This window comes from Prinia subflava, chromosome 11, assembly GCF_021018805.1.
Source record: "Prinia subflava isolate CZ2003 ecotype Zambia chromosome 11, Cam_Psub_1.2, whole genome shotgun sequence".
NCBI lineage: Eukaryota > Metazoa > Chordata > Aves > Passeriformes > Cisticolidae > Prinia > Prinia subflava.
In genome coordinates, this window is record NC_086257.1 from 2,530,274 (window position 1) to 2,818,631 (window position 288,358).

General features: G+C 44.5%; 2 protein-coding genes across 6 annotated transcripts; one reads left to right on the forward strand and one right to left on the reverse strand.

The window, feature by feature from the left end:
• Positions 1–26,076: 26,076 nt before the first annotated feature.
• On the forward strand, positions 26,077–239,746 carry ARHGEF4 (Rho guanine nucleotide exchange factor 4). 4 transcript variants are annotated; one of them, XM_063407860.1, is made up of 15 exons: positions 26,077–26,219; positions 59,824–59,904; positions 121,628–126,166; positions 130,244–130,582; positions 135,810–135,939; positions 194,569–194,708; positions 226,593–226,772; positions 229,722–229,898; positions 230,892–231,071; positions 231,670–231,902; positions 233,728–233,857; positions 234,643–234,774; positions 236,014–236,257; positions 236,872–236,949; positions 238,175–239,746. In XM_063407860.1, exons 1-15 carry the CDS (start codon positions 26,127–26,129, stop codon positions 238,330–238,332), a joined length of 6,834 nt encoding a protein of 2,277 aa, XP_063263930.1. In that variant the 5' UTR covers positions 26,077–26,126; the 3' UTR covers positions 238,333–239,746. The 4 variants fall into 4 exon arrangements, with proteins under 4 accessions (XP_063263930.1, XP_063263931.1, XP_063263932.1 ...); XM_063407861.1 differs by lacking the exons at positions 26,077–26,219; positions 59,824–59,904; positions 121,628–126,166; positions 130,244–130,582; positions 135,810–135,939 and adding an exon at positions 143,271–143,603; XM_063407862.1 differs by lacking the exons at positions 26,077–26,219; positions 59,824–59,904; positions 121,628–126,166; ... (1 more) ...; positions 135,810–135,939; positions 194,569–194,708 and adding an exon at positions 209,797–211,376.
• A 6,710-nt stretch (positions 239,747–246,456) lies between these two features.
• On the reverse strand, positions 246,457–269,680 carry FAM168B (family with sequence similarity 168 member B). 2 transcript variants are annotated; one of them, XM_063407983.1, is made up of 7 exons: positions 269,506–269,680; positions 263,099–263,179; positions 259,072–259,155; positions 254,977–255,119; positions 253,879–254,056; positions 252,610–252,739; positions 246,457–251,317 (listed from the first exon to the last, which is right to left on the reverse strand). In XM_063407983.1, the coding sequence occupies exons 2-6, from the start codon at positions 263,166–263,168 to the stop codon at positions 252,627–252,629; spliced, it is 588 nt and encodes a 195-aa protein (XP_063264053.1). In that variant the 5' UTR covers positions 263,169–263,179; positions 269,506–269,680; the 3' UTR covers positions 246,457–251,317; positions 252,610–252,626. The 2 variants fall into 2 exon arrangements, with proteins under 2 accessions (XP_063264053.1, XP_063264054.1); XM_063407984.1 differs by lacking the exon at positions 269,506–269,680 and adding an exon at positions 269,368–269,396.
• Positions 269,681–288,358: the final 18,678 nt, after the last annotated feature.

Below are 288,358 nucleotides of genomic sequence, written 5' to 3' on the forward strand. Positions count from 1 at the left end.
CCAGCCCCTTCCCCTGCTCCATTCCCTTCTCTGGACTCACTCCAGCCCCTCAATGTATTTCTTGTCATGAAAGGTCCAAAACTGAACCCAGGACTGGAGGTGCCTTAGCAGTGCCCAGCACACAGGGACAATCCTGATGCCACACTATTTCTGACATATGAAAAAGGAATTGCAGTAAGCTACATACTGCTGGAACTGAGGTGTCATATGATATCACCTTCTTTCTTCTCCAAGTTTTTACTAGAAATTTTACCCATAAAATAACAAAAACCTAATCCTGCTTACTGTGTCCTTTTAACCTCTTAAGTGACTTTCTGAAGAGGATGCAAATGGGAACTTGAAATAAGACACATGACTCAGTTATGAAGTCTAAGTAGCCACTTTTCATCTTTTAAATAAAACAGGATGGTTGCATACTGCATAGATAGGTTTTTACGCTGTAGGGGCCTTTTAGCTGATTCATCTGCAGGAATACAAATGCTTACTAAACACAAATTATAACTGTGTAAGTACTCTGCTTTATCAGGTAGAGTTCCCATCCCCAGAGGGTCAGGAGCAAGAAGAATGCCATATTCAGCTGTGTTGCAACTGGGAACCCTTGGACTTAATTTCCCAGATACTGTAATCCAGTCTATATTCACACCATTTAATGGACATGCAAGTTTACAATACAATGTGTCCTAATTTTTGGACATGGGGGGAAGGGCTACAAAACAGCCTGTGCTGTGTTATGAGATGAAAACAGGTCAGTGATTCAATATTTTCTTACAAAGCACTGGGTGAGCAGCATTAACTGGCAGTAAAGGTGATAGTATGTGTTTGATTCTTAAGTTTGATTAAGGACCATAAATCCACTGGGTCCTCTCTTCAAAGGCTGCCATTATGGCAAGGGAATACTTGGGTGGCTAGGAAAAAGCATTCAACAGTATAATCAAAATCTGGCAACATCTCTGTGTCACACATTCATATTGGCCAATTTCCAGTTGGCAGAGCAATTCTATAGGGTCTGAAACAAGAGAGCACAGAGGAGCTCACACTGATGACTGAAAAAGAGGAATGCAAAGATGACACAGAAATACTGTCTTCTCCATTCAGTGCAGTGCTGGGCATAGTTTGAGTGCTACTGAAGAAAACTCAGCTGTGCTTGTGCTCCTATCTTTTGATTTCCCTCTGGGCTGAGACTGCTTTTAGAGCAGAACCAGTAGCCCCAGTAGTACCTTGCATGTTCTTCATTTTTATCCAAGCAGGTCTGTCTGGATCCAAGATCTGTTGCTACACCACCAGACTCCTGGTAATAACTGTTAACAAAAAGACCTGCCAGACTCCCAGAGAAATTGTTTTCAATGTTTAGCATTAGGATAAAGCTGATGGTGTCCCAAGAGAAGTATGTTAAGCCACAGAAGGTTTTGCAGAATAATTAACCTAAATTGAGGCTTTCACCTGGCAGAAAAGCCAAGGATGGTTTAAGTTCTGTGGCACTCAGGACTACCAGAGTCTGAAGGACGCACTCATTCCTCTTCAAGAGGAAGGGAAATGAGCTCGGCTCTCAGCAAAAAATCTGCCCCAATGTTCACAGCCCTTGTGATCTGCTGTACCCCATCACTGGCAATGCAAACAAATAAATCTGGCAGGAACCTAGAAGTTACAAAGCCCAAAGGAAGTAATTTGGGCATTTGCACTTTGCCTACCCTGAGGTATTTACCAAGGCACATCCTAGACTGACTCACTGTTCTTCCTTCCTTTCTTTTTTCTCTAGGAGACTGCTATTGCATAAAACCCACAAAGCCATACAGGCAGCTCTAAATAACAGCCTTGTAAACTTACAGAACTTACTACAGCCCAGGACAATTTCTGTATTTATGTCACGAACACTGCTAAACATAGCATGGGAAGACTTCCTTTTCCCTTCCTCCCCTCCCCACGCATCCCTGACAGCTACATTTGTCAGATTCACAGCCTCACAGTTAAAAAAAGAAGTTAACTTCCAAAATTAAAATCACCTCCTTCAGCAATGAGAGAAGAGTCACTCATACTAGTTGAGATGTAATTTATATTCATCTCTCTTGGCATGTATATGACACATACTGAACCTAAAAGCAAGTTTTGAAAATAGATCTTTTTAATATATAGCAAAAGTGAGAAATTCCTAGAATATTTACCTTTTTATCATGTCAGAGGCAACTGAATTTCTTTAACAATGAAAAACCTGATCTGTTGCGGGAGTTTGACTAACAATACAAAACCAAACCAAAGCAAAAAAGCAAAAATACAGTACCAATACTTCAGAATCCTGCAGAAATTGCCTTTTCAAAAGCACCCTAGCAAAATGGATCAGTTCTAAACTGCAAGTTGAAAGCACTCCAAGACTTCAGCATCCTTAGTGCTTTCTCTTATAGACCTTATCAGACCATGAGATGAAAATCTACAGTCTTGTGTGCCTAAATTTAGCTTTTAAAAGATCCAGAATGCTGACTCAGCCTATATATTTCAGATCTAGATATTCCATTGGGTCATACTATCAGGCTATAAACCAGGGAAATTCTAATTACATGAAAAAAAAGAAATGGAAGAATAGTCAAAATCATCCTGCTATTGAGCTAACTGCAGGCAACAAGGAAGGCATTAAGTAGATCAGCTCATCAATAATGGAATATGGAGACTTTGATCACTAAGTAGGTCAGTGGTACACATTTCTGTTTTACCCTTGGATAGTCACTCAGTAACCTACTCACAGTGAACTCCCACTGCCTTCCTTCTCTTCTTACCAGATAATCTTCAGAATCACAAAATTCTCCAAATCCTCCCATCCCTGTGGAGAACTCATGATCTGAAAATGTGTGGGGATTGGAGCTGGGTATGGAGGCTGTCATCCAGGGAAGTTGTGTTGAGAGGTGCACTTGAATTGTTTATTCTCTGTCAGCTAGGGGTTTGTAAGGAACCTGCCCTGTGTGGCTGCTAACAGGTACAATTCCACATAAATCAAATCTTCTGTATATAATGGAATGCCTCCCATCAACAGATGTTGCTGAGACTGTCACAAAACCATGGGATTTTTCCAGTGATTTGAGGGGCTTCTAAATCAGTGCCTAACACGACTAAACCATAACATTTAATGGTATTTATATGAAGCAATATTGATGGCTGTGTTACTTTTGGTTCTTTGGCTAAGAAAATACCAGCATAAGAATTGAAACACACTATTTTAGAAGTCCCACTTTTCCTTAGAGGCTGTAATAAATTATTTTTCATTATTTCAGTTACTGGAAATTTGCTCTTTCTTCCTATTTTTAAATTGTTGCCACAGGGATGTAAGTCGAAAACTGCCCAGCCAGCCTTACCAGATACTTGCTGAGTGTGTGGTGAAATTATTTCAAAGCTGATAGAAGAGGAGCTGTCCAGTTCAAAGCCAACAACATCCAGCCCTGCAGGAGGGTAGCACAAGCAGAAATGCTGAGGCAACTGTCTATTCCAAATTGGGCAACTATGACATCTGATAGCTCCTGTAAGAACTGACTGACTTACAGAAATCTGCAGCAGGACCCTTGCTGGCCACAGTAATAACCAGCCAGGGCCTTTGTAGAAAGCCAAATAGACTACTAATCCCTGAAAAGATTTAATGGGCAATATTTTTACTGTCACCAAATTAAATCGGAAGAACAAAACCAGAGGTATTGTTTCTCTAGGACTACATAGATGGTGACAGCTCAGTGTGGCATACCACATAAAAGAAAACTGAGGGATTCAGTAACATCATAATACTCAAGAGCAGGTTTTTGTCAGTCTGGTCATTTCAGCTGTTAAATAACACTTCTTATTTGGGTTAGCATGGGCACCAGCTAATACAGAACACATCAGTTGTTCTCTACTCATACGTTTCACCAAGGGTAAAATAAAAAAGTCGATTCCTATCTCCTAAAGACGAAAAAACTTTCCTTATTACTTTTGTTAAGTCAAAACATTTATTTGAAAATGCATCTAAAATTAATAAATACTCTAGAACATAAAATTTTTAAGTCTAATGTATTTGCCACCCCAGGGTACTTTTCATTTCATTTCATTTGTTCTCCTCACTCTTCTTAACTGAAAAAGTAATATACGTGAGTAATGAAAATAATCTTATTGTGCAGCTTTTAATCTATTATTCAATAGCTAAAAGGAAAGTAAAAGTGACCCTTACTATCAATAATTCAGCCTCGGTGCTAATGCAGCCATTCAGCTGCCCCCCTCACAAGGGCCTCATGCATTTTTAATGCATTGGCTCTTTGTTAGGAGGTCGAAGATGTGAACTGTGGTTAGAAACACAGTTACCAGGTGAGGGAAGGTCAACTGAAGAAAATATTCCTATTGCAAATGAAACAAATTAAACTGGCAGAAGCATAAAGGAAAACTGCACAGTAAGGTCCTCAGTGCCTGACTTTGCAGAAGACCAAAAAGTTAAAGCCCAGCTGCCAAGGCTGCCCTGGCTGGTAAAGAACCAGGAGCTCTCAGCAGTGCCAGTGAAGCTGAACAAACTTCAGCCAGGCTGGTCTGATGGGGTTGTACAGGATGTGCCCCAGTTCAGCCTCTCCTTCCATTCCAGTGGAGCTTAGCAAAAACTTATACAGACATATAAAATGGTTGTTTATTACCAAAACACACAATTAGCCTTATAAATACACTAAAGAGGTAAAAATGAGCAGTATTTTGTAAGCTCTAGCACCAAGTTCACCACAGAAAACCTTCATGGAAAAGTCAATAACAATTTCAGTTTTGCAGGAGCAACGAATAAAGATCCTGTAACCATTTCTGTTGCTGCCAGGAGCACATATTCCAGACCTGGATGTCTGATTTCCTACTCCTTTACCCTCCTCCTCACATGTTAAGTGCTGTATAAATCAGGATCAGGTTTTGGGATTGTACTCCAAAGGGCTGGAAATGATGTCTAGAAATGCAAAACAAACACCTACAAATCGATACAGACAGATGGAACAGTACAAGGAAAATGAGAGCACCCACTGGCCCTTCAGAAATGGAAGTGTCATCAAGGTTTTCATACTTTTAGGAAAGGACTTCCAAACACAAGAAGCCCCATGGAAAAAATCATTGCATTTCTTCATTGGAAGTGTAATAAGGAGACAGTGCAGACTCTAATTGTTGACTAATCATAAACAACAATAAGTATTTAAGTAGGCTAGGGTACAACTGACAGGCAGAGATTGGCCCTCAGAAGCCTTGGAAGGGGTGTCAACCACCAAATCATGGGTCTTACAAAGTAAGATAAATGAGGGAAAATACACAAAGCAATATGTATTTGGGTTTGCATAATCAGACAGAAAAATACTGATTTCAAATGACAGTATGCTGAGTAAATGTGAACAAGACTGTGCTTATCAAGGCCAGAGGAAAGGCAAATTTTGATACCTTAGATGTAATACAAACAGAACATGAGCTGCAGCCTTAGACATATGGATAGAAGGATTTTATGCACAGAATAAAACAGATGCAGACACAGCCTGGATATGAGAACAGACAGAGAATTTTGAGTCAAAGAGCAGTGCAGCGACTTGCAAGATATTGGGCTGTACCAGCAAAAGGAAGTGTTGGCTCAGGAAAATTAATTGCAAACATACTTAAAGCAGTTTGCTGCTTACTCTTGGTTGCTGGGAGCTTGTTTGCTGACCCTAACTTTGGCAAGTCAGCAAATATCTGATAGATGTGCATAGATGTGCAACACAAAGATGACATAGGGTTCATTGCAACCCAGACTGACTGTGCCCTGCAGACACAGCCAGCTTGTACTTGGCAATCAATGAGCCAGATGCAATTGGAACACTGCTAACTGCCTGTAAATGATGCATTTTTCAAAAAACTGAACCATTTGAGAGACTGTATTGCATTCATTACCATTTCAATCAACAGTAGCACAATGCAGCACTGACGAGATTTAAATGACTATCCAATATAAATAATCTGAAAGGCTCGCGATAGCTGGGGCAGAGATTATTTACAGATTATTTCATTATAGGCTTCCTATTTGGCTAAGATTTTGCACATGTGGACTTGTCCCATGTTTCAACCTTAGCTGTGTAGGCAGCTCTTTCAGTGAGAGAGATAAGAAAAGAAATAAGGTTGAGGAAGGCGCAATGGAGGCGTGGAAAATTGATTTTCAGACTGACTGTGACCTTGACTCAGAGGTTGAACACGAGCTGTGAAGCAGACAATGAGGACAGGAACAAGATGCAGACAGAAAACAGCAAACTTTGCTTGGAATTAGAGATTACAGACCAATTCTGACAGCGTGTCCCTGTCCCCATGATCAAGTGCAGTAAGCATGTGATGATATTTTAACTTGCAGGGATCACTGGGTATTTATGAAAGCACAACAGAGCTCACAAACTATTTCTCTCAGAGGCAGCATTTCAGAAGAATGTTATTCAAGCCATCTGTGATGAAGAAAAAAAATGAAGAGAAATTTCTATACAGTGCATCAGTTATTTTATCACATTCTGATAATTTCATTTGTTCACATGCTCATAAAATATTTAACTCATTTTCTGCTCTGAATTTTTTATGATGAATCTGAAGTAATGTGAAGTTTTACAGAAAGACTATAGTCATGAAGGAAGAGAAAAACACTGGTTTCTGATAAACCACATGTGATGTAGTTAAGAAAAGCAGGGAGGGGTGGCTAGAGTAGTTTAAATTTGCAGTTTGTCACTGAGTTATGGGGCCAGACACAAATTGTTCAGAACTAGATAACAACCACAGACCACACTACTATTACAGGACTGTTTCTCCAGCAAGAAGCAGCTAAAGAGGCTCTGTCTTTATTTTCTTTCTGTGCCTTTTCTGTTGTGTAGCTCAGGGAAAGAAGGATAAAGCAGGTGAGGCTAGGTCCACACTCAGAATGCTTTGTCAGCACAGGATCATGTATTATAATATTATACAGTGTATTATAATATTATACAGTGTATTATGCTGGCACAGCATTCCAAGGCAGATGTAGCTTATAACAGCAAGAAAAGGTTTTTACAATGTAACTTCTTGATTACCTGGGAGTGACAGGTTGGTTTTTATGCACAAGTGACTTCTGGCAACCTAACTATTTGTCAGGTCACACCCTGGGTGCTGATCTGTGCACTATTGTGCCATCACAAAATCTGTAGGACAGTCCTGGCCTTGGAGCCATGGGGGAACCTCTACTCTACCTAGAAAACGCTCCTTTGGTTCCTTAAGACCTCTGGAGTGGCATATGAAGGTTGGAAAAGGACAGGGAATATGAAGTCGATTTTTTCCCTGTCTAAAGCTCATTCTGATACAGACTGAGAATTTGAATTCCACAAGCACACAACACTGCACAGTGTTCAGAGATATAATATCACAGCAACCAAGTCCTCTGGCCCTTGCACAGAGACCCTCTGAGCTCACAGGGCACCAGTAGAGCTGCAGCATTTCTATGTGGGTGGTTAGTCTTCAGCAGGATTGAAATTCAACCCAGTAGTATTGGGAATTTCCTACAAAATGTGTTTTTTAATAGAAATCTCAGTACTTATTTTTGTTAGTGTGCAGTAGTGTGCTTAAGGTGCCATTCTGAAATGGTACATGCCCTGAAACTGAAGTGACTGGAAAATAATTTTTTTTAAAAAAATCAGGCCAATTCATGATTATAGTTTTTTTAAATAATACTTTTTTATGGACAGGGAGTTTTTGCACATCTTCATGGCAGACCTTTAAGACAGAATATATGCCTGTTCTGTGCATGCTGATTATGATCAATAATTCTGTTCTATTGTAAAATCTTCTGGGTAGTGAGACTTTTTTCCTAATTTCCTGGAAGCATTTTTTAATGTTTCAGTAAATCAGAGTTTTCACAAATAATATTTAAACTTTTGAAAGGCAGCATATTCCTCATCTGAAAATCATTCCATCATAAAATTCCAGCAAACTGTCAATCCAGCCAGAGCAATTAGCTCTGCATGATAGCAGAGCTATTAAATAACCTTGGCATCAAGGTTACAGCAGTTCAATGGCCGGGCTAGACAAAGAATGCTCCAGGGCATTCCCTTATGGAAGAAACAGCTCTTGCAAAGGGCCTGCCTCAATTTCCCATTCCCAGTGTCTACTTAAGTTAATCAGCTTTTTTGGGCGGTGGGAGCGTGGTGGCAGTGGGGCAGAGGTGGGGGCACTGACATCTCTATTCATCTATTATCTGATGTTGTTATTAAGCTTCCCTTTCAGACTTCTTGACTTAAAATCAGCTTCTCCTGTTCCTTTTCAGCTGTAATCAGCAGGCTTTTCTCCAGCTTGGAGAATCCATTAGTCCAATCTTCCATCAGATACATGTCCAACTTCACTCATCCAATCACTCTCAATTCTCAGGCTGACATAACAGGGATATCTTTGTCCCAGATGAGAGAAGGAGAAATCTTACAATACAAGATTCTGCATCCCAAGCCCTTAGGGGAACAGTGGCCCTACATTCTAACTTGCTCCTGACATTAATAACTCCCAAGATACTCTTCTCTCTAGCAAAGGCTACATCAAATATTTTTTTAACAGATTTCCTTAGGCTCTTGAGCAATTGATATTACAAAACATCGCTTCTGGCCTTAAAGGCCCAGTGTTCAAAGTATGTACAGTGAGGCTTATAAATTCAACTGATAAAAGTCACAGCAGACAAAAAAGAGAAAAAACATCAAATGTGATTGAAAGAGGAAAGAACTGAGAGTTGGAACATCACTGGACTATTACACAGTTTTAATTTGCAGGTAGAGTGGAGATGTTGGGAAAACTTAATCATAAAAGGGGCCCAGCTCAGGAACTGAGTCATTTGATAATGCTGGTAAGGACTGAGCTGATATTCACTCGTAAACTCTAGGGAATCTGCAAATGGAATAACTGTGCTGTGCCTAGGAAATACTAAAAAGTCAGGCTTTCTGTGAGAGAACGGGACTTAGTAGGGATGATGATATTGGAAGTTACAGGCTGTGTTTGCAGACACACAGTCAGGACCCGAAAATTCAGCTACCAGACCTACCCATGACCCTGCTGCAGCCCTCTCCTCTTCCCCCTACTGCTGTTCTCCTGTGCCACCTCGTGCTCGCCAGCTGACACTGCTGCGTGGAATGGGACCCCTGCACATCATTAAAGTCCTTCGTGTTGGACTTTCTGAGACCAGAACCAGTGACACAGCTGGAAACAGGACATGTGAACACGGGACGCTGCACTGCCAAAATCCTTTCAGTATTCTCGTGAATGCTGAGATGCTCACAGCTGTTTTCAGACTTTCAGTGACTACAGGCAGAGTTCTGAGTTCATTGCAATTCAGATTGTTAGGTAAGATCTGCGTGGTGGACATTTCCCACATCTGCTACCACAGACATTGCAGTGTCTGCTGTTCCTGTCCTTTACCAACTTTGATGCTGACGTGTAGTATTTTGAATAACTGTACGACCACCTCGTGTTTTTTACTTACCTCACTGTAAAATGGATGACATTTATTTCACCAGGGTGACAGAGCTTTGGCGTGATTTTTCACAGTAGATGGGTTTTAGAGATCTGCAAACAACATTGCTTTAACAAACTGGCAGAAACACCTTTCTGATGACAGGGCACACACTTGGAGTTTTGCAGATACATTCAACAGAAGGAAGCACGGCAATCCAAACTGCTGAAGAAGGCCTTTGCATTTAGCAGATTTCCATATCATTTGTCCAGACATATTCTAAAACTCTTTGATTTTTTCAGGATCTCCAACATTCAGGTTACATGGGGACTTTCAGGTGCCAAACCCCTCAATTTTGGCAGGCATCCTGAATGATTTGGGCATGGCGAAGAAACTCTTCCTCCAAGCAAAAAACTGTAGAAATTGTACAGCTTGGGAGTCAACCTAATAAACTCCTCACTGCGGTCGACGTGGCCTCATCAATCCTGTCAGGGAAAGCCCGATCACAAAACGCAGCTATTGTGTAAAAACGCTGCGGCTCGGACGCAGCAGCCTGAGGCTGCCCCAGCAGAGCCCCACAGAGCAGACGCTCCCAGGGCTGGAGCCGGAGCTCGCCGCGAGGGGTCAGCGCTCCACCAGCAGCGCTGCGCTCGGGCTCCGCAGGGAAAATCCCTCGGCGCTGGGAGCACACACGCTCCGCATGGTGCGAGAGAGGAAAACTGCTTCACCCGTGCCTGCTAACCCATGGAAAAACAGCCTCCAGATCAAGCAAAACAAACTGTAGCCAGCTTATGAATTTCACAAATTCCTGCGCTGGCCTGCCAAATACCGCTGCAGTATTTGTGTTTGGGATTCTCGAAGGATTAGGCCTCCTCCGTGCTGGGGAAGCGTACCTGGGTCGGCAGAGCAGGCAGGAATGCAGCTATTCCCAGCACTTGGAGCACGGGCACAAACGGGAGAGTCATTTCTGCTGCTGCTTAGGGACACTGACATGCTGATTGTGTACAGGAGACCCTAAGCATCAGTTTCTGAGTAAGAATAACCCCTTGAGCACTGAAGGAGTATAAAGATGTCTTAGATTTACATTTCCGGTTACATGAAATGTAAAGATATTAAGGGGTCAATAACTGGGTTTTTACTTAAGTAAGCCACCTCTAAGCACATTTAAATTTTTTCTGGTGTCTGTGGTGACTCTTATCAGTTGAATTTCTAAGCCCTATTTACATGCTTCAGAGCTTCCACAGAGAATTGAGTAAGAGCGAGCTCCCACTGACACAGAGATGGCTTTGGTGACCAATCCCCCCTGTACCTCAGGCAGGCTGCCCTCCACTGCCTGACCAGTCACAGTTCTGGTGCCTGTTCCTCACAATGGGCAGAGGCTGCAGCTGGCACAGGGGAATCGAGAGTGCAGCAAGACCCACACTCTGAATTGCATCCACAAGAGCCTGTTAGTCCCAATGCACCAGAGAGATCTGTCTCAGCTGATCTGATAATATTTTTTAGGAGTCCCTTAGGCAGGTGCTTAACAAGAACTACCCAGGGGACGAGTAGGCATATTCTTTCCTCTACTGCCTCATTCAGCCTGGACTTCTGTACATTAGTACCTTCCAACCCGTGAAGAGAGTCATTTAGATGAACTCAAGAAAAGGACTCTGCCAGCAAGAGGACACAAATAACACCAGAAACAGATTGATCTGTCCAAATGTATTGGCTCTGTTTTAGTGCCACTGCTGCCTGTGACAGCAGCAGAGACAGAGATGTCACAGATAAGAGGTCTGGGCTGGGTAGGAGGGGCACTGGGAAAGCTGCAGCTGGTAGGAGAATATTAAAGCAAAACAGAATTGATTGTAGCTTTCCACCTTTGGTTCTTTAAGTGGGGTTCCTCTGCAAAAACACTGGGAACCATTGCACTGCATCACTGGAAAGAATCACAAACAACTATAACCACATTTTTAGAAATAGTGAAGGCTTGGGGGATTGCTTTACTTATCTCATGAAAATTCACAAGCCTAATGACAAAATTCCTGCTAAAAACACTTGCAGGAAGATGCACATGCCATATGGTACACAGCTGACAAATTACTCTAGACTAGTTTGTCTAAACAACTGGAAATTCTTATGTCATAGCTAATCTGACCCTGGTTGCATTCTGGAGGTAGCTAATTTTTATTTCTGGTTTTAGTAATTTTCCTTCATTCACTCACCAATATATTTTAAATAAAATCCTGAAACAAATCTGTGAACATTTAAGATGTTTTTGCTTATTTTGCAGGTGCAACACTGAAGAATCTGTTTGTAGGTATGGAAGCACCCCCAACACAGCACAGCACGACAGTTCCGTGACATTATACCAAGACCAGAATCAACGAGGATTTCTCTCTGGAGATCTCACCAAAGTGTTGCAATAGAAAATCATGCCAGTCTGTTGGAATGCCAGGCATGGTTAGGAGTTGTGGACAACCACACACCCCTGAAATCATAGTTGCAGATGGCTGGTAACTAATACTCTTTTTTAAAAACAAAACCAAAGCCAAGTTCAGTAGGATTTTGAAAAAATTCATGCCATGATAAGGTTTAAGAAAAAAGTGATAGTGTATTTCTGTCATATCGTGCCACACAACAATTGAAAAGATCAGTATATTTTTAAAACACAGGTATGTGCAGAATAAGCTTTCATTTGGGAAGCTGTTATGAAAAGGTAAAATTGTTTTCTGTTGTACTAAATTTTCTTTAATTTTAGAGAAAAGCTTTATATATTTTATGGCAACCAAGCCACAAGGTTCTAGACTGCAGATTACACTGGTATGGCAGATTTACTGCCTAGGAAAAGGTATTTTTTTTAACAAACAAAAAAATCAGGAAGCAGAATACAGTACACTCTATATTGTCCAAAGACATGTGTTTATCATAGCAGAAATTGTGAATAGAAAATGAGTTATATGTGAAAATCACCATCAAAAAGATAAATTATTTGATTCCATTTTAAATGAGAGAAAACATGTTTCTAATATCCATGGTAACAGCTGCACTTAACCTTATACAAAGTCTTCCTTTTCTAATTGCAAAACTGTTCTCAAAGACTAGATAAGATACACTGTCAACTCAGTTTTTAATTTTTGTGGCATTCTTGGAGTTAGTTTAACAGAACAGTAATTTTCATACCTCAGTTTGAATCTGGTCTTGGCTCTAATATTTTGAGAATAAGTTGAAAAAAATCTGACTAAGCTTTGTAGATGAAACCTGATGATTAAATGGTCCCTTGTGGCCATGGTGTGTTTGCAGAGATCTTTACAACCCCCTCATTAGTATCCCGACTTGAACAGTATTTAGGGGCAGTATCTTTGCTCTGAGATTTGCTATCATGGGAAAAAGTGGAAGAAGGGGCATGAGGCTGGGAACTGCAGCAAGGGAAAAATATCTGCCTGAATTTTGATGTCAAAAGTTAATTTCTACCTTTAGATCATTAATAAGGTAAAGAATATATAACTACAGTATTTAAGAGATGTCTGCATTTTGCAGAATCTGGGTTTTAAAATGCATGATATAGCAGGACTATGAAGCTATGAAGTGAAATCACATCTCCTAGCTATGGAGCTTTCTCAGTGTTACTCGAGACTTACAAAGAGGAGAGCTTCTCTCTCCAACACCCCAAGACTGCCAGCACAAAACAACTTTGAGAATGTGGTCATTTTGCCACAAGTATCTCCTGAAAATATAGATTATAATGTCTAAGACCCTCTTTCATGGTACACAAGGTTATTTCTGAAGACTGCTTTGAAGTTGCCATTTAACCTACAAAAGCCTGAAACCCCAAGGAGTTTGTCATGCAGGCATTTTTCCCTAAAATACTAAGCGACACATTACAACTGAGCTAGCCAAATAATAATAAACATAGGGCTTAACATTAGGGCCAGCAACAGACAGTCTGTACAAGAATTGGTTGTTCCTCACACAAGTGATCCTTTCCTTTTGCAATTACCACAGTAGCTTCCTTCACCACCTTCAGCTCACCAACATCTCATGTAATGAAGAGCCGAGAACTCGAGGAAGCAGAGGCAGAATTTCTCATACTTGTAGCACAGGGCACATCTCTTCCCTGGATTTCAGGCTGAGTGACTGACTTCATGGAAGAAAACAAAGGCAACAGGAAGAAAAAAGGCATCTTGCTCTCTTATAGCAAAGAAGACAGTATGTCACAGGAGACTGTTATATCTCCCACCTTACAGGCACAGGGCAACAAATGATTTGTCTAACTTCATTTACCTCCCAAATGGGTGTCTTTCTCCTGCTGCTGCTGCAGCAGCAGACCAGTCCCTGCTGCTATCTGCAAACCAGAGGGAACAAATGCAGACAAGAAAGATGGGCTTTTGCTGCTCTTACATAGGCCCAGCACTGACATAAATGACCTGTCCAGGTCCCTCTGGATGGCATCCCTTCCCTCCAGCATGCTCAGTGCTCCACATATCTGGGTGTCACTGGCAAACCTGCTGAGGTGCACTTAGTCCCACTGTCCATGTAAACAGGGCCGGTCCCAAAGCCAGCCCTGGAGGAATGTCACTTGTCCCTCTCCAAACGTACATTGAGCTGTTCGCCAGAACACTGAGCGTGACCATCCAGCTACTTCCTTATCCCCTGAGTGGTCCTTCCACTATCCAGTGAAGAGCCAAGGATGTCATGTGGGGCAGTGTCAAATGCTTTGCACAGGTCTATGTAGATGGCAGTTCCCTCCCCTTGTCCACTAACGCTGTAACACCACCAAATTTGTCAGGCATGATTTGCCCTCAGTGAAGCCACGCTGGCTGTCCCAATCACTTCCAATGTTTTCCACATGCCTTAGCCAATTCCTCAGTGATCTGTGCCATGACCTTGCAGGGCACAGAGGTGAGACTGACTGGTCTGTAGCTCTCCAGGTCTTCCTTTTTTCCCTTTTTAAGGATGGGGGTCATGTTTCCCCTTTTACAGTCATTGGGAACTTCACTAGACAGCTGTGACTTCTCAGCCACTTTATCCACTACTTCCCTCGGGACCTGCAAATGAATCTCATCAGATTCCATGGACCTTTGCACCTCCAGGTTGCTTAGAGGTACTTGAACCTGATCTTCTCCTACAGTGCACAGCTCTTCATTTTCCCAGTCCCCGGCTTTGCCTTCTGTGACTCAGCCAGTGTGGCTGGAGCTCTTGTTGGTGAACACCAAATGAAAAAACTCTTTGAGTAACTCAGCCTTCTCTATCCTGAGTAACCAGGTCTAATGTTTCCTTCCAGATGGGGTTCATGATTTCTCTAATTTTTCTTTTATCACCACCATACCTATGGCAGCTATTCTTAGTGCCCTTGAAGTCCCTGACCAGATTTAATTCTATCAGGGCTTTAGCTTTCCTCACCTAATCCTTGTCTGCTTGGACAATGCTGGTGAGGACAATTTCTGTGTATTCCTACCAGACTACCTGTTCTTGCTTCCATCCTCACTGACCTATTTTTTTGTCTTTGTTCAGGAGCTTGTTCATCTGTGCAGGCTTCCTGGCTTTTTTACTTCATTTCCTCCTTTTTGGGATGCATTTCTCCTGAGCTTGGAGGAGATGATCCTTGAGTATCAACCAGCTTTCTTGGACCCCTCTTCCCCCCAGGGCTTTACCTCATGGTATTCTCATGAGGTCAGCAGATCCCTTAACTGGCCACAGTCTGGCCTCCTGAAGTCCAGGGTGGTGATCTTGCTGTGCAGCCTCCTCACACTGACACTCAAAGGTCCTGGGCTCAATCCATGCTGCCAAAAACCCAACTCTGGATCTGCATTACACACCATAGAAAAAATGCTTGTGGGTAGTCTGTTCTAGTTCTCCCTGTGGAGTTGCATGCCTGCTGATGCAATGTTGGGGAAAGCTCAAAAATCTTTGGGGCTTAATCAATCTCCATTTAAGAACCAACAGAAAATTTCCCTCCTCAAGATCATATTAAATAAGGTGTTTACTAAGATTGGCTGTACATGAGTTTAAAGGAGAATCTTTAAATTAAACTTGTTATATTACCCAGGCAACATCTCTTTAACAAATGAAGACATACTGGTGAAATTAATGTGAGTGTTCAATATTCACTGCATGTAAGTGTTCAATTTCTCATGCAGTATATAACTGTGAGAACAGCTTTCTTCAGCCTGCATTCAACCTAACAAACTGTCATTCCCCTCTGGTGTTAGATGGATTTTTTAAACTTTTCAATGGATGTAACAAAAAATTAAGATAAAATATGTAAACTTTTTCAGATTTTTGTGGGTACAAAAGTTTAGGGCAGCTTGTGTGAAACTGTTCACCTGCTTCCTGTCTTGTTTTGCAAGAATGGAAGCAGTGGCCAGTTGTGTCCAGACAAAGATCAGAACAATAATTAAAAGAACAATACTTTTGTGCTGAAGACAATGTCCAAAAAGGAAAAGAGAGTTTCCCCCTTCCCCTCATCTTATGGTTCATTAAAATGCAAAAAAATTGTTCTGGAAAAATTATTTTAAAAAACATATATTCTTCTCAACGCATCAGTTCTTGACAATCCTTCTTTTAATGCAGAGTTCAGTGGGATTTCAGAGGTATTTTTGGAACTCCCAACATAAAGACCAGGTACCTGACTACCCTTAATAAACCCACATTTACTGCTGTTACTGAAGAGAGCACTCACTCCTTTAAATACCACAGTGCAAATAATCTCATACTGGTACAAATGTCTGAAAAAAAATGTAGGCAGAAATACCAGGCCCACATGAATGTCAGGTAAGAGTTCCTTCCAAAGCAAAGTACTAAAATGGCAGTCAGGTATCCAGTCAGATGTGAGGGATGGGAACTTAGACACAAGTCCCAGAGCAACACTTGGCTTCACTCACAATTTTCCATTGTTCTAAGTAAGTTGGAGCATCTGGTGGCAGGATATTGGAAATGCTTACACTTTACCAAAAACCCACAGGATGCACAATAAAGTTGCAGGTGAAATGAGGGAATATTTAAGAGAGAACAATGTTACATATTCTGACTTCTGCTTAATGAAAAGAATAAAATTCCTGGATTGACAATGTATATGCATGGTACATATATACATATATATATATAAAATAATAAGTGTGTATACACACACTTAAAAAAAGGATTTGTGCAAACTTAAGTTCAAGAATAGGGATGAAATCTGAAGCAAGTACCTTGTAAAAATCTGAGTAGCAGATTAATAAAATTTCATTATAAACATGGTTTATTATATAACTAAAATACATGCATTTATATGCTGTTTAATGTATTTTGTTAACTATTTTTCATATATGTCATATCTAATGTACATATGCTTTATGTATTATATTTTAGTTACCATATTCTGCATTACATATTAAAATTACTTGGATTCAATATTGTTTGGTCTCTAGTCAATATCACACTATTCTTTTAAATGACAATATAAAACAATATTTATATTATTGAATTACTATTTTCCAGCTCTGCAAATTCTTTATTCAGAATAAAACCCCTCCTTCTGCTTATGAATAATTTATTTTCTTTAAATCCCCAACCTATATCAAAAGCTTATAGAGGCAAAATTCACTTCTTCTCTAATTCTTCCCCTCTGTGTAGGACAACCGCCTTATCAGTCAATCAGCACTGGGAGAATCGGAATATCAAAATCAAAATACTGTAATCTTATCCCTGACAGTTTTATATTGAATATTTAAATTGATTCAATCATAAGCATCTGTCACTCAATTACAAGGACTTTTAAAGTCCTTTTAAGAATTTGCTTAATGTTAGCATAATTGTAAACCTGCATTAATGCTCTTCAGTAGAAAATTGCAGAAAGGGAAGGAGGGAGCTCAGTTTTACCATGATAGAACAGCAATGTACTTAAAGCATGATGGAACACCAACGTACTGAAAGCTGGCACAATCTGAAATGCAACAATAATCATACAAATGCAAGAAAGTAGTAACACACATAATCCTGTTGAGAGTCCCTTAGAAGGTGCATCTTGAGCAATGAAGAAGGTAATGACAGACATGATAAAGAGAATGAAAAGAACACAACTCGGGTGATAATGTGTTAAGAATGAGCACCTTATTTAATACACATGGAACAAAGAAAGGTTGTTGTTGCCGTTATTACAGAAATTAGCAAAAACATAATGAAGCACACACGGGGCGGTGTGCTAGGGATGTGCCAGACATCGGTGCCCTCCGGTACCTTCTGGCTGAACAGCCCTTGGCACAGGCCGGCGGGCTGGGGCGCTCACCTGACCCGCTCTGCTCCCCGACATGCGAGACTGCCGCCCACGGAGCTCTAAGCCCATCCCACACCAACAGCTTCAGCCTCTGTCACACAGCTCCTGCAAACAAACAGCCCCAGATGTTTCCAGCTGAGCAGCTTGTGCCCCAGGTCCCAGCTTCTACCGTGTAAGCATGAAGTGCACCCCTGAACCTCTGCGGTTTGAACACAGAAACTCGAGAGGCCCTGCCAAGCTGTAGAGAGCAAGGCTCCCGCCTGACCGCTCCCCTCCCCGCGGGGATACTCCCCCAAGGCCGCCGCAGATGCTGGGGCTGCCAACACGTGCCTTGAACCAAAATACCCAGGTCTGTTCCACAATGGGCATTTACCCGCTCGGCACCTCGCTCCTCACAGTTCCTGTGCTCCCTGCCCCTAACCGCACCTGTGCCTGCCCGCTCCTCACGATACCTGTGCCCCCTGCCCCTCCCTCATAACACCTGTGCCCGCCCGTCCTTCACGGTTCCTGTGCCCCCTGCTCCTCCCTCATGGCGCCTGTGCCCGCCCGTCCCTCACAGGCAGCTGTGCTCTCCCACCCCTCATGGCACCTGTGCCCGCCCTCCCCTCACGGCACTCCCCGGTGGGACGCTGCTCACACCCGCCTCACCCCACGAAGCCCCCAGATCCCGAGACATGGGATGGGCTAAGCAGGAGGGATTGGTGCTCCTGGAGGATGGGGCTGGGAAGGAGTCTGAGGGTGCGACCTTCTGCTCCCTCGAGAGCGGCGGGGGTGGCAGCTGCAGCCGGGCAGGGCCCTCCCCCGCCTCCCTCAGGCCGTGGGGAGGCAGCTCCCTGCAGGATCGGGGGAGAGGACTCGGCTCTTCCACTGCTGGAGGACAGGAAGGCGCTGAAGAAGGATCTGGATGGGCTGGATCGATGGGTCAAAGTCAATAGCATCAGGTACTGGACGGCCAGGTGCCACACATTCCTAAAACAGCTCCCTGCAGCACTACGGGGTGGGGACAGAGTGGCTGCAAAGTGGCCCAGAGGAAACTGGGCACCCAGTGAGGCTGCTGGTCAATAGTGGCTGAACACGAGCCCAGGTGAGCCCAGGTGAGCCCAGGTCACCAAGAAGGCCAAAGGCCCCTGGCCTGTGTCAGCAATGGTGTGGCCAGCAGGACCAGGGCAGTGCTGAGGACACACCTCACGTGCTGCATCCCATTCTGGGCCCCTGAATTCAGGAAGGACACTGAGATGTTGGAGTGAGTCCAGAGAGGGGACTGGAGCTGGGGAAGGGGCTGAGCACAAGTCCTGTGAGGAGCAGCTGAGGGAGCTGGGGGTGTTTAGCCTGGAGAAAAGGAGGCTCAGGGGGTCCTTAGGGGTCTGCACGGTCCCTGACAGGAGGCTGTAGCCAGGTGGGGACTGGCCCTGCTCTCAGGGAACAAGGGGCAGGATGAGAGGGCATCACCTTAACCTGTGCTGGAGGTTCATGTTAAACATTAGGAAGACATTCTTCATGGAAAGGGTGATTAGACATTACAATGGACTTCCCAGAGAGATCGTGGAGTGACTGCTCCTGAGGGTGTTTAAGTAAAGAGTGTATATGGCACTAAGTGCCATGGTTGAGTTGACAAGGTAGTGTTAGGCCACAGGTTGGACTCAATGATCTCAGAGGTCTTTTCCAACCTAATTAATACCATGATACACAGGACATCATCGGGGAGTGAGTTCACCCCACAGCCCCTCTGGAGGCTGCACAGGAGGGTGGGGGGGATTGCTCTGGAATGCCCCACGAGAGCACAATGCTGGACTGGGGTAAGGCTCTCACGTGCCAGCAGCATCTGTGAGGGCGTGTGTTTTTTCGGAGGTCCTGGGGATCTGCCAGCAAACTCCAGGGCCCTGTTCTGGCTGGAGCACAAGGGCTGTGTGGGGTAGCTGGGGTGGGAGAGGCTGGGAGACCTGGGGTAAAAGGGCATGAGGCCCTTGGGCAGAGGCACAGCAGCGTGTGTGAAAATGTGTTCGCTTTCCCCCCTCTCTTCTGGCACATGTAGCAAAGATGTCAAAGCTATCTCAGACAGTGAAAAAAACATGTATTTACTGCCACTCCTCCACACCAAATCCCAGGGCACTTGTAATAAGTTTGGAGTAAGGATGAATGCTTGAGCAGGTGGCCAGAGATCTCCCAAAGAAGAGTAATGCTCACCCAGGGTGTTTACATCCTGCTGTGAGCTAGAATAGTCTCGTTCATGCCAAACCACAAGCTGCTGGTTGAAACCTGAGCTGAACTTCCTTGATAATCAGAAGAGCCTGGCTAACTTTCAGCACAGCCAGTTTTCATTTTCACACCTCTCCAAACTTGCTGGGACAAGAACCAAATGTGTAAGCACAGAGTGAACTCTTATTCCTGGGACATTGCTGACCCAATCTCAAGCAGCATGTGTCAGAATATGCTAAAAAAAGGTTGTTTTGCCTCAAAAGTTTTCCCAATTTGACTTTTTGAGGTTTATGTGGTTTCTGCTGTTCACATAAACTACAGACTTGGTCACCTGCCTTTATGTAAACCATGGTTTAAACTCATAGAGGCTTTCATCTGAGAAAGCCCCAAATCTTTCATAGCACCCAGTTTCTTCCCTTAATTGAAAGGCAAATGTTGCTTCAGTGCAACTAAGGCTGCACATTTCCCAGAACACTGTGTGGAGATGTGCTCGTCCTGGCTTTTCACCCACTGATATTGCTGATGTGTCTGCATGCATGCAGATTAATGCCAGTGGATTCTTTGAATTCTCAGTGGATTTTGCACAGCCTGAGCTAAGTCTGGAGCTTTACTGCTCTGGGCACACACACCAGTTAACCAGCATCATCTTGGGTTAACCAGCACCATCTCGGGTGCTTTTACACACCTTCAGTTCCATGCAGACAGATGTCTGCTCTTTATATCCCAGCGGAGGTTTTGTTGGATGGCCATCCAGCAATTACTAACTCATGCAAGAAATAGCCCTAAATACTCCTGTGCATTTGTGAATAAGTATAAAGTGCTACAAAGCTCAGAGTAGTGTGCTGGGAAATAGTCCAGCCAGATGGAAACAGTCCATCAAATACCACAAGGAGCCCAGTTACTTACAGTGCATCTCTTCCCTGTGCAGGTTAGGGAGGCTTTTCTGCCTTCTTAGATATCGAATAAATGTAAGACTACTGCAGAACTGCCAGCAGGCTCAGAATAATCACAAATATCATGTGTCCTCAGGTTTTTTGGTTTTTTTTTTTTGGGAGGGGCTATTTTTCAGACAGCTGAAGAATTCTACTTAGGGCTCCCCTGTAGCTCCTTTTAGGATTTCTGGTAGCCAAAATGCATTTTTTACTTGAAACTCTGGTGCCTTTAGCCCTACAAATAGCAACAAATCAAAATCTTTTAGCAAAAGGCAGTGAGAAAGGCAGGAAAGACAACAGCTTCCCAGTAGGTTAGCTGCACCCTTAAGACATGTAAAGCTTGGGTAATGAAAGGGGAGAGGGGATTCAGGCAAGACTGGAGGATGAGAGGTCCTGGAATTTCAAGAGAGCCATGAGGCAGCTGCAGAAATACTGGGAAAGTGCATGGAGGGCCAGTGCTGCTTGTGATAAAACTGGTGTCTCTAAACAAGAGAGATACTGTCTTAATGCTTCCCTCTGCATAATCAAACAACTTTTGAGGAGCCAGAGCTCTTGTTTTAAACAGACTTCTTAACAACCATTACAGTTGTGGTAGAAATATAGAATGTTCTGAAGTACAGATTCAATAAGCTCCTTTCTGGTGGTGGGAGAGGAACCATTACCCTCCCAGCTTGTGGTCACTGGGCACCTGAGGGTGGTCACTGAGCAGGAAAGGACAGTGCTCTGGCACTTTGTAAAGAAGTGAAATCCCTATCAGGAGCAGACAGAGTTACATTCTGTTTCATGTCCTAAGCTCTCTCCTCCTGGAAGGATTGATTTCAGTCTCCCCTGTATCTAAACCATAAGAATGAAAAAAAATTCCTCCAGTTAAAAAAAATGCAATCAAGTAGAAAAATCTCCATTGTGCTAATGATAGAATAACTTGCAGTGAGAGGTGGCAAGATTTAGTTATTTTTTGCAAATATTCTGGATACCATTTATATTAGTGCCAGCTTTAAAGCATCTGCTACTGTTGTTGCTAGAGCTAGGTCTGATAAAAGGAAAAATCAGTCATGATAGGGCTGAAATGGGATATACCCTGTCTGAAGGTTTTATTTATATAGATTCTGGTGAGTTTATAGGAGTTTAAAATGCTGTTTATTGCCATTTCAGTGGGCATTCAACTGAGCATTATACAGCCTGTGACCATCAATTACTCACCTAAAATCTGCTTATATCAGCTACATACCTATGGTAAGTAGTGTAAATATAGATAGATTATGTACATATAAACTCAAATGGTAATCTATATGCAATTTGATATTTACTGTAAATCATTCTGAACTGGAGCTTTACCATGATACACAAGCCTGAGGTATCTGTTTCAGCTATACAAACCTGCTGGGGGAACACCAGGGCTGAGAACTCAGCTGGATAAAGTTGAGGTTAACTGCATTCCCAGGGCTCTGAGATTTAATTAACTAAAATTGCTGGAGCTTGTGGAGGTGGAAGTGTAATGTCAGTGCTGTGTTCTCTTCCCCACTTCAAAAATATATCATTGTAGAATCTGGCAGGCAAAGCATAAAGTTTAAACAATTCACTCACTGCAGGATAACTGCTTAAGCTAGGTGATCGGGTACACTGACATCTCAGTACTGTCACCCATTTGTTCTTCACAACTGAAGCTTCTCAATTGCTTTATGTCATGTTCCCTTGTGTCTGAAAAATCTGTTACCTCACTTTTCAATTCACTAGCTTTTAGCAGCTTGCCCTTCAAAAATCCCATTCTTCTGAAATTTCTTGGCTTCCTCTCTACAGCCTCCAGTTATTAATACAGAATTGTGAGCATTTCAATGTCAAATATGTTTAATCTCTTAAATACCTCCGACTGTAGCTACTGAATACTACAGTAATACTGAAGGTTATTAACAGGCCAGGTCAGGATGGCTACAAAAACTCTGGCTTCAAGACTTTAAAAGTTACTTTCTGAGCTCCTTTTGCAGAAAGTCTTCTTACAATATGCTTAGAAACACATGGGACAATCAGGTAGAAGTGAGGATAATGGAAATAAAATCTGTGGGCTGCCTTGGGGTTTGTTAGGCTTTTTTGTTTGAGTGGTTGAGCGTTTTTGTTTTGGTTTGTTTGTTCAGGTTTTTGCTGTGGGCTTTTTTGGGTGGGGAGATTTGTTTGATTTTTTTTTGAGGGGGCAGAGTTGGCTCTTTTAAAATCTGAAGATGAGGAAGTATAGTCCTATCTAGAACTCTTGTGAGCAGCTGTTCTTCAGGCTGAGCAGAACTGAATAGGGAACTGGGTATTGGCTGCCAAGAGCTTACACTCCTCTGGAGTGTAATATGCTTCTGCTATGAATCTTTTTAAATTCAAAATAGCAAAACAAAAAAGCTGGGTTCATTCTTCTGTACTACAGTTTGTACTAACGAAGCTGGGAGAGCTGCTCAGTAATTGTATCTGGCAAGAAAAGCTATTTCCAAATGTGAATCAAGTCCAACAAAACAAAAATTTGACTTGTGACTACAGGCTGCGAAGGGAAAATTACTTATCCCAGCGTGGTGCTAAAATTAAGTCTTCATAATTGCGAAAATTTCTCATCAAGTTATAGCAAAAAGTTACTATTTGGACTATTTGTCTTATCTTAAGATTTTGAAGCCATTTGAGATACTGAACATTAAGAAAACAAGCAAACCCAGTATCTGGACACCGCATCCAGATTGCTTTTTAACTCTAAGCATTCCAGATCATGGACCCTTAAGCCTTGGTCCAGGTCTATGTGATTCATTTTCCTAAAATTGCTGAGATCCGCTGTCATGGCTTCTGCTTGAGATAGAAATGCTGGGAATGAAGGTGAATGCTGATTATCTGAAGGATGTAATAAGTGGTTCTTATTTTAACTGTCATTGCATTTGCATTCCCAGGTTTGAAAAATAACTTGGGCAGACTTGTCTCTGTTGGTTCATATCTCTATTCACATCATAAATGCCAAGGATTAGAGAAGAAATACTAGGGTTGAAAATATGTGATGCAGAAACTTCTTAGTGGTCAGAATCAAAGAATGGGGAGGCAACAGAAAGATGAAAATAATATGGCTGTGTCAGTGTGTGGCAATGTCGTGTCCTTCTGGGAACAGACTAAGAGGAAATACCTTACTAATATATGCAGTTTTCATCGGCCTCCACCCTTGTAATTTTCTCAGCTGACAGTGTTCTACAAGTTTATAAGATGCCTCAGTCATCTGCTTCTTGACATTTGGTGTGACTTCTCCTTTCCTATCATTTTCTATGTCAAGTGTTCCCTGACTGTGTTTAGAATTGGCGGCAGCAGCGAGCAGGCTTTTGGCATGGCCACAGCGCCTTCCAAAGTATGGCAGTGATCCTCTCACCCCTGGGGGCAGGAGAGCAGGCGAGAGCTGTGGAACCTTCCTGCCATGGGCTGCTCTGCTCTCGTGCTTAGGGGCGAGCAGTGCTGGCCTGTCCCTGTGGAGGGGAGGCTGCCACACCCTGCCCGCTGACACTGGGGTCCCTGAGGGGTACCCCAATCCCCTGCAGGTGGGAAAAATCCGCTGCTGAGGATTCCTCGGGAACTGTGTCAGCGTGAGCCCTGTGTGGGAATTGCAGGCTCACGCTGCTGACAGCAGAGGGCTGTGGCCAGGAGGAGTGAGCACTGGGATGCTGTCCAACTCCTCTGCAGTGGCTGGAGCCAGCTTGCCTTCAACACCTGTACTCAGGATTGCCTGCAGGAAGAGAAATGATGTTCCACCTTTATTCTAGCAAACTATCTCAGGAGGGTTTGCCTGTTCAATTCCTTGTATTTTCTCAAATGTGTGTGGACATGAGAAGAGAGGGAAATAGTGGCAGCTGTACCCATCAGATGAAGCAGGTGAGCTAGACCTGACTATTTCAGACAAAAGAAATGTGTGTGATTCCTCCATTTCATTTGCTGTTTCTTGTGGACAGGCTATATATGGGTGTGTAGCAATTTTGTTTTTACCTTTTGTTTTCTGAAACATCCATTCTAATAGTAAAATGTAGGACTCAGAAATCCCTGTTAAAGTCACTGAGATTAGGTCAAGATGATGTTTAATATGATTAAAGATTGTAAAATTGGACGGTAAGCATTTACTGAATAGCTGCCCTGAGCTGCTTGAAGGTGGTCCAAGATGATGGAATCTTTGGCTGTTAGATCCTCTATATGTTAAAAAGGGCAATGTTCCAAGATACTGGAACTCTTGATTAATTCTTCAGCAAACCACACTGATGTCTTCCTTTACTCTTCCCTGTGGTGGGGGAAATAATTTGTAGAAAGTGTAAGTTTCTGCATGAAGTTACCAGTCAAGTTAATCCTATTCATTAAAATAATGCCTTTTAGTTGTTGGCGCTGTTCAATTTTGATAATTTGAAACAATTAAACCTAAATATTTAGGTCTTTTCTGTCACTAGAGTAGCCTAAAGGTCTTTGAAATTTTTCTTAATGTACAAGTTTGAGCTGTTACAAGGAAGAGATGAGCTGCTTAATGTTTAACTAAAAATTACTTAGTTAATCTCTTGCATATTTCCTTCATGTTTTGGCCTATGGAAGGCCTGTTCATTATTTCAGAATGTCTTGGCTCCAGTCCATCTGCAAGACCTCATTTTTCTTTTGAAATTGGTAGTCTTCACAAGCTTGGCATCTGTGATATCACAAACAATGAATTATTGTGGCTGGAGTCTCTGGAATTAAAAACCCTCCTCCAGAAGAACATAATTTTTTTACAGAATTGGGATTTGTTCTGAGGAAACACAGTTGACAAAAAAATGTTTGCAAAGATAACAGATTCTTCATCTTTCTTCTTCCCCTGTCCGAAAGAACTGAAATCCTGATGCTGAGGACTTGCTCTTTAAATAAATGGGATCTTTCTCTCCTCTCTTGGCAACAGCAGGAGTATTCTTGTGCTGTATGACAAGGCTAGCTGGTGCTATATTTGTCTTGTAGCTGTACACACATTTGCAAGAGGTTGTTTAATAAGAGAAAGGCAAGAAGCCAATACAGTTTAAAGAAAGTTTATTCTACCACAGCCTGAACTTTCTGGGTTGGCTTCAAGACAAGGCTACATACTTGTGGAGGATCAGGGAATATCATTACTGATACGAAATTAAAACTTTCCTGAGTTGTCTCTGGAAAGATCAGGGCTTTGTGGAGAAGGAGGGGGGCCTGGGGGTGTGACACGACGGACGTTTTTAAAATGGAGTTCAATAGATGTTTGGGTGCAAAGAGGACAGAGGAGGAGAAAGGAACACAAGAGGCTGGGGAAGAAGATGTTAATAATGCTGGCAGTAGTGCTGTCCATGAAGAGCTGGATTTGGGACAAATGTACCTTACCTGTTTGCCTGAACACCGTGTGAAAGTGAAATTCACTCAGACAGCGTACCTGACATGCTGGCTGTTGTTGAAACTCTGCAAGGTAAGAAATTTTAGTACAACTCTGTGATATTTTTAGTTAAGTTCCTATGTGCTGAAAATACAGATTGATCAAAATCTCTGCTGAAGCATTTGAGAATTCATTACTATGTACCATGCAGTTGCCTTCATGGTTCATTAGTAGCAGGAGCTTTGTAAATGTTGACATTGTGCCCAGAAACAGGTGATCCAACAAGGGAAAATCTGTAGGGGCTACTCATGGAGTACTACACAAAGCAATGCATTAGTAATTGCAAGCCAGTTTATCTCTGTACACTCTTACATGATTGCAAGGGTTTCAAGGTGATTTTAGATTAATTTCTGGGTGCAATTTCTTGTCATGTTCTTTGCTGATTTACATTAATGTCTTGTGTTGGATGAGCATTGGAATGCATTTTAACTCTGAAAATGTGAACCTTATGAAAGTAAAGAACTGGGTGGGGATTTAGAACATTTCTGTCAAGTATAATGGAGTTTTTGAGGTTATGGTGGGACTTATTTTAAATTTCATCTGGCCACATCTAATAGAAATACTTTTGCCTAATGTATTACTGGATAGAGAAGCAAGAAGGCAATTAATGGACCAGGTATAAATGCTATAGTTAATTCCATTTCATTCCTTGCAGAAAGCTGTGTTCAGATCCAAGCAAAGAAACACTGAATTGTACAAAAGTGATATGATTTAAGGTTTTAGGTTTAATCAGAAAAGCACTGAGACATTTGAGCTTCAAATGCTGCTAGTTACAATGGTGTAACAAGGCTGTATCAGTAAATTTAGAATGTATAATAGGTCTTTGTTTCTCTGTTTCTGCATTCAAATCTAACTTGGTAGGCATTTAGTTAATGGGCAGATCACTGTACAGATCAAAACAAATGTCAAGGCAATATTTACTGGCTGTTTTTTTCTTCAGAAGTGTGTGACAGAGGAGATCCGTGATGATGATGATGATGGGGTGGAGACCACAGGAGTAGGACCAGCTGGTGCCTCGGCAGCAGCCTGCCCTCTCTTCTGTGTGTGTGGCAGCTTCGGGGCAGTAGCTGCATCATGTTTTTTGACAGCATAGCTATGCAAAAATATCAAAATGTAAACTGAACACTACTAACAGTGTTATGTGTTGGATTGCTAGAGAGCTTTGTTTCCAAACATGTTCCATATTTGTAGTGTCTTTGCTCTTGTCTGTATGCAGCATTTATCCTGTGGTGCCAATTGCTTGCATTAGGGGGCAGATAGAGACCCTTTCACAGGACTTTTTCTGGTATTTTTTCTGCAGGGATCTTTTTTGAGGCTGACTGAAAAGGGGTAGGAATCCACACAGGGTGGAGTAAAGGGCAGATGCCAGAGCCAAGCTGTGAGGCAGAGTCCTGGTCAGCACACACCTCCTGATGGTTTTGAGGAGTGCTGGTCCAGGGTGGGGAAGGTTGCACCTTGTCTGGTTGCTAATTGGTTTGATTGGTTCTCTTGTGGTTTGAACTATTTGCAACCATTGAGTTTGTAGGTTTTAAGAGGCATACTTGTATTACAGAAAGAGGCAGAACCTCATTTGTGGCTACAAATGTAGTAGTTGGTCTGGGTGTGTGCAAAATACTTCAGCCCCTGGGACTCACTGCCTGTGCATAGATTTTTTTTTTGTAGATTAATTGTGAAGTGTGCACAAAATGTTGAGTGGTCTGCATACAATGGTTTTGCACAATGTGCATGAGTTGTCCTGTAGCATAAATGTTTGTTCCATTTCTTTTGGATAGTTTCTTAGATTACAGGAAGAATTTTTAAAGCATATAAGCTAGAAGAGATGTTTCTGTCTGTGATTTTATGTGCCTGAATATGCCCGTATATTTGTGTAGTGCATTTAAGTTTTTTGAGTTGGGAAGGAACAATTCATACCACTATAAAGTGGAGTGAGGAGAGGTAATGTAGCTTGTTAAAATCACTAATTTCTTCAGAGAGCTTTCTGAGAACCTTACAATGCCCTGGGTAAGCCAAGAGGATAACTAAACCTCTAATTTATTAATGCTTCTTTCTTGCTGAGCTTTCTAAAAGACTGTTCAGATTTGAGACCTCACTTTCTTATTTCCTGACACTCTTCCATGACTTAAATCTCTTCCAAGTCCTAATCCATTCAAAAAGTGCTAATTTTTTGCTCCTTCCCCCTCACAAGAACAAAAGCAGCACAGTGTTGCTTTTTCTCAGGTTCTGCAGCTTGGCAGAACTCAGCAGTGCTGCTGTAGTGGGAGGGGAGGGAAGGCCAGCAGCACTGAAATGGTGCTGCTGTGCTAGAGGCACCTTTGTAACAGCTCCTGTACATCCCCTGCACATCCAAATGTTTGCAGTCCTTGGCTACAGATGGCCCCAGGTACTTGGAAAATATCAGTGACTCCCTGTAACTCCCTATCTGTGCTCCCCCAGAAAGACTTGTGTGTCCTTTGTGTCAGGGGAGCTCACCCTTCTGTAATTAACACGGACAGAATGAGGAGAGGCTGCGTTTAGCAGGTGAGAAACCAATCCGAGTGTGCACTCATGCAATTTGACATGAAGTTTAGTTACAGAATAATCAAATGCCACCAATGTGTCATGGGAACACAGGCAATAAGCCTGTCAGAGTTCAAGGAGCATCTTTGCAGACTGACACTTGGGAAATTCCCCACTCATGTTTCCCTGACAGAGCCTTCCATTTTCAGGGGTCACTATGACTTGTGTGGGGGAAGGAAGAGACTTCAAATCTCTCTTTAATTCAGATTTAACACAAATTTGGTTGAATTGATTCTCTGCTTCAATAGTTTACAGGACTTCAGTAATATTCTGTACCTCTGAATATCAAAACTAGTGGTGATTTCCCTGTTATTTCCTGTACCTCAAGTATTTTCTATCATCTCACCTGGTATTTTTTAACAGTCTAAATCTATACAAAAGGAAAAATAATGGTGAGACAGATCTGTAATTCAATTTCTTCTCTTATCTCTGTATTTTTCATTACTGGGTTCTACAAAGCTTCCAGCTGCTCTTGCTATGAACTTCTACATGCCATGTAAACCCATGAGGAGGGATCCCAAGTGAAAGATTAAACCACTGTCCTATGGTTTAGGATACAGGGACTTAATTCTTAGCTATTCAATAGATGTATCACTCTGAATTCATAGTCTTACTGTCCTTGGCTCAGCTCTTTGCACATAAAGGGGATAGGAAATTTGTTTGATTTTATTTCTTAATTTATTTTGATTTTTTTCTAGTGATTATAAACACTGTAGGGCTGGACTATCTTCCTGTAATTATGGGCAATGGTAAGGTCAGCCTGTGCAACAGTATGGGATGAATCCTTTCCAAGGGGAAAGAGGAGATCTGGTTTTCCTATAATATGAATAAATTTTCTAGCCATTAACCTGTAATCACAAGGAAGTATAGGGGCACTACCTGCCTTTTTTGTACCCCTTTGAGGAAAAAAGGGGTGCAGGGAGGCAATTTTTAGCTCTTTCTTAGGTGCTGACTTCTGAAAGATCTTCTGTGAAAGTGTGGCCACCTTTGGAGGTGACACTTGTGTTTACCACACCAACAGGGTGGAAGCTCCAAGACTTAGGTGGTTTCTTCAGGAGAGGGTTTTCTCTGGATTCTGAGGGACAGCCCCTAAGGAAATGGCTCTGTGAAGGGAGAGAAGGCTGTCAGACTTGTAACAATTTTATAGAGGTTAGATGCAATTGTTGCCTGACAAACACGATGCTGCTCTGGTTTTAACAATCCCCATGTACTCTGTGAGAACATGTAACTACTGTAAGCTTTAAGCATGAAAACATTGGGTCTGGAAAACCAAATTTGAGATTCCTATGTCTTTTTGAGTTCTTTTTCAACATGGCTTATTATGGTCACAGGAAGATTTTGACAGAGGAAGGAGCTGGACCTTGATACACAGAATGTGGGACATGGGTTTAGCCAGTGGACAGGTCACACTGTCCACACAGTGGACAGGACCAAAAATTCTGTGAGGAGACTTGGCTGACTCCCTTCACAGCTACCTTAAGAGTTTGTTGGAAATTCAAGAAGGGGTGGGTTTTTTTTGTTTTCTTGTGGTTGTTTGTTTGTTAGATTGTTTTGGTTTTTTTTTTTTTTGTTGTTGTTGTTGGTTTTGGCTTTTTTGTGGTTTTTTTATTGGTTTTGATGTTGTTGTTAGTTTTAGTTTTGTTTTGTTTATTTTTGTTATTTGATACACTTACATGGTCTTGCTGCATATCTAACTCCTTCCTAGTAACTTTTGAACATTCTGGCCCATCTCAACAATCTCAAAATTTGAATGAGGTAGAAGTTAACAGAGTTCACAAGCAGGTAGTCAGGGAGTGAAAATAGACTTAGGTAATGCTCCTCCTGAGGGAAAGGCTCCTTCATAAACTGTCCCTTATTAAACAGAAATTTTGTAAAATGATTCCATTTCCACTCTGGAGAACTGCAGAGCTGTAAGAAAGAGGACTCTGTTGGGTCAGCTGCTTGCAGAAATACATGTTTTCTCAGTAAAGTGGTTTTTGTTTGGCTATTAATGGAACACCACTGAAGCCTACTGTTTGTCTTCAGTCCTCAGAGTAAATGCCAAGAAGTGGCTTTAAGCAGTGCAACTTGAGACAACTAAAGAGGGATGTTTTGCAGAAAGCTTTAAACATTCCCTGCCCCCTCCCTTTGGAACACTGACTTTTTAAGCTTTCAGCCAGAAAAATCAACCTCCTTTCACTCATTTGGTCAAAACTTCCAATATTTTATTTAGGGTCAGGCTCTGAGGGCAAACAGTCTGATTAGATACACTTAACTCCTAAAACATCATAAGCTGTTCTATGGGGCTTGTTTTGTTTAGGGGTAATATTTCTGAATCTGTTTTCCTTTAATTTATGCTCCAATTTTCTGGATTCCTTTGGGCCAGAAATATTTAAACAGTCTGTTTTATATTGGAATAGTACTTGCAGTGCTGGGTAGAGCTGAGTGTTGTAGAGAGACAAAGCAATGAAAATAGAAAACATCAGAGGGGAAATTGGAATGCATTGAACCTGACAATGAGCTTGGTTCAGATTGGTTTCTCATTCTGGGCAGAGATTCAGTTCTTTATGGGCAGTGTAAACCATTCAGCATGTGCTGGGGGCTGTGACTTCTTCCTTTCTCCACTGCAAAACACCAGGAATTGAAAATTTTCCAGTATCTTTAGTATTCATCAAGCTGCCTCGTGGATCCAGCTCTGAGCTACCAGCAGTGTGTTCAGAGTGCAGGCTGTGAAAGACTGATGTGCAGAAAGGTTTCAAAACATTCTTTCTACACCTGGGGAATGATTGCTGGAAAAGCCAGCCACATTCCTTGTTAACAACCTCATTCTCTTAAAATTATCACACCTTCACTTACAGGGGAGAATGTGTTCAACAGCTGCTTTTCAGCAGAGCCGCCTTTCTCAGCTACCACAGTTGTCAAAAAACACCATCAATCAAAGCTGCATTATTTTCTTTATACTATTAATTGAAGCCCAGTTCCTGTAACAAACCTGCAGGCTCCTGCAGCACTGCTGCTCATGAATCAGGGCAGAGCTTTCTTGCTGAATTGTGACTTGATGATTAGCTTAAAAAAATTAACTGAAATCCTGCATGACTAACAGAGAACACAGGGCGGATTAAGAACCTGCAAGCAGATGACTGAGAACAAATCACTTCTTGTGTACTCTGGAATATTTGATGCTCTTCCTAGAAAGTGTCTCATTATTACAGAAATCTAAGAAGGTGCTGTATTTTTTTTCTCCTCTTGATGTTTTATGTTGGAAGAAAAGCAGAACTGGTATTGGAAAGAGATAAAACTTCTCACTTGATGCTTCAAGTGTGATGGCCCAAATGTGATTATTTACAAATCTAGATGGAAACTGGCAAATAAGGAAGAATTTGTGCTGTTAAAAGCCTTTAAAAAGGTGTTGCCAGATAGCAAAATGTATAATTACTCACAGGAGTACTTGGGCAGGGCAGTTTTAAAAGTTAGCTCTATCACTCTACCATTCAGGAGCAAGGAGTGAAATACAATTTCCATTTCCAAATAACAATAAAAGTATTCATTTTACACACTGGAGTTTGATTTTCTTTGGCAACTTGCATTTGCTCTGAGAAAGAGTGTATCTAAGTGCAAAAAAGCTATTCTTGGTAGAATCATCAACCTTCAATCATACTAACCCCAATTTCTATAAAAATGTTGTAGAATAATACAGATAATTGAAAACAAACAAACAAAAAGCAAGCAACTTTTATCCCTTTGCTTTGAATATTAATAGATATATTGCATTTTTCCCTTAATCAAAGGTAGGTTTTGTTCTATAGCTTTGTTTTTGGATGAAATCCATGAATTTATTTGTAGATTACAGAAAATAATATAATTTTGGTTACAGTCATTATAAGTCAACTGTCATTTAAATTCTACCATAAGAAGTCAGCACTGCCATTGTCTTTAGCCATTCCAGTTGACTCTCTGTGTTAATATAAGTGAGACCAACTAAGGCAGACAAGGTCAGTATAAAATGCACTTATATGGATGTTAGTGATGTGAATCTATCCCCTGGACAGCACCTGGAAAAGCTGGCTAGTAAGATGTGTTGCAGAGTTGTTTACTAAAACCTCATATACTGATTAACAACATATTCTGGTGGCATGTATGAGACAGGAAATTAACAGGATAAAAATACATCTTTTTATGGCTCCTTCTGTATTTTCTACCTTTTCCTGGTAATTATGTTTGATGTCATTCCCCAGAAAGCAGTATCAATGCCCTATAGTAAATTATATGGGAAAGAATGTCATAGTCTTTTTTTTATACTTTGTGTCCCTTCAGAGCTAAACTGCAAAGAATTGGGGGTGAGAAAACCCAGCATTTGGAAAACATTTTGTGAATGTTTCTGTGCTGCCAAAGCAGACAGATAGCTTTCATGCTCAGACACAAAGTTATGGGGTGGGGCAGGCAGAAGGGATTAATGCTGTTTCCATATGAATAAGTAGGGGCTTTTTTTGGTATTATTTGCTGTAATCCTATTAGCACAATGGACAAGCCTAGTACAGTTTGGTAGCCAGTCTCTCCCTGCTGGAAGAGGGACCAGGCCCTTAAGGTGTGGTGAGAAGTGCGTGGGTGATAAACTAGAATGTGCAAAAAATACTAATGTCAATGGTCAGGAGACAGTAACTCTCATAATGTTGCCAGTTCAAGTTTTCAAACTGGCATTTTTTCCCTTGAATTCCCAGCTCCTGGAGGTGTGTGCCTGCATGAGGGTCTGATTTTAAAAACCCTCAAATTTTCAGGAAAACTGAAATACCAATTTGCAATGGAAAGTTCTTAAACAATGAATCTTTCATCCTTGGACTTGTCAATCATCTTTCAAGTGTTTTAGGGCTTGGATCAGCTTGTAAAAGATGCTGATTATAATAGCTGCTGGATTGACTTTTTTCTTTGCTTAGCCCAAATAAAAATTCAAAATGCATGAGTATAGCAGTATTCATCAGAAAAGTGCAGGCTTTCATTTCACTTCCCACATAAATAGCTGGCCAAGATGCCCAGCAGAGAGAGAGAGCGAGGGGACTGACATCAGCAAAATGCAATGGAACCAGGAGAAAACCTCCTAAAAACCCCCTAAAAAAACAGAGTGAGAGAGACAGAAAGGGTAAAGAAAAAAAAAAGGAGGAAAAAATTTGCATTTCAGCTGCTAGCAGCAAAGGCTTCCAGAGCAAATCTGCACACAAGACATCCGGGGAACTGTAGTGGTCATAAATGGTGGAAGGTTTCCCATTGTCCATCAGACCAGTGTTTGCCCCTCTCCAAAGGCAACCACTGCCTGTTGGATTGTGAGGGTGACAACACAGGGTGGCACTAATTTTAAAGAGTGATCTCACTCTTTAAAATTAAGAGTGATCCTACAGAATGTCCAATCTTGCTGAAACCAGGGCCATGCATACATCTTTTTTTCCATGGATGTGTGCTCTTTTTATCCCTTTTGCTTCCAAGCACCTGTCAGTCCTGAGACAATGGAACCTTTGGCTCCACGCTCCTGTGTTCAGAGGTCCAGTGCAGAGAGATGTTTATTTTGTGTTGGGGACGACTAATATGGGTCCCCAGGGGAGCAGCAGCGTGGCTGGAGCCAGCGTTTATCCAAACCCTGATCTCTGGAAGCACAGACTGTGGATTGATGTCCATCCCACAGCACTACCTTCCCATGTGTGCTCAACCCAAATGTACATTTCCAGTTCAGTAGAGTTCATCCTTTCCAGACTGAGAAATGTGCACAATCCTGTGTGAGCACACCGAAGATTTCGGTTCACCCCTGTTCCTGCTTCAAGCTTCCAACAGGGCCTTGGATAAACTGCTTCATCTCTGCATCAGTTCTTCATCTTAAGGGAAAACTTGCTTATTCCCACCAGATGTACACAGCTCTTTGGGATAAAGGAGGTGCCTGTGTGCCTTGCACAGCAAGTCTCTGACAGGGGCAGCAGCCTGCAGCTGTCACTGCATTACAAAGAGCAGGTGAAATGGGAAATGACCTGCTCATTAGCATTAGAGAGGAAGTGAAATTTGAATGACACCTGCAATTTACAAGTTAAAAAACATCCAAAATTAATGGAACAGTTAAGTTTTCAGATTAGATTTATTTTAAAATTATGTAATAAAAAATGGTAGGATGTTGCTGGTTTTGGTTTTTTGGTTTTGTGTGCCTTTTTGGTGGTGTTCATGCCTTGAGCAGTTCCAACCTCTAATTACTTGTTTATTAGTCCGTTTCTTCCACCCACACACACACACAGTTGTAGCAACACAACTCTTAGCAAGTTGCACAAGTGGAAGAGTAGACATGTCTGGAAATCTAATTTCTGTCTCACTTGGCCCAGTAAATTTTCTCTTCTGTGGAAGTGCCATGTTTCAGAGCACAGTCCCACAAGCAGGGCAGAAACAAGTGGGAATATTTTTCAGCTGGAAGTTCCTTACACTGTCATTGCCCCAAGAGCATGAGGCTATACCACGCTCCCATTCGCTGTCAGAAAGTCTTTCCAAGAAAACCAAACCTACCGAGACAAGGTCAGGACCTGTGTTGTAAAATATACACCAACTGTGAAAAGATTCAGGTTCTATTCTGTTAAATTATCAGAGAGAAGTCATTTCAGTCAAAGGAGAAACCCCAGTGCCTCAGGGTTATTTACATGTTGTGTTTGATCCTGATATGGCTTTGCTCTTTCCCTGAACAGCACCAGGAGTGAATTATCATCACATGAAAAATACATCGTTAGAGGCAGGAACTATTTTTATTTGCAAGTTCTTCAGATTAAGTACAGAACTCATGTGACTGTGTAATGGCTTATAAAGTGTGCAGAATCAAAAACGTATTCTTCAGAAATCTTATAACTTCATTTGTCTTCAAATATGTGATCCTTGATGATGTGAAATGGTTTAGAAAACATTAGCAGTGGATTTTTCTTTGTTTGTTTTATTTTCAGAGTATCAGAGCGAGGCTTCTGAAGCTAGGTTTTCTTTTTAGTGGTTTACTACTGCCAATACAAAAACATTAATTCTTTATAAAAAAAGAAACAAGGTGAAAGAACACGCTAAAAATGAGCATGGAGAAAAGTGGATAGTGTTGACGGCTATTTTAGAATAAATTTCAGGAAACTTTGTTGTTCAGGGATAAACTAATTTTGCTTTAAATGAAAATCTATTTATTTGAACATGTATCCCTTCAAGAATTATCTTTGCAAATGGTTCACTCCCTTCTTCTCATTTTTATGAACCCCTTTGCAGTTTATCCTAAAGCTCCCCAGACCTGTTCTAAGAGAGAGGTTTTATGTGAGTGTTAAAAATGGAGGCTGAAACTGTGGGAAAGGACCTCCCTGAGAAGAACAGGCACTTCTCCAGAGAAACAGTGGGGCACTTGCTTCTAGGAGGATTCAGAGCTCCCGTAACCTTGGTGTACAGCAGGGTGCTGTAAGTCTACACCTACCTATATCTCAGCCCAATAAATAAAGGCACATAGTGGAATCTGTGACCCTACGGTTGGATTTACCACCACTCACAGGACCATGATCAATTTTCCAAGTTCTTCTATTATATTATTTTCTATCTTTCTTTAAAAATAGAAAACAACTTTTCTTTTGGCCTTGTAAAATCTTAAAGAATATTATCAAATTATCATTACTTAAGGGAGATTTTTGGGATGGAGGGGTTTTACTCCTATGAGTGAAAGATTATGCATAGACTACAGTGTTACTGTAGCTGAGGATCTTCATCCTCATCTTAAAGGTCACAGTTTCTGTGGAACCCATGAGGTGGGAAAGGTCCATATAGAAAAAGAAATCTGGGAAAATATGTCTAAGGAATGGAGTTTGGGATCACTGTTTAGAATAGATCATCAACTGTTTTTTTGTAAGGCATCAGTATTGGAGATGGGCAAAGTGACTTAAGGCAGAACCTTCAACTTGAAAGTTTTATTTTACTTTTTCCTTTCCAATGCAAAGTTCAAGCCAAGTTCACTAAAGTTTGTGAACCCTTCAGCAACACTTGGCTAAGTTGCAAGCCTGAAATTTTATGTGGTTTGGGTGCAAATCAGGATGGGTTTGACCCCAAGCCACTTGAAACAGAGCACTTCTGGCCACATGTAGCTCTGCATTTCAGCCTCCTTTGCAGCCCAGACCTAGACTTGCCCAGAGGGAAGCTGTGGCTGAAAGCCCTGTGGATGGTGCCCACTGCACTTCTCACTGGTTTTTCACAGAAATGGTGAGCACTGTGTGCTTGTCCTGGGTGGGCTCCAGTCCAGCCAGAGGGTCATCATAGACATCCCTATGCCTAAACTTCAGAGCAGAAGGGACAGCATGTGCATCTCACCCAGATTTCCACAGAGAATTTTCTTCAGAACAGGCTCCTTCTTGGTGAAAGCAAAAATAATCCCAAAGGGTGCCCATTGGCTCTCTTCCTAGGAATTACCAGGAATTTTTCAAAAATTAACCTGTAATGACTTTTTGACCTGGAGAAGTAGATTCCTTCAGATAAGTCTAAAAGTTTTTTCACTTCTATTCTGTGTAGTGCATGGTCTGGGGAAAATTTCTTGTAGAAGCCACAAGTTGGTTCCTGCAGGTCTCAGGGATTTCTTTGTGCACTAACCACAATCTGGATACCTGCCATGATGGTAGAGTCAAACCTTTGGTAACCCAGAATGAGCAAATGCTGGTCTTGTCTTGGTGCTAAAGACCTGAACATCTGTTAAATAGCTAGATAAGATGTTATTAGTAATTGTTAATACAGTAACTTATTGTTATAAATGCTGAGAGGACTTTTACAAAAGCTATTATGGAGTGACTTTATTTTGCTGCCAAGTAGTAGTGCATTATTTTGTGACATTGGATATCCTTTCTCCTTTCTTACATTGAGTTGAACAACCTTGAAACTCCAGCTAAACAAGTCTCCAAACTTTCTGAATTTGTATGGAATGACTAAGCTTTGGCTGAGGGTTTTCTGACATGGTAATGTCTGTTCATGTCTTTTCCTGGCTTCCTTTCTTCTCTGTGAAGGGCAAGCTCATGAATAAGATGACTGGGAAATAAATGCCAGCAACTTTAATGTAATGACATGAGGAGTAAGCAGCTCTCATGGCAGTGTTTTAAAGAGTTGTAATCACTCTTTTCAGAGCCTCCTCCTCATAGAGAATTCTTGGGACATGCTCTGTCTGTAAAATGCTAAACCCCAAGGGCCCAAGTGAGGCACAGGTTTTGGCTTTCCTAGTGAGAAATAGGTGGGTTACTTCCCCTGTCACCTGTATGCAGTTGTCACTTAAATATTGCATCCGTTGTCCCTTGAGCAGTGGCTGAGAAAACGTGGCTGTCCAGCCCTTGGTAGAGGCAGATGCTGCTGCTTAGCTGTAATTACTCATCTGTGACCACTTTTCAGGTGACACGAGCCCGATAGGTTTTAATCTTTATGCAGCAAGCATTCAGAAAAAGGCTGCCTGGATTTTTCCTTTTATGGTCTCTACCTCTACGATAACTGACAATCATAGAGGCAAACTTTGGATATGGAATAAATTTATAGAACTAGGATTGCACAGTTTTGAAATATTTCAGTTTGCTGCTAAACTGTCCAAATGTGGTTTTGATGTATGCACTTTGAAACTGTTTTGTTCCATAGCCCACAGTGAAATCTAGCATTCAAAGCAATTCGACATTGTGAAGTGCTATTTTTAGTATATTTTGATACAAATCAACTTCTATTATCTCTTTTCACTTCCAAAAAATACTTCTATTAAAACCCAAACAAACCTAAGACTGTGATTTTGCAGCAGTGACAGGTTATATGTGCATATAGGTAGTACAAGGTAGAATTTACTACAACACTGTCTCTCCACCAGCCTGTGTTCACCTTTGCTTGCTACCTCTGTCTGTGCTTTTCTTTCCAGACCAGTCTCAGCTTCCAGCCCTTGAATGCCTGCCTCCCCTGCCCACGTGGGTGTTGATTATCTTTAAGAATTTCCTTTTTCAAGTTCTTCTTTTCAGACACAAGTACTTCTAAACAGGGTGTGGCTTACACCTGTTCTGGTGGCAGATTTGGGACTTCTTAAAGCAAAGTTCTCATCAGAAATGTTACATTGTGCTGGACTTAATTACATCTAAGACAGTGTTAGTACATTTTCACAAGATAAACAGATTTCTTTTCTCAGAGAATGACTTGTACCAGGTACTGCCAAGCACTTCAAGCTGATCTGCTAAGCAATAAAGTGTTTGGGACTCGCTTATGATCTGACACTAGAGTTTTCTAATGCTCACAGTTTAGGGAGCTACACCTGACTTATATCACTGTGAAGTCAGAGCATGGTTAGCCATTTATATAAAGTTAGCCTCACAGAGCTTCCAAACTAAAATTTTTGTTTTAGAAGTTCTTCTGAATCCCAGTCCAGAGTGAGGTTTTCATGTGGGAGCGCCACATAACATAATTACTGTTTCAGAGGGTGTGTGATCTTAAAGAGAAATGGAGAGGGCATTAAAGCACACACACTAACTGGGGCTCTGGTGGGCAGGAATTCTGCTCCCATCTTTTTTTGCAGTGTGTATAGATAGTGCCCTCCTGTCTCTTTTATACTGAGCTTCTCTCTAAGTAACTACTTAAGTTAGGTTTTCCTTTCCTGTTTAACTGTTAGCTTTTCCCTCTCTTCATTTAACCCACCCTCTCAGAAAGAGTCCTGAATACATAAAAAGCTTTTGCAGTGTGCCCTGAAGCATGTCTGCTGATGAAGCACATACAATGTAATTATGGATAGCACGATGCAGCATCATGAAGTGCCTTTGTTTACAGCTTCTCCATCAGGAGAGTATAATGAACGGATTCACTGAGGAAATCCAAAAGCAGATGCCTTTGGCTGGCTCCTGTTGTTTTCTTTTTGGCAAAGACAGAGGGACGAATCTGCTTCTGGGACAACCCCACTGAAGTCAGATGAGTTACACCAGGCAGAAACTGGAACTTTTTTCTTTTCTTCTTCTTTTATTTTTTTTCATTTTATTTTGTAATTTTGTTTTGTTTTGTTTTAAGAACGCAGTTTCCAGGTCTCTTTTCCCTGATTGTCAGAATTTCTCTTTCCACAGAAAGCCTATGAGAAAAGACTGTCTGCTTCTAAAAAGGTAGGATATTCTCTTAGTCACTAATAGCTAATTTCCTCAGCTGTATAATATGTTCTGTATATATTGACCAATGGATGTAATAATAAAATTAATATCCAGCTATATTTATAAAATACTAAAAAGCTAAAATGTTTATTACTGAATGGGACAGTAAGAACAGATTGTGCTGTGAGAATGCAGTACTAACACACAGCTGTGTTGCTTCAAGGGCGTAAGGTGTGCTCAGAGCTGGCCTAGGCCAGCATATGGTATCACCTTGAAATGTGTACTCATACCTGGCATGTACTGAGGTGTAACACTGGGCAAAGCTTCTGAGGGCAGATGTCTGTGAAAGCAGCCCATTTCACATGTCTGTGAAATCTTTAGGGAAGAGAAACCTGTGGCAACTCATGGTATCATGCATATTTGCAAGTGATAATCTTTGAAACAAGTTTATTAGGTAAACCTGGAGTTGCACAGTGTAATAACAGAAGCTAGCAGGACTGCTGCTGCCTTCTGCTTGCTCGTGCAGGGACCATATTTCTGTTTTTTTTTCTTCTGGAGGCCTGAATGGTGCCTCTCACATAAAATCTGCCATTTACAATTTGCCTTTTGCAGAGGCTGCCTTTGTGCTCACACAAGGAGCTGGCAGGAGCGCTGACCTCCCCGGAGCAGAGCTTGCCAGCACTGGCTAATCAATATTCAGTGGAGCTGGCTGCTCATTGCCGAGCCATTGATTATCTCTGGGTCACTCCCCCTGGGTGTCACTTCCCAGTCTCTTGCCTGTACCTCCCCTCCACCCCCCGTTCCAGGCTCCCAAGAGGAAAGAGTGCTGGGATGGAAATGAGGTTCCATTCAGGATCTGAATAGTTTGTCATCAGATGTCAAAGCAGTCCTTCCAAAGAAGGTGATTGCCTCACTGCCAAATTTTTGTTTATACCAGTTTTGTATTTTTAATTTCTGGGATACTTTTAATGATTGCCAGCTGTAGCACTAGGAAGCTGAAACATTAGATGTATTTGACTCAGGCAGGTTGCACTAAGCCTTGGTTTCCTATGACCAAAGAAAAAACCCACAACTTTTGCACAGCTGTAGGTGACCTGTCTGACCCCTTGCATGGAAGGGGAGAGCCATGATTTCATATTCCATGCTATTCAAAAGTAAATGAACAGGGAGACTCATAGTAATGTAAAAACATGGCACAAACCCCTGTTTGCTGGTGTGCCCTGCTCAGAGCATACCCAATTACTCTCTAATACAGGAGAGGAGGCCAGTGTGATTTGTGTGGCACAATATCTGTCCATTACCCTAAAGTGAGTTTGGTAAAATATTATTACAAAGTCTCTCCTTTTAAATGTGAATTTTCCACTTAAGGCTGTATTCAGTCACTAATACAGCAGTAGAGAACTGTGAAATAAATATGCAAGTCTAAACACTTGAATTCATTAGGAGTAATAGAATCCAGGTATATAGACTGATACAAAAGAGTTACTGAAAGAATAGTTTGATTTGGTTACCTTGATTATTAATAAAACATTAACAATCACGGTGGAGATTACAGGGCAAAAAGGCAAGATCTCAAGGGAGGGGATTGGAAAAGTGGAGCTAGGAGGCAGAAGGATAATGGAAAGGCGCTTGGCACAAAAGAATTGTATTCCTATCTCCATGACACTGCTCAGTTCAAGTCAGTGCCCTTTCCAAAGAGCAGAAACTGCACTGTGTTATAAATTGTCTGTGTTTGCAGAATTGAGCTTGCAGTTGATGGGCGGTAATTCAGTGTCCAGCTTCCTGATTGTAATAAGGAGATTGAAAGTCAGTAGCTCTCAAGCTTTATCCTTCTTGTCTCTTCTTAGTTTGTATTTGAGACATCACTAAATCCAAGCCAGACACCTCTGTCTGAACAGGATTAGAGTCAGCAATGCAAGTCAAAGCACAGTGGAAGTTACTAAGCCTGTGAAGGTGAGCCTCTGTTCTTGTCCTGCCCTTACACTGAGGGAGGAGCTGTTTCTGCATGGGGAGCAGACCTGCTCTCTGCTTCTGGCTTTGTGCTGAGTGCTCCTGTAGTGGCTGGCAGTGCTCACTGGTGGTGGAACAACACCTCAGCCACTCCTGGTCAGTGCCTTGCACTGCTGTATGGTTCCTCTCACAGAGAGGGCTGGGGTTTGTCAGGTGCTGAGGCTTTAGCCCGTGTCTCCAAGGGCTTGTTCAGCAGCCAGCACTGTGACTGTTGCCAGTCCTGTCCGCTGATACAAACCAGAGAGATGATGACAGAGATGTGGAAAATGGCAAACTGGCATTAACTAGGGTTTGTTTAGCCAAGGGGGTTTCCTGTCAGCTCCCCATCTTCCTGAACAAGGCATGTGGCACAATGGACCCGTCTGACTGCCAGGGAAGGTTTGTTTAATCATAATTAAGAGGTTAAAGTGAAAGTGGACAAGGGAGAGATAGTTCCTCAGCTGACAGAGAGGGAGCTGTCCCTGGCACAGCATCCCGTGTCCCTGGCACCGCATGCCATCCTTTTTCTCAGGAAGTACTTTCTTTTTGGTATTAGTTGCCAGCCCTCTGGCATTGGTGTTTGGGCTGTTGTCTGTAAAAAGGCTCTGTTGCTACTAAAAGGAGAAGATCCCTGCGACATGGGTTTGTAATAAGTTTGGAACCAATGACATTTACATCCAGTTTGTCTTTCAGCTGTCTTTAACACACCTGAGACATACTTAAAGGATGAGGTGAAGGGCTAATATGTCATGATTAGAGAGTATTATCAGTGTATTACAAAGGAAATCTTAACAGAGAGCCTACAGTTCCTATTCCTCTGCTTGGCAGAACCTTCCTGTCCCATTTATATTTACATGACCCTGTAGCAATCACTGCACTGCTAGAGGCAAATACTGAGGGGAATGTGTTTCTAGCTATTGCTGTCGATGGAGCAAAGTAAGTCAGCATTTTGGCACCAAACTGTTCACACCAATCACCAGCAAATCTATCTGATGTAGCAGGAATATCTGTCCTGCATCTCCTTTCCATTTGTGCTGTAGGATGTCGTGAGTGTTTAGGGAACCAGAGTTCTCTTGGGGCTGCAGTGAGAGCCTGTGGGTTCAAGAGCAGTGACCTCTTTGTGAAACACTGTATGAAAATTCTCCAAAGATACATGAAATGCCCCTGAAGCCATCTTATGTGTTTGGCAAGTAAAATGTAATTGGAGTACAGTCACATTTTCCTTCTGGGTTCTTCATTATGCTGATTATGCCTACAAGCTGCACAGACATTCAAAGTGATAGAAAACAAAGATTTCATAATGATGACTGAGAATGTATTATGTTAAACATGAGAAACCTATATTTGTTTCAAGCATGTGGTTTTTTTAGTGGAGAAAAAGTGTGTGTTTCTGTCCTGGCAGCAAATGTGGAAGGAGAACACAGAGGTAAACTGTGTAAAGTCTTTTTGTCAAGTCACACATCAGTGTGGTCATGAAGACTAAATAACTGTAGGACAGAGGACAAGTTTGTGTACTCAGTGTAGCAATCATGAAACATCCTGTGGAATTCATGAGTGTCAAATAAAATTTTGAAAGATCAAGAAAACTTTAACACTGGCAACAGTGTTATATTTGCATTTTTTAAAATGCCTCTCTCAAATAGATGTGAAATAATGGCTGATATTTTGGGCTATGTGGATTTTCAGAGCAACTGTAGGTCAGTGTAGGTCGGTTCTCTGCATATTTCAGACTGTTGTGGTATAGGTTTGAACAAGTGATTCAGTTCATATTGGAGATAGCTGCAGCTCCTGAACACATTTGGACCTCATTTTATTACAGGACTCTATGGAAAGCCTTAAAAGGCACCATTCCTGCCTCTAAGTAATAAAACTCCAGCATCCAGAATTGTGTGTAGGGCCAGGCTTTGGTAGCAGGCTTGTTGTGTACATACTGTTACATGCCCTCACACTGTTCTGTACTCACCTTTAAAAGACTGGGCAGAAAGAATTTTCAGTAATCCTTGCCCCCAGGCAGTGGGCTGTGTCAACTGTCAGTGCTAAAGTCAACATTTCCCATTATAAATCAAATGTATTTCTAGTAGATAGAGATGAGCTGTTGTCCTGCATTACCACATACTGTCTTTGATTAAATACTAGTAAAAAGGCCCACTAAATAATCTACCTAGTGTGTTTGTAACCTCAATTATGAAAACAAAGATCTACATGATAACAATCGTATGATAACAAGGATCTGTGCTACAGATCTGTGTTGTCTTCCATTTTGAAGTTATGCCAAGCATTTTTTCCTGAGTTGATGAAGTGTAGTGTTGGTTATTCTCTGTTTGCTGTCAGTGCAAGCTCTGCAAACAAAGAGAGAGTCTGGATTCATTTGCCTGCAGTTAGAACTTGCTTTCATTCTGGTGCTTCAAAGGCTGTTGTAGAAGGAGTACAGTGGTGGTGTGTGCATCTCAGTTCACAGCAGGTGGAATTGCTGCATGCAAGGATTATGTTGCCATGAATTTTCCTGGTTTGCTGAGCGTTCATATTAAAGGAGAAACGTGCAGTTTCTCACGCTGGTGAATTGTAAACACAGGACCATGTTTTGTAAATATTGGCAATGTTATGAATACTTTCTCCAAGACAAGGGGAGGTTGAATGACAGCCTCCTGGACCAATGTGACAGGAGAGGTGGCGATACCCTTCTCCAATCCATGGTCACCTTGCCACAGATATATAATGGAAAAATAAACTAAGGGCGGGTCTTCTGCCCTGCTGCTGTTGTCGCACCCAGATCTGTGTCCCCAGTCTGTGTTCCTGGTTGGGCCTCCACGGTGATAACTGGCGCCCACGTGGTCAAGTTTCAAGCTAGTGAGGAAAGAAAAAAGAAGAAAGAAAAAAAAAAAATCTGCCTTCTACAGCTGCAAAAAGAAGAAACCCACGATGTTCTCAGAGGAACGATTGATGATGGAACTGCTCCACTCCTTTTTGTTGTCCTGTGACGCTGACTTGACCAGGAAACACGTGAGAGAACTATTTAGCTGGGGAAAGAAACTTGGAATTTTTTATAGTGCTGAAAAAGCACTCTCAATCGACCCATGGAAAACCCTGGGGGAAAAACTTTTTTTATCCGTTCTGAACGGAAATATGAGAGCTAGCGCTCTCCTAGGGATCTGGGGAACAGTCTTCCCACTTCTAAAAGAGGCTGGAGAGGACTTTGAAGTTGATTCTGGGCTTTCGACAGGAAGCAGCACTGGCTCCCCTGTGAGCTCCGTCGCTTCTGACGAGGATTGCTCTGATGCAGGGTTAGAGCCGATGCAGGAGACCCCCACCCCCATGTCGGGGGTTGGGCGCGCCCAGCGGGGTTTTTGGAAGGGCGGGGAAGCCTTTTTCGGTCCGCTCCCCGCGCGGTTTGCCGGGCGGGGAGCTGGGGTGCCGAGGGGGCGGAGCGCTCGGCCTCGGGTCCCACGCCGAGCGCGGGGGATCGCCCGCGCCGCCCCGGGCCGCCGTGCCGCGGCGACCCCCCCGCTGCCCGCCACCGCTGCGGGGTCCGCCCTGCAGCTGCCGCGCGGAGCCGCGCCGCCTCGGGCCCCCTGCGGGGAGCCGGGGGGGCCGCCGTGCGCCGCCTCCCCGGCCCGCCCCGCCCCGCCGCGACCTGCTCCGCGCAGGATTCGGCAGGCGAGCCCGGCGGGGACGGCCCCTCCCTGCCCCGTCCCGCCGCCGCGCCAAATGCTGTGCGCGGGGTCGCCGCCGCCGGCGGTCTGTGCGGTGCCCGCAGCGGAGCCGCCGCCGCCACCCACCGCGCCGCGCCCCGCCCCACGCGTTCGGTGCCGGTCCGGCGCCGCGGGGGGAGGGCTGGGCGCAACGCTGCCCGCTGCTGCGGGGCCCCTCGTGCCGTGCGACCCCCCCGCGCCGCCGCGCGGCACCGCCGCGCGTCCCCTCCCTGCCGCTCGGGGAATGTCCCCCCGCACCGAGCGGGAGGGGCTCTCGGCTGCCGCTGCTGCCGCCGACCTGGCCACCGACCCATCGGCTGGCCGGGCAGGAGCTGAAGGCTGTGGCCCGTCGGCCACGCCCCCCTGCCCAGCGCGACAATCGCCCCCCCGCTCAGAGAGGAGTCTGAGCGAGTCACTGTCCCCCGCCCACCCGCCCTACGGGGCCGGGTCGGCTGTGGGAGATGATAACGGGGCAAAAGCGTTGTCTGATGTGCACGCTTTCCCTGTCATGAAATCGGATGAGGCTTTTAGTCCGCAGGTGAACCAGGCTGCTGACCTAAGAGAGCTGCTGCCTGAAGATGCAGCTTTGCCCAAGCCAGTTCAGGGAGCTGTGGACGTGGGTCCACAGCATCATAGCCATGATGACCCATCATGGGCAGTCCCGTTTCCCTTATCAAGGGACGTGGCAGAAAATAATATAAGCTTCACTGAGGCAATTCAATGGATCAGTGCAGAATTTGAGAATCTGATCTTTCCTTATGTAATAAGAGGTCTTGCAACAATGATGCTTGAACCTCAACAGGTTTTTACCTTTGAAAGAAATTGGAAATTCCTAGCTGGACAAATGGCTGTCGAAAATAGCCACCTGCCTCGAGATGATCCCTTGTTTGGGGTCGGAGCTGACCTACTTATGGGGAGGAGTCAATATGCTTGCCCTGATGTGCAAGCTGGCCTTTCTTTCAGGGTTTTAGATTCGTGCAGATACATAGGGATATCTGCATTGATAAAAACCAAGTTATCCTTCTCCCCAAAGCAAGACTTCTCAGATATAGCACAGAAGCCAGGTGAACCTTTTCATCGACTTATAGTGCGTCTGATGAATTTTATAGAGACGAGAGTCGAGGATATAACTTTGACAATGATAATTTTGGAGCAATTAGCAAGAAGCCATGCTAATTCTGCTTGCCAGAGGCTCCTGGAAACCATTCCGGAGACTTCTAATGTCCTGGAGATGGTCCAGACCTGTGCAGTTCTAAACACCTGTGATTCTATGGTGATGACCCCAACGGCTGCTTCACAGCCGGCAGAACAGAGGCAGAATGATGGACATGAGACACAGGCAGATATTCAGCCTAGTGGAGAACAGGAAAAGGAGGCACAGAAAGTGACTCCCTTGTTTTTCTGCGCACAAGGTGTGGGTCCAGACCATACTGCAGAAACTTGCAAAGCAGTGGGTCATGATGAGCCCACGCCAAGCCCGAAAACTCGGAGGCGAAGAAAAAGACGAAGACGTCAGGGGGACGAAACAGTTTCCCAAGCTCTAGAACAAGAGCAAAATTCTCTGGCTGGTGTACAGCCATCATCTCAAGTGTAGGAAGTGTTGATGTTGCCACATAGCTATGGTCAGTTTTCCTTGGACCTTGCAGTGGGTTTCTACGTCCACATCCTATGTTGCATGCATTCTTTGAGAAAAAGTCAATTGCTCAATTTGTGTTTTCTAAGTTCTCTATCCTCAGGTTCTGCGATCCATGCTAAAACGGCGGCCGCTGAAAGTCTGCTGAGCTGCCTCAGGTGCATTGGACTGATCCTGTTTGATCCTGAAACTTTGTGCATCCTGTGCCACCCTAGTGCCACCCATCACAGAAGCCTCTTCGAGATCTGATTAACATGGACATGGACTGGCATCCTCTCTTTTCCTATATGGCCTCCATAGAGACTTTGGATCCTGTGGAGCTGCTGGACAAGGACTGACTGAAGCAGTGTGAGGCTGAGAGCCAGCGGACTGTTAATCATGGACTCAGAGGAATTGTTTGCTATGGCTCAGTTTTATGTATGGTAGCCATTGTGACATCTGTGGGGAAAGTGCATGTTGTTTGGGGGTTGTGGTTTTGGGACAGAACTTTTGGGGTTCAGAATTTTCAATTGAGTGGTTAAATTTTTCTTGGAATGCTCCTGCCTTTTGCACCGTATATTCCCTTGTATCTTATAAAAATTTAAAAATATGAGGGTGTTGGTTGAATTATGTTAGACTATGCTCGAGATATTTTGAGCAGATTATTGCAAGGGGTTCAGGGTGAAACCCTGGGTAGCAAAGGCAGAATCAGACCAACATGTAGCCCTCACACCGTCACCTAAATGAAGGTCGGTGAACTTTATACAGGTTTTTTTTTCTTTCTTTTTTCCTGTCATAGAATTGTTCATTTTTCTTTTTCTGTTTTCTTTTTAATATACTTAAAAGGGTGAGATGTTGCCATGAATTTTCCTGGTTTGCTGAGCGTTCATATTAAAGGAGAAACGTGCAGTTTCTCACGCTGGTGAATTGTAAACACAGGACCATGTTTTGTAAATATTGGCAATGTTATGAATACTTTCTCCAAGACAAGGGGAGGTTGAATGACAGCCTCCTGGACCAATGTGACAGGAGAGGTGGCGATACCCTTCTCCAATCCATGGTCACCTTGCCACAGATATATAATGGAAAAATAAACTAAGGGCGGGTCTTCTGCCCTGCTGCTGTTGTCGCACCCAGATCTGTGTCCCCAGTCTGTGTTCCTGGTTGGGCCTCCACGGTGATAGGATTACACTTCTCAGGCATTTGCTCTGCAGTCAAAAGAATGAGTTTGTTTCATTGGTCAAATTTAATTTTAACATGACATTGGTATGTAATAAATTCACCTTTAGCTTTCTGATAACTGGATTTAACTTTTAAGGTAAAGAAGCACTTAGAAGATGACCTACCCCATCCTCCGCAAAGAGGGAAAAGAGGTCGATAAAAAAGCATTTGTTGCTTTGCAATTTTTTATGATAAAGAACAAAACTGAAAAGATAATGTTATCCTGATTTCTGCTTGTCTCAAAGCTCAGGAGAGCACATATAGAGGATCTGGACAGCATTATCTTTCCCTTTAAACATGCCTGTACTTTTTTATAGAGTTGTGGGGTTTCTCTTGTGCAGAACTTATCACCATGGTGTTTGAGTGCCTTCTCAATGCATTCTGTTTTCCAGTATCTTTTTGTGAGGTAGCAAAAGGAGAGTGAGGGGTGAATACAGTGAATTATTTGCTCAAGGTCATTCAGCAAGTCTAAGGCAGGACAAGGAACTGAATGCAGATAGCCTAACACTCATATATTGTCTATCCTTTATTTTAGGAATGAATGGATCCCAAAGATTGAAAGAAAACCACAATATTATTTCCTATAGCTTTTCTCAGTCTAGATTGACTCAGACCCAGGCTTTCCCTTGGCATTCATTTGAAGCAGTAGATAAAAGGCAGATGTGTTCAACAGTGAGCCCCTGTTTAAAGCATGACATTTGAGTTTGCATCACTGTCGCCTCCTTTTTTGTTATAACTGTTCCTGTGCAGTGTCCTCAGAGCCTGCTTGGTGCAGAGAATCACTTTCTATAGAAACTGGCTTGTAAACTGCTGGGCTCATGGCCAGTGAGGACCAGGGGTTTGCCCGAGGGCAGCACGGAGCTGCTTCCTTCCCACGTTGCTGCTCTGGCTCCCTTCAGCCACTCGGGACCTGCTCCCCCTTGTTGCCGTGTATGCAAACACGAGTATGCAAACACACGGGAGCAAAGGAGCTCCTGTTCAGGGTGTTCCTCCTGGGACCCAGGAGCTCCTCCTGGTTCACAGTGGGAGCAAAATGCATTTCAGTATCCCCACTTCACATCAGTGTTGACATGTCTGCCTGTGCCTGTGCTAGGCACCATGTAAAGAGCCCTGGGATGCTTTGAAGGAGGATTTCTTCCTCAGACATGCCTGCTTATGGTTTGGTTTTCTCACTCTCTGGAGTTTGTAGCAAGAGTGTGAAGGGACAGCTTACTCATCTTTCCACTGCAGTGTCCCTCAGTGGGGGCAAAGTGCATGGCTTAAAGATCCCTCATCCCCTCGGTGCTGTGCTAGCCTGGGACACCTAAGTCATTTTTTTCTCACAGCTGGAACTCAGCTCCTGTCTTTCTTCAGGTGACAAAGTCAAAGATTCCTGGGGAAGCTGTGCTCCCATCAGGTATTTTACCTGATCCAGTATGATTTCAAACCAGAATTTGTCCACTGGATTTGAATTCAGGTGGCAAGTCAGAATGCTGAGCAGTGTGACTGCACTGTAGATGGATCCTACAATTTCTACCTATTGATCCAGTGACACAAGAATATCAGCTCCAGTTTCCCTCTAAAATAAAATTAGAAGTGGTCTATGGTTTGCATTCAGGGAAGAGGAATTGCATTCAGAACAGTGAGGAAACAAATACTAGAAATTTCTTGGTTAGGTGAAGTTGATGAATAATTTCATACCCACTCTTAGTTGCTGCTGGAGTGTCTCATGGCAAATTCAGGATCGTAATTAAGATGCATAATCTGCAGGATATATTGCTTTGAAAGTTACATATATGAAGCTATTAAACTACTATTTTCACCAGGTTTTCCTGGAGAAACATTTTCTGAGACTTTGTACTGTAGACAGCATGTAAAAACATATGAGGTACTTCTATAATAAGGAAGACCTGCGCTCAACCTTTGGAGGAAGAATTGCTAAAGCACACATTTTATATTATATTTGCTTGTTTTAGGAAGAATGTTGCAATTACCATCAATGCAACTGCTCACACTGTGTTGCAAAGAGAATGGGGAATCTGCTTTCCAAACATATTTACAGTCTGTTAAGACTTCTGGTTTAGTGTACAGCAGGAGATACATCAGGAAGCAAAGCTTAATCATCACCATCCTGATGAAAATATTTTGAAGGGTAGAAAGAAGAGCCTCAGATCAATTTCATTGTTGAGCCTTTGCAGTACCTTTGATGTCATCACTTTGCAGCACTGACCTGGCAGGTTCTGCTGCAACAAGCCTGTATCTGGTGAGCACACTCATACTTCTTACACCTTGTTGAGATTTCCTCATTACATGCTGATGTCTGCAGCAGATCTGTGTAAAAAATGAATTCAGAGTGAGGTTTTGCAGTAGGCACTGCACAAAATATATGAAGGTGTATAAAGTTAGCTCTGTCAACCATTTGACAAAGAGAATCCCTAAGAATCCAGTGTTCTCTCCCTCCAGCACCCAGATTAAAGTATTATTTATTGGAAATGGCCGCTGCCCAGCCTTTCTAATTCACATATTGAGCACAACACACACACTTTACAGATTGTTATACACCACTTTCTGCTCTGCCAAGCTTCCCAATCATTTGACACTTACTGAAAATGTTTGAGAGCTCAGAGTTTAGTAGGATTTTTAGTAGGATTTTCTTTTCGCATATGGGATTTGAATAGTTTTTATCAAAATCTGCATCCCAGGAGGGTATGGATATGTTTCTGTCTTTATGTGCATACCAATCTGTGTAAACTTAACCTCTGCTGCCATGCCATCTGTGAAAGGAAGGGGTTATTGGTGGTCCTGACGATCCCAAAATGGGCAGTGGGGGAAAGCAATTGTACACAGTACCAGAGTTTACACTCCAGCTCCTGAAATGGCAAAGGATCATCTTTTACAGTCCTGAAGAACCTGAAAAATCCCTTTTTAGAAAGTTTTTAGCTTAATTCCTAATGAAATGAGGCAGTTGAGAGGTCTATGTCTGTCTATCTCATTGCATGTACCATTTGAAATTATGGACAGTTCTTAACCACATTTAAAAAAGAGGTAGTAGAATATCAAAGCTTGCTGCAAGTTTTATAAACACTGGCAGTTAAGTAATCAAGGAATATTCAAATTAGGGCTCTTACCAAGGGATCTCTCCAAATGTGTGGTTTTATTGGCAAGCCTCAACTGGTCAGTCAGCATTTACGGGTGGGAACAGAGCTAATGTGGTGACAAAAGGTGTATTAGGGGGCAAAAATCTGTAGGAAACCAGGATTCATCAGTTCTGTCTCTTGGGGGACAAGCTATTGTATAGCAGAGCACAGAGATGCTGCATGGATGTGAGACCTCAGTTACAGTTTCGCCTTTGTCTTTTAGTAAAAGAGTGTAATGTGCAGAGACTCTTTCAACATTTGGACAGTGGAGCTGAACCAGAGACCATTATATGCAATATCTGTCAAGTCTTGTGAATGGTCTGTGTTAGCCTGCCAAATGCAAATGAGGATTATCCATTCATTTAGTCCAAGAGAGAAAATGATATAACTTCTTTGGTTCAATTACTTTACTGTAACAAATAAACAAGGAAAAGAGGACTCCAGTATGGCAAATGCTCAACTTCAGATAGCTGTGAGGGCTGTAGAAATCACACTGCTCTGATAGTAAGCCTTATTTTACATTCTTTGCTCAGACATACTCCCCACATCTTCAAAGTGATTTATATGCTCCCCCCACAAGTAGAAAATCTTGTAGAAGAATTGAAACCCAAGTCTCACTTATTTGCCTTGGCCTTTTAAGGCAAGGATATATTCTTCTTGGTTGGAATGTGGGATGTGCTCAAGCAGCCTGAGCTACCCTATTTTTTCTCTGCTGTATTTTCAGTCAATGCACTAATGCAATTTTGTGTATCTCTGTCATGAAGTAAAGACATTCCACTATTCCCAAGTGCTGGTCATGGGTGGGAGTGAAAGGGATGTAGAGCTGAAAAGCGCAGTTTGCAGAAGGAGGCCACAAGGAAAGGGTTCAGCAGCTCCTCTGCACCTCAGCTGAGTTTGTGAGACTCATGTGAGGAGTTGATAAGGCTCTGGGAAAAAGATGGATGGGCTGAGGGGAAGCAGACATGCATTTGTGCTTGCTGATAAGGTTGACCCTGTCAGGCATGGACACGGTACAGAGCAGCTGAGCACCCCCAAAGCAGCAGGTTGGATGCAGGGTGCACTCCCCAGTCCTGTGTCACTGTGGGGACTGAGCTGACAGACTCTGCATGAACACCTGCAGGCAGTGAGTCCAGTTCAGCCCAGAGATCAGCAGACTGCCACAAAACAGGCTCTCACCTGAGTGACCTGCCCCACAAGCTAGAGCTTTCTTGGCAAAATATCTGTGCTTCCTGGCAAAGCCTCACACCCTCACCAGCACCATGTAATGGCTGGACACCCAGCACAAAACCTCTCCTGTATCATACAGAGAGCACAGACCTCCAGTGCCTGTAGCTTCAAGCAGGATTCATCAGTACCCTTCCACTGCAAGATGTACCAACTTAATTTAGAAAATAAAAAAATGAGGTTTGTTACCTTTGTGTCACAAGAATGTTTATTTGAAAGATAGAGGACTATTTTGGTTGAAATAGTTATTCCAGAAGCCTGATTTGGAGAGACACTTGGTGTGTGGTTCATCTTTCTTTCCCAATGCTGGTGGGTTAGTGTCTTCTCCCAGTCCTAGTTCCAAAAATGCTCAGATATTTTTGAAGGAAATGAAGTGGGGGCAGCTTGCCCTCTGCTGGCTGCTGACACCCAGGCGTTAGAAAGAACTCCAAAGAGGGACCTTGAGAGCTCAACTCGTGATCTGCCTAATTCTGCTGGATTATAAACTGGTTAGACCCAGATGGGTGTCGACATAAAAGCCTCTTCTTCAAAGTTACTGCCATGGGAAGTGGAGCTGTCTGGCAGCAGCCAGCATGAGCAGTAGCGTAATCATCCTCTGACTTGAGTTTGAACCATCAGGTGTCAGCCTAGTACTGTCTCAAGGGTTTTCAGTGCTGAGTTACTCCAGGTATCTCCTTTCCAACAAGCTCCTTTCTCTGCCCCGCCATGCACACAAGAATGAGGGACAGATGCTCCCAGTGAAGTCAACAGCACCTTCATGTTCCCTTGGAGAGAAAAATATGAGGGGATAGAGGGTAAGTCAGGAATGGCCAGTGCTGCTTCCTGCGTGTGGCTGCATTTCACGAGGCAGTACAACACACACAAGCTGTGCTCTCTCCTCCTGCTCTCTTGACCAGCTGCAGGGAAGGTGACCAAGAGTGGCACAGTCCCTCCCAGGGCTCCACTGTGTACTCAGGGTTATACACAGCTTGTTCTTCCATACTCAAACTTGTCCACCCTACAGCTCCTCTGTCCTTGTGAACTGGTTCTTCAGCTGCCCCAAATTTGTTTTCTATGACCTTCTGTCAAAAAGAAAAGCTGTTTCCATAACCCTTATATTTAATGCTTTGATGTTAATCCTGACATTCTTTACCTAAATCCAAATATGCGTTGCTTTTACAATTTTAAAGGAATAATAGTTATCTTGGATCTTAAATGCCTAATGGCATCTGACTAAACAAGGCCGCCTTAAAATAGACCCCAGGAGGAAAAGATACAATTGTTGACTTGTTAAATACCAAATTAAAACAAAACCCTGAAGAAAAGAAGGGGTGGCAGTGAATGGTGTTACAGTTGCATAGGGACTGATGGTAAGAAAAGTGGCATAAATCCAGAAGAGGCCCACAGCAAAAAGAGGGAACCTGGCTCACATGGAGAGTGGGATAAGGTACTCCAGAAACTGATTTGTATTTGCAAATGAAATTTAAGAGACAAGTGTGTATATATTCTGTAGTTGGAAGACTATTCATTAAACAATATGAAAGAAAGTGTAGGAGAAGGTAATTATGATGACAAGAAAGAATGCAAAACACTACTGTAATTTTTCTTTAGCTCCCTGAAGACTGCAGGTCTTTGTGTTTCAATGCATGAGCTACTGTTTGGCATGTTTCCTGAACTACTTTGTCTATTCATTTCTTGCTAATGTGAAAGTGCCCAGACTCCCTGGAAAGGCAGCTTTGTTGGAAACCTTTCATTATCAAGGATTAGCTGTTTGGTAAACCTGTGTCCCCTTTAACAGTTTGACGGGAAGTGGCGACTAATGAAGGGCTCATTGTGGTGGTGCTGTGAGTGTGGGACTGGAGGCTGTTTTATTGCTCAACTTGCAAACCAGGGTCCTTTGTGCTCCCAAGGACTGAAGGGAAACTAAGTCATGCCCTTTGCTTCTGCTGAAAACATGTGGTGAAAAATATGCTTTCCTTTCTCGGTGCTCTTGCCTTGTTTGTGGTCTAAAGGCTTTATGCATCTGGGAATTTTGTTGGTATGTTACAGAATTGTGTGTGTAGATTTAAGAAGGCTTGTGGCAATACCTAGGTGCAGCTTACCTGAAACCTCTATATAACACCAATATGAAAAATGAAAATAATACTAACAACTAAGTGCCTTTATCACCTCATAGTGTAGTTGAAAAGCTTTTTAAAGAACCAAATCTGACATCCTCATCCCACCTCTAGTCAGGTGACAGGCATGGCAGACAAATAGGGGATTTACGTCTTCACTGATAAACTTCCTTATCTGCTTTATATGTCAAGAGAGATTTATTGAAATACTTTTATGAAAGTAATGGACTAGAAATCCGTCCTCTATGAAAAATGTCCAAGTACAAGTTAAATCATGAAGAAATACTACTGAAAATCATCATCAGAGTCTGATGTGTCAAACAGGATTCTTTTATCTCTTCAGTAAATCTTTCTCATTGAAACTCCCACACCACTCATAACCCCAAGGATGCCCAGTGCCTGCAAATGCAAAGGAGCAAAGAAAGGCAGCTCTGTAAACCACATGGGCAAGAAAACAGAGCCCTACCCACAGCCCCAGCCAGGCGCCTTGTGTTTGGGGAGGTGAGTGTGGAAGCACCCAGGGAACCTGTTAAAGGTCCAGAGACTGTTGAACATCAATGCTATTGGGTGGAGGAGCCAGGTCAGTGTGGAACTGCTCGTTTTCAGCTGAGAGAGGGCCCCAGGAATGTGGCTTGGAATTTGCTCTTCCCCTCTGTTAAAGCTAAGCAGGCCAAGTGCAGGGAGTGACCCTGCTGATCCTGAACATCGGTGACACGAGTGGTTCCTGCCAAGGGAAGAGGCTCTGGGTGAGTGTTATCAGCTCTGTCTGTGCAGGAAGGGCAGTCAGGTAACCCAGGCATGTGTGTGTGATTGGGGGAGTCATGGAGGAGATTGTGATCTAACGCAGAGGTTTGAACTCGTTATCTGTCCTGCATTCAAAGGCTGCAAGAACACCAATCATGCACATAAAGGTGTGTGGGAGCAGTGGCTGGAGAGTGGCCAACAATAGAGGGTGCTGCAGCCCACCTCTCACTGTCCCACTTCCCAAGCTGTGCCTGACCCTCAGCTCCACATGGCTCCACCCATCCGGTTGTACGGAACTGTTCGAACACAGTTACTCTGTTACTTTTTACTGGTGATCCTCAATTGTTTTTCACTAAGCATTTTTTGTCTTGATGCCAAAGTGGCTCCATACCATTCATAAAGAGAGATGTGGTGCTCCTTTAATACACTTTTGGTGTAGGTGTATAAGTGAACTTTAGGAGCCCAGTTCCCAGCACAGTTCAGGGCTTTGTGGTGGTGCAAGGGGACAGGACACAGGACAGGAGCTGTGGCGCTGCTGGTGGCTGATGACAGCAGTGCAAACCAGGCTCTCCATCTGCAAAACTAAACACTGACCTGCCTCTTTATTCTGGCAGTCTTTCTCTCCCTCGATCAACACATACAGCATAATGCCCCATTTCTAAGATGCACCAAAGACAAAAGACATACTAGAACCATCAAACAGCCTGTCCCTTGGCAAAGCAGGGGGAAAACCGGATGTGAGATAATTTTGACAGATGTGAATCCTTGGGTAAACTACTCATTCCTAGGGTAAAACTCTCGCCCAAGCCTCTACTTCTGCTGCTGCAAAGCCACAGGCACTGAAACCTGGTCCAGATCTTGGCCTCAGCAGTTTTTCCAGGACCACAGCACCTCTGGCAGCACCATGGTAGGACCCTAAAGTGACAGCTCTTCACTGAGCACCCCAAGACCATTCCCACACCCTTACCCCAGCTTACAATGCTCTCCCATCCTCAGCAGTTGACCAAGACTGCAGCCACATCTTAAGACAGGCCAACAGGGCCACATTTTTTTCCTTTTGCTTTGCACAGCAAAAACAAGGCATTTAGTTCCCACCAATCTCTTGGATGTTTCTCCAGGGAAGTAGAGGAGAAAGACAGACCCTACCAATGGGCTGCTGTGGCTGGGTCCACCCTAGGAGGGTGCAGCAGGAGTCATTCTGGTTCCAGCAGGATGTGATGGTGAGCAGGGGGATCCCACTGAAGGATCCCTTCTCTCAGTGAGTCTGTGATTCCTCCTGCCATGCTGAGTGCCATTTGAGCTGTCCCTTCCTCTGTCTTGCTTGGTCTTGGCTCTCTTGTTCTTTGGGAGTGGGAATGGGGGCAAGGAGGGACATGGAGGTGTCATTGGTGTTTTTCTTTCATGATGCAGTAGAGTGAAAGTGTAAAACTGTAAAATGAGGAGACGGAAAATTGCTTCCTGCCCCACACATCCCAGCCTCTGAAATGTTTGTGTGCCAAGTTTGAGCCTGTTGCTTACCTGTCCTTGCTGTCTTGAATGTTCATTCCTTCACCTTGCGTGGCCATGACTTTTGCCTGCAGACCTGGCGTGCCCCTGGTTTCTATCCTGGTTTTTGTCATTCGCTCTGTTGTGGGTTGAGCTTCTGTGGTCTTCCTGAGACGTGACCCCATAACCATCACCTGTGTGCAGAAGTTGGGGATGGGCTGGCAGCTGACTTAAGCATGGGGCACCAAGCATGGAGCTGCCCAATTAAAGAGCCCATGGGTCTCTCTGGAGATGAAATCGAACCAGCATGTAGCCAAACTCAGAGAGAAGGCAGTAAGAAAAAATATCTATTTAATTATTATAGTAATTGCAGCTAGAAAGCCCCTTTCTGATTAATGTGGAAACCTTAAATTAGGGTATTGCAAACATGATCCTGGTCAGTTTTAGAAGTACTAAACATAAATCCCGCAAGTGCTGAAACCCACTTGTCAGAAACCTGGTGACCACATAAAGAGAGCTGCTGTGCTAAAGGGGTGTCAAGCACTCGACCTCAGCCTTGAAAAGCTCTCCTGCCTCTGGGCAAGGGGCATCTGCTCAGGGTTTGTTGATCCTAATTTGATCGTTCCTGGCTGAAGTCACAAGTTAACCATAGACAACCAGCACCAAGAGATTCCTGCTCGGGGCTGTTCAGCAGAACCTTCCACCAGAGGGCAGCTGGGCAAAGGAATGTGATGGGTTTGCCTGGCTCAGGATGAGACAGCAGCTAATTCGATGCTAATTATTATGCTTGTAACTTCCTCCCTAACCAGATGCAATCCCCTTCAGCCATTTCCAGTGGCATTATGCTTAGGGAATGCTTCCCACAATAAAAGCAAAGGCAGTGTTCTTTCCCAGTTGCCCCAAGATCCATTCTCAGACGTAATCTGAGCTAGACAGAGTACAATTAGTTATTTGTGTTCCTGAATTAGCAAAAGACTAAGCCTTAAAAATCCAATAATGCTTCTGAATGATGTATTTGCAATCAGTTTATCCCTAAGTTCCATTAATTGCAGATCTGGTACACTTTGTGCAGTCTAAGGTGAGAAGAGCACAGGAGTCAGCAACTTTTTACTCAGCATGGCATCTCCTCTCTTTATGAATTATGTGGACCCACTCTGGAGCCACTTCTAGATATAAAAAGCCTATGGTGAAAAACTATTGTAGGGTCACAGCTAAAAATAAGTGACAGCTGTTTCCTGATGTAGTCATACATGAAGAATATAGGGAATGGAGCAAAACTACTTGTGCTAAGTACTTATTTTGCCTTTCCTTGTGATGAAAGAAGCTACTCAGCTACGAGACTCGGTATCCATCTGCACTACCATGTCCCACACTCCCTGTGGCCATGATGTGTGCTTTTGCTGTTACATGGTACAGATAATCACTGAAGACTGAAACAAAAGATTCAGTGTTTTTAAACAGAGACAAGTAGCAGCTCTGACCACCCCCTAATGACTAATCTCAGTCTAATTGTGTTTTTTTCTTTTCATACTTTCTCTTTTGCAGTTTCTGTCATTTAGTGTCCCTTTTATTTATACTGTTACTTTCTCTGGGGAGAGAGATTTGCGCCTCCATCTCATGTTGAGGCTGGATTCAGCTAAAGTCAATGAGATCTCTACTCCACTAATATCAATTCTTACTGTGGAAGGGAATTGGACTTCAGAGAAACTGGAGCTTGATGATGCTGGCAGTTGAAGTATTATTTCAATGTTTTCATGTCTCATGTTGTAAATGAGAAGCTACACCTCTGTATTCATCTGTCACAAAGGTAACAAAAACCTCTATGTTATGACAATTCCTCTCCCTCCAGAGATCCCACTCATGTTAAAACTGAATGTTTGTTATTTCCGAAGTTTTAATGAAGACCTTGCATTGAACTGAGAGGGGGCTATGTACTACCAGAGCTGAATACATTCTGCCACTTGTTGCCTTCTTTGTAGGTTTTGACTGGGAGCTTTACATTTACATATCCCTGATGCCTCTTAATTTGTGTGACCAGTGTCTGATGATCATGACAAACACAGGAAACAGTTGGCAGAACTTCATCTCCAGGTGAAAATAGGTTGGAGACAGATTTGGAAAGAGTAGGGGGATAGGAACCTAAAAGAAAGACCAGTTAACCTCAAATGCACACAGAAGAAGTGAGGAACTGAGTTCCTGCCAGTTTGCCAGACTGAGAAACAGCAGAATATTCTTTCCTTCTAGAAATCCATAGTGGTACCCAAACGGAGCCGTGGTTTCTGCAGTGTCTGGCTGCTGGCAGGGCAGCATGGGCTGTGCAGTTCCCCACCAGCCTCCCTCAGTTCTCCATGGACACAGGGCTCTTTTGGTGCCTGACACAGTTACTTGTTCCCTCTTCTTTGTAACCCAAACAAAGACAATAATAAACTCAAGCTTTAAGTGAGCTTTGTCTGTTCCTGTGTTGAGTGAAGCATGGGACTTGTGAAAACCCATTTATGTTATATAGTTAAAGACTACCCAAATACAGTGTCACACAAGTCACCTTCATTCTGGTGATTCTTAGTGTTTGAGAGCCTCATTTTGCAACGAGAGTGATCTTCCTTTACCCTATTTTCTATGAAGAGTTTTCAGTTAAACCAAGACAGCTTTTTTTTTTTTTTTTTTTTTTTTTTTTTTTTTTTTTGTTTGTTTGTTTTGTTTTGTTTTGTTTTGTTTTGTTTTGTTTTTTTCCCATGGGCAGGTGGACTGAAAGCAACTGTATGGATGACTCCTTGTTTTCTAAAGGTCAACTTGACTTTTAAAAATTTCTTCCTGTATATCTGCACAGGAGTGTCAAGGAATTGCTGTAAGAAGGACTGCTGGAGAAACAGAAGAGAGTGCTTCTGAGAAGATACAGTGCCACACTGAGGTGAGAGCCACTCCTGTTTGACTTGGGACTTCATGGTATATTTCATTTCATTCATAGTATATTCAGAAAAGCTCTTTGCAGGGACTGTAATCATTTGTGTTCTATCAGTTTAAAGCAAATTCTGGCTTCTTTATGTGGGGATATTTAAACATCACTAGAAATGTCTGGAAGAATCTATTTCAACGTGATCCATACTAGCCTTAAAAGCTGCCAGCTGTCTTTAAAGAAATTTTGGAACATCCTTAAGTGGAAAGCTAATTTTATAGCATAATTTTTCTATCGAGCTCTGACAATACCAAATACACAAATGTAAGTTCACTCACTCCTTGTACATATTATGATATTGAATTATGATTGGGTTTTAATTATATGACAGTACAATAAATTTTATGTACAGTGTAACAAAAGTTAATTTATTGATTCATCTGAAGACAATGCAACCTAAAGGTGTTCAGCCCTTCCTAGGATTGTCTCCCACATAGTACAAAAACTACAGCTCAAAAGCTCAAAGCAGCAGTGGATTTATTTTTTGCCCGTACATGAGCTATGGGGAATTAGCTGTTGTTTGCGTCTGTCAAACTATGAAATTCCAGAACTGACTCCTTTTTTTTTTTTTCATATTAAATTGACTTGGATATGTCAGTGTCTCAAACCCTGTACCTGGAGCCCTGTTTGATGCTAGTTTTACTAGTCCATGTAATTTTCGTGGCTTTATGTAGCCCTGTTTTATGAAGGTTCACAATGCTCCCAGAGCACTCACACCTTTCTGTGTGATTTGTGTGCCTCCACTGTCATAGGAGTAAGTGCCTTCCATTCTTTATGTTTGCTGTTCCATTATAGCAATTCAAGGAGGTACAATTATCCTTGGGGAAAAGTTAAGGGAGGTGCAACATCTGTGATACAGCTTGTCTCTGCTCTGCCTTTTCACATAATTGTTCTATTTAAAAACTTCGTCCCATTCTTCATTTTGCTTCTTCTCTGTTTCTTATTTACTACATCTCTGTTCTTCCCAAAGCTATAAAGTATCTCTGTTTCCATATGTGTATCTTCCCTGCTTTCTCTAATTTGGCTTTTGTCTCTGCTGCCAGAAGTGTGGCATATAAACTGGAACAAAGTTTCTGAGGTATAAAGAATACTTACAAGAACATCTTATGTATTGTTCTTCTAATTTGAAATAAATGAACTTTACAGCACACAAAATGAATGTGGTGATGCAAGTGGGATCAGAAAAGCATCTGGCCAGGGAAACTCCTTTCTGCCATGTTCCCTTCCTGCCCATGGAAGAATTCACACTCTGTAGCTAAAACTGACTCATCTTAAAAGGCAAATTCTCTGTCTGGGGAGGAGGAGATCAAAGGGCTCTACCTGCACTTGTGTGCAGTTCTCCTGGGGAGTCTGGGGGGGACACTTAAGTTGAGAAGTTCAATTTAGAACACAACTGAAAATGAAAAAAATAAGCCTATTCACTGAATTCTGGGTAAGATTAAGAGGAAAGCTTGACAGGCAGTGCTGCCAGTGGTCTCTTGGTCTGCTTGTGGCCTTTCCTAGCGAGCACCAATTCAAAGTTATTAATATGCAGCCTCTTCATTTGAATGAAATTTAAACAGCAATTTTCTCTGTCAGTTTAATACTGTTCTTTATTGTTTTTATTATTAGAACAGAATAAATACATGTTCTAATAAAAATTCTCCTAAACTCAGGAATTTTGTGGCACAGATGCATAAATGTACCCCCTTTTCCTGTGTTCTTCTCAGAAGAACCAGAACATCAGACAACACCCAGGACATACTTACCTGCCTTTGAAAAGGCAGAATGGTAAAACTGGTTTCCTATAGTTCCTGTCTGAGAGAATACCACTCTTCAAACATCCTGGATTTTGAAAGTTTCTACTGCTCCCTGGGAAAATTAGTAGTAAAACAAGCTAGTGTGGATATGAAACCTGTTACAGAAGTGAGCTGCCTACATATAAACTTTTTAAGTCTTCAGAGTGTGGTTTTTTTCACATAATGAAGTAATTTCTGTTTGCTTTTAACATGAGAGCTGATGATCCACTCCTGTTGGAAAGGTGTTGCAGGTGTTTGGGAAGGTGGGGGCTTCAGTGTTCCAGTAACTGAGGAGCTTCAGCTCTACCTGATCCAGAAGGATTTGGATTGATTTACAAGCAAGTTGAGACCTTGCAAACAGCATTGAGGATCCCTTGAGCTCTAAAGGAATATTCACATTTCTGACATGCCAAGAGTGGAGAAGAACACTATTTCTGGTGAAAGCTGCACATTGTATTTAAAACCTAAACATTTTATGAGTCCTGACCCCTCTTTGAAAGTAGGGGTTCTAAAAGAAAACTCTGAAATGACAGCTGAGATCACCAGCCTCTTCACAGAGATTTAAGAGCCTGCCTCTAGTGGTCCTGTTTCAAAATTTTGGATTACAGTCAAAATTAGGTTTACAGTCTCTACAGATCCTCTCTCCACAAAATGAAATTAGTCATTGATTTAAACCCACCATGGGCCTTTATGGTTTACCAAAGTTAGGACTTATTTGAAACATTGCTTTCATTTATATTTAGGGCTCCCTATGCAAGCAAGTTTTCCTGGAGTAATGCAGATTGTCAGTGGAATTTATAAGAAAATTCATGTCTCCTGAAATCATATCTCATATCCCTTTCATTGAAATGGAAGGAAAGGGATCAGCTATAACTGAGAGATGAGCCACATAGGCTTATGTGGTATAGAAAAACCATTTTCAGTTTTTTCAATCCTCCTTTCTCTAGCTGTTGTTCAAGTGGATGTTACCTACAAAACCTGGGATCCTTGGAAGCAGAAACACAAATGCTACTACTTAAAATAGGAATTGCATGGAGTTTAAATGGAACCAAACCTGTCTTGCGTGTGGTTTGAACTGCTGGTAGGAGAATAATAATCTTTATAAAGAGCTGTGCTGCAGCTGCTGACTTGAAAATGATCAGGGTATAAAAATGTGCGATACAGACCATATTAATGTTGTCTTGATTTGGAGTTACTTACTTGGAGAGAGCATGTAAGTGGGGATACAGTTTTGTGAAGATTTCAAAAAATAAGAGCAGATTTATGAAAGAGTTGTCCAAAGCTAAAATGATTTACCTGAGGAAGGGCTCCAGCATTATGTGATTGGAAGGTATTTAATTTAAAAGAACAGAAAACACAGATGTTTTTCTGTGTGGATGTAGGATTGTAGTCAATTAGAAAATCTAAAATTCATTTTCCTAGTTTGAACTGGAAGTATCTAGAATTCATTTAATCCTGAATGACTTAGATCAAATGCATGAAAGCCTTTATTTTCTAGTACACAGAGCTTCATCACAGTAGTCGAGAGAAGAGTATTAAGCATTATTATTTTAGTAGTGTTACAAAGACATGAAGCAACCTCCTACTTTCCTGGTCTGTCAACACTGTCCTAGGAAGTGTGAACTAAAGTGAACTTCTATTTGTAGGAAAGATTATTGGAGTGAGATTTTCCTAGAAACCAGCACATAGCTCAGATGAGAAAAAAATTAATAAAATATTGTTAACATCAATTTGCAGTGAAGGCAGGATGGCAGATGGAGAACACAGCAAAAAGGAAGTTGGCTGCTTTCCACCACGCTCTACAGCTTTCACTGTCCTGGGGCTGTGCAACTGGTTTTCTGTGCATGGAGCAGATGGGATACAACAGGCTTAGTCTTGTTTTTCTTGATGTTGTGACTCACTGGAGCTTTAGTGTGTGTGATTTGGAGATGGTTAAACAGCAAGCACTGAGAGGACAGAAGGAATGAGACTGTCTGTAAGTCAGTGGACAGTCCAGCGTGGTGTGGTCCATAGCTGAGAGTCCATAGCTGAGACAAAAACAGCTTTTCTAATTCCATATATTCCACAAGCCCACGGCTGTTTTCTTGGAACCCTTTTCAGTCTGTATCACACTTTGTAGGAAGGAACTGGTTTTGTGGTGAGCCAAAGGGAGCATCTGGCAGGCTATGAAACTGGTAGCTAACCCTTAATGACTCAGAAGAAAGCTTTGTGTACTGCCTTGACTTACAGCTAATCACAGACAACCAAGCTGCCTCTCAGTCCAATTACTAATGCCAGGCACACACAAACAGCGTAAAGCTCGGGATGCAGTGACACCTTCCCAGTTTGAAACATTTACATTTCTTGCCTGAACTGCACTTTTTGGGACAGAATTCTCCCTTAACCTGATCTGCCATGCTTTTACTGCTGGTTGGAAAGAGATTTTTGCAGGTTACTTCTGCAAGACAGAGCCAGTGCAGTGGACAGGAGAAGTGATGATCAAAGCGGGTTTGGTGCTGACAGATGAATGTGTACAAGCCTGAGCTTGCAAGTACTTAGAACTGCCTTGGTGTATTGCAAACCAAAATATTCTGATTGTCTGATATACACACTGGGAAAAATCTGGCCTATTATTGTAAAAATGTTTTAAACTATTCTTCATGGCTGATTTTTTTTTTTTTACTTATGCCTCGAACTCTCAAAGGGATCTAAAATATTCAATAGCAGTGTTTCCAAAGGTAAAATGTGATGAATCCTCTACATTTGGCTCATTTTAGAGCATACATTTTCCAGATGTTCAGCTTGTTTTCGTAAGAAAAAAAAGGGTCTAGCCAGAGAGCCTCATCCTTCATGTTTTTTACTGGCATTGGTGTCTGGGTTCTCTGGGCTGTGCAGACAAAATAGCCTGGCAAACGTGAGTTCATTCAAGTGTTTAATGCTCTGCATCTCTGACTTTCTCAGTTGCTGAGATCATCCAGATCCAGTTTTCCTCTCTGGAGATGTGGTAATTATTTTAGTTTTATCTCAGTGTCAGCTTCTCACAGATTTTCCATTCTTGTTATGGAAGGTTGCTATGAAAAGATGCAATTATTGTAGCTGCTTTGGGAAATCAAAACATGAAGGGTTTTGTAGGGTTAAAAATGAAATTAGTTTTTTCATTTTTAAGGTTTAAAACCTTTCCCTGGGTTACTCCTGAGCTCTTCAAGTGCAAAGACTCTGTTCCTGGAAAAGTTAAGACACCGTAAATGAAATTCTGTCATGCATGAGTCCCAATGAGAACAATTAGTTGGTAAACTTAGCAAATTACTGGGCTGTTTTTCTCCTCTGCTATGCTGAAATCTACCATTACTGTAGAACAGCTTATCTCAAAGAACAGCAATGGTTATGAAATCCCTTTTCAATTGTCCCTCACTGTTTGTTGGGACATCCTGCCATTTGGGCTCTTCTGGACAGGTTATTCATGGTGTTGAGAGCACAGCATAGCACTTTGCATAAATCTTACCCTGTCTTGTCACTGAAGAGTGAGCAAATAGTTGGAGTTTCACAGCACCCAGAAGAAAAAGAATGTTTCTGGCCCTCTGGGTGTAGTAATTGTTTCCAGTCAAGGTGGTGAGGAAAGCTTTAGAAGTTTTCAGGAGTTGGGGGAGAGGTTAAAATTTGAATAGCCAGGTTTGTGGCTGTATATATCCATTAGTGAACATGGATCCCTGGCAATTGCAGATGCCTTGGGCAAGATTTTCTCCTGCTCTTAAAGTCAGTGTGACAAGCCTGGGTATTTGGCCTCTTGGTATGTCACTTGACCCATGGCATATGTAAAAAATTACTGTCCAAAATACCTCAGATGCATGCGTCTGAAAAGATATTAGCATCAATTGGCATAGGCCATGAACTCTTATGATCACCCCAACTGTTTCTGTTCAACCAAGCTTGACAGTACTTTACCAAACTGAAAATAATAGAACTGTCCCAGAGAGGAAATGGAGGAAGAGTGAGATTCCTGGCGGGATTGAAGATTAGCAGCATTACATGGTTGTGATTAATCTCTTTCCATTCTGCACGTGTGAGGCTTGTTAACACTCTGAGTGCACACTGACCTTGGTAATCTCCAACCACATCACTCCAGTGGATGCACAAATGCTTTAGGGCACAGCAGGCAGAATATCAGCAGCAGAGATCCACCTCCAATAGCAGTTATTTTTCCCACTGAGAAATACATTGCAAGTGTGTGGTACTGCTCAGTGGCTAAGGGTGAATTCTTAGGTATTAATGTAATAGATATCAGCTGCAGCATCAATACCCACATGCTTAATCCTTGGAACACATCTTAAATATATGGTGGTGACTTGGAACTGCTCAAAAATAAGAAGCACAAGGTTTTGGAGCCTGAGCCAGAGATCCCAACACATGGTGTGGTGCAGTATCAGTTTTGCAGCTGTAACTGCAACTTTTCAGCATAATCCATTCACAGAGCTTTGTGTTACAAATTCATTAACTTGATCTTGAATGCAGAACTGAAGAACAGTTGGCTACAGGATCAAGTGAGGCTGGCAGTCTGTGAGCTGCCCCCTCCCTTCTTGCCACCCTGCAGATCCAGCCTGCAGCAGCCCCTGATGTTCCAGCAGTCACCTGCCTGCTGCCTCAGACATTTGCCCTGAACAAGGTGCATTGCTGTTCTGTGATGTGACCTAGTGAGGGTTGCCTGGGACTGTTCTGATGCCTGACCAGTTCAGAATTCTAAGATGCTCAAGTTAGTGTGGGTTTGGGAGCTTTTGACACCTGCCCATGGAGGCATTGCAATTTGCCATTTGCAGTATGGCTCCAATACCAGGTCTTGGCTTGCATAACAACTGGGAGCCAGTTGCTGGAAGGAATTAATACTAGAACTACTTGTCTTTAATTCTTACCAATTCCCATGCCATGCTAGTAAAGAGATGGATATTTCTTGTTTTAATCAGGCACTTTCTCACCTGTATCAGACTGTTTGTGTCTGGGGAATTTACAGGAAAAGATCTCTTGGTAGAGGCTGAGCAACACCCAGGTTTTCAGTGATGGGTAAGTGCCAATGCCAGCCAAGGAGTGTGCAGCCAAGAGCTGGGGTGTGCCCAGTTCTTAGACATCCAGCTTGTTCTGTGGAAGGGTGGAAACAAGTATTGCTTGGTTTCTCTGTCAATAGAACAAACTGCTGAGTTCTCTTTATAAAACTGTTTGCAAGGCAGAGTTTTAAAGATATTTGTGAAAAATCTACCCACTCAAAAGACCTAAATTTATCATGAAGGCGCAAAAATCAGAAAACCCAGGATATCATCTGGATGATATACTACCATTCTAGGAAGAATACATGCCAGAGGGCAGACACAGTGAATGAATATTGAAGTTGGTCTAGGAAACTTGTACTTGTGATTTCTTTGAAGATTGGTGCCATATCAACAAAGCAGGAATCAGGAAAGCAAGTTGGTAATCAATCTCTGTTAAAGGGATACAGAGCACTATTGTTTCTTATGCCTGTATTCACAAGACTGTGCTTAGAGGCTCAAAGCCTTGATGTGCATTTATATTTTCACTGTAAAGTGTGGCAGTAGATGACAATAATGTCATGTCTGACTATAGGATCTATTCTGTGTTGTGTAGCTGTTGTCTAGGTATACAAGATCTAATTACTTGTGCTAGAAGTGAAAGCATACTTATGGATGTAAGTGTTGACACCTTGGTTGAAAATATGCTGCGTAACAAGAACAGCATTTATATGTTCATCAAAGGAATAATTGTTTCAAAAGTACAAGTGCTTCAGTTTTTTTCTCAGTTTTGAAGTATTTCTTGACTGAAGAACTGACCCCATATTGAATAATTAACCTTGTGATGTCACCCACTCAGGAAGAAAGCTCTGGACTCCCTCACCCCTCTCTGATCAGCTGTGGGATCTCATCAGAGAGGCAGCAGTCTGTGGGAATTTCTCTGCTCTGTGTGCACTGTCTGTTCCTGGAATGGTTGCCAAAGTACTTTTCATAGAGACAAACCTCTCCATAAGCAGCCTCTGCCTCACTTACTAAACTTTCTGGATTAGAAATCTACATGTCATGAGCCTTTGAAATAATAATATTGTCCTAACCAGAGTATATCACCTAATAAAAAAATAATGTTTAATTCCCTGTCTTATTGGATCTCCTAAAGGCTTTCTTTGGTCAATTTTGGAACAGTCCAGCCCTCAAAACAGGACAAGGACTCTGATCTGAAAGCAATCTCCTAGCAGCCTTGATATTGGCTGTCTTGGTTTTCAGCCTCCATCAGACTGATCATACCTGCTGCTGGTTTATGTCTCTGTGTCCATGTACCCAATGCTTTGACACTGGACATTGCAGCATTACCACTTCTGCTGTGTGTTATCACTTCTGCCTCTCACCTTCCCAGGGTGCCAGCACTCCCTCTCTACCGGGGGGATGCAGAGACACAAAAATGGATCTTATTTCCAGTATAGGGTAGATTTGGGGTGATGGCTGGGATTCCCATTTGTATGACAGTAATACTTCCATCCAGGCAGAGAAGATTCTGATGGCGCACTTGGCTCTGATGTAAGAGTTATAATTCTGAGACAGTTGTCATGAGTTCCTGAATAACTCTGAGAATAATGAAATAATGAAACTCTGTTTCATTCTGCCCTGTCATTTTCATCATCTTCATGTGACAAACACCCCTCTGCCATTCACCTGGCTAGGAGATTCTGGAGAATAGTGGGCGGAGAAGACACTCAGGCTGCTTCTTACTAAATGACTACCAGCAGAACTTCTCTCCAGGCACAAGAAAAAATCACAGAAGTCTACTTCTATCCTGCTTTTAGCTCTCCATTTGTTTGACTTGCTCAGAGAATATTTAGGGCAAAATTATAGTTTTAGATCTCTGTGCTTCTACTATGGACTTCCTCTGAACTCAGTCAATTCTTCCAGAAAATCTGTTTGGAATTCATTTCACTCGCTTTATTAAGGTCAAAGGCAACTTTTGACCAGTGGCTCATTTTAGCTCTTTTATGCAAGGGATTTTTAAATGGACATGAATAATATATTTTTTAAACCCATAGTAAGAGCTCCCCATTGGACTAGACTAAGATGCATCTAACTCTGGGTTACCTACACCTCTAGTTTAGAAAAGAACTTCAGAGATCCAACCAGCTCTGAATTAACCTTGCAAGATTCATACCAAGGCTCCTGGGTCTCACAGCCTGTGCTCAGTCTTGAGTGGAAGTATCAAATTGAAGAAAAATATCTTCATCTGCCTGATGCCCCTGTGGGCGGGCCTGAGGAGGCAGAGACAGCAGTGAGAGTCCTCCTTGTGGCAGCACCAGCAGCTCCCCATACACTGACAGAACAAATCCCAATCAGGCTTTGATCCGTGACTTTTGCTGCTAAGTTTTCTTTTATTGTTTTTCTTCAGAAGCTTATAATTCAAAGCCACTCTGTCCTATCATATAGAAAACTGTCTGAGGAGTTCTAAGTTAGCAGCTGATGTTCATAAGAAATGGGATTTTGTTGGGCAATGGTGGCCAGTGTTGGTGTCCAGGGATTTCTGGTTTAGCAGCAGAAATGTTCCTCTAGCTGAGAGCTGAGGCTGTGGTAAAACACAGGAACAGCTGTCTCAGCTCCCAAAAACTCAGTGCCCCATTATAAGCCCAGAGTCTCTTACCTTCTGTGAAAACAGAAAACTTAAATGCTTTGATTACAGGAGGGAGATTCAGAAGGATTTGAAGAGTCCTTGAACCAACATGTTAGGCTGCATCAAGAGGTATATTTTTATGATAATGGGTAATCAAATGAACTGCCTGAGGGAAAATAAGCAATTACGGTGGAGATGAAAGTGTCTGCCATGATCCGTCAGAAATCAGAATACCTGTTTGGTCACTTGAATCATCATGTGAAGACGCTTAGTGATGGCTGCTTGCAGCAGTCCCTTCTGCCCAGTTCAGGGTGACAGCTTTAAAGTTTTCACTCTTGGAGCTTTTGATTTCAAATTGCAGCATTTCAAAACCTGGGAGTCTGTGGATATAAGTTAATGTTCCACTGATCCATTTTTAATGCCTTATTCAATAGAATATGGTTATGTCCTTACTGACATGAAAACAATGACATCTCTAGGCTTTATCTTCCAAGGGAAAGACAACACAGAGCAAAATTGTTATTCCTCGAAGGAATCTTACAAGGGATTAAGTGCTCTGAGAAGAGGCAAGAAGGCAGGCCCAGTCTCCATCCTCACTTTAAGCTCTGCACTATGCCCACAAGTCTTGTCACATTTGACCTTTGCAGGCATAAAACTGGAATGACTTAAACATATTTTCCAATATTTAATTGGTTTGGAAGCCAGCCTGACACAAGCTACATAATACCCAACTACGTCAGACTAAGTGAATGGTACATGAAGTAACCAAATAGTTAAAATGAGGGGAAGAAAAGCCTGCAGTAGTGGAGTTTCAGTGTCACTGGTCTGCCCTCAGAGAATCCTAGTCTCAGTGTTCTGCAAGGTTTAGACAGGTATTTTTGGTTCAGGCATTGCATGGTGCTGCTCTACTGAAGGCAGTGTCACTTTAAATAGTCACTTTTGGCTGTGGTGGCAAAAAGCAAAAAAAAAGATATTTTGTTCTGAGTCAAGTGATAGTTTTCAGCTGCTGTTCTTTATAAGGCAGAAAAGGCATGTGGATTTAGATAGTGTATCAGTAAGGAAAACGTCAACAATAGTTGGCCTTGGGCACTTGAGGATTAACAGCTCTGTGCCTGTTCCAAAGAGAATCAATCCTCACTGACCACATGAAACCTCCGAATCATACACTGAAAAAATGTTTTGCAAGTGAGGTTCATGGTGAGTGATAAACTCCTCACTCCGAAAATGGACTTGATAGTAGTGAGCTCCGGATTGTTTGCTTTTAATGGGAGGGGATAGAACTGTGAGAGGTTAGCTATGAAAAGCTATGAGATAGCCAGGCTATCAGCAGGAGGCATTTACATTCTGAAAAATGTAAAGTTCTTAACATTAGAAAGCTTTTTATAGATTTACAAACCAAAGTTACTATCAAAGACTTCATTAGATGTAGGACTAAGGTGGAAAGATCTTTTAGGTGTTTGCACATTTTGTAACCCAGATTAAATAAGGTTGCAGGTTCTCTCTCATGCTTTGAGGTTAGAGAGACGCACTACGTGTTACACTCTGTCTGTACTCATAGTGCATGGTGGGTTTGACATGGGCCAGCTGCCCACCCTGCCACCCTCTATCTCCCCCTCCTCAACAGGACAGGGCAGAGAACAAGATGGAAAAGCTCATGGGTTGAGATAAAGACACCCAACAATTACCATCATGGGCAAAACAGAGTCAGCTTTGGGGAAAATGGTGATATGGTGAGAAGCAAAGTGGAACCTCCTTCCCACACCTCTCCCTTGCTCCCCCAAGGCTGAGGTTCCCTCCCTCACTCCTGGCTTCTCCACCTCTCCCCTGCCTGGCCTAAGGGAGCTGGGCTGGGGTTTGTGTCCAGCACAGAGCAGCCCCTTCCCCTCTCCGAGACCCCACCACCACCAAGACCAGGGCACCTGCTCCAGCCAGTGCTTCTCAGGGCTCTGAAAGGACTCAGGGAGCTCCATAATGATCTGCTAAGATGCAGAATCACACAGGCCTGATCGTTTATTGCAGTCCTCCTGGAGTTTTGACCAGCAGAATTCCAACTGTCTTCAAGGAATTGCAGATTAAGGGAATACTGTATAATTCACATATCCTGTATGGTGAATTGAGTCAGCCCAAGAAATGTACCAGTCTGAGGGAATGGTCCCAGCTGATTTACAGAAGGAATACCCTTATTTCTAGCCCATGAACAAGTAAAGCATAGAAGAATAGAGTGAAGATGGGCAGTTGAACTTTAATTTCAGAAAAGATAACCAATGGAAAGGGGAGTCAAGTCCTTTGGGAAGTGGCCTGCTTTTGCATGTTGTTTGTAAGAGACATTTCTGTGTAAATTAGAAATACTTGTAGATAAAAATCAGGCAGCAAAACCCTGCCTTTCGACATACATAGATTCTTATTAAAAACCCCTAATTCAAATGTGAATAAAGCTTTATTTTCCTTTTCATTTGTGAAAAATAAATGCCAAGGCACCACAGAACTGGACTTTACTCAGTGGACATTTCCTTCTGCTCAGAGTCTGATGTCAAGGCTTGGGCAAAGAATATTTCACCTGAACCTTGTGAACACAACCTGTTGAGTCAATACCAGCAGAGGCATGCAGGAAATAGAAGTGTGCCTGCCACTTCTTGAATCAGCAGGTTTTAAAAGAGTGAGAGTAATTTTAGAATAAATCCTAAAAAGCAGTCTTTCAAAATTATTTAAACTTAAATATTAACAAATCAAAGCACTGAAAAATCATAAGCCAGGCCCATTTTCCTCCAAAGAAAGTTCTGAAAACTAACACTGGATTTTTAGTTGTTTTTAGACTTTTTAGAATTTTTATCTGGAGTTTTTGTTCCATAATTTGGGCCAAAATTAACTTTAAACGATTGCTGTGGGTCTATAATATTGATATAGGCTTATATTTTACAGCTAAGATGTAGGGTAAAATACTCCTTTTGTCCATGAAATCATAAGAGTTGACAGGATCAACCTTCACTGAAGCATCATTGTCATTTGGCAGATCAAACCACGGATTATACTGCATTTGTGCCTTGTGTTGCAATTTAGAAATTATTGCCCTGGTTTCTAACAAGTTAGGTGTGCTCTCCTGTGTGACTGCATATGCTTAACTCATGCAGTTCCCACAGTGGCAGAAAAATTGTGTACGTGGCTAATTATGGCTTCCTGCTGTAAAATATTTGATTTTTGCATGAAAAAGTCGGATTTCCGTGTACTACCCAAACATCAACATTCCTGTGTGCAGTGGACTAAGCAGAGGAGTGGCTGCTGGGGGTACAGGGGGGTTTGCAGCACAGCAAACCCAAAGCAAAACCTAAAGCAAACCCAAAGTGGGGCTGTGCTTAGGGGGTGATGGCCCAGAGATCCTGCATTGCACAGGGCAAACCAAAGAGCAAATTCAGCCTCAGAGCTGGTGTTAGCTGTGGATGGGAGCTGGGGCATCAGAGTCCCCCTCCCACCCTGCTGTGCTGGGGACACTGCACATTTCTCTGTGTCTCTTCCCTGTGCCTGCAGCGTGGAGCAGCAGCAGCGACTCTGGGACTACTCCTTAAAACCCCTCTTGCTGGTGGAAGGACTTTGGGAGTTCACATACAAGCCAGAGCTAGATTAAAAAGAAGTGAAAGCCTGCAGTGTCAGGTGGTGCCTGAGAGCTGCTGTGCTGCAGAATGATCCCCCTCTGAGAACTTGCTTGCACTCTGGAGTTGTCTTTAATTCCAAGTGCATTGTGTGAGGAGACTTTGCATGACTCTCAGTCCTGGCCACTAAGTGTTGATGGATTCTTTGCTACGTGACATAAGCTGCATCTCTGTGTTGCTGAATGTTACTGAAGCACAAGTAAATTTTAAGGGACTTTAATGTTAAGCAAGAAGAAAGATGAAAGAGAAATTGCATTTACTTTTCTGCACTTCAAAAGACTTGTTCTGCAATTTTTCCTTACCTTTAAAGATAGTGACTGGAAAGCTCCCAGTGTGGGAGCCTTTGCTTTTCAGCGCTGCAGCAAGGGTTATACTCACTGGGTGAACTTGGAGTTGGCAAAAGCAAGAGCTGGGGGGGATGTACGGGAACATGTGCTGTCCTTTGTAGTTGCAGTTCTTTTAGAAGCACTCACAAATAGCTTTAGTTTCTTTAGCAAATACAATGGCATCATTCTGGGCATGCCTAGTGCAAGTGTTCTGGGGCTAGTAAACTGTGAACAAACCTGTTTGCATTGCTGCGCTGCACAGCGCAGCACAGATAAGCCCTAATTGTTATGCAACTCCTTAGCATAAGCTCCTGGCATGGCTCATATGCTTCCCTTGTACTAAGACTGTCCAAAATAGCAACAAGAAAGCAAGTAACTAAAGACACAGCAGGAGTGTAGGAATTCGCCCAGGCCTTGGATGTTCTAAAGATTGAACAATTCTTCATTTCAAACCCTCCAAAATGCTAAGCATAATGTATTTTCTTCGGAGCTTCTTCAAGGTAAGTACTTTCAAACTTTTCCTGTTTGTTTGGCTTAGTTTTGTTTTGACAAGAGAGAAACTTGGATTTGAAGGCTTTGTGCAGGAGTGTAGAAAGTAGTTTTCTTGAGAACTGATGCCCAGTAAGCAAATGCACTCACCAGGCTTGCAATTTCCTTTGCTGTGTTAACGTCTGATTCGTAGACAGTGCTTGTTTGTAGCTAGCATAAAAAATAAATGCTTATTGTGGATTTGGGAGTTCCTTATATGATGGAAACCATGAAATTTATGGTGTAAGCTACATCCATCAACAGGGAGTTGTTAGCAGGGAAAGATGCATTGTATTAGACAACCCTAAATCTTCACTTCTGATTTTATTAAGATTTCCTGAAGAGTTTGTTGCATTTCAAATGTGCCAAATTGAGCAATTGAACACTAACATAATTAAAAATATTTTATATACAAAATACGTTATAAACTGTTGCCAGTAAGTGTAAGTCACCAGACCAAATATCTAATATTCAGTGGTGAGTGTGCAGCTCTCGGGACAGTTTCTTTTCTGTGAGCCTGTGTAAGCTGTGTGGCTGAGGCTGTGCTGCTGCCTGCTGTTGGGCTGTGATAGCTGTGTGAGATCCGAGTCCCAGCTGTGGCTGTCACCCCGCTCACTCACAGCGTGGGCTGCAGGTGTTGGCAGCAGCGTGCACTGGGAAATGCAGAGATGATTCGGAGAAGTGTGGGTCAAAGGAATGAAAGTTTAATCAGATTAGAGAATGCTGGATTATTCAGAGATCTAAAATGTTAGAATTTGAAGCTCAATAGAGAATTATGCTGACTTAGAAGTGAAATGCTTAAGGAATAGAATAACTGTAGTGAGATGAATTCCAGATTCTCATTATGTTGTCACTTGCACATTTGCATGCCAAACTGTTTCTTGATAAAAGCGTGCTGCAGGACTGCAGCTGCAGTGGGAAGCCAGCAGCAAATCTCAACACAGAGTTGCTCTGTGGAGAGCAACTGCTGTTTGAAATAAATATGAGGAAAAGCTTAATTTTGATCTTCAGATATATAGCTACAATTAGGACCTGCAGCCTCCTGATTGCTCACAGAAAACATGGAGCACTCCTAAGGAGGTGAACCCCATTTCCAGCAGCCTTCCTTGGGGGCATTGTATAGAACTGATCTTAAAAAATTGCTTACCTTTGGGTTGAAAATATCTACACAGTTTTTTCTGAATTATATTGTTACTCTAAACACTGCATTCTTTGAGAGGTAAAAGTGAGAGACAGGAAAAACACAACGGGAAGGTTCTTCTCTGTTCCTGGGATATGGCTGTTGACTCATCGTAGTTGCATACTTGCTGTTTTATCACATGACAAGCCTTGACTGTCAAATATTTTAGCATAAATCATGCTGTTAAAGTGTATGTAAATATTCCTCTTTAACGTGGGAGAGTATATACGTCTCAGCACTTAGAAGAGTATATTTTTCTATAAAGACCAGTCATCTACAGTCATCAGTTTGAGAAAAACAGTTTGAGTAAACTGTTAGCTGTCAACTGTGTTATGATGATTACTGGATCCATCCTGAATCATTTTAATGTAACAGTTTTGTGCCTTCTCTGTTGGTTTCAGTTTGAGAAAGGCCACTTCATGTCTGTGAATTTCATTCTGTGTTCATTGATTTAAATCTAACAGTCAGCTAGATCAGTCAAACTATGTCTGAAATGGAGGAAAAATCAACACCATTCTAATGCCAGTTTCTTCATTATTTTCTGTTAAGTTTTCTTGAAATAGAAAGCCCTTAGTTGAAAGCTGGTCAAAGTACAGTGTGTCTAGAGCTGTATTTTAGAGGTCCTGTGCACACCAAGCTGCACTCTGATGTTCTTGTGACATGTTAGAATGACCCAAATAGCTTGAAATGCAGTCTAAGGCCTCAGCCATGTTTCTCAATAGGATTTGAGCTACCAAAATCCCTGTGTCCGTGCCTGGGAACTTTAAAAGTATCACGCTCATCTGACTGAAAAAGAAAAAAGTAGGCTGGGCCAAATAGCAATAAATTTGCCCTTGGCTTTGAGAAAAGTGCTGCTATGGGACAATTTCTGTGGTGCCTCTTGTCTTCCTCTAGAAGTTGTATCAACATCTTTGCTGATGAGAGGAGCAAGAGGAAGTGGAAACAGCATAAACTTGTAAACCCTCCCCCCCAAAAACAATTTAAAAATAGCATAAACTCCCTAGAGCTGGGGGCAAGACTGTGGGGCAGAGTTGGTAGGAAGGAGCTCAGGACCCTCTGCCTGCCCCCGATGGGTCTGGTTCGAGGCTTTCCTAGCACAGGACTGAGTTTGCAGCACACAACTTCATCCTGGTGCCTTTCAGGCAGACACAAAATTGCATGCACATCTGGTCTTAGGATGCTGATTGTCACATCTTGGCCAATCAAGTTTTTTGTCTCCCATAATAATCAATTTAAAGGCCTAATGTTTTTATTCTTTGATTCTCCCAAGAGAAATGGAAACGTTGTTGTCAATGGGAGTTGTCAATGCATGACTGCATGGGTCTCAGCTGCTGGTTTTTCCCACTTATTTAAGTAACTCTCTATTTAAAATATTCCATGTGACTGTTCACTTGGTAGGAAAATATTTGGTTTTGACTGAAAACGTGCAGAAATCAAAGTGTAACTCCTTATTGAATGAAAAACCATATAAATGGCTCACATGAGCCATAATTATTGGGTTTTTTTGAGAAGTGTGACAACGAATTTTATGGAAGCATCTTCTTGCTTCCTTTAATTTTAAAACTAAAAGATGCTGATTAATACTGCTGGTTTTTATAATGATGGCCACAATAAGAATCATATTTTCATATAGCATGGAGCATTTCAAACCAGGCAGCCTGTTGCAGTCATTTTCAATTCCTCTCTAATGCCACTGGTACTGCAGTAAACAAGGCACGATGCAGATTTGCCACTAATACCTTTAATGCCTCTAAAATAGTACACCTATTGTTCTCTCTGAACCAAAGCTCCAGGCCACTAATACCAGCTAAACAGTTCCTGGCCACTTTAAAAGGCCAGTGTATGCCTGAGCAGGGATGGCTCTGTCACCAGTTGCACACAGAGATTTTGGGGGCCCTGCTGCTGCTGTCACAGGAAGCAGCATTGCACAGCTGTGGAACATCCTAAATTGTACCAGATTCTGCATCCAAAGTGTTGCATATTTCTCTCTCCTTGGCCGTAACTTTCATTTCATTCTGCTCAGAAATCTGTGTCATATCCCTCGTTAGATTTGCAGCCCATCCAGCTTTGACTTTGGGTCAGAACAAGCTTTGCTGGTTTTCTCTTTAAGCAACATGCCAAACTCACATTTACACAAACGGAACTGAAGAATTTGTTCACAATTTATGTGTTTCTGTGAAGGAACTTTTGTTCTGACTTATGAAATTAGGGACCACATTTGTACTAGTTTGAGGTCTTACATGCATTTCACTGGATATTCACCTAAGACTTTAGGTTCCCATCTAAACTTTGTTGTTTAGTTCCTTTTTTGTGACCATCAGTCTTTTTCCTGGGCTAATCTTTGTTAGTCTCAGCCTTGGCACCTCTGAGGTACCTGTGAAATGAGCAGTAAAATATTGTCTGGTTATTCTGCTCTGAGGGCCAGCTCCTTTTTCCCTTCAAGAGGGGAAGGGCATGAAAGAGCAGAGGTTTCTAAAGAAAAATGTTCATGAAAGAGCAGAGATTTCTAAGAAAAAGCCCTAATTTCAGTTGGACCTGTGCCAGACATTTAACAGAGGCAGGGACCCTGCTGATTGGACATGCCCTTGGAAAGTCAGAATGTTTCTCATTGCAAATGTACGTTGTTATCTGCAGAAGCTTTGGTTCTGTTGTGTGCAGTTGTAACATTGCTGCTGCGTGGGGCCATGTCTTGACTGTAACATATTTGGCTGAATAATAACTGTGGGTGTTTTTGGTTTTATGTGGATAATTCAGGTTTTTCCTAAAATTTAGGAATGACTGTGACATTGAGCTGTTCTAAATACATGTTTGTCAGTTGTTTGTCATCTAATCTGTCTGATGTGGGGTAGGAATGGGCTCTTCAAGTGTGCCCAGCTGTCAGGCAGGCAGAAGCCACACAGGTCTCTTAACCTGATCTTTGGCACCCTGTGAGGGTGTGGAGGTTCCAATCTCCTGGCCAGCGAGGCCACCCTGTACTCTGGGATTTCTGTGCACTGATGCTGCAGCTTTCTGAATAGCAACAAAAAGTATCAGGGACAAACAGAACATTTCAGCTGGCTGGGAACTGCTTTCTTGCAAAACTGGCTGAAGAAGACTGTCAGTGTTTAGTTAATGAACTTCTTGTAGCATAAATTAAATTAAGACAGCACTGAGCTGGAGCTAAAGTGACCATCCCAGAATGTCAGCTTAGATCTTACAGTAACTCATACTACCTGAGTAATAACTCTGCAAGTAATACCAGAATACACACCTCTTCATTGAAAACTTAAAGAGGGTTTAGTGCCTCATTTAATATGCAAAACAGCAAATTTGAATGATTGCAGATATGGTTGTAAGAACCTCAGGGTTGTATTGGCATGTGGAATGAGTATTGCAGCCAGTGGTGTGAGTATTTGTTCTTGCAAAAATACAGAATGAATTTTCCTGGAGTTTTTAAGTGCTTTTAAAAAGACAGCTGTTTTAGGAGCATAGATTCATGTGTAAAATGCTTCTATGAATGTCTTGCTTTCAGGGGGACTGAAGCAGCTGTAGACAAATATTTTTCAGCTGAAGTAACCACAAACTCTAAATTTTGTCCAAAAAAAGTAGCATGCCTTGACTGCAGTGCATTTTCTACTGAGACAAGCAATATGATGGCCAGAGTTAAATTTTCCATTGATACCTTTGATACAAGGAAGAATGGAAATTCACACGTTTTATCCTTGCAATGGCTTACCTCTAAAAAACATTGTGTCCCACTACTGAATTAAGATGCAGAATGTATGGCAAATCATCAGGACTGGGAATTCCTCATGCCAGACAATTACACTGTACTTTCTTAAACCAAGAATGCTGTGCAGTGCATGGCAATGGGCAGTTTTCTTGCAGAAAAAAATTGCTGTAATATGAGAAAGAATGTGACACCAGATGAGGGTACAGGAGATACCCACTTCTGCATCAAAAGCAAATAAACTGGTGAGGTTTACCTAAGAGTTCACATATCAAAAGAATAAAATTAGCCTGGAAAGACTATTGACTGGAAAAAGGAACGAGGTTTGGATCAATTGTAGTTATTGGGTCAGGAAACAAGAAGTCAGACAAGCTCTGACTGTTTTAAGGAAGGAATGCATTTTGCCTGGAAGAGGCTGAAGGACATATAAAAGGAAAGCTAGTATTGCTTTGTATGCAAACTGTCTGAATAATGAAAAGACAGAGTCTCTGAAGCACTAATGCATCTTTGAGAGTAATAGAAACCGGAATTTATGGCAGCCAGGTAATTCCTGATTAGCCTGCCTGCATGTATGTTCATTAAAAGGGGTGGTGCAAACACACTTTTCCTCATCTGAAGTACTGCTGCAGGAGCTGGGTTGTCTTCACCCTCCATACAAGAGTGCTATTATCAGTCTAGGAGAGTGGAAGCAAATCCTGTATCCAAATTATTAACATTTGCAATTACTACTTATTTCAGTATACATTAGTGACTGTCAATTTTAAGGCAGGACAGATCCATGACTGACATTGCTGAGAATAGCCACTAAAATATAACAATGGTTAAAAATGTTACAGTGGCAACAATTATAATGCATCCATTGACAGCAATTAACAAATATATCCATTTGCTCAGATGTTTAACTGAGAATCACTTTGACTTCTTGGCCATTAGGATCTGTTACATTTTGCACCTCTGTGTGTGACAACACACCTTGTTTGTAGTCTCCACAAGGATCATTGAGTCCAATTCAGAAAAATGCCCCAAACCCAAAAACCAACTAACCAACCAATAAACTTGGCCCATTAAGAAAGTACAGATGAAAAGTGATATCCAAGAATGGATAGAATGGGAAGAATGGTTTGAGTACAGGTAGAAGTGCAAGGAAAGTCCTGAAAGTCTTGGTCAGCTTTTGTGTAATCAAAGCTTGTGTAATGTTGAGATCAAGATTTCCTGTAAGGTGACCTTTGGTACATTTTGGCCATTGGTACAGTTTCCCAAATCACCAGATGATGACATTGTTGGCTGTGTTCCAAGGAATTCAGGCTGCTTGGGAGTGACAATTTTCTTTTGCCTTCAGAGATGGAATCCTGCACAGCTAGAATGGGTCTTGCTGCTGAGAAACTGCCAGCAACATTATTGGGTTCATACAGATGAGTGTGTAATTACTTAGATAAACAGAGTTTCAATTAACATGATTGCAATCTGGTAGCACTTAAATAGTGCTCCTTAAGAAAAGGATTTCACCCTGTACACAGCCTATACATGAAGAATGAAAATCTGTGTGATTAAACCACACCACAAAGTTAAACATTACCAGAACCTATACATAGCCTTAGGTTCAACTTTTGACCCCACAAGAGTTATTGCCTGAATGAAAATCCCAGGAGACGAGGCAGGAATTTGCATCAGATTAATTGTCAATGGCAATGTTTTTGTGGTTTTATGCAAAATGCAAGAAGATTAAAATAATGAACAGTGCCTTGCAACACGCAAGCACTCCTTGGCTAGGTCAGCCTTCTTCCTGGCAGCTCAGCCTGCTGGAGATGGAGCCTTTGGAGGTGTTCTAGATAATTGGCTGAGCTGCTTCACAGCTGAAGCATCTTTCAGCATCTTTCAGATTACACACACAAAAATAAGATGGAATACTGATTCTCTCTTCAGAGTCCTCTCTTGCCAAGTTTGAAGGTGGAAATTCAGGCAATGAATGACTCCTCTTCCTCCTCCTTCTTCTAACACTTCTCTGTGCCAAACCCCTCTGCTGAGCCAATTTTCTGCACTGATGCTGAATAGGTGGGGGCTAATGAGCAATTTGTTCCTCTTGGAAATCTCCCATGGTAGGTGTGCCACAGGTACACCTGGTGAGTTGAGGACAGTGTTGAACTCTGAGTGAAATGCTACTGCTCATATATGTGACCTTTCTGTAAAACAGAGCAAGTGCCCCTCCTCCTTGGTGCAGTCTCATAAGCATCTTTGCTTCCTGGTGCTAACAAATTCTCCTTTAAAAACAGTTCTGTGGTCATGGAGGGCCTCAGACAAGCCTTGCTTGCAGAGCATGGCTCTCTCTACTGCCTCAGATATAGCATTTTCAATAGACAACTTTCTGATCAAACTTGGGTTGTGGCCAGTTTCCAGTACAACTTCAACAAGTCTCTTTGTAGCAGGTGAGCATCAAGCCCTCTGTGTTCCCTGTGGCTTATTAAAGATGTCAAGTATAATAATTTAAGAAGCAAATAACCAACAGTATAAAGAAACCAAAGTTTTAAAAAGCATATTTTGAAAAGCAGCAACAAAAACAACAAAAAAGTGTTGATGTATTTTGAGATTAATATTCAGAAAGTAACAAATTAAGATTAGGTTAGAAATGGGTATTTCTACGGTTCTGAGAAAGGAAGAAAGTCACTTCACAGTGTGTCCTATAGTGAAGGTAAACTGCAGTATACAGGATTGAATTCTTGTCTGCCTCTGAAATTCTAGCTTATATATATTCCAGTTTTTACTTTGACATTTAAATGGCAAATATATGTCATTAAATGGTATTTGGGATATTCTTTATGTATTTTCATGAGAATTAAGTTCCATTAGTTGAAAGTCTTAGAGATCTCTATAGGAGGAATTGTATAAAATGACAGAAAGGCAATTGAGATAGTTTGAACCAAGTGTAAGAGTAATAATATCATTTCAAAGTCAATCTTTTGTGCTGTCTAATAAACAGGATCTCTCTGTTGTTTTCTTTATTCTAGATTTCAGTTAATCAAACGCCATAATGCCCTGGCAGTAGAATTTTAACAGACATCCCATGATAAAAAGAGTCATTCTAGCTTCAGGAGACCCTTTTGAGACAGGTGGCTTTACATATTTGTGTCCAGTTGCAATGCAGATAATTCTGTCTCCAGAGGCAGTGTCTGTTCAGGAGGTGCAGGCCCTGCAGTGTCACCCCAGCCACCTCTCCTGCCCCAGTGAGGGAGAGTGGGACAGCTCAGGGGCCGCTGGCCTGGCAAGAGCTGCTCCTGTGCCTGGGCAAACAGCAGAGCTGAGCCTGCACGGAGCCACTGCTGCCGTGCCTGTGCTCCCCCCTGCTGCCACCCTGCTTCGGGCTTCTGCCTGCAACTGGCACAAGAAAAATCAGTCTGAACTTTGAAATGATCTCTCCTGAATCAGCTGCAGGGCTTTCATTTCATTTCATTTCATTTCATTTCATTTCATTTCATTTCATTTCATTTCATTTCATTTCATTTTGGAACAGCTAGCTCATTCATTTGAGAAGATGTGTTAATGCTACCTTATTTCAGTTCTACCTTTGGAAGAAGCAAACTGTTTGATTACTTTTCACTCATTTATAAAATGAAATAGTTTTCTGCTCCACAATAGAATATTTAATAATCTTACAGGCAATGCTGTGTGATTCCTGAATGAACATGGAAATTACTTGTAAGATTCCCTTTATAAGTTTATAGCAAAGCTAGATATTCTGGGCTGCTCTAACAATATACACATAATGATGTCTGTAAATATGTACTATACATAACATATGCATTTTTACATTGCTGTAACCAACCACTGCATCCAAATAAAGCTCAAAGAACAATCGTGTCTGTCCATAGGAGAACCAGGGATGGGTCCTGGCAGTCCCAGAGCTGTGCATGTTGCTGTGGAGATGAGCAGTCACGGCCTTGCCGTACTCCACAGGTTGGGATTTTGTTTCTGGCTTTGCTGCCAGTATAACCTTTGTCAGAGCTGATAACACTGTGTCAGTGGAATCAACCAGGTTGATTCCTGAAAAGTTTTGTGCCGCTCCCTCTTCTTCCTTTGCTTGCCCTCCAAATGCAACAGAGAATGGAGGAATGAGCCCGTGTAGAAATGAGATGATTTGCCTCCTCAGCTCTTTTTTATCAGCGCTGCCCGCTGCATTCTGCCAGCTCGGCAGGTTCCGCGGGATCCGGCGGGCTCGGGGCCGTCTCTGCTTTGTTCAGCTCCATTCTGCTGATGCCGTGGGGTGTCCCTGTGCCGGGGACAGCAGCCTTGTGCTTCTTTCTTCTCTTGGCTCTGCGGTGCGAGCTCCTGGAACAGTGTGCTGTACACAGACTGCTCTGAAAAGAGGAAAAGAAGCCAAAGTCAGCTTGTACTCCTAGGAGTCTAACTTTGTGAAGAAACAATTTAAGGCTCTTGCTAAAGTCCTTGGCCTTCTACCCTGCACCTGGCCTCTCTCTGGTAGTGCATCACACAGCAGGCGGTAAGAGCAGGGGCCCTCACCCCGTGTTTGGAGTGCTGCTTCCTTCCTGCTGTTGCTGGTTTGAGACTTTCAGCTGTCCATCATTCAGGCACATAAGTTAATACAGCAGGTCTCTGCCAGAAAGCCTGAAAGAACTGTAATAATTATTATTTGCAGTATCCTGAACTTGTTCTAATTAATTTCCTTTTCTGTCCATTTGTTTTTGAGCCCCTGTGGCATTTGTTTCTCAGCAGAACTTCTGAAATAGGCCAAATTTTACCTTGCTTACTGTTTGTTTATCCAAACCATGATGAAGGCTTTTGTAAAAGCAATTTGTATCTGATCTTGGTGTATCATTCATAGCTTTCCTAAGGCTGAGTTTCCATGACTACTAATTAATAAAGATTAGCTTTTCTTATGGAGCGTAAGACTCGAGTACATCTTGTTTTGTGATGCAGATAATCTCTCGATCTTGTTTTGGAGACTGGGTCTTGTCACAAAGATGCCACAGGCAATCTGTTCTGATTTACAGCCAGACTTGGATGACCATTAGAGGTGAAATCTTTCAGACAGTTTTTATTTTCCCAGTTCTCACATTTGTCCACTTGCTCATTTGTTAACCTGTCCTTGGCAGGTGAGAGTTCCGCAGCCTCTTTTGGTTTGAAGGACATACAAGGAAACTGCACTTCTAAATTTTGCTAACTTTAAATTAGCTGAAAAACAATCTAGACCTACAGATAACTTATATTAAAACAAAGGTATTTAGTTGAAATGCATGAAGCTATATTGCTAATAATATAAAAAGGTGTCATAACACAGTGTAATATAATCCTTATATTTCCTTAAGATAATTCGTAACATACCTGCTATATTATTGAAAGGTGTTATTGGAACTTCAGAAACAGAGTGGATTTTGAATTGTTTTCAGTACTAAGAAACAAGTACTTAATTTCATACTTACACTTTTCTCAACTGTGAAGTTGCTGACAGTGCTGTTATTTTCAACTCATGGGAAAAGGGGAGGCAGGGATCAAAGCTTCCTTGTTCTTAAGGGTTTTTATGATCAACTGTGCTGGGTAACATCTGCTGTGTGTTTCGTACACTCTTGAGTGACATTTGCCTGAATTGGGAGCCTATTTGATTTTTTTGTAAGGGTGAGCCAGGGACAGTCTGATGCTTTACCCTTGATTTTACTCAGGTATCTGACCAAACTGAAACTCTTTTTTTTTGCTAAAACAAAGAGTTTTAGTAGAGGAGGGCTTTAGATGAAATCAAAGATCGTGTGCTTCTATCACATGAGAACATAAGCTTTATGTCCATGCATTTCTTGTCTTTCTGGATTGAAACGCAACCAAACACATAAGAATGTTGTAAGCCTTGGGTTTGATCTCCCTTTCTGTCTGTTCCTTACCTTTTTGAATCAGTGGAGTCCTTCTTGGCAATTCTTGAGGTTATGTCAATCTCATGTTAAGCTACAAGAAAATTCTCCCAGTGAGAACAGCGCAGGGCTATGTAAGAGTGGAGCAGCACTCCAGTTACTGCTCAAGAATGACTTTCAGCAAAAGGCTTTGCTTCATCTTGACTTGTGTACCTCCTTATTAGGCAAAGCATTTTCACAAGTGAAATCCTTTTTACTGCTGACGTTGAGTTACAGGCTTGTTGGTTTGGCTGCATCTTTCAGCAAGCCTGCAGGTACCTGGTGATGCGCTCTCAATAGGCTGAGCTGCATTTTGTCTATCATAAACCCTTTGGCAAAGGGTTAATAAGTCTAAATAAGGCCTGAAAAAAATCTCTCCTGAATAGATTTATTTTATCCTTCCTTTGAAAGAGCAGGTTTTCTCACTATGCTTGCAAGCAATGAGCAAGACCTGTCTCATAAAACACTTTTCCACATGGTCTCTCTGCAGCCATTCAGTGCTGCCTCTGATTGGCATGAGCAGTGCCAAGTACTTTGGTGCCCTACAAACGAGGACTAGGCCCTTCAAAGCTGAGACATAAGCCAAGACCACCCACATTTAGGAGGAAACCTGCATCTGCAAGCTGAAAATTAGCTGATGCAGCCTATGTCATCATAGGGCAGTGCATTGGGGAGAATGGTGATCATGTGGAAGCTGGCCTGAAAGGCAGTAGGGAATGGGACTGTGAGAAACCCATGGGAGAGTCGTGTCATTAACTGTAGCACAAGGCTCTGACTCCTGCCAAAGTCTCAGCATCTGTTTTTTAATACATCAAATTTAGTAATTTCTTTGTATCATCAGCATTTAGACATAACCAGTGAGCAACTGAGGAGAACCAGGGTTGCTTTTCTGCAGATGAGCACAGCTGGATTGTGTCCTGCAGGGACAAACTCCAGAAACTGTTCTACCCTGGGTTTTATTCCCTGTGTCAGCCAGAGGGAGGGCACTGATGCCAGTGGGATGTCGTGGTGGTGCCTCTGAGGCCGCAGGGAGGATGCCACGAAGAGCAGCTGCAATACTGGAGAGAGAGCAGGGCTGAGCAGCACCAAACCTGTGCCCACCCCAGGGCAGGGCAACAACAAAGGTGCCTCTACTTCAGCTGTGCCTTGGAGGGGCTCTGGTCCAGCCTGTCTCACTCCTTGCCGTGCTCTCTTTGCCTAAACAAAACCTCTAAAATCCCTAAAATTGCATGCTAAATATTTGCATGTCTTGCCAGCAGAATTAAATGTCAGTGTAGAACACCATTATCCAAGAGGGAATTTAACCCCTGATTTATCTTCAGCCTTACTTGTGGAACTCCAGTGCAAAGAGTGGCACACGCTCTGTCAGCCTGTTGTGTTTGTTCTGGCTTTGTGACACTGGGTCTGGGCTGACACTTTGTGAGGTGTCACTTGAAAATACATGAATTCTACTGGTCCGTCACGGTGCCAGTGACTGTCATCCTGCTGTTCCACTCCCTCATGCTTTCTGTTTCTATTTTCATACATCTCTGCTGTTTTAAGGGTAAACTTTCCACATATTTTTGACTCAAGGAATTTGGTGTTTCAAAGGAATTGACTCCAGTGCTGCGTGCAAAGAACCACTGAGCTGAGATCTCTGAGCAAGTCCAGGGATTGCTTTCCAAGTAAGAAATATGCAGGAAATATTTTTTTGTTGACAGGATTATGTCCACTGCTGTTCTGGAGAGCACATTCCCAATATTTAGAAATTTTACAGTTAGAAGTTCTGCATGAGATTAGTTAGAAGAGAGGCTTTTCCTCATTTTCTAGATGGGTGTACTTATTATACCTTTTCTTATGATGGGAGATACATAACTTCTCCAGCTTTAAACATTTCAGACTGTTGGAATGTGTCCTTCTTCTTTTTACAGGGACCTTTTTTAAAATCTGATCAATTTCTTGAACAAAAGTAAAAATACAGTTTTGGGTATGAGGAACTAATGCTAGGTTGAAGTAAAGAAAGGATCTTTAGGCACAAGTTGCTTTCTGGTTAGAAATTTGACCCAAAATTTGTTAAGAAACAATAATTTCTGTTGCATATTTTGACAATTTACATATTATTTTCAAAAGAGACTATTTTCTGCAGTGGGGGATTGACAGGCTTCATTTCTGTGCTTGGTTCATTCTCCTGAATTTATGGACAGCCTAAATTATTTTACCATAAATAGCTTTGACATTAATTATGACACAACAGCAAATATAAAAATTGCCGAGCATTCAGTATCAGCATGAATTATTGTCTTCTGTCGGTCTGGCCCCTGACATTATCTCACCCTTCAGAATACTTTGTGCTTGGAAACAAGTCCCTGGGAACCCTGAATGCTCAGGTGACACCCGGGTGCCCTGAGGACAGGGAGGAGCTGGGCGAGCCCTTGGCAGTGGGTGCTGCTCCCGGGCACAGGGAGCACCCGAGGCCTGGGAGCACAGAATGAGGGCATCTGGAGCAGGCCCTTGGGCAAAAGGTCTTTGAGGGAAAACATCTTTTTCTTGTGCATTCTTGTACAGCACTGCTAAATCTAAGTGATGTTATAATCGATGTTTAAAAATGTACTCATCACCTTTAAAATGGCAGCATATTGGCAGTTTTCACAGGTAATATTTGTGGAAATGTTTGACATTGACAACAAAATTTCTTCATCCCACCGTTTTTTCCAAAAGAAACTTTTAATCATGGAAGTAGAATAACCTTTGCTCTCTGAGAACAGTATTCTTCCTATTCCAGTCGTTCTCATGAATGAAGCTTTCAAGAAAGAAGAAATAAGACTTTTACTTTTGAATCAATAGGGACCTTTTTTGCCCCAAAAGTAAAGGGAACAGAACACAAGGCTGTATTCTTGCAAGTAGGATACTATTAAACCCCACTGAAGCAAGAATTCAGCCATGAATTGAGTCTTTTCAGATCTTGCTGTTAGTCACTTTTAGTCTTTGATATGGAGATATAACATTATTTTAAAATTATTTGTAAATATTTAGAGCTTATTGTACAACATATGCATTATACAATGTGTACATTGTAAATTTAAGCTGATTTCAGGAGAGTTATTTTTACCATGCTCTTGCAGAACAAGTCCCCAGACACTGGAAAGGAAAACTTCAAAACTTTTATCTAATCTAACTTAATCTATGGGAAGAAAGGGAAGAATTTGCAAGCTGTATTTAGCTATTTAACATTACCAGAGCTGTGTGTTTCCCTGTGCTGGCCTGTGTGTGTGTTGTGTATGTCCCTAAGGCAGAAGTTGCTCTGATGAAGTGTGGTGTTGGTACTTTGCCCCTTTGGGATTTCCAGTTTATTCTTGCAAACATGAACTCAGTGAGTTCTCTGTCCTTGAAAAGCTTTGTCTCCTTGGCAGCACCAAAGGGAAAAAAGGTGTTGGGAATGCCTTTACAAACAGAGCTGCTCTAATTCTGCACACTCTGGTGCCAGCCAAGACTTTGGAGTGACTGTGCCCTCTCTGTTCTTGCTGAATCATGGCACAGGCCTTGATACTCCAGCCAGCCTTTTCCTGCATGGATAGAAACCACAGTGCCAGTTCTGACTCTTGATGATTATAAATAGAATAAATGTGAAATATTTTGCTCATGTTTTGAACAGCAGAGGACACTGAATCTACTTGTTGCTTTTGAATAATGTGAAGGAGGCTCTGACTACAGATGTTTCACGATCTGGGTGTTCCATTAGCAGATCATGCTCTTCAGGTACCTGGTTTTTAGATCATCTTTCTCTTCTTGCTGCACAGACAAACAGCTTTATCAAAGATGACTTTTGCATGCTGCTTGTGATCAAGCACATCCCTGCAGGAGATGCCTGTAAACATTTTCATCTACATGAAGCCCCTGTGGCTTAAAACATAACAGGGCTCATAAAAGGGTTCTACTTGAAGAGCAGTGGTTGTATTTGTTTTATGTCTAGAAAGCTCCAATGTGCCCTCAGTGCCTTTTATTCTGTTGGAAAAAAAAAAAAAAAGAAGTTCTGTGTTCTTTCTCCAACTTTAAGAGCCTCAATTACTTCTTCCAAGAACAGTGTATTAAACTGCTGGCTCCTAATCCAGATAGCTTAAAGACAGGTCCTGAGAGGACACAGTGCACATGTGCTGGAGTTTGATGTACCAGTTTGTGTGTCTTGGTTGTTCTTTCCAGAGTCCCACAGACAACCTCGGCCTCAGTTTTGCAGATCTGTGACTGGAAGTGTGTGACCCATTTCTGCCAGAGAATCTCCACAGAAATGCTGCCTTAAAGCTGAATCTGGACTAGTGTCTCCTGACTTGTAACATAGACAAGGGGTGCACAGCTATTGGCACACACAGCACATGGAGATGAGTGACCATTCCTATGAAGTTTGGAGAGATGTAAGCTAACTAACAGAAAGCACTGACAGGACTTGTGTCTGAAATCCTTCTTCCCTCCACTTTGAAAGGGAAGAAAACAGTGGAATAATGGGATGTTTGGGTTTTCATTTTTAGATTACTCCTTGAACTGTTTTGATTTTATAGTCAAAACCACGGCAGTAGCAGCTCAGCTGCCAGAGGGGAATCTTCACTGGGAGGTGGTATCTGATTTAGGAGTGTATCAGCTGCCTGTGTGCTTTGGGTAGAATTTCTAATTTTATCATTTTACAGTCATCTTCCTTGCTCTGTTCCTGTTGTCAGGGATATTGTGGAAGCCTTTTAGCACAACAAGGTGTTCTCAGTGTGGCCCTTCCAATTATGGAGAGCTCCCTATGTCTGCTCTGGGTGGTTTGTGAAGTGAGAAGGAGAGAGGGGATAAGGATGGTTAGGTGGACTCATATCTGAGTATAATGAGGTTTTTTACCTGTTGGGGAATTGGTTACAACAAAAGTTAGCTATTTCAGTACTGACATGGTAGTAAATATTGGATGGGAAGTGATTCTTGGTGTTGCTCTGAGGAGCTGCTGCAGTGACCTTTCCATTGATACAAATTGCAGGGGAATGCTGGTACATTAAACTAGCAGAGGCTACTTGGAGTAATGTGCAAAATGCAACAACTGAGACATAATGGTCTCTGCTTGGAAAAGGAGAAAGTGCCACTGAAACAGCACCACTGACGGGTGCAGGGAAACAGAACTGTTTATAGAGTTTTGGAAGTGTCAGGCTTTCTGAGGAGAGATAGAGGGCAGGTATAACCCTAAGAGGTGTTTTTGTGTAGCCTGATCTTTTAAAAACACAATAAAGAAGACAGGCAGATGCTACCTTTCTGGTTTGGTAAATATAGTAAAAGCAGGTAAAGTGTTGGCATAGCTGCATTTCTGGAACTCATTTCTGCATAGCAAAGCCACCCTACCTGCAGAAAAACTTCATGGACAGCCCATTTCTGCCAGTCAAGGCAATAGATAGGAATGTGGCCTTAAATCCTGATGGAAGAGTGTCCCATGTGGCAGCCATCCAGACACAGTTAATCAGATAGCTAATTAATACCACGAGGGTGATCAAGCAGCTGATTTGACACATAGCAAAAGGTTTTGTATTTTGAGCAATAAGCTAAAACTTTGAGTTTTGTTTTGGAGCCTAGAGAAACTGTGAAAAAGCAAAAAAGAGAATAGTTTGGAGGGGATCCGGGGGAGCAAGGAGAGCCAGGAAATGTCAGCTTTAGCTGCTCTGGGTTGAAGCCAGAGGAAGAGGTACTGTTACAGTGCCTCCCTTGTGACAGAGAGAGCAGTGCTTTGGATGTGTGTGTCAGCCCATTTCTGAGGAGAGCACTGGAGAGCTGTGGGTCAACTTCTGATTACCTGTGCAAGAAGAATGATGAGTGACAAAAATGTTGGAGTGGTAAAAATGGTGCTGAGTTGGCTTTGGCTGCAGAGTTGTTCCTTGGGTTGGGATGGAGCCCTGCAATCCCAGGCACTGAGCATGTGGCTTGCCTTGGAGCTCCTAACTCCCTCAGGATGCCTGAGGAAATGTTCCTGGTACTTTATGACTTACTGCTGCCACTCACAGCCACACAGCTGGCACAATGGGCACAGTGCACGGAAAGAACAAGGCTGGGTTTGCCCATGAGCAGCTTTTGGGTTTGGATTTTTCTCTAGTAATAGAAGAAGATTCTCCTGCTGCTGATAAATGACTGGAAATCAAAGACTAGTCGACTCTTACTTGGAAGACCCACAAAAGGAGTGAATCTATCAGGGAAGTTGAGGAAGTGTTTTCTGGAGCACGGTTGCATAATCTTGCCTGTTTTTACATGCTGTATTTTGACATACACTGCGCTTTAGATGATTATTACCCTGTGTTGAATTTCAACTTTGTGCCCAATACACTTCAACTGGAGCTGAATGTTTGAGCAAGTGAAATTCTGCCAAATCACTCATGACTTGCACAGATCCAGTCCAAAACTGTTTTCCTTGTGCCAAGCCCCATCTTTCAGTATGTCAGAAAACTTCATAATTTTTACTCTTCTGGCTGGAAAGTTATTATTTTTCAGCAAAAAACAGCTGGGGCATTTGGGGAGATACCCAGCCCCTTCGTCAGCTCTGACTGGGGAAGTCTGGCTGCCCACCTTCCTTTGCCTTACATCTATTCCCCAAATTGCAATAACATGCATCAGGATTTGGGAGCAGTGGGATTCTGAGGATATGCCTCTGCCATGAAAGCAAAGCTGTGCAGCAGCTGTTGTGGCCAAGCTGGCTTTGGAAGCTGTACCTCTGCTAGGAGGCAGCTCCAATGTGGTGCAGCTTGGAGCCAGTGAACTTCTTGGGGACTGAGTTAGCGTTGGGGTGGGTGGGTGCAGCCCCTGCTCAGCCTTCCAGTCTGATGTCACAGCACAGGGGTCAGAGTTCCCTGTGAAAACCCAACGAGGGCCCTTTGTTGACTCCTCCTTTCCAGGGCCATGGGTATTACAGTCCTGCTTCATAAGGTCTGTAAATTTGTCAGTGGGTCTGTGAGGTTTTAGGAGGTGACTGACTGTGAGGGTGGTGAGGCCCTAGCACAGGCTGCCCAGAGAAGCTGTGCAGGTCCTTTCCTAGAACTGTTCAAGGCCAGCTTGGATGGGGCTGGGAGCAACCTGGTCCAGTGGGTGACATTCCTGCCCATGGCAGGAATGGGAACCAGATGATCTTTATGGTCCAACCCAAACCATTCAATGATTCTGTGGTTCCTCCATCTAGTTTCCTTGGCCTCCTGAAGGGAGAAAATGTGTGAATTTGGGACAACAGCTCCCTTTCCCCAGTGGGCTGATCTCATTGCACACACGGAGTGTGAGCCTTTATCTGTGTACAGGAGGATTCTACCTGCCTGCACTGTGGGAGAACCCTGCTGCTGTCTTTGCCCTCTGGAATCTACTCTGGGGTTCTCAAAAACAACTTGCTATGGCCAGGGCTTGCATTAATTTGTTCCTATATGTGTATGGATATATGTCGTACTACTGGTTGGTACTATTCTAATAGTGACAAAACCTGAGTTTAACCAGAAAAAGCAAAGTGTTGAACATAGTAAGTTCAAGTACCTAACTTCTGGCAGGCCAAGAGCCCTCATGTCTCTGTATGAGCATCCCAGGACTTCCAGGAGTGATGAAAAGCTGACACCTCTCAGCATGAACAAGGCTGGGAGAACACTGGCAGCTGAACAGGGACTCAAGGGTTGCCTGATTCACTGCAGAAGGGGAGCAAAGGAGCCTGAGGTGGCCTGGTGTGAGACTAGGGATAAAGAAAATAAAGACATATAGGGAAGAACAGGTGAGGTGAGGTGAGGTGAGGTCCAGGAGAGCCTAGAGCAGCTCCTCCCTATGTGGAGGGAGAGGAGAATAAAGAAAGGGTTGAGTGCCTGGTGTGATAAAAAGTGCCTTTTTCCTTCTGTATATCTTAACCCTGGAGATCAGCTCTGTCTCTGTGGGTGAATGGCTGGTTGTAGAAAGCTTGTGCTCTCCCTTGGGAAGGGAAAAAAAGGTTGGACTATTGAGGCCTAATAGCCTCAATAAGCAGGTTTTCCACTCTGGAGGTTTCATCTGGAGCAAGCCAAGATAGGCTAAGGTGGGATTGACTCTTAAGCTTTGCCATGCAACACCAGGAAGGGTATCCAGTGCAGAAGAGACCCCAGCATGGGCACACAGCTGAGCTGTGTCAGAGGTACAAGGACTTCTCAGTCAGCGTTGGCTTCCTTTTCCTCTTTGGCTGTAGAGCTGAGGTAGGGGAGAGGAAGTCTTTCGGGGGGGGGGGGGGGGGGGCTACAGCGTGCTTGGTATTGGCTCTGAAATGTTCTCCAGAAGTTCTGGTCCCATAAGTTTCAAATGTGTATGCAGGTGCCAGGAAATCCTTATCTAAGTAGCCTGAACCTCCTACACCTGAATTGTTGGGCTGGAGTCCTTGCAGAGCTATTGAACCTGGGAATGAGATTTCTGGGGTGTTTGGCTGGCTACAGGATTTTCCATTCTCGGTACCACTCAGATCTAGAACAAGTAAATACAATTTCACTGTGTCAGAATGATCCAAATCTCCTCTTCTGCTTGTCAGATTCCTCTGTGAAGGGAGTGCCGAGGGAAGAGCTTCATTTCCCGAGCGGGAGCTGTGGCCGGGCTCCACCTGCTGCTGCCCGGGGCTCCCTGCACGGCGCCGCCCGCAGCCGCCGCTCAGCACACCGTGTGATGTCCGCTCTCCTGTGCAGAGTAAAAACCACGGCAGAAAGGAAAACTGTGTCCTTCCCGCCCCTCAACTTGCTTTAGGGCTCTCTCTCGTGTGCGGGATGTAAATGCGTAGTGCTTTCTGCAGAGCAGTTATCCCCTGTGTGTGTTAGGAAGATTTGTACCAAGTCAGCTGCCTGCTCCTGAAAACTGCCCGAGCTTTGGTTGTTAGCAGTCAGATATCAGAGTTAAATTTTGGGGGTTTCTGCCACTAGGTATGGAAAGATAACAGCTGTGTTCAGTATACTTCGAAGTGTCAGTCAGTGGTTTTAATTAGTGCTGTTAAATAACATTATTTGGTCTTAACACTGCTGTAGTTCACTGCAAGTATTCTTCAGAAGCGCCCATAAAACACTTGGTGCTGAGTGAGAGACATGCTAAAGAGGAAACAAGGTAAAATTAATAATTCTTGTGCTAATGTCATTTTGCCAAAGAGGAAAACTGTCCTTAAATGCTAACTATTATTCTCTCTTAGGGAACTCCATATGCTTGCATTACAGTTCAGGCTTTGTGCCTACTCACATGAGATGGGCTTTCTGTTTTGATTTCTTATCAACTCTTTCTGCTGTCTCTGCATGGAGTATCAGGACTCTGGATTATGAGAGTCTGGAAGCAGTGTAAACTAGATTGATGCACTGAGCAAGAAATGCTATTTCAGACCACAAAGTGGCAGCATAAGCAATTTTGTTCTCTCCCTCTCTCATTCAGTTTTCTTTATTATGCTACATTGTGCTTTTAATCACAAGCAGAGTACTTAATGGTAGCAGACTGGGCTGTATACACCACAGTCAGGTGCTGGCTGGACTGCTCACATATAGCTCAGGACTGAAATATTTTCAAAACACTCACACTTGTTCTTCTAGTTCTGGGACTTGTTTGGGCAGAAATTTCTGCTTCAGTGTGGTTCTGGGTTCCTTTCTTGAGGGCTACTAGTGAGCAGGATGAAATGCTCACATTCAGTTTTCTTTGAGATGGAGTTGGGCTGTGAATCCAGCTTTTAACAAAGGAAAAGATGGTGCATTAAACTCTGAAGTATACAACATCCTCAAATACTGTTTTTGAAGAGAAACATCTCCTCTCTTCCCCCCTCACTCCCAAAACAAAGTATATTTAAAGTGGGAAAGGCTGAATATGTCTATCAATGGTGTTGATGTAAGTTCATGAAGAAGTGAACACCCTTTGCTTGCCCCATGTCTTTTGTACCAACCAAATAACACATTCCAGTGTTGAGAATTAGGATATGACAGGTAGAATGGCAAACCATAAACATTCTTGTATTCTTGCTGCTATCTGCTCCCAGTTCCTTTTATATTTTTCTGCTTTCTGAAGTATGAGCCCCTTGTTCCTGGTTAAAGGGCTTTTCCTGTGTCCCCTGTGCTGTCACTGTGCATTCCAGTCTCTGCAGTGACCAAGAGCTACACTGAAAGCTTTCCCTGGAGCTGAGGAGAGTCAGGGATGAATGAGTGGTTCTGGTGTGACGTCCATCACTCCCACTCCTGAATTTAGTCTTTATTTCTAAAGTTGAGCATTTTCCTTTCTCTCCTTTATCTTCTGATGCTTTAGCATATCCTCTTTAGACCTTCTCATTATCTCCTGAAACTGCCCTGAATTCAGACAGATAATCTTATCCCCTGTCCATGTTTTCCCCAGAGGAAAGGGGCTCTGGGTCAGCCTGAACACTGTTGCACCCTGTTGGGAATGGTGATGCAGCTGATCAAACAACTGTGCCACAGAAGGAATTTGGTTTTCTCTCCTGCTGCACTCATCTTACATTTCCATTTCTCAACTGAACCTATACCATTTATTTTATACTCTCCAACATAAACAAATATTTCAGTTTAAGTGGTTTTAAAATTAGGTTTTGTTCCCTGAATAAATGAATATGGACAATTAATTATTATCATTTTTTAAATAAAACACAGCTGAGGATTGCTTTTTGTCCTTGACCAGCAAAGCTGTGTTTCTATTAATTTTGAACCCTTGCCAGTTTACTTCTGTCACCTAAGAAAACCCAGCTTTCAGAAACCTGGGTTTGCATAAAGAAGTCATGCAAAGAGCAGCTTTGCAAAAACCCATGTTGGGAGTTTATTAACCACAGGAATTATGAGTTATTGTTGCATTTTCATATAATCTCAGACTTCTGAGGTTTCCAAGGAACTAGGAAAATGTCTTTGGGTACATACCTGTAACTCAGCTCAAAGGTAAAACCACAATTGCAGTGCCTCAGAGAGAGCTGAACATCTCTCAGGGGCTGGAGGATGAGAGCTGAAGGATGGCTTCGAGACCAGGAGCTGCACTTTGCTTTCCTTCAGTTCCTCGTTATGAACACAGAGGTGGCCAAGAGCAAAGAGTAACGAAGAGAGCAGTCCATAAATGTGGAGAGGACAATGTCCTTCTCACCAGCCTTGAGAACTTGCAAAAGCCCCATTTGGAGACAAACTTTCCATGGAAACTGCTGCTGTGAACAGAGGAGATTACTCTTCTCTTTCTCGAGGATGTGTATTTGTACTAAACTGCAGGGGTGTTGGCCTACTTGTTGAGTTGCATTAATGTAGGTCTGCTCTGTGGGTACGGTTCCCCAAGGGCAAAAATGTTCCTGGCAGGCCTCACTGCAGTGATGGGGAGCAGAAAGATGCCATGAGCCTCCTCCAGGGGTGTCAGCTCACTGTTTGTTTGTCCAGTGGGGCAAAGCAGGGCTGAGTTCAGAGCATGTCACCTCTCGTACCATGCCAAGAGATGACTCTGTGTCTAAGCAGTTTCCTCTGATTCATGACTGGGTTTTCTTGTAGGCTAAAGATAGTCCTTCATATTGAAGCTCAATTTGAAGATAAAAGGTTGTTTGCCTTTCTCTCTGGTTGCTTTTTAGCTACTGCTGCTCATCTTCTAGCAGTTCTCTCTAGGGGCTAGTTCCTCTCCTCTCCTCTCCTCTCCTCTCCTCTCCTCTCCTCTCCTCTCCTCTCCTCTCCTCTCCTCTCCTCTCCTCTCCTCTCCTCTCCTCTCCTCTCCTCTCCTCTCCTCTCCTCTCCTCTCCTCTCCTCTCCTCTCCTCTCCTCTCCTCTCCTCTCCTCTCCTCTCCTCTCCTCTCCTCTCCTCTCCTCTCCTCTCCTCTCCTCTCCTCTCCTCTCCTCTCCTCTCCTCTCCTCTCCTCTCCTCTCCTCTCCTCTCCTCTCCTCTCCTCTCCTCTCCTCTCCTCTCCTCTCCTCTCCTCTCCTCTCCTCTCCTCTCCTCTCCTCTCCTCTCCTCTTCTCTCCTCTCCCTTAATTTCCTAGTACTGATTACACAGCATTGCTCACTGAGAAATAACCACATACCCAGCTTAAAATTAAAATAGGGGTATGGAGCAACCCCTCTGCACATAAACATGAGGTACAAATGTAGGATTTTCTCTTTTAGCATTAAGTCTTCCATTAATCATAGGTCTTCCTATGAAGAATCCCTGGTTCAGAGGCTCTGCTGTTTATGAGTGAAAATTGCGTGGTGAAACTCCTGAAGGGCACTTCCTGCGATTCAGGGCTGTGTGCATGAGTGATTGAGAGACTTTGGGGAGAGCATTTGTAGGCTCCATGCATTTGTGTGGTGCTTGTAAGAAATGAGTGGCTTTGCATATGGAATGTGGATAAATCTGCTTAAAGGCAATGGACCGGGCACAGCTTTACACGTTCAGGTTTCAGAGAAGCCGTGGAAATTTGTAGTAGCAAAAAATATGGCTTAGTGTGCTTTTATTTGAAGCAGTGGCAGCAAGAAAGTAGGGGCACTTTTAAGAGTAATGTTGTTTTCCAGAAAGGTGCACTCCAAGCCTTCCACATTTGTGCTCAGGATTGGGTAATATATCTGAGGTTTCTTGAAAGTATTTCTGTCTGACAACAACCTATTGTGTCTGAAGAGCCTTTGAAAAATTCTCTCTTATGCAGTAAGGGTAAGTCAGTATTCTAGTAGAAGAGAAACCAAGATGTAATAAAGGCACTCAAACTCATTTTTCAGCGATGTTATCAGAATAGAAAGCTGCATTTTGCATCACAGACTTCAAACTGAAAAGTCTTAAATACAAGGACTTTACAGAAAAAATCTAAGGAGAGCTCACAAAGATTCATCAAGTATCTTTTGAAAAGGGGAAAGTATTTCCATTTCTTTTTTTATTGACAGAAATTCAAATGTTAGCATCCACATTGGGATAAAATACTTTTGAAGAGATTGAGGAGTAACTGTAGTGCCAAAAAAATTAATATTTCTGTAAGTGAAACCTTATGTAAATGTATACTTAATATTGATTTAGGTAAATTTATATAAGTGAATATGTCTAAAATTATACTGTGGCATGATTTATAAAGTTCATGTTGTGTTTGGTTCGTGTTGTGGATTCATTGTGGTAATTCACATTGGATTGCTATACAAGGGTTATAAATAAGATGTGCTTCCCTCAGTGACCTGTCCTGATTAATTACTCGTAGGTCACTAATTGATTTGGCAATATTCCCTGTTATTGCTGAGTAGTATCCAATTTTTCCTTGTGTTTGCATTGTTGTGGCTTAAAATTTGTATGACACAACTAGGTGCCAAGTCAGCACATGCTTTCAGTCTGCTTTATAACGTTGTGCCAGGCTTCTCTTGCTTTTACAGGAAAGAAAAGAAATAATAGTTACATGGTTACTCACTGGGGTGGGAAGGCTCTCACACTCGTGTTTCCCAAGGGCTTTTTTCCCAAGTAGTCACAACCTAAAGCACAGTCCTGTCTTGCAATACTTGATTTGGTGGAGCTTTTACGGCTGCTTGAGAAAGGTAATTTCATTCAGCTCCCAGTCTGTGAGGGTCCAGTTGTCTCCTCTTTCTGTGCCATGCCCTCCCCAGCAGCAGGAAACATTTCAGTACTCACCAATGGATCCACTAAGTTTTCTGCAAAACACCATCTTGGCTTTAATCTTCTCAATACTCTGGAATTAAGGATGTTCTTGAAGCCTTTCTGGCCTTGCTCCAGGAGAGAAGCCAACCATGTCCTCAGGTGTGGTGACTGAGGGAGTGAGCTCCTCACTCTTGCACAATGGCATTGTTGGTCATGGAGAGGGAAAGGAAAGGGATCGGTCTCTGATTCCTTTGGAGACACAAATCCCCATGTCCATGTCAGTCATCAGCCTTTTCTAAGCATGAAAACTGCCTCTGGCCTCTGACTTCTCCTGGTTTGGGAATAGAAGGAATGTTCTTGGATCTGGTGCCCTACAGGAAATGAGTTTCATCTCTCCAACTGTTGGCTTAGCACACAGTTAATTTTTTTTTTTTCTCAAATGAAAAAATGACCCCATACATTTCAGATATGTGAAACTTCTGATACCAGAATTTTGAAAAGAACTGTTGCAGGATGGCACATGTCATCTTCTTCGAGTTCTAGCAAGAACTTTACAGCCAAGGACTTGTTCAAAAATCCAACATCTGTGGAAATAAACACTTTCAAGCTTCACCTTGAAAGTTTTATCATAATTCCTCATGCTTGTTTTACACCACTTTAGATAAAGCTGACAGCACAGATTCTGCAATTATATCTTAGATAAGGTGGGAGTTCAATATACACTTAACCACACTGGTCTCAGAACCAGCCCTACACTAGAGACCAACTGGGTTCACTGTTCACAAGTGGCCACTGATCTTGCCATTGATCCTATTAATCTTTATAGTAATTTCCATATTAATATCATCTTATTTTTGAGTTTAACTTCTGTCTCTCACACTATAAACCGGAGAATATCTCCTAGCAATCTACCTTTCCCTCTCCCTTGTATCTTTTTTCATCTTTCTCATTCTCTTTTTCTTTCTCTCTCTTTTGACACTGTGGGATCTTTTCCTGGGAAAACATTAAATAAATTGTTGGTCTGTAGAATGTGAAAGCAATACTGGTTTTTCTGTTTTCTGTTATGGGACACCCAATAAGGCTGAACAGTGAAGCTCTTTTGTCTTTATCTCCTGAAAAAAACCAAACAGGAAGATCTTCAAGTTTACCCTCAAACCATTACTATTCATCAAAATACCAGCACAAGCACATCTAAAATATTTCCCTTCTATGAGCAGCCTTTGGAACTTGAATGTTAAAATGTTATCCCTTAATATTTCAGAATTACAGCCTTACTGCAGCTGCTGTGAGGGCAGCTACCATTCCTTCATGGTCAGGGGTTTTTTTCATCTTCTTGACACTTAAAGTCATATAGGAGAAATATGTACATATGTACAATGGAAGAAAGAGACAAGGATATCCAGGAGATCCAGGGAGCACCTCCAGTAATGGTTATGTCTTTAGAAAAATTATTCTATTTCTGTTATCCTCTTATTTCAAAGGACAGTGAATACCAATGGATTTGCACTCACCCTGTGTTTGTGTTACAGATAGAAGCATTATGGCATAACATGTAGCAAGCCAAGGTAATGCTGGAAATCTGGCCAAGTCCAGCTGAATTTGTGTTCTTTAAATTGCCTTGGGTCCCTGAGGAGAGGTTAAATCAGAACACTGTTTATCTCAGCTTGGTACAGAGTTGAACGGTGAAGCAGACAGAGTATGCTGCTTTGGAAAGAAGCCATCTATTCCAGTGACTAATGAAAACCAAAGAGGGCAGGGGTAAAAGTAGCAATTAGGACATGGGAAAATGTGTGGCTCATTTCAGAGTGCGAGGCTCCACTTGTACCCTGTTCAGTGCTGCAAGCTTAGTGCAAATTTCACTGTATGGTACCAAACCTGAACATTTTTCTTACCTGAATTTGTGATCATATTCCTGACACCATACACATTTCAACTGAACACCTCCATAAAATGGTGCAAGGATCCTTGGTTAAAAGAGGCCTCAAGCAATTTCCTCTCAATTCTTTTTTGGTTTTGTAGAAGTAAAAGAAAGGTCTTCTCCCAACCCAGGAGGTCTTTCAGCAGTCCCCAGCACTGCAGACTCACACTTCTTGTGAGGTGTACTCACTCCAGAAACCGAGAAGCACCTGATGAGTAAGGAGGAGGATTTTCTCAAAGCTTCTAGGTAGGACTGTTGGAGCCACAATCTGCCTGCCTCATCAGAGAGCCTTTCTGGTGAGCAGCATGCTAATGGTGATAGCTCAGTGAAACACAGCCGGTGGCTGAGTAGTGTTTCGCCAGGGCACTGGTTTGCATGCAGTTTGCCATGCTGTCTGTCTCTCTGAGGTTCTAATGATCACTTGGCACACTGGGCCCAGCAGCCACTGAAGAACTGGGACAATGATCTTCTTTATCCAAAGAGGTAGGTAGAAACAATTAATACAGCTCCTCCTCAGCAGTAATTAGTGGTATCAGCTCTTATGCTGCCTGGGCCTGATCCATTATTTGCTTACTGTTAACAAGGGGCAGGAGAAAGGTGGATTGCATGTGAAGGGTGGCTCCTGTCCCCTTTGTCTGATGCGGTGACACCAGACTGCATTACTGCATTAGGTAGATAGGTCATTTAAAAGATACAGATCTTCACGACAACATAACATTCCTGGGAGCTAGCTCCGTGCATTTCCAGCCTTAAAACTGAAGGAATTCTTGCAATTACAAAACACTTGAGGCAGCTTTACAGTTCAGACTGTGGGATTGATATGGTGCTGTAGCAGCTCCTGCATTTAAGCAATGTAGGCATTTCTGAACTGTAAGCAACAGAGCTGACCTCCTCTTGTGCTGTGCTTGGTTGCCAGCTGGGGTGAAACCATGACAGCCGTGAATGTGGGAATTGTTTTTTCCAGGAGGTTTAGATCAGTAATATTAAATGCTTTGATATCTTACAAGAAAAGCTTTATGGGACTGCAGTAACACATCCTACTGTTGTGTCATGTTCTTAGTGTCACTAGTTCACTAGGGAACATCACAAGCATTTTGTGATGGAAATAATGTGATGATAAAAAAAAATTGCATAAAATTAACAAGAGCACATTTGGAGAAGACTGCCATTGTACCTGGATCTCAATAAACACTGAAAGCTGGAATAAACAAACATCCATCAAGGTCATAGAGACCAACTCTATAGTTTGCATTTTACCAGTCCCTTGTATTGGTGACTACAGCTCACTAGGGACAAACTTCAGCTCCTCCTGAAAACAGTGGGGTTTAAAAAGTGAGGTTCTCACCAGATCTAGAGTGATATATGTGTGCCTATAGAGAGCTACACATATATTTCTAATCTAAGACACAGATTGTGTACTCAGCAAAGCAGGACATGTTCTTCAAGAATACAGGGCATTGGAAACTTCATCTGCAATCCCTTTGAGTTTGTCTGTTTTCTGCCTGATCTGAGTTTTCTTGGCTTTAAGTCATTGGTTTTTCTGGTTTATATTCCAATACCACTGAGGTTTCACAGTTTACACCTGATTGAGTGTCTGTCTTTCTTAAGGAAACCTGCAGGTAAACATGGCTGGCTCAGGTAAGCCAACACCTCTGTACCTGATTAAACCTGAAAGGACTGGATAAGTGTTGCATTCTCAGAGTCTGCCAAGTACTTCACTCCTTGACTGTTGAATTCAGACAGACAATAAATGGGAAAAGCAGGCAGCGAAAAATTAGTCTGTGCCATGAGCAGAGGAGTTACATACCTCAGAGATATTTTTTATACTATCTAAAATGAGGAAAGCCTTGATATTAGTCTGTAGATATCGTGTCACCCTTTCACCACAGAGACTGCAGCGCTTCTCAGAGAATTAAGTACTTTGGAAGGAGAGATCTGCTCGTTGAGAACCTTGAAATGAGCATCTCTGAAAACCAACAGTTCTATTTCTGAAGGCTTAAGTCTGGCATGGGAATATTTGTAATAATTTTGGTATGGCATCCAAGAGAAGCCTCATGCATTTTTCCACATCTCACAAATACAAGGGAGTTTTTTGTCAAGCTGTGAAAGTAGCCAGTACAGAAACAAACTCTGGGCTGGGCAGAGAGGTGTTTTTTTTGGTGCTCTCAAAGTACTTGGCCTCGAAGTTGCACTGATAGAAAAAGTTTCTCTAATTGTAGATCCTGTATAAATTGATACAACAGGCTGCCCAGCTCTCTGCCATCTGGAATGTTACTGGGAGCCACAATAAACTACAGGGTGGTAATGCTTTCAGCTAATGTCCAATAAAGAGGGGATTTGGCCTCATGGCAAATCAGACTCTTAATTTTAGCCTGAGACTTCTTGACTGAGAAAAGCTCTGTTGCTATTACAAGTCACATGGAATCCTAACACTATTTACAGCAATGATCTTTTTAATTCCTGAGCAGGAATACATAATATTAGCAGGGTTGGTTGGGAATGGGTCATAAGGGCAATGATCTTGCAAATACAACTCAAGTGCTGTGTCTTGGAGCAAAAACCCAGGAGAGCACGATCCCTTTCTCCATTGCTCTGAAATGTGCCTGAGTGCTGGCTGGATGTGATGGCATTTGATACTGAATCTGTCTTCCCTGGGGCTACCCAACACTGGGAGCAGAGGCACAGAGACATGTCTTAAAATAATGGGCTCAGCTGATGTGAAACTCATATTCTAGCCTCTATAATTATTGAGTAGGTAATGCAGCAAGCTAGGATGGGAAATGGCTCAGAGCCTGTCCAGCAGAAGACAAAAAGCCAGGGGGATGTGGTCAGGATTTTTTCAGTGGTGCATTGCTAAGCCACTGAGTTCCAAATATCCTTCAGCTGTTGGCAAAGTGAAGCACATGCTCCACAGCCAAACTGCCTGAAGGACAGACTTCTGCATGAAATACCTGAGATTACTGGGCCAGAACTGGAGAAATGCTGCTAACACTACTACCAGCCCATGGAAATGTGCAATTTTCAACCAAAGGGACTGCAGATACATCCTGTGACAACTCCAAATGGCATTGAAATCCACCTCCCAAAATTAATTTGCTGAAATGGGAAAAGCAGGTGAAGTAAAGAAGATGGTGAAAGAAGACAAAATCAAATCAATTTAAAAGCAAGTGCAGATTTTTTAGTGAAATGTGCTGTGATAAACATATCCATGTGAAAATTTTCATTTCTAGGAAGTCCTGAAGGTGTACAAGCTAGTGCAGGTTTTTCAGCCAATGCAACATCCAGCCTGTATGAGTTCCCTTGCCTGATCATGTTGTAGTCATGAGCCTTGTTTAGTATGGTCAGACAGCATAGAGCTGGAAATCTTAAAAAGAAAGGGTTTGTTCTTCAATTTGCTTTCACAAACTTATAAAATTCTAGCATCCTTTTTCCAGGGAGGGCAAAGAAACAGCCGTGCTCTTGGTTGTAATCAGTGACAGCAGGAGCAATGCACTGCTGTGTGTTTCTGGTTTCTCTAGTCCAAGTGTGATGTCTCCTGGTACGTGAGTAAGTGTGCAGTCACTCTCAGAGCAGGAACAGAACTGGGTCAGCAATGACACAGAAAATACTTCTTTATGCAGGGCAGCTGTAATTAGTGTTGAAAACTTCATGTTCAGTCACACCAGTGCAGGGCAAAGTAATGGTTACAAAAGGAAACTTGACTAAAATATGTTTGTCATTCAAGCTGGGTTTTTTCCTTCTTTGTAATATAATATGTTTGTTTATAGTCCCAAGTCAACAGAGTTCAGGGCATGGTGGAAAGCAGGAACGTCTCATCTGCTTGCTTGGGTTTGACTTGTGGCATCCTGTTTTGTAGATGAAAAGTTTAAGAGGGGCAGCTATGCAGCGTTTCTAATCTTATCCAAAGCTTTCTGCATATTTCTGTCCCATCAGGATTCTTTTCACGCTGGGGCATGAGGTGGTTTAGTCATGTTTTAGCAGTGAGGTCAGGGTGGCTGAGGCTGAGGGTGCGGGCAGCCCTTTGCTCTTGGTCAGGGTTGTAGGGTCAGTGAGCCCCGGTGCCCTGAGCGCCGATGCCACCCTGGGCTCCCAGTGCTGCTCCTGGGGAGCTCCCTCACTGTGTGAGCTGGGGCACTGTCAGCACTTGTGTCAATGGTCACCATGCCTTGGGAGGCTGCCTGGAACAGAGGCTACACAGGCTTAAAGGAATTAAGTGGGTATTTATTAAAAGGGCCTTCAAAGAATGGACCTTGGGCAGTACAAGAGCCTGGCCCAGGCTACACCCAAGGTGGATGACCTGTCACACATATCCACACTTTTATAAGTTTGGTCCATTTACATATTGGGGTTAATTGTCCAATTACAGCTTCAGGTTATGAGCTCCCATCCTCCCAGTTTGCTCTCCTCAATTCCCTGTTGTTTTTACTTTTGGGTCTGAACCTGCCACGGTGTCCTTGGTTCTGGGCCTGGAAAAGGATTGTTTTGTCTGACTGAACTGTGAGGAGAACTTGCTCACACTTTATATGAAGTTCAGAGTTATATACCAATGCAGTACAGAATCTGGAAAACATGAAAGCTAAAACTTAAGGCATCAATCACAGCACCAGGATGTCCAGGGATTTGGAGTCAGACCCAGGTCAGATGGCACGTGTTTGACCCACTACAGTGCAGAGGGTGAGAGCTCTTGATTTGAAGAGCTGATGTTGTTCACACAAGGTCACTCTGCAATTCCTCTTAATCCAACCTGATTACTTTACTTGACTTTCCACAGTTCAAGTAAAAAGTTTAGAATATTCATTTTTATAGGCAAGTTTTCCAAAGGAGGCAGCAAGATTCAGGTCTCTGTGTTTAAAAATCTGTCCTTAAATTTCCTAAAGGAGGTTGCTTTTTGGCATCATCCTATTTGAACTTGTTTCTTCCTTTGTGAAGTTAGAAAAAAGCAGCCACAGTGGACAGATGGATTTGTAGTGTGTTCCAGTTAGCTCAATATCCTGTCCAGGAAAAGGTATAAAATTATGGCCAACATATTGTGAAGCTTCCCCTGAGGATTCTGTCTGTCTCTCCCATCAGGGAGTCCTTTTAAATAGGGTTGTTGTTAAATGTAGGGCTGGTTGTCGAGAGCTGGGCTGGCAATAGCTTTGGATTACCTTTGGACTAGAATCTTTATTTTCAGAAGCAGAGCTGGGAGAAGGCAATTGGGTTGGTGAGCTGCTGAAGAAAGGGGCATGGGATGAATCCCTGACTTCCTATCCTGTCTTTGTCTCGTTTATTGACAAAAGCAGATCATATCACGGCTCTGAGCTCCCTATCTCTGTGTGAAAAGGGGAGTACTGACCTAGGGTGGAATGAAGCATGGTCTGAAGATGCTTGATATGTTAAAGAATGTCTTGTTCAGCTCAGAAATAGATCAGTAACAGCAGGATTCAGAGTCCATCCCCTCTGCCTCCCCTCTATATGATTATTTTTCTAGGTAATCTAATCTTTTAGGAAAGGAAGCTTGTCTTCAGATTCTTCCAATGGGTGTGAGCAGCAGTTTCCACTAAAGGAAAATTCTTGAAAAATCTATCATGTTGCTGAAACTTCACAATATATTAATATTGTCTAATAATATCAGTGTATTTTACTGGTGGTTTTGTCCAGCTCTAATAAAGAGCTACTAAAAGTTCTGCTTCACAGGATTTCAGACAAAAATCTTGTGACTACAACACAACTGTACACTGGAGTGTTCTGAGCAAAGCCATGAAGGCACTCTGGTATTTAAAATTTTGTGTAGCTTTTTTGGATGAATACCTTCATCTCCTTTTTTCATTGAGCTTGCTACCTTCAAGTCAGCTGACCCCATAAAAACAGAGGACACTGAAAATTCTGAGTGGCAGGAAAGTGGGTAAAGTTGAGGATTCTCTTACAAAAATAACCATAATCTGTGCAATTACAGAATCCCAGAATAAGCTGAGTTTGAAGGGACTCTCAAGGATCACTGGGTCCAGCTCCTGGTCCTGCATGGCACCATCCCCCAGTCACAATTAGTCTCTGTACAGTAAATCTGATTGCTAAAAATGGGTCTGAGACTCTGCAGATTAATTTTAACCTAAATCCTTCTTTAATATATTGCTGGGACTATACTTTTTAAACCTCTTAAAGTTCAAGTCTTTGAAAAATGCAAAAGCTGTTAAGTATTTCAGCATTCCACCTCCACCTAAGCTTGTTGTGTGACAAAAATTTACTGGAAAAGCTAGTATGTTCCTGTTAAAGGACACAGTGAGGCAGTGGGCAGGTATAAATAAATTTGTGAGCTTCTCCAGTGTTGCTCAGGAATAATTTTTTACCCAAATAAATTTTTTTATGTTGCCATTATTGCAAAATTGATCAGTGCTCCTGACTCAATGAATGGAGTTGGCTGTTTCATGGAGAAGGGGTGTTTTAGAGCTGTGATCAGCTTGGCCTGTGTAGGGATTTGCTGCAGAGAACCATTTACTTCTCCCTGATTGCAGGATGGGGTGCTCAGACTCCTCAGGTCTCTTTGGCTGGGATACAGCAGACATCCACAAAAATATGAAAAAGGCTAAAAATAATTTCTTAGTGCCACACATATTCACAAACGTGCAGGGCAGCAAATCCATCTTCTTCTTTCTCATCATCTTTTCTGCAATATATAAATTGCAGTGTTCCCAGTTGTACCTCCTATGTGATTTCTGAAAAGAGCTGCAAAATTTAGGCAGCTACAGACTCAATCCTGAAAAAGAATTGCTCACACAAAGGTCCTCCTAGGCTTGTGCTGCTCTTCCATGCTGTGGGACTGCTGTCTGTCACTGCTGCTCTGGTCCTGCATGCTCTCCACATATGTCCTGCTGACATGGGAGGATTGTTGTGCTGTGAACATTGTGCTGTAATTATTGCAAACAATGTGTGTAAAACCATTAAACCTGGGGTTTATGTTTGACAAGCTTTCATTTAGGGCATTGAGTAAACACTTCCTAGCAGGATAGACAGTCTTTCCATATCATCTTCTTATTTCCTTCCCATTTAATTTTCTCTTTTACTCACCTGCCCCTACCCTTGCTGCCTGCATGGGAGGAGCGCTGTATTTCCTGCCCTGCCAGACAACCTGGCCTGGAAGGCAGGAGTCTTTTGGGTGGCAAGTTTAGGCAGTGGGAACACCAGTGGGACTTATGCAGCCGTGGCATTGAAGACTGGGGAGTTCCCACTGCATCTTGCTATCCTTTGAGTCCTGGAACTGTGAAATCTCTCAGGTTCCTCGTGTCAGGGGCTGATGGTGAGATTTGGCTGATGTAGATGTCTGAAACCTGAAGGTTCTCTGAGGACTGTTCTTTCACTTTGGACGTGAAAGGTCAGAGGATTTTTTACGACCTTGATTTCAGCTACCTTCTTTGAAGAAAAAATGAAGAAGATTTCAGGGCACATGAAGTCCAGACAGAGCGTGGTTTCACAGAGGTTTCAGTTCAGACAGCAGCAACAAATGCCAGGTGAATCTCTTACAACCTCTGCTTCAGCACTGCAGGGATTGGCTTCAGCCTGTGCTTTTGGCTGCTGGCAGGAAGAGCTGATCCTGGATCAGCTGATTGACAGGGCAGCAGACCGGCGAGTTCGGGACAAGCTCCTGATGGAACTCGATACCTTGACTCTGGCCCAGGCGGTGGAGCTGGGATCACAGATGGAGAGAGCGCTGCAGAAAAATTGTCCTGGGTTTATTCCAGTTCTGACAAAGCAGTGGGGAAGCTGCAGCAGCACTAGTAAAATTTGGAAGATAAGAAATTATAATTGCTGTAATCAATGGTACTGCTGGAGACAGAGAAAACCTCCTGCCCTCCCAACAAAATATGATCAAGAGAAGCAAAATCAGTTCATGCCATTTTGTCACAGCCCGATGTCATCCGCAGCAGTTATGAGGAGACAGCACCTGGTCTGGCAAGTGAGATGTCCTGCCACTTCAAATACAACCCCCAGGAGAGTCAGGAACATCCAGGTAGGCTGCTGATTGCAAAGGGCCTGGGACAGGGAGCCAGAGAAGTAGACACAGGCACCTGACCTTTCAAACTGTGTTGTTTATGCAGAACCCTAAGTCTCGGCTAAGTTGCAATCCTCCAGGTTATACTGCAGTACTTGGACACTAAGATGGAAAACTTTCCTCTCTGGAATGAAGGTGTTACATTGTTACATGCTTGACTTTTGCTTTTTCTCTTTTGCAAGACTTAAATCTTGGATGAAGGCTTTTGGTGAGGTGTTAACAATTGTAAGAGCAGTGTCTGTACTGGGTTCGGTTTGTTGATGTGTTGGCTGGAGGGTTATCCTGAAGGACCTGGCAGAAAAGTCATGTTATAAATGGAGTTTGCAGATTGGTACTAAAGGAGGCTCTCCACTGCCTGAAGAAAATCTTCTTAACCCTTTGTAACACATAGGAATAGAACTCACTTCTGTAAGAGCTTAGATTTGTAGAAATCTCCATTGCTACAGAGTCACTGTGCTTTGAAATGGTTCTGTAATGCAGCATCAGATTTATACAGATATCTGTGAGTAAAGATCATAAAGAATGATGTGTAAGAAGGGGGACAGCCCAATGGGCATCACAGAGCTGTATCTGTATCTGAGGTACCTGTCAAATAAGACTGTCAAAGACTTTCTGCTGAACATCTCTCTCTCTAGTATTCTGCTAGAGAATATAGCATATACTATTTTAGTCTAAATTTCCTACCTCTAGATAGTGGCAGAGGAAAGCAGGATCAGTTCCTATTTCTCTTTTTCCCTTTTTTATTTTTTTATTATTATTTTTACGTGTGTGTGTTTGGCTTGGTTGGTTGGTTTTCTTTCTTTTCCATGAAAGAAATGATTTCATCATCTTTGATTCTGATAATGACCCTCTACTTGATTTCTCTCTGGTAAATCAGTGGAACTAACATTTTGTTAGATAAGATGGTTAGACAACCATTTGTAAGATAATTTAACAGGATTAGGAAGAAAGGAAACTGATAAGGAAACTTGATGGAGGCAGATCCAATAAAAGGACAAATGTGAGCAGAAATGATAGTAAAATAAGAGAACAAAGAGCATAGTCGATGTGGAGTTAGGCTTTTTTCAAACAAGGTGATCATCTCTGGGCTGCACAGAAGCAAGCTGAAGTAGTTCTTCTCTAAAAGAGTATGAGGAAATACGGTTTGGAATGGTTTGAAGACATTTCTCCCAGTGCTTCTTACTTTGTCCTTGCTGAATTCTGCCTGGAGCTGAACAGACAAACTGCATCCCCTCACAGCTGCCCTGCCTTCCCTAAGGCAATTATTTGTGATTAGCTACCATAATGCAATTAAATGTTTAGATTGTCCTGAACAATTGAATGTTGTACCTCTAATGCCTGTTATTAGTGCTATTCCTGACAGGTAATGAAAACATTATTCAGGCTGAAAATGTCTGGTACTCTTTGTGTATTCAGCACTGAACAGTGAAAAGGCTGACTGAAGGGAAATGAGCTGTAGTGAGAAGTACTCTGACCTGAGGCAGTGCCAGCAGGATCTTCAAAGACTTGAAAATGTATGATTTGCATCTTTTTGTTTCCTTTTAAATGTCACTTGATCTTTGTGGTTAGGAGCAAAACTGAGCTCTGTTTTGTTAACCTAAGTTTACAGCTTGTTGAATGTTCATGCAGGTCTGTGTGCCATTTTTCTTGATCTGACCTTAAGAGAGTATGAAATGAGACACAACTTTTGCAGGATTTTTTCTTATCTTGTGATTATTTTAAGCCAGTGCTGTGCCAAGCAAAATCATTAGGTAGGAGGCTATAGTTACTGTATTCCTGAGTCTATGGTGCTGAAAGTTGGATTTTGGCTTAAAAGGCGTATTTCTCTGATCAGATAAGCTTTCAGATCTTTCTGTGCATTCAAGCTGGCTAGGTTAAGAGTTGTGGTGTGGATTGAGTGACTGGATCTGCTCACATCTCTCTCTGCATTCCTTGACACCACGTGAAGTAATTTGCTAATTCCTGGAGAGATGCACAGGGCAGTTTGGGGGCCCGGGAACAGACAAGGAATGAACGACTTGATACAACCCTACTCACTCTGCTCATGATCTTGCTGCCCTGGGTTTTCTTCTGCAAGACCTTGTTCTCCTTTCTGCATGTTGCCAAGTTGGGGAAATTGTGTGTCATGATTTATTAGAGCTTGTCTCATATCCTCCAGCCATCTCTCTAACCTTACAACGTGGAAAGTCAGGTCCTTCCCACTGAACCAATGAATGACATGCTCTTGTAGGTGACACTTTGCAGGGGCAGCAGTTTCTGCTCCTTCCCTTTCAAAAAAAAAAAATATTGCTTCATTGATAAAGTGTAGGGAAGCCAAAATGAACACCTGCTGCAATCCTAGAATCTTGCTTGGTGGTACGTAGGTATGACAGGCCAAGGAGCAGGTCCTCCCTCCTGAGGAGCTAAATGGACAGAATTTGTGTTGCTGGTGAGGGATATGAAATGCTTTCTGTCAGTGGAAGAATCTCCGTAATATACATTTTCTATGATCCAGAGGCACAACTCGCAATGTAGGGCAGATGTGCCTATGTGGATTGTGCCAGAGGACTTAGGATATGGACAATTTCTGTCCCTTTGGATGCCTTTTTTATCATACTGCAGTTTTAAGCCTTGAAATGAACAGCCTAAGTTTTGAGGACTAGGTAGGATGTGCCATTTTGTACTGGGAGGTTTTCTCTTGGCTTAGCAAAAGGTGTTCAGTCTTTTCTCATGTCCCCTTTTCTAGACCTCTCCTCTCACCAGCAGACATTCTTGGGCCCTTTCTGAGCTCTGCACCTGACACATGCATCTGGGCTGCTTGGAAATCTGGATTGCTGCAGGAGTTCCTGGCTCATGACTGCTCTTCCAACAGTGTATCCCTCCCTGGGCTGTGTGTTGTGGTAAAACAGATTAATGAGCATGTACAAGACACTAACTACTGAATTAGAAGGTTACAGGGAGCCAAAAAAGATCTTTCTCCTCTGTCCTACCACTGAGTGTCCCTGAGTCATTCCTGTCAGGTGTGTCTAAATCTATACTTAAACACAGAAAGTGATGGTTCCATGCTATCCTCCAGGCAACCTGTCCCAGTTTTTCATTATCCATACTGTTGGTGGTTTATTGATTTTCTTTAACTTCAGTCTTATCTGCTTCAGTTTAAATCAATTAGATCTTGTTTTATCTGTCATACACTTGGAGAGAAGATTGCTTCCTTATATCAGCAGTTAAAGACTGATTTCAAACTGTACTCTCTCTCTGGGATGCACACTGTACTTTCAATCTTTCCTCATGATTCATCCTAAATAATCCCAGTTCTTATTTTAACTACTGCCACTTGCTCCACATATCCTGATGTAGGATACACATCAAGCTGTCTTGAAGGTTCCAGCTGAGACCTCATCTGTGCCAAGCTCAGGTTCCCCATGCTCCTGGAACTACTGCAGCTTTTGTTTTAGCCACCTGCACAGTTGGAAGTGTCAGAAGACCCCTGGAAACTTTACACGAATGAGACAGGAGTCTTGTGGCAATAGCACAGCTGGTAGTTACACTGGAGTCACTGTATCCAATCTAAATCAAATCAAGGGACTTCACATGAAGTCATCACTGGGATAAAAGGTTCCTGAGAAAAGGCAGGATCTTTGAGAGAGAAGGGGGCATTTTAGCCCCCCTCAGATTGCTTCAACTCTTGTGGATTTTGAAAAATCAGGCCAGGCTTATGTGACCTCAGTTAATCTCATGAGTCAGGAGATTTCATTCCCCGGTGCCTCGTCACTTAATCTGGTATTACAGTGCAGCTCAGAGGTCTGGAGGTGCTGCCATTGTTTCCCAGAGAAGGAGCAGAGGTGAAATCAGGTATCCAAGATCAAAGCAGAAGTGAGGCATTAAGCTGGATGCTGAGCAGCTGCATCAGAAAAAGGCACGTGAGCCCCTCCCTGAGCCCCAGCTGAAGGGCCTGGCCCCACAAGCAGAGTGTGCAGCACACTTCAGCCTCAGTGTGTGGCTGCTGTGCCCTGCAGTGTGCCACGTGAGCACAGCAAGGACCTGAGCCTGCGTGGGACCAGTGCACCCCGACCCCACAGACATCAGCCGCTGATCAGGCCTGGTGCTGATGCAGTTCCCGTGCCTGTTTAAAATCCCTGTAAACAGCCCTTTCCCTTCCTCTTATGTGGGAAGAGAAGTGGAAACAGTGGGCAAAAAAGTCTTTGTAAATGGCACAACTTCAGGCAGCTGAATCCATGCTCTGCAACAGCACTGCTGGCTAAGTTTTCCTTGAAAGTTGTTATTTTATGGCATGTTATTTGATCTCTTCTGCTTTGAAAAGCTCATTGAGAAGATTTCTCAACAGTTCTGGAGAGAGAAGGAAGGGACTGAGCAGACTGTTGGCATAGGAATACCTCGTGTCCCCCAGCTAGGCTAAATTCAAATAATGTGTGAGGATGCAAAGTTGTGCTGAATTCAATTCCCTTCCTGAACTCATGAGCAGGACCTAGCCTGTCCTTGTCCCATGTCTGAAAATCATCCTTCTTCCCATGTTCCTTATTTTTCTGTTGGGTCCAGATCTCCTGTTGTCAGTTTTTAGGAGCTGCCTTTGGCTGTAAAGCCTGTACTCTGAATTTCTGTTTGTGTGACACGTGCAAGAGTCCAGAGCCCAAATGCAGGGTAAATGTGTATGAAAGAACCACTGAAGGTGAGTAGGGCAGCTGAGGAGGGGAAGCCTCATGTGTTTTATGAACATGGAGTGATATGGACCAGGAATCAGCCTGAAGATGACAACAAACATTGACAACTTGAATGTTACAACAAAAGGAAGAAAAAGTTTTATCTGACTATCAAAACCCAGGGTGACTTTGTTAGCAAAGCTCTTACTTAAAGCTGTCAGGAACATGCAGTGGTGGCATATGCCTTAGACTGAGACATATGAAGAGATAATGCTTCTGTTATTATAGCTCAAGATAGGGGTGCATGTTTCACTGAGTGTCACTTGGAGCCCTGCTAAAATCACCTCAACAATGCAAAATATTGTACTGTACATTTCCTCTCCCTTTGTTCTTTCCTGCTTAATTTTTCCCATTGATGCCCATCTCCCTGCTGCCTCCACTTTGACATCATGCCTCCTTAAAATGCCATAGGAAAGAGCCTACAGTTGTCTTAGGGGCATTTCTGTGCTGGCAGTCCAGAGAGGCTCTAGCTGATGTACATACACAGCTTTGAGTCACATCTCTTTCCTTGCTGTCCTTAAGTTTTTCTCCTCTGTTTACATGGTATTTTGCGTGGGGAGATCTCAGACCTTCAGAGAGTTATTATACTCAGCAGAGAAATTAAATGATAAAATTAATGAGCGGGGACTGAGGTGGTTGAATGCCTGGCTCTGCTGCAGGTGCTCTGGTATGACTAGAATGAGTCATTTACCCTGAACCATTTAATGAATATATTCCATCCTCCCTCTCCCCATTTCCCTCCCTCTCTTTTACATAATTGAACACCACGGGGCAGACACTCTCACCGAGTTTATCCAGCACCACTGGGTCCTGGGCCTTGCAGCATCCAGGAACTCAGCAGGACGTGCCAGAGGAGGGTGTTTGGTATAATCATATTGCAGCAGGGCTGATAGCAAGGACCAGCACGGCCACAGAAACATCAGTTCAAAAGCAAACAACACAATGAAGAGGGAGCTGCAGTGGCTGAGTGTACTGGGCAGTTTGTGGTGATGTTTCCAGTGGTGGCAGGAGGAAGTCAAGAAAGGCAGGATTTGGTATCGATCACTGCCTTCCATTTCCTGGGCTTCATGTAGGCCCTTTCCTTCTGAGTCCTCTTTTAATTAACACTCTGAGTTAAAATTCTGCAGACTGAAATCTTGACTCAACAAAGAAAGACTGTTTCTAAAAGTGGACTGAGTGGTTAGAGTGGTTGTAAGATAAACAAGCCATATATCCCATAGCCTTCAGCTTCCAATTTCACTGCAGTCCCACTCCTGAACACTGACTTGATAATAACTGAGGGAATATCAGTGGATGTCTTATGGCTACATCTATATGCACATACACACTTGAGATTTCTTGAGCCACTCTTTGAGTGGAGTCTTTTTTTTCAAATAGCTTTTTTCTTTAGAGGAGTTTGCCCTGTCTTTAAAATATCTGCTGTCTTTGTACTCCTTCAATTCAGTATTCCTTCTATAATTTCTCAACAGCACTCTGGGAAAAAAAAAAGAGGAATTGAGTTTGAAAAAGGTAAATATGTCTGTTCTGAAGTGTAGTCACAAGAATGTCGTCGCAGCAGAGTTGCAGAGGAAGGACTCACCATCACAGCACTTGCTGCCTGGACTTCTAGAGTAGAAGGCTCCATTTCTTTCACCAGGAGTCCTTAGGGTTCCCACTCAGCTGAGGGGTCAAGCCCTCAAACACTCTGAAGGGAAGCTAAGCACGGATGTTGTGTTCATTTAGTGCAGAGTAGAGGGTCAGAATGACCTTTTGAAGGCTATACAAACTTCCACTGCTTGATGGATGTCAGTACTCGAAGCTCCTGAGCTGCAGAGCACAAGAGCTGAGCACAGGCCCTGTCCTTGGAGGAGGATTCACACAGTTCCTAGGTAGGACTCTTGGTCTGTGCACAGCTGAGTGGTGCTTCTGCCAGACAGCTTCAACTCCTGCAAGTGCCCCTGCCTTGCAGAAAGGCTGATGGTAAAACTCACACAGAGATAGATGTATTTGCTCTATGACTCTGAGGCAGGACCTTCCCTGTGGCAAGGTGTGTTAGATTTCCTTTCCAGTACAAAAAGTGTTTACACTGAGGCTTAATCCCCCATTTCATGGGAGCAGCCATGGTATCTGCTCATATGATTACACTCTATCTTCTGCATGAACTTCTGATTATCTATTGATGGGACAGTACTGAGCTTTTCCCTATTAAAATAAAATAGAGAAGGGGAGTGAGGGAGGAGGAAGGTTGACCTGGTTTTATAAGGGAGGTAAAAATATATCCCATTTTTCATGAAAAGATAACCAGCCATCTAACAGTATAAACTTTCCATGTGTTGAAGGCAGAGGCACAAGGAGGCAAGAAGCAATATCTTCCCTTGAGGTCTGCCAGCAGAGGGAGTGCTGCAGTGCAGTGGTCACAGATTGTGTCCGAGAGCAGGGAAACTGCTGGAGCCTGAATTTTACCTGTTTGTGTTCCAAATTTGATTTGACATATTATACTGCCATATTGACAAAAAATGATCTTTTCATATTTCAGATCAGTAACAATATTAATTATTGATACAATCTAGAACTTTACATTTCAGGAGTGAATATACTCTTGTTACTTAGTGCCTTGGCTAAAATTTAGGATTTCATTTGGTATAGATCAGCTGTCAGTGAGAACAAACCTACAAATATTTTGATAATAGTTGTCTCATATTGCTGCAATGATGAAAAAAAATGTATTTCTGATGCAAACTGCAGCTTGTAAAACTTAATGGAAGAAATAAAGCACAGATACAAGACACAGAGAGCCATGAACTTTTCTGTGTTGTGCAATCATTTTGTACACTTATCTTCTGCTATCTTTGACACTTATCATCTGCTTAACACAGGAAACCTTCATGCCTTGTCACTGCCTCACCTTCATCTGCTGGGCAGTCTCACGTGGCTGGAGCTAAGGCAGAGGGATTTGAGGAGGCACTGGGATGCAGCCGGTGTTTATTGGGGGCAGTGTGTGTTTGTGTGTGCACAGTGCTCTGGCCAGGCGCCTCTGCACCTCTAGATGGCTCCCAGATCCCACACTCTGGATCCCCCCACACCTTGGCCAACATTTCTGCTGAGCTCTCTGTGCCAGCAGGGGTGTCAGTGTCAAAGGGGAGATGCTGGGTTTGGCTTTGAGCTATTAAAGCGTTTTTATGTTGGAATAGGCTTGTTGAACAGAACTGGAGAAGCTGTGGAGTGCAGCAGAGCCACTGCCTGTGGTATTTGTCTGCTCTTGCAGCCTGTGCTGATCAAGTGTCCTACGGTAACACCATGGTGGAGGTGACCTCTGGGGCCAGGTTAATCAGACTCTGGGCAGAAACAGAGCACTCGGCCTGGTGGTGGGTGGAGGGAACACACTGAAGTTTTGGGAGTTATGGTGCTGTTATGATGTTCAGATATTTCACCGATTCTGTGCCTTGCTTTGCCATTGGTCCCAACTGCTCCCTTCTGCCTTCATTTGGCACCACCACCTTGAGTGATGGTAGCTGGCAGAGCCTTGCTCACCTAGTCCTGCTGATTTTGGACTTAATTTGCTATTTGGAGGCTTTCCAGTGAAGGCACTAAATACCCCTAGAGCAGGACATGCAGTGGATGTCCACGTGTTTCCTCATGCCAGCAGTCATTAGCCTAGTGCGAGTTCTACACATCGACACAACTGGCTTTGAGAGATTTTTTAGTGAAAAGTGACTGCAGCTTTTGGGAACAATAAAAAAATCCATCTTTCCTGGAAAAGGGAGATATGTTGTTTTAGTGACTTCATATATAAATGGTTCTGTATATAAAAATGTTGCCACTTTACATTGAGAGCTCTACAAACAGTGCTATTGCTGTGTACAGATGATTAACAGAACATCTGTGTCACCAAACTGCTTAGTGCCAAAATTACTTTTGCATGCCTGTACATATCTGCACTGGAGCAAGAACCTCCTGGGAAGCTGCTTTTCTCATCCATCTGTGAATTTTATTTCCTCTTGTAAAGTTAAGATGCAAATGTTTGTGTCCTGCATCAAAAACTGAATATGTTTTGCAAGGCAAATGTCACCACTCAGTGGTTATTGAGCACTTTCCCCAGTACCTGCAGAGGGTTTCATTTCCAGTGCCTTTCTGAGTGCCTGTGGAATTGCATTTATGCACAGAGCAGAATCAGTCTGAAGGTTCAGAACCTCTGCTGACAAAAGCATCCCTGTTCAGCAGTCCTCGTCAAGGCACAATGCTGCATCTGCTCCTCTTCCTGCTGGTTTGCCCTTTGTAAACATCTGTAGCACCTGTAATATCCACTCAAATGACAGGCAATTCAGAAAAAGTGGTTTTCTGCTGACTAAGAAACAAAAGTTCTGTCTGAAGTTAATGTCTTTCAATCTATTTCTTCCTCATTAAGCGTAACAAGGTTTGTTTTTACAAGGCAGTAGTAAATAAAGGCAATTTAACAAAAGAGCTTGGGTATCTGGATTTGATCAGGAAGATAATTTGAAGCCTCAGGGACCTTATGTGGCTATTTGACATGTTGTTTTCTCTATAGTCTCTAATTTGAATCTTTGCTGGGCCATTTTTCCAGCCACAGTTGATCAGTGCAGAGGGATTCGGGGTGGGTTACAGCTACTGCTCTGTCCCCTGCATTGTCACCTCGTGTCTGAAGTCCTTTCCCAGAGGCAGCTTTTTGAGGGGTGGTTGTGTCACCATGAATTTAAGATACTTTCTCAGGTTCTGTGCTTCTGTGTTATGTGAACCCTGAAAAAAACAACTCTGGGCATGTGGGAGGGCTCTCCCAAAGAATTTTGTTTTCTCTTCACAGAATAAACCTTTACATGCAAATTCATTTGCCTCACAAAGTTCCCTGAGGTAGGCCTGTGTCTCTTTATGGCATGTATAGTCCAACCCCTGACTGGCATCCAATTTGCTTTAAGGATTTCTGGACAGGCTTTGCATTTATTTAGGTGTGGAAAAGTGTAGGTAAGTTGAGACCATTAATGCTGGGTCTGTATCTCTTTCCCAAATACATGTGAAGGGCTTTTTTGGTGTAGCTCTGTGGTGACTGGGGTGGTGTGACAGGTTCCTGGGGATGGCAGCTGTGCTCCATCATTGCCAGGAACAACTTCTGACCTCTGTGAAAAAACTCCATGTGAAGGGAACGTTTCTTGTGCTGTGTTTGCTTTGAATCCAGAACATAATTCTGTTCATGAAAAGCCATTTCTGTGACTGTTCTTCTGGAAAGGCTTGGTGATCTTAGATCTTTTGAGGCATTTCCAACCTGGCAAACATCCAAGTAGCATCCTAGAATAACATTATCTTGAGCAACCTTTGCCAGCCCAGCTGGAGAAACCAAGGCCCTGAGACCAGACTCCTCCCTCTGTCTTCAAGACTGTCCCTTTCAGAACAGAGGTGTATCAAAGCCACAAAAAGGAGAAATGGAGTATTTCAAATGCTGTTTCTGTCCTGTTACTGAACATACCTTTGTTTTTTCATCTATGCCCTCAGCTCAGGATGTCCCTAAGGACAGTAACAGTTCCATGATCAGCATTTTTCAAACCCCAAGGCCACCTATGTCTCTACATGGTTGTAGAAAAATCTCAGATTTTCACAGCTCTCATTACACAGAGGCTGGGTGAGTTTCATGCTACCATGTTAGAATATTAACCATTTAGCTGTCATGAAAAGTTAAGAATTCGATACTGAGTCAGGATCCCTGGGAAGCCAAGGAGGAGTTCCAGGAACTCAGTCATTTCAGTAATTCCATTCATCTTGTTTTTCAAACATACAGGACACAAACCAATACAAGTGACCCTAGACAATGTTACAGCTGAAACCTGAAGCAGCTGTATCAGCAATCTTAAATTGCAGTGAAGGGGACACTTTCATTCACTGGTTTTATCTTTCTTTCCTTCCCTGCTTTTCAAGTGGCAGAGTTCAGAGCACACAGCACTCTGCAGGATGAGACCTCCTGTAAATGATTCCCTCATCCCTGCCCTGGGAATTGCACATTCCCTTTCCCTGATGTGCAGGCACTGAGAACAGAGGACAGCTGGCTTGTTCTCACCTCCTAATGGGAACTGCATTTTAGTCTGTCCCATTGCAAATCAAAGACATTGGCTGTGCCTTTCTATCAAACAAGGTGTGAACGGAGATTTATGAAATGTACATGGATAGCAACTCAAGAGTTGTTGCCATCACCTGTGGAGAAAACAATTGTCTGGATCCTTTGAAATATCAACTGAAAATGCTTTCATGTTGTCTTGACCTCAGGGAAAAACTGTTCTGATGTTCCTGGAGCTGGAAATGAGGTGATAACTAGGGACAGGTCCAAGTTAGTGGGAAAGCAAGTCAGACTTTCTTGGGGAACCTGAATGCAAAGTAAAAGCAAAAGACATCTAAATGGTCAGATTCTTTTTGTGGTTTTAAAAATTAAGGAGAAAATCCTTCATTGAAAGTCTAGTTGAAGTAATACAATTGTCACTTTAACCTCTCCTGCCAAGAGTTAGGCAGAGAAAATTAGGGAGATACAATATCTGAGAAACTCACTATTGTGCAATATAATATTGTGTGAGAAAATTATTCAAGTATCAAATCTGATCTAGAGAAAAAATGATACCTGAATTCCTCACCAAATGAAAACCGTTCAGAAGCCAAGACTGACTTAGCCAATGGGAGCAAATGTCACATATGAGAGCAACTGGATGGGAAGTATCTTATTTTATGGAGATAAAGGTCTTCACTTCACACATCAAAGTCACAAGGTTTATTTTTCCAGTGACTTTAGTTTGACATTATTATATATGGCTACATGCAATAACAGCAAGACAGATCAGTAACTTCAATTTCATCCTATTATCCTGGCACGTTTCAGAGATGGTAAGAGAGATTCAAGAGAAAAGTAGTCAGGGGGATGCAGGACTAGTGGTTGGCATTAATTGGAGCCCTTCATACCTAGAAGTTGTTTCCTTATTTCCCACAAATTGTAGAAGCAATTGTAGGGCCTCTGTTTCTACTTTAAATGCATAATTTTGTAAAATACCCATTAAAAATAATGAATTTGGGAGGGCTCACAGCATGAATATCCTGACATTGCTATGTATGGGATTCTAGATGGAGAGTAAGAGATTTCTGTGAGAATTTATTTTTGCAATTTAATTCATACTTATCCTTGAGGACAGCTGGGCATCTTCATTACTTTGCTTCTACTTGCTTGAATAGTTTTTATCGAGTTTCTTGCTGTCTGTAAGTTTGTGTTCAGAGCAGTGTTGAGGGGCAGAGCTGGTGCTGCTGAGCAGCTGCCTCTGCTCTCGCTGCTGTGGGAGCCAAGCGCTCCCACCTTCCACGAGTGCAACGCTGCCCTGTGCTGCTCACTGCTCCTGTCCCGGGGACACCAGGACCTGCCTGGCTGGAGGAGCCCAATTCCAGGTGTCCCTGACTGCACACAGTAAAGGACACACGGCTCTGCTCCTTGGGTGACTCGTGTTGCCACTGCAGTGCAATTTCATCAGGTTCAGAAGCGATTCTTGGACTTGAAGTACTGAATTCTCCCCCTTGCCTCCTCCGTTCAATTTGTATTTTCCTTCTGCTGTCTAGAGAAAATGCCAGTCTTCTAATTGAGAAATTCCCATATGGAAATAACTCCTGTCTTTCTTTTTCCCATTCACTATGTTTTGGGGTCAAAAATCAGAAGCTGTGTGATCTGTCCTTAGATGTGATTTGCAGTTTGTCTCCCCATGTGAGGACTCACACTTCCTCTGTGACAAAGCACCCCTGCAGCTCAGGCTAAAGGATCTTGTGTTCCAGTTTGATGGATGCCATTCTCTTGTGGTGATTTTGGTCCTTTGTTTGGCTTGCTTTGCCTCTTTTTATTTTTTAGAAAAGTTCTTCATTGTTTGTTATCTCAGCTTTCAGATTTTAAAATATGCCTATCATTCTCGTGAGGACTGTCACTAAAACCTGGGTGAAGAGGCATCCAGCATTAGGGTTAAAAGCTGCCATTTATATTTTTGTGGCATCTCATTCTAGATACGAATGGACTGAAGTGAAATCAGGCAAATATTTCAGTTGGACACATTTGTAGAACTTCTGACAACAGCTGAACCTGAAGCTGACAGACAGCAACTATTTTTACCTCAGGAAACTTTGAAGTCACTTTGCTGTGACTTCATTTTCTACTTCAAAGTTGAGAAATATCCAGGCCTCTGCTGCAGAAAAGAAGGTTGAGGCTCTCCCAGGGATAGCTGTCTGTAACAAAAACATTTCCTAATACTGACAGTGTGGTTTTAATCCTGCTCAGATCCAGTGATTTGGATGTGCTCTGATAACTGATCCATGTAGTTCTCCTGGTATGAGCCTTCTGGAAAATGAGATTTGAGGCCTTTTTCACATTTGGTTCAAGTTTTGGTATGGGTAATATCTGATTACTCAAGTGCAGTTATTCTGCATATATTTATGCCACATTTCTGTAATACAGACACTAATAATTACTTCCCAGGTTTTTCACATAGACCTCCACCTCAAATGTGAAGATGTTTACACTGGAGTTTCTAGATCTACTGGCAAGGGATGATTTCCATTTGATGTATTTGAATGTGAAAAGTGTTTTGGTAATGGGCTGTGAAGGATATGGCCAAAAGTGAAATTTTGGCCTCTGCATAGTTACATATGAAAATGAAAAAAATGTTAATTAAGAAACATTAAAAAAAAAAAAAAAGGCAAGAAATAGAAAGACCTCAGGACCATCAAGAAGTAAGACATTAAGTATGACTTGCAGAGACATCAGTATGTGTTGAATTAATTGTGTTCTGAAGTCCCTTTTCTAATAATAATTCATGTTACCCTGCTGCTGTGAGATATCATTGCTAAATCGTTCTTTCTTGTTTCTTCACAGACCCCACAGCCAGTTGAGAACTACATCAGTGAGGGAGAGTTTGAAGACGATCTGAGCTCTTCCACCCCAAGCACAACCGAGCTGGAGGTACGTGGATCCAGCCAAGAAACAGATGAAGATTATTTTGAAACCGTGTCACATCAGAGTGGATCTTTGTCAGATGTGAAAACTGAGCCTTATGAGAGTGCATCAGACACAGAATCTCTTTCCAGTGACATAACTGGGAATGCTTGCTCAGATTCAAACTGTCTGTTTACTGAAAAAAAACCCTTGTGCTGTAATCTTCCCAAAGAAAAGGCAGAAACCTTCCATGAACTGAAGTGCTCCGGGAAACCAGAGTTCACCCAGCATGCACAGCTAGAATTGTCCTCCAAGACAAAAGAAGCACCAAGCAAAACTGAATTTTGCATACAGTTTGCAGAGTTGGAGGGTGAAGAATTGGGTGATGAAGAACTAACATTATGTAGTGATACTTCCATCACAGAGAGCCAAGTCTCTGACGAGGGCCTTTTATCACAGACAAAGAGAAAGTCAGTAACAGCACTGCAGAGCAAGGCAGAGCTAGAAAGCAGTGAAGTGCAGTCCTGTACCAATGCAGTACTTACAGAAAATGATGTTGCAAGACTGAAGGAACAGCCTGCAGTATTTAGCATTGCTTGTTTCAAAGCAAACTCAGAAAGTTGTTTGATTTTTCCTGAGGTACAGCAGTTTTCCTTCTGGTCAGATGCAGCACCAAGCTGTAGCTTGCCTAATCTTCATTTTGAAACAAGTGGACTCAACTGTAAAAGTGACACTGAGACACCTGACTGTAAGTGGGAATTAGAGTCTATGTCCAGTATAAAATGCAGAAGGAGGAATTCAGCTGACAGTGTGGACACTACAGGTAAAAGGATAAAACATGGAAGTACAGAGACCATGTTGACATCAGATTCACCCTTCTACCAGAGTTGCTTCAACCCAAAATCTTGGCTACCACACACAAGGTCAGAGATTAGAGCAAGTAAAGCATGGCACAGTGTACCTGACAATATCAGTGCTCAAAGAGAGACAGAATGTGTGGTGAGCTGTATTCACCCAACTGACAAATTTAGATGGTCGTGTTCCGGAATACATCTTCAAGAGCTGGATTTTGAATACACTTGGAAAAACTTAGGAAGGGTAACTGTAAGCCCTGAAAAGGCTACAGAAGTAGAGGGGCAATTTGGCATAGAGAGATCTCTTCTTGATACTGACACAGACTCAAAGGAGTGTCAGGTTCCTCAACCAGCAGCCTCTCCCCAGTGCACTGATTATTATTTGCACTCTAAATCAGAGACATGTGGCCTTAGCCCAGAGCCAGCTGGTAATTGTGCCGACAGCTTAACATGGAGTGATGCTTGTGAGGGCAATCCAAACCACAAAGAGACATCCTCTTCCCTGGATTGTGATACAGTGATCATAAACACCGAGGAACTTACACAAAATGATGAGTACAAAGATGAAAGGGATCTGGAAGCAAGTAGATTCCCATGTGACACTGATGTTGAATCAGACCCTGGTGACACTGAGAACCCTGAAGCTTCTCATGCAGGGGTTCCTGCTGTTGTGGAAAGCAGAGACTGTGATTGTACTGTGAACTGTGTTTCCAATAGTGGAATACAGCACAAATGTTTGGAGGAGAATGGCCTGGAATCTGAACTGTCAGATAGGGAGATTGTGGCAGGAGGAAGATGGGCAGATGATTCTTCTAATCTTGGCTTTGGTTGGAAAGTCCTGGAAACTGCAATGCAACCAGATGGCAGTGACAGAGGAGCAGAGCATGGAGAGTCTGTGCAGCAAAATACAAGTTGCAAAACTGGTGCCTTAAGGAGCCACCCGGAGCTAGGAACAAATGAACATCCTACTCATGAAGGAAAGGATGAAGAGAGTGTCTTTGCTGTTGAAAGGACTCCCAGTTCAGATTATGTAAGGCAGGGAAGGGATTTAATGACTATTCCAGAATTAAAGCCTGCCCCAATTATAGTCTCTGCAGAGGAGAAAGGATTACAGTCCAAAACACCGAATGACAACCTTCCTACTGAAGTGGTAGCTGAAACATTAGGAAATGTAGTGAGCAAGGATTTGATGTCTCCTCATACCGTCAGTGAAGCTCATGATGAGCCAGAGAGAGTTCTGAGTGAAAGCTGTAACTACGAAGAACAAATTCTGGCCATCCACCCCATTCCTGGCAGTGCAGAGGTACTCTCTGGTAGGGAAACAGCTGAAGTAAAACCAGAAATTTCAGAAGACGAAAGACAGAAAACAGAAGCAGTTTCATCCTTAGGGTTCACCTGTAGTAATTCTGCAGTAGCAAGTGCAAAAGTGGAATTCAGGAATATTGATTTACCACTAGGCAGTCATACAATTACTGCAGAAAGTCAGACAGATTCATATGAGGAATCACTCATAAAATGCCCCGGGGGAAGCGGTGTGAGGGTCTCTGAGGAAGGGCCCTGCAGAGCAGGGACACTGGTGATTGGTGCAGTGCCACTGGAAGCCAGCAGCAGTGTCATAAGCAGGGTGTATCAGGGAGATGGTGCTGCTGTCAGGTTCTGGACCCTTGAAGGGCCCAGCTCTGTAAAATCACAGGGCAGAAGTGGTGTGCTGGCCTCTGAGGAGCAGCCCTGCAAAACAAAGAGCAGTTTTGAATTCAAGACCGAACAGTTAGGAAAGCCAGGCTTTAGGAACCCTGCAATAAGCCATTACCAGGTGTCTAAGGAAGCGGGATTCAAAGCATATCAAAGAGCAGAGAAAGGTTTAAATATTACCAGTGCAGTGACACTGGAAACCAGCAGCAGTGTAAGCAGTTTGTGTCAGGGACACGGTGCTGGTGTCAGCCTCCAGGGGCCCAGCACTGTCTTTGAACAAGCAATAGGCAGGCAAGGAAAGGAAAGATGTAATGGCTCAAATAAAACAACAGGTATTTGTGAAGAACCCTCTCCTAGGGAAAGGAAGGAGGGCTTTCCTGCAGAAGACACCTCTAGCCCCAGCAAAGACAGTGCACTCAGCCTAGATGTGTCTGATGTCTTTGACGAGTCTCTGAACAGGGACACCCACAGCACCTTCATGCTGGGCCTGGATAATGTCAGCACCTGCAGCACCAACAGCGAGGAGCTGGATGAGAGCTCATCCCACATCCTGGGAAGTAACGGCAGTCTTCATAAAACTGTGCAAAAGCCAACAAAGAATGAGAATAGCGGGAAAGCTTCCAGGTTCTTAGTCTTCTCAAAAATGACATCTCTCAGGAAAAATAAGCCTGCCTCATGGGAAAACCAGGGGAGCAGCAGCATCTTTGGCACTAAGGCAAAGACAGAAGAACTGGATATTGGGAAAGATGATGAAGACACTGCAAGCTTACTGTCTTTCAAAAGTTGTTCATCTGGTTTACTCTTCCACAGGAAGGAAAGTTACACCTCTGAGTATTCTGATGATGATGATTTATTTTATGAGAGACCTGCGGGATTGTTCAACAGATTGAGCCTGAGGAAGGCCTCTGGCTCTGGTCGGATACTGATGGAAGATGCAGATCGACAAGCTTCAGCTTCATCTGAAAACAATGACAGTGAACCTGTGGAGCATTCAGGGATTAGAAAATCATTCCCTGAAAATGAACACAAAAGAAACAAAACCCCCGAGGGTAAGAAGTTCAGGACAAGGTTGGCCTTGGCACACAAATCTCTCTCAAGCTTATTTGAGTCCAAATGTCCAGAAAAGGAAAACACTGAGCAAAACTCAAAAGCATCAATGAAAAATGAAAAGGAGAAAGCCAAACTTCGCCAGAGCGCCTGGAAAGCTTTTCTAAAAAGCAAGGAGGCAGAGGGACTAAAAAGGCCTGTCTTAGTAAGTTTATCATCCACACAGGAGAGTCTTCATGCAAGCGGTGGCCATGTGTTATCCCCAGTACAGCGACAGCATAGTTCCAATGGACACACTTTTTTAAAAACAGAAACAGATCATGGCTCCTCAACAGACTATTTTGACAGCTCTGTGGAGCCTGTGGATGTCTCTTCACCTGCACGTATGTGGAGAAGACGAGTACAGTCCCACGACTTGGGTGTCAGGTACTCACAGAGTTCAGACTGTGATGAACAGCAGGAGGTTCTGAGCAACAGTTTAAACACTTCTCTAGAGGAATACTGGATGAAAACTCCATTTAGCCCCCCTGAGTTGCAGCTGGCATTTAGTCAGTCAAGTCCATCATGTCCCCAGCTCTCCAGTTCTGATGGTAAAGACATGCCTTGCAGGCCCATGAGTCCCAAACCTCAGAGCTCACGATCCACTTCTCAACACAGAAACTTCCATTATCCGGGGCGAGTGTGTGCCACTTCCATGATCTTCTTTGGGAGCAGCTCTGGAGTGGAAAGCAGCCTGGAGGCTCCCGAAAGACCAAAGACGCTGAAACCCAGAGGAAGTCTTGTACACTCGTTGGATGACTTCCAGAGGGATGACAGTGGCATAAGCAGCCAATCCCAGATCAGCTTAAACACAGCTTCTTCTGTTAGTGACATGCTCCGAGATGAGGTGAGTTGTTGTCAGGGAGGGATCAGGGGGTGCCTGTGGTTTGCACTTGTTTGCTTTACTGTGGTTTAGGAATTCCAGTGAAACTCTTCAATTGGCTCAAGGACTCATAAATATTCCTCTTGGTCTATCATAGGTAGTACAACTCATTCTCTGTTTCTGTTTGAGATTATATGAATTGATGCTCTCTTAAAGGGAGGCTTTGCTACAAAACCCCAAAGGAATGGAGCAATCACAGCACTCTTAGAGACTGTACAAACATCACCCTGCTCATCTCCCCTTTTAGGCTGGGTTTTCCCCCTCTTAAGCCAGAAGTGGGCTTTGTAACTGGTTTGTAGTAAATAAGTTTCTCATTGTAAAAGGCAACAAAGAAATCAATTCCTATGGCTAGCAGTCACTTTTTAAGAAGTAAAATCACTTTCTTTAGGCAATGAGTAGCTGTCACAGATGACACAAAAAGAACCACACGAGGTCACGCTGGTGAGCGAAGCAGGAAAAAAGGGACGAGTGTATTTACAAAACTCAATTTTATACATTTCCTATGGGGCCTGTGGATTGGAGGATGGAATTCTACCTTTCAAATCACATTGGTCAAGCCAACTGTCAATCAACTTTCTCCTCCCAACTTGAAATATGTAAACAATTAAAGACAGTTAGCAAAACAAGGCCATTGTTTATAGTACAAACTGCGAGAAAGTAAAATTTCTGATTCCAACATGAAGAACATTACAGAAGGCTTAGAAAAGTCTTCAAAACCAGCGTGACAAGTAGCTGTCTTTTGAAGTACCATGTGTCTTTTGCAGCCACCATATGTACCTTTTGATTGCTACTAGAAGTCCTTTTCTGCCTTTTCTACAACAGACAGGAAAAAAACCCCAAACTGCGGACTCAGAGTCTCCTTTTCCTGTTGCATTTTGTTCTAATCCAGGTAACATTAAATCTTTGCCATAGGGCTGAGTCTCACGGAACAGATTGGATCTTCAGTAGGGACTTCATGACTGGCTGAGACCTCTGAAAGCAGAGACTTCCTCAGTCAGAAGGCTTTTAATCCCAGAGAGGATTTCCCAAGTTGTAAGGGTCTGGGAGTTTAGGAACCTCTTTCAGTGGCTAAGCACAGCCCCCAGAGTGACCGAGACTGAGCTCTGAGATCCCAAAAAATAGCTTGACCATGCTGCTTCTTCAGTATTATTGCTGATGAGCAATAACAAAAACATTGAGAAATGAGAGAATATTTTTTTTGAGCAGATTGTCAAAAGTGGCATTTCAGAGAGTGCATGAACTTTTGCGTACCCCAAGCAGACAATTTTCAGAAGGTTCAATAATCTGGAACTGCTTGATCAATTCACAACAGCTGGGGGCTGCTGGTGTTCAACTCAAATGAGCCTCACCATTTTTGCTGCTGTTGCCTTTTGCCTGTCAAATCCCAGCTTATATTAAACCTTTAAGATACCCTCCAAGACCCTTTCTCTATGTTTTTTTACAGAAACTCCCTATTTTTTGTATAGAAACACCCAAAGATATGCAGAACCATGGCTTTATCTAGCCAAGTCTGGAAAACCTCCATTGCTGAATGTTTCACTGCCTCTCTGGGAAACATATTCCTTGAAAAAATTTTTTTCCTAATGCCCAACAAGAACTTTCCAAGTTGCAGTTTCTGGCCACTCTCTTGTGGCCTTGTCTGGCACTACTGAGAAGAGCTTGGATCCATCATCCATGTAAATACAAAATTGTTGGTGACTGCTCTTATACTGCCTTTAGAGCCGTCTTATCAGCTTGAATAAACCCAGCTCTCAACCTCTCCTCACATATTCCCAAATGAAAGTGTTTTGGTTGATTGGCTTGGAGTTTTTCTCTAAAGCTGTCTGGAATCCAAAGAATTGTTTAGGGGGCAGTTTGAGAAGTGAGAGTTGTAGTATCAGAATTCCAGGGGGGAAAGGGGGAGAGAATTAGCCTTATTCCCTTCTGTGCTTAGCTTTACTTGAAAATCTTTTGTTTCATGGGCATCACCTTAACCTACAAGCTTAATACTGGACACTGCATTCCAAACAAGAGACTGCAGCCTAGGAAAAAGAAAGAGACTTGGACTATACACACTGTCAACAGATGAAGCCTCTCAGAGGATGAATAAAATCATTGACCTGTAAATTACAGCTCAAAAGAACATCTAGAAAAGAGTGTAGAGATGAGGCATGTGTAAAGCCTTGAAAAGGCAAGCCCACATGCTATAATGTAACCATTAGGAGCAAATAAATAATTACTTGATTGCTAAATTAAATTATTCAAAGAAAACCATGAAAAATTTAAATGGTTTCTAAGACATATAAAAACAGTTTAATTTTCTTGATTCTTCTGGAGGCTGCAGAATATGATATCTGAAATTGGACACATGCAGCTGGAGCCTAGAAATTAATGCAAATGTCCCAGCTTTCAAAACACAACATCTAATATATTAAAATAGACAGGGCTTTATTTATTTCCATTTTCATGACATTATGAAATGAAGCGGAATTGCACTCTGGGTTTTTTAAATGAAGCTGTATTTTCAGGAATCTCTGAAAATACAACAGACATTGGGCAGAGTATACTTGCAGTATTAAATCTTTCCAAAATAATTATCATCTACATGCTAAGGATGGTCTTCCTTATGTATGCTGCTTCCTAAAGAGGTCATAAAAATCAGTTTATTGGTAAATATGAAGAAGAGTCCTTTTCTGTTCCACCTGAATAAAGACATTAGTGCAAAACATCTGTAACAGTGAAGCTCTTGGGCTCACTTCCCATTGTGCTCTCCAGGATGGGGATTTGTATTTGTTCCCCAGCCCCAGGCAGGTATTTTTCAGTTGTGTCAGCATTACCTGTGCTAGTGCTGTGCCAAACTGCACTGGCTCAGCTGGCCCTGGACACCCGTGGCTGCCGCTCAGGTAAGTAACTCACCTGAGCCTGGTGGAGCACACACAGCCCTCTCCCATTGCCTGCCACTGGATGACATTCTCCAGGTCTCATCCGGGACAAAGACTTTATGCTGGAAACAGCAAGACAGGACCATTACCAGTTTGCCCATCTGCCAGACCCTTCTCTACAAGTTTAATTAATCTGTTCATGGCACGATTTTATTTGAATAACTGTGTTACTTAGCAGGCAAGAGTGAACTCTCCTAAAATGTCCCATGGCTGGAATTCACCTGTTCTTCACCTTGGTCCTCTCCAGTAAGGTGGGGTTAGGCACAAAACACCCTTTTCACAGAATCTGTTCTTTCTGGATTATGGCATCTCTTACCAGAGGCAAAGAAGAATTGACCTGGAATTGTTGGATAGTTGAAAGTAGATAGGAAGTGCCTGTGATGGTTTGAGGATTGTTTTATTTGTGTTCTTCAAATGATCTGTGAGAAACTGGACAGATGCTATTGTCAGGACACAGCAATTTTTTGTCATGAGACTCCTGAGTTCACTCATTCCCCAGTATTACCTCCTCTCTTAAATATTATTGATTCTGTCACTGATGCTACCTGGAGTAGTAGCTGGTTTCCTCAGGGCACACTTGATTTCAAGTTGTTCTAGTACAAAATCTGTAGTTAGTGCAACCACTGAAATGGCAGTGAAGGGCAAAGCTGTGCAATTCCTTATTCTTGGCCCGCATCAAGCAAATAAAATGGATAGTGTAAAAAGCACATCAGGAAACACAGGGCTTAATATATCAAACCTGCAGGCATCTACAGAGCTTTTTCACATTGCATAACTGAAGTACAGTTGGAAAACCAGGAACAGAGGTAATTTTTCTATTTTCAGAGACATCGTCTGTTTTTGTAAATAATATTATACAGACAGAGTGACCTAAATCCTGGTGGTCATGTCAGTGTGATATGCAATCTAAAATGAGGGTGAACAGGGCACTGTCCTGTGCACAGGGAATGCATACTGCACCCTCAAAGGATGGCAGAGTGGCTGCTCCAGGGTGCAATGCTCCTGAGCATCTTCTTCTGAGAGTTCTGTGGCTGAATAACTGAGCTTTGCCGTCTGCTGTTCAAACTGCCTTGAAGCAAACAAAATTTCCACCCAACAAATGCTGTGTTTTCACCTGCAGTTTGTAAAACAGGAGTCAAAAGAGCCATGTCAAACAGCACCTGAAAAGAGGCCCAATAAGAAATGGGTCCCCCATTGCAAAAGGAGGCTGCCCCGGGTTCCACTGTGCCCACGCCCTGTCTCCACCCTGGAGAGCAAAGCCCAGAGGCTCTCCTTGCCTGCTCCAGAGGAAAAAGCCAAGGAGATTCCAGAGAGGAGGAGGAAGAGACCCAAACCCCTCTATAAGTGCTTCAGCTTCGATGATGTTTGGATGGAGAGGAATCAAAAAAGGAAGCTCGAGAAGAAGACACAGCCAGAGGGAGGGGTTCAATTGCAACATCTCCCAGAGGACCCCTCAAAAGTAAGAAGCCATACACCGACCTCCTCGTTCCATGGCACTGTCTTCCTCTGCTCCAGCTGCTTCTCTCTGCTGTCACCATATTCCTGTCCTTACACTTTGTCTGGTACCACTTCTGTCAGCATTTCTGTGGGCCTGGTACTCTGTGGAGGCTGCTGAAATACCAAACTGGTCCTTAAGTGATGATCTCTAAAGGTGGTGGGTTTTTTAGCTTTGTCATTGAACAGTTCATGCCCTGTGAGATGTTGGAAATAGAATGCAAGAGAATCAGGTTGCTTTGTGAGCTGAGTGATTGTGAGGGCAAGGAACAAATCAAAGTTTCCTTAAATCAATATAAATTAAACCGGTGAAATCCCATTCTGTGCCCTGTGGTGTTGTTATATAACTTTAATAATGGACTTCTAAATTAGACTTCCCTTGTATCTGAGGCCAGCTCCACAATTCCTACTGTAGCAAATTCCTGCTGTGAAACACTCGAGAGAACACTGCCATTGGATTTTTAGCTATTAATATTCTCGTCTCCACTGAGGGAGACTTTTAGTTCAGCATTAGATTGCTTGTGAAAAACTTTGTGGCTGTTGTGACTCACACTGATGGCATCTGTTACTTTTGGATGCAGAGCTAAGGTCTGTTCCCTTCAGGGAGAGTCACAAATCTCTATCCAAGAGCCAAAATTAGCCTTAATACATACAAAAGAACTTCTGGGGAAAAAGGACATGAGATCAAGGGATGCTCTATGAAGTCTCTCACCATAATATTGAGAAAGTTTCTGATCAAGCTTGAAATCAAATAGCAGATACTCAAAATCTTTCCTCGGGGGTTTCTGTTTTGGTCTTTTATCTGTATCTGTTTCCCTTTCTCTCTGTTGTCCTGGTTGCCTGTTTCTCATTGTTACATTAAGATGACAATTTTGGAGAGGAGATGAGGCCTCAGTAGTGCTATCACCACTTTAGAATATGCTTGAGCTCATGTGCACAGATAGTTCTGTGACTGCTGAAGGGGAAACGTTGGCCTGCCCACTGTGGCTTGGCCAGAGAAAACCTGGGAGAGCTCCCATCAAACTGACAGACACCCGGGAGAGCAAGCCAGGCCGAGCCCAGAAACAAGGTTTCTGAAAAACTGCCCCCTGTTCTCCCCTTCTCAAGGAAAGATACTAAAAATCTGTGCTCTTGTGTATGTGTTGGGTGCTTCAACACCAAGTGTTGCCAGTTGCTGTGTGGATGGGTGCTGGATATCATTCTCTGAGTGTTTCCCACTCTCAGTGCAGTGAGGATGCTCCCCTGGCTCAGCTCCCTTCTACCTATGTGATGGAGACAATGAATAATGCTCTTGAGGCTTGTGTATGTTAGGACAAACGAGATTCAAAAATACATGACTGGGGTTACTTTTCTACCTTGTCAAAGTTCTGAGTGCACAGTGCTGCACAGGGATGAGGCAGGCTAGTGAAAGTGAATGCCTGGCTTACACAGGGTCAGGGATTAACAGAAATCAGTGAAACGTACTAAAAATATTTGTCACAATTCCTGGACAAGCATGGCTAGTGATGGAAATCCAGCCGGTGCTGCAGGGCATGTGGGGCAGCACTGGGACCATTAACGCTGCTAAGAGGAGTGACCAGCTCCTCAATAGCTTCCCCTGGAGCCATCACATTACACGCCTTGAACGCTGTCTGCTGTGCTGATTGCACCTTTGGAGGCTGCCAGAAAGCAGCTTCTCCTTTAAGCATTTCCACCCCTATTTTCTGGTGCAAACTTACCTCCAAATTGCAATCAGCTGCAGGATGCTTTGCAGCTGCCCCTGTGCCCACAGAGGCCTCTCTGAACATCGCCTGCCCGGGGCTCTCGGGCAGTTTTCTGCTTTGTTCTTCTCTGGGTGAAGTGTGTAGGTAGGTGTGGGGTTTACTGTTTCTGTCCGTTTGTGTTCTGTGGGTTGTTGACACTTTATCTTTGTGGGCAGGCCAAAAAAGCAAAATGCTGGTTTAGGTCTTTTTTATGCCTATATGAGTGAATTTCTTGGCCTGTGCTTTTTATTTATAATAGTAATCACACAGTTTCTTCTTCATATTATTTTATTCTGTCTTTGCAATGCTCTAGTCCTGTAACAGTGCTGGTTTATTCACACTCCCAAGTGTCTTGGGAGTGCTGTCACAGGCTGCGGTGTGTGAGGGCTGTTTTAGAAGGATGTTGAATCCCTTTTAATAAGAAGGAACAAATTATCACCAAAGAAGCTCAGTAAGATGTTCATTGTCTTTTGTGACTGCAACAAGGCGACTGTATGGGGCTTTGGAGAGCTGAAATTACAAGTCTGATGTTTTCTGACACGGCTGCCTTGGCATTCTGTTGTGACTTAACACATTGTGATAAGTCAAGATCAGGTTAGCCCACAAGGTGATGTAATACTGCAAAATTGGGGAAACAACTTAATGGGACAGAGCAGAGAAGAATTCTTGATTATTGAAGTGCTGATTTCTGACACCACTATCATTCAGATCAATGTGCAGAGAGGAGCATAGTGGAAATAAAAGGCTGCTCTGAGGGCTGGCAATTGGGAGAGGAAAAAATGGACAATCGAGAAACTACCTATAAACAACAACAACAAAAACCCACACAAAACCCAAAAAACATTTAAAATGGCAGTTCCAAATAATTCTGTATATTGTGGATTGGTTTTGCTTGGGTCCAGTAAGCTGCTCTGTTTCCTTAAATGGGAACAGCCTGTGTAAATTCCCAGTCCAACTCCAAGCTTGACCCAGCTGTCCCTTATGATGAGATGGTGCCAGTAACAAGCTGAGCAGCTTCTGATCTTGGGCCTTAAAGTCTCAATACAACACCCCCATGCTGCCCAGCCCAAGGGAAGAAGAGAAGCATAGCTGGGGATGAATCTATATTCTTTTGCTTGTCCATAGGCTCTGCCCTTCACACGGTGATGGGTTTCAGGCTGTAGCCTGGGGTCCTCTTGCTTGTTTTGAATGCAGGAGAAGTTCCCTAACTGGAGCAGAGACAATGCCCCAAACCACTGACATATGGAATGCTGTAATGGCAATGGGCTCTGTTTTGGGAATTATTTTTGCTGGGAACTGCCTGTCTGTTGCCATCCAGTGCTTTCCTGTTTTGACAAAAACTTAAACCCTGGCTCTTAAGCTTGATGCCTCTGGAGTGCACAGCAATGGGAGCACAGACATGGCTTCGATGTGCATTTGTCTGAGCACAGTTTGTGCACTGCCAAATTAGAGAGATTCCTAAAGGGCCCATCAGGGGGCTATACCCAGAGGGGTATTGTGCAGAAGAAGCTCTTTTATTTTGAAAGATAAATGAGAAGCAGTGAAAAATTAGATCTTTAGCGCATTGCTCTGAGTATGACTTCCTGGAAATCTGATTTTACCCCATCCAAAACACGAGAAAATGAAGTTTTGTTGTGTGGTACCATGAATATGAGCACTGTGGACCACTCAGATAGACTTTAAGAGGGAACTGAACACTCTTTGAGGACTTTAATGAGAAAAATCTCCCCCTGACATGCACCTGATAAGGCATGGATATACAACAGAGACCCAGCCTCTGCCAGGGTCTGAACTGCCGTGCATAAGAGCATAGAAATAACCTCTGGAGCCTTGGCAGAAAATACAGGAGAGAGGACCTTTACTATGGTCTGCTCCCTCTTTTCTCATCCTCTCCCTTGTGGGTTGTGCAAACCCTGCCCTCTTGTTGCTAACACTGCTGAAAATGCTTCTGCTCCTGAGTTAGGGTGGTACAGGCCTGGCTTCCATGCTACAGCAATCAAATGATGCCTGTGCCCAAAATTTGCTCTGATGTCCCAGGAGTTAATAGGAATGAAGCCTGCAGTTTTAACAGCCTTAGGCCAAGGTTCTGCTTTCTAGTCTTAAACAGAATAATCATGCTTTCCATGCCTTTTATGTAAATAACCTAGACTTTATCCTTGACATTTTCAGAGCTGTGGCCCAGTAAGCTTGATTTTCACTGTCACCAGAAGAGTGTGTGCTCTCACTGGGTCTTTGCTGCAACTTGTCTAGAAAAACAGGCACTGCTCAGGTTGATTTGAACAGGGCTTGTGCTATCCCTCAAGAGAAGGTGATTTGTGCCAAAGTATTGGCAGAGTTCTCCTTGTCTTAGGAAAGTTAAAACTGGAATAAAAAACCAAACCAGGCATGGAGCAGCAGCACTCTCAGCTGTGTGAGCACTGTGCTGGTTAGTTTTGGAGGGAGGGTTTGGCTAATGGCCATCTACAGGACAGGCTTCAGCATCAAGGCTGGTCAGCAGGCTTTCTGCTGATGGGACATGCTGTGGGCTGGTGGGGAGAGGGAAAGATCCTGGAGAGAATCCTGGACCTCAGGATGCCGAGTTCCTGGCTCAGTGAAGGATGGAGATGTAACTGAAGGTCAGTGGCAAAGGGAAGGGGCAATAGTGATAGAGATATAAACTGGCTGTGCCCATGGGACCAGTGCCTACTAACCAGCTGATCTCCCAGTCACTGATGTTTTCTGTGTGGCAGTGATGTGAGAGAGGAGAGAGAAAGGGAAAAAGGGATAAAAGCATACCTGCAGCATGCATTAATGGCTACATTCTGTATTAGAGGCTGTGAGCTATGTGTATGTATCTCTAGGTTTTCCCCTTTAAACCAGCAAAGCTCAATGAGATCTGGCAGTGCTATAGAGTATTCAAAGTTTCATTAAGTTCTACAAGTTTTATAAAATCAATCAGCCAGGTAGAGGAGAGTGTGAGAATTTTTACCTATACTTTTAGCTGAAGAGAAGAATGTTGTTACCCACATTCTGTATGGCTGGGTACTGGTACTGATAAATCTCTGAAGGGAAAGCTTCAATACCAGGCGAGGACCTATTGGTCCCAAAGCTGCAGGAATAGTTCTGTGGTTGAGAGGATGACTCCTTGTACTGATATTCTTCTCCCCGACCCCCACTAGAAACATTTCAAGGGAAGGAGTGAAACTTTCTGTGAATGGAGGTGTAAGTGGTTGTATGTGAAATATGAATCCAGTACCTGTTTATCCACTTCTGTTCTTACCACCTTGCAGTTTTCCTTGCCTTCTCACTGCTTTCTAACGTTTCTTGCCATAATCATCCGCTAACGTGCTGCTTTCTTACATGGGCAGGTATCACAGGTAGGAGGAGGTGCTCAGGGGTGAATGCTGTATTTTGTCCTGTGGGACATCTAAACTGAATGTTTGTTGCCTTTGTTTTCCCTGTCCTGTCCAGGCTGGAATAAGCCCGTCCATCACATCTCCTGTTGCCTTTGAGGTCCTGCCGCTGAAGCTGCAGGCATTTTCGCAGAGCACTCCCACAGGCCTGGACTGCGTGGGCTGGAAGCGGCGCGTCTCCGCTCCGGGTGCGTACCCTGCGCTGCCGGCTGTGACTGCGAGAGCTCAGCTCTGCTCCTGGGCTGTGGAAACTGTGATAAGCGTCCTAACCTGTTCAGGGTGATAGCTGCATCCGTGTCTGAGCAGAAATCTGCTTTAGAGTTGAATCTTTCCTGTGCTTTTCACATTCTGGTTTGTTTTGTCCCTGAGTGGATAAGCAGGGTGCTGTTTAAAGGCATGGGCAGCTTTTCAGTGAAGAAGAGATCCCTGGTAGCAATGATAGTCTGCTTGATGGAGAAACATTGTGTTGTCTCGTGAGAACTCTGTCTCACCTACAATGATGTCACCTATTTCACACTCTTGAACTAGATTTCGGCAGATAAAATAAACTCTGCCTTGTGTTTGCTGGAGAGCACTACAGTGGGTATGGTGAGGTTCCTCTCAGGTTGTTAATTAGGCACTAAAGCAGCTAAATGAGCCTCTAGAGACAGAAGTTTCCTGTACTTTAAATCCCCTTAAAGAACAAGTATGCTGTGTTTTCATGAGGAATGCACATGAAGTATCATGTCTGCTTCATTTCCAATGACTGGCACTTTCTCAGAATTAAAATGTAAGTTGCACAGATTATTAAACTGTGAGATGTATCTTTGCCAGGTTTTTAAATTCTCCATCTGACAGTGCCTGCCCGAACACTGCAGATATCTCTATCACAGCACTTTGGGCTGGAATAAGAAAAACAGAATGCAGAGGAGTTGTTTGGCAGTTAGGAACCTAGCCAGGAAAAGCCAGCCACAGTTGGGTGCCAAACTGCCATTTCTGCCTCAGAAGGTCTCTGTACCATCGATTAAACCCTGCTGGAGTTACCTAATTAAGGGACAATAACATTGTGCTAATTACATCAGAGTTGAATGGTCATAGTATTTTGTCAAGCAAAACTGGTTTGCTTTCTGACACTTTGTGCAGCTCGTGCACAGAGTCATGAGGCTTGATCTGGAAATAAGAGAACTATTTATTATTGTGGTGTTGAGAGCTTTGCTTTTGCTCTCTCACCACTGAGGGCTTTGATCACTTACTGTCACAAGCATCTGGTGCTGCCCCAATGCTTAGGACCAGCTCCCTGGCTGAATCAAAAAAGCTGCAGCTTTACTCCTTGAAAATCCCAGATGGAAACCCATCACTGTCAAGTTGTCTGTGCATCTCTGACATTAGCTGAAATCCCTGAGCACTGCTGTCATAGAGGTACATTCTGAGTCACAGCTGAGACAAATTTCATGGTAGTTCCCAACTGGGACATGAGGGAGTTAAAAAATATGTATGAATTTCTGAGGGTGAATAGGGGAAGCAAATGTATGCAGACTGACCAGCTGGCAGTGCTGTAGGTGTTTATATGCTGTCTAGAAATGGGGCCTGCAACCTGAATCGTCTGTGATTCACACAGTACTCCTGAGATAGGTACAAGTGAATTTCACACCATGACCTAAGCCTGGACCTCAAGAATTTCTGAGTAAATGTAGCAAAACAAATGAAATGGAGCAGAATCATTTTTCCACCACCAAACCATGCTCCTGGGAAAGGAAACTGATGGAGAAAGGAAGCAGAGGTTCTTCTCCCACAGCTCTCTCTATTAACTGCTACTTGTGGGCTTCATTTGAAGCATTTTGGGGGAGATGGATGCGGGCATGTGTCCTACCTGTGGTAGGATGTGCATGAGAAGAAAACTGCGAGTTACTGAAGTAATACTCTGAAGCTGATGGATCAGTTTTAAGATTGGCTATGTCCTTGAGGCAACAGTAGTGCAACAGAAAGCCCTCTTTGATTCTTGCACAGCTTTGTTGTGGTACTTGTTGGTTTTGACAGAGCTGTAGGACATGTAAAATAAATATAAAATAAACGGTCAATTAATTTGATCTAATTTTAAGATTTCTAACTGCAAAGCTGCAGCTGCTTGTACTAATGACCACAGTCTATGCTTTATTCATAAAAGACACTGATACAAAAGTGCTGTGCAATATCCAGTGCTACTGCATACTTCCATGTTGGAAACATGGATAAATTGCCCACTCCCGAAGTCTGCCCCTCCTCACCTCGTGCAGGGAATGCTGCAGAGACTGTGAGCGTGTGAGGGTGTGGAGGCCTCCCTAGTTCTGTGTGAAACGATGGCTGTGACGGTCCCAGCCCAAAGGAGCCCTGCACAGCTCTCAGACTCTGCCATGCACCTCCCCAGGGGCTGGGGACAAGGGCTGGGGACAGACTGACTATCCTAGGTCAGGCTGCGTGGTTTTTGCTAGGACAGCACGAGTGCAGAGAAGTTTCATTTCAGCTCTGTATCTGCTCGTCACGCTCCTCTCTACAACTGTCGCTGCCTCGCTGTCCTGCTGGCAGGAATGGGGCAGCCCCGGGCCGTGCCCGCCGTCCCCGGGCGGTGCCCACTGTTCCCGGGCTGTGCCGCTGTTCCCGGGCTGTGCCGCTGTCCCCGGGCGGTGCCCACTGTTCCCGGGCGGTGCCCACTGTCCCCGGGCAGTGCCCGCTGTCCCCGGGCAGTGCCCGCTGTCCCCGGGCAGTGCCCGCTGTCCCCGGGCAGTGCCCGCTGTCCCCGGGCAGTGCCCGCTGTCCCCGGGCAGCCCGTGCCGAGCTGTACCCGCTGTCCCCGGGCGGTGCCGCTGTCCCCGCGCAGCCCGTGCCGAGCTGTGCTGCTGTCCCCGGGCAGTGCCCGCTGTCCCCGGGCAGCCCGTGCCGAGCTGTGCTGCTGTCCCCGAGCTGTACCCGCTGTCCCCGAGCTGTGCCCGCTGTCCCCGGGCAGCCCGTGCCGAGCTGTGCCCGCTGTCCCCGGGCAGCCCGTGCCGAGCTGCGGCACCGGCAGGTGGCTCCGGCCGCTGGGAAATGCGGCGCTGCCGGGCTGCGCGGCGACCCCGCCAGGCAGGACTGCGGATGAGCCCCTGCAGCACCCCCAGGGCAGCAATGTCACCGTCCTGTTCAAACATCAGGAGCGCCTAAGGAGTTTGGAACAGCTTTCTTGGCCGCACCACACACTTCAGCAGGTAGTGTTGGTGAATATCGAGTGTCCTTCCCCTTAAGTTCACAGAATATTCTGATTTGGAGGGTACCCAAAGGATCAAGTCCGACTCCTGGCTCTCCCCGGGAGCCACACCATGTGCCTGAGGGCCTTGTCCAAATGCTTCTTGGACTGTGGCTGCCTTGGTGCTGGGACCACTGCCCCGGTGCCTAACCACCCCCTGAGTGAAAAAAAAAATCCCATAATATCCAAACTAAAACTCCCCTGACAACTTTAGGCCATTCCCTCGGGTCCTGTCAGTGAGTGCCAGAGAGAAGTGATTGTTGTCTGTCCCTCTGCCTCCCCTTGGGAGAAAGTCTGACTGCAATGAGGCCCCCCCTCAATTTCCTTTTCTGGTTGTCTGGGTACTCCTGAGTCTTCATTTGCACCTTTCAGCATGTTCCTTATTGCGGGTTTAGGAAGCAAGCCACTTCCTAAAGTAGATATAGGAATGCTTTTCTACTTTTTAGCAGCCTCTGAAGACCTTTTGACTCAGGAAAACCAATTTTGACCTATTGCACCAGGAAAGGGGTGGGAGGGAATGGCCTAAATGTACTGGAGTGAGCAGTAGCAGGGTAACCAGGTTTTGGGTTAAAGCAGTGGACCAGCAGGTTTGTCTTTTAGGCTGTGAGACCTGCCTTCTTCTTTCCCATCTCTCCTGAGTCTGATTTGTTTATTTATAAACTGAAGACTGCTGGAAACTGGGGATGTTGCTGGGAAGCTGTTTGGACAGTGGCTGCAGCTGTGAGAACGTGGCTGCAACAAGGCTGAAGCAGGACATGGGCAGCTCTTGGTGTGAGAGCTGCCAGCCCACAGGCCTCGAGCAGAAGGAACATTCAGGGGAGGTGCTGTCATTTCTGAGCTTTTCCACAGGGATTGTGCAGCAGGAGGCAATCGCAAGGTGACACAGTGACAGACACAGGTAACTGTCTGAGAACTGGAGTTTTTGCCATCCCTGCTCTCACTGCTATCCATGCCTCTCAGGCTGAGACTTTTCTATTCTTGTGCAACCCTTTCCCAGATCTTTCCCTCATGCTGCCTCTCAGACACTCTGAAACTTTTGGATAGGGACAGGGACACACACATGACCACAAACCTCCAGGGCCTGTCATATCCTCACAGAGGGACCTGTAACCTGTGTATTACAAGATAGGTTTGTAGCTGTGCTAGAACAGCTCTCACACCTGCATTATTTTAAATCATTATCTAAATGCACACCAAATCTTTTTGGCAACTTTCCACATGTCTTGTCATATTAGGAAAGCCCCAGATCTTTGAATTTTCTGCTACTAGGTGCCTATGAGAGATGCCCTGGAGTTACACCACAGAGCTGTGGTTGGTTGTGCCAAGCAGAGAGGCGTGAATTCCCTGTGGCTGATGTGTGCTGATGAGGAACATACTGGTGGCCTTGGAAACCTTGCAACAAGAATAGGCAAGCCAAGTTCTCAAGGGCTGAATCTTTTGTGGATGGGCTGGAAAACAGTGACCGCTTAGTGATACTGAGTTATCCTCTGGCCTCCCTGGTGTAGTGGAAAGTATTTCTCAGAGGCAAAGGGTCTGTTTGTTTACTCAACATCATGTGGACAACTTTCATCTTCTTTTCCCAGCTAGAGATGTGCTGTTAAACTCACACTTGGCAACAGTTAATGTGAAGATGTTTGACAGCCACTGGAGAAATCTGTTCAAGAGGGAAAATATTAGCTCAAAACAGGACTTCATTATGTCTTATAAATATTTAGCAGTCCTGTAGTTCAGCAAAATAGCAAGCTGAGTTATTTATTCCATTTTTGTCATTTTAGCTCTTGAAGAAAGTGGTATGCAAGTTCCCAGAAGTGTATCATGGTAGCTGTAGCATGAAATGTCCATTCCATCCCCATTAACTAGAGGAGGACAATGGAATTCAAGTGGCTAAAAAAGAATCATGTTGCCTACTGTGTACTTTTCACTTTGTCTCCTAATCACAGAAAGATTAGACCCACTGTGTCAATCTTGGTTCTGTTTAACCACAGCCACAAACATTTGCCCTCTGTGAGGTCTTTGATAACACACTCACTCAAAGGTTTTCATCCAGTCTTAAAAGCAGGGCCCGGTGGTGGCTGAGTTCCTGAAAATTTATCTTAGCAAACTGAGTGGGATTGTGAGGTGAAAGATTTAGCACAGCAGCAAAAACCTTCTGTGGGGCAAAGAGAGAAGAAGAAGGTCCTAGGAAATCCTGAGTTATTCTGGTGATTGCTGTCCAAAGCTACAAGATTACAGGGGAACCCAACAGAGGCTAAACAAATCCAGCAGATATTTAGGATCAGGTTTTCCAAGGGTAGCTTGACAACCTTTACCAGGCTGTGCAGTGAGATCCCTAATCTTTAGCTGGAGTCAGTTACTGCTACATCAACTTTAGATAACTTCTCTCTCCAATGTCACAAAAAAAAATCTCCATGTGGATTTTACAAGAAAAAAAAAAAAATCTGTGGTCAGGAGGAACCTCTCTATGATGGGTTGCTGTCTTGAACTCCAACAAAATTTTTGCTTTCCACCATTTGGCTGTGTAGAATTTTTCTTCTTTCCCTTCTATTAGAAGATTCCTCTCCAGTGCATACATACACCAGACACACATACACAAGGACAATTAGGACTGAATCGTAGCCTCTCTTTAGCACCTTTGCTGCCTGAAGAGCTGCACTGACTTTCTTCTTCTCAATGCCCTGTTCTCCACATCCACAGAACAGCTGCATTCACTTTGTTGTCGAAGTTTAATTTACCTTCCCCTGATTCTTGTGATCAAGAGGAGTTTCTCTCCAGTTGCACTCGAATGCAGGCAGTTCTGGAAGAACCAGATCAGTGCAGAAGGGTGGTTCTACTGCAGTCAAATTGACATTTCCATTTCTCTGTTAGGAAGTATTAGATATTTTGGTCTAAGTAGACCAAATCTACATTCAGAAGATAACTGAAGGAATTATTTTGTAACAGATCACTAGAAATGTCACTTTTGTTACTGCTGCAGAGACCTTTCTTTTAAAGAATAGCTGAAATATTTAAGGACTTAAAAGTTGGTTCAGCATTATTGTTTGCTTTGTGATATTCTCCAGTGATGGAGAGCAACATTTTTTCCTTTTAGGAAATACTCAGTAAACCAGGTGTCTTACTGACCTGAAATAACTCTGATGCTGCATGGATAGTGAGGCAAACACAAAGGGGTCTCTACTGGAGCAAGCTGTGATGGCCAGGAAACATGGCCATATTTACTTTGCAAAGAGCTACCTTACATCCAAAGTGTAAAATAAGCATTTTCAGTTCTTGTGTGGAATTGGGTTTGGATTTGGGTTTCTGGAGCCACGTTCACTCTCTGTGTGACAGGGGCAGTGTGGGGTTTTCCTTTGTGGCCCAGGTGTGGGTGGCTCTCCCTGATGTGCTGGGGGAGCTGATCTCCTCCTTTGCTTTGGTCCAACCCCTACCTGCAGTCTCACCTGCCTCAACTTTAGCCTGGCCTGGGTAATCCCACACTGAATCAAGCTAGTTCTGGTCTTACACTCTTTTCTGCTGCACAGGTACAAACCATGTGGCTGCTCTTAAATTATTCTGATAGTTTGACAAATCTGCAATCTGCAAGGTCTTTGAGCAGAGCAGCAGCCCAGAAATGTCCTTTAATAAAAAATCTCCGTGTTGCCTCAAAGCTGTTGTTGAAGTGCACAGGTATTGCTGCTTTCTCAGGAAACTGGTATTCTTTCAGGATCCTTCTTATGGGGACACAGGGAATCTCCTGTTAGGTAATGGGAATACAGGACTTTCTAGTAAATAGTAGTCAGTGATGCTGTTTCAGTTGGGACTGAGGTCTCTTACAAAGATTACACATGGAAATAGGGATCATACCAGGTCTGCAGTCTGGGAGCGGATGATAAATGATTTTTCAAAAATCCCAGCTGCAATCTCCCCCAATCTCAATCTGTGTTTCTGGCTTTAATTTCATTTTGAATTCTTTTCCTGAGTACTTACAAAAATAGTTTTTTAATAGCCGCAGCCACAGCCAGCTCTAAACGTGATTAGTTTATATGTTAAATCCTTTCTGAGTTCTCAGGGGAAGCAGATAACACAAGGTCTCTCTCACTTGGGCATTTTTAAAATGCACGAAATTCTACTATTTCCACTTATTTATTTTGAATCTGACAGTTCTGCTAAATCGGGAGGCGAGATCTCTGTCTCACCCCTCGCTTTCTTAAAGCCTTGAAGCGGGCTTTAATAAAAAGCAGCGGCTGGAAGCTGCGGCTGCCAGGCGGAGCCGCGCACAGGGAGCCTCCTTGGCGGACCCCTATGATGTCAGGATGCACCGAGGCGAGCGCAGAGCAGCCTCGGGAGCCAGCGCAGAGCTCCGGCTGCCGCTGCCCCCGGAGAGCCCCGCGCAGCGCGGCCCCGGCGCTCCCGCAGCCCCGCAGAGCCCGCGGCTCCCCGGCCCGCCCGCCCGCATGAGGACCCAGCAGTGCCCCAGCGAGTCCAGCGGGGCTCACAGTGCCGAGAACTGCAGCAGCAGCGGCAGCTCCGGGCTCTCGCCGGGCTCCGACTCTGACAGCAGCGGGGTGGTGTGCGGCGGTGGTGGCATGAGAGGCGTCCTGTCCAGGTACTGGAGCTTGGAGAGTCTTCACTCTGCCACAGGTAAGGGGCTCCTTTTCCCCTTTTCCTTTCACCTTTTTAATTTTTTTTTTTTAATTAACTGCTCTATGATATTGCCCTGACCTTGAGAAACCAAACCAAATCTTCTGGAAAAGGTATAAAATTTGGAAATGCAGTCTCTTAATCTTGAGAAATAACCAAAGCATTCAGTGTTTGCTAGCTATACCCTCTGCAGACTTCAACCTAAACCCAAACACAGACCCTGAACAGACTTCTTAAGTCGGGAGGGAAGAAAAAGGTTTTTAATGGCTTTGGAAACAGCGAGTAGGCTTCTACCTGATCAAAGCTGTCCTTGCCTATTGGAACATTTCTCATTTCAGTTTCATCATACAGAGCCAAATGCCAGAGTTGATATTTCTCTGTGTAAATTCCATTGTAGACAGTACCACTGCCTGTAGAAAATGCCCAGGCGAGTGCTGTGCAGCAGATGAGGGCTAGGTAGGGTTGCACTGCTGTGCACTGAGGGAGGGAAAGGCAGTTCCCTGAGCCAGCTGCTCAAGTTCAGTTTTTGCTTTCAAACCATTATTTAATGTCTTTCTGAACCAGAGGTTTTGGAGGCATGCTCACGTAGCCTGGACCTGTTGTGACTCAGCCTGTCTGGATCTGGCATTCTGGTTTTTAGTTACTGATGTGCCTGTTCAGGGTCTGAATGTCTGAACTGCAAGCATAGTAAAGAGGCTTTCTCATTCCCAGCTGATCCTAGCAAAGGAGCCTGGCAATGATGTGAATGGCCAATGACTGCTGAGCTGTTCAGCTGTTGCTGTTTGGAGAGATTTTTAATAGAGCTGCAGTAAATTAGTTCCTCTCTTAGATAAATTCAGACAAGTGCCTTCAAGGCCACCAGTGACTGCCATTTCCTTAGTAAAAATACCCAGTGCTACCAGCTAGAATCAAGGCTTAGGAAGAATGCAGGGTGCAGTTCTGTGTAATCTGCTTTAGTCCTGTGTACTTTTAATTATTGAAAGGTTTTATCATTCCATCTGCTGCTGTAGATTTGGAGCTGTTTAATAAAATCTCCATTGCTGCTCTGGAGTCTCTGCTGAAGTGTGAGTAACTGCACAATCATACAGGAAAGGGCTACAGGAGGGTGGCCAGTCTCCCTGACTTTCCACCCTGCACACCACACCTTCAAGGTGTTCAAAAGCACCTGCACTACATCCTGAGAGTCCAGGCACAGGAAAAAACGCTGAGGGTGGCATCAAGTTATTGGTGCTCTGTTCTGGGGAAAGATCTGGGCTGCAAGTACAAGATGATGTGCTTTTGCATTCTCAGTAGCATCTGCTGGCTATTTCCTCTCGTAACCGGGAGTGCAAATGGACCCAGCATGCTCTGACACTGGCATGAGGTAACTCTGGCACGGGGTCTTTTTGCAAACTCCTGCTCGGGGTTGTGCGTGGGGTGGCTCCGTCCCCTCTGTGCCACAGGGTTTGCTGTCAGCTGCCCTCCCTGGAAGCGTTCTGGGGCTTAATCAGGTCACTTGAAACAAATGGTGTACAGTGACACAGAAGGAGTAAGGCTGACAGCAAAAGCAGGCTCTGAAATTAAGTCTGTTTTTCTAAATGCTCTTTCATTTTGGAATAGTCTTGCTCCCAAGGCTGTGAGGAATGGTGTAGTTTTGTGGATGCTACATGCATTTAGCAGGAAATACAGAGAGAAGAAATGGAATAGAGAATGGTATGGAGACAGACTGAGGGCAGGGAAAAACCAAATTAGGTTTCATAATTACAGTATTGATATATAAATACAATAGTAAAAGCAGATCACCACATTTCAGACTCCTTGCTGCCTCAAAGTACTGTGGTAGGTGTCTTCTCATGTGCCAAAGATTTCTGAGCAGTTTGTCTCTAACTACTAACGAAATTCAGCTCAGAATTAGGATTAAACTTTGAGAGAGATGGATCACTAGGAGGAATTTATTTTGTTCTGATTCCTCTCTGTCAGAATTCTTCTTTGGCTTAACTTAGGAAGCTGTAGTAGAACTGCTCCTCTCCATCAACTTCAATTACCTGTCTGAGGAGTGAGGCAAGATTTCTTTAAAGCTTGTGCTAAATAGCATTTTTGAATGGTAAAATTTAATACACTGCTTAAACCAACCAAAAAAACTCAAACAGAAAACCCAAGGGAAAAAAAAATAACTGCCAAAACCCAGCAGGAGCAGTAGCAGCTGGCAATGCATGAGAGGTGGTAACTGTGTCCTGTCCTCAGAGGAGCAGGGAGCCTCCAGCATCTTTCCATGTGATACATCAAGGAGTTAGGGGGGAAAAAGAGTGCAGACTGTGTGGAAACACTATGAAGTGTTGCACTAAAAATGGTCTGAGGGATGAGTGAGTCTCTTTCTCTTTTTAAAAGGGATTCTGCATTTCCTTAAGCCTGGATAGGTGGACTTGGCAGAGAGGATTTTGCTTTTTCCCCTGTGTGCACATCACCTTTTCTTAGGGATCTTCATACTGAGTCTGTTGCTGTCTAAGACTTCAGGGAAGATTAGAAATAAACCAGATTTAAATGACTGAAAAGTGGAGGTGAAAAGAAGGTGGGAGGTACGATTGGAATGCATCCATTGGAGTTTTTCTTTTAGATAATTTAGATTCCAAGGAAGTGAAAAGACAGAGATGTATGTGTGCTTATGTATGTATACACTTGACAGTGTGTGATTTCAGAAACACAAATTGATATCCCCTGTGTAGAAAAGAGAGAGTTTTCTGAGATTCACAGGAGCAAAAACTCTTTGGTTTGTTATCTTCCCCTGCAGTCAGTAATGAAGTACATTTCCTTTTGATTTGGGGTTGACCTTGTTGTGATATATTGATCAAGAGGGGAAGCTAAATGTGACAGTGGAAAGAGAAAAGACCTGTTGTTACAGCATAAACTTCTGTGCAAATGCCATTTGAAATACAAGTAAGCAAAAAACCCCATGGTTCAGGCTTGTAGGAAGTGAAAAAAATGTACTTCTTTTGTATCAGTGCATGGCATTTCTGGTCTAAATGTCAATAAACACTACCTTACATGAGAAGGCCCTTCTCCCTGAAGCTAAATATAAACATGGAAATGGGGAATGATTTACTTTTCTACCAGGCTCTCCATTTGAGGATGCCAGAGGGCTTTGCAAGCATCAGTAACCCTCACAGAGTGCCCAAAAGACTCTCAAAGCATGATTTAGGGCAGGCAAAAAGGGATGGTTTGATACTTGGACAGTATCTTTGCTATTTTTAAATACTTTTGAGCAGTGTCCAAGTGCTTGGCCAGTGAAAAAAGGACTTGGAGCTGGGGTGGCTCAGCAGTTCTGAAAATGGGGCTGTAAGTATCTCAGCTGGCCAAAAACCCACAAGGCATCCAAAATAAAAGTCAGTTGTGCCAGTGCTCCACAAGTGATTCAGTGGCACTCTGGGTGCTCTAACCCTGCTTTCCCAGGCGAGACTTTGTACCCCAGGGCTGCCTGTACCCCATTCATCACTGTTGTACAACTCCACTGAAAGTTTTTCCTTTAGACTGTTCCCAGTTTCAGGCCTGTGAGCAGCTCTCTTTGCCTTTGCAGTTTCTTTGTTGCAGGTCCAATCCCAACCTCATTAATCCTTCTGTTTATTCTTTTTCTTGTCCAAGTTGGGAAGGACTGGAAGAGCAAAGAGAGGTAGGGACAAAGGGGGAATCACAACCTGGAGGACTGGTGGTTGCCATAGTTTCCCTGGGATCCTCTCTGCATTTGTGCATATGTAGCAATTTAATTGTACAGGCTCCACTTCAGTGCGCCTCTGCACAGATTTGTGGCTCCTAATATGCAGATATGCTCATCTACTGCCCTTGGGAATACGGCCTTTAAACAAACAAGAAAACATGAAGCATGGGTGTGGAGGGTTTTTTCCTTCATTCAGAGCTTAAAAAGAAAATTGTGGGGTTTTTAGGAAGGTTTTCTCCAAGTCATTCATTTCATTGTTGTGGCTGATGAGAGAGCCTGTAATAGAGCTGTGGCGAACGCTTTGCATCTTTCTTGTTTGGCAAGAGATTTTCTTTTGAGCCCTTTCTTTTTCCTTTTTCTTCCCCTGGCCCTGTCTTTTTGGGACTAGTGTCTTCAGCTGTGTTCATGGACTGCAGTGCACAATTCCACTGACCCGTCTTTCTCTAGGGTCACTCAGTCAGCAAGAGTTAGAGGTCACACAAGGGGAGATTGATTTAAGGTTCAAATTCCTTCAGAACACATCCAGAGGAGAGCAGGGAGGGAAAAAAGTGCCTCAGAGCAGCCAGTGCAGCATGTGGAGGCTGTGCTTCACCTTACCTTGGCAGATGGAGAGCTAAGGTATTTCAGCTGGATCCATGCTTGCACTCTAACATGTCCTATGTGTTCCCTCATATACTCCTGTCACCTGCCAGAACAACTTCCACTCATCTTCTGAACAAATAATCAGTGGATTTAAGAACAAACAAACAATAATCCATGCTAAATTAACTTTGATTTTTCTCTCTGTGTGGATTCATTTGTAATGGTGACTGGTATGGTTAGGTTAAACCTAAGGACGATCCTGAACTTCTGAGGAAGAATTACACGATGAACATCTCTTGGTTGAGCTGGTGAGCTGCCCTAAAGCTCAAGTAAATATTTCTTAGTTGAAAGTACATCTTCCAAATAGTATTGAGTGTTGCTGAACTGTGACTTGGCATCACATTCAAATAGTGAGGGCATCTATATTAATAAGTGGTTGAGTTCATTCCAGTAAAGGGAATCTCAGTCGATGCCAAATGTGTGTAAACTTGGCCACCTAACTCTTTTAGTACCCCTACAGTGCAAAGTATCCTCTAGCATCATGCTTTTCCATTAAAGGAAATTAAAAATAATGTTAATAGAGGTAGGAAGTCTCATCATGTTTCTGTACCTCTCTTTGCAGCAGAACCAGATTTTGTAAGTTCAGCTACTTTGGAGTTTTAATTACATATTAATGTATTGGGGGTGGTTCTAGTTGACTTTCCCATGAGATTTTTTTGTGTTGTTTCAGAAGGAGTAAGTGCTTATTCTCATGTCCCCATGAGGCACAGATTAGCACCTGTGCCCACTAGAGATAAACATTCCCATCTTTACTGATGCTGTGTTTGCAGCAGGGAAAGATAAATCCTTGGGGCTCTGCCTGTGATACTTCCCCAGGTGTCACAGGTACACCATCTTCATCCTTTTCCTTCTCTGCCTTCAAAACATCCTCCTTCTCCCATGAAGAACATTTCAATTGTAATCACTATTCCCTTTGCTGAGGAATATGACGACTTCCAAGGCTGTATTTTCTCAAAGATTCAGTTACCTTTAGAGCAGCCCTTCACACCAACACTTGTCTGGGATATAGCCAAGCCTCAATTGCTGCTGTTTTTCTGCATGGAAGAGAAACACCTTTAAGGCACCTCATTTCAATACTGCCGGCATCACAGCTCTTGCAGCAGGAAACCAGCATGGTCCAAGGGCGTAAAGGAAAGGGGCAGTGAGGTGACACCATGGAGCTCACCTGACCCTTCCTTCCTTCTCTACCTCAGGTAGACACTCAAAGGCTGTCAGAAACTTGAATATAGCTTTTCATTTGCACTATCCAGGTCTAGTTCATGTAGGTGAAAAACCCAGCAAAAATAGATTAGAACATGTGCTGGCAAATAGTGCCTATGGGAGTGGTCACAGAGAATGTGTCTACTCGCTGCCTACACATGAGGCAGCTTTGCTGTGGCTGCTTAGCAGTTAGTTAAGTAAACCACGTAGGGAACAATCCTGCCTGTCCTTCACCATTGGGATGTAGCCTTTAAATGACTAAGCTTGTCTGTAACTAAGCTCATTCCCTACTAAGGTCTTGTTCTCCAATTCTTCTGAATCATGAGAAGTGTCTTTGAAGGATTAGAGAAATACAGCCCTCTTCTTAGTGTCAGTAATTATCTGTGGAGGCTTCTAATTTAATTAGAATTCTGTCTCATCTCACAATCCTTTTGTGGCCTGATGTTTGTTAAACCAACTAACTAGTTCAGTGATTTGCTTAAAAGTGCCAGGGACAGCTGAGTGTGCTGGACTGCACGGGATATTGGTCTGGGCAGGCCTGAGTCTGAACATGAGCTGTCTTCTTGGACACTGACTGCCTTCAGTGCCTGTGCCATTCTAAAAATGCTGCTCCCAGAAGTGGTGTCTGCACATGAAAGTGAGACAGTAGCCTGGGTGTAAGCTGATAGGAACATGGTTTGCACCTGGTTAACTGCCTTGGATTACATTGTGTGAACATCCAAGTGTTGGCAGCTCTCATACAAATATCCCTCCGGCTGTGTTTGCCCAAACAAGTAGAGAGCTCTGCTGCTGTTATTCTCCATCCCTGCTAACCAAGGAGCAAGAGATTTCCTGGACTATGATGTTGGCCCAAATAAACCTTTTTTTTTTTTTTTTTTTTTTTTTTTTTTTTTGCCGTGGAGTACAGAGTAATTGCTTTGCTGGAGTACTTGAGCCATTTCCAAGTTGTGCTTATGGATGCTCTAATGCATCACCCCACGTGCAGCTGACTCCTGCATTCTGTGGCCTCCAGCAGGATGAAGGCTGGTGAGTGGTCATAGGATAGGAGGAAATCAAGTGCTAAAGGCAGCTGAGTACACAATTGTTTTGCATATCCTCCTTTTTCTTACTTTGTTGAATTATCTTTTTACCTCATGTTTGAGTGGAAGTGTCTGTGTGTATGTATATATATGTCTGTATATACATGCACAGATATAAACATACACACACACAAGGTTATTCCTTAATTAAGTTTAGAACATTCCTCAGTGAGGTGTCTCAAAAACAAGCATTTCTACGTATGGGCTCTAAATTTTTTTTTTTTTTTTGTCTACTAATGGATGAGGTTTCTTTCAGAACCCTTCTTAAAGGATCTGATAAATGCCTAAATAATAATTTGAAACCCATTCCAAGTGTACTGTTATGGCATATGGTACCATCCTCTTGCTTTGGAAGGTAAATTACATGTAAGTATTTATAAAGTAACTTGAAATTTTTTTTTTGTCAGGAACATGAGGTAAATGCAGAACTTTGATTTTATTTTTATTTTCTTTAAAACAAAACATTATAACAGCATTGGAATGTTTCATGTTGAGAATAAAGGAAGCTAAGACTAATGATGTTTTCAAAACAGCTGGCAGAGATTTATTTCTAAATGGGAGAGAAATTGGAAGAGTTTCCCTTTTGGCTAATGAAAATAGTTTTCAGGAGGAAGTTTTGAATTAGGCGCCTTTTTTTTTTTTTTAAGCTAAATGTGCTTAAAAATGCAGAAAAAAGGCAGTGAGCAAGGAGATTCAGTGTTAACACAGGATGATCTGTTCGAATGGGTGGGTTTAAGCTACTCTGCTCTCCCCTGGCCAATGGAGCCTTTCCAGGCCAGGTGTGAAAAGCCCTCAGCTCTTCATGAACTGAGATCACTTCTCAGATGTGCATGGAAAGGACAGACTTGGCATTTGGAGCTGCAGTCAGGGGAGTGTTCCAAGGGAAAAGGAGAGCACAGGCAGGGCCTGTGCTCCTGCTGGCCACGGCTCCAGCGCTGGGAGCTGTCATCAGCGTTACTGCTGGCGGGGTCCTCACAAATGTCAAGGCACCTGCGAGTTCAAAGGAGGAGAAGCTGTCCATGGAATTACGGAATCTAAACAAAGCCAGCCCAACTGTTTGGGGGCTAAAGGCTCAGCTGCAGCAGGAAGGTGCAGCAAGGAGTGAGAATCAGTGTCCTCTGCTGAGCAGGACAGCCCCGGGCTGCTGGAGGTGTCCTGTGCTGTGACTGCCCTCGCCCTGTGCCACTGCCTGGGCTGGGCACGGGGAGCTCTGGAGAGCCACCCGAGCCAGCAGCCCTGTGTGTCCAGTGCCCTGTTCAGGTTTGTCCCACAGAACCTGCCTGCAGCGTGCAGGTGTGAGCTGGGATCCAGCTGTGAGGGTCTGCAGCGGGGTGACAGCGGGGTGACAGCGGGGTGACAGCGGGGTGACAGCGGGGTGACAGTGGGGTGACAGTGGGGTGACAGCAGGGTGACAGCGGGGTGACAGCGGGGTGACAGCGGGGCGCTGCAGGCAGGTGCACAACCCCAGAGAGGGCACTGGGCTCTTCCCAGCCCCACACCAGGCAAACTGCTGGTGCGGCTGCTGTGCAGATTCTGCAGCGTGGCTGCATTGAAATTGTCTCAGTTTCTGGCAGTGCAGAGTGACCTGGATAAGAGAATATCGGTCTGGATGCTGGAGCTGTTGTTTGAGCACTGGGTTGGCTCAGCTCCTGCTGACTCTCTCAGGGCCCTCTCCCTGAGCAGAGCCATGTGTCAGCTTGAGGTCACTGATGGTACATCCTGCTCAGGGCAAAAACCTACTCTGCATGCCTGAAAGAAGCTTTGACAATAAACCTTTTAAGAGAGTTTATTATAAAAACACAGCGTTACTAATACTCCCAAAACAGTGGATTTGGATCAATTGGAAATGTGGCATCCTTACCAGCCTTAAAAGCCTGAATAAATTAAAAATATGCAGAACCCATCTGTACTGAAACTTGTTGATTGGATCTGTCACTTCTCTTTGGAGAGCACAAAATAATTTAATTTGGGCTATTTTTGGTCCCAATTCTGAGCTTCACCACAATCTCTATGCTGTCATAAATCTAGGGCCTGGCAGTCCTATTTCATGCTGTCTTACTGTCGGTACTCTGCACAGGCTGAATTCTAGGGGGCTGGTCAAGTTTTCTTCTGTGAATCCAGCGCCACAGTTGGTGGTGTGATGCTCACCTGTGCTCATGCTGCTTTTTCTGGCTCACTTGAGAGCACACACTGCTGAGCTGGGACTTCTGCTTGGCCTCCAAGTGCCACTTGACCATCATCCTTGAGCCACTGGAGGAAATCCCCAAGGTAATTGTTTGTAGGGCAGCTTATGCATCATTTAGGCAGCCACTTGTGATTGTCTAATCCAGATAACTCCTCTGATCTGGGGAACTTAGCTTTCAGAAGAAAAAAAAATACTTCCAAGGGTAAGACAAAGAAATGTCACAGTGTTTCAAGCCTGTGACTTGACACTTGAACAGAATTATTTAAAAATACGCTGAATTAATTATGGCTAGGTCATTAGTCTTGACTCATCTGAATCATTCTTGATGTCTCTGAAATCACAAATGGAGATGAGTGTGAGCACTGCTGCATCAAAGTCCTGACTTGGCCAAGTATGTGGGCTTTTTTTCTGAATAAAGGTGGGACCTGCAACCTGGTATTCTGTCTTCCTCTCAGATGCTACCTTTCTTTCTTGCAGTTTTCACTTTTGAAAACAGCACCTTGATTGCAAGATATTCTAGTTGAGAAAAAACAGAGGATGATTTATGGTTTTTGGGCAAATATAGGGAAGAGGAGAACCAGTCTACTCGTCAGAAGACCAGGCACCCATTCTTCTGCTTTAACTTCTCCTGAGGTGTTCACTGGCTTGCAGTGCTTTAACTTTACAGCTGACTGTGACCCAATTCCTTTATCATACTTAGCAAAGAAGGGGCAGTTCAGCAGTTCCTGAGTGCTCAGAGAAGACGAGTCTTGGCTAGGTGCAAACTGGAAGCAGATAAGAGCAGGAGGCATTTCTTTCAGTTACTTCCCAACCTTGTGACCAATGTTTTTAATGGCACCTTGGCTTGTGTGGTTTGCTGTGCTGGCTGGAGCACTGATCCTTTTCCCTCTCTGATCAGGCAGCAGGGAAGATGGAAGTTTCTCCCTGCACAACTTATTCCGCAAGGAAGCTGAATTGCATGGTTGACACTGATTTTCTTTAATCATGCTCTAGTTTCCAGAGTCCTGCAGAGCTGAAGCATCCTCTGCTGTGGGCTGCTCCTGAAAATTTTACCTGCTGTAAAAGTTTCTAGCTTTGCTTCAGGGCTTCTGAACAGGTCCTCCTCCCAGCCTGAATCTCAGAATGCTTTAGGCACCCCTGGAGACTGTCTGCTCCTACTCCAGTGTAGGGTGACCTGCATGAGCAGTCAGGTTTGAATATCTCCAGGGATGGGGACTCTGCAACCTCTTTCAGGCTATGGCTACCCTTAGTGTAACAAAAGTTTATATTTGAATAGGATTTACTGGATTTTGGTTTGTATCAATTTCTTTTTGTCCTTTTATTTGCCACCAGATCAGAGCCTGTCTTCTACACCTCCTCATGAGGTGCATGTGCACATTGTTACACCTCCCTGAGCCTTCTCTTCCCCAGGCTGAAGAGTCCAAGCCCTCCCAGCCTCTGTGTGTGTGTGTCAGGCACTTCAGTGCCTCAAACACACCTGGCCTTCAGCTGGACCCACTCCAGGAATATCCACATGTTCTGTGCAGTCTCATTTGCACTGGAGCCCTGGCTGAGTTTACCGTGGTGTGTTTTCTGGTGGTCACCTTGATGATCATCTGGTATCACATCTGAAGATTTATCTGTGAAGTGCTTTCTTTGGCAAGGCAGGTAGGGAGATTAAAATTTCTGGAAACACAAAGCACAAGCAAATTTTTCCTGCCTTAGTCCTGAAGGTCAAGGTTTGCTGACAGTTGGATCATTGCAGGATTCACAAATTCCTTCCTATCGATCAGCTGAGCACATAGCTGGAGAGGAAGCTTTGAGAAGCCAGGACAGGTCAGGGTTGCTTGACTGCAGCAGATATTGTAGCTGGTGGTTCATTGGTGACACTGCCTGTACAGACAGTGTTTGGTGCCTAAATCTCTGAATCAGTGTTTAATTCTTTTAGGGTATGAATTGCATGGTGTGGGATATTTTGTTTGTTCATGGTGGAGCCTCTTGCTGCATGTTCCTGCACTTGCAAAACTCACCAGTGAGATGTGGGGTGCGAGCACATGATCAGTGCTGCTTTTGTTTTGCTGAGACTAATGTCAGATGCCAGCTGGACCATGGCCTCAGGCATATGCCAGGCCAGACTTTGGTGCACATGTGGGAGGGATCTGGTTGTACAAATAGTTTATATGAAGGCAGAGCCCTGTCTGAAGGATCCTTAGGAAGCACTGAGGCTGTGTGCTCCTCTGTCCAGCCTTGGATGTGGTTCCTGCACTGTGTACAGACACACTCAGCCCCCCTATTTATAGCACTCCAGAAGGAACAAGCCAGAGCACAGAAGGGACCTGCCATACTGGGCACAAGAGCCTACAGTTTTGTGTGCAGTACTCTAATTATTAATCGCAGAGATCTGTGTGAGAGGCCAGTGTGCATGTTAGAATGAGTCCTTGTGAGTAAACTCCTTGGATAACCCCCTTTAAACACAACATCCCTTGGTTGTGGATATCTTTTCTTGTTGCTCAGCCTGTTGTGCTCAAAGGGTTTTGATCTAACATTTTTCTTGGACAATTGAAAGCATTGCTGTTAAAACAGGGCTTTCTCCTGGAAACACAGGTCTCAGCTACTTTCCTCTTGACAAAGCACCTGAGTTTGGGAGTTCCTTGACACAGACTCTGGAAATACACAGGAATGCTGTGAGGAAAGGGGGTTTGGCAATCCCTGACTCTGTGTGCTCTCTGTGGCAGGCAGGCACATTACCTACATTCCTGCTCTGTTCTCCTATCCTATAAAACCTAAATACCAGGGGGTTGTGTGGGTTGCTAAGTGCTGTCTGTGAGATAATCAAAAGGCAAACAGAGCTGGGCCATAGACCAAAACATTGCTTCAAGTACCTTACAAGGGCCACAGAAAGAGTTTGAACTCTGCTGCAGGTTGGAATTTCCTGCTCCCTGCATAGCTGTGATTCAGGATCTCAGAGCCCTGTGCTGGACATGTTTTAGTGGGTTGTTCCCTGGTTCATTATTTTAAGTGGATTGATGTTAAAACCCTGGGCAGTTCCCACGCTGTGTGGTTCTAGATCATCACTGTGCTGGAATGAGGTTACAGTGCAGTAAGAAGAGCAGGGTGCCTGTGTTTTTTCTGATAACCTGGAGTGTGTTCCAGGCCAGCCTGACCTAACTGCTGGCATCCCTGCCTGTGGCAGGAGGTTGGAGCTAGGGGAGCTTTAGGGTCCTTTCCATCCCAACCCATTCTGTGATGATTCTGTGGTAAGGCAGCAGCTGACAGAAGGCCCTCAGGTCATGTTCTGCACTGTGATGGGTTTCTGCAGCCAGTGAAGCTCTTTGCAGTGCTCTACAGGAGTCTCCTGCTGTGTGAATCTCACTTGGCTAGGAGAAGAAAAATGCTGGTGAATCCTTCTGAAGTGACTTAAGAAGTTGTCTGTCTTTGTTTATGCCAGTCTTCTATTTTTAAAGCAGGGCTAATGAAATCAAAGGAGCGTATGAACCTTAGCTCTTTAAAAAGGAGGGAGGGAAACAAAGTTTAAACCTTTCTTCATAGCAGTTAATGCTCAGCTGTTTGGCTCTGTGTTGGAGAACTCAGGGTGAAGCTGGGCAGCTCTTCCCTGCCTTCTGCAGCAGGAGAGAGCACGAGGGCAGAAATGAGGTTTAGAGCACTGGTATCCCAAAGGGCCCCCATTAATTCTTCTCTGAGTGTTTGCCCACAGCCATCAGGAAGGGATTGGTTTAAATGCAGTGCAGCAGAACTCCCTCTAGTCCTGTGTCTCTTCCTTCTCTGTTTGTTGAAGTCAAATGTCTATATTTGGCACATCCTAGGCTGTTGTCATGGAAATGGTTGTATTGACACATCTACTGCAGAGCAGCTTTGTTCTGTGCTGAAGGATCAGAAGGACGATGGGTGAGAAAGGAAGAGGCTTCTTCCCAGCACTCAGGCGTACATAATATTTGTTCTGCAGCTTCTTCACTCCAGTTGGAAGGCACAGGGCTGTTGAATGAGTTGTTTTGAGCTAATAATGGAAGAATTGTGTTGAACAGTACTCAGTTATGGACAGAGAGCATTACTGAACACAAAATATAAGATCCCCAGCTACAATAGCTGCCTCATATATTGCTCTGTGCTACTGATTGGCAGCAGTGCAGAGCAGTACCATCTCTGGCCAGTCTTTTTTACCCTGTATTTGTAGTTCTTGGGAGATCTTGTGTGTACTTTCTATTTTGAAAATGGTAGGAAAGGAGACTTACCCATCTGAACATTGTAGCTGGAAATGTCAGAGACTGAAGCCAGATATTTCCCACCAACCACAGGGAAAAGAGGAATATTTGAGGAGTTCATGAAGATGAACTTAGAGAGAAGAAGTGAGTAATATTGGCAGATTTCACTCCTAGTGTCCTTTCTGCTGCTGCCAGGCCACCCTGCATTTTCCCCAAGACAGGTCCTCTGCTGTGAGAAGGGGAAGGAATAGAAGAAAGAATGTTGGATCTGTTTGCCTCAGATCAGAGTGTTTTCACAGCCTGTTGCTACAGGGAGCTTCATGCCTCATGCCAAGAAGAGTCAGGAGATAAGGAACTTCAGAGCAGAGAGGAAGCTGCTCCTTGCATCTCGGAACCGAGCTCTGCAGGGTTCTTTCCTCTAGTGCCTGGGTCCGTGGGAGGAGTGCCTCCCCCTCCTGTGCATCTTGAACGTGGTGGGAGATTATTGCAGTGCATTTCATCAGACATTTGGTGGGTTTGATTTCTCTGGTACACGTGCACACAGAGGCTGGTATGTGCTTAGCAAAAGCCGCGCTGTTTCTGATGCACTCTGTGTGTCCAAAAATCACCTCTGCAGATCGCATTGACAAACAGCTCCACTTCTCACAAGGGCCTGGACAGATTAGACAGAGTGCAAGGAAAGGGAGCTCCTGTCCCTGCACCACCCTGAGCCAGGCACTCCACGTGCCCCTGTAGGAAAGCAGGCAGGACTTGCCAGAATTCACCACTTTTAGGAGTTTGGATGGATTTAATCTTTTGAGATTTCAGGAATGTTTATTTGGTTATCAACTTCCCAGACACTGCCATATACAAACAATACATGTAAGGGTCATAAATGTATTTGTAATTAGTGCTTCCCAAACTCCAAGCTTTCCAATTGTCCATTGGATATTTGAATTTTAACAATACAGTTGAGCTAAACAAAAAATGTTGATTTTCTTTTTCTAAGGTTTGATGCAAACGTCTGTTTCCTGGTGCTTTTATTTTGTATATGTAAGAAGGGAACCAGATGTTAAGGATTTTCATTTTGTGTAGAAATTTGCAATATTAAGAACATCATCTTCACATTTTATCTGCTTATATCTGTGCCAGCTGTTCTGCCTGAGAAAGCTGCTGCTCCCTTCAGGGCTCTGTTGCCCTAGCACAAACTGGTCACCCTGTAAATACTGGCAAATTAGAATTACAGAACTTGTGCTATTGCTGGTGTTCAAAGCAGAAGCAGCAGCAGCAGCTGGTAACTTCCTGTTTATCTCTGATAAAGCCAAATACTGACAAATATTCTGTAAACTTGGCCTTTAATGGTGACAAGTGAAAAGAAAGATGGTCAAGATTTATTATTAGATGCCATTATCTAATTACTGTTAGATGACATGATTTATTATTAGATACCATTTATTAGATAAAGTGCATGCTAATTTCTTCTCCTTCCCAGGATGGAAGTTCTCTTGAAGAGTGATAACATATCTGTACTGCTGCTCTGGGCACAGTGGGTGAAAGCCTTGGTTGGCTTTTGTCTGCAGGATGTGGTTATGGTTGAATAATGGAATAAACAAAATATGGGGTATAATTAGAACAAGTTGCCAGGCAGTTTTTCATGTTAGAAACTGGGGAAGACCTTAAGAGGAAATATTTTCCTTTAGAAGTCATTTTTACATACATTTTCTTGGAGCAAAGGAACTTTTGCAGATAACCCCAACCTGAACTAATCTTTCCAGATCAAGGAACTTCAACCAGGGAAGAAGTGTTGGTTGCTTTCAGATCATCTATCTGGTGAACTTTTTCTTTTTGTGGCAATATAGAGAAAACAAAAGTGTTCTTTTTTGATTGAGACCACCTCTGAGGCAAATGTCAAGCGACAGCAGAAAAGGTGAAGGAATCACTGGAAACTTTGATATACATTCGGTTGAGCTGTACATTGCCTTTGGTAAAAAATGAAGGCAGTTGGCAAGCTAACCTTTTTATAAAGATTAGAAAGGTACAGAAATGCTGTCCTTATCTGGCTTCTTCCAGTGGAAGTAGACAGAAATCTCTCCTGACACCACGGTGGAAAATTTGATGTGGTGCAGAAGCAGAAAATGCCAAATGCAAAAATGTCATCATCCCTATGGTAGGATGCCAACTTGGCTAATCCAGGGAGCCCAACTCTGTTATTTAGCAGCAAGAGGTGTTTGACACACAGGCTCCCCTGTCCAGGCAAAGGCAGCTCAGTTCCACACTGCAGCTCCCCAGTGCCACGCAGGGTGTGGTACCTGGTGTGTGCTGATGGCTGCAGCTGTGCTGGGCATCCCGAGCTGTGCAGAAACCTTCCCAGAAAACTCAGCCAGAGCTCCAGGCTTGGGCAGCCTGCTCATGAGGAGCAAGATAAAGCTCTGGAATCAGAGCCACATAAGCAATTAGTTCTGGTTAAAACAGGCAAATGTTTTACAGTCTTGTTTTGGTGTGACCTCCCTGTCCCTGGCTTCTGAGTAATAAATTGACATATTCTGCAGTGCCCACAGCTTGTGACATGAAGGAGAGAAAGGGATTTGGTGTCTGGTTGTTATTTCTGACTGAGAAGTTAATGTGCAGATGATGGTAGCAGGTGCTGAAGGTGTTGGTGTTTTCAGGTGGGTGCCCTGGGTGTGTAAGAGTAACATGTCCTGGATCTTTGTCAGTGTCATGTTCTCCTCTGCACTATCCAAAGTCAGCTCCTTCACTTGTGCTCCCACTTCTCCTGCTTGCACAGCCACTCTCCAGTGAGGGGATTTGCAGGTGTGAACCCAGCTTCTTGAACACAATGAGTTCTTCATCCTGCCACCCATACGTTACTAGCTTCAGTCAGCTCTGTTCCCCTCCCAAACTTTCTCCATTATTGCTTTCCTATTTGTAAGCACCATTTCATGTGCTCTTAATCCAACCTTTGATTTGTTTGGTTTGATTTGTTAAGGTATATGGGAAGAAATCCTCAAATTTGACTGGACTGATGAGAACCGCTGACATAGAGATGTATTTTCTGTTCTCCAGAAACCTCCCCCTCTTCTGGAAGCACCCTAAACTCTGTGTAGGTCATCCTGTAATCAACCTGTGGCTTAGCTGCAGGACTTGGGTCACCTTTCAGCACTGCCACTGGCCCTGCTCCTTGAACAGCACAAGGCTGGACCCTCTGTGTCTGTGGAGCTCCTGCAGACTCAGCTTTAGCTGAACTGTCAAGAGGGCAGAACTGAGGGTTGCTGGATGGAGGTCATCGGACCTTTGTCAGCACAGAGGTGTTGTGTGCTCAAAGCGGATCCAACCCTTTGTCTCACAGCATTCAGGGTAACCTGCTCCTACCTGACTTCAATTAGCTCCTGCTTTTCCAAAGGGAAACCTTAGAAGTGTGCCTGGAATTAAAATGTAGGTGTTCCAGTGGGTCTTATTCTGCTTGTATTGCCATGAACTGAAATCACCTCCTGCAGGAAAGTACAGCGTGCAGGTGAGAAGATGTTATCTCAAGGAAAAAGAAAGTTTCCAAACCAGGTGCATAATGTAAAGTGACATTGAAAATTAACAGCTAATTTGCCTGCAAAGTTAGCTCTGACTCACTAGACCTTGCTCTGCTAAACTCTTAAAACTACCTAAAATAGTGATTTTCACATCAGGTATCTCAGTTGCATTCCGAGAGCCACATGCTCTGGAAGGGGAATGTGTAATTAGCTCTTCTTATGACTGATTAAATCAGTTTTCCTCCTTCAGCTGCTGAGTACAGTTGTTGATAAGTAGCAGTTGTGATACACACAACATAAGCTGGGAGTGTCTCTTATCTGCACTCACTTTCTTCTATATGAACTGTTACTTTCTATAAAACTATTCATGCTATCTTTGATATTCCACTTGGAATCTAATTTTGATGCCTTTGCCTTTATTTAGACTTATAACCACAGGAAGTAGAGCCAATTTAGCTGTTTGATGTATGGATCTCCAATGGATCTCCTGGCTTTCAAGGAAAAGCATTTGAAATTACTTGCTCTGTGAACAAGTAATTAGTGTGAGCTATCAGGAAAATAAATTTGCTGCATTTCAGTGCACAGAAATGAAGACTTTCTGTGGCATCAACAGGAAATACCACTGGTTTACAGTGGGCAGCTTCTCAGTGTTATTCTAATGCAAATAGGCATGAGCTAATTGGTCAGGGGTAGAGGCAGCTCCTAATTGGAATGTATAAAGAATAGGCAAACATGCAGAAGAACATTTCTACTAGAGCACTTTTGCACTGGGGAGGAAACTCTGCAGTGTTAGCTAGGCTGTACTTGCAGCACAGCCTGGCCTGATTTCGGTGAAGAATTTTGTAATATCCATAGATTTGATAGTCAATCAGTATTTTTGCAGTTAATGCCAATTTATGACTTAAAATAATCTTACCTCTGCTTTGTGGCAGCTGTTGCTTGTGAGACTGGGTCAAGTGAGGACAAAGCAAGACAGGCAGGAGGTTTGTGTGAGCCAGCAAGGGTTTTGTGACTGGGATGGGGATGTCTCTCCATCACTGGAGATGTCTCCATCCTGTGCCCCAGGTTGGGTGGACATGGTCTCTGCCAGGGCACAGCTGCCTCCATCCTTCCTGCACTCTTGCAGGCAGAGGCATATCACTTCTGGCAGTGCTCATGCAGAAAGGAATGCAGGGAGTGGCGGGTCTCCATTTCACACTTGACCAGGCAATAAATACAGGAGGCAGCACACAAAGCTCTAAGTTCCTGAGGGGGCCTGTGGTTCATTTATATTGATGTTATTTTCTGATGTCGGACAAAAACTGTATCTCGTGTCTAAAACGAAGCATCCACTTATGGGTTGAATAATTGCAGGTTTATTAGTGATAACAGGAGATTGATGCACTGGGAATTCAATTCTGCCCACTTGTCTCATATTCCTTTGCTGGACTTCTGCATTTTGAGCATTCTCTCAGCAACAGAGACTGTGAGATAGTGAAAAATATGGGCTCTGGGAAAGTTTTTTGTCTGAAAAGGCAAGACTTTTAATGTGAAACTTAATGTAATTGCTTCAAAATTGTCAATTAGCCCTTACAAATTATGGAATTAGCTACTCATTAACTTTTTGTGTTGCCAGAGGAAGAACATAGTTCAGCCCCAGGGGTCATGAGCCAGCGGATGGCTGAGTTAGGTGCACTTCAGCTAGATCACAAAGACAACCACTTGCCATGGAAAATCCTCTGGTATTTCCTGGCAGCTGGCCACTAGCAAAGGCCTTGAGCTAGATTGCTTAGGAGCTTTAAGCAGAATGAAGTTTGATGAATCTGGGCCCTAATCCCTGTTTACCTCAATGATTTTGTCTGTGGTTTGGCAGCATTAGTTACTGTGCATGCTCAGGCTGAGGTCTTGCTCATTAATACTGGGAGAGATTGAAGAGGGTTATTTTCCATGCATGGTCTTCCACAGGTTCCAGCAATCTGGAGACTGAAAGGATTTTGGTGCTCTTGACAGGGTGGTTGATCTGTGTTAGGTTCTGTCACTCTTTGTGTTGTAGGACCTTGGTTGGTAGGAGGTGTAAACCTGCCTGCAGATGTGTGACCTCTCCTGTGCTTGCCAGGAGCAGAGGTGGGACTGTGGCTGCTGAGGGGAGCCCACGTTTGGGGTGAAATCCCGTCCATCTGTGACTGAGAACACACGGAGAGCTTTGCCTTTGGTGTGTGCTCAACACATCAGACATCAACACTCGGCTGTGTTCACACTCTTGCTTTGTTTGAGACCATGGGCTGCCTGGGCTCAGCCTGGGAGGAGAGACAGACAGACAGGAGGACAGCAAAGGCCGATCAAAGTGGGCATCAGAAGGTTTGTTGCAAATGGGATTTTTTTGTCTAAGCAAGAACAGCAACCTTTGGTGCCTCTTTTTATAGATGTCAACTGAACTTGTGAATAATTCTGTGCAGTTCTGCTTTCAGGGAAATGGAATGTTTAATGATAATGACTCTTACCTGAGGAACTGAATTTAGAGCATCTCTAAAATCTTAGCTTGACGCCTAATGTGGAATGCAGAAAAGGGCTGTAATTCCTGAGCCCAGAGCAGATATGAAAGAAGCTGGATGCATTAGTCTCCTAAGCCTGTGTGACAGCTTTTTCTGTGTTATTAATGTTTACTTTGGAAACAAAGATGAACTTGCTCAGTTTGCTCATTTTCTGAGCCTAATTTATGTTCTGAGTTCAGCCATACTATTTTCCTTACTGCTACAGAATTTGGTTGTATTAACAAGGAAAGAAAAATCCAGAGGGTTGATCTAGAGAGAGGCATAATTTATGGAAGGAGGGAGCCCTGTGAGATATCTTAGCATGCCAGTTTTCAGTAGTAGAAGGGAGATATGCAGCTCTTTTGTCCAGATGTCATGGTACACAGTCCTCCAGAACTCTGTAACACTTGCAGAAAACAGTTAATCACTTTGGCACCTGGCAAGCTCATTTACTGCTTAGCACTGAAAAATAGGAAGCATGGGAATCTTTATGCAAAGTATAATTAGGAAGAAATAACTATAATGAAGTAAAAATTAATCAGCTAACTCAAACCTGAATGAAATTAATATTTTTGAGCAAATACTACAGACCAAATGCATTGTTTAAACATTTCAGGAGGTGTAATATAAATAAAAGGCTCTGATGAATTTTCATTACTGCATAAAAAAATCTATGTAGTCCAAGGTGACAAATACCACTTCTGTCTTCCCCATTTTTTGAAGAATCTGTTCACTATGAAAGCACTTCATTTTTCATTGCATGTTGTACTGTGACCTAAGAAGAGTTAAGGGCACAAGAACATGAGAAGTTCTGGACCCAGTTTGTACATCACAGAGGGAGTTACTTTAAATTTAGAAATTGGACAAGCTGTGTAAACTACTTCTGCATTTTTGGTTTTGGTTATTTGGTAGGTTTGCTTGGATTGCACAAAAATTGTTCCAAGTTCTGTTCTGCTCCCATCTGTTCTTGGCTCTGGTCATCTTCACTGGGAGCAGAGAAATGTGCAGTTAATTCTGCTTGTGCAGAACACCTCACCACAGTTGGGCTGGTTCTTAACTCAAATGCCTTTAAATAAAAAGCCAAGATTCTCCTGTTTGTATTTTACCCATGAGCCTGAAGCACCTCTCAGTGCCATTTTCAGGATAAAGGACAGTTTTTATCTGCCTTGAATCAGTGATCACCAAGTTTTTATTCCTGACAAGGTTGGCTAACTGGGAGAGGAGAGCACTGCACTTGATTTTAGGTTAAAACACTAACCTGATTGTGTTTTGCACTACAGAGTATAATTGATATGTGCAGTCATTGTAACATTACCACTGACCAAAATTAACAGTAAGCTGGCCTGAGTAAAGATTGGGAGAATTCAGTGCTCGTAACTGGTTTTACAGCAGGGTTTCAAAACAGGATTAAACAAAGAGACTTCCAACGTCTGAGGTGGCAATGAAGGTTTGGAATGTGATCATCTGCTGAAAACATTAGTGGATTTCTTAATATGTAATACATATTAATCTGCAACATATCACTGCCCCACAACAGCTTAGGCCTATAAAATTAACCAGGAGAATATTATCTTCTAATTTTAAAAAACCAGACCCTTCTCATTGGAAGGGCTACGAGGATGCAGCTCTTAGGGGCAGAGCCAGAGCAGGTGTTTCTGTTCCTGTGGCTGCTGCAGGGGCACAGTTTATGGTACCATTTATGGAGCAGTCACTGGGTCAGTGTTTCAGGGGGATAAGGAAGCTTTATTTAGCCTTTATGTGGAGCCTGCTCACTGTCAGCCCTACCCTCAGGAACAAGTGTCCACATCGAGATAAGCACCAATGGGGGTTCTTCTTGTCAGACTCCAGAGGACCTGTTTTTGATTCTTCCCAAGAGATTCCTTCCTAAACAGGACTAAAGAGCTTCAAGCTCCTGTAGACAGCTCAGATGGCTTCTGCTTTTGCTCCACCTGCTCTTGAAATAGAAGATGAACACTTTAAAAGGTTTGGCAGCTTACAAATGTTTCTCAGGTGCTCACTTCCCACTGGAGCCGAAGGGGCTGTGTGGGGACCTGCTCTCGCCAACCTTGAATCGGAGTGATCACTGCAGGAGCATGAACTGACTCCTTTTGCTTCTTTGTGTTCTGTGTGAATTCCCTGTGTCTATGGCTAGGCAGCAGCTCGTTGGCTCTGCTTCCTGTCTTGTCTTTTATCTTTTCATCCAGATTTCGCCCTTTTCATTTTTAGTATTTGGGTTTTGATTTCTGAAAGAGAAAGAAAGGCCTCTCTGATGAAAGAGGTGGGCATGACCATTCTTTTAAGAGAGGAGAGACAGAAAAAGTGAAGTATTGTGTAGCATGAGTGAGCATTTGCTGAAGAACATATGAGTCAGTGGCACCAAGTATTCATGGTTTTATTGTGAAGCAGAATGAAATCCGCAGTGGTCACAGTTCAGAGCAACAGCAGCTCTGATTGGAATGTGTTGGGGTTTTTTTTCTGAGCATTTTTCTGCATGAATAAATTCGGTTTTCATAGTGGAGTGAGGAATATCTTTTTTTAAACTGACCTCTTTTTGGCTTCTCAGCTTCTTTCACTGTCTACTAGCCAGAGACAAGCACTATCAGAAATTCCCACAGTTCTTTGCCCCTTTCATTCTTCAGCCACCTAGAAATCACTTGCTATTTATGGATTAGTGCTGGGAAGTTATCTGGGGAACTTGAGAGTAAGAGGGTGCATTCCAAACTAACCTGGATCATGCTGCATACACGTGTATTGTCCAAAACTACCAAAATCTGTTCCTATATCCTGGGTAGAGTGCAGAGAGCAAGGAACAGTGTTGGCAAATATAGTATAAACAAAATATAATCAGATTTGTGGTAATTCTTCTGGAATTCTGGGGTGAAATCAGGATGTGTATTTTTACATCTGTAAATATACTAGAATGTGTGTTCCAGGAAGAAAGCAACCAGTCACTTTAAACTGGGTTCTGATTCCTGCACTAATTCCTCAAGCTTTCAAGAATCATTCTGCTCCCTTTAAATAATGAGGGAGAAGATGATAGAACTATGCTGTGATCACTCTTCTACTATTGGTGTCGTGTCCCCCATCCTGTGTGTGTTTCCCCTGGCCTTGATCTTTTGGTGAGGCACAAAAACAGAAAGGAGAAGCACATGGTGTTTGAGACCATATCTTATTTTCTGAACATTCAATAAACATTTACTCTTCTTGCTTTGTTCTTTTTTCCCTCCAGAAAGCCTGTAAGTTTATCATGTTTGAATCCATTTGCCAAGACCAGTTCCTTGGCATGTTTCAGATGTGCCAAAGAAAAATACATTGTCTCATCAAAATACATTGTCTCATCAGTCTTTGTCTAGTACCAGTCTTGAATCTGGTGAGCAACCCTTTACTACACAGCATTTTCCATGAGATAGTAATTCACCTCTTGAGTAATTTGTTACTTTTTTTTTCTTGGAGTGTATGCTTTGGCTCTTACCTTTGACAGTTTCAATCTGCAGCGTTGTTCTGAAGCCAGAATGTTTTCATCCTCTGCTGGCTGACTGGTGGTTCTTGCTGAGTTTCTTGAGAGAAGTGCTTTAGAAACCACGTTCACCACTGTGTGTCCAAACCCAGGCACTGCCTGTGCCTGCTGAGCTGGTCAGTGAGTACAGGCCAAACTCCAGGTGCTGCTTAGCATGATTTCCTTGGCACTCACCAGGAGAGGTGGTGCTGTAAGGCACACAATCAGATTTAGGGTGAGGATTTGGGGTATTTTTTTACTCTGGAAATTACATGTGGAACGTAGGTCATGGTTTTGCAGAGAAAAAAAAAACAGGTCAAAAGTCTTGCTGAATCAGTGAGGGTGCTCTTGGAGCTGTAGGTGTGAGAAATGATCTACCCTGTATGTGCCCATCATGGGATCTGCAGCTCTCATGTACACAAAGTGTGAGGAGAGTGGGGTTTGTGACTGGAAGCCCTAACCCCGTGCTGTCCATACCCAGCACACTTGATGGCCTCAGGGGGAGCCTGTGATGCACAAGGAATGTGGGTTTGCTGCCAAGTGTTGTAAAACACAGAGATGACAGCTCTGTTCCACAGAACACAGTCTGGGGAGATGCAGAGACTTCTTTTGCGTGATGTTGGTGTCCTCCTTTTGGGCTAAAAGACAACACAGACCGGGAAACCTATTGCTAAAGGTGGCTGAAGGGTTTTATTGTCTTAAATATAAACTTTTATCTAGCCTTAAAAAAAAACCCAAGCATGGAGTGTTTGTATAGTTTTCTGGTGGTTTGATTCTGCCTTGGTGACTGAGGCTTTCTGCTAAATGGAATTGTTGGCTGTAATTTATCAAAAATCAATTAACATGATCTGTGAGTTTCATAGCTCAGTTACAAACACTCTTACTTTTTTTTCCACTTGTAAATAACATGTGCTTCTCACCACAAACTGAGTTAAATTGATTAGGCTGTTAATCACTGAAGTGATTTTGAGTTGGAATAATCGGAACCAGTTTCCCAGACTGCCTCATCACCAAGTTTTGAACAAAAATCCATTCATGACATAGGCTCCGGTAAAGCACAGACAATGTCCTTCCTTGCCACTTCTCTCTTAGAAGGAAAAGAGAGACTTTGATGCATAGAATGGTTTTCAGTGGTAAATAAAACAGGGAGATGGGTCTCACAAAACAGTGAGATTTTGGGTGGCTGTTACAGTCTGGTCAAACCAGTGCTGACCTTCAGCTGAAACAGAGTTCTTGGAAACACTGAGGCTAAAGTCACTGTTTTTTTCTTGGAAGAGAAGTTACTGGGGAATAACTTTCAGGTCTGTCCAGATATCTGTGAGCTTTGGGTTCTGGATTTCATGGTGACTCTGGAAGCAGCACATAGTTTTCCAGAGGGCTTATTCTGCAAAACCAAGCTTGAGTCTGGTATCCATCTTTCGACAAGGTCCTTCTGGTGGTGGGAGCTCTTCTGCTCACAGCTGTCACTGTGGAATGAGCGATTCAGTTGGAGGCTGGTGCTGGGCAGGCAGATTCAGTGCTGCTTTTGGGACAGTGTGTGCTTGGGTATCCTTCTCTCCATCCCTGCCACCATCAGCCTCAGCCAGTACACTGAGTGTTTTTCCTGTGCACATCACTAAAAACACATTTCCAGGGGCTGACTGCACATCCCTTGTTTGGCTGTCAGATGCTAAAGGGAATGTGTGGAATATGAGCTTCCTCTGGGACAGACCTTCAGGCTGAGCATGCTAATTAGCACTGCAGAAAAGGGAGCTCTGAGGGGAGCAGCTCAGACAGAGACACTTGAACTAGGCTGGCTTTGTGTTTTGATTCTCTGGAAAAGAGCAGCTTTTCCATTTTATAATACTGTTGGTAGGAAGAAGTCATGCTTGTGCTGCTCTGACACTGTTTGCAATGATAACTCTGCTCTACTTCAAACAAATCCACATTTTTGAAAGTGGTGTCTGGCCCACTGCAGCATGTTAATAAGACTGATGGTGGGAATGGAAAATGTTCTGTTGTCTATACAGGCTAAAAGAGTCAGTTTGACTTCAGACCCTTCCTTTCTTTGCACTAAACAATTTCTCAGCTTCACTGAGCACTGATTTCCACACATTGGCCATGAATCTGTCATTTTCTATGCTGACCTAAAAGCAAAAAACTGGGTTTGGCCTGTCTTAGAGGTTAAAAATTAATTTAAGCAATCTCAAGTGAGTCTTTGTGTGGCTGCTTTCCCACACTTTTGCCTGCATCACAGAGTGCTCTAGTAACTGGAGAAATTCTTTGTTTTATGAGACTGAAATGCTGCTGCAGGTGGATCTCTCTTGCCAGGTGATGTGTGTGTGAGTAGCTGGCAATCAGGAGCTGTGCATCAGTGTCTGTGCATGGTGAATCTTGGTGTCACTCCAGCAGTGCAGAATCCAGAGCCTCTCTGCAAGGCTGTGCACAGCTGATGGGGTGGGGGATTGAAGAACCCCTCTTCTGTTTCACAATACCTCTGTGCTGATTAGTTTGTTTTAGGGAACCAACAAATCTCCTGACATAAATCTGAAAATTTGTTAACAGCCTTTCAGCTCAACTTGAGCACCTGTTGTCTTAAAATAGAAAGACGAAGGAAAGAAAGAGAGAAAATCCAGTAAAACAAGAAACATTGTCAAACCCAACAAGAAAATGTAAAGTCTTGCCTAATGAAAACAGCTATGAAGATTTGGACAGTGTAAACTTTTTTAAAAAATAAATTAAGAGAGAGCTTGCTTTGAGGTATTAGTAGTTAGTAAAGAGCCAACTCATAATGTGAAGACAAGCCTCGTGCCAGACAGCTAAATTCTATTTTTTTCTTCTACTATGTCACAGCTACCTCACCCCAGAATTCCTAATCTGAAAAGGGAACCTAGATATGGTCTGGCCCTGGGCCAGGTTGCATTTCTTCCTCAACTAATCAAGGTTCTTTATGCTACATGCTCAAGATAAGCCTTGGATTAGTGTTCTGGAACTGGCATACCTTGGATTCTCGAATTATGGATCCATCAAAAACCTGTTGGTTTCAGCAGGAGCAGGGTGTGTCCCACAGAGCATATCAGGGCAATAGCTGGTGAGGAAATGCTGCTTACCACAGTGAAACATCTGTGAATCAAACTTATTTCTTCTTCCCCTAGGTGGTGGTATCCAAGATGTCCACAGGGAGCAATTAGTAGTTCATCTGTAACTGATGTGGACATTTTGTTAGGCCAATAAAATGCCTAATCTGATGGCAGGCTGGCAAAGAAACTTGAAGAGCAGGTCGGTCAGCAGGCAGAAATGAATACCAAATATTTTCCTTGCTGCCTTCCATATTTTTGGAAACTTTAGAAGCCAGAAATGTTCACTGGAAATGTACATTAAAATGATCCCCAAAGTGAATTACTCAGCTATTTCTGGAAGAACATTGCAAATTTGCTTCTGTTGTGCTGTTGGCCTCCTTGAATCACTATTAATTAGGAAATTTAGCTCTTTAGCAGGCTGCTAATTAAATTGGGCTGCAGTGATACAGACAAGTAAAGGACCTCTATCCATTCTCTGCCAAGATAGTCATATATCCTGGGGTTGTCATGAGGAAAATCCAGCCAAGCTGCCAGTTTCCCTTCCTCTAGGGATGACGTGTCACATTTCATTTGACTACCTGCCTGTTACACTGCATCTCTCCCTCCTCTCCTTTTAATTTTAGATTTGTTTATCTCATCCTTTTTCAAGGCGAGAGCTCAGCCCGACAGCGCCTTTTGACTTGGTTTGTGGGCTCTTAATCAGTCAAGGGTGTAATTCAGTTCTGTCCTGAAGGCAGTGCTGGCAGTGTGGAAACTGAAGGCAAGGGCAAGAAGTTACCAGCAGCAGCATCTCTGTGATCATAAACACTGTCCCAGTTCTCCAAATCTGCTGCAGCCCACGAGTGGGAGGCCCAGAGCAGCCCAAGAGTGCTTCTGTTTGCCAGAGCCTCCCACGCAGGGCTTGGAGGAAAGCAGCTCAGCCTCTTGAACAGTGTAGGAGCAGTCTCCTCGCCTTCTGCCCTGCTCTGGGGCGAGCTGTGATCCTCAGTCAGGAGCCTCACAGCAAAAGGCCACCAACCCCCAAGGAGCCTTCAGGTAGAGCTGGGAAAGCCTTGCACGAGGGACAGCAATGGGAGTGGGACAGAAAGAGTCACTGTCCCACTCTGTGCTGGGTGCACTTGTGGGTGCCACAACAGAAGCAGGATCTGGAGCCATTGGAGAATGTCCAGAGAAGGCTCCAAAGATGCTGAAGGGCCTGGAGCAGAAGCCATGCAAGGAGCAGAGGAGGTCACTTGGCTTGTTCAGCCAGGAGAGGAGTGAGGGGAAATCTCAGTGCAATCTACAGCGTCCTCCTGAGGGAAAGGAGGGGCAGACACTGATTTCTTCTCTCTGAGGACCAGCAGCAGGACCTGAGTGAACAGCACGGAGCTGTCAGGGCAGATTTAGATAGGGTAGTAGAAAAAGCCAGAAGGTGGCTGGGCACTGGAACAGGCTCCCCGGGGCAGTGCTCACAGCAGCAAGCCTGGCACAGCTCCAGGAGTGTTTGGACATCACTCAGGGCCACATAGGGCTGAGTCTCGGGGTGTCCTGTGTGTGGCTGGGAGGTGGACGCCTTGTGGGTCCCTTCCAACTCAGGCTATTCTGTGATTCTATGACAAGAGATGATGGGGACTGTCCCCTCTCCTATTCTTTACAAGGTGGAGCTCATCCAGTTTCTTTGAAGGAAGCAAGACAGAACTTCTGTGTTTGAATCAAACTACAAAATGGCTGCAGCAAAACCATTTTGAACAAAATGTTGTAGTGCAGGCAATGCCTCACAAACTTGGGTGAAAAGCTGAGAAAGGTTCCAGTCTTGCATCCCTTAGGCAGGTAGAAATAGTCTATCCTGGGGTGTGTTAAAGGATAGAACTGTGCAGGCAGAAGTTACAGCCCTGCCTGTAACTTCCTCCTGGATGGATGAAGGGTCTGCAGAAAGGAAATTTATCAATTCAATTCAGACTAGACAAATAAAATGGCAAGAAGTTCTTACTTCTTTCATCTTTAATAAATTCTAGAGTATATTTCCTTACAAGACTTACGTGATCGTAACATTTTATTGCATTGTAGGCAAAGTAGTTAAAAGTATTACTTTTAAAGAATCTGGAGCCCTGGCATTTGGAAGTATCCAGATTCCCCTACAGTTTAATGAAGCTTTGCTGACACTGTCCAATGACCCTTGACTGATAAGTGAGTTTATGTGCCTGTTATTTGGGGGTGCCAAGACAGGCATTTGAACACTTCATATAAACTCAGAAAGGCACAGAGTCCTCTTGGAACTCCCTGCCTGTACACTTGGCTCCTCAACACTTCTTCCTATGCACGTGGAGTTAAGATCCTGACAGGTCTGTGGAATGGTTTGGAACATGCAGCAGGGCAGAACCCATCTCCTCACAGGCTGCAGTGTTCAGCACAGCTGTCCCACTGGAGTTCTCTGCTTATGAAGGGTTTTCCTTGTTTATTTTTTTTCAGTGCTGACTGATCCTTAATTTGTCATCTTTAGTTAATTTTAAAATAAAATACAGGATCATTAGGGACTTGCTGAATCACTGCCTTAGAGTCTCCAGCAAGAACAGTCCTTTTTCTCTTACAGCTGGTTCTGTTCTGGGGCACTCCTATAACTTATTTTCCAGCAGTGTCTCTAAATTAGCTAGATTGTGCTGCTTTTATCACTCCTGTTTAGGAGGCTGCTCCAGGAGCTTACTGCTCTGAGAGTTACAAGCCTTCTGCAATAAAAATGTCTCCCCAGTCTTAAATTCCCTTACAGCAAGTTTGTACGTGTTTGTCCTTGTGCCAAAATTGTCCTTCCAGTTGAAAAGCTTCTCCCTGCCCATGCCCCAGTTGTGTAGGTGTTTCTCTTCAAGACACCCCTGTTACTCTGCTTATCACAGGGGCCCTTCTGTGTGCCAGAAGAGCTGGGCTTTGTCCTTAAAGGTTATGTCCTCAAACAAGGATTCTTGTGCTTGTGAATGTTATGCCTGCAGTTGAAAAGAACCTCCTCTCCCTCTGGCCCATGGGAGTTCTCCTCACAGCATATGTCCTTCTTAAGTAAAAATGCTCCATGTGGGAATTCTCAGACTCCCGTGAGTGTTTGTGTAGCAGAGAGAATCCTCAGGTAACACACCAGCCAGATGTTTCTAAGCAAAAAAATGCCTGAGTGCCGGAGGGTTGGGATGTCACAGCCAAGCAATAATTAGAACTGCCACCATTCAGTGATCCTTTTGCCCTGAAAAGACTCTTACCCTTACATTTACATCATAAGCACAAGTTTCTTCCAGAAACACTGTGCACAAATGAGATATTTGTGTTAAAATATCTAGCATCCTCTATCTTGCCTGGTTTTTGGACGGTTTATGTCAAATTGAAGATTTAAAGCTTCTGGGCCCTGGATTAATGGCCCTGTCTAATTCTTTACATTCCTTGAAATTTGTTTATGTCTATGGAGGCCAAAGAGAGTTGATGATTAAAGAGACTATATTGTAGCTTCAGCTGTACAAGGAGAAAACTGAATTCCACCCTTCCTAAGCAGGTCTTTGGTTATTGGTGCTGAGATCAGCATGGGACTAACCTTGCCTAGGAAGTCAATTTAGAACGCACAATTCTCACTCAGTGATCAAGATTTTGCTTATTATTGTTTCAGCCACAATGTTTAGGTGTTTTATTTGAAGACTTGGATATAATTTTTGCTTTGATTTTCAAAGGGAAAAAAAAAAAGTGTATCATGGCTGAAACAAGAAATCCCCCTTAGCAAGAATGGGATGCTGAACTGATGTTGGCTGATATGTTTGCATTCCTGTCAGATAACAACAGCTCGATTTACAGGCCCCTAGGTTTTGTGGACAGATTCCTCTCCTGAGACAAACTGACTTGCATTTTGCTAAAAACTTGAGGTTCAGCTGAAATGTAAAGCAAGTCTTTTGTGTCTTCCAAGGTAATGTGACATTAGCTGTGACACGAATGTTATAGGCTCTATAAAATAACAGGGTCTGGGCTCCTTTGTTTTGAATTTCCTTAGAGTGTGTATGCTGTTGAAGGAAATCTCTCTCTTTGTTCTCGCTCCCATGTTCCTCCTCAGAGGAATGTTTTTATAGCTGGGATACTGAGGATCTGAAGCAATGTCAGAAAAACAGAAAGCACAGGCTAAGAATCATCCTCAGTGCTGGCCCCAGCCTGGAGCCCTCTGCTGCTGCTGCTCTCCAGTGCTCGCTCTGTTTGTGGTTTTCAGGCTCCTTCCCCCACCCTTGGTGCTCCTTCCAGCAGCAAACACAGGCAGTGTCTCCTCCTCCTGTGTGCAATAAAGTTATATATCCACAACAGGTACAAGGTTTTACAGACACCAAGGACTGCCACAGGAAGAACAGTCTGTTAAATTAGCTTGGAGACTTCTGTTGTGAGCTCAAATTTTTGCACATCTAGAGTGAGGCAGCTTTAAGACCAGACTTTATGAGATAAATTTTGCATTTGGTTCATTGCCTCTCCTTCCCAAAACTCCATAGATGAGATATAAAATATAATTTAAACTATTTGTTCCAGACAAGGATAATGAAGTCCTTTAAAGTAAAACTTCCACACTTTTTTGTTACTCTGAACTTGAATGTTTCTACAGTCTCTTGATGCATTTACTAAGTCTAGAAAAGGGTCCTCCAGAATTATTTTTTCTATGTTTCATTTTCTGATTCATCCAGAGTTGCCTAAATATTTGGAAATGTGGACAGCACAAACTGGGGGATGCTGAAAGCATTTGGAGTTCCCCCACAATCAATCCATAGCTGAGCATGGGATCACAAGGCCACAGGGGGCTGTGTCCTGCTCTGGTGCTTGCTCGACATCCGTGAGGCCTCCAGGATGGAAGGATTTGACAACTGGGAAGGATAAGATTCTGACTTTGAGAACTTTCTGTGGGTTTGGGTGGAGAGAGGACTTCTTGCCAGCGTGAGGCCATGAGAACAATAACATCCTGGCCTGCTGCTGTGGGTCAGCAGGCCTGGGGTGCGTTAGGAAGCTGGTGATGCACGTCCTGAACGTGGCTGCTGGCAAGGCACCCGCACTCCCCAGCAAAACCTGCTCTGAGATGGGCTGAAGGAATATTGTGCAGACTGAATTGCAGAGTTGATTCCATGGATACTATGAAGCACAAGTGTGTGTTCTTTTGTCATCTCACCACTTGATTTTGGGTATTGTCTTTTTCCCCTGCGATTTTCTTTCTCCGTTGTAATTACTGCTGGGAATGTGACCCAGCTTGCTGGCTTTGGTGCCAGGCCCACTTCCTGTGCAGATTGTGGTGCAGGCAGCTATTCTGGGTGGCTGATGGTCATTAACAAGAGAGCAGAGCTGAGGAGTGCCCAGCAATGGAAGGACCACCAAATGCTGCAAGCACAGCTTCTGCTTCCTTTTTGCAAAGCTTCAGTTCAGGGGTTTGCTGCGCTCTTTCATTTGGGCAAACCACGTATATGGATACTCCTCATATGGACTTCCTTCTGAGCTGGAAAAAGTGCAGCCAAAATAGCAAATTCCAGCTCATTGCAATTGTTGTGTTGCAGTAGCAGTGGAGTCCTGCCAATCCACAGCTCCATTCCAGCCCATGCAGCACAGGCAGACAGCAGAGGAAAGTCTGCCCTGAGAGGACAAATCCTCTCTAAAGAGTTGGGATACACAGCAGGAATGGGAGTCCTGCTGCTGAACTGCTGCTGACCTGATCAGACAATAACCAGATCAATAATAATGTAATCCTTCTGGCCAGACTTCGTGCACTGTTGCCTTTTCATTTAATCTATAGCAATAAAGTCAAGTCTTTGCCTAGGTATTTTTATTAATAGTTTTACAAGCAGCAGAAGAGTAGCCTCAGGCAAGTCTTTGTTATCTGCATGTCTCAGGACATTATAATCTGAAAGGATGCTGTCATGGCTGATAGCAGTTGTGTAAGATGATTACAAAACCAAGGGAGCTTTCAGGCCTGTTTACAAAAGCTGTGCTATTGTGTCTTCCTCCCAGCAGTAAGAGCTCCAGCAGTTATTCTGCTGTGGAGAGCAGAGGGGAATTGGCAGAAATTAATATTTAGTCCTATTTGGGTGTGATTGCAGGTAATGACATGAGTGAGTTAGTGGTGCAGCAAAACTTGCAAAAGTAAAAATGAGGAGATCTTCCTTCAGTTTCAGGGAGATGAGCAGCAAATGGCTTTGCCTGTCTCTGCTTTCTACTGTCAGCCTTGTAGAGCAGCTTGCTCCCTTGTGTACTCCCACCTAGCAGAGGGTCTGTGTGCTTAAACTGCCTGGCAGAGTGGTGGTGTGATCAGTCTCTTTGCATGCTAGTAGCACAAGAAACTATTCAAAGCTTTTTTGGGGAAAAACCCATAAAATTCCTGTTACAGTTTTGGAACACGCTCATACTGAGCACCTTGTGCAGCAAAAAGTAATTGCATTCTTGCAGTAAGCAGGCAGTAAAATTGTTTCCAAGGGGAGATTATAGACAGTGACTAAGATGTGACTTCTGTGGAGCTTTGTTTTAATGACAACATATTGCTGTATATAAAACACATACCTTGAGGTAAATTCATAGCCTCTGGACCAGTCTCTGAGAGGTTATTGCATCCTCAGTGTAACCAGACAGGCACAAAAATTTTTATCTGGAGTTGGCCTGTAAGCAGCTTTGGGATTATATTGCAAAAAGCTCTGTGATGCCTGGATTTTATGCATTTACATTAAACCCCAACAATTCCAGGAAGCATCTGAGTTCTTGTGCTGCTGATCACTTGTCCTACTCCTCATTACAGACCATGTGGAAGAGAGAAAAGCTGCAGTAATGGCATAGATCATATGAACAAGTAGAAGAATATCTTCCTCAGTTATTTTTAAAATTAGTCTGCAGCCTTTTCTGGCACGTAACTCCTGTTCTTTCAAAACACAGCTTGCTTCAGTAGGAGCACAAAACTGTAAAATACTACATCTTCCAGGCTCCCAGTCCCCACTTGCTGGGCTTGGTTATGTGGTCATGGTGAAAATGGGAGTAAAGTTCAGGACATACAGCAAAAGGGGGCAGCTGAGGTTGTGCTTCCAGGAGCTGGGGCTGGCAGGCAGGCTGGATTTTGTCCTGGGCTCTGCTGTGGCACAGTAAAAACTGGGATCCTCTTACTGAGCTCATACTCACTTGTGACATGTCACTGGTTTACAGCACACAACTGCAGAGAAGTCTTATATACTAAGGTGAGCAAAGGATTCACAGTTTTTGACATTCTGTTTTGGTTTGTTCTGGGCCCTGACTCACAAGAACTTTAAATGGAATTAAGCATTTCTTTCCTGGAAAAATCTGTGGATGGAAAGCTCAAAAGTTAGCTTTTACCTGTCAAAACTGAGCACTGTGAAAGACTTCCAAGGTAGTTACACATGAGCAGAGATGTCTGTGTGGGTTAGCTCTTCACAGCCAGGTTTTAACAGGGACCTGTCACAGCCTGGCTAATCAACCTGGCTGAAGCACTGAACTGATGTATCCTTGCTCCTTCTGGAGCTAGGTCATTGTGGGCTAATTTGGATATTGATCCTTCCAGTCTTGAATTAAAGTTTTAAAATCACCTTGTGCTTCCTGATGCATATTCTGTGACTGTAAGGTGAGCTACTTCCCTGAATTAACAGCTTTGTTCCTGGCCTTGGCACGGCCTGTTCTGCTGGCCACAAGATATTTGGTGTGATACAACCCCAGAATGCATTTTGTTTGCTGCCTGGGTGCTCTGCCCATGCTGGGATTGAGGAGAACATTAAAATGTGTGCATGCCCAACTGAATGCTTAACTGGTCCCAGTTATCAGCATGAGATAAGTGGCTTCAGGCACTTGAATTCTCTGGTCTCCACAGACATAGTGCTGTCAGAGAAAAATCAGCAGGCAGGTTTATTGAGAGATTAAAATAAAAATTGCAAATTTTAAGAGCAGTTTCCTCATGGTGCCTGAATGGGGCTGGAAGCCACACTCTGCCTGCAAAGGGCAGCTCTCGGGACGTTGGCTGGTGAGCAGCCATGAGCTAATTGGAGCAGGACAGCATTTCCCAGGACAGCTGTTCTGTGCTTGTTTGCACAGATGAAAACCACTCTGAGCAAACCTTGCTGGCCTAAATCCTTCAAAATGCAGTGAGAGCAGCAGGCTTGGGAGTGTGGTGTTCTGCTCCCTCCAAGGGAGCTGCTCCCTGCTCCCCTTGGCTGGGGCCAGCCTGAGTGGGAGGATTGTGCTCAGCATGAATTCCTGCCCGAAGCATTCCTCCCTCCCTGCTGTGCCCCAGTGATGCTGCCTGCTTCAGATTGTCCTAATCCCCTTCTTCCCATGTCCTCTTCCCTTTGGGGCTGGGCAGCTCCCTGGCAGCCTCTGCTGCCTCTGAACCCAGGGCATTTGTGCTCCTGTGATGGTATTTGACAGGCCTCATGTCTGATCTAGAGGAGGAACTTTCACCAACACAAATAATAGCATCTGAGATCTTGTTGCTGGTGACTGAGGGCAATTAAAAGCTAAATGTCACACAGCAGTGTAGACTGCACTTTCCCAGTGAAAATATTACGTGGTGATTTGGTGGCAGCAATTAATTAGTTTGGGCAAATGATCTCTTGCTGTGGATGTTTATCAGTGCAATCACATTTATAGTCAGGCTAACGGGGTAGAAAAAAGGGAAGGGAGTACTCTGCCCTTCTGCATTAGGAAGAGCAGATCAGCCCGTGGTGTGACTCTTGCAAGACAGGGAGCTGGCTCTGTGCTCTTTTCCTCAGTTCTCTGCTGAACAGAACGCTCAGCAGCAAGGCTGTCTCCTGAAGGTCACTGAGCTGCACACAACCAGAAGTGACAGGCCTCTTTCCAGGATCTGGCTGAGCTGCAGTAAAGAAAAGAGGAGAGACATCCAGGTTCAGCAGAGCTCTGGGGAGGGGTGTTCAAAGTTCAGCCCAAAAAGGCACCAGAGACTGCTCTCTGTGCTCAGTGCACATCGAGAGGCACCGTGAGCAGGAGGAATTCCCAGTCAGTGTGGCTGTGTCAGGGCGTGTGCTGGGTTTGCAGAGCAGGAGCTGCCTGGTGCCCTTCTCCAGAGCACCACTGAACTCTGCTGTGCTGGGTTTGCAGAGCAGGAGCTGCCTGGTGCCCTTCTCCAGAGCACCACTGAACTCTGCTGAAGACAGCAGCAGCTGCTGGGCCCAGAAACACAGTGCCCTCAATTTAACTGCGTTTGAGTGAGTGCATGGCACACGCATTCTTGTTGCCCAGCCTAGTCTAAAATGCACTACATTAATCTTCTCTATAATTTAAAAGAAAGCTGTTCTGAACTCCTAACAACGTCATTTGAATGTGCTTAGCTTGAAGCATGAAACAGTGTGTAGGCTGACTTGTTAAGTGTGTGTGTAGTGGTTTAAAGGAGATACAGAGGATATTTTTGGGCACCACAATACGAGTGCTGTGGGATGAGTTGGAGAGGATCCAGAAGAAAGCAATGAGAGTAATCTGGGGCACATGATCTGCAGAAATTTGGATGATTTTAGGGGTGTGCAGTAGAGGAGAATGGAGGAAGACATGAATCTTGAAATGCTTGGAAGGGCTGTCCAGAAGGTAACTATTTGATACTTATTTATGTGTTGGGGATAGTGCGGGGAAGAAGTGGCAAGGATGTTTCTGACTGGATGCTAGGAGAAGCCCTGGAAAAAGATTACCTGGAGAGACTTTGAAGTCTCAGTCAGTAAAGGTCTTGAGGAGAAGACTGGGGAAAGCTTTCTCAGAAACTACTTCTGCTGTTGACTCAGTTTCAGAGCAGATGAGCTGGCAAGAAGATTTTGTGAGGGTCCTTCCAGTCTTGCCTTGTGTGGACAAGATCAGAATGAACACTGGGCTACTACCTTTGCTTTGAGCTGCAATTCAAGTAATTGGCTTCACTGATCTTATTATTTCATTACTGCACAGTAAATCACTTTGGTTCCATTCCAAAATTCCTTTACTCTGGTGAAAGTTGGATTAAATCCTTTCTGCACAATTAGGAACACACTTATGTTTCCAAGATATTTATTCCCTGCTAATTTATGTGTTTAAAAGCCTCCTGTGTATTTGTAGATGAAGATGACTTCACAGGCCCCCTCTTTCCACTTTCAGTGCCATGTTGTGTAGATGTTTGAGATGTGACTATTGTAGTCTCGGTAGGGTACCTGGCAGGTCCCACAGGTAATTCAAAGTATGTGAGTCTTGTAGGGAGTATCAGATTGAGTTTGGTGTTCTAGGCAGCTCAGTACCCCCAGCTTGGAGAACTTATCTGTGCTGACTCTCCATTCTGTTCCAAAAATGAAATATCACCCGAGAATAATTCAGATATGATGGTGTTTAACTGTTTTACTGACACTGTCAGTTCCTGGTTGTGGACACAGAGTCCAGATGCCAGACATTATCAGGGAGTGCTTTCAGCAGCGACGTGCTGAGGCTCAGTGCTTACTGGTACGTGCAGTTTTGGGGGGTTGTCTCACACTGCCTTCTGCAATGCTGTGTTACATCTGTGTTTTCTTGCCTTTCTGACCCCATTCTTTTGCTAACACAGGTCAGCAACTACTAAAAATGGTATTGTATACCCCCTGGGAATGAGAATTCCAGATTTTGCTGTGATGCCTCTGGGGCCATCTCCATGTCCTTGTTAGCTCTAAGTAGCTGCATTTGGCTTCACTCTTGGTCGTCTCAGAGCAGAGATAACTGGGGAGGGATTGAAGGAGATGTAAATCAAATGCTGGACAAGAGAAAATCGAAGCAGTCCCTCAACATCTTTCTCACTAGAACCCAGCATAAGATATCTGTGGGCCATGGGAATACAATTTGCAAGTTGTTCTCTCAATCCCAAATTTGCCTGTCACTCCTTGCTGGATAAGTGCAATCCATTAGTTAGAGGCTGAAGAGGCTTTTTCCCCTGGTTGAATTGTCTCAACCTGTTTCTGAAACATATTTATGTGGTTTCATATATTGTTTTTAAAGTCCAGATCCTCTCTTACTGCTGCAGTGGAGATGAATATCTATGAGGTTGAGTGACAACAAGAGGGGATCTGCCCCTTCTACACAATCCCAGTTGTGGCTCTGGGGCTGGGGACGTGTTCCCTTCCTGGAATGAGGGTAGGAAGACAAGCACAGTGTCTTGCTGGCGTCACCTTGTACAGGGTGTTTGCTCTGTTTGCTTTGCTTGTCCTCCTGTCCGTCTTGGTCTTGCTCAGCTTTTTCCACATCACACAGAAAAGTGAGAGTACTTGAGAGTATGGGTAATAACAGCTTCAGTCACTGATGTCAGAAGTAGAAATTAATAACTGTGGGGAAAAATGTTTTGCATCATGGGTCTTGTTTGGGCAAGATAGATCTGTTCATGAGATGAAGCAGCCTGCACCCTCCCTCCCTTTGCTAATGTTATAAAAAGCTGTTGCTGCTCGTGTTCTACTGGAAGATGAGGTGCTCAGCTGAGCCCACTGAGCAGGCTTTCTTCTCTTGCTGCTGACTCCTGGTGTGAGCCCACCTTTGTGGTACCCTAGCGACAGTGTCTGCTCTGGACTCTCTTTGCACACTGCATAATTCTGGGATTTGTTGTCTTTTTGATTATGGAAATATCTGGAATTTTAATGTGAGAATTTTTTTTTTTTTTTTTTTTTTTTTGCCTAAGACTCCTATTTCCACATAACCATTCCTGTGAGCATGATGACGATACTGATTTTTGTGCCTAGCAAAATGCTGTCAGGAGACTGAATTAGGTGCAAATTTCTCCTCTTCCTGAAGTTGTTCTGAAAGGCAGATCTGAGATTATTCTAAGGGACAAAGTGGATGTTTAGTTGAGGAGGTAGCATCAATTGTGGTGAGATTGAGTTCACACTATTTCCATTCCCCAGAAGGGAGAGGAAAGTACTTGTCAATCCAGAAGCTGTCTTCACACAGACCAAACTCAGCTCTCCTTTGGGTTTGACAGACGTCAGTGGTTCTGGCAATAGCCAAGGCCACAGGAATCAAATTTGTTCTGTACACACTGATGCTGCAGTGTTGTCACCACGAGTGTAGAAACCTTTTCTCCTCATGATTTCCAGATCAGCTGTCATTGTTTTGGAACTGAGAAAACCTACTGATCTCTTCATCAGCCCCAGGGTCATTTATGAGTCCCAGACCTCATTGCTCAGAAGAGTAACCCAGTGTGCATCTCTGCCTCCCAAAAGGCTAGGCTAAACTGGAGCTGGTGAAATGTGAAGCTGTAGGTTTAGTCATTGGAACTGTGGTGATCCACAGCCGCAGTATTTGAGTGCAGCCATTCCAGCTGTCAGTGCCCAAGCCCTCTCCAAAGTGCCAGCTCAAACCTTTGGGGATCCCAACCACTGCAGAACATGAGGAGAAATGATGGTTACAAGTGAAAACTTGTGTTGTGCCTAGAGTATTGAGGAGGGCCAACAGCAAAGGATGCTGTTTAGTTGCTTTAGACTGGGAGCACTAATTACAGTGGTATTAATTATATGTTTTATCATTTCCCTGCTACTACCTTGTTTAGTTGTGAATTCACCTGTTCCTTTTGTCCCTCCCATTTAGGATCAGTTGTGAATTCATCTGTTCCTTTTGTCCCTCCCATCTAGGATCAGTTGTGAATTCATCTGTTCCTTTTGTCCCCCCCGTCTAGGATCAATCTGTTCCCCATCTAGAGGGATATGTGCACATGGAGAGCCCTTTCCTCCCACCTCTGAGAGAGCTCTCCAGCCCTTATCAGACTGGAAATGCTATTCTGCACTGAAATCAGGCAAGCACTGTTGTGCCTGTTCTGATTGTTTTGTTGTTGACATTTTGAGATTATGCAAAGAAGGATCTGTGCAGTGTGGTGAAAAAAATGAGCCCCAACCTTTAAGGTTGCTCTGAGGCTAGTCATGAAAACTCATACAGCTCAGAAAATGTGCCTTGGAATTGACTGGAGACAGTGCTGTGTACAGAGCAGTTATTCCCAAGAAGGACAATTCCGAGTTGAGACACGCTCAGACTGTATTCACAGCAGAGGGACGCTGCAGTCAAGGGCATTGTTCAACTTCTGATACACTTTGATGACATTTGCCACGTTCCCAGCAGGAAAGATAAGCAGACGCCAGGAACAGGGTCTAGAAATGGCAGCTTCCTGCCCTTGGTGGAACTGCACCTGCTGAGTTCAGACACGGGCTGGAGGGGAGGAATGTCCCACTTTTGGAGCCTGGCCTCGCATTTGTGTTTAAAGGAAAGAAGGCAGACGGAAGAGTAATTAATCAAGGTTTGAGGAAACAGGATCGTGAAGAGATTTATGTCCCTCATCTGTGTGGATAATGGCTCTGTCAGCTGCATGATGGGCTCTTGGAGGGGCTGCTCTCTAATGGGGGGATTGAGAGCTCTGCAATGCCGAGACAGCTGAGGTGGGGAGGTTGCTATAGGGTGATACAGGCCCCCATCTTCTGCTTTTTTGTTCAGAGGAAAAAATGGGAAGAAGAGATGGTCAACAGGGTTTGTTGATACAAGCAAAAAGCCAATTTGTAAAGATTTGTGAGTTTGCTGTGCTTGTGAGTAGGAGGGTCACACCTGAATGGCTGCAGAGTGCCAGGGTCCTGTGCAGTTGGTGGCAGTGCTGGCCCTCTCCAGGCAGTGAGGGACGGGGTGTGTAAATCTCTGTGCTCACAAAGGGCTGCACTGCGGCATCACCCCTGAGCCAGGCTGACAGGAGAGCTGCAGTTCAGCCACACTGCAGGGTGCCAAACACACAGGCACGTGTGGGGAATACCTGGCACTGCTGCACACAAACGGCCCCGTGGACCAAGAAAGCATCCTCAGTTTTTTCAGGGATTTTACAGCATGTTAAGCTTCCATGGTCCCCACTACGTGCTGTGTGCCTCACTCACTGATTTTAATCACTAGAATATGTCTCTTTTAAAGCTCCTTTAGAATATATCAGCAACACTCCCTATTCACACCTGTCCCTGAAAAGTCTGGATTTTACAGAAGCTGAGCAGCAGAGCAGTATCTCCCATAGCTGCTTTTGGGGAAAGGTCTGTGGCTGTGTGCACAGACAGTGCAGGGTGCAGCCCTGGCCTGGCGTGCACAGCCCCGTGCAGGGTGAGCCTTGCCCTGCTGCTCCTTCCTCCTGTCAGGCTCTGCAGCTCACTCTGCACACCCCTCACCTGTCAAGTAGAACAAATGTTTTTGGTACTGAGAGCACTGGTCACTGTCACAGCAAAGATGGATGGCATTCCAGGATGGATGGGCATCATCTGGGAATTTGTTTTAGAGGCTGGGGTAGGGTTTTTTTCATATCAGAGGAAGAGATTTATATCTTTTGACAATAGTCTCCTGAGGGCCTCTTTCCTTTATTGATACTTCAGCGTTGTCCTTTGATGTAATAATCCTGCATTACATAGGCTGTCACTCAGAAATGATGAAGTTGGACTTTTGGTGCAGGGGAATACCACCAAAGCCAAAAATAAAAATAATTATTTGAATTTATGAGACAGAGACAGCTATACCTTAACTTAAAGGAAGATGCTTCTGCACGGAACAATTCATGATGAATATGAAAATTAGCCAGGAGCTTGGTCTTACAGAAATATGATCTAAGCTGACAGATTTTGTGTTTACACTTCATCCAGGCCATGTCCTCAGCCAGTTTAAAATGCACAGATAGCATCCAATAGCAGTGGCACTGTGGATTCAATGTCTTAAAATTCGGCTAAACACAGGAAAGATCACGTTTGACATGCCTGCCCCTGAGTGAAAGAATTACTGTGCTTGTTTCATAAATCCAAACAATTGATAAAGAATTGCTGGTTTGTTCACCAGGGCAGTGCACTAGAACACGCAGATTCCTGCTCTGGAAGGGATGTCCTTGTTTCAGCCTGGGTGTGTTTTGCAGCAAGTTCCACACTGGTGTCAGGTTTGCAAGGGTGACTTTACCTGCTGCAGCCACGTCTGGAGGAGAAGGTGCCTTTGCTGACCAGTGCCTTAGCACAGCTGCCTTGACTTCATTTTTACCATCTCCAGCTGGGGGTGGGTTCAGCTTCTCAATTAGTTTCCAAAGCTTCCAAGATACTCTGTGCTGCATGCAGTGATCTGGAAGTGGGAATGTGTCATTTGGAATTCACAGTTCAACATGCACGCCTGGCATCTCAGGCTCACAGTTTGCTGAAATGCTGATCTGACCATTTCTGCTGTTCTGATTTCCTTCTCAAAGCCCCAGAAAGCATCCGAAGTGATGAATTTAACTGTGAAAAGCACCCTGGCCACTGTGACCTTGACAGAGTGGTTTTTTCCTTTTAATGGGTGATTAATAATGGCTTTGAATCAAATACTTAAAATATTTCAAGAAGAATAATGTTTTCCTTGGAAGAGTTTTCTTGCTGTAGGGTGAGATTGCATCTGACACATCCAGATTCAGACCTGGAGCTGAGTGTTGTGCAGAACTCTGAAATGAGGCACTTCTCACACCAGTTTCCTAGGAAACTTAATTTTACTGAAAGTAAAAGCTCCTTTTGTTCCTATGATATTTGAAAGTTTATTGAGATGCATCGATCAGTAGGTTCACTATCTTGAGGACAATTCCTTAAATCTGATTTGCAGTAATCTATCCTATCTGCATCCCCAGACTCCCAGGGAACAAGGACTGCCCAGTGGGCAGCTCAGTAAGAACAGTATCAAATGTGTAAGGCTGTAAGGCCTGTCCTTGAGTTCTCCACTGTATTTAATATCACTGTCCATGTACAGTCTGAAATGATTTTGGTGCAGAGTCTTTCACGTTCACATGTGTCACTGACAGGGGAGTCTGGGGTCCCTGGGGAGGTGCTGGGGGCTCCTGGTGTGAGCTGCAGCGGGGTCTGGTGTGAAGGGCACCCCCAGCCAAGCCCTGAGGCCAGGAGGCTCATCCAGGGCACCTCTGGGCTCCAGCCTTTCCTAGGTTTGTATTCCTGGTCCTCAGCACAGGTCTGGATTATTAAAACCAGCCAGTCCCGTGCTCTGGCAGCAAGGTTTGCACTAACAAAAGTGTAAATATGCCATGTCTGAGTGGGTTTAAATCCCCACCTTGTCTCTGTCCGTGAGGTCCTTGAGCTGATGTGGTGCCCTGATATTCTGCATCCATCTTCCAGTGGCAATGCTCTTGTGTCTTTTTCTACTCAAATATAAAAACTGCATTACATTTGGCCATTTCGGCATCTGTCCTGTAGCTTGCTCAGAGCTGATCTCCCAAATCTGTCCTAAATAACACCAAAGAATTCCCCTGACTAATTCAGAGCTTGGGTTTGACTCCTCTGTGTGGCATCGTGTGATTCAAATGTATCCTGCAAAAACCCTGATCCCTTAGCTATTGTGGCAGTTGTAGTTAAATAATATTAATCCTTGATTTTCTGTTTTCCCCTCAGAAATATTTGGTAGCTTGATCTCAGGGATTTTCTTAGAACTCAGATTAAAAAATAAACTGGGACAGAGGGATTTCCCATAGGTAAAGCAGTTTTAACAGTATTTTTAATGAAAATATTGTATCCCCTGCATGAAATCAAATGTGTTGTGTGTTACATGAAGACTGGTCATGCAAAATAATGTCAACAAAACAATCCTGCTGCCCCTCGAGACTTGTACTTGATAATGCACAAGAGCAATTGAAAGTCTTCTCATGGCATTCATTTTTAATTACTTCTGTGGTCCAAGGTCATCGATATAAGCCACTTGCCAGCCTGCATAGCTTCACCAAGATAAAGACTAGATTTATGGCATTTCTGCAGAATTCTGGGAAAAACCAAAGGTCACATTTTTCAAATTGAAGTGTTCAAAGTTAGCCTCTTAAACCCGTCCTCAGAGCCTTGGATAAACAGCCTGCCTTTCCCAAGTGCCAGCAGAGGCTCTTTGTGCTGCAAGCAGCCCCTGCCCAGTGCAAATTCACTCACCACCCCAGTCTGGGGCTGGCAGGCCTCCTCCAGGCCCTGGTGTTAGTTTTGCCTTAACCAAAGTGGCCACGTTGCCAAGGTTTTAAATTATTATGAAAACAATTCTTCATTTTTAATCCTTCAAGTTATAATGCGGATGATGCCATTATAAGAAAGACCTGTGTCTGTTTTGTTTCCATGCAAAGCTGGCATGACCAAGTGGAACATTTCAGAAACTACTGTGATATGAATTGTTTTACATCCTAGTGGCAGTTCTTCATAAAAATTACCTTAACCATTCTTTGCAGGATGTTTTTTCAGGCCAGTTGCTAAACCTTCATGTGTAGTAGAATTTTCTTGTTTCTAGACTGTGACTGAAGAATTTTGTTTTGCTTTTTGGCAACAAAATCTTTTAGCAAAGACTTAGCTTCCAAGTTCTTGGTCTTTTGAGGTTGTGCTTGAATGTAGAGACAGAAAAAAAATGCAGAATCTTTGGAAATATAAGTCAAGCAGAATTTTCTAGAGCAGGTTTGTGTTCTCTCCTTTGTTTAACAAAGTAACAGGTACAAGAAAGGAGGCTCTGTGAGAGCCCATGGTAGCTTGGGGTCCTACCACTCCCCTGTGAGTGCCCTGGGGAAACTGTTTTAGAGGGGAAGCTAATCATCACTAAATCAACAGAATTAAAATAGACAAGTGTGAGATTTGGGACATAACAGCACTTGCATGAAGAAATCACCAATTAAATCTGGAAAGTAGCTGCAGAGGCAGGGGGAACAGCATTTCCTGAGAGAATGGGGGAACTTTTTCTATTGAAGGTCTTTATTGGAGGGCTGGTGATGACTAGAGATACTGGTTCTGTCTGAATTCTTTAAGGATCTTTCATTTGTATTCTGGAAGAGAAAAAAAAAAAAAAGGATTAAACCACAGATTTTGGGAATGCTTGAGTCTGCACCAGGGCTTTGGTTCAGATGAACACAGATGAAGTGAAGGCAGAGCAATAAGGCTCAGCAGCAATAAGATAAGTCTGGCTCCTTTGCTTGCACGTTCCCACTGGCAGGTTTCATATATTTGTGCAAACTAAAGCTGAGAGAAGCCCAAAGGTGATTCTAGGAGTGATGCCACATGTAACCATGCACTGAGGTAGTGGCAAGTGTTGAGATCATATAGGGGAGTCCATGGGAATAATCTTTTAAATAAACAGTGTGTGTCTTTTTGCCAGATTGCCCATCTTCCAGCTTGTGGGATGTGCCTATAAGGTTCTGAAAATCTGGAGCTGATGCTCTTCTAAAAATAAACAGATAAAAACAAATAAATTCCTGGAATCTTATTGACAAAATCTCTTCCAGTCCATTTTTGTCAGGCTTGTCAGCTGTACTAACACTCTTTGAAGCTGATTTTACCTCCTGTGTTTGCTGAAGTAGGTGTTGCCCACTGTAAATAACTATTGTTCTGGCTTCCTGGCCCATTTGCTTGAGTTTCCTCAGTTTTTGTTACATTTCTGGATAAGAATGGGTGGATATGGGTACAGGGACATTTCCAGCTTTGCAGGTGAGCTGGTGGCTCACTGAGGATCTGCTGATCTGAAGTGACTCTGGTCACGCTCCAGCAGGCAGTGTCAAACTCCTGGCAGGATTTTGGGAGGCAGTGCTCTGCTGAAAGGGCAGCTTTGGTGCTGTGGTGGTTTTCACATCAAGGGACAGCAGTTTGGGCTGGGTTGATTTTTACTCAAGACGTGGCAGGCGCAGAGCCCAGCAGCAGAATGAAATGGACAGGTGAGAATTCCGCACGAGTTCGGGATGTCAGTGCTTGTTACCTGTCAGGAACAAGGAAAGCAATCATTTTAGTCTCTCACAGAGGAAGTGTTCAAACAGTGATGGTAGATTGTTTCACCTCGACACACACACACATCCAAACTGCTTCAAATTGCAGCCACTTCAAAGAATAAAACTCCTTTTTGGGCCAGTAAATGACATGTCAGGTACTCCAACCTGCACACCCTGCCAAGGATATGGTAAAGAATGTGCCTGGGTGTTGGAAAGGTTTTCTCTGCTGGCTTTGATTGCTGCCATTGACTCCATGCTTAGATTGGGGCAGGGCTTAAAGGATTGAACTCAAATTGGCCTCCCTTGTGTTCAGAGTTGTCCAGACATAAAGTAAATAACATTTCCAGAGACGTTCATCCGCAAAACGAGAGCAAACAGTCACTGTGGATGAGTAATCAGACCTGAGCAAATAAACAACAACTACGTGGAGGAGGAGGACATGCCTGCTTTTTTCCAAGTCAGTAGCTGTGATGGGAACAAGGCCAGTGAATTAATAGTTTATGTGCAGTACAACAGGGGGACTTTTCAACAAAGGATCAGGCTTTGGATGAAGAAAGTATATTTATGTGCTTTCCTGTCTGTTTTTCCCACTATGTCCATTCTTGTTCAAAACCAGTGAAGTCCTTTCCCAGTTGTGCCATCACCCAGCAAGCCAGGAGAGGGCTGGGGGCAGCTCTGTGCCCCGTGTGTGCCAGGGCCAAGCTGAAGTGCATAGCAAGTGGGAGTCAGAGCTGCAGAGCCATTCATAATCCACGTCTCTCTTCCCCATAATTATCTCTGCTACCCGAGAGAGTTGAGAACTCCCTTAAGCCTCCCTGCAAGTCATTTCTATTCTAATTGGGATTTAAAAACTCTTGAAACCTGAGTGGGTGGCTCAGTGCATTACTGCTGATGAATGGTACCCTGGGTGATGTGCCCAGCAGAGCCACAGAGGATCTGTGCTTGGTTTTCCAGTGAAGAGCTGTCCTTTTTGTTTTCAAGCACAGATTTGCTCTTTACCTCAGCTAATTAGGACCTGGCTTCATTCACAAAAGAAATTCTGTTTGTGGCACTACACCAAAATGTTAATTCGATTTTGTTGAATCCTTTCCCTTCTTAATACTTCTTTAAAAGGGAGGGGATGAAGCTTGCTTTCTCCATGTAAATATTTTCTGTCTTTCCTTCTCTTTTGATTTCTCCTTCAAAGATTGGCTTAACATGGTTTCATTACCTACTCAGAAATGTCATCATAAGCACCTCAGCTCTCTGGGCTGGGTTTTGAATGTCACGTTCCTGGTGATTTTCTGGTTTGTTTTGGTGTTTTGTTCCGTTTGGTTTTTTCTCCTAGTGAAGCTCCTCCTAACCCGTCACTGTTCCCTTGTTGCTAATTCCTGTCTGCTTTCCCTCTTGCTGTTAACGTGGCCCACAGCCACGAGCAGAACGGTGAGCGAGGGTCCATCAGTGCAGTGAGGGCTGGGGATTGCCCTGCTGGGGCAGGCGTGGGTGACATCACTGCCGTGGATGTCACCGTGGCAGCTGCACAGGGACTCCCTGCTCCCAGCACCCGATAAATGGAGCACATCATTGGGAGCAGCACTGATGGAGGCTGAGCACCATTTCCAAGGAGACAAGGATCCCAAATGGATGGAGAGGAGGGCAGAGGGGCTCTTCTCACCTGGGCAGTGCAGTCTGGGGGGTCCCAACCCCACGCACGCCATTCACTTGTTTGTCATCTTCAATCTCTTGAAGTGCTTCCTCCAGCAGCTGCACTGCTTTCCTGTGGGCTGCACACAACCACAGCAATCTCTGCTCACTGAGGCAGAGGGGATGATGTTGTTAGCTCTGAATTAATTTGCTCTGTGAGTGTAAATCAGCCTCCTACTGTTGTTTTGGTGAATTATTTTAAATGCAAATGCTGCAGAGACAAATGAAATGTGTGGATGTGGAAAAAGCACTCTGGAAAAAGAGAACTCAAATACAGAAAAAAAAGTTCCCTTTGTCAATATAATGTGCTTTTAATAAACTGTGGATGCTCTTGGCTTTCCAAGCTGTCTGTAATCATCATGGATTCCTGTCCCACCCTCACCCCTAAAAGCTGTACACTGTAAGTCAAGTGAAAACAGATAACCAACATTTTGGGAAAATGCCTCTAGCCCATTTTCCTTCAGTCCTGGGTCATTGTTCAGGCTTGTGACCCAGACACACGTCTGGAGTTCCTTGCCACTGGGGAGCTGCTGGGGTTTATTCCAGCTGAGACATAAACCTCTGTGAGTTTGAGAGAGCTCTGTTAAAAGACTGTGCTAAATCTGGGGCTGCAGTGTCCCGATCCTCTGAGGAAACTAGTCTAGAAATTTATTCTTTGAGAATAATTTTCCAGTGAGAGGTGGGATTATATTCCTTTAATTTTTCTTTTTTTATGGTGGTAGGTATATGGGGGGTTTTGGGAGTTATTTTGGTTTGGGTTTTTGTTTGAGCTTTTTATTTGTTTGATTGTTTAATAGCAACTTCTGTTCACTAATTCCTTGGAATGTATGAGGCAGTTCCATTTTTTGAGAGAGGAGAGAGCACAGATGTGTGGAATTGCATGACTTGTACTAAGTGACATTAGTCTTAACAGAACTCTGGACTAAAGTTAACATTTGTTTTCTGAGACCTCCAGTAAGTCATGTAATTCCAGCTTCATCTTCCCACCAGTTTGATGAACAACACAAAACCTCTGCTCTGTGTTTTCCCCTCCCTGCCATCTCTGCTGGCGCTGAAGATCAAGGCTGTCCCAGTCCTGCTGGTTTGTTCTCCAGTGTCACCCAGGCTTGATTGTGACAATCCCACCATGCAGGCAGCTGCCTTCCAGTTTTCCCAATTTACCTCAAAGCAGGATGCACTGGGAAGGTGGCAATGAGTTGTTCAGCCGTGGCTTGTCTCTCCCTCTGGGCACAGAGTGCTCTTCTCTGTGAAGCCCCAGAGCTGGTGACAGCTCCAGAGGCTCTCTGGTGACACGGAGAGCTCTGGAATGGTCTACAAGTACCTCTTAGGGTTGCTTGGCATCCCCTTTCAGCAAGGTAGGGGCACAAGCAGAGCCCAGCAGGACCCTTCCCCCTGCTGACTTCTGACACTGCATTGCAAACTCTGTCGGGAGGTGTAAGCAGGGTGAGCCCTTCCCCTGTCCCTCTTGATCCAGCCTCATTGATTTGCACAGAGCCCTTCCCTTCTGGCTGTGAGTGCAGCCCAAGCGCTGCCTACTTGCACAGACCCCCTGTGCCCCTCGCTGGTTCCACTGATGAGTTTTGTATGAGTTTTGCAGCTTCACATCCTCAAGATAATCCTTCATGGAATCAGGATTATGGCACTTTATCTACATGGATGCATTAAAAGAGAGTTTGTGTGGCATTCTTTTGTGAGCTGCTCTTGCTGGAATTCTCTTTCTGCCTTTGTACTGTGATGACATAAATCCCAAGCTTGGGCCAGGACTAACAGCAGCGTGAAACAGAGTTTTAGTTCTTGCACATATTGGCTGTAGTGCTAAATGTTGGTGATCCCCTCCCTCTGTTCCTGTCTATGGGATTTGTTGCCATATTTAGGGAAATTTATCAGGACAGAGGTATAAAATGTGAATCAGTCTGCTTCAGTTAATTGATGCTTGGCTTTACTTTTTGACAGAACACTGTTCCTTGGTGTGGCCTGACTGCCAGGGAGGGACAGGTGAGGTCAGTTCCAGAGGCCAGGCACGACTGTGACACTGAATTTCAGTGTTGGACAGGGATGAGCACTAGGAGGTGGCAGGAATGAAGCCTCTGAATCAGCCACTGTGCAGTTTCATAGTGGCCTGTCCTGCCAGTGCTGTGCTGCTGGGGAGGCTGAGAGACTGTTTCAGCAGTCTCTGCTAACTTGTCTTTTAAGATTTTTGTACAGTGCTTGCTTCTTTTCTACTTGACCTAGTTTATGCTTTGCACATTAAGTCAGTTCCTACACTAAAAGCCTTCGTTCTCCTACTTCCTTGATGGTTTTCTAGTGCATTGGGTCACCATCCCAGACTGCTATTTTATTTATTTGTGGTCATGTCTTTCATCTAACCTGCTTCAGAGCAAATTCCTTTTTTTCATTAATTTAATTCTTCCCTGCAGCATTAGTTTCAGAAAATGTGTAATGGATATATTGGGCCATTTTCCTCAAGAATTGAGAATTTTCTTATCCTTATAAAGTGTAGTTTTGGTGCAATATGTCAATAAGGACTTCTTTTTTCTTTTCTTTTTTTTTTTTTTTTTTTTTTATTTTTTTTTTATTTTGCCAGGAAAACTAATCCCAAATGCAGCAGCAGGTCTTGAGACAGCAGAGAATTGATGAGCTTGGTAAGATCAGAGAGGAAAAACAGATCTCTGGTAAAAGCAAGCACAGCTCTGCACTTAGCAGAGCAGAGGTATAGAGCATTTTAAGTAACACAGATAAATACCTCCCTGGAGCTTTTGCTTTTTCATCTAAGCACAGATCAGAGAACAAATAGGAAAATGTGGGGGCAAAACCCAAAAGCTTTAAAGATGCCAATGAACATTTTTCAAGCTGAAGGTTACTTTTAGCAGTGAAAATAGCAGAAGATGTGTAAGGGAAAAACAATGAAGCCATGTGTAAAATAAGGGAAAAGAAGGAGATCAGAGGGCTGCAGAAGAGTTTTGAATTAAGTGGCTGCTGACTTGATTCTTATAAATGATTTATTTTTGTTTGTTCTTGAAAAACATTTCTAATTTGTTTCTGTGCTATACTAACACACCGAAAGTTGTTCATTACTCTCATACAGAGATTTTTCAGACAGTGTGCAAGCAAAAAGTGATACCTTTAATGCCCTAAATTTAGTTTTAAAAGTTCCAACCATGGTAACTCTGCATGAAATTACCATATCAGTGGTATTCCAGCTGGTTTTGAGTTTTATATTAGTGGACTAGATCTTAACCCCAGAATTGCTTTATATGCAATTTGAACCACTGGCACACATTCAGTGCAGAATTTCTGTATAATGAACGATGTGAGGTGTCAGAGCAAAGCTAGGGGAATACTTGATTTTTTTGTGAAATGTCACTTAAAGTTGAATGGTTGGGTAGTTCCATACTTGTAGAGAAAATTCTGCTTTAATCATAAGTTCATATGCACCTCTGTGTCCTGAATTGCCATCAGTACCAAGAGGAGTTCCAGCTTCACACAGTCTCTGCTGTGTTGTGCCTATTTATTGAATTCAAAGCATAAGCAGCAAGTATTTGGTTTAAAAATAGCTCCTGCTCATCATTTTGATGTCGGGTCACTGCATGGAACTGATAGCTGCTACACTGAATTTCCACCTCACTGCTGATGGAAGTGATCAGGGGTGCAGCCTTAACAAACCATCCCATGTCCTGGGAGTGTTGGTGAAGATGTGCTCTGCAGGGCTGGCTGTAACCTCTGTCAGCACTTTGCCCAGTGCTAATGCTGTGCAGCTTTGGTTGCAGGGAATAATCTGCTAATCCATCATGGGGTGCTTTTTCTGACCCAGTGGCACAATTAAAGGCATAAGATGCATTTGCATTATGAAGGGAAATGAGGGCTCAAGACCAGGGTTGTGAGTTGCTGCCTATTAAAGCTCTACAAGGTCAAGCTCAAAAGATTTTTTCACCTGTTCTGCAAACATTTGGAGGGTAACATCAGGTAACTTGCACAGCCAAGACTGTTGCCAGGGGTGCTGATAGTAATGTCTGTGTTTTCATTCAGTTCTACTCCTGTAGCAGTGTCAAGTCCATTGAACTAAAATCAGGATTTATATCAGCTGTTCTCTGCTTCATGCACAGAGATCTTCATAAAGCCCACTGCTTTGTCATGGAAACTGTTGCCCTAGCAGTTGCTAATCCAGATGAATATGTCAGCAAGAGTTTTCTTTAATCACTGTCATTTTTCACAGATTTGAGAACAGAAGGTTCATGTTCAGTAACCAGTACAGGGATGGGATGAATGACACTGCATGCCACTGAAGGGTATTTGTTAATACCTTGAAGAGACTTTAGGAAAAAAGATCCTGCCCATGAAACAGATGAAGTGACACTTTCTCCTGTGCAAGAAGTATAAATGCCACATTTTTATTTCTCTCAGGCTTGGGACTTCAGTGTTTGTTGTAGCTGCAGACTGTGAACCCTCCATTATCTGTAGCTTGTTTAGGGCTATGCTGAGCAGAATGGACTTCCTGTGGTAATAATGGATAACTCTGGAGCAAACACCCTTTTAGACATCAAAAAGGATTCTCAAACAAGTGTGTGGACAAAGAGGAAGGTGCATATTTTTACTAAAGGCTGAGGCTTTGTTTGGTAGTATTTGGTAAATCATATTCCTCAAGGTGTGAAGTGGCAGACATGAGCTGCTTTTTACCTAGTCCAGTTTCCTGTCAACACAGCAAGGTCCTAAAATAAAATCACATTTGTGCCATCATTGCCCTGTGCCTTTTTTCAGATTGTGTTTTCCTATTCTTGCTTGATCTTTTCTTTGACACATGCAGCAGTTGTCAAACTTTTTTTAATCGTATCTTCCAGTCTAGAAAAAGACTCATTTATGGGGGTAAAGCATGAGTGAGAAAAACTCTCAGAAAAACAGGTGTGCATGAGAGTGGAATTGTGTCACAGGAGAGTGACACAAAATTTCCTCTGTATTTCTCTTGTGTTTTTTCCCTTGCCCCTTGCCCCAGGGATCTCCTCTCGTGGCTCAGAGCTGCTGAGGCTCCTGTGCTCCGTGCCCATTTGTGCCTTTTGCTGTTGCAGTGATCGCTGACGGGGCGCTGGACAAGACAGCCCTGACGGACGATGTGGGCAGCGAGGAGGATCTGTACGAGGACTTCCGCAGCTCCGGCCACCGCTACGGCCACCCCGGCGGCGGCGGCGAGCAGCTGGCCATCAACGAGGTACTGCTGCTGCCCGGGGAGGGCTGGCCTGGGCACAGACTGGGCAGAGACAGAGAATAAAGTATTTATTGAAAGGCCTTCAGGATACACCTTGGGCAGGACAAGAGCCTGGCCAAGGCTGCACCCAAGGTGACCGAAATGGTCACGAAAATAGATGACTGGTCATGAGGTCTCACATTTTTATGTCACAAGTTTTGGTCCATTTGCATTTTGGGATTTAATTGTCTAATTACAGCTTCAGGATGTGAGGTCTTATCCTTCTTGTTTTCTCTCTTTGGTCCATCGTTGTTTGTGCTTTTGGACCTGAAATTTGTACTCATTGTCCTTGGTCTTCAGGAGGAACAGGATTTGTTTTGTCTGCCTACTCTGCAAAGAGACCTTACTGACACTTAATGTGAGGGTCAGATCTACACCCCAAGCAGTACAGAATTGGAAAAACATGAAATCTAAAATTCAAGGCATCATGCTGCTCCTCATTGGGAAGGTCCTTGAGCCTGTAAGGGGAACTTCCAGTGCAGTGCCCTGGAGGAATCTACCATAGGCTTGGAGAATGCCTCATAAGTTAGGGTGAGAGAAAAAAGGCTTCCCCCAGAGAGCTCTGCAGCACTATGGTAATTACCTCAGTTTTTCTTTTCCCATTGGCCCCTTGGCCTGGCCCATCTCTGTTGTTCCCATATTTCCCTTGTTCTAGAGGCTGCTCCTTTCCCTGTTTTCCCATTGGCTGTGGTATCACTGCTTGCCTGCCCCAATATCCCCTGTAGGTTGTTGCTCCTTGCCCTGCCCTTGCCCTGCCCCTGTGCCTGCAGACCATTGGCTCCTAACCCCATGCTTAACCCTGGGCACTCGGGTGTTTTGTCCCTTTGGTGTGAGGCTGCAATAAACCCAGCTGGAACTCTCTGCAGAAGACCCATCCTGCCTTTGCTTCGCTGAGCTCTCCGTGGTGTGTGTGTGAGTGTGGATTACCTGACTGTTAGGAGGGCAGTGGCATCTCCATCCATTCCACACTGCCACAGCCCATCTCACAAACAGCTGGAGAGCCATGCTGGTGGTTCTGGTTACCACGGCCAGGCTGATACTGGCACACTGGAGGGGGCTCTAAATGTCATTTTCTGTGGGCACCATTTACAGTGCTGGGCTGTCCATCAGGGTGATGTCCCTGAGGCAGTGCAGAGACACAGGACCTGAGCAGGTGACTCTCCTCTTGGGTGTTTTTGATTGAGAAGTTAAAAACATAATGAACTTGTTAATAACATTAATGAACTTGTTAAAAAAAAATAATGAACCTGTTAACAACATTAATGAACAAGTTCAGATTTGGAGTGTGCTGTACTGAAGGCTCAGTGGAAATGTTGAAAACGTCCCTGGTCTACCTGTTTCTTTATTCATAGGTAAGAAGGGTGCAAAGTGTAATACAGGTTTGGTCTTCATTATTTCTTCCTGTTCCCCAAGACTCTAGGGATGTGAAAGACCTGTCTTTTCAGTCACTGTTTTTAGCTGTTTTTCTTTATAGTGCTGATCCTGATGAACCTGACATCAGCAGTTTAAAAGGTACTACTTGCTTTAAGCAATGCAGTGAGCACCATACTAACAGATCTAAGATGTTTTTCCTGTAAAGTACTATTTTGTATCTTGTGCATTAAAACTGGCATCCTGCTACACACAGAAGGATTTCTCTGTGAGGGGAACTTGAAAGAGTGGAGCATGTTCACCCCATCAGTGATCTCTTGAACTCCTACACCTTCTTTCTCTATTTCCTCCACTGTTACGTGTACATGACCTTCCCAAGATGAGAAGGCAGGGATGAAAGAAGCATTCTATTTTCTTTTGCTAAGCTATAACTGAAATTACGTGGCTCTGAGTGTGTGTGTGTGTTTGATACACTGTGATAGTGCTTCTGGGGTCTGACAAAGCTCCAGAAAGCTCACAGTGAGGACAACAGCTTCACTTCAGAAACAACAACAGCAAATGCCCTTCCAGCAGTTCTCAATCTCCACCTACAGCCCTGGGTGCCTGGCCTAAGGAAGGGAGTTGCTTTATTTTCTTCCCCTATTGCTTACATCCAGGGGTTATCAAACCATGCTTAGAGCTTTTTAATTTAAACTCAGCCGTCTTGGGCTGTTGTCACTGGCAAGAAAACATGAGCAGAACACCAGAAAATCTTGGGTTGTGTTCTTCCACATTTACCTGGTGTGTTTATGAGAGTCCCAGGCACCAAGGAGTCAGTCCCAAAGCATGCACTGAGTCTGTGGGAGGAGGATTCTGCTTCTCTCCCAGTCAGGTGCTAGCATCAAACAGAAAATCCTCTGTCCCCTTGCCCTCGCCCCTCCTCTCACCTCATCTTTAGAAGTCTTTAAAATCACAAAAAACCAAACTTGCCTGCCGGTCTCACCATCGTGCATGTGGTGTTTTTTTCTTTCTTTATTCATTATTATGGAGAACAATTGTTTTTCTTTCATTTCCTAAAAGTCATTTTATTAGAATAAAATCACTTGTAATCAGGAAAGCAAATGGCTGTGCCCAAAGCAGGTGTAATTTGTATAATCTATGAAGCGTATGTGGGGTTTTGTTGGCCGGTTGACTTGAAAAAAAAAAAGATTAGTTTTGGCTTGTTCCCTAGAATCTTGCCTGTTCAGGAGCCAACAAAACTGTAAGAACAAACAGTTCATTATTTACTTTGTCAACTGGTTCCAAGGGTTAATTAATCCATCACTTGGTTCCAGTGAGCCTTAGCAAAGCGCTGCCTACACAAGCACTTCCCAGAACAGGGGATTACAGAAAGTACAAAATCTCTGCAGTGAGACACTAAATCTGGGAGATGGGAATTCCACAAGAACAGACATCTTAAATGTTGGAATTGAAACATCTCAAATAGCTGGTAGCTGGACAGGCTTATCCTCATCTCCCTGCTGGACCAAAAGTGGCTGTTGAGAAGTCCTGAGGATTTTCCATAGTGCTAGGAGTGATGTAGGGTGAAGATTTCCGTGTTCACTCATTTAGTCACATTTTTGAGTAGTCTCAGGTTGGTTTTATTGTATTCCAAGTTGCATTTTATTGGTTGTGGATAAGGAAACTATGGTAACCACATTATTCTTAACCTCCATGGAAGAAACAGCTTTCAAATAAACAGAGAAGGCTGAAATACGTTTTTAAGGCAGTTGGCAGACCAAGTGTTGCATTAAAGAACAAAACACCCAACCACTGAGTTTTAGTTCATTTTGGATCAAGAGAAAATGATTATGAAATAAAAAAGAAACCTTTCATAAAACTAGAATAATTTATTGGCAAGAACACTAGAGGGATAAAAGAAAGCTGGGAAGGTTGTATAGAGCCCACCTAAGAAGATCAGCATGAGAGTGTGTAAGAGCCAAGAAAAATCAATCAAAAAGTAATAATAGGGGTTTGGGATGAGAAAAGAGGCAGGGGAAGTAATTTTCTTGGGACATCTGTTTGACATTCTTTCAAATGCTTTCTTGATGCTCAGGAAAAGAGATTTTTGTGTTTAGATTGTACTTGGTAGAGTTCACTTTGTGTTTGATCCAGATAAAGGCCCTACCCTGGTACTTTATTGCTTCCAGGGTATCACTGGTTGAAAATGCAGCAAGAGAAAAACCTGTACTGCAAACACATTGGGATTCTGTCCTTCCAGCTCTTCATAAATGTTAGGCATGGGACAGATCCAGCTTCAAGCTGCATTAAATGTGTTCCACGCAGTCTGAAGTGCAGCACACGAGGGATTAGGTGAATAAAAGCCTGCCTGGCTCTGCAGTGACCATGGTGGTGATAAGCTGTGTAGTTTTCCCCACTAAGTAACTGGCCTGGGTGAGGAAGCCTGACCTCTTTGCTTGGTAACATCTGAGGTGTCCTGAGAGTTTGCTGTGTCCTGTGCAGCTCCGTGCTTTGCAGGAAATGCAATTGCAGCTCAACACAGCCCTTGTAGTCCCCCCATGAACAGCACTGTGCCCATCTTGTGAAAGCAAATCCCTAAGTGTTCAGAAAATAACAGCAAGACTCCCAATTCTTCCCTTATCTCCTATGGCCCTATGCCTGATAAGTTTGGAATTTGGTATGTGGAGTCTCGTTCCTGAGGAAAGGCACAATCCTGGCTTCAGCAGCCAGGGGTTTATCTGAGACACATAACCACTGCTGCCTTGTGTTTTAAAGTGACAATATCATAAACTCTTACAGATGTTTGAGCTAACTTGTGGCTGTTGACAAGATGCAATTAAGCTAATTGGTTCCAATATATATGTTTCTGATTTAACAAAGTAATTAATCCAGAAAAATGTTTGAAGTGGCACAAACAAAGCTACGTAGCCAGGGCGACAGACACTGTAGCAGTGGTCTCTCCCTCTTACTGAGTCTCTAAAACATTACTCTGGTGCTAAACTCTTTGATCCTGTGCTCACCCAGTGCTTCACCCAGACCCGTCAATTTTAAACAAGGCAGACTTATGAACTGTTGGGGTTTTTAAGGAAAAAACCAAAACAAAACAGCAAAACCAATTCAAATCCCCAAACTCATAAAATGTTAATAAAGATGAAATCAGAACAGCTGATTTTAATTTTGTTAAACATGAATAATCTCCTTTATAGACTTTTTCACTCCATTTATCTTCATTCTAATTAATAGAAATCTCTTGTGTACTATATGAGGGCAAATTTCATAAGACAGAAGCATTTTAAATAGTGCCACAAAATATTGCCATTCATTTTCTTTAAAAGAGTACAGAATAGATTACAAAATCTGTGGTCACAACACACTGAAAACTAAAAACAGTCTGAAAACAGAATTATTGATCATATGGAAGCAATATATAACATTCTTATATAATCTAGGAAAAGAGATTTATTATCATTTTTGTATCTTAATGTGAGTGTATTGCTAAAGCAAACAGAAACCAGTTAACAGACACCTGCCAGCACCCACTGAGTTGTTTTGGGGTTTTTTTCCCCTTCTGGAGGGTTTGATTCCTGCTTTTGTGTCCCACGTATTCCTGCAGCCAAGGTTGACAGCTGTGCTCCAGCAGCAGCAGATATGATTTATTTGCAGAATACAGTATAAAGCTCAGGGCTGTCAAGGACAAGAAATAATGTTCCCCTGGGGATATAAATCTTTACTGAACCCGGTTTTGGTCCCAAGTGCTTGCATAACTTTGTGTAGGGCTTAAATATGAGTGTTCAGAGTAGGGAGTCAGAATTGTAACTTCTTTTACTGCCTGGTGGATTTGGGTTTTAGAGTTTTCTGGTCTGCAGACTCTCCAGGTTGTTTCAGAGGGCTTTTTGCAATGGATTTAAAGCAAATCAGTATATTCAAATGCTCTGTGGCAATTATGTCTCATCAAACATCAGGATCAGTAGCTAAGTGGTCCCAGGGGTTTCCAGAGCCATATTTCTGCCTTCTACCATGGGCAGTGGGGCTGCTCTGAGCCATTTTCTCACGTCCTCCTCAGCACTGGGACTTGGGCATCCCCTGAGCAAAAGATCCTCCCTCAGCAGGCTGCAGATGCAGAGTGTGATGGAAGCCAGTGCAGCTCACCCAGCACTGAGGAAAGGCTGTCTGTGAGTGAATGTCAGGGTTTTTTGGAAAGGTGGGAGAAATGGGATGTTCTTTCACACTGCAGTCATGCAGTGAGTCCTTATCCATCCTAATGCTTGTCCTCAGCCATGGGAGATGAGTGCAGGTAGCTCCTTTACCATGGGTCTGCAGCATACACTCCACCAGGAGTTCAATCCACATAGAAGCATTTCCATAAAATACATTTTCTTTTGCTGGACCATGCTTTCTCCAAACACCCTGATTAATCTGATACTCATTAGGAACAAATAAAAACCCTCCAGGCTTAGCTTGGTTTTGGGGTAAGAATAACGGGGAGCTGTTAGAGTTGTAACTCCCAAACCAAAACCCTGTGGTGCTTTAGGTGCTGCAGGTGCTTTAGGGATGAGTGGGTTATGAGCTCAGTCTCCCAAGAAATCCAACGCCTCCTTCCAGGAGCCAAGCTGGAGCAGCACAACAGGAGAGGCAGGCTCTGGCTTTCCCCTCTTTGTGGGCACGGGTGTGCCCCCACATGTACACAGACGTGTTTGAGGAGAGGGAGGTACTGCCCAAACTTTCATCCCTGGCTGCAAAACAGGGCTAAACACGTCACTCAAAGGAGATAACTGGAGACAGTGTGGTGGCTTTGGAGCTCTTACATCAGCCCTGCCAGCCCTGTCTTACATTGTAAAGAGCAACAGCTTCTGTTAACGCTTGTTAATGATCTCCTGTGAGTAGCAGGGCACTCCATAAAATGTCTGGGGTTTGTCGGCATTAAATGTGTTCCAGTTACTGGGGTGTGAAGAGGGGCTTGGCTCCACAAATAGTATTCCCTTTGGGGAAAAAATGATCCAAGCATGTTTTGACTCCTAAAATTACTTGTGCCAAATCACCTCAAAGACTGCCTGCACTTCATCCAGCACATCCATGGGTTCCCAGAACTCTGTCTGATGCTCCCCCCCACTTAAAGGCAACATGATGTGTTTACAAGAGGTCTCTTTATGCTGAAGATAAATGCTTTGGCATCCCATTGAAAGGGCTGCTTTAACCTGGAGCAGTGGCATTGTGTCCTGTAGGGATAAGGGCTGTGTTCAGAAGGTCTTGGCTGCCTGCCTGCCGCTTTTAGCTCCTGAGGGCCATTGACCACAGCGCCACTGAGACCTTCAAATCCTCCCATGGGGCAAGGCAGGCTCCTCGGGCTCCTCATGGTTCTACCTGCACCCAATCAGGGCCTGTGCAAAGAAGCCAAGGAAATGTGCAAGTGAAGGGGAATGATTTCCTCATCCATCTGTAAAGTGGAAACCTTTCAAACCTGTCCTCTCTCTGATACAAAGAAGGAATTTACCCTGCCCTCAGGAGCTCCTTGTTTGGCTTTCGGGGATCCTGGGTTTGGTACCTAACTCTCCAATGCTGCTTTAGGGAGCAAGAGCATTGGAAGCACTGCAATATTTGCAGCCCTACAAGGATTTTAGTTCAGAAGTGTGATAAATTGCTGTTACCTCTGCTTGAAATGGGAGCCTGATGGTGTGCAAAGACAGATCTGTTTTGCAGAATCTTGCTGTTACAATTTGCTCTGCCAATATCTTTATTTTAAAGATAGGTTTGGGGATGTCCATGCCCAGTTTGCCAGTTCAAGAAACACCTGGGATGGATAATAGTGCAATAACCAAGTGGATACTGGAGTACAAAGATTTACTGAGAGGAGGGGATAAAGAAGGAATGTGAGAGAGTAGGAATGCTGGGCAGTGTAGAGGTTATTGCAGAGGTTATTCAGGGCTTAAGTGTTTGCATAGAGACAGGGAAGTGAATATCTCTCATTTTATACCATACTTGTGTCTCAGCTTCCTCTCAGCATGGTTTTGATATCAGAACATTTCTTGGATTTGTTCTCCTCTCCAAACCTTGATTTGGAGCAGCTTTTCTCTGCAAAGAATTTTCCTAATTCTCCGAAGACAATTGATCCCAGTGGTGGAAAAATAAAATCCTACTGACTCTTTTGACCCTTCAAAGAGCACTGTTAATCCCTCAATAGATTTTCCCCATCAAGTAGGGGCCCAAGGCCCCTTGTCTTACTAAGTTGGAGGCTGAGTTAGCAAAAAGTTTGGCAGTGGTTTAACAGAGTGAAGGCACTGGCATATTCCTTTCAGTTTTATATTCCCGCTCTGGTGAGAGCAGAAAGATCAACAACAACAACCAAGCTGCTCAAGTGCCAGCCCTGCTCCTCGCGAGGCTCGTGGGAAGGCTCCCCCTCCCTCTGGGGCACTGGGGCCAGCCCCCCTGGGTGCCCAATGTTCAGCCAGGGCACTGAGCCTCTCCTTGCAGCAGAATGAGGAGCTGTTCCTGCCCTGACCCCGCTGCTCCCCGGGCGGGAACAGAGCAGCCTTTGTGCCCAGCAGTGGGGCTGCCCTGCACACTCCTGTGCCACGGGCTGGCCAGGCTGACCCGGGGCTCTGGGGACATCGAGTTCAGCTTCTTCCTTCAAGGTTTGGATTACAGGGACAGTGACCTAGAAAGGTGTTGTGGGGGTTGTTTTTTGCACTTCTCCTTCTGGCTGATGTTATCTGTGATCTTTAGAGGAGATCCTGTTTCTGGCTGTTCCACTGACTCGCTGCTGGCATCTCTTCATGTCAACAGGTTTTATGAAATGAAAGCAGGGTGTGTGAGCTCTCCAACACAGACTGAGTGTCCTGGTTTCTTCACATTCCTCTGTCCCTAATGGATGCTTTGCTAGTAAAGCAGAGGGACACCTTGTTCATGTACTGCTGAGGCTTGATAGCCCATGCTCTTCTTCCTGATTATCTTAACAAACACTTTTCAAGTTTGCTTCTGAGCTGTATCTCAGATTCTTACTAATTTTTGGGGCAGCTTTTGGAGAACAGCCCATCAAGGTTTGATCTTCAGGGTGTATTGTTCTGCTGCAGTTTTTTGGCTTTCTGCAAAGGTAGGCCAAAGGTAGAGGTATCAGGGGAAATGTCACCTTGGAAGGCTGCTTGACCAATTAAAATTTCTGCCCTGCTTTTTTGTCACGTAGGACATAGGAATGCCTAGCCTGACTCTTATACACAGCCTATGTGTGTCTTTTATCCTCTTATGGCTTTTCTCATTCTGATGGAACTTGTTCTCATCCGTGGAGCTCATTCTTCTCTCCAGCCCTGCTGTGGCTCCTTCAGTAACATCAGAAGGCAAAGAAGGAGGACTCTCAAATTAACATTACTACAGACCAGCCTGGAAGAATTTTAGAGACCTGTCACTTGTAAGCAGTTTTCCTGTCCTCTGCCTCCACAAGACTGGTATATTTTGTAAGAGGTGGGGATGCTGAGCAGTAGGAGAAGGGTCAGAACACTGCTCTGCAACTAAATGCATGATTTTAAAGATGACAGGTAAAGGAATGCTGTATTTGTAATTTTATGATTTGTGGGCTTGACAGAATATCTGAGGCAGCCCAAAACTACATTGCTTTCTTGTAAATACCTGTACAGTCAGAAAGAAGGGAGACCAGTGGTCTAGAAACAACCAGAAAAATAAAGCTTGGCCCTGTTCTCCCTCCCCTCTCCAAACACCTCTTGTAGAAACTCTTACAAGGATTATCTGTAAATGTTTTTTTGGCTTTGTACATAGGCATCTTCCTCTACTCCATGTTCCCATATTCTCCTTGTCACTCACCTTGTACTGTTATCCATCCCCTTCTCATCCACTTTATCTGTTCCACTACTTCATTGCAGCTTCCACTGACCTCACCTGCTTCAGGCCCCCCAGCTCTGCCTGTGCCTGTTTCCTCTCTTCTTTCTTGGACTTTTCTAGGAGTCTTTCTCTGAGTGTTTTTCCATTATTTCTCTGTTACAGCCCACATAGTGCCCAAGTGACCATTCCTTGTTATTCTATGTTACCTGTGGCTGTCAAATTTTCAGCTCAAAACTAGGATACCACAAAACCAAAAAGCACTCACATAATTTCAGGAGCCCAAACACCTCCTCTCTCAGTCACTAAGGATGTCGTTGCCAGCATGTCTGTTCCTCAGCCCTGTAACAAGAATGCTAATTTTCTATTCTGACCCCTTTCTAGATACTGCATTCAGGCTCTTAATCTTGCTGGTCTCCAAGATGCAGCATTTCCTCTCTTTCCCTCTGCCTTGCTACAAACCCCACTCAGTGTGTTTCTTTCAGAGCAGCATTATTACAACATCCTTAGTTCTGCCTGTGTCCAGTTTGTACTGAAAATCTCCACCTTCCTAGGCCACTGCATGGGCTGTGCCAGCCTCTATTTGCTTCTCCCTGCCTGTTCCTTGTTCTGCCACACCTATCCTGGCATGCTCAGTTTCGTTTCCTGGGCCACTGCTGTCTGTATCCCTCTCCTGCCATCCCAAAATCCCCAAAGCAAGGCCAGCCCCAGCCCAGCACACCCTGGAGCTCTCCTCACTCCCAGGGTGTGTGGGATGTGTCTGTCAGCTCTTGGCACCAACACCTTCCTGTGGCACTGGAGCTCCAGGCCATGCTGGTAATTCCCAGATGCTTCAAACATGCTAACAGCTGCTGTTGCTACTCTTGAAAATAAAACTTGCTTTAGGAGAATTTGGAAGATTTTCTAGATTTAGTAGAGTCTGAAAGCAAAAGACTGGTTGCTAAGCAGATTGTCTCTTTTTCTTTTCTTTTTTTTCCTTGTTAATTAATTGTAGTCGGGGTGGCCAGTCTGAACACTGCTTTGATTGCAGTCTCCCAGAGGGGCTGTCCTTAATCCATGCACTCCATCAGGAAATTTTCTTCTTTTTTTGCCCATTTTCTTTCCATTGAGAGTTATCTCGTGAGTGTTGGTACCCGAGCACAAGAACAGCTTGTAAAGGTTTGGCAGCACTGCTTGAGTAATCTGCCCAGGGAAGCACTGGCTGTAAAAGCTGAGTGGGCTGAAACCATGCAGTATGAGAGAAGGATGCAGTGGGAGTAACTGCGCTCTAGTAACACAGTGTTACACACTGTAAAAATCCAAAGCAAACTCTGGCAGACTGTTTTCCATTTTGGAAGTACATGATCATATGCAGCTGAAAACGCTATACTTTCTCTGATGTTTTCTGGCTGTGGCTCAGTAGGAACGCTGTCCTTTTGGGAGGTGCTGTCTGCTGTGCCACTGAACTTTAACTCATTGCACAGCAGGGCTGAGAGTTGCTTACTTTGGATGCTGGGAAAAGTGTGATTGTGGGATGACTGGGAGTTAAGGAAACTTGGTTTCTGTGGAATGATTTGCAGGTACAAATGCTTGCCCCTCTCATAATTTCATTGTCAGCCTTTTCAGCTGCTCAGCTGTCATCCACTGAATATCCACTCAGCTGGATTCTCTTTTAAAAGAGGCATTTGAAATGGTTCGTCACACCAGTGTTACAGATAGAAGTATTTTTATCACCCAACTAAAAAAATAAAAATCAACAGAAGCTTCTTCCCTAAGAAGTTCTTCAACAGCTCTGTGTAATGGAAAGGACAGTAATAATTAGATGATTTTTATGTCAAAGAGAAGTTGAAGGGGAAAAAATCCACTCATGTGGACCCAGGTGAATCTGGCTGTTGCAACATTAAAGGTTTCTGGATGTGCTGAATGTGTTCTCTTCCTCTGCAGTTCTTTATGCCCAGCATTCACACAGCCAGTGCTGCCAGGGACAGGGGAATTCATTTTTGTGTCTGTGGCTTCACTGGTGCAGCAACAGAGAGGAAAGCTGCCTCAGAAGGTATCCTCTTCAGGAATACCTTAGGGAGACTTGTAAAGGAGCTCACATTTGTGTGCTGCAGGCTGTTTGCACTCCCAGAGCCAGCAAACCCTGGAGCTGCCTGCCTGGTGTGTCCATGAGCTGCGCCCTGAGCAGGGAGGTGGGGCAGGAGGTGTCTGTGTGTCTGTGCCAGCTGGGCCCAGTCCAGGCTCAGTTCTAGCACTTCTGTCTTTGTTCATATCTAGATAATAAACTTTTCACCTTGTTGGAGGGAGAGTGTTGATGAATGACCCAGTAAGAGCTCCCTTTCTGTCTAGGGATATTCAGAGCACAGTTTATTTGTGCCTACAATACCAGTGTATCCTTGCCTTTAAGAGCAGTTGAATTCTGTTGTTTCTTGTACTTGTAGCAAGCACATTCCTATTTGTGAGCAGTCAAGAGTAGGAAGTCCTGGAAATGTGCTCCAGCATGGTATGTGTGTTCTTGGAGCTCTGCTTTCCAGGTCTGCTCACCAGGAGAGAGGAGAAGGGAGCTGAAGCTGGGGCTGGGCCCCCATACAGCTCTTGGTGGCCTTGCTGGGGACATGAGCTCTTTGCTTTCCCAGGGTGATGGATCCTGCTTCACTGCTTGCCTCCTCAGTTGTCTGTCTGTCCTACTGGCACTCCTGTGCTGCTCATTTCCAGTTATCTCTTCACATTTTTGTGTGTGTGCCTTTCAGTGCCCAGTTCAGCTGTTACAATATTGAAACACCCTTTTCACTGGTAGGCAGTGGGTTTGTCTGCATTCTCCTGGCCTCCTAAAAATGACACCTACTGCAGTCTTCAGGAGCTTAGGCCTCATGTGCTGCATGGTGATGGGTATGGACTGGGCAATATTTCATATCACTGTGATGAAAAATGAAGGTGTGTCTTTCTTTTTGTATTTTATCTGCTCTTAGACGGGGGGTTCTTGAATAACTCGTTCCCCCTTGGCCACTGAGCAGCCTCTGGGACTGCAGCAGGGCTCTGTGTGTGCCCCAGCCTTTGAGGCTGTGCTGTGCTCACTGCTGCTCTCTTTGAGTGGCAGCATTATTCCCATGGCACAGTCCTGGCTGAGGACGGCTCTTAGAGGAAGGCTTGAAAGGAAATTATTACCATTGCAAATCAGATTCCAATGGAGATTGTGCAGCAATTATTTGAAATATGCTCCCTCAGTGATAGTTATACAAAGTGAGCCCCACTGTATTACAAGCCACGAGGTAAAACTTTCAGCCATTTCATCTCTTGCTGATGCCACCTACCACAGAAGCATGGTCTGATTGGTAAAGAATAAGAATGAGGCTCTATTTCCATGATGGAAAAATGCCACATGATGTTTAGCAGAGTGCAGCAGTAGCTGGAGAGCCCCTCCAGTGCAAACACTTGGAGTTACCATGGAAGTGACTCCCCCATGCAGAGTCTGCCACAGACCTTGTGAGGGGCTTCACTGTGAGGGGGTGGACACAAAAGCCAGGTCACAGCTAGAGCCACCCTGCAGCTCTTGTCCTTGTCGAGATCAGTTTCTCTTCACTGAGGGGTCAGAAGGGTGAATGGCACTTAACATTAATTGTGCAGTGCTCCAAGATGTACACGAGGCAAATATGTTATTTGTGCCCAGGCAATGTACTGCAGGGGGCACTTGGCTCTGCACATCAAAAGAGCAAAGGAACATAGCTGGGGCTTGGAGTGTTTCTTAGACACCACAGAGTTAGATGAAAATGTACATTCCACTACAATTTTGCACCTTTTTTCTCCCTGCAATTTCTTTCTGGCATCAGTTTCCCCTGGACTTCTTTTTCCCAGGGAGGCTCAGAGCAGTGTCCAAGAAGTGAACTGCTTTTCCCTGTCAGATGTCTTCAGACAACTTTTCTGTGCTTTTACCTTCAAATATTTCAGCATGTTCATAAGGGGGGAAATTTCAGGAGACTAGTGGAGAATTATGGATTAATTATTCCTGGGTTTTAGAAACTACCCCGTATCCTGCAATACCAACAGTGTAGCTCTGCCAGCCTTGTTGTGTCACTGGAGTTTATCCATTTCTTTTCAGTGTAACTCTGTGCTTAGAGATACAGCTTAGTAGTTGCTGTGCAGGTTTCAGAGAAGTGGGTGTGATCATGCTTTTCATTCACCATAATTAGCTCCTCCTGAAGATCTACATCCCACCCAAATCCTGCTTGGTGGCTTATGTCCAAACTCAATCAGGCATAAAAAGCCTTCAAAGCCAGGCCAGATTTGCAGAATGCCCAGGAGCTGAACAATGCAATGATGCGAGTTAACTGTGGGCTTGAAGAACTTTCAGTAAATTGAAGTCTGCAAGCTATGAAGTGTTCTGCTGTGGTGCACATGGCAGGGAGAAATGGTTTTTTAAAGCCATTAACTCATTGCAGGCCAAAAACTCAAACGCTGGTGAGCTTGGGCAGCCTGTAGATCCCAGCAGTTTGCCCTGTTTGAGAGGTTTTTCCTACAGGTCCTGAAGCTGCATTGAGAGCACAACACATCCTACACATCATTCTTGTTCTATATTTAGGCTAGAGACAAGGAGATTTGCAGGATCTTTGTGTTCAGAAACAAGAAAGTGGAATATTTCTTGATTTGATTTTATTACGACCAGGAAAGCTATCTGAAACACTGCAGAAGCACAAAGGGACAATGGAAGTTTTGACTGCCCTTTCTGTATAGCCCCTGCTGAGGCTGGCACAATTTGGGGAAAAAAACCTCCAAAATTAAAGGAAAGTACCAGTACCCATAACTCTTAAACCTTTCCCCATTTAAATACCTTACCCGCTGTTTTCCTGGATACATACAGGGGCTGTACAGAAGCCCAGGAAACATTAGAGGCATTGATGTGGTAACTCCTGAAAAAACTCAGCTTTTTTGTTAAGTTTCTCAGATGTGTTTTGTGCTCTGGTTCCTGCTCCCAGAAATGTGTGTGGCCATGCTGGAAATGTCTGTGTAAAGTGCAGAGTCATCCTCTTGGATAACTCCATCCTCCATCCGTGGCTCCACACACAGCTCCAGTATCACCTAGCCCTAAATCCAAGGTCTGGATTGAGCCCATTTTGGTATCAGGATTGCTGGATTTGTATCCCTCGGTTTCATGAGGGGGAATGTGTGGTGTAAGTGAGAACTGGAAGATGTGAAGCTGTCTCCTGTCAGGGAAGGATCTGAGCACTGAGTCCTCCTCCTCCGCCCCTCCTGGGAAGCGATTGCTGCTGGCTGTTGAGTGTGAGGGGGGCTCTGCTCTGCTGGTAGAGGAAGGCAGAGGGCTGCAGGGGCAGAGCCTGTGCTGATGCTCCCCAAGGCCTCTCCCTGGTCCTTCCGAGGAGGAATGCCTTTTCCCTGTGTCCCTGACCCAACACGGGTGGGAGATACCCTCAGCTGGGGCACCTGTGACTGTACCCGGGGCAGCCTGGTGCTCGGTGAACTTGGCAGTCCAGCAGCAAAAGTTAAATTCATAAAGGCATGGTTAGGGCTCTGCAGAGCTGAACAGAGGATTTCTGACTGCAGAGATTCGGAGATTTGCAGTGACTCAGGCCCACGGAGGCGTTGGCAGAGGGAGCCGAGTCCTTTAGACTTTCTGGCTGCAGGATTCTGCCAGGAATCGCAAGGCAGCGTTCCACAGAGGCTGCTCCTGCTGGGCTCCGGGCAGAGCCAGGGCTGCAGCGCCAGGGCTGCATCCCCCGTCCCGCACCTGTTGAGCTCGGTGCGGGGAGGCCGCCGAGCCCTCACCTGAGCGGGGCCCGCCCGCGCAGGGCATGTCCTGCCGGCAGGGCTGGCCCGTGCTGCCGGCAGGGCTGGCCCGTGCTGCCGGCACACTCTCGGTGCGGTGGGAGGATTTCCAAGCAGCCCCTAATCCCCGCTGGCCCTCCTTCAGAGGCTGCGCGCCCGCGGCCGCGCCGGCGTTGCCAGGGCCCGGTGTATCCTGGAGACGCGCGCAGCGAATCGCGGCGCCGCTCTCTGGGAGGCCGCAGCGCCCGGATTGCGGAGCTCGCACACCGAGCCGTGTCCTCCTCCTCCGGAGCGATGGCGACGGCTCCGCGGGCACGGGGGAACCGCGGGCGTCTGCTGCCAGGCTCGCCCTGAGCTGAGGGGGCGTCTAGCACACGTGCCGTGGCCGTGCCGAACCAGACCTGTGCTGCTGAGAGCTGCAAACAGCTTTTGCTCACAGCCCTCTGCCCCATCCTGCCCTGGCAGGCACTTAAGCTTTTTTGTTCCTTTATTTTTTATTTTATTTTTCCGTGGGGGCTGAAGCCATGGCAAAGGTCCCCGACAGGAGCAGGCACAAATGGAGCGTGCTTCACACTTTCCTCCGCTGCAACATGAACCCGGAGACCCAGCGGGTGGTGGTCTTTGTCATCCTGCTCTTCCTCATCATCGTCAACGTGGTGCTGATGTTTCTTTTGGCATTTCACTGAAGGAGGACTGCCGTGTGTGCTGTGGTGCACGGGGGGTTCCAGGACTGGCCAACAAACCAGCAGGTCAGCTTGTCGTTGTCTGCTCTGGTCTGCCTGTCTGCTGTGGCTGTGTGTCTCAGAGCATCCCTCCCGTGTTTTTAATCATCAGCTCCTTCCCCACCCCGCTCCCCTCGCTCTCCCGCTGTCAGCACTCGTGCCGTGCGCTTTGGATCCCAGGTAAACACGGCAAAGGCAGCGCGGTGCCGGAGCCAGCCTGCCTGATGGGGACCGCTCTCGGTGGCGCTGACCAGCCGCGCTTCCTGGCCGTGCCCGTTCCGTGCCCGCAGCGCTGCTCAGCCCCGGAGCAGCCCCCGGTGCTGCTGCTGTGTTTGCAGAGGGACAGGCACCCCTAAGGAGCCTTTACACCAGGAGCAGCTCCACGTAAACACCTGCTGTCAAAGCTGAAGCCTTAACGCCTCCTCTGCTGCTGCTCTGTCACCGTGAGCGCTGTGCTGTGCCACGAGCAATGCCCAATTAGCCAGAGAGATTGATTACCAGAGTCCATCAGGAATTCAGGCTGAATGAACGCTGCAGCAGCGTGGACGGAGCGTTTGCTGGCTTTCATCCCATGTCCTCTATGATACCTCAGTGCTTATCAGCTCTGAGTATCAAAATGGCTGGCAGGGGCTCTGCCCAGGACCCTGGCCGCAGGCCGGGCACGGGGCAGCCGTGCCCAGCGGGGCAGCGGCCCCAGGAGCGCCCCTGGGGAGGGGCAGCAGGGCAGGGCGGCCGGGCAGCCTGCCCCAGACAGGCCTGCTCTCCTCTGTGACACTCCCTGCACGCCACAGCGCTGCCACGCTGGCACTGGCACCCAACGGAGCAACCCTCGACTGGATGGCACCGGAGGAGACCCATCCCTGCAGGGAGACGGACTGCAAAGGAAGCCACAGTGCACTGCTCTTAATGACACTGCTTGCTTTTGTGCAGAAGAGGCAAGCCCTTAGAATTCAGCAGGATCCTTCCTTTTGTGTGTTAGGTAATCCGCGATTTAAGTACAACTTTCACAAGGGCAGTGTGTTTGCTGGCACTAATGGTTGAGGCCACTGCAGTTCTTTCAGAGCTGAATATTTATGGCTCCTGGAGTCTGATCTGGTGTTGAGAAAGGCTGGATGGTGGTGTTGTCTCTGTCATCATGAGTGATGTACTCTGTATCAGTTATTTATGTGACTGTGTAATACGTTAGTGTCATACAAAACCACGTCACTTTAGCACGCAAAGAATGGAATTTGTACCCGTGGAGCTCCTTCCTGTTGCACCTGGGGTGCAGAAACTTCTTTTCCCTGAGAGAGGACTCTCTTTTGCACTTCTGAGTGTGGGGCAGCAGCAGGCCCCAGCTCCCTGCAATTCTCTGGGAATCTCTTATGCAGATGAACAGTTTTAAGTTGTTAAAAATTTCAAACTAGGCTATAAATTCTATCGTCTGGCCATTGTGATAAACAGCCACCAAAACCATCCAGTCTATGTTGTTTTCTGAAGTTACTATTGAAAAGAAAAACTAACCACAGCTCACAACTTGGCTTTCAAACAGATCTGTTTTCTCTTGCCTCTAAACTTTACCTGAGGTCTTAGTTTCAGTAGGAGTCAGAACTGAATGGCATAAGGTGGAAAAAGGATTGTTTCTTGGGAAGGACAAGTGAATGGTGGGAATGCATACCTCGGTCTTTAGATGACATGTGAGGGACCACAGTATGTCTTTGGGTCGTTGGTGTCAGTGACAGAAAGCTTTTGGTAGCTGCCTGTGAGAGCAAACCCTGTGCAAGGCTTGAGCAGGTTCTGAAAGTGCTTGAGGTGCAGAAGCTCCCACCTCGTGTCCGTGGGAGCAGTGGGAGGCCTCAGCATCGTGGCAGCCCTGCAGTGAGTTTGGGCTGTCAGTGATTGCTGCAGTGCCTGCTCAGTATCCTGAAATACTGCAAAACCCCTGATGGTAGATGGGAGGAGCAGGGCCTCCCAGGGCCTGCATGCACGTGGAGCTCTCCAGAGCTGGAGATGGGCTCCATCCACAGTGCCAGGGTTTGGCTCAGCATGTGGGAGCCATGTGGGCAGCTGGGCACAGCTCTGCCAGCCCCCAGCGAGCCTGGCTTCACCAAGTGACTCCTGCTCTTGTTTGGCTCCGTGCCATGGCCCTGAAATGCTCCTTGGGTGGCTTTTGTCACTGATCTGGAGACTGCAGCTTCCTGTTCCACTCTGCTTAGGAAAGGACTTCAGGGAGGTTTTCCAGGAACTTCTTTTTATTAAGTGTCCTGGTTAGCATGGAGCTGGTGTTGTGGGGATGAAGTAATTCACCCTCTGCTGCTGCTGCATGTTCAGTGTGTGGATGCCTCATTCCTGCTGCTTGCTGGAGGGCTCTGCCTGGTTGGGAGTATCAAAGCTGGCAGTGCTGTGAGTTTGGGCAGCCTGTGCCCCTGGGTACAGCACTGCCAAGCTGCACTCCTCTGGGGAGCACTGCAGTTGCTGATGGAAGGGGCCCAAGCTTTCCCCAGCTCCAGGAGCTTTCCTGCTCACTGCTCGAGAACTAAAGACAAGAATTGTTTCTTTCAAGGGCTGTGGGGAGTGCAGGACAGTGAGGGAGAAAAGTGTATTACAAAAAGGGTAATGTGCCCTCTGGTGAAATTGCCTTCCTCTTCCATTCTTGAGGCAATTTGCATTACTCCTGCTTAGAACAATTTTGTACCAGAACAGTTGGGAGCAAAAAAAGTAGAATTGTTCTTGCATTTAAAAATTCTGATCAGAAAATTATCAGGATTACAGAGAACCCTTTGGAAATATGTGCTTCAACGCTGCCCGCCACAGGTGTCAACTTGGGTTGCTAGGAGCCTGGGAACACTTTTCAACTTATTATTTAATGTTTGGTGAATTTTAATTTCCTCTTTCCAATGCTTGGCTAGATTCTTGATACCTGACTAATCCTGAAGCACCTGTGCAAAGCTTTGTTGTGGGGCAGAGTTTTTCTCCGTGCTCAGCCTCCCCTCCAGCTGTACATTCAGCTGGAAGCTGCAGTTGACAAGTGTTATTCAGTCTGCTGTTGGTTGTGACTCATTCAATCCTGCCTCACATCTTTTCTGTGCTGCAATGGCCAATAAAGCCCAGGGAAAAGAGAGCTGCTGAAGGATCCCTGAATCATGTGCAGGAGCTGTAGATGGTGAGGGAAAGAAGTGGGGAAGGAGAGCTCTGGGGGGAGGGAAGAGGCTCTGACCTTTCTGTTGGGTTTTTTGTTTGCTCTCGGTGGATTTATCTACCAGGAGAGCTGGGTGCTCTGTGGAAGGGCTGTGATCTCCCCACTGTCACCTGAGCAGCAGGGCCTGCCCTGGCACCAGGGCACAGCTCAGGGAGGGAGCAGCACTGCAGGGCAGGGGGGAAGGCAGCTGGGGAGCCCTGTCTCTCCTGCTCCCTGTGCTCCCTGTGCCCCGTGCTCCCTGTGCCTGCTGCTCCCTGTGCCCCCTGTTCCCTGTGCCCCCTGCTCCCTGTGCCCCCTGTGCCCGCTGTTCCCTGTGCCCGCAGCTCCTGCTGTGGAGCAGGGCATGGCATCCAGTCCTGCTGTGGCCACTGCACAGCTCCTCCTCCTCCTCCTCATCCCTGCTGTGCCCACATGCTTCCCGTGCCCTGAGGTGCTCCGAGAGACAGGGACAGGGATGTGCCCTGAGCCCTGCAGGGACAGGGATGTGCCATGTCCTGAGCCCTGCAGGGACAGGGACAGGGACAGGGATGTGCCATGTGCCATGCCCTGAGCCCTACAGGGACAGGGACAGGGATGTGCTGGCTCCTGAGCCCTGCAGGGACAGGGATGTGCTGACCCTTGAGCCCTGCAGGGACGGGGATGTGCTGTGCTCCCTGCGTGGGGCAAGTTCACCAGGACATTTAACAGGCAAGAGCTCTGCTACTGCTCTGCTTTGAGCCTTGTGAGAGCAAAGAGCATCTGTGAGCAGGAGCAAGACCAAGACATCATTTCCAAAGGGAGATCTGGGCTTTAGATTATATCTTTGCTTAATTTGTTCTCCCAGGCTAAATTCATCTCTGTGGTGATATGTGGTATCTGCTGTCTTTGTGATTTATTCTTGGAATCCAAGGCATGAGCTGGCCAGATAAGAAACACAGTAAGCACTTAGGATGATACCATCAGCAATTACTTTTAATTACTCCTTCCAGTGTTTTGATTTTAAATAAAATAAAAAAATTACAACAAAAGAAGCCACATTACACAGGTTAAAGAAAGATTTCTAGATGGAGAGTACTTGTTATTCATGCTGTGTCACTGGCCTTGTTAACTACAGAGTGTGCTGCAAACTGGAATAAAATTATTATATATAAATCTTTGTATGTGTTCTTCGGCCAGGGTTACTCCAGGCATGACTCTTGATGTCATACACAGAGCACCCACTCTGTGTCTGCATCTGGCAGTGGCAGAATTGGAACTCAAAGAGGTGATGTGGGCCTGTCTCCACCACAGTGGCTTTCCCTGTCCTGTTGTGTGCGTGCCAGCTTTCTGCATCTGTACTGATAAATGTGATAGCTCACCCGTGCTCAAAGAAAAATGTCTCCCAAAGTACCAAGAGGGTGTTGCTCAGCCTTTCAGCAGAGGAGTCAGCCAGGTGTGAGGGACCACAGAGAGGGAAATTCGGGAGTTTGCTCTCCCTTGGAACTACCCAGGAGACCTGGCCCTCTGGAACAAGGGCCTGGTACGGGGTTCTGGTCCCAGCCATCCTGCTGCAGCACAGAGGTCTTGTCCTGCCTTCCCCTTCCCCCTCCCTGCAGAGAGCCCCTAGCACAGCCCCTTCCAGCCTGCTTCTCCCTCTGGAGAGCACCATTTCACTCTGGACACCTGAATCTGTGCTGTCCCTTGGTGCCAGAGCAGGTAGAGCCTGTCCAGCTGGGGGAACAGGGGCTGCCTTCAGCCCCCTCTGTCCTTCCTGCTGCTGCTCCTGCTGGTCAAAGCCAGGGGACACAGGGCATGGAGCAAACAGCTCAGGGCCCACACCTCAAACTCTTGTGCTTGTGCAGTGCTGTGTTTGGGATATCAGCTCAGGAATGGGATCAGTTGTTGTCTCTGCTGAGCTGTGCTGGTTTGCAGTGGCCACAGTGCAGGGGCAGTACATGAATGTTCTTTGTGGGGCTACAGCTCCAGCAGGGCTCCACTGCTTGTGCTTGTTCTGAACTATGATCTGGTCTGTTCCTGGCATGTTGAGTATCTGCAGTGCTGTGGAAAATGTTATATGGAAATAAAAACACTGGATATAGGCATTGTGTGAATCCACTGGGATCTCTCCCAGCAGCAGCCCAACACAGCTTTCCTCACCTCACCAGATGAAATAGTTCCAGCAGGAGATTAGGAACAGACAGGCTGCTAAGGAGTCATGGCTTGGTATTTTTAGCGTCCCAGTTCACACTTGTAGTGCCCAGGAGCCAGCACTCGATATAATAAGCATAATCTAATTACGTAGTGAGAAGATTTGCACTGGATGCCAAGAGAGGAGTGCTGGGAATGGCAGGAGCCATCACACCCTGACCTACCAGAACGTGCTCAGCTGGAACTGAGCTGCCTCTGCAAAGCCCCTTTGTGCTGCTGGACAGGGTCGTGCAGGGAGTCAGGGTGCCAGGAGTGGTGCCCAGCACGGGGTGTGTGATTCCCTGTCTGGACCACAGCCCTGTCCTGCAGGAGGAGCAGCAGCTGCCTTGGTCTCCTGGACTTCGAGGACTTGTTTGCAATGTGGTCTTGGAAACAGAAATGTGGTTCTGGTTTGAGGCCTTAGCTTTGTTTTGGCCATTAAATGTCATCATCCAGATGATGTGGATGTGAGACAAGTGAAGAAAATGCATATATTCAAAAGCAGAATAGTACAGGGCCTCAGAAGATCCCAGGAAGCTGTTGCTTCCTGAACATCTTCTTTACTTAGCACAGGACACTTTCTATAGGAAAAGGTGTTTTTTTCAAGGTGTACATAACTTGAAGAACCTCCTGCAGGGACTATAAAGAAATGACTCATTTTTATATTTACAGATACTAAGCAAAAACAAAGGCTGAGGCAGCCTCCTTTGCCTGACAGTGAGACACTATCAAGGTCTTTTTTTGTTCTTCTCCTCTCTCTGTTATTCAGATTTTCCTCTGCCCCATTTTCAAACAATAGGACAAACAGCAATTCATAGTTCTGTGAAGAAAGGATGGAGCCCAGTGTGTGTACAATGGGAAAGAGATCGCCAGGAAGGCGGTGGGTGGTGGTGGCAGTGGTGGAACATATAAATTTTGTCACCAAAACCCTGCAGGGTTTCTCTCTCAGGAAAAAGTGAAGAAAGAAAACAGATACTAACCTGTGCATGGTTCTTTTGAGGCAGGGAGAACATCTCTGAGCCATGTCATGGAAACTGATAAACATTGTGTGTTGGCCCATCATGCCTGCCAGCACCCGCCAGTGTTGTACAGGCTTTGGCACATTCTAAGGCAAGGGAGATGTTTTCACAGGAGACAGGAGCAATAAAAATGATTTCACGTGGTGTTTGCAGTGTGTTCCATGGCAGTTAACTCATGCACACACATGAGAAGGAAAACCATAAACTGTGTTTTGGGCTTGATGCTGAGTTGGGATGATTCAGAAGGGTTTGTTAGCAATGCAATTTGTATCTGCTTTTAAGTGTTTTCTTTAACCTTATTTTTAAAACAAATTTAGATTAATCTGCCTTTGAGCTATAACTGATTCCATAACTTGCTGTTTCTTTTGGGGCAAGAGTCATCAGCAGGCAGAGATTACATGGTTCCTTTTCTTGTCCTTCTTCAAGGGGTCAGGATGCAGCTTTTATTCTCAACAAATCTGAATGTCAGGATAGCTACAGCTGGACTGGTTTGGATGCATTATCCTGGGGGATCTGTAGAGTATATTCCTCATTTGTGCAAAGAAATAATGATGAAAGAGAAAGCAAAAGAAGAGGTTGAGAGGAAAAATTCCAAAATTAAATCATGAGAGAAACACAGGAACCAGGAGCTGTCCTGCAGAGAGGGAGAAGGAGAGGAAATATCCCAAGGGAATGTGCTGGTGGGAATGCACAGAGGAAGGGTAGTCCTGCAGCTGCAGCAAGAGGAGAATGGGGAAGGCATAAATGACACAGAAATGTGTTAATGTAGCATTAAATAAAATTTTCTGATGAAAATAGTTCCTACTTGGGTGTCTGTGAAATGGCAGTGTAAAAAAGGTGCAACAGCAATCACTGTTAAACGTGTGAACAACCAAACAGAAACATCCTGGGCCATTTCCAATCCCAAAAAATGCAAAAATTGTGGTAACCAGCTTTGCTTCATCCTCTGCAGTGAGTGTAGACTTCAAAACTCTTGGTGAGCTGAAGTGGGAGTCAGGCAGTCTGACACAATTTTCATCTGCAGCCAGACTGGAACCAGAAACTGCAAACTTTAGATGTGTGAGCCTGAGGTCAGAGTCTTGTTCAGACCTGAGAGTTCAGTGCAGGGTTCAACCCCTTTCACCTTTCCAGAGTTTGAAACCAAAGGAAGGAGGAGAAGGGTACATGGACAATTTCCAGGTGCTGTTCTGGGGCTGTGTAGCTCAGGTGAGGAGTGAGGGGTGCCCCAGCTGCGACAGGAACGAGGAGTGGCTGAGCCAAAAGTTAGAGATGCTTAAACCACTTTTAAGCCTTAGAGTATTTCAAGCTCCTTAAGCCACTTTAAGGCTTTAGATGGGTTTAAAATGCTTAAAACACTGTAGGGCCTTAGATCAGTTTAAGCTGTTTAAGCTGATTTAGAGCTTTGGAATGATTCAAGTTTTCTGTCTTTAAGGAGGTTTTGAGGTCCTTTGAGCTCTTAAATTGTCAAGGGGGGTCTGGACATTTGGAGTGAGGATGTGGCATGTACCTGCTCCTGTAGGTATGGCCCTGAGCTGTGTGCAGGGACTGTCTCCCAGGCAGTACCTGGACAGCCAGGGGTCCCTGGCTACACTTCCATCCTCCTTTCTGAGAAAAGAAAAGCATGCCAGGAGTTAGACACCCATGTGTAGGGATGAATGGCTGCTCCAGATGTGTGCTCCTGGTGAGGGCTGCTCGGGTAGGATGGAGTGTGTGGGATCTGTTCTGTGGAATGTGTGGAAGTGCTGAGGAGTCCCAGCCAGGAGAGGAGCAGCCCTGCCCCAGGGGACATCCTCATGTCCCTGTAATTACTGTGTTGGCAACTGCTAATTTTCCACCTGAATGACAGTGTTGCTGTACCTCGTGGGATGTAGCTGTGCCTGCCAGGTTCACACTCTCAGGGCTTGCTCTTTTTAGAAGTATCTGTGGGTAATACAAATAGTCAGCATTCCTTTCCTTCTGTGCTTTTTACTGCCCTAATGTCCTAATGCTCTGTGAGATAAATGTTACCACCCTAATGCCCAGGTGTGCAGGGCAGCCAGTGACACTTTTACCTGTGCTTGGTGACTGCCCAGGAGCAGAGGCAAGTTTAAGGTCCTGGATGGGCTGTATCCAGACAGGATGTGTTTCAATACCCTTGAAGGACATACATTTGCTTAATCTTTTTTAAAATCACCTCTGTCTTTGGCTGTGGGGCTTCCTATGGCACAGCTTCAATATGCACCACAGGGACAAGGTCCTGCTTTTGTCCCAAGCTTCTTGCCTGGTGATTTCACTGGGCACCCAGCAGCCTGGATTAGAAACAGCCTTTGTGTGAGCCTTCAGCTCGTGGCCACCCTCCATCTACCTGTCTCTGCTGAGCTTCAAGGTCTGTTTAGCTTGTGCTGGCCTAGAAACTCTTCCCACATTTGATTCATGCTGCTCTTTGTGCCTTGCCTAGCTCTCCTCTCCCTTTCTGAGTCACTCCTGATATTTGGGCTCCTGACCCTGATGGGGAGGGCCAATGTTTTCTCAAATGGCCCTGCAGAGACCTTCCTGAGGAGCAGCTCATTTAGTCAGTCACTTGTGTTGGGAATGGTTTGTGTCACATTTGGCAGCATGGAATTTCTGTTGCCTTTTTGGCACCCTGTCACTCTGCGTTGTATCTACTTGTTTAGAAAGAATGAAAATACATTTCACTTATACCAGAAGATAAGTTAGTTATATACAGGAATTTCAATAAATGTCCTCTGGGAAATTGTTTGACAGGTTAAGATGGAAGCTGCTTTACAGCTTTTTTCTTCCTGTACATGCTACCAGCAACTGCAGTGTGCAGCTCTGAAATGTGACACAAAGACAATGTGTTGCAGAGTTACTGAGAGGCTTGGGAAGGGCTTTGCTCCTGGTTTTTCCTTTTGCCAAAAGTTAGGGATTTATTCCCCAAATTAGCAGTCTCCCTTGACAGACAGGCTGTGGGAGAGTGATGGTTGGAGTCCTGAGGGCACTGACAGGGTCGAGGTGGTTTGGGTGTCCTCCTCAGCTTCAGGTGACTGTCCCCACACCTTCTCAAGAACTTTCCTCAGTTATTGCAGCCAAAAGTAAAATGGTTGAAAGCGGTTTTCAAGTTGTTTCCTTTTGCTTTGTAATAATCAGCTCCCACATTTTGGGTGAGGAACTGGGAGGTTCTTGCATCTCTCTGGGGTCCAAAGGATCACATTCAATGGCACCCAGGGGACAGGCACCCCTGGCAGGCTTTCTCTCCACACAGAGTTCACCCAACATAAAGCCCAGCTCTGCCCCCTCCACTGCTTCCCCCCTCCTGCAGCGCTGGGTAAAGGGAGATCTCAAAGCCTCTCCTTGCCTGCTGCACAGGGGACCCTCCTCCTCCTCCTCCCATCTGTTTAAATCACGTCTGAGGGGGAATCAGGACTCAGATGATATAAATAAAAGGGAATAATGTAATTAATGCCAGTCAGAATGGTTTTGTGGAAAATAGTTCTTACCAAATAAATATGATGACAAATTTTGAATGTTTGGTAAATGGAGGCAGCTGTACTAGATGTCACATGAGGAGTTTAACTACAGGCACTGATTAAAAAAGCAGCACTGTGGAATATCAGTGTAGCACACTTAGCTGGATTAAGATCTTTGTTGACTGACATTTTAGATTTGTTAAGGAGAATCACTGTCAAATTAAAATATTTTGAATGGAGATCTGCAGTGCTTGGTGAATGCCTGAGAGCCCTCCACTGCCCTTAATCAGTCTCCAAAATCTGTGCTGAAAAATGTGCAGCTCGCAGTGCAGGCAAAAGGGCAGCAAAGGCCGGGGGCACGGCGTGTGTGGCAGTGCGTGTGGGCTGTGGATGGGGCAGTGACACGAGCTGCCCACGCGGGACACGCGCCCTGTCACACGGGCTGGGCTGGTGGCACTGCCAGCACGGGCACTGCAGCAGCAGGAGCACTGCAGGGCCTGCTCTGGCTGCACAGCTCTCTTGGGGCTCTGGCACCCTGCAGCCAGGCAGCAGCAATGCAGGCAGAGCCAGCCCAAATCCTGCCTGGCAGCGAGGGGAGACGGGAACCCCAGGGCTGGGTTAGCTCATGGTGCTGAGAGATGCTGAGATGGACCTTCCCTGGGGTGCCTGTCTCCCCACCAGGGGACACGCTCTGAAAGGCCAGTGCAGAGAACTCACCCATACTCACTGCCTGCTGCTCAGGTGGCAGAAACTCTGTGAGATAAATTTAATCTCTGTTGTCCCTCATTTGAAGTGAAGCTAAAGGTTTTGAGAAGAAGCAAGAGCAAGCTGTCAGGACAATTTCAAAACTGTCCCATGGGTTCAGCTCAAGGCAGAGGCCAATTTTGGCGTCTGCCCATGCTCAGAGAAAATAAGTATTTGTGTGAATGAAGCACAACTTTGGGGCATGTGTGCAAGTAATTTTTTTTCACTCCTCTGCTACACCTTGCATGAGAGAGGCAGAGGAGAACTGGAGCTGTGGGAGGGCTTTGCCTCTGGGGTCGGGACTGCTGCAGGGCTTGGATGTTTGGTGTGCTGGGCCAGCTCAGCTTCAGCCTGTCACACACAAGTTCAGGGTGTCAGGCAATGAGCACAGGCTTCATGGCAATCATTTTAGCTCACCACAAAAGGCTGGCTTCAGGTGCTCTTTGTGGAAAATTTTTAGGGTCACAGGGCTGAAAAATAAATTCCATTCTATTGGCCCCTTCTCCCTGATCTTTCCTTTTCCCAGTTCTTTTGCTGCTCCTGGGTTTATTTTTTAGCTCTGCATGATCCAGTGTACTTGGCATTGTCAAGAGAAAGTTATTCAAATTTTATTCAAATAGAAACGAGTAGCTCAAAGATAAAAATTTCCTAAAGGCATCTTCCTCCCTCCTTCTGCAAATTGCTGACATCTTTTATCTCTGTTAATATTGCCTGGAGGTCCTGTCCAAACAAGACCAGGACATGTAAGGTAATGATGTCAAGGTGTCCAGCCCGAGACAGACAGGGACAGAGGAGCTGCAGTGCCAACAAGCCCTGACACGCCAGGTCTGTTTGCCCAACGTAATGGACTCAATTTGGGGCAGCTCTGAGCAAGCCCTGGCGGGGTCTCCTCCTTGGCAGCCTCTGCAGACACTGCTCGGAGGGGCCAGGCATCGATCCTCCCCTCCATCTGTGCCACGGGAGGAGCTGCCCTGATGCCTTGGGAGTTCAGCTTTTGTGTTTTTCAAATCCTGCACTGCATTAGTGTGTAACTCCAAACTCCATACAGAATGTTAGCTACTGTCTTCACACTTGGGTCAGACACAACAATCCCTCTGGGCCTGGAACTCAAGGACACCCCACAGCCTCAGGCCCTGAAAGTGTAAAAAAAAGTGAACTGGGGGGAGCAAACTGGGGGTAAATGACTTCATTACCTGAAGCTGTAATGGGAGCATTAACCCCTGATATGGAAATGGACCAAACTTAGAATTGTCTGAAAAACTCGTGACCATCGTCCACCTTGGGTGCAGCCTCTGGGAGGATCTGAGTGCCCAAGGTGCATCTATTGAAGGCCTTTAATAAATACCCACTTTATTCTCTGAATCTTGTCCAGCCTCTGTTCTAGGGAGGCACTCCAAGGTATCAGCCCCAGTGCCTTCCCCAGTGCCTTCCCCTCCCTGCAGGAAGGGCTGGAGCAGGAGCCTGGGGCTGCTCTGGGCACACAGAAAGGCCAGGGCAGGAACAGAGCTGCCCTCGATTTTCAGACTCAAAGCATCTGAGCTAGTGCTGCCTTTGGGTTGCAAATGCAATGCTGCTGTCTAGAAAGTTAAATGTTTTTATAAACAAAGAAAAAAAGTTGATTTCTGGTTGTGTTCCCCACTGCCATCTGCAGGAGCTGGAGCAGCAGTGGTGTGGCTGCTTTGCATTCTCTCTCCTGACTTTTCTCTGCTGTCCACTCGTTTGAGCCTTTTCAAGAACATGTACTGAGTTGTTCTCGACATTACAAAGCCAGCACATAAATGTTGTTTCATATGGACATTACCAGTTGTTTTTCAAACCTTGCTTTAATTGCAAAGACCCAAGTGTGGTGAGCTGAGCGTTTTGAGCCAGGGGGTGTTTGGCAGGTGAGCATTCCCCTCTGCACGCTGGGCAGCTCCCTCAGCAGAGCCGGGTCATGGTGCCACCTCCAACAGGCTTTGCCCAAACCCATGCCCCTGCTGGTGTTTTACCCTTCCTGGGGTGGGAGAGCCCTGCCCCTCTGTCCCCACGGCAGCTTGTCCCCAGGGGAGGGTGGGGCAGTGCTCGGAGCCCAGCTGGGGCGGCTCTCCCTGCTGCAGGGACCTGTGGCACCGCAGGCGCTCCTGTGCCAGGGAGATGCCAGCCCTGGCTCTGAGCTGCCCAGCAGTGCCTGCCCTGGGAGAGGGGCTGGGTGTGCTGGGCATTGCTGTATCAGCCCAGGAGCTGGACTGGATACAGTGGAAAACACCAGTGTGAGGCACAGCCTGGCCTGTGGGCAGAGAGCAGCAGAGCTGTGCCCACGGCCATCCCTGGGCACTGCCTGCCCTCCCTGGGCTTCCAGCACGGGAGGAAGAGGGCAGGGAGGGACCAGGCAGAGCCTGGCAGCCTGAACACGTGAAGGGGTGTTGAGTGCTGCCCTATTACACTGAGACAATCCCAGGAACAGATGAAATATTTTTTGCTCTTTATTTCATGCTTTATTCCATATAGCTCATTCCTCCCTAGAAACATGGTGTTTGTTGTCAGTTAAACAAATCCTGGCTAGCTGTTCATGTGTATTTTATTTATTCCTGTGCAGTGTCCTGCCTGCCTGTTTGGCCAGGCTGGTGATCTCACAGCTGTGACTTCCTGCATTTTGCAAATCATACCCCCAGTATGGCTGTTGTTGAATAGAGAAAATGTAAGGTATTAATATTAATGGATGGATTAAAATAGCAGCTGAGGATTCTCTACTCAGCCCTGTGGCTTTCAGTGACTCTGACTAGAACCATGTGGCTCTGGGAGCTGAGTGTATCAGCCCCATGTGCTGTTCATGCTACGTCAGGCTTGGGCTCCTGTCTTCTCACCTCGTTACCAAAATGTGACAGCGTGGTCCTGTGTGGTATTACTGCCCTCACATCATCAGTGCTCTGTTTGTGTGATCCTCTCAGTGCTAGAGGAAGGCCACTTGGTCTGTCTGGAAATGGCCACGGTGTGTGCAGCAGCCTGCACATCACCCTGGGAGCACTGCTCCAGGCTGGCGTATTTCAGCACAGAGAGAAGGCTTTTGGTGGGAGAAGGAGCCCTGTGCTGTGTGTGCTGGTCACAGTTTGGGTGTTGAAAAGCCTGCTGGGTGCCACTCTTGCCAAGGTTTAGCAGCTTCTGCCCATTTCCTGAGCGACAGCCATCCCTCCCTGCAGGGATGAGTAACTCAGGGCTGGGACCTGAGTGCAGGTGAGTGCCAGCACTGAGATGAGACCTGAGAATTCCATCAGCCCCCTCCATAGGGCTGGGCTCCAGCCCCCTCCCCCTGGTGCTGCTCTCCCTCCCTGCAGCAGGAGGAGCTGGGCTCTGCTGGGTCTGCACAGCACCAGCGCTGCAGCCCCAGAGCAAATGGATGGGCACCAGCAGAGCTCCTTCTGAGAGTGGTGCACCCACCCTCACCCACGGCCCAGCTGCTCTTCTGGGGCTGAAGTCTGACAGCCAAGTCTGGAAAAATACACCTTTACATCCTCTCTCTTCCCTACTCTGGTTGTCCCTGTTTTATGGGAAAAAGCTAAAACTTCTAAATTACTGAGGGTGCACTCAATCCCCTCATCCATCCTCATCATGGATAAATACGTTTAAAGAACCATAGAATATCCTGAGTTGCAAGGGACATACAAGGATCATCAAAGTCCAACTGCTGGCCCTGCACAGACTCCCCAAGAATTCCATTCTGTGTCTGACACTGTTGTCCAAACATCCCTTGAGCTCTGGCAGCCTTGGGGCCCTGATCCTGGGGAGTTCAGGATCCAGTTCAGTGCCCCAGCACCCTCTGAGGAGAGAACCTTCTCCTGATATCCAACCTAAACCTGCCCTGACACAGCTTCAGGCCATGCCTGTGGGTCCTGTCACTGGGCACCAGAGAGCAGAGATCAGTGCCTGCTCCTCTGCTGCCCCTCCAGAGAGGGGGACACCACCCTGTCACCACCATCATCAAAACATACAGCGCTCCCTCACTGCCTCTCCTGCCATGCCTGTTCCTTCTGAAGGATTTCTGGCCACCCACTGCAGCACTGCTGTTTGTGAGAATCATCCCACCATGTTGCTGTGGTGGCAGCTGTATCCCAGTTTTCCTTCCGCACCATAGCCTTGGGCTCCTCCTTGTTTCCCATCCTGTGTGCATTAGTGCTCTTCAGTTGGGCTGATCCCACCACCTTTTGTGGGGGGGAGGCTCTAATTTCTCCATGACCATTCTGAGGCACTTCTGTTGTTTTTAGCACATCAATAACCCTTTTGTTTTTGCTGCCACATGGATCCATCCCCTGCTTTCACAGAGATATACACAGCATCACTGCACTGCATCTCACCTAGCTCTGGCTACACGCTGCCTGTGTAGATGAGGGGAAACCTCTCACCCTCTCCTTCCCCATCATCCCATTATTTTTGTCAGAATGGAAACACTGCATTAAGCTGTTTCTGGTTCAGTGAAGGGGCATTTGCTGTCCAAAGGCAGACTGCATTTCAATTTGCTTTCAAATGCCTCGTTAACCCTGCTCGGATTTACTCAGTTCACGATCATCCTGACGCTCTTTTGCAGCGTGCCTGTCTCTCCTCTGTGGAGGGGCAGAGGCAGTAACCTAGGGCAGGGGACACCTCTGGGTGCCCAAGGGGTTGGGTGGCCCGTGCCCTGCGTGCTGTGGTGACACTGTGCAGTGCTGGGACACCTCCCAGGGACAGTGGCTTTCCTACAGCTTTTCTCTTTCTCCCATGTGCCTCGCAGACTGTCTTCCCATTGTCTTCCCATAATTCATCATTGCCCCATTTTCCTGGAGAAAAATAGACCTTCACTGCCACTCCACCATGGCCAAGTCCTTTTTAGCAGAACTCCAATATGCACTCCATCTTCTCAGGAAAGTCTTTGGTGTTCAGGCAGTCCCAGGTACACCCAGGCCCCGGGAACTCTGTGTGTGCTCTGTAGTTGATGAAATCCAAGGCAGACTGACCTGATAAAGCAGTGGCATCGGGCACTGATGGTGGCCAGCAGGAGCAGCCCACAGAGAGCCCTGCAGCAGCACCCAGGGGTTTGCTGGTCCCCCACAGCTGAGGTGGGAGCACTGGGTCAGCAGTGGCAGCAGGCACAGCATCCCTGTGCTCAGGAGCCCCCTTGCAGCTCCCATGGGCTTTGCTTTGGGTTTGGGTTAATTGTCCTGTTTTCCCTCTATGGGGCATGTTGTAAATAGCTGTTGTTCCCCAGTATAATTGCTTAAAACTCTCCAGGTGTCTTATTTTAAGCATCCTAAGTGCTATGTTTAACCACCTTAAAGGCTTCAGGCTCTACCCATTCCAGAGGGGCTCTGAGGCCTCCAAATGCTTTCTGCTCTGAAGTAGGTCTCTAAATATTGATGCTCAGGGTTTTATTTGAAGGTTTTCCAAAGCAGAGCTGCGCTGGCAGCACCAGAGCACCCTCCACAAACAAGGTACCACTGAGCCTTGTTTACTGGCTGAGGCAAAGCCAGCAGTATGAAATGACATAATTTATGTTTTTATGGTAGTAAATGTGTGCAAGATTCTGAATAAATGCTGTTGGGAGGGCCAGGTGAAGCAATGCCAGCCTTGCAGCGAGTCCTGCTTGCTCAGGGGGCTGCAGGGGTAGCAGCACGGCTGGCGTGCAGGACTGACTGTGACTGCTGTGCCCACAGCTCATCAGCGATGGCAGCGTGGTGTATGCAGAGGCCCTCTGGGACCACGTCACCATGGATGACCAGGAGCTGGGATTCAAGGCCGGCGATGTCATCGAAGTGATGGATGCCACCAACAAGGAGTGGTGGTGGGGGAGGATTCTGGACAGTGAAGGCTGGTTTCCAGCCAGCTTTGTTCGGGTAAGATCTTGATCCTTCTTTGTGCCCTCTCCATTAGCACCAGGGGTTTGTTCTTTTTCTCCAGGTTTGATGTTCTGTGCTGACTCCTAAGGACTGTCACTGCTAGAGATGGTTCAGCATGTCCTGTTAGTGTTCCTCTGCAAGTACAGGGTGCCCTCCTGCCTGAGCAGCCACCAGTGTGGAGAACTCCCTCTACATGAGTAAATCAGGGCAAAGGGGTCAGCTCCAGACTGGAGCAGAGCTGAGCTGAGCTGTGCCAGCTGGGGGCTGCTCTGTTTGCAGGTTTGCAGCCTGGCTCCTGCTTACCCATCTGTATATTGGCTGATCTGTGCCCAAGCACACGGCACCCGCTTCCAGGGACAAGCAGCAGCTCCTGGAGGAACCCCTGCTGCAGCTGGCACAGGTCTCCACTCTGTGCCCACTTAGACACTGGAGAGGGGCAGGGCACCAAAGGCAGCTCCCTGCAGCTGGTGCTGGGCCAGAGCAGTGCCAGGATGGCACACAGGCACCTTCCCAGCCCGCCTGTGCTGGGCAGGCACACAGCACCGAAGGCCAGGCACTAAAAATGGAGGAGAAAACACAAAAAATGGCTTGGGGGCATATGGGGCAATCTGAGACCTCTGTGCTCGTGGGTCAAGGCTGTCCCCTGGTGCCAGCTACGAGCCCACACAGAGGAGCTGTGCAGAGCAGCCCAGACAGTCCCAAGTGCAGAGGCTGCATTTCCAGCAGAGCCTTCTGAAACACATCTGAACTCTCAGGGCATGCAGGGGGAAAGCAGGAGGGTGGTACCTGCTGTGCTGTGCTGTCCTGCTGTGAGGAGAAAAGCTTTTTTCCTTTCTCCTGGCACTGTCAGTGTGGGTGCCTGGCAGCTTTCACCACCTCGGGCAGGCTCCTGGCGCTGCAAAGGCCATCAGGTGCCTGAGGGCAGAGATTCTCAGCCCTTTAGCTCTTTATCCAGGTCACTTCGGATCACAAGTGACCCAAAAGCAGCTGAAGCATAAAGGAGGTGACACGAGGTCATCTGGTGTCTGTAGCAAGAGCCCTTGGAGAAGTGGGGCAGGTCTGAATGCTTTGTTATAGGTGCAGAAGATGGGCTCAGCTAGATAATTATCACAAACAGTGGAATGTTTCACAAGTAAGATTACCAAAACCTCAGCACTGCTTTTTTTGCAATGAAAACACAGACTTTTTTATTTCCTGTTACTGATAAGTTCAATTGTCCTGGCTGGCAGAAACTTGTCAAAGTAAAGCAGACTAGTACTGGGCATTAGGGATAAAAGAATAGGAAATTCTTTTAATGGAGGAATCACAACACTTACTCAAGCAGCCGGGCACAGATTTCCTGCTAATTCCACCGGCTCTGCAGCTCTGCAGTTCGCTGCAGGGAGGGCTGGCGTGCCTGGAGCTGGGTCAGACCGCAGGGCTCTCACTCCACACGAGTTTCAGGCCAGGGTCGGGGTTTGAGTGTTGCCGATGTCCTGCTCACAGCGAAGGAGAACAGGATTGCACATCCCGAGGGCTTCAGCAGTGAGTAAATGTCAGCTGTGCCTGTGTTGACAGGGAGGGGTATGCACTGCTTTTTATATGTGGGTGTATTTCCATCAAGTGTATAGAGCCTAGAAGAAAGTACATGAAAAGTCTAAAGCAGTTCTGCGTCATTGTACTAAAAATTCCGATAATTATGTGTGTTTTAACTTCCTACCTTTCACTCCTCTGTGCTGGGACAGACCCTTTGAGTCACATTCAGAGTATTCCCACGGGCATTCCGAGAGCCACAGCAGTACACACAAAGCAAAGCTGGCAAGTGAAATGCCCAGCCCGTGCCAGGTTTAGCCCGGGGTGAAATGCCCGGCCCGTGCCAGCCTTAGCCCGGGGTGAAATGCCCGGTCCGTGCCAGGTTTAGCCCGGGTGAAATGCCCGGTCCGTGCCAGGTTTAGCCCGGGTGAAATGCCCGGCCCGTGCCAGCCTTAGCCCGGGGTGAAGTGTCCGGTCCGTGCCAGCCTTAGCCCGGGGTGAAGTGTCCGGTCCGTGCCAGCCTTAGCCCGGGTGAAATGCCCGGCCCGTGCCAGCCTCAACCCGGGGTGAAATGCCCAGCCCATGCCGGCTCCAGCCCGGGGTGAAATGCCCGGCCCGTGCCAGGTTTAGCCCGGGGTGAAATGCCCAGCCCATGCCGGCTCCAGCCCGGGGTGAAATGCCCGGCCCGTGCCAGGTTTAGCCCGGGGTGAAATGCCCGGCCCGTGCTGGCTCCAGCCCGGGGTGAAATGCCCGGCCCGTGCCAGCCTCAGCCCGGGGTGAAATGCCCGGCCCGTGCCAGCCTCAGCCCGGGGTGAAATGCCCGGCCCGTGCCAGCCTTAGCCCGGGGTGAAGCGCCCGGCCCGTGCCGGCTCCAGCCCGGTGCTGCCATCTGATGGGGGCCCGGCAGTCCCGCACAGCCCTGCCCGGCCCTGCTTTCCCACCTCGGTGCCCACCGCAGCTGCTTTTACTGCAGCAGTGAACTCTCTTTAAATAATCCTGGGGACGCAGACACCGAGGGGCCATCTGTTACCGACAGCACGAGAGCAATAAAGTTCATAAAACCCCAACCCTTTACCGGTTCTCCCCTCCCTCCTTCTAATATTTAAGAAAATTTCTCTCGATAAACCATTTTTGTCCTGATTTTATATGCATGCTTCCTGAAGGACTCCACGTTATTCCTGTGACTTCTGTTCACAAGAAATGCCTGCTTAAAGCCACCCATGAGCAGCTCCCATGGGGCTTGAAAGCGGGGGACTGTCTGGGCTCAGCCTCCCCGGGGGAGAGTGCTTCCAGGCAATACACAGCCCTCTTCACACCCTGTCCCCGCTCAGTCTGAGTCTGCCCTGCAGCCGAGGGTCCCAAAGTTCCCCGGCAGTTCCCCGGCAGAGCTGTGCTTGGCAGTACAAACAGTGAACACCTTGTGTGCCCGCACAGCTGCGCGTGAACCAGGATGAGCCCATGGAGGATTATCCCCTGAAGGTGGAGGGCGGCAAGGAGGACGGGAGCTTCGGCATGGGCCAGACCACCAAGGACCAAATGAGGACCAACGTCATCAATGAGATCATCAGCACAGAGAGAGACTACATCAAGCACCTGAAGGACATTTGTGAGGTAAGGAATAAAGGGGAAGGGACTGTAAGAACTTGTTTGAAGGATAATGGGCTGCGTCCCATTCCTGCCCAGAAAGGGCCCTGAGCAGGTAAATTACTGCAGGTAAATTTCTCTTCTGAAAACGAGACTGTGTGTTCCTCAGTTCTGCTGAATGCCATTACATGCTCAGAAAACAGAAGACAATTCATTACAGCAAAATCCCAAATGCCTCTGCATTTGGAGCACTCACTTGTGCTCTGATTAAATGGAATTAATTGAATTTCCCAAGCCAGAGAAAAGTAAATGTCTAGCACTGCTGTCCTCTCTAATATATGTTCTGTGGTAATATAATCAGCAACTCCAGCCTTCAGGCAAGTCATGCTCGGATCAAAACCACTGGGGGATGCTCAGCCAATTGGGTCCTTTACTGTCAAATATGCTGAATATTGTGACACCTCTTCTAGAAGAGATCCATGGTGCACACTGGGGGAGTGAGGGCAGTTGGGATTTTTGCAGGAACAGATTTCTCCACTGCAATGGTGCCAAAGTGTAGTGGCTGCCAGCAGAGGCAGCTGGGGCAAAGAGCACACACCTACAAACAACCTCTCCTGCTGCAGTGTCCCCCAGCCCTCGGAGCTCTCCTCTCCTGGAGTCACCCGGGCAGCTCCTCACAGCACCCAAACCACATCCACAACTGCCCTTAACTGGAATCCACTGGTGCTGGGGCCAGAGCACCCCACTGCCTGCAGACACAGAAAGGCTTTTCAGCAGGAGGGGAAGCAGCTCTGACTCCTCCAGGTGGGGGCTGCAGCATCGCCCGGGGCTGCCACGAGCTGTAGCAGCTTCTATTTCTGCCGTGTTTAGGGTAACATTAGAGGAAATAATAGTTAAAGAGGGGTACATCTCTGCAGGAGGGGAATACAGGGACCTGGTGCACACCTGACTGCAGTCCTTGAGGCTTTCTCTTGCCACAGAGCAGATGCCCAGGAAGTTTCCCAATTTGGTTTTCCCTAGGGCTACATCAAGCAGTGCCGCAAGAGAGCGGACATGTTCACGGAAGAGCAGCTGAAAACAATCTTTGGGAATATCGAGGACATCTACAGGTGCCAGAAGAAATTTGTTAAAGCACTAGAGAAGAAATTTAACAAAGACCACCCACATCTGAGTGAGGTTGGCTCATGCTTCTTGGAATATGTAAGTAAATTTAACTTCATGGGAAAGGGGTAGCTGAGCATGGATTAAGCCAGAGGATTTAGAAATTTATCTGACAGAACTGAAGCTTTCTTTAAAAAGACCCATCCAACCAAACTAAATGTCACCATCCCCCACCCCAGCCCTGTTCAGCCCCTCCCCACTTCCCAAAGAACTGCAGCTCTTGTGGCTGTGGGAAGAGCATTTTGAAAGCACCTTATCTTCTGAACACAATAATCCCTGTCAGACCTTGGTACTTCAGGGAAAATGCAGGAAGATTCCAAAATCTGGAGCGGGACCCAGTTTGCAGTGATGGTATTTTCAGGTCAGTGCAGGATCAGCTGTGGCTGGTGTGGGCACTAAGAGCATCCAGCTGAGCCCAGAGCAGGGCAGGTGGGAATGTCTGGGTCTCTCAGACGGGCTGCAGGTGCTGCAGCTGTAACACACCCTGCCCGCCCCAGTTTTAGTGCTTGAGAGCCTGGGAGGAAACAAATCCCTGAGCAGTTCCAGAGACAGGATACGAATCACCACACACACAGAGGAGTCTGTGCCAGGGCATGGCCTGGAATGTGGGCAGTGACTCCCTCCCTGTCCCCTGCAGCAAACAGAGTTCCAGATCTACTCCGAGTACTGCAACAACCACCCCAACGCGTGCCTGGAGCTGTCGCGCCTCACCAAGGTGAACAAGTACGTTTACTTCTTCGAGGCGTGCCGCCTGCTGCAGAAGATGATCGACATCTCCCTGGACGGCTTCCTGCTCACCCCCGTGCAGAAGATCTGCAAGTACCCCCTGCAGCTGGCAGAGCTGCTCAAGTACACCAACCCCCAGCACAGGTAGGAGCTGAGGGGAGGGAGGGAGCCGGGCTGCTCTCGTGGAAATGGGCTTGTGGTGAAACCTGCATGGAGGGCAGTGCTAACTGCAGCCAACACCACAGTTCTTACAGGTTACCTTGTAGAAACCAGGAAACAAGGTGGTATTTATGTCAAACACATAATTTTCTACTACAGTAGCACTGAGCTTTCCTGTCACAGATTGAGAGTTATAAGGTCCACTTTATAATGGCCCTTTTCTGTTTTATTTGGCTCTATTTATTTTATGTATCTGTGGTACCAGCATGTGCACACTTTGGAGCTGCATGTTTCTGGTGGTGGTGTTGAGAAGTTTGCCTCCAAAAGCATTGGTTGAATGCATCCCAAAATGTCCATGCAGCTGCACTCCACCAGTGGGAAGCTGTGCCCTGCAGCAGTCAGGCCTGCACACTTGGTGCCCCATCAGTGCCAGCTCCAAGGCCTCCAAATCCCTCCTCACTTTCAGGGTGGAAGCACTGCCTTTGGTCAAATATCTGTCACTTAATTATCTGAAAACATGAAAAATCTGTATGAAAGTGCTGATACTGGTCCATTGTGGTTTGACTTAATTTCACCTTCCTAATTGCAGCCCTGGTACTTCCCAGAGTGGTTTTAAGCATGTCTGGTTAAATCTCTAAGCATGTTGTCTGAAGCTGACCTCGGAGCAGAAGGCTCCTTTAAGGGAGTGCACAGATGTTTTGAGAGCTGCCTCAGAGCCAAGTTGTGCAGCTCAGCTCCTTCCCAGCCGCTCTGAACTCAGCAGAAGGAGCTGGTGGCCACAGATGGTGTGTGGGGGAGCCTCTGTCCTACCCTGCCAGATAAACCATCAGCTCCTGTTTGAAACAACCAGTTACTGCTGAACTGCCTCACCTCTGCACCACAGAGCAGTCCCTGCATGGGAGCAGCAGCATGGTGAATATGCTGCAGAAAGAAAATGAGAACCTGGAGGTTCTTCCAGCAATTCATATTTATACCTCTGCAGCTAAATTTGATTACTTACCCCCTTCCCCAGAGGTTCTCCCTAGATTTGTCACGAAACCATAACGTGTGCCTCAAACCCAGCGAGTGTGTGAGAGGCTGCCCCGGGAGCAGGTGTCAGACTGCAGGTGGAACTGCAGGCTCCGTCCCCAGCTCTGTGCAGGCTCCGTCCCCAGCTCTGTGCAGGCTCCGTCCCCAGCTCTGTGCAGGCTCCGTCCCCAGCTCTGTGCAGGCTCCGTCCCCAGCTCTGTGCGGGCTCCGTCCCCAGCTCTGTGCGGGCTCCGTCCCCAGCTCTGTGCGGGCTCCGTCCCCAGCTCTGTGCGGGCTCCGTCCCCAGCTCTGTGCGGGCTCCGTCCCCAGCTCTGTGCGGGCTCCGTCCCCAGCTCTGTGCGGGCTCCGTCCCCAGCTCTGTGCGGGCTCCGTCCCCAGCTCTGTGCGGGCTCCGTCCCCAGCTCTGTGCGGGCTCCGTCCCCAGCTCTGTGCGGGCTCCGTCCCCAGCTCTGTGCGGGCTCCGTCCCCAGCTCTGTGCGGGCTCCGTCCCCAGCTCTGTGCGGGCTCCGTCCCCAGCTCTGTGCAGGCTCCGTCCCCAGCTCTGTGCAGGCTCCGTCCCCAGCTCTGTGCGGGCTCCGTCCCCAGCTCTGTGCAGGCTCCGTCCCCAGCTCTGTGCAGGCTCCGTCCCCAGCTCTGTGCGGGCTCCGTCCCCAGCTCTGTGCAGGCTCCGTCCCCAGCTCTGTGCAGGCTCCGTCCCCAGCTCTGTGCAGGCTGCTCTCCTCTGCAGGGCAGGGCCACCAGCCACGCTCACTGTGCCCAGCTAACGCCCCTGCCCCCGCAGGGATTTCAAGGACGTGGAGGCTGCCCTGAACGCCATGAAGAACGTGGCTCGGCTCATCAACGAGAGGAAGCGGCGCCTGGAGAACATCGACAAAATCGCCCAGTGGCAGAGCTCCATAGAGGACTGGGAGGTGGGAGACTCCTGCTCCTCTTCTGCCCTTCCAACAGCTTCTCTCTACAGTGACACCTCACTGTCCAGCCTCACCTCAGCTCTCTGCCCGTCTTTGTGGAGAGTCTTATTTTTTATTTAAACAGTTATGATCTTTTAGTACAACTGAGCAGGTCTGGCATATAACCTTTGCATGTTCCCTGGGATTTTTGCTTCCCTGTTTTTCCTTGCAAAAGGAAATCAGCATGTAGGTGGGTTAGTGGAATTCTATCATATTTCTCTTGCCCCCCATTGTATCTTGAGTGACTTCAGACTCTCAAGATGAGCAGAATTGCCCCTTAATTCTTAATAAGCCAGGTTATTGTTGCAGAAAGGCAAGTTCTGGCATAGTGACAGAGGAAACCAAGGTTCCCTGTTGACTCATGAAAAAAAATTGCTAAATAAAAGAAACAAAATACTAATTTTCTAAGTCCTAGACTTAATAAACCCACACTGTCTCTCCACCCAAGGATGTCAGGCTAAATTCTTAGCTCCCTGATTATGTGCCTCCTTTATGTCTGGGATGGAGCAGCTTTCCTGAGCAGACTCCCTGGAAAAGGAGAATTTAAAAATTTAACATGCTGTTGTTCTAAGCAAATTCAGTTCCCATTCCCTGGGTGCCAAGGGCACAGTGTCTGCCTGATGTACCAAGGCCTGTCCTCCAGCACAGAGGCTCTCTCTCATTCCCAGATGAGTTCTGGCAGAAGGAATTCAGACTCCCACTTTCCAATGAGGCTGAGACCAACCTGTTCTTTGTGCTGCTCTCAGGGAGAAGATGTCCTAGTCAGAAGCTCAGAACTCATCTACTCTGGAGAATTAGCCAAAATCTCCCACCCTCAAGCCAAGAGCCAACAGAGGATGTTCTTCCTCTTCGATCACCAGCTTGTCTGCTGCAAGAAGGTAACCTGTGAATGCTGGCTACTGCTGTGCTGATGGATTTAAGTGAGCTCCCTCTCCACCCCTTTGTTTCCTTAATTCTTCCTGGCTTCATGTGCTCCTGGCATGGAGCCTGCTCTGGGCATTCTTTGCAGTCTGTTCTTTCAGGTGTTTTGTGCACCTGAGCACAGCAATCAGGTACTGGTGTGATTCTCACAGCAAAAGAGGAAAGCACTGCACTGCTTCTGGGGTTACTCTGTACAACTCAGTTATGAGTATTGTCACACAATTCTTTAAAATACCTTGTTTTTTACTGAACCCCCACCTTAGTGTTGTATTCAGGAAAAGCTGCAGCTTTGATGAGCAGCTGTGGCCTTGGCAGTCAGTAAGGCCGTGCTAACAGCACATGGAATTTGTAAGTACAGCCCATGATGCTTTTCATAAGCTGAGTAATAAAAGATCTTCCCTGGTGGAGCCAGTGAACGGTACCTTCTGTTGGCGATTGACTGCGAGATGGGAAGACTGATTCGGTGATCAGAATTCGATTTTACTCAGGTTTCCCAAAAGCTTATATACTATTTCAGACAGGCTAATAATTTTTACTACAATAATCAGGTTACAAAACACACAGACAACTCGTGCACTTTACAATAATTTTTTGCTTGCAGAAGTTGATTGAATCTCCTCTCTTCCCGTAAGCAGGTTTAATCTTATCTTCTGGAATCTTCACAGTTCTGTTTCTTCCTGCCATGGCATCTTGGTTATCAAACCAGCTATGCTAATTGAGTCTGTTTGAGTCTCTGTCTTATGTATTCCTACACATTCCTCTGGAATTTCAGAACTGAATGTGCCAATTGTTTTTTGCATTTTCCACAACATGCAGGTAGCTCCAGGTACCTTAGGCATGAAAATCACTGTTCTCAAAGTTACTTTTCATTTTCAACAAAAAACTAAGAGCTAATTAGTATTATTTTTGCTTTTGAACTGAAACTGAAGGATTCAAATAGTGTTTTCTGTCAGAGCTTAATGAGGATTTGGGATTGTGTGTAACATCCAAGCCTCAGGGCAGCAGACAGGCCCCAACACAGGCAGCCTGTCCTGACCCCACTGCCAGAACAAGGCATGCAGTTCCCAGCAGTGCCCACAGCAGCTCAGCACTCTGCAGTTCCACACACTCAAATCCAGGTCTGCAATGATACCAGGAAGGTCAAATACTCCATCATATCCAAGAAACAGCAACATCTGTTGTGATCTCTCTTCCAGGACCTTCTGCGCAGGGACATCTTGTATTACAAGAGTCGGATCAACATGGATGACATGGAAATACTGGATGTGGAGGATGGGAAGGACAAGGACTTCAATATCAGTGTGAAAAATGCATTTAAGCTGCACTGCAGAGACACTGAGGAAGTCCATTTATTCTGTGCAAAAAAGCCTGAGCAGAAACAGCGCTGGCTGAAGGCGTTTGAGAATGAAAGGAGGCAGGTGCAGCTCGACCAGGAGACAGGTACAGAAAGAGCAATGCTGGGAGATTATTTTATTATTATTATTATTTGTTTTTCACCTTTTTTTACCCATCGGCTAATGCCTGAGGAGTGAAAGGGTGGGGAAGCCATTCCATGCTCTGGGCTGCTGAATTACACATTCTGAACAAATCCGTGCATTTAAGAAACTGCAAACCACCACAAACCATCACTGCAGTTTGTCCTCAGGGAGCCTGATGTGCCTTAAGGAGTTCAAGAAGGGCTGACAAAATAGTCAATACACTACACAGAGGGTCCAGAACAGTACAGAAGAGGTTCAGTCAAGGGTTTTCCCTGTACAAGAGGGTTTGTGTTGTTTTGTCCAAATCCTTCTTAATTCAGCCCGGTGTGATCTGAAAGATTTCAGCCACCACTGGCCTGGCCTGGCTTCTCCCCAGTGCAGCGTGGGCTGAGGGGCAGCAGACCCTGCCGGGGGGGTTTGTGCAGCACAGCACAGGCTGGGGGAACAGGCCCTGCCCCCCAGCCTTGGCAGGAACTGTGGCCTCTCACCTCAGGCATTTGCCCACCCCTGTCTTCTCCCGAGGTACCAAATGGTGACCAAAGGCTGCTGCTGACAGGAATCTGCTTTATCTTCCAGGCTTTTCCATCACGGAGGTGCAGAAGAAGCAGGCAATGCTGAATGCCAGCAAGCAGCACCACGCTGGGAAGCCCAAGGGTGAGTCACACCTGAGCACAGGAACACTGAGAACGGAGGGTGGCTCTGTATTTACTACACGGGAGAAGTTCCAATGAAGTGGCGTTAACAAACCCCTGAGAAGGCCAGATGGTGACAATTTGCACTGCAATTCCTGGTGGATTCAGATGGCTGGAGGCAGGAGACTGTTCCTCACTCCAGGAGAGCCACTTTGCAAATAATCAGCACTCTGCCAAAAGCCAGCAGCTTCTGGTCCAAGGCCTCTCCCCAGGAGCCAGGCTTTCCCATGGCATTCCCTTGGCAAAAGACAAGTTTTGTAGCAATCCCCATGGGCACAGAGGGCCGCAGAGGTCACTGCAGCAGGGACTGCTCCTGCTGGGCAGTTGTGCCTGTGGCAGATGCTCTGAACCCTGCACCTTGGGCAGGGTGCCAGGGGTGGGTACCAGGCTTGAGCAGAGCTCTCTGCTCAACCTGTCAGAGACGAGGACAATTAGCAGGGGCCAGGGGAGAGGGAAGTCAAGCAAAATAAAGGTTCCTGTGCTCACAGCACAGCTGACTGAAGACAGCCCTGGGGGTGTCACCTTCCCCTTCTCTCTGCCCAGAGGAAGAGGTGTTGCCTGGTTTCCTCTGAACCCACAGAGGCAACCACTTCCTCTTGGTGGTACCAGGCAGCACTTACAGCTCAGCCACATCTCCTGAAAGAAAGCTTGGCTAAATGTTAAAAAGGGTCAGAAATAAGATTTGGCTGCAAAAGAGGAAGTTTGGAAGGAGGCCAGACCACACTAACAGAGCAAAGCCCTTGGGGCCCTGCCTTAGAGGAGACTGCACAGACCAGCCTTGTGCACCACGCGGGCACTGACCATTCCTACACAGAAATGCAGCCCAGGAGGTTGTGCAGGCACCAGCAGCACTTGCACAGCAGCTGCTTCTCCCAGCACAGCCAAAGCAGCAGCTAGGTTTGTCACCAGTCCTCAGCTGCAGCTCTCGAGCCCTTAGTAACTTTGTCAATTGTCAACAAACACTAAGAGCTAATTAGTATTATTTTTGCTCTGCTGTCATGCTGGCACAACACCTGACACTTGTGCAGCACCTTTCTGGGCCTTCCACATGAGCTCTAATCCTAATTTAAGGAAGAGTAACGTTGAGACAAACCCAGTTCACAGCCCTGCAGCTTTAATGGGCCTGGGGGAGGTGGTGGTGGGGAAAGGAGCTGTGTTTACCTAACACGCTTCCCCTCTCGTCCCAGCTGTCACCAGGCCCTACTACGACTTCCTGATGCGGCAGAAGCACCCGACGCTGCCCACGGCGCTGCCGCAGCAGCAGGTGTTCATGCTGGCAGAGCCCAAGCGCAAGCCCTCGAACTTCTGGCAGAACATCAGCAGGCTGACGCCCTTCCGCAAATAGGGGCAGCCGCGTTTGTGCCTGAACCCTCCTGAGAAAGCACTTTATGGTCGCTCCTGGCAGGTGGAGCCCAGGCTCATCCGATGCTGTGTTTACAGAGGATGCCACGCGTGCTCCTGCCTTCCCTATTTATTTTGCAGCCCGCCTGAGCCGCCGGCTCCGAGGTGAGGCCGCGGGCAGCGGCGCCACGGCCAGCCCTGCCATGGGCCAGCCCTGCCCAGCAGGCAAAGCTCCAGGGGCACAGCAGGGACACGGACGGGCCGCAGCCCGGGAGGTTTGGCTTGTCAGCTGTACTTGGACTGGCTCCTCCCCGCTGTGCCCACCCCTGCTGGCTGGCAGCTGTCCCCGGGGGTGGCAGCTGCTGGAGCCGCTGGCCCCGTGGCCGCTGCCGTGCTCAGAACAACAGCTCAGAGTCCAGAGGAGGAGGGATGAACCCCTGTGCTCTGCCCAGCCCCGTGCCCTGCGTTGCTCAGAGCTCAGAGCCTCCTCCGTGTCCGGCTAACTCAGCAGCCTCTGCAGGCACCGGGCACAGTGAGCACTGCACTGTGACCTCCTCCCTCAGCCAGCACCGCTGCTGAACGGTGTTCGACGGAAACTGTGCCAACCTGCAGCATGAGTCAACACAAAGAATCTCTAGTGGGTTTGAGTTACATAAGGTAGAGAAAAATGTGCCTAATTAATACCATGCTCAATTCTTTAGATTCTCGTCTCTCCATCATTCTGCCATATTTCCTGGCCAATGAAAATGCTCATTGTTTGTAATGTGTTTATTTATGGTAAAAATCAGAACTGTGTATTTTGTAAGTCTGTAATTGTTCTTGTCAGATGTTGTTAACTTGATGCCTGTTTTGTCTGTTTAAATTTTCTTTTCTTTTTTTTTTTTCAAGAAAGGTCAATATTTGCAAACATAGCTCCCAGAAGTCAGAGTCTGCTGTTCAACTCTGCAACGTCATTGTTATGCAAACTCCCACGACCCTCAAATTCAAGAAGTGTTACTGACACTTTTAAAAATGAAAAACCACTTTATAAAGGCCTAAATTCGGCATAAAGAACCTCACTTTTAAGTACCCAAGTTTCAAATGGTGGCCAAAAGGAATGAATTTAAACCTTGATTAGCAAAAAGAAAGATTTGCCTTACCATAGTGAGAGTTAGAAGCCATACTGACTGAATTCCCTAGATTAGGAGACATCCTGTGACAGTGGAAGGAAGACACCAGCTCATTCCAGCCCAAGTGTGGGTGAGCACTAACTGTCTGCAGAGCTCAGAAATCCAGTGTTTGTCGATGCTGTAGCTGACCAAAGTCTGGTCACCCAGGGATATCCGAATTCAGTAGCATGTACAAAGTCCTTCTTGCACTATATCTTCCCCCCAGACCAGGGGCAACATTTAATTTCATAAAGAAACTTGTAAAAGTGACTCTCGGCCTGTGTTTGTCTCCAGCCCATCTATCTGTGTGAAGCTGTTTCTTTCCCAAGTCACTGTGGGGATTGTGCTCCTGCAGCTCCACAAGGGGCTGCTCAGCCAGAGGGGCCAGCAGGTGACCTCAGAGCCGCCACTGCATGGGGGGACAGCGGCGACACAGGGGGGTCACTGGGTCAGTGCTGGGGGGGAAAAAGGAAAACAAATCACAAAATCTCTCTCAGAAGCCACTGAGATCAGGCAGGTACAGCACAACAGACACACACAGACACCTAGAGGCACAGACATGGGACACTGAAGGACACCCAGAGCCACACGTGGCCCAGCAGAGGCACTGAGGCACTGCAGGTGTGTACAGACACCACGGGGGAGATGGTGACCAGGAGACCCTGACACAGACACACACACGGGTATGTCAGGCAGTTGCAGCCAGCACCACTCAGTAACACAAGGCAATTGTCATTTCTGTGTTTACCCTAAGTGTCTGCACCCTCCTTTCCTTATCCATGGCATGTCTGTTTTGATTGGCCAGGAAGAAAACCTGTTGGCACTAAAATTATCAATTTTCTGAGCTTATCATCAGCTTTGTAGTAAGTGGAGGGGGGTAGAGGGGCAGAAGACAATCCCCTGCCCAAGACAGATGCAGGATCACACCCCACACCCCCCACACTGAGCAGAAGCATCAGGTTGCTCAGTCTTGTCCAGTTGCTATCTGGGAACACTCAAGGACAGAGATTCTCCTACAACCTCTTTATATCCCTGCTCAAAATCACTCTGATCCCGGAGGAAGTGCTGACACCTATTCAAAGCTCCCCTTGCTGCAATGTCTGATCTGGTTTGAGGCAGAATGCTGCTTAATGTACTCAGCTTTACATCTACAATGAAGTCACTCTGGTAGAAATCCTCAGCTTTTCTCCAAGGGAAATGGGTGACAGTGGCACAGGACCCTGGAGTGCAGTGGCATCAAGTGCAACAACCCTGCCCCTGCCCTTCCTCCCCCGCTGAAACACACACAAGAATTGGCTATTACTGATGACCTGTGTAGCAATACTCTGAACAGTAAATAAGCATCGGGTGGTTAAAATAATGATACCATTTATCAGCTCTTCCAGAACTTCATCTCTGAGCAGTGCGCACAAAGGATTCACAGAGACGCTTTTTTTTACAGAAATTTCTGAAGTGCCAAACCAGACTTCTCTGGCCAGACAGCATCCCAGTCAATGGACAGTTACTTACTTCTGGAAGAGTTCTAGTTTCCACTTGACTATCAGTACTCTTTCTAAAAAGTATCCTCAGTTGGGATTCTAGTCTTGCACGTCACATTTGGAGCGAGGATCCAATCCCCTATGCAAGACTGAGATCAGGTAAAAAAGCTGATCACACAAAGTGGTGGAGTGACAGCAGGAGCTCAGAAAACAGGTAAGGCTCCAACCCATAAACCCACTGTGCTCAGCATGCCCACCCCACAGGCTGCTCTGAAGAGGATTTCATCACAAAATGCCACCTCTGTTTAACACCCAGCACCACTTCCTGATTCTCACCATAACCCTCAGTGCTTCCTGAACAAACTGCCACAGATCATGTGCAACCTCCTTAGGTTTTAATTTAGACACTCAGAAGTCGTCTCATCCCCTAAGTTACTCACTAAATGGCAAAGTGCACCTGTGTGAGATGGCACCAGATGAACCAAGCCCAGGTTTCCCTCCTGCTCCCCCTGGCATCTGGATTTGGGCTGCAGTGCCTCCCATTGTTCTGCCAATGGGCAGTAGCAGGGGGAACACCAGTGCAGACCGGACTGGGGCTGTGCTCAGAGCACATCCCAGGGCATCAGCTAAACTGGTGAGATGGGGTTTCTGCCTGCTCAAATACAGTCTCTGACAGGGTCTCTGAGCTGAATGGACAAGATCGTGGTGCCAGTTCCACAAGAAGGGCCCATTTCAAACATGAAGAATCAGAGCTGTGAGACATCAGCATCCTTTTCTGTGGAGCTGAACCTTCAGCAGGGGCCAGAAATGCAGATCTGTGTACAAAACAAACTGAAGCTCCTGATGTGAGTCTGAGCAACACCAATCCTGGATTTTAGGGTAGAACCAGCTGAACTGCTCAGAAAAACAGTTCTGCATTGAGTTACATAAAGAGGACAAAGAGATGGAGTCTGGGTGGTTTGAGGGTTTTTTTAGGGGTATTAGCTCTATCTGTTCCTCTCCTGTAGATATCCATTTAGGAAGCTTCTTGTAAAAGCAGCCATGTTTCTTAATGACCTAAAACTGCCCAGATTTAGGAATCTTCCTGTAAAACAACCATGTTCACATTTAGGAAGCTTCTTGTAAAAGCAGCCATGTTTCTTAATGACCTAAAACTGCCCAGATTTCATTTGGTCAAATAAAACATAAAACAAAATTATGTAAATCATGTGAATCAATTGGAAGAATGATTTCCTGAAGCTACCAGTTAAAATGAAGAGGGCCAGTGTTTGCTAAATAATGTAGTTTCTACTCTGACCAAAAAAAAAAGGAAAAAAAAATCTTTGAACTATTAGTTTAGAATATCTGATTCAGACACAGTGGGTGTATACACTGTTCAAGTTCTAATAGCATCACAACAGCACAAAGTGTCTTTGTGCTAACTCAAAGTAAGAACTAGGCCAGTTCCCATGGAGAGAAAAGTTCCCCCAAAGCAGCCTTTAGTGCCATTCCCTGAAGGACAGTGGGGCATCAGCTGGGGAGGAGCCCCACCTGTGTCCAGCAGAGTCCTTGGCCTCACCGAGCCCACTGCAGGAGCTTCCCCCTGTGCAGGACACTGCTCTGCAAAGGCAGCACAGCATCCAGGAGCCAACCACGAGCCAACCACCTGCACCTGGTGTCCCAACAGCTTCCCAAAAACACCTGAAACCAGGCCTCACTGCCCAGCAGGGGTAACTCCAAATCGAGGCACCTGCGAGCAACAAAAGAATGTCAGCTTCAGACTGAGAATGCTTCATTTCTTGGGATGCCAGAATGACAGAAACCAGCTTTTTTTAAAATAAAAACGCCTTTCACCTGATGTGTCAAAGCATCAGGCTGTGCTCCTCCAGATTTACTGTAGTGGAAACACATCTTCATGTAACAGCATCGTTCAAGAAGTCTGAAGATTGGTATGCAACTATCAGTCTTTTGAGCAGGTACTGCACCACTCACTGCCCAGACTGGAGCTGTCAGCACCTGGCACGTGGGACTGCATCCAGCAAGGGCTGATTTCTTCTTTACTGTTGTGACTTCAGTTGTTTTAATTTTCCTGTCAAGTTTCACATGTACCTGCTCATGGGGGTTATGGGCATTGCAAAGCCCACCTGGACAGTGAATATGGTACAACAGTAACTCCTAAAGCTTTAAGGAGGGAACTACCCACACCTCATTCAGCTGCTGGAGCCTCAGCCTGTGCCTGCTGCTCACATTCTCTACCAAAGTGGGCAGGACTCACCCCTGCTCCTGACATCAGCAGCACCACGCTGGTACAACCCAAAATACCAGCTAGAATGTCCTGTACCAGCCTACCAGCAGGAACTCCCTGTAACAGAGCTACCAGCCTAAACAAAGCTGTAGGGTCAGGTCTTCAGGTAAGTAAAGGGTTAAAGAATAAGAACTTTGACAGTGGATAAAAAGTAACTGAAAAAAAAAAAAAAAGGAAACGTTTTCAGCTGATTTGAACCCCCTGAAGACACCGTGGTGCTCTTTTAGTTGGACAGTGTGGGGAGGGACTCAATATCGCAGGCTGCAGCGACCCATCAGTGCAGCTGGTGTTGGTGGAGGCAGTGCAGGGTGCAGGCAGCACTGCGACCTGCAGCACACACAGAAATGCCTCCTGCTCGCCCTGCAGCAGCCTGAGCAGAGCCCCAGAGCAGCGTGGAGTCACCTCTGCACTCACAGCCACACAGCTGCAGGCCCTGCAGAAGCCAAAGGGTGCTCCTTCCAGCCACACTGCAATCCCAGCTTGCCTGCCTCGCCATCAACACCTCACACCTCATTTCTCCCGTGTCTCTCACACATTTCCTTAACAAGCCACATGACTAAAATCCCATGGCTTTGGCAGTGCTGGCACTTCTAGAGAAAATGCAGGCTGCTTGTTCTTTTTGCTTAACACTCCTGACATCTTTCCCCCTGCAAGTACACCCCTCCTCTCCGCACATCCTGAGCTTCTCTTTTGCACACGTTTGCTACCAAAGCAGCTCCCTGTTTCACAGCCTGTGCAAATGAAATACCTGTGGTACTTACCCCAGAGCCGTGTACCTTTGTGTGTGACTGCCTAAATTTACAGTTGTGAGATGGGAAATAAACAAGCTATCAACTTTAAGTCTTGTATAATTCTCTGATCCTCCCATAAAGCATTAACTACTGACTACACAGCAGCTATGTAACAGCATCCTGCTTAGAAGTTCCTTCTATCCTTCCACACCTACTTCTTTCCCTTTTCTCCTAAGCAGCACCCACCCATTACCCAGGCTTGATAATAATTCATGGCTTCTTTAACCTCCAGTAACCTGAAATATTATATTTGCTATCTAAATCACACCATCAAGAAAAACTTTATCCCCAAATACAGCCACGTGTTCACTGAAGCAGAGAGAACTGCATTTGAGCTCAGCTGGGAATTTCACATGATTACAATTCTTACAAGGCTGGCAAAAGCAGAACCTGGGGAAGGTGTGCTCCCCTTCCCCTTTCTGGAGCATCAACTTGTCCACATATGTTACCTTTCCTGCCCAGAAAAGAAAAAGCTATTGTAAAACACTACAGAGTAGATTACTACAGCCCCAAAATGAAGGTCCAGCTGTGGTGATTGAAGCTGCTCAGTGTCAAGTTCCTTCTGTCACGTTTGTGTTGGAGGGATCTCTCAGCCCACCAAGGACTACAGTGGGGGCTCCCTGTATCCACGAGGCTCAAGGATCTCCCCTCTACATCTGCAATTCTCCCTTGACACAACCCAACTTCCCACAGCTGCCAAAGACTTCTGGCTGCTGTTTAAAATAAACATTAAAATACTGAACTCATCACATGGCCTCCATTCTGTTCTGGATGATTAAGACAGGATAGCTAATAGCCTGATGGATACTGAAATAAAATCCTGGAATGCACTTAGCATCCTACACACGAGTCAGACATTTTATCCATGTAATTCAGCAACACTAACATTTCCTACACAAAAAATCCCATCTAAAATAATGAGTACATCATTCCTGATTCCAAGGGAGCTCACCAATGAAACTATTTCTGTTACTTGACTTTGTTTACAGCAAGCCATGGAGTTTAGAATCTAAAGCAAGATGTTAGAAACAGCAAATTTTGTTTTTGCCCATAATTAGTTGCAGGAAAACCTGAAACTCAAAATTTCTCGCCTGATTTCTACCAGTCACTAACTGAGCAGATACTTTTCTGGAAGGGGCTCTGGCTGTTCTGAGGTGTCCAAAGCTGCCCTAAACGAGGGAGTTCTTACCAATGCATCTGAGCTCCACAGCAAGGGTAACACACATTAATTAAACTGCCACGGCAAAATCAGTTTGGCACAAGGGAAAAGTCACACCAGTGCTTACCCACCATTCTGGCAGGTCCATGGCCACATTTAGAACCACCATGAAAGAAACTCTACCTAGTCTTAAGAGTTCAGCAGCCTGTCCTTACAGGTGTTGAAGCCAGTCCAAGGTCATGTTTCAGAACAGCAGACTCCCAGGAGAACAGCTGCATCAGAATCCTTCCAGCCCAAGAGTGATCAGCACCATTCTAGAGAACAGCTTTTCCCTTTATAGCATCCCAATTTCTGCAACCCACTGCTTGAGGATTATGAATTTTCATCAGCTCAGGGCTCTGCAAAAAGCACTCCCAAACCTATCTACCTGTAACATTAAAGCAGTCCCAGGATAACTCACCAACAATTAGCTTGAGGTAAAACACACTGGAAAAAAAAATAATCTGTCCATGGTATCCCTCGTGCTTGGCTACAATTTTTTACAAGCTCAACTACTTAAAACTACCTGTAGCAATAATCCTGACAATGAACACTATTCCTGATGCAGTCACGTTGCACCTTCCTCTTCCACATGTGTTGCCTTTTTCCACAAGGTTACCAGGTAAGTTATTGTTATTTTTGGAGACCTACAATAAATGAAAATAGCCAGTTAGTTGAAGCAGCTTAGTTGTTCCCCCAGAGCTTCACTACCACCCACACACTAAAGAAACAGGATAATTACCCACACTTCACACCCACTCTGCTTTTTTCCTTCTGGGGAACACTCAAGACTGATTTATAACAGCTTTCTGCTCAGGGCTGTCACCTCTCCAATCAAACAACACAGGTTTGGTATGAAGCAAATGCTGGAGTATTGGCAATTTTTACATGTGTTCCATTTCCTTTGTTTTAAGCTATAAAATAAAACCTCTTGAGCCCCAGGAAATGTCTCAAAAGGGAACAAGGCAGGGCTGAACATCTTTACCATATTCTCAGACAGGACAGATCAGGGCAGCTGATTCTTCACTGGGGCGCCCTTGCCACTGTGTTCTGTTAGATATCAAGAAACCTCCGTGAGAAAAGTCACTCATCCCATTTCAACACTTTGTTTTGCTTCCATCAATCACCAGATTCCATCAGCTTGAAGAGTTTAAATGTACCATGCTGTTCTCCAGCACAGAATGTTTTCTGGAAGGATGTCACCAAAGACAGCAGGAAAGAAACCACAATAAGCAACACAAGTCAATCTTTATTGAAAACTGAAGTATTAATACATAACAATTCTTGTTACAATAAACGTGCTTTTAAGAATTTAAACTTGAGCTCATCTACTCATTGAATTGCATAAAAAATAAAAAAAGTATGAATTTTCACAATTGAACTGGCTCAGAATGGAATCTCCACTCTTTGTGTTGATGCAATAGTTCAATGCAGGAGTGAGTGATGCCTTAAAACTTATTCTGGAAGACAACATTGACCTAAACTTAAAAAAAAAGTACCAATACAACTGTTCCTAAGACAGTTTTAAAAAAAGTCATAAAAAGGAAACCTGTGTCTATTTCATAACAAACATGGAGAACTATTACTGGGGCCTCTTGTACTTCCATTGCATGCACTCACTTCTTTAGATCTTAAGACAGGAGGGCAGCCAATAATAGCATTACAATTAAAAAAACCCACTAACAAATCCCTTCTACTTAAAACAAGTCTGTACAGCAGCCAGCTAAAAAAGCTTTCCCAGTTTGCCTGCTAAGTGCCCAAAAGTCACAACCGGTTTAGAAAAGTCATGTTCATTTTCTTGACGTTGAACTTCAAGGCCCATAAATTGTCTAGATTTAAAAATCACAGAAGGACCCTTACTACGTGTGAAATTCAGATGTTTCAGTGTTATATGCAAGCTGCACAAGAGAAGGTTTCCTGTCCCCACTGCTCCTCTCCTCTCTGGTGCCTACAGGACACCTTGCCTGCCCTCAGCCTCCTGGGCAGGGCTCCACAGTGCCCAGAGTGCTCCCAGTAGTGGGAACCAGCTCAGCTCTGGGCCGGCCTGCACAAACTGCCCGGCCCTGCTGCAGCTGCTCCTGCCCTGGGGCATTTCCCTTCCTCACTGAGGGGCTCTGCAGGAAGCCTGGAGCTGACACAGCACAGCAATACAAACTTCTTACTGAGAACAGTGAGAGCGAGCTGGAATCGCTACGTCTCCTACAGCCTTCCCCAGGGCTGAGGAACCTGCCTGGACTGACACGAGCTGGGGCTGTTTCCTAAGGAACACTGCAGACACAGCCCAGGCAGCCCCGGAGCAGGCACAGCACAGGCTCTGTCCCGTGCCTGCAGCCCCAGCTGCAGCATCACTATTGCTCACGTTCCTAAGATGGGAGGTTTCACACACGTGGAGTTATCACTCCTGGTATGAGTTTGGCCCTAGAGTTAGGTGGTGGTGTCAGAGTGCTGTGCTTACCCATTTCAGCAAAACCCAGGGAATGGTGTGGAGCTGTGCTGAAGCACTGGGCAGGGATCCCAAGTCGGTGCTCTTGCCTTGCTGCCCCAGAACGCTCCGTGGGGAGCAGCCAGTGCTAGGCCCAGGTGCACAGCTCTGCACCACCAGCTCTCCTGCCAACACCGGGACACGGTGGGACTGCTGCGTGGTGGTTTGCTTCTGCTTTCTCAGTGGATGGAGCAACACAAGGAGGAACTTCCACTGAAATAAAGGACTTTTTTCACCTACTGCTGCATCTAAGCGTTGAACTTGCATAGTACACTCAAAATGAAGCTTTACGGAGCAGCACTCCTGCGTGTCTCCTAGAAACTCCCAAGAGGAGAGGGCTACAACAAGCATAAGCAACATCTAGTAGTAGGTTGTCTCTTCTCCTTCCTAGTGCTTACTTCACCACCACCACACTGACTAGGGCTATGTGTTTTTGGTGCCAATTATTAGCCATTTTTCTTTCGCTGCTGCTACATTTAAAAGACATTTTCATCAGCTGTTACTGACATAGGGAATACCTCGGTTTTTAAAAAATACTTTATCTAGACGCAACACCTGAAATTTGAATTAAAAAAAATGTCTTGGACTTCTCTTTGTTATTGCTGCAACAGTATTTTCAGTTCCAGGTTTATAGTAATACTTTTTTTTTTTAATCATATAAAGCTGCCATAAAAGTTTTCTTTCTTTAAAGAGAAGCTTGATCTGAAATGTCTCTACTGCACTAGCTCTTTTCATTTGCTGAGGAGCTTTAGTGCAAACACAGACTGTGTTTTCATTTATAAAGGAATTCTAAATAGGGAATGTTCTATAAAAAGCAGGAGAGAATGTTTCGTAAGACCCTCACTGTGTAAACGCCTATTTAATGATGTACAGTTTCCCCCACTGCAGTTTTATATCCATGCTTTCTACTATTTGCAACAAAATACCATTAAGATAGTTATATATACACATATTCCCCCCGTCCCCCTGCACTGTGCTTTTGGTTACTTTTCAGAACAACTCCTGGAGACAGGCTCCAGCCTCCCAGTAGGATCAGAATCGCTCAGGACTGGAAGGTGCAGTACCTTTGAAAAAGGTACAGTTTCTCCCTCCTGCATGAATCCCATAATGCAACTTAGAAAAAAAAGTGCTCAAGTAAGTGAGACTGCCTAAGTGTTATGGAATACTACACGGAGACCAATTCCAAGGTGACATTTAGGAATCTGGAGTTAGAGCAAATATATAGGAAGTTATATTCATTCCTTAGCTATTTCTCCATTGCAGCATTCATGGAAGTTCTCTCCTATGACTTTAGTTCATGGTGATGAGACAGGAGACAGCAAAACTTCCAGGCTGGCCCTCGGAGCTGGTGGTTGGAACCACGCTCGGGACGAGTGCCCTGCCCTGCGTGGTGCTCACTGTGCTCTGCCACACCTGACTGACCACAGCTGCCACTCTAACACACACATGGAATTGTTACACACGCTGAACCAAGCACTACACACTCAACTAAGTTTGTCTGGGATCATTTTCTGCTCCATATAAAAACATATGGAAATCCCTAAGCTGCAGTAAGTGCTCAAGAGTAAGGTTGAAAGTACTAATTCCAACAACATAGTTATGTTCAAGGCATTAGAAATAAGGGGGCCATCCACTGACAGTGATTCATGCAAAATAAACCTAAACTTTATTAAAAAAAAAAAAAGGGTACAAAATACAGAGAGTGCTTACTGTAAAAAATAAAGTTACTGAAGGCTCTAACCACCAATGGGGTACGAAGGTACACACGCCTCTCACCAGGGCAGAGTGCTGGGATGGCAGCACTGAATCAGCACTGGTGCCACCCCAAATCAGCTGCCAAACCTGTACAGGAGCAGAACACCCCAAAACAAAGCATAACTAAGACACACAACTTCAAAAAATTAATTCTGAATGGAAGTTAACCTACAAGAACAAGACAGCCTGATATACCTCTGTGTAAATGCTTAAAAGGGAACAACATTTTATATCCATTTACTGCATAATTTATTGCAGGCAGAATGTATAAAAAAAAATTGCATCTTTCTGGAATTGTAAATCAAGCAGGTTTAAGAAGAACCTTGGTTTTAATGTGCAATATTCAAATTTAAAAATTTAAAATCTTCCTCATAACAATTTTGGTATACAAATGGGTTCCAAGGCTAGCCCTTTATCCCCACAGCATTTGCTTTGAGGTACTTTAAAAATTGAAGTTGCAAGAAAGAATATCACAAATGACTCATTGCAATGAAATGCTAATCTGCAGTCGAGTCTTATTTTACGTGCTTCCAAGTGCAATTTAGGATGTAAAAAAAAAAAAGAAAATACTAAGAAAACACATCAGAAGGCTGTAACCAACAAATTGCTCCTACTTCAATTACAAATATTTTCATGAAAAAAACCCAAAATGAAACTGCTAGTTAAACCCTTTATATTTTCTGGCAGCCCTACTACAGAGTATCCATAGTCCATACTGCAAGTAGACAATAAGGAAATTGTGTTAAAATGATTTGTTCCCCTTTAACATACTCATCAGGCACACAAGCTTTCCTCAGAATAACATGCAGCTGAACTCTGTTGCAGAAAGCCCTTGCACTTCTTAAGTTTCTGGAAAGCAAGCTGGATCAACTGCACATACATTTTTAACTGACTACAACATTCTTTAGGAAAAACAGCACAAATTTGCTCAACTGAGAACTAAAAGGAAATGTTTTTCTACCAGTCTGTGTGGCAGTCTCACTTTGACACATCTTGCATTATCTGAAAGATTGTACTGGACAGAAATCTCCCCAGGACATGCTATTCGTTCTGCAGGTGATATCACCTCCTACTATTCCTAAGAGCCAGTTTTGCCTCAAGGAAGTTTGCCTTATTTACTGGCACACACAGCATTACCTTTGTCATTTCATTCTGATCCTTAAGAAGGTCTGTATAACACTGATTCCATACGATGAAAATGAAAAGGCATGAAGTAAACTAATGGTGTGCGGGATGTCTACAGCTTGTCTGACTCATTTTCCAGTCACTCCAATTTATCAGCTGAATTTGAAAAGAACACATCACTTAAACAAAAATATGCCCCTTTTAAACTGGCAACTCCATCAACCTGGAACAGGCTGAAGCACTCAGCTAATGTGTGTTATGGTATTCTAGAAAGAAACTCACTTTCATGATTCTACCTCGTCAGACCCTGCATACATTACAACAGTGCATTAGTGATACAAGTTGTAAAATACTTTTCGGTTCCTTTGGATTTGCATATGATGGTTTTTGCATCAGTCACTGCAGGTAGATTGAGCAAGCTTTGTTTTTGTGTTTTAACATGCATTCAACTAGATATGGATCAGAATAAATTTATACTCCCTTTTTATCATTATAATTAGCTAAAAAATTGCAAGACAGTCCACAAAACAGGATTTGCTTTAAGACTAACTGCTGGAGTTCCAAGATGTAAGATATGCAGCACTGGAAAATCTTCAGTGATCAGGAATTAGTAGTGTTTAGCCAAGTGTTGAAAGCATTCAGAAGGAAAGTCCTGGTTGGAGGCATGAGGGCTTCAGCACCAACTTTTAAACCTCAATTTCTTGATTGCATATCTCCCATCTTTAAACCTACATTAAGAGGGGGAAAAGAGTGGGAAATACTCTCAATTAGGTGAAATAGTATTTGAGTGTGGCAGAACACACTAACATTGCATGCACCACATACACCAACAAATGCCAACTGTTAAATAATGTTACCCTAGCACTTATCCTGCCACCTAACACGCTCTGGGCTAAGAACACACACATGGACTTCTCTTGTCATGTCCAGTGCAGCTTTCTGCCAGCACCACTGGTGTTTTTCATGTAGAGGATGCAGTATTAAGAAGGTATTTTGTGATAAATTCAATTACCAGCAGTCATGAGTTTATGCTCAGTATAATTTTTACTTCTTATATTCATGTAATGTGAGACTCTTGGCTGAAAAACTTAATTAGAAACGTTTCAGATCTGCAAAAAGTTGTGTAGCATCACAGCAAAATGAGAAATGGTTGCTACATCATTAACTCAAAGGGAATGGTCACGTGCAATCTCAGAACTCTGTACTTCTAACTGCTAAAACAGAAATCCAGGGAAAGTTAAAACAAAGGTAACTTTTATTATAAACTAAACTGAACTAAACTGAAAATCTCAAGTTTAGTTGGTCTGACAAATCATTATTTCAAATGAAGCTGTTTTCAACTTGTGCTAAAAATAACCAAACAAACCAGAAATGAAGGAACATAAAAACATTAGTCCTTGTGCCAGTTTGACACAGATTACAGCCCCAAAATTTGTCCACTTTATATCAGATTTCAAAATTAAACTCCTTTTCTTGAAACCCATGATCTAAATTTTGGTTCACACTAAAAATGCTTTTTCTGTGCTGACTGCATGAAGTCTGAACTGACACTTACCTGAAACACAGTGAATATATGAAATTATCTCAAAGTTACCTGTTTCAGCAGCTTGTGAGGAATATACACCCTCTGAGCAAGGCAAAACACCTTGCCTACATATTTAGCCAATCACAGATAATTTGTCTGTAAAGTCAAATACATTCATTCAGGAATCACAGTACTGCTGAGTTCAACAATTACCAATGATTCCAAAACACTGAATATATTTAATTTCAGATGAATTTTAATAAGGCCAACTTAAGGCTCATTCTTTCATATTTGACAATCACACATCATGAAAATGATTCATGACTTGTGGAGACACAGACCACTCAAGAAACCCCAGCAGGATTTTTGAGTATTCCTGCTCAATTACAATACTTTAGAAGCACCCCCCCATTGTTTACCACCTGCAAATGTCCCCCAAAGAACCCGAAATGCTGCTGTTTGTAAGAAAGATTGACTGCTTTCAATGCCACTTACACTGACTGCCAGGATGATCACCACTGTGGGGGCACATAACTATAGGTTGGTGTTCCTGGAGCCCGATACGTGGGCATAGTGACTGGATGAGGGGCTACTGGAGTTGGGGAATGAGTTGTCAACAAAGTACCTGCAACAAAGAGAACAGTTTTTCACTTAGCAAAAAATTCTAGTAGAGAGGAAAGAAAAAAAAAGGGAGGGGGAGAAAGGAAAAAACCCAAATAATTTTAAAGACATTTACAACTTGCTCACCTTCAAAATTACCAGTATTGTTTGGCACTCCAGTCCCAACCTTATTCAAACCTTTATGCCAGGGGGCCATTTTAGCCCAGTGCATGTTTAGGCCAATGCATACAAAGATATTCATTACACAAAAACAGCTCTAGCAGAAACCCTGCAACATAAGCAGCTCTCCCCACAGCAGGCTTTACGTGGCATTAAGAATATTTGATGGTAGAGATAACTTGACTGATAAATCAGAATAAATTAGTTCTTGTTTGCATTATTACAGATAAGCTTTTTCCCCACAAATGAAGCTCTACTGTTAGCTCGGTTTGCAACACCTAACTCCTCTAGTTTTGAGGTTTCTCAAATTAAATCATGACTTTGACAGGATAGAAACCAGAATCTTGAAACAAACTTATGGCTCTTGTTTTTCAGTTTTTTAGATTAGCATCCCTTGAGTGAACCTGCACTTTTCTTTGTGAGTTAACACCCAGTGAGTAACAAAGCACTCATAGATGAGACTGAATTATTGGTTAAACACCATTCTCTCCAAAACACAACCACCAAAAGACTGTGGCTACAGGAAGCAGATGTCCCCAACCACATCCCACGACACAGAGGACCTGCAGGTAGTACAAACACATGAAGTGTTGTATCCCAAGACAAGGAAGGTCTGTGATATGAGGGGTGAGCCCAGAACACTGCATTTTCCTCAGCTATGCGAGGCTGCTGCTTTCAACTGGCATAGAGAAATGCACTGGGAAGAGGAAGTCACACTCTTGACACTGGAGGAACAAAGGAGAGGAGGAACAAAGGGTGCAAGAGTGATACTCTACACAGATATGAAGAATAACTGCTGTCCTATCATGTCCACTAACTCCCAAAAGAGGATGTGGCACCTCCATCCCTAGAGGTGATGAAGGTACTGCTGAACAGAACAAACCCTGACTCAGCTGGACGCGCTCAGAACACACAGGACCTGCCCCAGTCCCTGTGAGCTGCCCTTTGTGCTCCTGTGCCCCCCGTGGCAGGGGGTGCACCCACCTGCTGACATTGCCATGGTTGTCCCAGCCACCATGCCCATGGTGACGCCGTTGCCCCGCGGCGGCGGGATCGGGGCGGGGTACATGGTTGCTGGCATCCCGTTGGGCTGCACGACTGTGGTGTGGTGGATTACGTGGGGTGGTGCTGCATACAAGGGCTGTGTGTAGTAAGTGCCTTGCTGTTGGAGGAAAAACAGGGCACACGGTTATTGCAGTGTATCTGCTGGGGAGGGAAATGATAGCTTCATTCACAAATGTATCAAAATAAAAGTGTTACTCTAAATGCAGTGAATTTCCAGAGCAGAAGCTGGAACATTTATTGTAACTATTACAATTGTGTTTCACTCACAATTTAGCATTTTGTCCATTTTTAAGGCATTTAGGATGAGATGTGAAGTAGGGACCTTGGTAAATGCTGACTGTACCTTTGACAATAAAGCCTCATTCGCCATTCATTCCCTTCCCTTTGATCCTTTTCATATATTAATCCATGACAGAACTTCTCATTCTTTCACAACTTTTTATTCTGTTGCTTTCAGTAAAAGAATCCAATGTTTTTGGCAAATCCAAGTACAGTAAGCAGGCTGAATAAAACTTGTTACATGCTGATTAATCCTCTTCAGCTACTGCTTACATGCCAGGTAAGTTCCCACTATGCTAAGAAGGCCAACCTTTCCTTAAAGTATCATATGTACTGAAGTGTCTTAATTCTAGCCTTTCTAATAGTTTTCAACAGCTTCCCTAGCATGAGACCTGGTAAACCCCTGAAATTACAACAGAAACTTCGTAACAAAAATTATGTTAATTTTAGATAAAACAAAAATCAGGATATCATAGGTAGTTATAGGATCCAGCACATTTTGATAACTGCTGAATTTAGTGTCTTTCCCAAGAGTGAACACGTTCCCACTAAGTGCTGAGTAACTGATGCAAGAGAGGATGTGAAACTGCACACACACTAAATCACTGCAGTAAGAATTCTTACTGCAGGCAGCCAGAACTTCTCTCCATGCACAAAGAAGTGCATGTGATGAAAGTTAGTTCACAGAGCTGTTCCAGGGAGCAGAGATGCCCACAGAGGCGTTTTGTGGCCCTGTACCTGTGCATACGGGTTCTGCTGGGGGTAGGCACTTCGGACTGGGTACACAGCAGTCTGGTAGGGGTTGGGTGACGACGAGTACGGCGGCACTGCCCCACTGGTGGGTGAACAGGACACCTTGTACGGGGTGCCTGGCGTGTAACCTGCAACAGAAGGGAATCTGCATTAAAACACCCAGCAGCACGCTGCTTCCCAGCCTCAGCTGCAACCATTTTCATACTTCCCAACTCCATAAGCTTCACGTGAGTACTTGCTAAGTTAGTCCCAACATCCAACCACAAGTTCTGTCATTTACCTCATACTGGCAGCAGTTTGGAAATAGGATTTGGCTGTGTCAACCAAGCATGAAAAGGTAACTGTGTACTTGCACAATTTATTTTTCCAGTCTATGGATATGGGGCAAAAAGTGCATTTTCATAATGACACATTAAATACCAGGCAGCACCCTTACACAGGAGGACTTGGCCCATGTGTCAGCCAATCCTCCACACACCCCCAAATGGTACTGGCAAAACACAGTAGCAGTCAACTAACCTGCTGTAGGAGATGATACAGCACCAGAGTAAGAACTCCAAAAGCCAGAGTCATCTAAGGACTTTGTGATGGATTTTCAGAGAACAGAGACAAGATCTGCAACCTCTACTTCAACTTACCTTTATTTCTATTTGTTTTTTGGCATTTTCTGAACTGGCTACAATAAACAAGAAATGCTGTACCTTTAAAACACAAACCTGCAAATTTGACTTGGAAGGCACTTTAGGATCCTCAAATCTTTTTTGAGTATTATGCATGTAGACATACCCTTAAACATCACTTACGAATTGCTTCAGCACTACAGTAAGACTTCAGATACCATCAGAAAATGGTTGGCATTCTTATTACAAGGCCCCCAAAATCAGCCTGCCTTTGTAAATGTTTGGAACTGTTGAATCTTTACAGGGAAAAGTGGCAACTGCTGGTTCAGACCCTGCCCAAAGACAGCTTTTCCATAATTTCTCCAGCCCTCATCAGACAAGGTCTCAGGGTCAGAACAAGGGCTTGAAGAGGCATGGAGGAGATTACTATATATATATTTATAATGTTTCTGCTTGCTACACTCCAAAGATTATTCTATGGCCAGAGTGGGAATATGAACACTCAGCAGCAGCATCCAACAGCAGTAACATTCAGGGTAACAACAACAGGCATGACCTGGGCTGGAGAAAGCATCAAGGCCCTTGCGTGTGCTGCTGTGAAAAGATCTTGGATCTCATGCAGGTCTACCACACTGGGAGACACAACATCCACAGGTACAATCTGGAGTTAGTTGGAATTCAATACACTAGTACCAGTGCAAGAAAGAACAGACACTTGGTAATTATATTTAAAAAGAGACTATCAGAGTAAGGATTAGGTTGATTTTAAACTGCCTTCAGTACAGAGAACAGATCTGAAGTTGTATAGCAGAGAGAATGCTGGCATTTGTGCTGTCAAACATCAGTCTGTGCAAACAGCATGAAGACATGTGACCTTCATTCTTCTTGAAGAAATCTGGGCTTGTTTGCAAATTCATGACACCCTTCAAACTAAAAGCTGTTTAGCTAACAAAGAAATAGGTTTAGTGTTTCTTTTTAATGGAATTTTTACCTTTAAAGAAGCTGCACCACAGCACTTACTCTGAACTCTTGCTTTTAGAGATCCTAAGTATCTCACAGATCCAGCATGCTGAGAAAGTAACTTCTGTTAGTATGGGAGCTATTTGTGGTGCAAACCCCAGCTACAAAATGCTGAACATGAGGAATCACTACAGCCATGTCCTCAGTGAAGCCCACTTTCATTCTAAAAACCCACTGATGCAGCTGCACAGGCAATTTCTCTTTCATTCTTGCAAAGTGGTAAATCTGCACAAGAGGTATTCTGCCCTCCCACTTATTTTTTTCCTCCCTAATATGGAGCAAAGGAGTTAACCGTAAATGAAAATGACAGGCTAAGTCAAAACCACAGTAATTTACGACAGTTACCTGTAAAAAAATACCCTTTTGTAAAAGCAGAGGTACAGCATATTCCAATATTGCTGCATAATAGGAATTTACAAAAGCTATGATTCTACAAACAAGCTGTTCCATCGAAAAGGTTAAAAAATATATTTAAAAAATCCCAGCTGTTAGAACAAAGCACTCCAAGTTGTTATCTGCCTGAATTAGAGAGGTCTGTACATTTTGAACTTTTGTTCACAGCTTGAAGAGCAGCTAAAAATTAAAGCTATTCTTAGTTCTGAGATAAAAGCTCACTTCCTATTCAAAAGCAATAAAGACTAACAGTACTAGTTTTTAAAAAATTAATGACATTCAATGACAGTATATGACTTTTATGCATCTTTATTGCCTTTTCTTGCAAGTAAAAAGGTTCTTTGACTTTGCTATATAGCATAAGATATATTCCAAGATTAATCAATGTGAACTAATATTACAACATGATTAAGTCTAACAGGTCAAGCATCTTCACCAGAATTCCCATGAATTGTTAAATTGATTCCATGCAGCTCGGCCTCAGGTTCCTGATTTGCAAACTGCAGCCTGTTTGTAGACTGGAGCTGCCTTGCAGTTCCCTGAGCCTAGGCTCAAGGCCTACAGCTCCTCCTCAGCACAGCTGCAGGATCTGTGCAGGGCAGCAGAGAAGGCAGTGACACTGAGGGGCCTGACAGCAATAAAGGCAATAATAAAGGCCCATATGGGGCTCTGCCACTGGAGCCAGGAGCTCTGCCTGATGGGAACTGCTCTCCCTTGAACAGGCTCTGAAGCAATCCAGTGCCGATGCAAGCTGGCAGCCCTAGACTGATACTGGCACAGTCGCAACACCCAGCCATGGGACTCATTTTCCTTGTAGCTTCTGGAACTTCTAACATTAATCTGTTTCCTTACTTTAAATTCAAGGCCAAAGACAAGCCAAAGTGTGAGTCTGCACTCACTCTGCCTCTAAGCAGCAAACTGGACAGTGACAGAGGTTGTACCAACTGGAATCCCACACAGTTCCAAGGAAAGCTACACACTTTTAATAGATTCTGCAGGCAACATTTTAGGTGAGTCTTTTGCCTCAGTAACTGCTGCTACACCCTGAAGAGTCTCCTGGTAGTTAATGAAGTCCATCCATTACAAACATAAATTAACTTCATTACCAAGCAAGCTTCCATAGCATAAGCTTCCCAATTCCAAGCTGTATCCTTTCCTACTGCCATAAACTACACGAGGGCATTCAGGGACAAACCTGGTTATGTGCCACATGTATCTCTGGAAAACTGGCCTAACACACGGAAGTGAAAGAGTTCTGAGGATGCCCAGCTCTGCACTAACACAGCAATGTAGGGAATTCCTTCCTGTACAAAATCATACAGGGAGAATACTGTTGTATCAGGTGCATGCTCCTGTTCTAAAGTGGAAATTAAACACTACCAGCCTCTATTGTGTTTCAACAATTAGCATGTTCTACTAGTGAAAGCAGAACTACACAAGAGTAACTTTGGTGAGTGCCTTGTTTTTCATGCCTGTTTTCCTAGGCTCATCCCATTCCCTTCCTTAAATGACACACATGTAAGGGCAGTAACCTAAGTCCTTGCCCTGCATCCACAAGGGTCAATCAGTTTTACCCAGCAACCAGGCTTTCCACACCATCAGCTTGTGCAAGACAATCTTAAGGGCAGAGAAAACCCAGCAAGTTCAACTTGAAAGATATGATTTAAGAAAGGGAGGAAAAAGAAAACTTTTGAGGATAACAGAAGAAAAAACAGGAATCTGGAAACGAACACAAGGATGCAAAGCAAGCAGAACCATGAAGGAAGCAGTGAAGGGAAATGCAATGCAACCCTCAAGGATCATCCAGAAATACAGAAAAAAATCAGCTAAAACCTCAGCTGCTCCCTTCTTGGAAGGTGCATGCAGTATAACCTACGATTATAATACTTTTAATTTATCAGATGATGCCTTATGAGTCACATTCAAGATAATGTAGAACTTATCCCAGAGTACAAGTGTTACTGTGAGCCCCTAGAGCTTTTCCTCATTCTTGCTCCTAAGCCCTTGCAGAGGTCAGGCTGCTGCTGTGCCACCCAGGTGCACGTACCTGTCTGGAAGGTGGGATTTGCTCCAGGATACATGTTGGGGGAATAGGCAGGAGCAGCCGCTGCATAGCCCATGGGGAAGCCAGCTGGAAGAAAGAACACACCACAGGTATTGTCAGGACTGACTTCACTCTCAAAGTTCTCATTGCACACGCTTTCACTGAGCCACGCAAACAGCCCTCAATCACACCCCAAATAAAACATTGTAATCCCCTTCTCCCAAGCTCCCTGGAGGTGAATACTAAGGGAAGAGAACAGCTATGGTTTCACAAGTTTAATTTTTTATTTTTTTAATTTTTCCATTCTCTCTTACACTCCTCTTCCAGCCATCTCAATTGGCCAAGTAACTCTCAAGTTAGTTGGAAAACAAAGTTTTGTCTAACTGTCCTGCACGCCTCCCCCTGGTGTGATGTACAAATGATCCATTAGGATTTTAGCTTTTGTATTTTTCATATATTTGTAATCCTGCAATTCTTTAGGGTAGAACTCTAAACTCCATATATAGTGTTAGCTGCTGTCCTCACATTTTGGCCAGAAAAACCAATTCCTCTCCAGGCCTGGGAATCAAGAACACCTCACTGCCTCAGGCTCCAAGGAGGGTAAACAAAAATGAGTTGGGGGAGCAAACTTGGGGTGAATGACTTCATTACTTGAAGTTGTAATTGTAAGATTAACCCCCAATATGCCAAACTTATCAAAGTGTGAAAAGCTGTGACCCCTGGTCCATTTTTGGGTGTAGCCCCTGGGGAGGTTTTGTCTGCCCTAAATGCACCTGCAGGCCCTTCAATAACTAGAACTGCTTTTTATCCCCTTGATTGTGTCTGGCCTCGGTTTTTAGGTAGCCCTGAAAAAGGCATCGCATACAGGAGTTATCTGAATGGACTTTTTCGCAGAAATAAATCCCTAGAAGTTAGAGTGCCTCTGACTCTCCAGATCAGAGATATCTCAAGTGCAAAGTACAAAGCAGTAGCAACCCAAAGAGCTTGCTGCATTTGACACATATTTGCTACTACACTCGGTATCAAACGAGCTCCCCTTTTTCAGACACACTGTGACAACAGTAACAAGTGATTCACAGAGGTCCTGGCAAAATGACCGTGAAGCACTTCTGCACCACTAACACTGTGATGTACTCCAGTGTAAGGCACAACATAGTATTAGCAAAAGCTTGTTACCTGAAAGACACAAAGCTTGTTCAGATTAAGTGAAATTTCTGAATTAATCATAGTTATTAGCTTTCCCAAGAACCTATTTACATTATTCAAAGCTGTGAAACCAAGTAACGTCTGTATTCAGAAAGATGGAGTTACTACCACATTCTGCTCACTACATATAAAGATTTCAGCTCCTTCAGATAAAAGGCAATTAATATTTGCATACCCATTGTCAGACTCAGAGCTTAGTTTTAAACTGCTGTTCAAACTTGAAGGGTTTTTATTTCACTATGAATCCCAGAGTCCTCAGCAATTACTCCAACAATAAGAATTACTCAGCTCAGGACTATATATGCTAACCCAGTTTTGTAAAGCACTCTGTAAACATATCAAGTGACATACACTTGGCACTACTATTAGGTGGTCAGCATGGAGAAGACTAAGAAAAGCCTTAGGCATAAAAACAAAAGTTAAAAATAACATATCCAAGTTGTACCAACTTTTCAGAGTGTAAATAGCTGTTCAGTTTTCCAGCTCACAAGCTGCTGGTGGAAAGCTTTGGTACGGCTTTACCTTACTCAAACACACTGCACACCTGCAGAAGTGTGTGTGGGAAACGTTTTCAGTCCTTTCTTTCTTTTTTCACAGCTTTAGCTGCACTGTGGAGTACTCTGAGCTACTCAAGAAACAGGTGATTCGTGGAAAATGTAACTACAACAAGCAGCAGTTTTAGCTTCTACAAGGAACTTCCATCCCTATGAGAACATTTGAATATTGATTTCTCGCTGCTGTAAAACTATCCAACAGCCTAAAATAGGTGTAGTATAATATAAACAGTTATTAAATATGCAACAGCTTTAGAAACACATTGCCTTTCAATAATGCATTCCACCTACTGCTGTGTTCCTCACTTTCTATTACCATGCAACCAATGTAAATGCAATGATTCTGGGTAGAGAATCTGCAGCTTTTAAATTAAGAGAAGCAAAGAAGGGGAACTTAGTCATGCAACACTTTTTAAAAAAATCCTAAAATGCAAGTCTACTTTTCATTTCAGACTGTGCTTTGTATTTATCCCACAGTCTTCAAGCCTGCACCAGGCAGCTCAGCAAACTATCTGATGGTGTAACACATTATTGACTAAGCTGAATGTAAGGGTCACAGTTGTGTGAACCCACCCACCGACTGCAAGGGAGAATTCTAAGTAACAACTTTGTAGCACAACATTTAGTGCGCTTCTGTAACAATTCTACTTCAATTTTGTGTTATTTTAGTTATGCAGATAGGCAAATATAAAGTACTTACATAATTTAATATATAGTCCAGTATATATAATAGTAGAATAAAATATTAGAGATTGTAATGTTGGTTAAACTGCTATTTATGAATTTACAATAGTATTTTTTCCTAAATAAATAAAGGTACAAGTCAGTTTAGTACAGACAAGAACCTCAATGCAATATGTAAATGCCTATAAGCACAAATCAAAACCTGGTTAATATAAATCTAAGTTCAGAAAAAGAACAAAGCTAAATATATGAAGTTATATTCAAATAATCCATAATAATCTTTATTTAAGCAAAAAAAAAAAAAAGGCTGGAAAAAGTAACCTATTATAAATACAGAAATAAATGTCCCTTACATTATATCAGTTAGTAAGCCTCTGCTGCTTGCCTTATAATAAGATTGCTTCAACCTTTACAACTCAGTTACAGAGTGAAACCATCCTGCAGGACTTATGGCTACATAGTGTCAGCTTTACAATTTATCACTGCACCATTCCAGTCACTCAACAGACTTAAAAACATTTCAGCATATTTGTGTTTCCCTTATAAATACTGAAGAATTCAAGGAAGGTACACTAGTTTGAGGAACAGGAAAAGTAAAAAATAAAATTAAATGCTTTCGAGACAATCAAGCCAATAAAGAGAATTAATTTATACACCACTATTTAGAAGGAGGAACAGAGAAAAGTAGAACAGGAAAACAGAAATTCTAGTGCACTATCCAAGGTGGAAAACAGATTTAAGAATGGTAGATACCAGTAGGAAAATATAGTACAGCTACCAAGAATATAAACAGTACCAGCACAGAATGATTTCTGCCTCCCAACACAGACACCAACTAAATCACAAAACAGCCTCCCTGTAAAAGCTGAAGAAGTTTAACTTCTTATGAAACACAAAGCTGAGCAGAAAAGACCCTGGAGCCTCTTCCAGGATGGAAACTCCCTTCTGTCAGAGATAACAGGAAAAAAAAGGCAGCATCAAGACAAGCTGCTTGAAATGTCTCCCAGAGGCACACAGGCTTCTCTTCAGCCCTCCTGGATAGTTCTGTCCAAATCTGATTTTGCCTCATCCAAAACTTTTACACTATTGAGACATCAGAAAAAAAGCCTCCTTGCACATACATTAGGAGATGAGGGGGGAAAATCCTCATGAGAAACTAAGTCAATGGGAAGCAGATAAAATAAGAAATTAAATGTATTTCAGTTTCAAAAACATTTTTGGCCATTTTCCTGGTCCCATCTTTGATGTCATGCTTTGGGCAGTCAGAGAACAGAGAGCACGAACAAGAATTAGAGCATAGAAAGGTTAACAGTGCCAGTCAACTGGCAGCAGGAATAGATTGCCTCCTCTTCTTGCAGGCTGTAATTATTAGAACTCCTAAAATAAGCTGCATTAGAAGAGAAACTGAAGTTAGAAATGTAACAGAAGAAATAACATCACTCTTGAAATGTCACTTTTTAAATTTAAAAGCAACCTCATCCCAATCCCAAAACAGATTTACATGAAGGCATTCATAAGTGACTCTTTCTTCTTGACCATAAGCAAAGAGCAGGATAACTGAAACGTCAGAAAATGGAGTTGCTTACCTGGATAACCAATTCCTTTGGCATTTGCATAGGGAACCCCAGAAGATCCAGGGCTATACACAGGATTCATGATTCCAGTAACTGAATCAGGAAATAAAGAAAAAGAAAATCAGTATATCAATTTAATATCAATATCAGTATATCAATTTAAGTATAGGGAAAGCCTGAAATCTCAACAACTAATGTGGAACTGGAAACTGAGGAAACATACTGGAAGAAAATACAACAAAGGAAAAAGCAAACTCCTCAATATTAAAGCTGTAGCTACAGGCAGGAAAGAATCACTGCAGGAAGAAGTTTCAAAGCATCCCAACCGTCAATCAGCCAGAGAATGTCTCAGGAATGAAACATTCCCTGTTGTGGAGCACGCTTTCAAAATATTTCCACTGCCCAGAGCTCCCCCGTGGTGCACAGATCCAAACCCTCTGCAGGGGCTCTGCTCTGCTCGTGCCCCATCACTCAGCATCTCTCCACCATTTATCAATCACTCAGCAGCTCTCTGCCATCAATCAGCCTTGCTTTCCTCCCATTTCTTTCTTGAAGCTCTAGCCAAGGGATGCAAATACTTGTGGTCTATTCTTACTGGTACTTTGAGTCCTTTACCAGCACTAAATTATCAAACACCCAACAGCAGCAAGTGGCAGAAGGCTCTGTGCCTTTAGCCAGCCAGCCCACACCTCTTCCTTTACTTCCTGCCCAGCTCTTAGAGCCCATGACAAGCTGAACGCGGTGTCCAGTCATTTCTGAATGATGCATTCACACAAAAACCGTGCTCCTACTGCCACAGGAGCAAAACCAAACCCCATTTTAAAATGAAACTTGTATGCAAACACCAAGGAAAATAAAATTGCATTCAAGATGCTTCTCAAGTGCCTCATACAGGAATACTGTTCGCAACTACTGTTACAGTATTTTAGAAAAGAAATATTCATATTTAAAGCTCAGTATCTTCAACCATCTGATTTTCTGCATAGACATAGACATACATATACAGGTTTACCACTTCACAGGGGAGGTTTACACTGGATATTTGAACAAGGTGCTTTCCCCAGAGGGTGGCTGGGCACTGAACAGCTCCCAGGGCAGTGCTCACAGCACCAGCCTGACACTGCTCAAGGAGTGTCTGGACAGTGCTCTCAAGACACGGTAGAATTCCTGGGGTGCTGTGCAGGGCCAGGAGCTGGATTGATTATCCCGTGTGGCCCTTCCAACTCACGACATCTGTGATTCCTCCTGCAAGCACCAAGGCAGAAAGGCACCCTGTGAAACCAGATTTTCCTATTAACTGACAATTAGCTGTGTGATAGCTGACACTTGCACTTCCTCTCCTACACCTCGAGATACTGTCTTACTTAAACCAGCTGGGTGTTAAGCAGTTAAACACAGTTTAATGAAATTTGGTAATAAAGTTTATGAAACAAGGAAGTTTAATTACACATGCACTACCTTGGTTACAGAATATGTTATGGCAGGAATCCAAGTGGAGTTTATCAGTATAGCTGCACTGATAAACCTATGGTAGAGTGACTCTATATCGCATAAATAGTTTGCTTTTTAAAGGAACACTAAAACCAGCTCTGTGCCAAGAGAATTAGCAGCACCTACAACATGACAGATATAAACCAGCCATTTGTGCAGAATTAGGAATCAGTAAGTGCTGTCAGAAAGTTTACAATCAGGTTTCACAAAACACTCCAAGTCAATATAAGGGAATTAATTACAAGATTCACCAGTTTCTTGTGCTTCCTCCCCTCACTTCCCAATAATTCTAACTCACATAGAATTGCCTTTTTCATTCAAATTCATACATGATCACACATCAAGAAAATGGAATCCACTGAGCTGCAAACCAAACAAGCTGCCATTTACATCACTTAGAATGAATTAAGTTCCCCAGAGCGGCATGTTTTAATCACCTGACCCACATCAAGCGCCATTTGAAAAAAATCTCTTTAAAAGTGTTCTACAGCAAGCTATACTTCCAGTATAAAGTGTTATATTCCACTGAAGTCCTGTGGAGTTCTAGAAGCATTAACTCTGTGCCATACTCAACAGGTGTATTTTGCTGGACCAGCATTTTCTTTGAGCAAGGCTGCTCTTTTCTCCCACACTTTCTTTAGTGTATCCTTCTCTCCAAAGCCTGACTCTCACTTACTTGAAAACTTTCAGTCTGTTCCCTTTATATCTCCCTGCACTTTCTTCTCACGTGCATTTCTGCTCCTCTTTCAATGTTGATTTTGTCACATTTTGTCTCTAAATTTACAAAATTCTTAGGGGCTCAAGCTTCACTTAGGTTTCAGCATTTCCCATTCATGGGTTTAAGTCTTAAGGAGATGGATAAACCTTTCCCCTCAGATAACACAGTGCTCTCCCACACCCTCACACCCTACAGATGTGCTGCTCCTCCTTGCAGTCCCTACAGCAATTGGGAGAGAAGACTCTGGAACCTTCTCACGATTCTGAATAGCAGTGAACAAAAAGAGAACTGTCAGGTGGAAAATCAGCAAGGGCCTTCTGTGAATATTTAGCCAAAATACACAACCCACCCCCCCAACTATTAGAAACATTAGCAGACAATGACTGCAGAACAACACATGGACATACACTACGGGAGAGGACTTAAAGAGAAGCTACACAAATATGAAGAGGTCGAGAAAATGGATAGAAAATATCAGAAAACACAGACTTGATCTCAAAGAAAGTACAGAGAGAGAGGAAATCCACTTAAGGGGAAAAATCCCTATGACACTGGTAGCCTCAAGATGTTCACTTCCACTTCAAATGAATCCATACTTCCAACTTCACATGTGTACATACACAGGTTAATTCAACTTTGCTGGGACAGGGATGTACTTTTACCACTCCTGCTTTCACTGCTGACAGACAAGGCAGAGCCACCAGCCCACACAAAGGGCTCGCAGTCTGTAACCCAGACAAAACACCAGACCACTTCTAATTAAAAATAATTATTTTTAGGTCTTCTCTGAAGGACCCAACATGTGTAAGCATAATTATGTAGTACTACCCAGTGGCTACAACCATTCCCCTCTTACTGTAATTTCACTTGGAAAGGCATCTGTTATACTGAGATGTGGAACCTTGCAGTCCACTTCCCTGGAATGCTCCAAGTCCACATCAAACACTTCGGAGGACTGGTATAAAGGGAACCCAAAGAATCCCTGTCTTTCAACTGCTTTGCTGGCATTCCCTCCAAAGCATTCTCATGTTAATGGATATGCAAATAAGTGTCTACAGTGCATCATCTGTATATAAATTGCACAAAGCTAACTGTATATGAATTACTCTTTCAGCTGAAATGAAGGCAATCATATTTATTAAAGATGCTCTGATTAAAGACTGCACAAGGATGCTGGGAAGTGCAAACCTTCACCTTTCACTCTTGCCAAAGCCAGGCAATCAAACCTCAGTTTTCATCAGGGCTGTCAGAGCTCATCTCAGTACAGATACCAGGACAACCATCCTCCTCTTAAACCCACGTTTTTGGAAGCTGAGCACAAAGGCCAACCACTGCTAATGCCGAAGCTCCAGCACTCCCAGTTGGATCTGTTTTGCACACAGCTTCTCCTGCTACACTCGGAACAAGCGTGTTTCCAGGAAACTCTCCTTTTAAAAATCATTTCACAGAGATGAATGTAAAACCCCACAGATCAAGGCAAACACTGTGAGACAAACTGCACGCTGCTTTGAAACACAAGTTATCTTCTTATTCCTGATTTTAAAAGCTGTGCAGAAACACTACCAGAATAAGATCTACCAAATGCCTCTTAGTGCTCTTTTTATGACAATTCCATCACAAGAGTTGGGGAAGAAACTCCAAATACCTTGGCTAAAACACACTACTGTGGTCCAGTAACACTTTCCTGCTTGGTTCTTAAGCAGACTCACACACACAAAGCCATTGCAGTGTTTAACATCGATCCATTCTGGAACACTTTCAGAATGCCATTTGCCATGAAATTGCACAAATGACCCAGTTTCCACTTACTGAGTTACTTACCATCTTAATAATGCTCTACATTTTACCCGTTTGACTTCAAGTCAAAACATAATACAAGTAAAACACATAAGTGCCTGGTAGCTGGTAATGTAAAAGAAGTAATTTCCACTGCTAAGGAGCAAAGAAAACAGTTCATGACACTTCACATAACTGACAATTAAAGTCTCAGATACAGTATGTTCTGTTAAAACTTCAGCCACCAGACAACAGGCCATTAATGCAAATCCAAGGCCAAATAACAGCCGTTTTTCTCACAATTAGTTTAAAAAAGGGGCTCATATTATGAAGACCAAGCCAAGGCATCCCATGCTGTACTAGTACTGGCAGGTAGGACTTAATTTCTTCCATTCATCCAAAGACCTCAAAAAAAGTGAGTGAATTTTCCCAGGCAGGAGGAAAAGCCTGTTCAGGTGAGGGCTGGGGTTGATAATAGCCCAGGACTGCAGGCAGCTGCAATCAGGGCTCACACAGAACTGCCACGGAGCTGGCAAGCAACTCCTGCCCTGGGACCCCTCACCAGGCGGGATCAGCTGAGCCGGGATTCTGCTCTGCTGCAGGAGTTCTGGATAAAGGATTGCTGGTTTTCCATCCATCAGCTGGAGACACGTGCCCAAGAACAGCTCCAGTGCAAGGAAGGGAGCAGGACTGGACAGTGACACCACAGACTGAGGCTGCAGAACCACAGCCTAGTAAGGACAGGCAACAACTTTGCTCAGAGTTCACACATAAAGTAAAATACAAAGCTGGAACTCTCATTCCTATGCAAGTCTTCCTCCTCTGCTTGACAACAAGATGTTGTCATAGAGAAGGAATAAGACACCTCCAAGCACTCTTCTATATTTTTGTGTGCATGCCTTCTTTTTTTCTAAGACTGAAAAAGGAATGGAGCACTTTAGGCTTTTTAATCCTTTCTAGAGAATACAACTCTCACCTGCAAGCCTGATTTACCAAGGGTTTGTTAGGGTTTTTTTCGATGTAAAATATACCTACATTAACACCAACACTACTTGTACTGTGTCAGTAAGGACAGAGATAACACGTGAAAGACTCAACAGCTTCATATATCCTTCACAAAAACATAACACTAAGCTCCTGTTCGTGATTCAACTTTATTTGTACATTGTGGCATTGCTCTAGTCTTCAGAACATTACCAAAAACCTTCTTTTCTTCAAAAAAACTTTTCTAAATTATGGAAACATTAAACAAACTGCACTATATTTCTCAACGTCTCCAATTGCTGTTGTTGCCATGGCACAAGGGGACAGAAGTTGCCAGCTCCAATCCTTGCATCTCCTGTATAACTTTGAATTTGTGTGTATTCTCATCTCAAACAAATCCTCAAATCACCAAGTCCTCACTGTGAGAATCACAGAAGCCTGCCTATTGCCAAATTTAGGGGAAGTTAATCAACTACGAGAAACTGAAAAAAATCCAACTGGAAGAATGTAGCTTCACTACATGAAGGAATTGTACTCAGAACTTCTTAGTTAAGCCCCAGAGCTCCACTTCTTCCTAAAATCCTATATAAAGCATTTTTTCATTAAATTAATTTTTCCCTATCACTTTCTGAAATAACAGGAAAATGTCGCTAACCACAACGAACACAGAATTCCCAAAAGCCTCCTGTGCTCGTCGTTTCCAGCCTCAGAGCCGGAGTGAGGAGTTACTGCCCCAAACGCGCAGGGAAAGGGTGCGTTCTTCGAGCGTGGAAGTTTTATGGCACTGACAATTACACATCTCGCAGCAAAATCCCACCGCAGCAGACAGAAAGTCTGCTCACAGGAGGTAACACGCACACTGCGATTCAAGAACAAATCGAGTCCAGCTCTTCTGCCCCTGAGAGCTGGGTGACTGCCCTCACCGAATCCTTGACTTTTTACCTTTCGCGGAGCACTGATTTCACCATTTGGCCGCTGTTTACACGGCTCCAAACGACGTAGAAAAGCACTGCCAGCCCCGGCTGTCCCCTTTTCCTTTCTGCCTGCCCAGACAGCAGCGAGGAGCGGGAGCGGATCGCAGCCCGCAGCTCACAAAGGTGCCGGGCAGCCCGCACACACGGCCCCCACAGCGCTCCGCCCGCAGCGGCAGCCCCGACGCTGCGGATCGCGGACTGCGGCCGGCCGGAGCCCTCATGACGACACCCGCGATTTTTACCAACTTCCCGCCCGGACGATGCTGCGCTGCCATCAGCGACCGGCCCCCCGAGCGCGGGGGCCGAGGCGCGGGAGGCCGCGGGCCCTGCGCAGGTACCTGTTACGGCCGGAGCCCCGCGGCCGCAGGCGGCGCCGCAAGCTCCCCCCGCCGGGCGGGCCGCGGGCCGCACCTGTCCCGGGATGGCGGCGGGCCCGGCGCCCCTCCCCGCGCCCCGCGGGCCCGGCCCGCACTCACCGTGAGCGGCGGCGCTGCGTGCGGGCGGCGCGGCGGGCGCTGGCTGCGGCCGTGCGTGCGGGTGCCCGCGCCTGCGTGCGTGGGAGCGTGCGCGGCCCCGCGGGCACGGGACGGGACGGGAGGGGGCGGCCGCTCCGCGCCGGCCGCACCGCACAACTGCGCACCCACCGCCCTGACGTCACTTCCGCCCGGGCGGGGAGGCGGTCACGTGTGCGGGGGCCGGGGGCACGTGACGGCGCGGCCCGGCGGCCATGGCGGGCGGGGTCAGCCCGGCCCGGCCCCTCAGGGCCCGCAGCGGCGGAGCTCGGACTGCGGGGGGATCTGTCAGTGTGCCCGCTCTGACAAAGGAAAACACCGCGCTGAAAGTAAAGCGGGGTGCTTTAACTGCGCGTGGCAGTGTCCCAGGGAGGCCTAATGAACTCCGGGCCGCTGCATAATTCCACTAAAGCAGCCGCCAGCACAGCCGCCGCTTTCCTCAGCTTTAGATTCAGATGCATAACACAAACCAATTGCCATGTGGCACAACAGCTTACGGTGCAGAAACTGAGGCTAGCTGACACAGCTCTGGAAGTCCCATCTAGTTTTTACACCTATGTTTTAAAGAAAAAATCCTGTTTCCATGAAAACCTCTCCAAGTCCTATGGGGAGCTGTAAAGGACCTGGCCCGCTCCTTTCGGTGGTGCGGTGCCTCTCCTGCAAGGATCAGGAGCCTCTGCCGAGGAGAGAGTGAAGGGCTGTGTGAAGTGAAACAGGGAAAAGAGGGATGGGTGATTAAACAGCCCCTGCGAGAGCTCCAGCAGCCCCGTAAGGCACTCCCGCCTCCTGAAAATCAATGCTTTCCCAACAGGTTTTGTTTGCCCAGCAGGCAAACCTAGGAAACTTTTCTAGACGTTTGAACTGCACTAAACTAAGCAGAAAACTGAAACAGAGGAGCACGGCAAATTAAACCAAATAGGATTTATAAGAGATAGGATTTAAGAGAGAGCTTTCTAACTAATTCTCCATCCTCCAGCTGATGGATGCAGGCCAACCCTAAACTCTTACACCTGTCAAGGTCGTGATTTGATCCTCAGACAAATCACTCAGAAATGTCATCTGGAGAGTTCTAGACTTGACTTTGAAGTACATGCTGAGGATGGGGCAAGGCAGCAGTGTGTGGTGGGTGAATGTAATAAATGTAGTGGGTTAATTCGTGTTTTTTAGGGATAATAATACTTTTAAATCACGGTTTGGTAAAATATAAAATAAATTGTAACTTAAATTCCAGCCAGCCATGGAATTAAGGAATTCCTAGGCCAGCACCACCCAGTAACCACTATCCAGGGGAACACAGTAAGGTGCTGGGAACTGGAGATGAGGAGATTGCCATCAGAAAGGACACTTTAAGATAAGGAATCAATCCTTCCTCCCGTGGGCAGCAGAGCCATCAGAGCATCATCATCGCCGGGATCTCTGGAGAAGAACGCCCTTCCATTCATAAACTTCAGTTCCCATTCACCCACGGGAAGCCTGAAATTGGCACCTCTCACTACCGGAGGAAAATCTTTTCAACAGACCAACGACGACTATGAATTTGAATAACCAGTCCCGGGAACAAAGAGACTGTGGGGAAAACAAAGTGTATATAACCTGAGCCCCAAACGAGGCCAATTTGTGAACTCAGGGGGGGCGGCAGAGTGCCAGACACTGCGTCCCCGTTCACCCTTTGACAATCTCCCGGGTCATCGTCAATGAACTCCGCTGGGGGTTTTTACCCAAATTCTGTAATTTGTTCCTTTAATAAACCAAATCATATTTTCAGTTGGACTTTTGAATTGGCATTTATAACAGTGACTTTAGCCCAGAGCCCGTGGGTGTTGCTGAACATGGCAGAACAGAGACCCGAGGGACAGCTGGCACATTGCTGCTCCTCCAAACCCCACACGTGGGGCTGCACACGCCTGAGGGAAAGGCCCAGGCCAACACTCAGGAGACAGAACTGTGTAACATGTGGAGGCAGCCTGAACACAGAGGGTTTGTCCTGAAAAGTCAATGCAAACAGCACCACCGGTTCTGGGGTGCTCCGGGCAAGCACCACTGTCGGAGTCCAGGACACCCCTCTGGCCGCCCTGGAGGGTTTGCAGACCGGACAGGGGGTCTGGGATCTGCACAAGGGGCTCAGCCAGCCTCACACAGAGCCCAGGAGGGCACTGCCTCTGATCCCTGGCCATGGCAGTGAATGCCCACAGTGTATGAAGAATCACAAGCTGAGAAAATTCAAAATAAGTAGTAGTTAGTTTATCACAGAGTGTAAATGTAGAATCTGGGATTCTCAGTATATGGGCTTGAAGATGCAAGATGGAGGAACTGGGGAGTGGTCCTGTCCTCCTTGTTCTTGTTCTCATCCCCCATTTTCTGCTGAGTTGTATCACAAGGGTTGGTTCAGAGTAGAAATGACATGTTAACATAGGTAGTAAGTATTGGTAAGATTTTGTAAATAAAAAGTTCATTGTGGATGGTGGTTGGGTCAGGAAATGGTACAAAGGGTCCGGGACCCTCTGATCCACCCAGTCCCCCGCGTGTCCTGCTCTGCTGGGGACGCCCTGCAGAGCTGAGAAAGAACTGAGAGATAATGAAAGAATAAACACCCTTGGAAACACGGACTGGCAGACTCTGTTTGTCTTCTCTGGCTCTGGTGTGGGACCTTTCGGGCAAGAGAAGCTCGAAAACCCCACACACCTCAGGGAACAGCAACCCCGAGGAGAATCTCAGGGAACAGCAACCCTGAGACACCACCACTGACACCACCAACGAGGGGGCTGCTGGCAGGACAGCAAATACATTCTTGTTGGTCCTGGGCTGCACAGGAACACATAAACCAGAGAGAGTCACACTGGCATCAAACACAGACAACTGAGTGGCCCAGTGCCCTGTCCCTGCTGAGACCTGGTGATGTCCCAGTGCAGGGTCCTGGGCTGCTGCAGCAAACAGCCAGCCTGGGGAGACAAATGTGGATAAATCAACATCTTCAGTCCCAAGGGGAGACAGTGAAAGGTCTCAGATCATCCTTTGCTGACAGAAGGCCCCCAGTACAACCAGGGGAGCCCTGGCCAGCACACAGCCCACATAGACGAGGCAGAGGGATGTGACCCCCCTGAGTTCCAGGTGAGCTCAGGTTTCACTGATGTTTCCCTCACTTAGGGGTGTGCAGTACCATTAACATCCCCAGGAATTATCCCACTGTGCACGGCTATTAAAACCACAGGGGTGCTGGTCTTTATGCCAGACACAATTCTGCAAATTCTGTAAGTTCTCTGTAAGTTCCAACTTGTCTCCTGCTGTAATTCCATACATCATGGCAGAAAATATTCCAGCCCAAACAAAAATCTGATACCAAAGAGAAGACAAGCAACACTCTGAACTTACACCTTGGCAGCACATTCAGAAGGCAATCTCTGTCTGGTTTGTGCAATTATTAGTCTCATATATTAACTGTAGATCAGTTGTATGGTGCACAACCCCTGTCAACCAGGCAAATACACACACATAAATGTGGTTGGCAAAAATTACAGTAAAATGGATACTATTGTTAAAAATTAATAAAACAGAAAACCTTCTGATACTTCCCCTGTGCAGTGTCATATTTTCAGTAGTAAAATGTAGAAGTGATAATGTTCTCTGTAGGAGAAATGCAAATTGATTCTCAGCTTGCTGACATTTATGACAGGTAGGGCAGCATGCACTTTTCTAATTATCCTGAAATGTCTCCCTCTTATTGTAATACACTTTCCAGAAATGTGAGCTGGCATTCATCCCTCATGCTGGTCACTTCAGAGGAATCTGCAATAAATGGCAGCTACAGGACAAGAAGAATGGTACCATAAATATCTCAGCAGGAATGAGCATGAAGGTGACTCAGAAATAGTGTCCAGCACTGCCGTGCAACCCTCTGAGTGTGGTTTGTTTGGAGGAGAGAGACCTGTCTGGGGGATGAGAGGCTGTAATGGCACCAAAACCTGCTTCCCAAGGTGTGGTTGTGGACACTGCAGTCTGTCTGTGGGGGGGACTCAGTTTGGGGTAATAAGGGTGTGAAAACAAAGGCACCGTGTGCAGGGTGCCATCTCCAGTGAGATGATACTTGCTCCAAAATGATTCCCTGTGTTTTGTGGGATATTTGAAGCACCCAACATCCCAGGATTCTGCACTGCTAAGAGTCTGTCTCACTTGGAATTGCTTGGACTGCTCTGGAAACTGAGCATCACCAGTGCCCTGGGGGCTGCTGAAGAGGCAGATCCTGCCTTGGATCCTCCCACTGCCAGTAAAACCTGCTGCAACTCTGACATTTTAATCCAGGTAACAGTCTTGTATGAAACAAACAGATAATTATTTACTGCCTTCTCAGTACTTTGTGTGGGGTTATTTGGTGGTTTTGAATTGTACTGTCTGTATGTTTTAAACCTGTGATACAAACTCTAAAAGAAACAAAACTTACAATCAGGAACATGGAATGGAGATGTGTGGAGGGTTGTGTTAACTCAGGGTACATTTTCATTGCTTGTTTATATTGTTCAGCATTCTCAAGTGGCCTTGTATTTCAAAAAATATCCCTAAGAACTGGGAAAAAGGTAATTGAAAAGCAGATTTTAGGCAGTTTTCATTGTCCTCAATGAGACTGGTGAATGCTATAAAAGTATTCATAAGTGTTTCTCGTTTTTAGCTTCTTCCATTCCTACCCCTTTCTTCACCATCTAGGAGTTCTCATGCTTCTCATTTTTTTCCACAAGCTCAGGATGCCATCTCTTTAGGCCTTATCCCTCTCCTTCATTAAAAGTCTTCAAAAATGTATGTTTTGATCAAACACTTTAGGTAGCCAACACATTTCAAAGGCTGGCATACAGAAAAAGAAATGTGCAAATGCATTCAGATTTTTTGAGAACCTTTTTCTCAAAAAATTGATGGCCCATCAACCATATGAAAATACCTCAGAGTGTTATCATCCCTCAGACTTGCCCTTTCTCAGGAGTGGACACATTCCCTTTTTATACGAGTTTTATTTCTGTATGGGACACATGCTTTCCTCTGATGTAAAGTCCCTCACAGGTATCTTTGCCAGGTACACAAGAGCCTCTGAAAATACCAGTCCATGTGGACACCAGCTGTGGCACAATTCTGACTCACATCAGACATGATTTATTACTCAACAGAACCATTTCTTTTGATTCCGTTTTATGGGCATCAGAAGTATTTTTACTCAGCATACCTCCTTTGTGCACAGCCAACACAATGATACACAGGGGCTGTTAACAGGCACTCGGCTTGGCTCCTAATTCCAGAACACAACATGGTAAAAGTAAGTCATACATGGAGTTAATTAACCAGGCAAAAGAATAGTTCCATTGTAGTGAGGATTGAAAATGTGTGACAGAAAACATGGTAAGAACTTCGTAAGGATCCCTAACATTCAAAAGCCAGGAATTGCAAAATTCAAGGCAGAAAATCAAACAGATTTTGGGATGTATGTAGATATCACTGTGTCATAAAAAGCTCAATTCTACTCTGTTACTGCACAGATAAATGAATCTATGAGGTACAATCCTTGATTTCCTGGTTAGATTTCTTTTGCCCTACCTGGAGACAGATTTTAAGCCAGTGTGTGCTGTTTATAAACGTGTGGACAGCTTTTGCAGACAGACTATATAGTTGCTTAAAGGTTGAGTAAACAATAAACAGGTATTTCCTGTGTTTCCATTGTGAGAGTTTACAATAAAGACCCGTGCCTTGTGGCATTTAGTGAGGCTTTACAAATGTTTGCTGCTGTTGTGAGTTATTTTAATGATGCAGATCTTTGCTGGGTATTGTTGACAGCACTGCAATATTCTGCTGTAGTTTGAAAGCAGAGGAGAGGCCCTTCCCAGAGCTCAGGCCATCACTTGTTCTGGCAGGGGAACACCTGCTCTGTTCTTACAGAGCTCTGAGCCCCCGTGAGCCCGACAAACACAACTGGCAAATCGTTTGGGAGAAGTTAACAATAAAAACCCAGCACAGAACTAGTCAGCTCCACCCCCAAATTCAACATAAGTAAACTGCAACAGATAAACGTTTAACATCATTCAGTCTGGTATCAGTGGAATATTTGACAATTCCCAGAGTGTGTTATGGAATACTACATTCCATTTTCCCCTGTATTTGCCAGAATCAGGAGTGAGAACCATAGCACTTAGAAAAGGAAGCTAATTTGTATTCCCTGTCACTGACCTATTGCTGTTTATTTGATGCCAACACTTTGCAAAAGGCAAGAGGAGTAAGGTTATTTCAGTGCTGTGAAGACAGAAAAATAACGGTATAATTTTCATAGATTAACCAAAGAAATCTACAATTTATGCTTCCTTTTTCATTTGTTCACTACTAAAGTGAATGAGTATATTTGATCTTACTTATTATTAAAGCAACCAAGCCTCTTTTCTGTTTATTTCTCCAGACACCTCAACAAAAAATTACTTAAAGCAGGAGGAAGTTAGGAACATTACAAAATCTGCTGCAGGCAGATCCAAGCTTATATTGCCTATGTTCCAGCCCCCTGGGAACCAGGTAGCAGGACTCCTGCAGGAATCACCCCAAATTAGTTGCTTCACTTCAAGTGTCTATCTGCAAAAATTAGGATTATTTCCTAGAATGTGGAGGGGAAAAAAAAAGAATATTTTTCTAGTATTCTGAAATTTTAAGCATGTTTCAAATAACTCGTATTTCTCATTAATAGTGCATTGATTTTTGCACAATGAAACTGTTTAACTTTGGTTAAACAAATCTGCAAAGACTTTTCTGTTGCTGTTTTTTCTGTAAAATTATGTCCTGTTGTGAGTGAGGGCTACATTCCAGAATTCATGGGTATAACCAGTGACCTTTTAGGTGGGATAAATGTAGGAAAGACAGGTTTCTCTGTGGATTAGCTTTAGGATCGTGGCCAGAATGAACTTCTCAGCCAAGTGCAAACTGGGAGGGACTAGATGCTGAGTAAAGCAACTGTCTTTGTTTAATTCCTCCTGTGCCCAAGGAAATGGACCTTTGTGTGTTCTTTGGAAAAGAAAAAGGCTACACCAAAGTAATTCCCCATTTCATTCTCCATTTCTCTAATGGAAAACAACTGACAAGATTCCAATACAGCCCACTTGCTCAGATCAAACCCAAAAGCTGTATTCTTAATGTTGAATTCCACAGGAAGAGGAGTTCTGGGGACGTAAGGTGGATGGGGCAGAAACAGGGAAAGGCTTAAGTTTGCAAGGAATGAGATTTGAGAGATTCAGGGAAATGGCTTTGCTAAAAATGCTCTGTGTCCCTACTCTGGAAAGCCTTTAAAAACCTGTCTGATGTTAACCAGATGTGCAGGTCTCACAGGAGGGTCCTTCTGCCGCTCTCTTGCTCTCTCTTTCTGTCCCCACCCCTGTCCCCACTCTGCTCTGGTCCCAAGCTGAGGCAGGAAGGCATCAAGGGTCATTCCCTGCTGGAGCAGCAGGCTGGTGCAGCATGTAGGAGTTCTCATGGACCACACTGGGCTTAGTGCAGATGGAAACTCCAGCAAATTCCAGCTGTGAACTTTAGGAAATCCAGATTGTGTCCGTGAGAGACAAAAGATCTCAGAAGATTAAAAGTTGGCCAAATTTGGGATAATTGTTGTTAGGACAACAAAAAGCTGTGTCTGTGACATGCTCTGTTCCCAGACTTGGTGAAAAAGCTGTAGGGATCCTGTCCATGGAGGCAAACTGTTCTTTTCTTCCACAGCCACTTTTTTGGCCACAACTGAAAAAAGTTAGTTGGAACTACAAAAGAAATCTCTGGAATGTGAGTTGGCCCCAATGGCATTCAACCTGAGTGGCCTTGACTAGGTAACATTGTAAAATCAAAAATAAAGATTTATAATGGGATGTGCCAGTACCAGGGAATGTTCATTATTTGTCTGTGCATGTACAGACCCCCATACATCTGTATTATATACAGATGTGCTGCAGTGCTACTGCATCACTGAAGAGTTCTTAAACAGAAATAACCCCAAGTAATTCTGAGTACTGACAGTAAGATTGTAAGAAGGCAAGTCGGACATTTCAAGGATGTTAAAATTGTAGCAAAAATGTTCAGAGTGGCTGTGAAGTTAAATGGGTAGTTGCTATTTACAAATATGATGATTACATGCTGTTACCATGGAAACTTGAGATGGAAAATAAGAAGTGAGTTTATCTTCATCTTGAAACTGCCCTGATTGGGAGGAGAACAATAGCTGACATTCCTCTAGCAGGAGACTAATCACCCCTCTTGAAGAATGTACAGTATGTTTTTCTGTATTTTTAGCTGCTGTGCAAAGTTTTAAACCTGCAACCAGCTGAAGATAAGGCTCAGATAAGAGACACATCTGTTGTTGGAATCATAGCACAGTATGATTTATTCTTTTTCCTATGCTGTTTACTGAAACACTCACTGTTCAACATTTTCTCTTCTAAGACTACTTCAAGTGATTCTGGGTCCCTTCTAAGTGCCTGGCTGGTAATTCTCCCCAAGTACATTTTTTCATTATCTGTGTTTCTGCTTTGACAAGATAATGAGTGAAGCATGCTCTAAGGATGTGACTCATTTCCATCAAAATGAGCTTCCTGAGAACCATGAAAGAGGCAGGGAGATGACAACTGGCCCTGGACATTTTTGGGACAATTCTAAATGTGAATCAATTGCTGGTTAATAAAATAATATATATAATAACAACTGAGCAGTTTATTCCTAAATAAACTTGTACCCAGCGAGATTGCAGCGAGCACTGAGGCTGGAAGTCAGAAGACTGCACAGATGGTACCCTCTGTCTGTCTCAGGAATCTTCTGGTGCTGAGGAAGCCCCTGTGAGGCAGATGCTGAGAGGCAGGGAAGTGTTTGCTGACAGGCCCTGCTGCTCCCCCTGGCAGTGCTGTGTTGGAGCTGAGGGGAGCCAGGTGTCTGCACACCCATGGGGCTGGGATGTGCCACACACGGAAATCAGCGAGTGCAAGGTCTCCTTACCAAAGGCTGGAAGTTCATTAAAAATGTGATTCAAAGAAGGGCAGCAGACCAAGAGCTGCAGGCATCTGGATGGACACTGAAACTTTAGGATGAGTCTTTCAATTTCTTTGATAATACCTTTTCTTCTTTATACACTAAGTTTGTTCCTTTTGTCACCTACACCAGCTTACAGGCCAGTAGATCATTTTATGTGGACACAGAGAGTCTAATTTATATCAGTTGCAACTCTTGCCTATTTAATTGTGTTGTTCTTGATACATGGAAACAACATTTGCAGTGCTGCTGAAGTTAGATTTTTTCTTCTTTTGAGGGATGAACTCCTTTCCAAAAGCTGTGCTGTTTGACAACTGAACGCCTTTGGCTTTTTCACTTTTCACAGCGTTTTTAAAGTTCTTCCAAATTATTAAAATTAACAACAGTGAGGCATTACAGTGAGCCACCTTCAGATGGTTATGATTCCACACTTCTGCTCTGATGGATACCTGTCCACTCTAATACACATTTGAAGCACTTTAATGCAGAAACATCCACTAAGATGAATGCGAGTTTCTAGTCCAAGTGCTTATAATGGGAGAGATGGAAGTCTCGAGTAGTTATTGTAGAAAAGCCAATGACAATTATCTGCCAGACATTTCTATGATATTTTAAAGAGAAAGTGAACATTCAGTGTTCTTTGCACATCCTCTGTGCAGTGATTGCCATTTGCTAATCAATATATTCCACTTGGAAAGTTCAGGCAATCCACCTAAGAGCTGACACTTACATGACAGTAATAAGGCCCTACACAGAGCTGTTTTCTTCCAAAACTACTGCCAGAACTTTATTAGAATTAGGAGGACATGATAGTCTCTAAAATGACTAAACAGCTCTTCCTTGTGCTCCATCTCTGCCAACCTTGCACCTCAAACTTTCCTTGGTCCCCAGTGCTTCCAGGCCTGGTGGCGTGCACGGACAAGGCTCTGTTCTTGTAACACCATTCCCAGTTAGGGGCTGGGATTGGTCCCAGGGCAGAGATGTAAGCCAGCACAGGGAAACTGAACTCAGCTTAGTTTGGCTTGGCCAATATTGAATATATTTCCTTTTTCAGTGCAAAGCCCGAGCCTCCAAATTAGTGGCCTCCCTCTCATTTTTAATGACCAATCTCATGCTACCCAATCTAAATGCCCCCTCTATCAGGTGAGCATATTCTCCACACAACATTCTGCATTGCTTCTTTCTTACTGTTGAGCAATATCCAGGGAAGTACTAGATACTGAAACTCCATTCAGTAGGGTATTTTTCATTATTTGCTGAGGTCCACAAAACATTTTTATGATGAAGTTAGGCTACCCTTAATGAAATAGCTCATGTTTCATAGCCCTCTGCCACAGGAAAATGCAGTTCTCAGTTGATGTCTTTGTTCACCATTTTGCATTGTGGCTGTTTAGTGAATAAGCAAAGAAGGAGACTTCACGGAGACTGATCCATAAGACATTAATTACATAAAAATACTGTGTTGCTTGTCTTGACATAAGCAACGTTTTCAACTACATCCTCTGATACTTGATGTTAAACTACCACACAGAACTAAGAATATTTCCAGTCTCCATGTTGCCTTGGATTTTACACTTCAATTTCTGAATTTGCTAACAGATATGTTAAACATCTCAAGCAGAAACTCTTCCTACAGCTATGGAGCTAAGTAGTGCCTAGGGTACAATTCATTGTACCCAGTAAAATATGTCACACTTCAAGATAAAAACAGAACATTCCTGCTTGTCCAGAGGCTTCATCTGAATAACTAATGTGTAAATTGCAACCAGAAAGCTTCAGTATCAGCCAAGAATTTTTTATGCTTTTTCAAACCTCTGGAGTACGTAATCCTGATATCAATCTCTCTCTTTTCTCTTTTCTCTTTTCTCTTTTCTCTTTTCTCTTTTCTCTTTTCTCTTTTCTCTTTTCTCTTTTCTCTTTTCTCTTTTCTCTTTTCTCTTTTCTCTTTTCTCTTTTCTCTTTTCTCTTTTCTCTTTTCTCTTTTCTCTTTTCTCTTTTCTCTTTTCTCTTTTCTCTTTTCTCCTTTTCCTCCTTTTCCTCCTTTTTTCTTTTCTTGTTTCCTTCTCCTTCTCCTTCTCCTTCTCCTTCTCCTTCTCCTTCTCCTTCTCCTTCTCCTTCTCCTTCTCCTTCTCCTTCTCCTTCTCCTTCTCCTTCTCCTTCTCCTTCTCCTTCTCCTTCTCCTTCTCCTTCTCCTTCTCCTTCTCCTTCTCCTTCTCCTTCTCCTTCTCCTTCTCCTTCTCCTTCTCCTTCTCCCATCCTTTTCTTTTCCTGCTGGTTTCAGCAAACTTTTGCAGGAAGGTGTAATCCTTCACACTTGTGTGCCAGTGCTGGGTGCTCTCATCAAGTTTCACACTCAGTGTGTCTGTTAGTAAGTGCTGCTTTCTGTGGGGGCTTTGACCTTGAAATCCTTGTGACTTTCTGATGCTCGTGTTTTTTCTGGGATATCCAGACTTTGTACACTGGTCTTGGCATGCAAGTAGTACCTGACTTCCATAAAATGAATTCTGGACTAGGTGACTCTTTGGTTGCTGTATCAGAATTGCTTTGCTGGTGGGCTCATGGTACATATTCAACCCTGTCTGTCTCTAATAAAATTTTACTTTTCAGCATAGGTAGTTTACAGGATTTAACAGCTGCTCTCTTTCTACAAAGTCAGCTTTCTAAAATTATAAGGCTGGATGCTGAACTTTAGATGAACCTATTTCACTTGCTTTTCCTACTATCAGTCTAAGAAGGTATCTACTCACAAAAAAAAATTACAAATATTAACTCCATCATACAACAGTAAGATTTAAATTTGATAGACAGAAAATAATCAAATAAAGACAATTCTGTAGCACCACATATTGATGGAATGTGGCTTACAAATATCAACAAGCTTCTGTAAACTGTTTACTAAGAAACTGAAGGCAGTCAATCCAAGGAAAATGGATACAATAAGCTATTCACAGCTCTGTATTGCCATGCCCTTCAGAGTCTTGCATTTGGGCACAGGGACAATGCTTGGTGTGGAATCTGTGTTACTTAATGACTATAAGTAATGATGTTTCTTAATGATGACTAATGATGTTTTTTAATGACTATATAAAGCTCTTCTAAACTGGATTATGTCTGGTATTCTTTCTAACATCCTTCTTTCCTCATGTAACCCACACCTGAGAGGGGACATGGGACAAAGCTCTGAAACATCTCTGTGAAACTTCAATTTTGTTTGAAAAGGAAAAAAAAAATAAACAGAACAAATTCATAGCTCTGAGTATCATGAAATCTCCCCACATTTCTGCAAGTATCCAGAAAATACCAGATACACCCTTTCTAAACAAGCTCTGGGTTTGTGACCTTGTGGTACAAGTCTGATCAGTTCCATGGAATTTCCCCTGCACTTTCCTCCCAGTTCAGCTGCTGACCTCAGTCTCACAGGTTTTTTTCTCTGCCAGAGCAGAAGCTTTCTGCAGCAAAGATTAAGAACAAAACAAACCTTTCAACAGTGAGATCCTCATGACAGACACAGTGGCTGCAGCCCCTTGGTCTGTGCTTCAATCCAGCCCCTGTTCTGCAGCCAGCAGCTGCACTCCCGTGCCCACATCTGCAGCCCTGAGAGCAGCTCCAGGCTGGGCACAAACTGCTGCACCATCCAGGGTGCAGGGTGAAGAGAGAATGCAAATACCCTGATGCTACAGGCACCTTGCAGGGCTTTAATGAACCAGAGCCTGAATCAGGTACAGCTTTCAATGTGAGCCAAAATACAAGACTAAATAGCCAATTATCCCCCTAAACAATAACTGTGAAAGAAGTCCAAATCCAATATGGACAAGCTACTGATAAGCACATATTGGTGCACTGCATATACTCTGGGGGTTGTTTTTTCCAAAGTTTTCTATTTGTATAGGCAGTCAGGCACTTTTGAGGTCTTGCTGGCTCCTAACAGCCACATCTCACCGGACTAACAGCTCCAGCAGTGAAAACCTTTCTCTGCACGAGTGAGTCATGATGGGCTTTGTTACACTGGGTCTGTTCTTCCTGGGAAACTGAGTTTTTAAAGGAACCAGTAATATCTTCTCAGCTGCAGCAAGCATCTTCCATATCCATGCTGCTTTCACAGCACTGCATGTGAGGAGTGCAGGAGGATGTAAATCAAAAGAGAATTCTCCTCAGCTGTCCCCATCCCCTTGAAAGCTCTGTTTATCCCCTGGTAAACTGAGTGCCCTCAGTGTGTCACAGGCATGAGAATAATTAGGCTTCTGTCTCCATCCCTGCAGCGTGTACCTCGCTCCGTGCCAGTCCTGTCAGCTGAGGCTGGCAGAGATGATTCCAGCAGTGATGTTGTTTCCTTCGGGCTCGTGGTATAAAGAGTGACACCAGGAACCAGATACTCCCTTCTTCCCTAGCTGCCAGTCTTTTGATCCAAGTACAAATGGGAGTCCTATTACAACTTGGCATCATTTTTGCCTCCATTTTGTGTGAAACCAAAAGCTCCCAGGAGGTCAGTTCAATGAAGGTTTCTGATGAGAGCAACTGCATGGAGGAAAACAGAAAAAATCCACTTGCAATTAATGGGCATGTCTGTGCTGTATTTCTGTTACAGTTGCATTTGTTGTGGAGACGATGTCTTTTATTCCCACACATACTTCATGAATGAAATATAAAAGAAAACTGACAAGTTCCTAAGTAAATTGTTGGGAATGCTTTATATTTTCTCATAAGGAAAGGGCTTTGCTGTAGCTCCCCTAAGTAGCTCTTTCTGTCATCATCAGCTCTTGAATTCAGAGCACAAAGGGCTGGGGGTGAGAGCATTAATGCCACAGAGGGGGGAGCATTAATGCCATGCAGGGGTTTGACTGGTACAAACAGAAGGAAGATGCAAGCACTTGGCACTCAGCTGGGCAATGGCAGCAGCCAGGCCTCAGATGGAAGTGTCCAGGAATGATTATTACAGTGCACAAGTGCTAAGGAATTCAACTCAGCAAAAGGAAAGCACATCAGACTCAAAGATGATGATGTACATTTAAAGGGTAATACAAGTATTAAAGCTTTCCAGCATTTTTAATGTAGCTATGCTTTTATTGGGACAAGCATTATTTAGGTTATTGTGCAGAGCTCTGTGCTACTGCAAAGCAATAAAATATTAATGAGTATTATACATAGTTCTACACCCTTCCCTCTCCCCCAAGGAAAGAGCAAGCAGATTTTTACCCAAGTTTTGGAGAAATTACACAGTAGCTCGGGCTGGAGGCGCTGTTTGGGTTGAAGCCAAAGCGATCTTTGAGTCAGAGTGACTGCATGATCTCCATGCTCAGCAGTCATCTTGAACCACACTTTCCAAACATTCCAAGATATAAACCCTAGATCCAGATGTTTCTGCTCAGAGGTAAACTCCTCACATACCTATATCAGGAGAAGGATCACCTTATTCAATGGCACCCCTAAAAAGTGAAGTTGGAAAGAACACTCCAAAAGAACTGAAGCTGAGATGGGTGGAAGCACTGTCTGGAAAGGCCCTTCTGTCATCCAGAGGGAATCTAAAACAAGTACTCTGTCCCAGGGCCTAAATGAAGTGTCTGAAGTTTGATGAGATGAATTGGTACCATAGAAGTGTTTGAAAAGTGCCTCAGAAAATCAAGAAGCAGGATGATGCACCTTCTTGGATTATTTAAAACATTCATTCCTAACTGCTTCTTTAGACACCTAATAAATTTGCAAATCTACACTTCCAGCTACACAAATAGGGACAGCCTGAGGAAGCTTCCAGGAAATCCTATTACACTTTATAACTCAGCTGGCTTCATTAAGGCTCTGTCAGCACTGGAATTAGCACATTACAGGGGCTCAGTGGCTGCCAAGGAAAAGGGCACCATGAAGGGACTCAGAAATGAAATGGTTCCAGGTTAGTGATTTTCATGGATTCATTGAATTCAAACTCAAAAGCACACTCAGTGCATCCCAACCTCCACATGCTGAGTCCACTACGTGTTCACACAGGTATGCAGCATGTTTCCCTTCACCTGTAGAGCATACCTTCCAGAAAGCTGGCCCACTTTTTGAATTTAAAACTTTAAAGAATGACCAGGGAGCAGAAGCAGTTTATTTCAGGAATTACTCACCATGCTACTGCATCAAAACCACCAATTAAAATACTTTCCCTGCAATGCAAGAATCTCAACGCTGATGTAAGGGCTTTCAGGTAGTGCCGTGCAGAAATTTTCTTTAGAGGTAGAATATTATAATTTCAAAGCCCCATTAGTTTGATACAAACATCTCAGAGCTCCAGAAAAGTTAGGGCAGATGTATAGAGTGTACACTGATGTGTTTGTTGTAAATGCTCTTGTAAAATAAATGGATACCTGGATTTTCTTGTTGGCTTCAGGTCTCTGAGGAGCTGTCACATTTGACAGGAGCCAATCCTTGCTGAACATGAGGGCTGGGGACATGGTTTTCTGTCCTGCACTGGCCTAATGCTTTGATTCAGCACTGACACCTATCAGTTTGAACAGTCCCAGCCTAAAGTAAACATCTCTTACATGCTGAATTAGGACTGCTGGATCTCAAATCGTGCTAATTCTGAGGGATCATGAACTCTCTGAACATGCCTTAAACTTTTTAAGTGCTTCTTCTCTAGTAATTTTTTCTCTTACTTCTATTACAGTAGGGCCTGGCTGAGACCAAACCCCAGTCTGTAGGGGACCACATGAAACACAGCAGGAAAAAATTCATGTCCCACAGATCTTACATTTTTTTGAAGGCATGTGACTTTTTTAGAGTCGAGTGACACTTGAACAAAGAATGTTTGAAATATGCCGTTCATTTTTTATGGTTTTGGCTAAAATAATTTCTTTGAAGACATGGGCGCTGGTTGAATGTTATGGTGGTTGGAAACCAGCCAGTGCACCCTGAAATACAGCTGAGAGTAAAACCACAGTGAAACCACAGTCCCTGAAATCACTCTATCTGCTTTTCTTGCTTGAATGGTTTTGGAAAACAGCTTTCTGCTTTGGAGCCAACTTATTAACCGGCTCAAAGTAAATAAACAGTACCTTTTCTGGTGAGCTGGTCTCAGAGATGGGATGCATTAACCCTTTTTGCACAGCTCTGTTAAATTTAAATTACTGGAGGAAGGGCTGCCTCTGTGTACACACACAGACACCCCAAGCCTCTGTCCTTACTGCCACAAACAGCAGAACTTTCCATTTCTGGTCGTTGTCAGTCATGGGTCAAGTCCTGCAAAGAGCTTTCAGCGTGTGCTCAGAAGCCTTTTCTGCACAGATGAGGTTTTCAGCAATTGATCCACACACTGTTAAAATCAGTTGCATATTGGCTCTATGCCTGGAGCTTAATTGTTCCCATCACTGTTTTGTGGTGAATGCTTTCTGCAAGGTACATAGGAATTGTCAAGTAATTGTCTCCAAAGCTTTTGTATAGGCAAAGAACATATGATATGGCTAAGAACATATGATATGGAGACTGTTATCCTCCTAGATTTACAAACTATGGCAGAAACAGGCATTCTGTAGTATTTTTCACTACATTCTAATGCTGGTCTGACACATTAACATAGGGGAAATACCTTCAAGTGCTTCAAATGGAAATCTTCACCATTTTCATTTTGCTTGCATTTTACAATTGCCTACAAACACTTCCAGACCTGACACAGTAAGGGAGTAAGAGAGAACATTTCTGCTCTGATTCAAATCCAATCTCAGAAAAGTTCAGCCTGCCAGACACTGTGCTGTCATGTTAGTGGCGAGGCAGAGAAGGGATGCTTCTTAGTTCAGCCTAGGTGTTTACTTGCATCCTTTGTGCCTTTCTAGAAAAGGCAAAACTAGGTGCAGGCTGGAAAGGAATCTGTAGTCAGATTTATGTATGGAACATTGCAGCTTGATATGCAATCTGTAGTTGTGCGCAGACAAGCAAATTCTCCTGATTGCTTCCTCAGGTGCCCACCTCCTTCTAACTCTACAAGTTGAACGCTGGTGCCAAGTGTTGAATTCTCTTTCTAACTCTTGCAGCCCACAGGCCCAGAAGGTCTTTGCTTCCATATCTGTGTATGTGCAAAATATCCAGTCCCAGAAGTGACAGAGCGGGGGTACAAAAAGAACAAGAATAAATGAGAATGATCATTCAGAAGACCTAAATACAAAGCGGTAGATGAAGAGAAACACTTCCATGCTGGCCTTTTGCTTGTCTGGCAGGAGATAATTTGCTCCTGGCTTGTCCCAGCAACAGCAACTGGCACTGTGCTTGCACTGCAATGTGGTCAGAGGACCTCAGTGGGAATACACGGCTTGGCAGAAATTATCCTTAGCAAAGAATTCCAAGTACCTGGCTTTGGGCATGTGAAATGCACTGCCCCTATTACAGGGCCCTGGTTCTGAAAAATAACTGTTGGATTTCCTATGATCACATGGAAAAAACCAGAATACCTCAGCAGATCTCAGCTGTAAAATGAAATACCATCAGTCAACAGCTGTAATCCTAGCCAGAGCTCCTGCTGCTTAATCAAAAGGCATGCAGAGGCTGCCGGGAGAGGCAGGTACTGGGGTCTATCCCTGGGAAAAGCAGAAATCAAACACGTGTCCCACACAGATCAGTGTAGCACACAGCACACTAATTGCCAAGAGGCAATGGATATTCATCCCCCACTTCGTGTCAGTGTTTTAATGTCTGACTGCTGGAGAAGGGAAGAAATATGGGGCCTAATGCAAAAGCCTCTGAAGACATGGTGATTTCTACTGATTGCACTCTGACCTACTGATTTCTACTGACCTGCAATTTGGCAGGTTGGGTTTAAGAGGGCAGATTCAATACGCATTTGAAGACAAATGGAACCAGGTCTTCAAAGTAAGATGAGAGTATTGACTTTTAATTTACCAGTTCCAGCAAGGCTCAAGAATGAAATTAGACAAAACAGATGCCCCCTCACCAACAGTTCTTCCAAAGTCCAAATCACGAGCAGCATGTAACTGAAGATAAGGTTAAAAAATACTCCTAGACCAAAATATAGATTGGGAGCTTCTCTGCTGGTGGCCATTGGACTGTGGCAGTCTGATGAGGGAGCACAAATATTTGACGGTTTTGCAAGGGGAGGTGTAAATCCATGTAAATCACCACAGTGGCACAGATTTTCTAGGTGACTGCATCTAATTCTTACTATCCCTGTGCTTGAGTCCCTCAGTGAAAATGAAATGTAATTATTCTTTTCATCTCTTCTTTCCTTGACACGTCTTTCTTTTGGCTATGACTGTAAATCTTCTCCTCTGTGCACGTACCCCTGGTTTAAATGCTAATGGAATAGTACAGCCAATGTAAAGTAAAGGTGAGAGTCAAAGCTTAAATAATTCAGAGGAAATGCTCCCACCGATGCTGGCTGGCTGCCGGGCCCAAACATGGTTATTAATGGAAACAGAAATGTTTTGTACTAGGTTTTTCTTCTGTTCCTTTTCAGAATAGCTGCAAAGAGACAGGAAATTTTCTGCAAGTTGCAAAGGATCTAACCCATCTCTGATAATCCCATGCCTTTCAAAAGTGCCTACAAATAAAAGCGAGATCCAAAACTCTGCTCCTGCCAAACAGGCCACATCAGGGACAGTGAAATGGCTTTCTAGTGGTGTGACCTGCAGGGATGTCTGATAAGCACGTGGTCTTTCTCCTGCCAGTTTGTTTTTAATCAGATCTGAACAATGGAAGCTGACAATGAAATTGTCTCACCCAGAAAGTTCCTCAGCTTTTGGCTGGTCTTTTTGTTTGTCTGTTGTTCTCAGTGTACTCTGCCATCTGCTCGCGGAGAGCTGCACTGGCCACCAGGCAGCTG

Excerpts from the sequence above, each read along its gene's own strand:
- FAM168B (XM_063407983.1), bottom strand. The coding sequence starts at position 263,168 with ATGAATCCTGTGTATAGCCCTGGATCTTCTGGGGTTCCCTATGCAAAT. Across the intron at positions 254,057-254,976 it reads AGCAGAACCCGTATGCACAG|CAAGGCACTTACTACACACA; the intron begins GTACAGGGCCAC and ends TTCCTCCAACAG. Across the intron at positions 252,740-253,878 it reads AACCATGGCAATGTCAGCAG|GTACTTTGTTGACAACTCAT; the intron begins GTGGGTGCACCC and ends TCTTTGTTGCAG.
- ARHGEF4 (XM_063407860.1), top strand. The coding sequence starts at position 26,127 with ATGTACCTTACCTGTTTGCCTGAACACCGTGTGAAAGTGAAATTCACT. Across the intron at positions 231,903-233,727 it reads TACACCAACCCCCAGCACAG|GGATTTCAAGGACGTGGAGG; the intron begins GTAGGAGCTGAG and ends CTGCCCCCGCAG. Across the intron at positions 236,258-236,871 it reads GCAGCTCGACCAGGAGACAG|GCTTTTCCATCACGGAGGTG; the intron begins GTACAGAAAGAG and ends TTTATCTTCCAG.